At 33.0% G+C, this 288,358-nt stretch overlaps 1 protein-coding gene across 1 annotated transcript; it reads left to right on the top strand.

Annotated features, from left to right (window-relative positions):
• Positions 1-49,168: 49,168 nt before the first annotated feature.
• On the top strand, positions 49,169-184,426 carry LOC124539831 (dopamine receptor 1-like). The gene is made up of 8 exons (XM_047117188.1): positions 49,169-49,470; positions 162,258-162,408; positions 176,247-176,331; positions 179,045-179,225; positions 179,561-179,689; positions 181,180-181,425; positions 182,921-183,168; positions 184,032-184,426. The coding sequence occupies exons 2-8, from the start codon at positions 162,379-162,381 to the stop codon at positions 184,337-184,339; spliced, it is 1,227 nt and encodes a 408-aa protein (XP_046973144.1). The 5' UTR covers positions 49,169-49,470; positions 162,258-162,378; the 3' UTR covers positions 184,340-184,426.
• The last annotated feature ends 103,932 nt before the right edge of the window (positions 184,427-288,358 follow it).

Raw genomic sequence — 288,358 nt, 5'->3', positions numbered from 1 at the left:
TCGCCAGTTTTGTTACGTTTCCGTTCGGATTATAACGAAATAGTGCTCACGTTCTCGTTTCCTAAAATATCACCTGCGCCAATAGTATTATCTAGACTAATCTTTGAGATTGATCACTGTGATTGAAGGACTTTGGTAGGACTTTGAGCAAATTCTTCAGGGTATCGCATCACATTCTTCTTCCAAATAGCATTATTTTATATATATATATATATATACTTATGTGATAGGGGGGCAAACGAGCAGAAGTCTCACCTGATAGAAAGTGACCACCGCCCATGGACATCTGCAACACCGGGGGCTTGCAGGTGTGTTACCGGCTGTGTTATATACATATAATAATGAAGAATGTGATGCGGTACCCAGAAGACCTTGCTCAAAATTTTACCGCTAAGTAGGTTTCTAACACAGTAATCACTCTCAAACATTAGACTACATATTGTATTTAGCTGACCACAAATTTTATCTTATAAAATGACAACTCAAAAGAGTTCCTTGTATAATATTTTGGTAATATTCTCATAATATTGCCATTTTAGTTCAGGTCTGTCCACTCATGTGGAATAATAAAAACCTTTTAAAATGCGTAAAACGGATTTAAGTAATCCGACTCATAGATAGTAAATCACGTTCGAAAAGTAAATATCCATCGTATCAGTTTTGTTGTTGTTTATAGTCTGAGCCTAGATAATCTGCTATTGGTTCAAGAACTTCAAAATTCAGTTAAAATGCTCTGAATAAATCTTTGTACCTACGTAGAAATGAATTTTTTTAGGAAATAAATATTGGACAACATCACATATATTACTCTTATCAAAATCAAAATAAACTTTATTCAAGTGGGCTTTTGCAATCACTTTTGAATCGTCAATTAAAAATTAAGTGAAACTACCACCGGTTCGGATAGTAGATTATACCGAGAAGAACCGACAAGAAACTCGGTAGTTACTCTTTTTCAACATTTAAAAAATACAAAGTCATTTTTGTTAATAAAATTATTTAAATTAATATATCCTGCGTGGAAGTCAACAGGTATTAATTCCACGCTTTTTCATCATCTACAAAATCTTGTATCGAGTAATACGCCTTTTCAACCGACTTCCAAAAGGAGGAGGTTATCAATTCGTCTGTATTTTTTTTTTTTTTTTTTTTTTTTTTTATGTTTGTTACCTCATAACTTTTCACAGGGTGGACCGATTTTGATAATTTTTTTTTTGTTTTAAAGGTAGTGCTTCCCGTGGGGTCCCATTTTTTTTATTTTTTTTTCCGATGATGGTATCCATGTGAAAACGACATAAGTCTTAAATTTGCATTATGTATATGCGCGACAAATAGGTGAATAACTGAAAATCACGTTAACCAATTTTGATAATTCTTTTTTTATTATAAAATATATACTTCAAGGGTAATTTGGTGAAAGTTTGGTAAGGTTCTGAGCACAGGATACATGACAAAGTAACGGAACGGAAGGGAACGGAACAATTCTGAGGAGCACGTTAGCGATACTCAGTCGAATCTTTTATTTATAGGTTATGTTTATGTAATTATCATAGTCGAATATTATAATCAACTAGCTACCCACCCCGGCTTCGCACGGGTGCAATACTGATACTAAATATACTACAGAATTTGTTTATATACGACATCACATCGCAAACTTCTAAAATTATCAGTGTTTCTTTACTATATTGTTCATGTATTATATACACAAACCTTCCCCTTGAATCACACTATCTTTTAAAAAAAACCGCATCAAAATCCGTTGCGTAGATTTAAAGATATAGGGACAGAGAAAGCGACTTTGTTTTATACTATGTAGTGATGGAACTCCTATACGGCTCGCAGTTAGGGTGCGATATGGGGCAGAATTTCTTACTATCTTTAATCAAATTTTGTGTATGTGATGTGATGTCATATGATGTACGAAATATAGTTGGTCTTTTTCAAAGTTTTTTTGCTGAGTTCGATTACAGCTCTTTCGAGGGATCCTTGTAGTTTACGCCGCGTGACGTATTAAATCCGCATTTTCGAATGTATATTTTTGCTTTATTCGCAAGTTTCCTTTGAAATTGTCCTCGAAGTAGTTTCTGACTCATATAAACGGAACGCTTAATCTATCCATATTAAAAAAAATTAGTTAGTCAACATCAGCTTCACTTAAAATCAAAAAATAAATAAAATTTTAACAAAAAGAAAAACCGACTTCAAACAAAACACTTTTTTAAAACAAATGAATATGCACGAAAAAGTAATAAAAATAATTGCGTATTCAACATATTTTTTAGAGTCTTCCTAAGTTAAATGAAATGAAAAATATTAGACTACTTAAAAGTCGATTAACGATTATATCATGTAGTTATAATTATTGGTATATTTGGAGCCTATTGGTAAATCGGTACCTGGCGTACCCATAAAACCGGTGTAAACACTATTCGACCACGGAGGTCGTCAATGTATATAAATGATGTATTTCTTTTCGTCGTAGATTGAAATGATGAGTTTTGTTTAGGCTTTATATATTTTTGCAAGTGAAATAAAAAAACTTTCAAAATCTGCATTCTTATTCATATAGTTTTTATTGTACTCTTAAAAATATCCAGAGAGTTTTAACGAAAATAAACTGGAAAAAACGGGTGGAAAAATTTCTCATTTTTCCTGGAAACGTTTTGCGTCCTACATTTTTATAATGGCGCACACAAATACATTCAAACGTTTACTATTATTTAGGACTAGCTGTGCCCGTGACTTCGGGCACGATTGAATTAAAAAAAAAGTTATTGTTGTAGCTTATGTCAATCTTTATTACAACCAAATACATCGGTCCACCAGCTCCAGGGATTAGTCGGAATAAACAGACAGACAGTCAAAAATTGAAAAAATATTAGTTTGATGAATTAAACATAAGTATGTATAATGTACTAAAATAACATTTAGTAAAAGTTTCGGTTATTTTAATATGACAAACAGTCAAACAAATGTTATTATTTATTTTGATTTATCTTATAGAATTTATGGCCTTAAATATTTGAAGAAAAAAATTCTATAATAAAGAAATAACTACGCTTACTTTGTTATTGTATTTCTACTAATACTAAACAAAAGTACAAGACAAATTATACCATATGACCTGCCTTCAAAGATTTTGCAACCAATTAAATAGCAAGACGATACTCTTGTCACAACAGTCAGGATAAGAAAGCCTTCGTCATTTTTAAATTCCTGCCTTTATCACGTCTTGAACTCTTAGTATCTTTTGAATCTAAACATCAAATTATTGCGACGCAATATGTCATTCTCGATCGGTAAAGCAGATCGCTCATACTGAGAACACAAAAACAGATCTTAAGGTGAAGAACCTTTTCTTACCCCGACTGTAGTAAAGTAACAGCCTGTAAATTTCCCACAGCTGGACTAAGGCCCTCCTCCCACTAAGGAAAGGGTTTTGGAACAATATCTACCAAACTTTTCCAATGCGGGTTGGTGGAATGCACATGTGGCAGAATTTCAATGAAATTAGACATATTCAGGTTTCCTCGCGAAGTTTTCCTTCGCCGCCGAGCACGAGATGAATTATAAACACAAATTAAGTACATGAATATAGTGCTGCTTGCCTGGGTTTGAACCCAAAATAATCGTTTAAGATGCACGCGTTCTAACCACTGGGCTATCTCAGCCCCTCCCACTGTACTAATGTGCCGTCTGACAGCCTCGTACCGTAATACTAGAAACACAAAAACAATATAGAAAGCTTACGTAACAAAACATGACTGTAACGATTGAAAACCGATTTCACCAATACAATATTTGCAACGTAATTTACCGAAGTCCGACTCAATTTGGAAGAAGAAAGTCTATTTAGAGACCAACATTTTATTTTGGCTTTTTGTAATTTGTCTTTACAAACCGAACAATGGTTTTAACGTAACAGAATTCTTAACAAGATATTTATTGAAAATAAGTATTGTATAACTCGATACTGTAGGTACTAACATATAGAAGATGTATATATGTACATATATGACGTATTGAAGACATATAGCTTTATTTAACTGACTTTTTAAATTGGATAGAGGGAAGCTTATATGGTTGCAGACCCCAAGAGATTGATATCATTTGGGAACGGCCATAATAATATGACGGAACGTAAAAAAATATGAATTTTAATATAACTTATAATTAAAACAATAATAAATAAATATGAGTGAGTTAGTGGTAATAATAATATCAATCTATACATATATTAAAATTGGAGTGTCTGTTTGTAATATTGAAATTAAGCTTTTTACTAAATACATATAATATATTCAAAACATATTTATAAATATTTTTCTGTCTGTTTGTTCCAGCTAATATCTGGAACGGATGGACTGATTTTGACAGAACTTTCACTAGCAGAAAGCTGACATAATGAGGCTAACTTAGGCTACAAGAATAACGTTTTTGTTTAATTCAAACGCGCTCGAATTCGCGGGTCACAGCTAGTATTATATTATAAAATATGACGTTAAATAAAAACTAATTATGGGGAACAAGTAAATCACGATAATTGTATTGGAATCCGATTTTAATATGCTTTTTAGAAAAAATACAAATCAAAATAAACTTTATTCAAGTAGGCTTTTACAAGCATTTTTGAATCGTCAATTTACAATTAAGTGAAGTTACCACCGGTTCGGAAAGTAGATTCTACCGAGAAGAACCGGCAAGAAACACAGTAGTTACTTTTTTAAACCTCTATTATCCATATAAGTATCGACTTCCTACAGCAAAATATTTTCGAAATATCGTTTCAAGTCACATCGTCATTATAAATGTGATTTAGAAATTTCGCTTGGAACGGTAACGATATTTCGCCTTCGCACACTTTATCACATTTCACACTTCAATTCTACATTCAAGATTATGTATTACTATAGTAGCGGCACGCTATGATGGCTGTTTTGACGTTTGCCCGCTCATGAAGTTTCGTAATTAATAAAGGACGATTATGAAATAAATGTGAAAATAGATAATATTTTAGAAAATGAATTTATAATTAATGTGAGTGACGATAGTAGTGAGAGTGAAAGCAGCAGTATGGACGACTCCGATTAAATATAGCCACTAGTGTTTTTGGTTTCTTTTTTGTATCAATTTATTTCTTGTATGTAATGTGTTTATAAAGTTATTCATTCTAATTCCAATTTTTGATTTAAATTGATTTCGTTCGAATATATTACTTAAACTTATTTTATATATTTTTTATTAAACCTTTTTAATCACATACTACTTGCAACAAAAACTTGAATTAAATTACTTGCAATAAATGAAAGATTTGAATATGTTATATCGATAATAAATTTACATTTCACATCACTTTATTAATGTGTCAAAACGGCCATCGTATCTTGCCGCTGGTATAGTCATTCGCGCCGATATTGCAAGCAACATTAAAGTTGTATCAAGTCTAGGGATGTACTTGTATCAAGATCTAAAGCAAAATACACTTTGCTTAAGAATTTTCTGCACTTTTGCACTGTTAATTAAGACTGACACTGACACTGGAAATTAAGTAGGTTTTATCGATGTTTTCTTTTGATGCCAAAACATGTAAGCACAGTAGCAGTAATTAGAAACTATTGTCAACAATCTTATAAAATATATACATTTTTAATTTTAATATTTATATTAAAAATTTACCAAATCGGTTCAGAGGCCTTTCAGAAATCGGGAAATATGCATAAAAAACGGTCCGATGACTGTAGTCCTTATTCGAGTCGCTTATAAATAAAAATTTTAACAAAAAGAAAAACCGACTTCAAACAAAACACTATTTTAAAACAAATGAATTTGCACTAAAAAGTAATAAAAATAATTTTTAGAGACCTCCTAAATAAAATGAAATGACAAATATTAGACTATTTAAAAGGCGATTTACAGTTATATAACATGGTTATAGTTATTGTTATATTTGCCGGTGGAGCCATACGGGAAGCATTACCTTTCTAACAAAAAAAAATCAAAATCAGTCCACCCAGTGAAAAGTTATGAGGTAACAAACATAAAAAAATGCAGACGAATCGATAACCTCCTCCTTATTGAAAGCGGTTGAAAAAGAGTTATATTCTTTGAAGTACACAATATATTCTTACTAATTATTTTTAAAAATAAAATATATCCAGCCGGGATTATTTCTGTGTACTGAAGCAGGTGTTCAATGGCATTGCACGTCTTTTGAAATTGGTCAGGAGGGAAATTGAACTGACATTATAAAAGATAAAACATCCTTGTATATAACTGTGATCATAAATGCGCAGGTGGACTTATGAATATGAAACAAAATCGAAATCGGAAGTTTTTATCATATTTTTCAGCAAACACATTAATCCCTGACGGTACGTGATCACTTTTATAAATAGAACGTAACATAACTCAACAAAATAAAGAAACAGCAAATAAACAAACACAGTTACAATATTTATTATCAATCAAATAAATGAAAGACTTTATACATAAAATGTTGTAGTTTTACTATAACATTTTTTCAGATAATAATATTTATCTCTTTAGCGTCTCGTTGAAAGGAACGCTGATGTTCGAATTTTAAAACTAACAAATCACTTTTTTTTAATATATCAACTAGCTAATTTGAGTATTTAATCTGACAACACAAACGCATTCATCCTCTTTTGTATGTTAATATGTAATAAAACGCACTATAAAATTATATGAGCTGTATAACGCGGTATACTGGGACTACTCGATTTTGCTCAAATGTTTTTGGGATGCCCGGATAAGGTCTTTAAGCCATTTAATTTGCATAAAGAAATAAAAAAAAAACCTTGAAATTCCTTTTTTAAAATGAACTGGGTTAACATAAGAATATTTTTCTAAGTTACATTAAACTATGCAAAATAATGTTTAAAAGAACGGGAACTAAAATATTCAACGATCTTATTTTTTGTTTTTTTTTTTAAAAAAACTTCATGCAGTTTTCCTTTGTCGCTTGCTTTTTTCACACATCGACCCTTTCTGCTTACGTTCAAGAACAGCTGTCGGCAAATATAAGGCGAGTGTTTTCGCATGGGTGAATATCGTTCTCGAACTCAAACAGTAGATTTTAATATTGAAAATTCAGGAACTGTGCTATTTAATACTAGCCATTAATCCCGACTTTGTACATTGATTTTTTCATACAACAACAACAACAGCCTGCAAATTCCCACTGCTGGGCTAAAGGCCTCCTCTCCCTTTATGAGGAGAAGGTTTTTAACAAATTCCATCACGCTGTTCCAATGCGGGTTGGTGGAATACACATGTGGCAGAATTTATATGAAATTTGCCACATGCAGGTTTCCTCACGATGTTTTCCTTCACCGCTGAGCACGAGATGAATTATAAAGACAAATTATGCACATGAATCAGAGGTGCTTGCCTGGGTTTGAACCCGCAATCATCAAGCGGTTAAGATGCACGCGTCACCACTGGGCCATCTCGACTCATTTTTTCATTGCTAATTTTAATTAATAAAAACAGATTGATGATTAGATATTTGTGTATAAGTGATATCAACGTGCTTGATTCTTGGACGAAATGCTGCAGTATTGTTTCGGCCAGTACTGATCATATGTCAAAGTTTTGATTGTAGTTACTCAGCATTAACATACAAAACCACTTTAGATACAATTATATCTTGTTCGTTCGTCTTCTAGAACTTATGTTCCGAATCCATAGCAGCTTTATATCCAGTATAATATATACCTATACTAATATTATAAATATGAAAGTATCTCAGTCTGTCTGTTGTTCTTACACTACCAAACCACTAGAATGAATTTGATGAAATTTGCTAGAAAACAAACTTAAACTCTAAGGCTACTCTTTTTGCCTAACATATGACAATCAATCGCCTAAAGCGCAAGTGAAGCCGCGGGCGACAACTAGTATGGGGATAAAGGTAGTCTAATAATAATAATTATTGTTGCCTTAATCATTTTTAGGATTTTGTAATTGAAAAAAAAAGAAAACAAACTTGAACTCCGAGGAAGGATAAAGGCTTTTTGCCTTACACTTGACAATCAACCGCCTAAAACGCGATACGATAAAGGTAGTCTAATAATAATAATTATTTTTATTAGTGCTTTTTGTCTGTTTTTGTGCTAATCATTGTTAGGACTTTGTAATTGAAAAAAAAATCTACTGATTATTATAGTAAAACAGATAAAAGTATTGTAAGTCAATTGCACTTGAATAATAGGCCGGTGAAAACGTAACTGCTTGAAGGATTACACGAGGCAAACTTCAGGTCACGAATAAATCAAGTGCGGCTAAGAGTGTTACGTCGCTCCGATTTTGGAGTTAGACGGATTTACCTCCGTTTTCTCTAACGCTTTAAAGGAAGATTTACAAATTATACTTGATAGTTTGGGTAATCTTAATCTTTACAGTGATTGGTCATCCATGACGTGGTATGCGACCAATCAACGCACAGTATTTCGTCATAATATTGAATGTGATTTTGATCAGTTTTTTTAAAAATAGAAGGTTATTAATACGCTAAATTATTATCTTTAAATTGTGTCCCAGTGGTTAGAACGCGTGCATATCAACAGATGATTGCGAGTTCAAACGCTCGCACCATTGAATTTTAGTGTGTTTAAGTTGTGTCTTTATTATTTATCTTAAACATGTTGAAGGTCAACATCTTAAGGAAATTGCAATGAAATTTTTGCCATATTCCCTGCATATTAGCAACGTTGTTAGAATAGGTTATTAACCTTCTCCTCGAATGGAGAGGAGGTGGGGCCCAGCAGTGCAACATCTACAGGACTTTACTTTAATCATAGTTTAAATCGCGTCGTATTTTACGTTTTTTATATATTTAAGCTCATTGTTTTCGGTTTCCATATTTACATAATTATAATTCTTTCATTTTTTTATTTTATTTCAACTGTCCCAGCGTATTTGCTTGAAAAATAAATCTCACGTCTAAAAAAAGGTATAAGCAATATATATTGAAAGCTTTAACTATAAGCCTATGTGGACACAGCGTCGTTACGCCGGCTCCATACGTTTACATATTTGTAAAACTAAAAAAATACGATACGAAATAAATGCTACATGCCTATACACAATTTTAGCTTCGATTCGTCATTGGTCAATATTAAACATTTTACGTTTTGAAACGTACCTATTTTGTTTCTGATTGGTCATTTTAAACACCTGATATTTTAAAAAGAACAATTATAACAAAACACTTCTACAATATAATCTATGAAATGTATTTAAGCGATAGCTTCCAACACATTTGCATATTTCATGTTAAATTCGGAATTATTAAGTTCGTTGATAGCGTTTAAGTACGGAATATTCAAATATTATTATACTTTATCGAACTTTCTGTACAACTTGAAATATTCTGTATATTTTGATTTCAACTTCAGGCATATAATTAATAATAATACGTAGTGAAGTTATTTGATTTTTTTTTTGTTTTTATGGAATAGGTTGGCGGACGAGCATATGGGCCACCTGATGGTAAGTGGTCACCATCACCCATAGACAATAACACTGTAAGAAATATTAACTATTCCTTACATCGTCAATGTGCCACCAACCTTGGGAACTAAGATGTTATGTCCTTTGTGCCTGTAGTTACACTGGCTCACTCACCCTTCAAACCGGAACACAACAATACTGAGTACTGTTATTTGGCGGTAGAATAACTGGTGAGTGGGTGGTACCTACCCAGACGGGCTTGCACAAAGCCCTACCACCAAGTAAAAGTAGTAGTAGTTTTTAATTCCCTTATGAAACTTTGGGAACTAAGATGCGTTGTACATAACTTCTATAACGACACGCACCATTTAAACGTGTTATGACATCGTAACGTGACACGTTGCACGTTATGACATCGCGATGTCGAGATTAAAATCGTCACGTCAATATCGAGGTAGAAATGCATATTAATGACATCAATAATCTTAAAATTTAGTTGCGGTACAACATTACTGGTTATAAATATACGCAGGCTTGTTACGATAACGTAAATCCAAAAGGTAATCTATAATTCTATACTAATAGTATAAATTATTTTTTCACTATCAATGAACTGAATGTAATGAAATTTATTATGAAGCAAACTCAAACTCCAAGTAAGGACATGGGCTACTTTTTTGCCTAACACGTGACAAAGAACCTCTAAAGCTCGAACGAAGTCGCGGGCAACAACTAGTAAAACATACACCAAAGGAAAACCGGCAATCAATAGCACTAAGCGTCTGAGGATATTTGATTATTGATAAAACAAAATTAAATTCAAATGACAGTGAATTCTGTGATACGTTATTTTAAGATTTTTTTTAAGCGTAAGCCTACCAGATCAAATTTATATAATAAATAATTAATATTTTTTTAAAAGTTGAAAAAGAGTAACTACTGAGTTTCTTGCCGGTTCTTCTCGGTAGAATCTCCTTTCCTAACCGGTGGTAGCCGGTAGTACTAGTAAAAACCTACTTGAATAAAGTTTATTTTGATTTTGATTTTCATAACATGTGCTTCCTCAACAACAATTCAACAAGTAATAGTCCCACTCTTTTTTCCTCTGAATAACCCATTGAATAATATGTCTCATTTATTTATGGTTTTTACCAACTAGTCGAAGTTATGAATCAGCAAGTTAAAGTTAACGAATTATTATATCCTCCAGCTGAACAATGAAAACCTCTTCAATCTCTTCACGTCAGAATCCCAGAAACAAATTACAACAGACAGACAGACAACAGAACTTAGTATAGACGAACAAGGATATTTATTTGTATTCAGTACGTTTAAGTAGCTGGAAAGATTCTAATAAGAAATTACATATATGTAAGTCAATTATATCGCGGAAAAATATAAAAGAAACATTTTGTCATTTGTTTTCAAGCCATAAAAAAGTCCTTTTTAATTTATAGCTAGCGAAGAGAGCAGTTAATGTTAACCGTTTTATAAAATATGAGTCCAGGATATGTGTATATGTAGGCCAGGCGCAGTTCGTTTGAAGTATTTACGACCAAGTTGAGTGGACTAGACTTTGCAATTTCCCACGTGTATTTATCTGTAATTGAAATCCTAAATTGATTCACGAAGCAATTTGTCACTAGTATGTCTGTGAATACACATATCAATATGAATACGTGTATATATTCTTAGGGACCAGTAGTGGAATTTAAATAAAAAAAAACAAATCACAATCATTTATTTAAAAGAATTTTAACAAAAATAAAACAAAATGTAAAGAATTCTAACACGCTAACAATTGAACTAAGATTTTTAAAACACTAACAAATATTAACAAAATTAGGCGTATTTGACTTTCCAAACAGGCAGAATTTCCCCTTACACTTGTTGTCACCAGGCAAGAAAATCGGCCATATGAAGTGCGCAGCGACTTTTATAGACGTTTTCTTTGCCACCACTCGCCATCCCTACCACGATGACGTAGCCTTATTATTCTTCCAACACGGCCTCTCCTGACGGGAGGACGTCCTCGGACTCCTGTGCCTCTCGTTGCATTGTGTCAATCGAACAGGCGGGCACGTGTTCTGTAGGTGGCTCGTGAGGCACATCATTGCTCCTGGCAGCTTGCTCGGGCGTGGACTCCACAGGGTCATCGTCTGCACCTGAGAACATCATCAAAGTATATGTATCAGATCGGGGCATCGGTAATTAGCCTACATGATGTAATACTTCGACTTTTGATTAGATAAGGATCACACAAATGGCATAGTCATACCATCTGCACTCCACACAAATGGCATAAAGAGTATGCTATCTGCACTCAAGAACACGAAACGGTAGAGCCGCCTGTATTCGAAAACACAAAACGGCAGAGCCGTCTGCACTCAATCACAAACGGCAGAGCCGTCTGCACTCAATCACAAACGGCAGAGCCGTCTGCACTCAATCACAAACGGCAGAGCCGTCTGCACTCAATCACAAACGGCAGAGCCGTCTGCACTCAATCACAAACGGCAGAGCCGTCTGCACTCAATCACAAACGGCAGAGCCGTCTGCACTCAAAAACACAAACGGCAGAGCCGTCTGCACTCAAGACCCATATGGCATAGACAACGTTTGTATATCGTTAGCCAGACAGGTACATCACGGACTCACCCTCGAAGAAGGCAGCACATGTATCAGGAGTCCACTCTCCTCGCCACGGCACCATGAGTTCTGCCGCAGCCTGGGTCACCTTGCCGTATGAGCCTGCCAACAATTGCAGCTCGTAGCGACCATGAGGAAGCGCCTTGACCACACGATATGGCCCACGCATGCCCGAGTCAAGCTTTCCAGTTGCTTGTGCCTGTTTAATAACAAAAACGAATGAATTAATTTCAAATACTCGGGGTGGTCTACGGTTAGCATTTGCAGTTAAATCTTGCTGAAGTCGATTGGCTTCCAAGCGTTCAGACGTCCTTTGTCTACGCATCTCTCTCAGTGCTTGACGATTCTGATGAAAGTTCTCCAAGGCAACATCTCGAACTAGATGACGTATGAGAGGCGTGGCTGCTTCTATACCCACTAGCAAGTTTAATGGTGACAATTGGGTGGTTTTCTGCTTAGTTATATTTAAAACCAACTGCAGTCGCCACATAACATCTGACCACTCATTCTGCCCGTGATTGCATTCTATGCGAATCATGTTAAGCAAAGTCCTGCAATAACGTTCCACCTGCCCATTGGAATTATGCATCTCTGGAGTAATTAGATGCATGTCAACGCCTAATTCTGTTATGAACTTTGTGAACTCTTTGCTTAAAAACATGCGACCACGATCTGCTACAATTAATTTGGGAGTACCGAACAAAGAAATAACATTTTTGAAAAGCTTTTTCAATTCTACAGCATCTTGGCCAAACATGGGGTACAAAAGACAATATTTAGAGAAGGCGTCAATTACAATTAACACATATCTATATCCGTTAGACTGGGGTAAGGGTCCTAAGGCGTCTGCATGAATGACTTCAAAGGGCATACCTGGCTTTTCCCATGAATTTATAAGCTGATGCGGATTTCTAGGGATCTTTTTATGAGTTATGCAAATAAGACAATGACTAACGTATTTTTGAACAAATGCTTTAAGTGAAGGAAACCAAAAGTGTTTTCTAATTAGTTCTAATGTTTTATCAGCTCCCAGGTGATCGTGCTCGTCATGAAATATTCTAAGCAGACTGAGTCTATGACCTTTAGGTACAAAGCATAAAAGCCTGGGATCTTCTCCAACTGGGGTATACTTGTAATAGAGAATATCGTTCTTTTTAACATAGTGGCTAGAATCTAGGCCCCCCTCTGTTAATTTTTGGAGCAATTGTTGGGTCTCTTCGTCAGCAGCCTGTGCTACTTGAGCCCAGTTCTGTTGTTTGCGTGTTTCGCAAACATTAATCGGATTGCGACTCAAATAGTCAGCGTGCGACATAGAGGTACCCTTACGGTATTCTAGGGTAAAATTAAAGTCTTGCAAGTATATCCACCATCTGGCTACACGAGGCATTAAGTCTTTCTTGAGCTGTGTGGCTTTTAACGCGTTACAATCCGTAATAACAGTGAAATGAGTGCCTATCAGATAGTGTCTATAATGTTGCAAGGCTTTAACCACGGCCAAGGTCTCAAGCTCATAGGAATGGTACCTTGACTCGGCACCCTGTGTCCGCTTACTAAAATAACCTACTACCCGTTTGTATCCTTTTTCGTGAACCTGAATAATCACGGCACCATAACCAATAGAACTGGCATCCGTGTGGACTTCGGTAGGCAAAGCTGGGTCATAAATGGCTAAGACGGGTTCGCTCGTAAGTTGTGAGATTATGTCTTGTCGTGCTTGTTCTTGTTCACTTCCCCAAGCAAAAGGAACGCCCTTTTTGGTAAGTTTAGTAATGGGAGCCGTTTTAATAGCAAAACCGTGTATATAACGGCGGAAGTAGCTCGCAAGACCTAAAAACTGTCGCACTTGCTTGACAGTTTTTGGAATGGGGGCTTCGACTAAAGCTTGGATCTTCTGTTTGCTCGGCTGCACCTGACCCTGACTGATAGTCCGTCCCAAATATTCAATTTTAGTTGATAAAAAAGAACATTTCTTTAGGTTAATAGAAAAACCCGAATCGGTCAAGGTTTGGAGCACCTTGCGTAGAGTCAGTAAACCTTCATCAATCGTATGGCTCAAAATAAGTACATCGTCGATATACACCAGAACCTCACCAGATTCAAGGAAAGCATGAAGAGTTTTCGACATTATGCGCTGGTAAACAACAGGTGCGTTTGCTAAACCATAGGGCATTTTCAAATACTCATAATGGCCCTCTGGTGTAACAAATCCTGTAAGTGGTATCGAGGCATTGTCCATGGGGATCTGATGAAATCCCGTGGCCATATCGAGACTTGTGAAATACTTATGTTTGCCTAACCGATCAATATGATCGTCGATCAACGGTAGAGGAAAGCGATCCTTGACTGTAAGTTCATTAAGTTTACGATAATCTACGCACATGCGATCGGATCCGTCTTTCTTTTTTACTAATAGAATAGGACTCGCATATTCAGAATCAGACTCGCGAATGATATTTTTTTCAAGAAGATCTTTAATTATCGTGCGAACTTTTAAAATTTCGGGATAAGAAAGCCTATAAGGCCTATAATTAACTGGCGTAGAACTATTTAATTTAATCGACATGCTACCGGTGTTAACTGTCGATGTCGCTGTTCCAGAAATGAAAAACATCGAAAATTGTTCTATCAAGTCTAACAGTTTACCTAAACTCTGATCTGATAACGACGTCTTAATGGGAACCTGCGTAGGAGACGTGGTGCACATAATGTCATGTATGGTACGAGGCTCACAAGTAAGATATTGCTGGTCGCGGGTACGTACATAAGTAACACCTTCGCGGTTTAAGACGTCGGTACCCACAATAATAGGAGTGTTCATAAATTCAGGAGACACAACGTGCAAATCTACCTCTAAAGTAATCTCCTTAAACTCTATTGGCAAAGTAACAAAATAAGTAGACTCAATTTCTTTACCACCTATACCCCTTAAAATTCTAAAAGCTGGTTTTCGTGCACATTTAAAATGTTTTAGTAGCGACGAAGAAATCAAGGATATACTTGAACCACTGTCTATGAGAATATCAACAGGAATACTCTGTATGACCGCTACTACTATATCTTTGTTTTTATCATGCTTGTTTTCCTGACAAAAATTTATACTAACCGTATTACGAGTATCTGACTTAATTTTAGCAAAACAAGTTTCAATTTTATGACCGAGTTTCTTACAGAATGCACAGGGTTCAGATTTATTTAAATTTTGAATAGAGCTATCCTTACTGCTAACATCATTGGTGTTAGTTTTAGGTTTTTTAGGGCAGTGATACCGAGTGTGACCACGTTGGTTACATAAAAAACATTTACCTTCCTCAAATCTACGCTTCATATTGTTAAACTTTTGATTCGATTTGGACAAACGTTCAATACGCACGTTATCACCAGATTTCTTATAAAAAGTTGACGTATTCGATTTGACATAAATAGAAAAAAATTCTACAAGTTCGTTTGGCATCAATTTCGCGTTCGTAGCTGAAGCACGGATTTGTGGATCCATAATACCCCGTATTACTATAGCCGAGATAAGCTCTTCACTTAACCCCTTAACTATGCGTAACCTCAATAAGGACCGGCGAGCATAATCAGCATATGTTGGGTACTTATCAGAGTTAGTACTCATGACCTCGTATAAAATATTTGCAATATCCGGTTTTCTAGGGCACAATGGTTTGAATTCTTTCTTAAAATTACTCCAACTACGATCACATGTGACCCACTCATTAAGCCAAGTCCTAGCATCCCCTTTTAGACAGTTACCAATGCGAGAAAGACACTCGTTATCGTTCCAATAGTTTATAGCCTTGGCACGGTCAACTTCCTCACACCAGGTGTCTATATCGTGGATGCTAGGATCGAAATTGGATATGTAATAAGATTGGTTTGGTCTCACCGTTGTGTTGATTGAGCGTATCGCATCAATGATACGATCCGTCCCGCTGGCATCACAGTCCGCAACAGCACTCACGGGACGCCGCGGTGAAGTCGGCATAACAGACCCTCGACCTTCCGCCACCGACCTCCGCCCCTCTGTTGTGGTAGCAGTCTCAGGTCGCCTCGACGGCGTCAGTGCAGGCGCACCGGAGCCCAGTTCATGAGACTGCGGCGGCAAGGAGTGATGTTGTCCTTCTAATGCTGTTAAACGATTTAAAATTTTATTCATCACGTTATTAGAGGTCTCAAGTTGTTTTGATATGAGTCTAGAACGAGATTTTCGGTGCCTTGAACCAGAATCACTGTCACTAGTATGTGTAGCTCTGCGCCTAGGATGCGAGTCACGGTTTTTTGTGCGACTTCTACTTCTACGATTACGGTTAGGCATTTTCTTTAAAGGTAATGAAGTTAATTATGAAAAACAAATAAGCACACAAAACATAAAAATAAGAGAAAGTAGAAAAATCACAATATGCGGGTAGTTCAGTAAACATAAACAGCAAAATGGCTCACAATTTTCGCAAATGTATTTGCAATCGTAGTTCGCAATTATAATCAGAATCACTATGTATGTAGGTAGTAAGCTAATAAAAATTGGAACGTACTCACCGGAGTTTTAACGTCGTATATCTTACCACGCAATCTCTCAAACTGTACATTGCCAACGTAATACATGGGTACGTAAGTTAAATCGACTTTTAAACGTAACTTAGAAAGTCAAACATGGCTTATTTCAGGAATGCAAAGCGAATTAGGCCACGTGAATTTATCATCCCACATCTGATCTTAGGGACCAGTAGTGGAATTTAAATAAAAAAAAACAAATCACAATCATTTATTTAAAAGAATTTTAACAAAAATAAAACAAAATGTAAAGAATTCTAACACGCTAACAATTGAACTAAGATTTTTAAAACACTAACAAATATTAACAAAATTAGGCGTATTTGACTTTCCAAACAGGCAGAATTTCCCCTTACACTTGTTGTCACCAGGCAAGAAAATCGGCCATATGAAGTGCGCAGCGACTTTTATAGACGTTTTCTTTGCCACCACTCGCCATCCCTACCACGATGACGTAGCCTTATTATTCTTCCAACAATATGTTTAATAATTAACTTTAAGATATCTTTACCTATCGAGATTATTCTTGTATGCAGAAAAAAAGAAGATGAAGAAAAGAAATAATGGTTTTGTATAAGTTTCTTTCTGACTTAAAAACTGGCTTCAAAGTTTCGGGTCGTTGCAAAAGTTTTAAGCACTTTTCTATAACAAGACTTCACTAAAATTAATTTGGGAACATAAAAGAGTTCACATTATTGATTATTAATTAGAATAACTTTAGTTTGTTTTTCCGTTATGTCTAAGGAAACTTCAAGAAAAGTGCCCAATAATTCCTTAAAAGGCGATTAAATAATGCATAGTCTCACGCGTTTGCGCACTATCGCTCGCGTAGCATTTAAACCTGCAAAACATACTTTGCTCTACAACGCCCGAACTGCGTTAGCCTTTAATGGAGACTTTAAAAATGTATTTACACAAAGCAAAATAAAATTCGACAGCGTAGGTATGAAGTGCAGGATTAATTCTAATCTCGTTGAGTGCTTTGTACAGCGTTTACTTGCTTACACATCGTTACTACGTTTTATTTTACTTTTAGACTAAAAAAATACGCATTGTGGTAGATACTTTGTGTTTAATGGAAACAAACTTGTATAACGTACCTTAAAATATTTCTTTATTTTATTAATACTTAGGTGTAATAGTTAGTTATTGTCTAAAATATACATTTTATAAAATTGGAATGTCTGTTTGTAATATTATAATAACAGTTTTTTACTAAATGAATATGTACTGGAAGATACTTTGTGTTTTAATGGAAACAAACTTGTATAATAGACGTTAAAATATTTCTTCATTTTAATTATACTTAGGTGTGATATTTAGTTCTTGTTTGTCTATACATGTAATTAATTTGGAATGGCTGTTTGTAATATTAAAATAACCGCTTTTTACTAGATGCATATTATACGTGTATACGGTATATTTACCAATATAACATATTTTTTTAAATTTTCTGTTCCGGCTAATCTCTAGAATGGCTGGACCGATTTTGACGAGACTTTCATTGTGTTCCAGTTCGAAGATTACGTGTAACTACTAGCATAAATGTCTTAACATCTTGTTTTAATAGCGATGTGAGGAAAGGTTAATATTTCTTATAGCACCAATGTCCACTTACCATCAGGTGATCTATTTATGGTCCACTCGCTTAACGATACCTTAAATCCTAAACACGCAGCGAACAGACCAGATCACAGTTTATTAAATTAAAAAAAAAAAAAACATTAAAAAGATTAATTACCTTCTTTATGTACGGTTGTTTTTTATTTAATTAGATTTACAATAGGATATTATAAATTATTCTTATTTTACTATAAATTCTTGCATACAAAATTGCATACAATACCAAGTAATATTTCGTGTAACTGTGCACTTATTCGGATAGCTTAAATTGAAGAACAGTTTGTTTGCGATGCCAGAGGGATGTTGATTCAAGAAGTGCGTTCTATATTCCGTATTTGCTTATTAAACAAAAGTCATGTCATATTCTGGAATTCGTATCATCTTTCTTTAAAAAAAGTTATTCAATTTTATGAAATAATAAAATATTTTGTAATGTGTCCAACTTTTTTTTGAAAAAACTCACATATTCGATAAATTAAAAAAAATACTTAAAAATATGTTTCTTTTTTTTTAATTTATAAGCGGAGTGGTCCAATAAAACACATCCATTAAACGAATCATAATCTTCCATCCCCAATGTTATACTTATTAGTGCTCGTCAAAAAGCGTGTCTTAATGTTCAAAAATTAGAAAACAAAAAACTTTAGAAAATCGACTTAATATTACCGACAAATGTTAGCAAGATAAAACACCTAAGCCTTCCTAAATGAAAATTTATAATATACAATTCCCTAGTCCAAATGTATAGGTGTGACAGGACAATCTTATACAAGTAAGTTTGTTCTAGTAAGTCATAATATAAGAAAAAGAAATTATTTTCTTAAGGTTGCCGTCATTAAAATCAATGTATAATCCTCTTTGGATTATATATATCTTAGTGTGTATACGAGAACGTGACTTCTCGTGTCGTAGCCATTAAATATCGATTAAGGACATCTACAACGAATTAAAAAAAGAATGGATTCTTGATATTTCCAGCATTTGTGTTAGCGTTACACAAAGGCTATTACAACTAAATAAATCTTTATTTACTTATCGGAACCTCCAACAGCGTATGTGATAAATACACTTGAAAGTGTATGTATAAATCATGAATTTCAGATGAAGTGTATCGTATGATATATAATTATGTAAAAAATAAAACTAACGTACATAAAATTAACTTCAATTGCTATGTATTTTATATAATACAAGTATATTACAAAAATAACAAATATGAAATCTACGATACGACACACGTGCTGTTTTCAACTGTTTTAAAATATTTTAAATCAATAGCACATATAGCGTCTATGGATATTTATTTACTAATTCTGATTTAATATATATCTATTATTCTAGTTATGTCGATATGGTCTTAAGTTCTAGGTATGTATTAATTGTCCTGAGATTAGTATTTGTTCTATTTTGTTGTAATATATGTCGGCGCGGAGGCACGAATTTAAGAAAAACACGTGTCCAGAAATGATTATTTTAATAATTTAAAACTGTTTCATTGTTAAATGAATAATTTTTTAGTGAATTTTGAAATGTTAAATTACTCTGAAATATTTTAATGTTTGTAAACAACTGTTATCTTGAGTGAATAAGTCTACCCATCTATTTTTGTTATAAAAGATCAAGCGCCCGCCGGTATCGACAGACTTGGTCGAGCCGTCGGAGCGATCGGACCGTCTCATATTGGAATAAATCAGAGAGGATTATTTCCTTAGTTTTATTTCATACCACCGAAAATGGTTAAAGATCGAAACTCTGACACTCGTGACATCAGCTATGCTGACGTCATGTTTTTTAAAAAACGCGCTCGGACATGCCTGCTCCGTTATCAGAAGCGGGATCGGAACAAGCTCCGATATCTGCCACGTCCTCATCAGCTTCGGTTCCATGTCATATAAGGATCGCTACAAGACAGAACCATATTGCGAAGTGATAAGAAGGTCTCTAAGCACTGCAGTGCTTAGAGACCTTCTTATCACTTCACATCACACCAGGCACACTTACTGCCTGGTGTAATGGGGCCCATATATGTGGGAGGACCGCAAACCACGAAACCAATAAATCATTCATCAGCTCCAAAGCCAACTAGTGCGGGAGTACCCACTTCGTCAACACTTGAGGCGGCTACTTCTTACAATTAAGAACAATACGCTTCAAGGGTATCTTCATTTGCCATGCTGTACATATGTTAACATCTTAATTGAAAAATCAACAAGTGACCATGTGGATCACGGAGAACATGGATATCATGGGGAAATGAGACACTAAGATAAACAACAAGTCAGGAAACAGCTGAGCAAATGGCCAAGTGGGAAGAATTATTACTACCCTCAAAAACGAGTTAATAAAAATGAAGAACTATGAGACCGAACAGTGCATCTAGTATATGGAGTTGCACCACTCACTTATTACACAAAGAAAACATTGCATACCACCTGAACTTCTTAAACCTGATCGACATCAATAACCAAACAGAGGACATAACGAATTAATCTTGTGCGGAATAGAACAGTCGTCGCTTCTACTCTCAAAAATAAAATTAATTATTTTCAGCATAAACATTAAACAGTCCACGTAACCACCATTACTTGATATGATTAATTAATTGCGTTTTTCGAGATTTACAGGTTTCATAAGAATAACATCGCGTCGCATCGCGAAGGTGGTCGGCAGAGGGCGCTCGTGATCAGCTACGTCATGCACCGCAGCCGGGCGACCAAGAAATGCGACTGGTGCAGAGCACGCACCATCCCGCAGAATGACACTAATAACACAACTAAAGCAACGAATGACTCTTGTTCGAAATATAACAGTCATCGTTTCTATTTTCAAAAAACTAAAATGAATTATTTTCAACGTAAAGATTAAGATTCCACGTAACCACTATTACTTGATATGACTAATTAAGTGTGCCTTTCGAGATTTACAGGTTTCATAAAAATTACGACAGCGGAGAAGGTGGTCGGCAGAGGGCGCTCGTGATCAGCTTCGGCGAGCACCACAGCCAGAAACACGACTGGTGCAGAGCACGCACCGTCCCGCAGAATGGCCGTGATAGCGGGAGTTGCCATCCATATCACGAGCTGGTCAGTCAGTCCGAGTGGTCAACATCGACGAGAACTAATCATCACATTAAAACTGTGAGGCAAAATTTACTTATCTTACCTCTTAAAATCTAAAAAGAAAGCTTAAAATCTAAAAAGAAAAAGAAATAAAAAAAAGAGCAATAACAAAAAAAAAAATTTAATTACCGTTGAGATTCCTCATGCAACCATAACTAGCCATATATATACCGTAATCTGGAGAGTGATACCTCTGAGCTAACCACGTGTTACCCTCGAGCTACCCACGGATCCTTGATGTATCCACAGAGAACCATGCGATACCGTAGGGAGACCTTGTGGACCGTGGTAGACACGTATACACCACAGATCTACGAGAACCTGTAGTAGCCATTTATATACCGTAATCTGGAGAGTGATACCCCTGAGCTAACCACGTGTTACCCTCGAGCTACCCGCGGATCCTTGATGTATCCACAGAGAACCATGAGATACCGTAGGGAGACCTTGTGGACCGTGGTATAGACACCACAGATCTACGAGATCTTTACAGTTATTATCACAGCTATGAGCATAGTATGCGTAAAATCTGCCCCTATTTATTACAATAAAGGTGCATGAGAGATTTCTTTGTGTACTGTTTTACAAAACAATTATCAAAAGTCAACATGATGTGTTGCTTACAGATACCTGCTTCAAAAATATTTTTGATTCGCAGATTTCCAATCGCACAACTAAGGCAGGCACCTGCCTTAGTTGTGCGTTATCAGAAGCGGGATCGGAACAAGCTCCGATATCTGCCACGTCCTCATCAGCTTCGGTTCCATGTCATATAAGGATCGCTACAAGACAGAGCCATATTGCGAAGTGATAAGAAGGTCTCTAAGCACTGCACTGCCTGGTGTAATGGAATAATCGTGACGTCGACTCGTGACGACGTGACGTGAAGCTATACTGACGTCATGTTTTTTAAAAAACGCGCTCGGACAGGCCTGCTCCGTTATATACATTTCTAGAATTAATAAAAAAAATCATTGTCCAATAGTTATTAAATGTTTTTTTCCTTACACCTTAGTGACTGTAGCATTGGTCTACATACGTCAGCAGATGTCATTTCTCTAATGAGGAATATGTCAGATCCCCAAAGGCTTAGGATTGAGTTCGCTTTTAAATAACACGAGGTACACTTTTGATTTGCGTTTTGTTTTCGTACGTCGTTCGGAACAAATCGATGTTCAGTTAAAATTAAAATTTCAGACGTTTAGTTGTAGAAAACGATCCTGCTGTTTTTACATTTGCTAAGTCTATTACTTATTATATTATTTAAATCATCATCATCATCATCTCAACCGTAGGATGTCAACTGCTGGACATAGGTCTCCCCCAAAAGATTGCTACAACTGCCGATCTTTTGCAACCCCTAACCAGTGGTTTCCCGCGACCTTCACTAGATCGTCAGACCACCTTATGAGGCGCCTACCCACGCTGCGACTTCTGGTTCATAATGCCTACCAGTAATTCCGTTATAATTTATAGTTCGTGAAATTATAAGTTATTTTACGACACTTTTCAAAATTCGTTAGTATTTTTAGTTTAATATTTTAATGTTTTTGTATATTATTGAATTAAATATAATCATTACATAGTATAAAACAAAGTCACTTACCGCTGTCTGTCTGTATGATTAGATCTTTCAAATTACCCAACTAAATTCGATATGGTTGTTTTAATAGATTGATTTGAGAGATTTTTCTATCAAAAAAATAGACAATATAGTAAAAAAACAAAAAAAAATCTTAACAATATTTATGCATGCGAAGCCGGGACGGGTTGCTAGTGCAATGATATTATAAATTTGTATTCGCATGTACATGCAAGTTCATTGTAGTTTATTTACATGTGTAGATATAGAGCAAACGTTTTACAGGTAAACAAATGTGTCATTTGCAATTCTAATTCCAACATCACAAGGCCTTCTTCAATTTGATCATAGATTTCAATTTTTTCCTCTCACCCTTGTCAATATGAGGCTCAGAACATAATATTTCTTCATTCATAAAATGCAATATTTTTAGATTATCTCTTGGTTTTGGTAAAGGTAAAATAAATATCTTATACTTTAGGTTATTGCAATAAGATAAGGTGAACTCTCCTAAAATTGACTATTTTATTGCTATGTTATATAACATCGTTATGTAATTTATTTTTTAAGTTTCACTAAAATTGTTATAATAGTCTCAGTTCGGGTTGATTTATAGGGAAAACGGCTAATAATAACAACAAGATAGATTTTTTTTAATATAATGGTTTATTCAGTTTAAATGTATGCTTTATTTTTAGGCTCTGTAAAAATCCGTTGAGAAAGGTACTTATAGCATATCCTAAAATTAGCAATAGTGTTCATAAAAGTGTCTAGGTAACATTGGACTGATGTATTGGAGAAGTAAGAAACGGTTGATGATTTTGTGGTAGCCATTTATGGGCGGTGGTGAACTCATTGTTCTTAGATATTATAAAAAAAATCATTCAGCGGCGAAGTTTCGTACCACTAGACAGATAGACAAAGAGCCACTGACGTAACAATAAATTTATTGTTTTTGGATTTTTTCCTATACTTGTGCTACTATATATTGCTTCTTGCCATATTTAATAATTCTAGACCAACCGGAAGTCCCCTATGAGTTATGATTCACTTTGCGAATTATGGAAAATACGATATACTCAGCCATATATTTCAATGGCGTATGTTAGAAACTCTTACAAACTAAACTAACACATTCTAATAATATAACTCTGATAAAGGATCTTGTCAGACTCACAGATAGCCAAACAAACGGGCAGACGAACTAAGAAGTAAAGGGTTTCTTATTTTAATTTAGAGGAACGGAACCCTTATTTTCTTGTCCTAGTATAAAATATCAGCCCTGATAGCAACGCATCCATATATTAAACTTGACCTCAAAAGACCCTTGAATCGGCTGAATCGATTGTGTTAACGGTTTAATTGCACACACATAAAATTCGTATATTATTAAATTTCACATATTTTAATTTTATATAAAAACTTTTTCAGTTGTAATGTTATTATGCTTTCGTTGCTATTATTTTCTCTAAAAAAAAATAGTTCGTACATTGTCACTGGTGATTTTTCATTTCAAAAGTTAAACGATTCGAAGTTTAAATAACCGAAACTGGTTCGCGCGACCATTTGTAAAAGGAAATGGGATCGTAACAGGATTGTATGTCGTCATCGCGTTTACGTATTACGCTCATAAAATAGAACGATATTTAGCTCTTATTACAAACGAATAAAGATCAAATTATAAATGTTTAAATTTTCGACGAAACGTTTAGTTTGAGTAATTGTTTTTTTAAGTTGTCATATAAATATTTAATATTTTTTTAGTGTATATGAATGGTGGTTTTCATCTTCATAATATGTTTGTTTTAAATTAATAATAATAAAATATCTTTCGATATGTAACTTTTTAAAATAAACTTACGTATATATACAAATGCCTTATGTCCTCTATTGAAGATTTCCACCACGATAGTTGAATGCGAGTTCGTGAATTAAAAATATATTATATGTACTAATGATATTTTGCTTCAGAGCCGAGCTTGGACTGAATTTGACAAATTGCTGTATAGAAAGTATCGTTTGAAAAATATTAGAAAATATTTTTCGAATAAATATTTTACATTTATTTCTAACCTACATTCGCTGTTAAAATTAACTCGCCTACAACATTGGTTTTAACTCTAAAGCCCGATGATAGAATATGTCAAACTGCCTAACAAGTAACTAACTTGGCCAAAATGAATTGGGTGCTCTTTTACACTTATAAAATGTCGTAAATAAATAACCCTGCATGGCGTTATCAATTCTATTTTTATAATAGTAAAGTTGAGGATTGTGTAAACAATGTTGGTATATTCGTATCTCGATTATGGGTCAGTGTTAAGCTTTTTTGGCTTGGTTCAGAATTGTGACGAATTGTGAAAGGTGTCACTTAGTCCGTGGTGCTAACTTTGTTATTCAAAACTATGGCAGTTGCATGTAAACTTTTTAAAAAAAAAATTAGAATACCTTTTAGGTATAAAAATATCTAAAAAAATATATATATGTAAGGTAAGCCAATAAATACCTTAATATTTTTATATGTAATGCTTTTATTACGATTCACTTTCAATTATATTTGTTTACTAATTTGAAACAATTTTTTAAAACTATTAGGCTCTATAATTTTACCTGCTTCTTAAATTACTCCCCTCACTATGAACAGGATATAAAAAAAATAACAAACATATAATTTGAAAAATTATGAGAACTGGGTTGTTTGGATTTGAATAGGTATTAACTAGAATGATTAATATTTCTTACATTTCTGATTTATATTGGCAGTGTCGATCACTATCTGTAAGCCATTTAAAAGGCCAGGTGCAATAAATAAAAAAAAAAAAATTATGTTACTATGCATTTATTACTGCAAACACCTTATAATAATTATAACACTTTATTTAAAAAACGACAGCTATGCTGACGTCATGTTTTTTAAAAACGGGCTCGGACATGCTTGCTCCGTTATATACCACCCAGAGTAACCCTTATATATGTCATCGCATCGCATTAAAACTGTGAGGCAAAATTTTCTTAGCTCACCTCTTAAAATCTAAAAAGAAAAAGAGAAAAAAAAGGATTGCAAAAAACTTTTTTTTAATATTAAATATCCTTGAGATTCCTCATGCAACCAAAACTAGACTCGTACACGCCGGCTTGAGAGTGATACCTCTGAGCTAACCACGTGTTACCCTCGTGCTAGCCACGGATCCTTGATGTATCCACAGTGAACCAAGAGATACCGTAGGGAGGCATTGTGGGGCCTTGGTAGCCATGTACATATACACCACAGATCTACGAGAACCTTTAACAGTTATTATGACAAAGTTGTGCATGAGCATAGTATGCGTAAAATCTGCCCATATTTATTACAATAAAGGTGCATGAGAGATGTCTTTGTTTGCTGTTTTACAAAACTATTTCAAAGGTCAACATGATGTGCTAACAGATACCTGCTTCAAAAATAATTTTTGATTCTCAGATTTCCAATCGCACAACTTACTCAGGTGCAGAGCAATGCTGACGTCATGTTTTAAAAAAAAAAGGACTCGGAGATGCTTCTCCGATATATATGATGGCTTATAAAACATATTTACAATATAATTCAATTTCAAATGAGAATGGTCGATTGTTAGACCTTGTTATTACTGGCTGTGTCTGTGCAGTTAATAAATGTAGTGTTCCTCTGGTGAGGGAAGATGCTCACCACCCTGCTTTACAAATACAACTCTTGATGTCTACATCAGACGTGTTACATCTAATTCACGTAGAATACGTTTGTTCCGTCAAGCTGACTATGATGCGATTAATGAGGCTCTGGCGAGTGTAGATTGGTATGATGTACTAAACGACTGTGATACTACGCGTGCAGTCGACAACTTCTATCAAATTATAAATTCTATAATTTCTGATCTGGTTCCTACTAAGACTAAAAAGTTTTTAAATAATTATCCGTGTTGGTATTCTCATGCTTTAATAAAAATTATTGCAGAAAAAATAAAGTTTCACACTAAATGGAAGATTTATAATAGAATATCTGACTACCACACATTTGTTCTTTTACGTGACCGACAAAAATTAGTACAAGGTCAGTGCTATGATCAATACATTTACGACGCGGAAGCCAAAATACGCAAAAATAGTAAATACTTTTGGTCATTTATGAAAAGTAAAAAATCGTCCGGCGGCATACCTGACAGCGTATTTTTATTTGATCGCACTGCTAGTGGTGGAGAGGAGATGTGTTCAATTTTTAATGAATATTTTAAATCAGTTTACGCTACGGACACCTCAAGCCAAACACTGAAAAACCTAAATAACAGCAACTGTGGTTTGGATATCAGCCTTATAAATTTATCAATATCAACTGTTAAAAAATACATGAAATCGTTAGATGTTAATAAGGGATACGGTCCTGATGATATACCACCAATATTTTAAAAAAAATGTTTTAACACTTTAAGTTATCCTATCTCTCTTCTTTTTAATAAATCGCTGAGTTCAGGCATCATGCCTGTTGTTTGGAAGCGCTCGTTCGTGGTGTCTATTTTCAAGTCAGGTGACAAGCATAATGTTCAAAACTACAGGCCAATATCCAAGTTATGTACAATTGCTAAAATATTCGAAAAAATTATTTATGACTCAATTTTTCCATTTATAAGGGCTATTCTGATCAACGAACAACACGGTTTTATCAGTAAGATCAAAAGAAAGATCCGTTGAAACTAATGTGTGTGAACTGGTTCATCATGTAATAAAGGCCATGGACTCTGGTGATCAGGTTGACGTCGTGTATACCGACTTCTCTAAAGCATTTGACAAAATATCTCATAATATTCTACTAAATAAATTTGAGCAAGTTGGTATACACGGTGATCTACTTCGGTGGTTATCATCTTATCTTCGCAATAGAAGCCAGGCGGTTATTGTAAAGGCGGCTTTTGTTCGTCATTCGTACCTGTTACATCTGGTGTAACTCAGGGATCTCACCTAGGTTCCTTGCTATTTAATATTTTTATTAATGATATTTGTAAGATTTTTGAGCACTCTTCGGTTTTATTGTTTGCAGATGACATGAAAATCTTTAGAAAGGTTTCTGGACTTTCGGATTGTTTCTTGTTACAGGAAGACCACAACAGTTTATGCAAGTATTGTAGTGACAATCTTCTCTCTCTTAATGTTAAAAAATGTAGCATAATTTCTTTCACACGTAAGAAAGCACCGATCACACATGAGTATCGTTTAAGAGACGAAATTGTTAACCGCGTTACTGAGGTGAGAGACCTGGGTATTTACTTAGATAGCAAATTAACATTCAAATTCCACATAGACTATATCGTTGCTAAGGCCTATCGAATGCTTGGCTTCGTACTGAGAGTTGGCAAGGAATTCAAAAATTATTATACCGTCACTCTTTTGTACAACAGCTTAGTGCGTTCTCTTTTGGAATTCGGTTCGTCAATCTGGAACCCTCAATACAAAACCTATATAGAATCCCTTGAAAAGATACAAATAACATTTATGAATCATGTCCAACATAAGTTTTATAACTCTCATAGTCAGCCCAAATTCAGTTCATTAGAAGTTCGACGTATGCTCAGAGATCAAATATTTCTTTTTAAACTGCTAAATAATCGTATTGACAGCCCTTATTTATTAGGTTGTTTAAATTTAAGAGTCCCTAAATTCTATAAGCGAAAATATGCTCTTTTTGATTTGCCCTGTACTAAAACTAAGTTTGCCCAAAATGACTTTATCTATCGCTCGTGTAACATGTATAATAAAAAATTTAGTACTATAGATATATTTTTATGTTCCCTTTTAAGTTATAAAAAGAACGTCAATGAATTGCTTAATCAATGAATTTTAATTTTGTGTTATGTTATTAATTTTTAATGTTTATTTTTTTTATGTTTTATTTTTAATTCTTCATATAATGATCCTAGTCTTTATTACTTACTGCTTCTAATTTGTAATAGATATCAGTGGAAACTTGATTGGTTTATGTATTAATTTTTATGTTTTCATATTACTGTTCTATTGTACTGTTTGTTTCCCGAAAATAAATAAATAAATAAAATATTTAAATTTCCTTTTAAATAAATATATTACAGGAATAACATTAGTATAAAAAACTTAAACTGCTTAGTGCTCGGCGTTGAAGGAAAATATCGTGAGGAAACCTGCAAGTGTCTAATTTCATCGAAATTCTGCCATATGTGCATTCCACCAACCCGCATTGGAACAGCGTAGTAGAATATGTTCCAAACCCTCTTTTTAATGGAAGAAGAATCCTTAGCCCAGCGGTGGGTAATTTACTGGCTGTTATATTACTTTTATTTTACATCAAAAGTTGAAAACCGATGTCAGTCAACAGCATTTTTGCTATACCCCGGTAATATAGGTCTCATTTGTGCTTATGAAGCTTATATTAGTATATCTACTGCTTTATTGAAGTTTAATAGTTATCTGACATACAGACCGCCTCACAATGTTCGTCAAAAGGTGAATCATTAAATGATGTAATAAATTATACATCAAAATTCAGCTGTTAGCCCGTATTTGAAACCACAATTGGTAACAAACCGAGCGTTTTATCCATTCCGCTAAACGACACTCATCTATTTGAGAAACGTTTATCCATAGTACAGTCAGAGTAAGAAAACCTTCGACAGTTTTTAAATTCATTATTGTATATTGTGTCTTAAACTCTTAGCACCTTTTGAATCTAAACATCGAATCATTGCGACGCAATATGTTATTCTCGATTGGTAAAACATTATCGTCCATACTGAGCACACGAAAATAGATCTTAAGGTGACAAATCTTTTCTTACTCCGACTGTACATGGATATATTTAATGCTTCTTAATTCAAAACAATTAAATAACAACAACTAACAGTCTAGCGTGTTAAAAATGTTATAACTACCAAAGATTACATAAAATTATTTAATAATTTTCTTTAACGCACAATTTGGAAATGTGCTGTCGTTGTATGACTCAAGATCTTAGATAACGCTAAATGTCTTCTGACTTCCGTAACATTTGCTAAGCAAAGCCTTATCTCCTGGTCTTCTTTTAGCTGTATCTTTTTACAGCATTTGTCAGGATCTCCTAATAAATGCTCTCTCTGGATTAGTTACTTGTTTCCTCATACACTACGTGACTATCGCCCTTCCTTAGAGAATTGCTTATTGTATGGATTTTAGTTGTGTCGATTATTCTCTTGGTAAATTTACAAACATTTACTGACGTTTAAACATTCAAGTGCAGTCGAATACGTATTGTACGACCTATATTAAATACTATTAGACGCCCGCAATTTTGCTCGCGTTTTAGAATTTTGATTCTCATGTGTTAGGCAAAAAAGCTTGTCCTTTCTTGGAGGTTAAATTTGCTTCATACCAAATTTCATCAAATTCTGTTCAGCGATTTGGTCGTGAAAGACCGACGAACAGATAGACAGAGTTACTTTACATTTATAATATTAGAATTTAGATATGTATATATCTCATTATGAAGTTGTTACATAAAAAGTCAGGATAAATTCTCATTAAAATATGCTCAGGCTGAAATATTATCGAATATTCATAAATTAGAATTGAACGCCTACTTATAAATAGCATTAATAATTATCAACTTAGATCCCTAAAGCTCAGACCTAATTTCTTTTTCTTGTGGTTAAAAAAAGAATATATTTATATAAATTATGTAATAAAGTAATAGAGTTATGCTTAGAACTTCAATCATTATGCCAATCTATTATTAAATTTTGTACATTGAGTTAACAATATTTACACGATTTTTTTAATCAATAGTTTTTACTTTTATCTTAAGAGCTATTAGTAAATACTATAAAAAATAAGCTATCATTATAATTTATAATTAAATCACAGTAATAAAAAAAATCTTTGATTACAATTCATGATATTCCTTTATGTATACGTGTATAATTATGTACTGTTTCATTTGACCATCAATAAGAAAGTGTAATACTTCTATATTAAATAAAGCAATTTGAGTTTGAGTTTGAGTATATTATAAAATACTTAACTAACATTTTCATACAACTTTATGAATCAAGAAAACGAAATTCATATAACAGTTATTACTTTTAAGAACTAAGAAGTTATTATGATATCAAGCACGTCTTTAAATTTTAAAACTTCATTGACTGTTTTCAATTGAAAGTTACCTTTTGTAGTTATTATTTAGAAAAGTTTTCGGTTTTGAAACATTCCAACGTATAGGCAGGTCATTCATCATTTATTTGTCGAAGTTAGTTTTGTCTGCAAAGTTTAGAAATGAAGCCCATTTGTGCAATATGAAATGTATTATTAATTTGTAAAGAACGTGATCAATGATAATTGATAATTACTATATTTTGTATAACTTTTTGTTCATGATTTGATTTTGATGACATTAATGTCAATATACTCTAAAGTTTTTAATGTTATTACTATTGTACATTGTTAAGTATTTATTCAAATTGTACGTTTAGACATTTTGTCTTTTTTGTTGGATATAAATATTTCATTTACTTAAAAATAAAAATTACTTTATTTGCCTCAACTCTTTCATGTCCTTTCATGGATTATGTATTTCTGGTCACCAAAGTTATGAGTAATAATTAATAAAACAATTATTAGTCCATTATGATTATGGTCTTTATATTTTTAAACGTCTTATAATTATTTGACAGATACTGGATTTAGAGATTCGGTTCATTTTTTTTCTTGGAGACAGAAATAAAATCGTTGTATCTGATCCTATTTATATGCAAGATCTTAACAAATGAAATTTGTATTCAAGCTTGGTGCGAAATGGGTGTAATTTCAGTTAGAACGCTCCAATCTCTGCACACAATACCTTCGTTAACAGCATCCCTGTTTGCACAAGCGAACAAGAGCTTGGAATGAGCAAACAAATTCAAGTACTGGTTTTGGACCGCGACGCCTAACTTTAATTTCTTGTTTTATTAGTAGTATCGATTTTCAAGATCACACGTCGGAAATCTACGAGTCTACGATTATTACAGAATTTGACCGTCTTTTTATTCGAACAAAACGCATATAATTTAATTAGTTAAAGTGAATATGTAATTAAATTGCTGCCAAAAAGTCTAGAATCTTAGTCCATTAGTATCTTAAAACTCGATTTAATTTATTTTATTTATTATTTGATTTATGAAAATACAACTAATTAATTTCAATTCTTGGGCAAGTTATGGCGTGAAAGAAATAATGCTTATTGCTATGATGTAAATGTTTACAGTACGATCGTAATAAATATTATCAGGTATTGGAATAGTCGTGTACACCGAGCCGCCTTCTGGGCCGTCTCGGACGATTGCCTCGCGAAGCAGCCTCACTCTATAGATTTATTGGATCAACTGGATGAAGAATATCTATATATGACAATATACATGAAGTTGGAAACATTTTTGTAATGTTATTTCTTTATGGTGATGAAATTACTATTACTATAGTTATATGAAGTTATGTTATTTTAATGTGCCTATATTATAATATTCAAACCCAGGCAAGGCACCACTCAATATTCATGTGCTTAATTTACGTTTATTATTCATCTCGTGCTCGGAAATGAGGAAAACATCGTTAGGAAACCTGCATGTCTCTAATTACAACGAAAATCTGTCACATGTGTATTCCACCAACCCGCATTGGAACAGTGGAATATGTTACAAACCTTCTCCTCGAAGGGAGAGGAGGCCTTAGCACAGCAAAAGGGATATTTACAGGCCGTTTAAGTTTTAAGTTTTCACTATGGGACTACTTCATTGACTCGTTTGTCTGGAATAGTGTTGTTGTATAAGTCTTCGCGGTTTTGTAGATGGTCAGGTAGTCTGGCTTTAGTCAGTTTTTCCATAATGTAGCCTTCCTTATTATGGTTCGTTATTTCGAGATTGTAATAGGGAAGTTCCTTAATGCTTGCCCTTTTATTGTACTAAGTTAAGATACCAATCTTTATCCATAGGCAATACAAAACCGTCTTGAGAGCGCGGAAAATCCTCTAAAGCGCCTTTGAGCATTGACTAAATCAGAAACAGTAAGCTAGGGTCAGGCATGTTTTGACCGGCCAATGATTCATCTCGCGAGGCTTCTTGCCCTTCAGCCTTATTGTGCGAAATAATGTACGGCTTAAAATAGTAGTTAATAATCATCGATTAATTTAACAAGAAGAAACAGCACATTTTTTCAAAAATAAAACTTTACCAAATTTTATCACAAGTTTTTTTTATTATACCTAACTACTGCTCACACCTTTCTTAGATATTTGCAAATGAAATGTTTACAGTCAAAGAATGTCTTTATTTTTTTAGCTTAGACGATAAGTGATCAATTGATTTTATAAAGAAATAGCCTCCCTTTTCACTTGGTAGAAGGGCTCTCAGCCGTTCTGCACTACCCATTCATTATATTTTCAACCGCCAAACAGAAATACTTTGTCTGGTTGTGTTCTGTTAGTATAATTACAAGAAAAAATAAGGAATGTTTCAAATCTATTATGATGGCAACTTGCCCGACCGCCTACATATTTAATAACAAAAAACGTCGTAGGTGTGATATTTTTTAAAAACATTTTTAAGATGTTGTGTCATAGTAGCGTCCTAAGAAGTTTTCATTCTTCGTATGATTTATAGTTCGAAACGAGCAAGTTTTCAACTCAAAAGATCCCGATAAAGCACCTTGGGAGTTATGATCCTTTAAAAATCTGTAGTTGAATAGTTCCTATTAAACTGTAAGAGTAAACATTTTCTTGGTAATTAGAGACGTGGCACTTAAATATACAACGCTTTATCGTCCCACAGTTGGGCAAAGGCGTTCTCCCCCTTTTCTCCACGCTGCTCCAATACAGGTGCATTCAATTGTGAATAAACGTGTCAGATTTCCATCCACCACGTGTAAGTTTTATAACGTAATTTTCTTGCCCCACCGAGCACGAGAGAATGCGGTTTTCTCGCGGAGGTCGCCTCTACATTTCTGATATAGGTTTAATACAATTACCTACATCTTAATCAGTTTGTATATCATTAATTACTTAATGAGGGGATCACAATTTTGTTTCCCTTTGAAAATATTTTCTCGAGTCAGTTCGATAACGTGTTAGCTACTTATTAATAAAACCTAAATTCAGCAAAGGCATTTTGTAAGAAACATCTGGTCACTTGATGTTGGATACACGATCATGTTGATATACTATTTTGATTTGAATCCTCTAATCTTTAAATGTTATAATTAGTATTTATAATCAATGTCACATATAACCTTCTGATATTCCAGTAAGGTGTTCTGAAGCGAGTTTCTCATTTGTTCATTCAGCTTGATTAGTAGAAATATATATTTGTCCACTTTAGCCTTTCATATACAGGTGTTTGCCAACAAATTAATCAGTTGGAGGATGCTTTTCACCTAAAATAAGAAAATTCTAAGGGTCAATGTATAACGCAATTATACTGTATAAAGTCTCGACGGCTGTGTTTGACTTTGGAGAACTTTTGTTTAAAAGAAATGTTTTCAGTTCTTTTTATGGCCAAGCTGGCGCCAAATATGAAAAGTGTCATGTTCTACGTAAACTCAAGAAATTAATTGAGTAATGGTGACTGTACATGTAAAAAAAATTAAGAAGTAAGAGTTTATTTTATAACTAGCTGTGCCCGCGATCTTGTAATTGTTTATTAAAAGCGTTTTAATTTAACAAAAAATAATGTTATTGTAGCCTAAGTTACTCCTTATTATATCAGTTATCAGTGAAATTCCCGTTAAAATTGGTCCAGCAGTTCCAGAAACTAGGTGAAAAAGACAGACATTTTTTTTTGTAAAAAATGTTATTTTGCTATATATACTGTTGTATTTGATATGTGTACAAATGTTATTTGTTTATACATACACTTGCATTGAGTAAGAAAGGGTTACTTAATATTACAAACAGAAACTCCAATTATTATGTAATAGTTTAATTACAATTTTATGTTCCATTTGTCTAGTGGCTGAGATTATAGATGTTTAGGCATTTGTTTAATCACCTCATGTTTTTTATCTTCGGTTTTGTGTTTTATTATGTAACAACACATTTGGCTACAAGTGATCTGTGCGAGCCCCGCCTACAATATTGTTAGCTGATAAAATACAATTGAAAAACAAATATTATCAAAGAAAATATTTAATAGTTTCAATAAAGAACAGATCAGGATAGAAATCCACTAGTTTCAAGTGTGCTTAAAAGGCAAACCACAATCGAGTTTTACGTCGAGTTTTAAGCGTGGTATTTAGGAAAAGTTCGCGAGCGAGTTTTACTTCGAGTTGACTTCTCTCAGAATAACTCCACGGGCAAAGTTACACGCTTTACGTGACGCTTGTATCATATCTTTCAATTTTCTTAAGACTCTAGAAAGTGTAAAGCTCTTCGTGAGACTCTTGGATTCGAGTCTGTTTTGCACTTTTAAATAATTGAATTGGTATTTAATAATAATTACAAGGTTACTTCACAATTGATTAATTATATCTGCATCAATTATTTTTTAGTCTTAGTTTTGCCGTAGCTTCTTGTAAGATCGCAAAGCCGTCTTAGGTTTATTATTGTTTATCTGTAAGTGATAACAAATATGTTTTTAATTCCTTTTCAAATTCTAATTAAAAAATGAAACGCTTTTAAAATTAGAACTTCTATCAAAGAGACAAGCACAATGTTTTAATTTATTATATTAAATGTGTGGGTAAGTGTGAGTGTGTGTGTAAATGGACTTGTATTATTTTATATCATTATTGGAGAACATACATATGTGTTTGTAACAATATTTAAATTGTATTTCCTTTATTGTATTCGAATATGATAATGTTCATAACTAGTAAGTAGTATATATTGTTAATTAAGTTCTCTTTAATAAATGTTATATACCGTGTTTGTAATCATATCACAAACTGAGACTGGCTTAGAGCGAGCACTATTTATAATAGCGAAGCGAACGTAAACAGGAGGTTTGCCGATGAGATGGACGTATAGGTATGCTACAGGTTTCTATACCTAGGGTTGGATTTTGTGTGATAATTTATCGATAAATTTGACATTTTAAAAAGTTTATTTAATCCTATTTTTGTTTATTTTTTTATATTCTTTTATTTTAGAATCTTAGAAATAATTGTTCTAAAATTTTGAATTTTGATCCCGAATGTATGTAAGTATTTAAAAATCTTAATAATAATAACAAAAATTAATAAACAGTACATAAAAAAACTTCTAAAATTTATAAATTATATATGCAATGTGATTAGTAACTTTTCTTGGTAAATAAATAACCAAACCTTATCTCTTTTCAACAGTCTTACATCATGTTCAACTCCTGAAAAAAATTAAGAAGGTTTTTTAGAATAAATAAAAAATGATAATGAATGAATAGTGAGATTCTGCTTCTACTACGTGACTATACGTGATTTCAAATTAAACTGATCGATGTCTATGATTGATATCGATAAAAATGTCCATGTAAAGCACATCACTACACTATTACTAGACTGGCTTAGGTAACAATTTTGCTTTAGCCTCCTTCTCTCTATATTGCTCTCCAAGGATACTTTACTTATTTCTTTTTACTAAATAATTTACAGGCCCTTTTTTGTACGACTAGCCTTTAAGCTTGAAAGGCCAATTTAAAATTCAAGTAAAGTAGTTCAAAATATTGTCTGTTGATATCAGATCATTAAACTTTAATTTCTAATTAAAATCGAAACTAAAGATACTATAAATTAATTTATTCAACGCATTGAAAAAAAAACTTTTTTGAATAATTAATTTAGTAATTTAACATAAACTTGTCCATTTTAATTTAGACAAGTATCAATTTAGACTTCTTGAAATATTCTTTAACAGAATACTTACAAACATATAATATAATAGCTTTGACTAATATATTCTTATATAGGTGGCAAATGGACCACTTAATGGTAAGCAGTAAAAACGTTGGATAGACTTTGGTAGCTGTTACTAGTGTGAAAAAGAAAAGGTATTTTATTGAAGGTTTTTTTTTTACTATTACACACACATTAAAGTATATCAACTGCAAGTTATATGTGAAATAGAATACGCATATGTCGTTTTTTTTTACTTTATTTTCTGCGGCGGCTTAAGCCCTTTCACATTGATTCTATGACATGAAACGGGGCCAATGTGTCAACGTATTTAGCTTGTAGATTATATTAATTTCAATACTAAACTATATAAGAGCTTTTAACCGACTTCTAAAGAAAGTAGGTTATTAGTTCGACACGACTGTAACATTGTTATAATTTAAATTATATCTGAGTATAATTATACATTTAGCTTTCAAGGACGTGTGCTTAATTTCGTAAGGTATGTACGTGTATGTTTGTATGTTTTATCACTTGTATTGTGATGATAATTTTTAATTTAAGTTATGTACACTTCATTCAACTTAGGGAACACTGTAAATTTCTTTAAAATCGGTATAGTAGATTAATATATATTTTTTTTATCTTAAGATCAGTAGCTGATTCTAATATTGAATTTGATTTTATTTTTATTTATAATTTATTTACTTTTTTTATTAATCTCTGTTAATTGTAATCAATGAGAAATATATATTATTATAATCAAAGAGCTTAGTCCATTTTTTTATCAAATAATACGTTTAATTAATCAGCTGTCCGACTATAATGATATTTGAGACTGTAAGGATACAAACTATTCCCTACAAATCTTATTTTAGTAAACCAATAGGTATTTCTACCTACAGCCAGGTTTAACGGGGGCCTGAAAAGTTGACAGGATACGAAAGATTTAGTGTATTCTTGAACCACGTCCTATTGGTAACTAGATAAAATATTGGAGTTAGTGTTCATTCGTGTTTATAAATAAGTAATCTGGGTTGTGTGATCCATTATTGCATTAGATTAATTATTAATGTTTTGTCATTAATATTAATTTGAAGAATTGTATTAAACTAACATGACTTTGTATTTTTTAAATTTTATAAAAAGAGGAACTCCTGAGTTTCTTGCCGGTTCTTTTCGGTACAATCTACTTTCCGAACCGGTGGTAGCTTCACTTAATTGACATTCAATAAATGACGATTAAAAACTGCTTGTAACACCCTACTTGAATAAAGTTTATTTTGATTTGATTTGATTAGTGGGTTCGACAACACAATGGTCATAACATAACCCCTTAATCGAACCTTTTCATTCAGAATACTTGTTTTGAGTTGTATTTTTTAATTTATTTAATAAGTAATAAGCTTATGTAATAAGGCGTAACGTATGTTAATTTTATTTTTTATTAGAGTCATTAGGATGCAGTGTTGTGTTTTTAGATGATTTTATATTATCTGTTTATGTATTTCATCTAATTGTATATTTATATTAGAATGACAAATGTAAAAATCTCTATGAAACCCAATAAAGAAAGATATAGATAAATGAAAATTACCTTACATTAGACAAGATAGCTTAAATGTACTGAAAGAAACGTTAACACACTGTGCAAGGCTATCTGGGGTAAGTACGTATAATACACCCATTATATCTCCAACTGCCAAACTAAGTATTTTCATATTACGGTTTGAAACGTTAGTAAGCCAGTGTACCGACACAAGGGATATAACATCTCAGCTAGCAACCAACCACCAAAGCGCCATCGGCTTTGGCGCATAGTAGTTGGTTTCTTACGGCCAACGTCTATGGGTGGTGACCATTTAACATCAATTAGCCTATTTACCTGTCCGCTTATATAGACATACGATTGATTTATCACTTTAATTATTAAGACAAGAACTATTTATATTTTTTTTCGGTTTTATACTATTGTGTATGTTTTTAATCTTTTTAATCTACTGTTACCGTTGAGTTAATAGACATAACCCTGCCACTGGAAATCCATCCAACTAATCACTGAATGGAAATTAATCGTCGTGCCAATATCAACTCCACACATTTCCAATTAAGACATCGTCTATTCCATAAGCTTAGTCTCCCATTAATCTAGACTTCGATCGCTGGCATTTATGTATTGCATTTTCTTTAACAAGATTTGCTTTAATGGAATTATAGTATATACGTATATTGACCTAAACAAACTCAAAACTACAAAAATACTAAAAGAAATTGCCGAAAGTTTAAATATACATATATTGAACACACGTACGTCATCTATGTTTTTCTTTACATACATAAAATAATGTTAGAGTTTGCTAGAGATAGCTGATGTAATAAGGGGCAACTTAGGCTATTTTTCTTTGAATGATACATAAAAAAAATACTAAAGTCACGCTGTATTATCAAATTTTATCCAGTACCAGCTCGAAGTCGGGGTCACGAATGTCATACTATTTCGTAGTACAAGGAACAAGTTATTAATATATAATTATATGAAATATAATATATAATTAATCTAAGACTTAATTGGTTCAAATGTAATTAATAGCAAATAATATAATTTATTTAAGTGTGTTTGACTTTGTGTAGGCATGTGTGGAATGGCAACATAGAGAACATAAGTGTTCTTGGAAAATCAATAATTTCCACGAACATATTCGAAGTTGCTTTTGCAATCCAAAAAATATTAAAAATAACTATCATAACTAAAAGTAAATATTATGAAACTGGAGAATGGGATGGGATAATGTTAATGTACCAAGTTTCCAGTAACTGTTGCACCATTAAAATATAGTATTTCCAGTATTGTTTGAATTATATAAATGACTAGCGACTTCCCTCGGCATCGCACAGGTACTATTGTGATACTAAATATACTATAAATCGCCTACCTTTTATGATATCACATTACAAACTAAAATTTTAAGTGTTTCTCTACTATATTGTGTATGTATTAATACATATAAACTCTTCCTCTTTTATTAATCTATTTATTCAAAAAACCGCATCATAATTAGTTGTTTATTTTTAGAGATCTAAGCGTACAGTCGTAGTAAGAAAAGGTTCGTCACCTTAAGATCTATTTTCGTGTGCTCAGTATGAGCGATAATCTGCTTTACCGATCGAGATTGACATATTGCGTCACAATTATTTGATGTTTAGATTCAAAAGGTGCTAAGTGTTTAAGACTTGATAAAGGAATTATTTTGAAAACTGACGAAGGTTTTCTTACTCAGGGACAGACAGCGAGAAGCGACTTTGTTTTATACTATGTAATGATAAAACAATATTTAATAAAGGACTTATGTTCGCACAAAAACATAAATAATAATTTATAGTTATTTTTTTATTTCATACGCCATCGCTTTTTTGAAAGCTTTTGTAAATTGTACAAGTTTTTTCGTTTTAATCAAATCAAAACAAATCTAACAGTTAACACAAAATAAAAATAAATAGAAAATAAAAGATCAAAGAAATAAAAAAATCAAATAATTTCAGACAACTTTTATTTTTAAATAACGAAGTAGAAAATTAATGAATCAATATTATTCATGAGTAACCAATACATAAATAAATAAATTAAATATATTAGAACTGTGTACAAAATTTATTAAAAGAATCGTTGAATTTTTTTTGGAAAAACACTAATTGAATTACTTAGATCAAAGATAAATAACATCAAATTATTTCTAAGTTATTCCGAAAATTGTTTGAATAATAGTCATTGATATTGAACCAATTTATATTTGTAAGTCACTTTGTCTGTTACCTCCTGCCACTGCTTAAACTACAAAGCTAACACTTGTATTGAAATTGAGTCCCGGGGATAGTTTTTTATCGCGGAATTCATCTATTGTGAGAAAGTCGGGGTTGAGTTAGTATAGGGAATCAACCATTTCTTAAGAAAGGAATATAAAAGTCATTATTATTTAAATTTTAGCTTACTTAAATATTTGTGCCTTTTTGACAAGAGCCGAGATGGTTCAGTGGTTAGAACGCGTAGATCTTAACCGATGATTTCGGATTCAAACCCAGGGAAGCACCACTGAATTTTAATGTGCTTAATATATGTTCATCTCGACGGTGAAGGAAAACATCGTGAAGAAACATACATGTGCAATTTCAACGAAATTCTGCCACATGTAAATCCACCAATCCCCATTGGCGCAGCATTGTGGAATATGCTTCTAATATTTTCCTTAATAGGAGAGGAGGCCTTAGCCCAGCAGTAGAAAATTTACAGGCTGTTACTATTTCACAAGATTAATGTTAAAATAAAGGTTAAAAATAATCGAATCGAATGGATTGAGTCGTGGTATCAGCTAGTTGATAATGAAAAATACTATTACGAACTTCTACGTAAATATCCATCACTGATGTCAAATTACTTCTGATTCGGAACTTAATTAGCTACGCTCGGCATTGCTGGCTATCGACAGTAATTCATAAATGCCATCATATTACTGAGTCATCTAGACACGCGGTAGTGTGTCAGCCAAGTTCAGGTAACAGAACTGGCGAGCAGCGCCGTGTGTAATTTTACACGAACCATTTGGAGCCACTTTTTGCCCCTCATAACTCAAAAATTATTTGATATAATCATATCAAATCTAGCACTACACAGTATATGAGAACTAGCCAAGTCAGAACTTAGACTACAACATATTATTCTGAGATATGGAAATAAATTATGTTTTACGTACTTATAAATACATTCAGGACTGGCTATAGTACTTGGCACCCATTTAGATGTCACTTCTTTTGTTGTTGAAGTCAACAACCAAGGCTTATTATATCTTAATATTGTACTTGGCTCTCATTTATGTTTTTGAAGGGATATGTATATTTCAGAGAAAGTGGCTGTAGGGGAATATTGGTCGCATAACGCAAATCATAGATTGTATATGTTTTGAGTAGTCGATTCTTTTATAGTTGATGGTCGGTCACCACCACCCACAGACGATAGCGCTTTAAGAAACATTAACCATTTCTTTCATCACCAATGCGCCACGAACCTTGGGAACTAAGATGTTATGTCCCTTGTGCCTGTAGTTATATTGGCTCACTCACCCTTCAAACCGGAACACAACAATACCAAGTACTGTTGTTTGGCGGTAGAATGTCTGATGAGAGGTTGGTACCGATATGATTACATTTTTAAGCTATGTTACAGCAAATTAGTCAATCTAAGCAGCGCCTTTGCATTCGACTATCATTGAATTTTCATCCATTACTGATTCAGAAACTATTAAGAACTTTTCAATGCTTGTTAAAACAGTTTGGCCAAACAGAATATTCAAATTGTTCGAAGTTGATCTAAGTTACATCAGAAAGGGATTATAATATTTCTTTATTTAATTACAACTTGGTTGGTTTATCTAACTATTGAAATAATAAATCATAATTCAGACCAACATTCAATTATACTATTTCAATATTTAATGTTTTGATAATGTTAAGTTCAATACCTGATATTTTGAAATTATTGTTAATATTATGAAAACGAAAGTTTGATGTGATTGTTGTTTATTTGGTATTTGTTTAACAAACACAAACAGATTAAAAAATCAAAGTGATTGACTAGATATATTTATTGTTTCGTGAGTGAAATGAATGATGAACCGAGATGGTCGCGTGGTTAGAACGCGTGCATCTTAACCGATGATTGCGGGTTCAAACCTAAGCAAGCATCACTGAGTATTCATGTGCTTAATTTATGTTTATAATTCATCTCGTGCATGGTGGAGAAGGAATACATCGTGAGGAATGCATGTGTCTAATTTCATAGAAAATTTGCTACATTTATATTCCACCAACCCGCATTGGAACAGCGTGGTGGAAAATGTTACAAACCTTCTCCTCAAAAGGACAGGAGGCCTTAGCCCAACATTGGGCAATTTGCAGGCTGCTGTTGTTGTTGTTTGTTGTTATTTATCTTAATTAACTAAACAGTTATTACATATAAATAAAAAACCGAGCTGCTTGGAAGATTCCAAATCTTCTCCTCAATTAGAATAGACGGTTAGATTTTTTAGCAAATGATGTGTATATCTATAATTTTCACTCAATTTCTATTTCAGATTCGAACCCAGGTAAGCATAGTGGTGCAATCATCGGTTAAGATGCACGCGATCTAACCACTGGGCCGTCACCTAGAAGCATGGCAATAGAAAATACATAATTTCGTAAATAGTACCAGACTAGTTCATACACATATTATTTTTAAATGATACAATAAAATAACATAAATTTATACACATTATGTTGCATATCCTAAAAATATTAAATTCAAGAGTAATATTTTCTTTTACGGCATTTTTTATGTCTCGACATAAAATCTGCGACATTGTTTTATATGCGTCACGTTAGCCGCAGAGAAGCCTCCAGGTTATACGTACAGGTAAGGCTAGGTAGGGCTCTCTTCCCCCTTTACTTCCTTAGAGACATTTTAGTGTCGACATTTTTATATAGCACAACACTACGCAACAAATTCCATTACTTGAATTAAACTATAATTCGACTTGGGATGATTTGTTATACAATGCTGTGTCTTCTTCTTTCGCGTCAATTCATTAATGAGGGAAAGAGAGATCAGATTTTTTTAAATGTATCTTTAAATTTGTAAAAGTACAAATTCCCCGTAGCGATAACTATAGTCCATATCTTATGACCAATTTTTCACTAGAAGATTATCCGACCCTTTTTATGTTCGTTTACTTAGGTTTGGAATACATTAGAATATATTCGTACCTATAATATAAAAATAAATATTTTGTTTGTTTATATTGAAACAGCTTTTAGATTATATTTGCATATCGATATGGGGATAAACCGTCCGGTGGATATAAAGATATTTAAAGATATATTTGTGGTATTCAGAACATTTTTTATCTTCTTATTATCGTATTAAAAATGAAAATCATAATGTAACAAGTAATTCTCTCATACAAATTTATGGGTGTCAAAGATGGTATTTCAAACATTCTTTATTTACAACTAAATTAATTCCGTTTCTTCTCCACTCATCAGATATTCTATCGTCAAACAGTATTCCTAGTATTTTTCCCGGTTGAAGAGTGAGTGAGCCAGTGTGATTACAGGGTGTAACATTGGTGATGTTATTAATCGTTCTCGAAAGCATTAGGTAGTCATTTAATTAAAAAAAAAACAATTTCAAACCACTGCGAAGATTATGCTTTGATATATTTTCAAAGATAATGTATTACTGTTATCATGACAACAACAACAACAATAGCCTATAAATTTCCCACTGCTGGGCTAAGGCCTCCTCTCCCTTTGAGGTGAGGGTTTGGAACATATTCTACCACGCTGTTCCAATTCGCATATGTAGCAGAACTTCTATGAAATTAGACACATGAAGGTTTCCTTACGATGTTATCCTTTACCGCCGAGCACGAGATGAAATATAAACACAAATTAAGCACATATATATAGTGGTGCTCGCCGGGGTTTGAACCTGCAATTATTATTGGATGCTCGCGATCTAACCACTGGGCCATCTCGACTCATATAGTTGGTATTGTGTAGTTATACAATACTAATATAATGTAGCTTATAAAAAGTAGTATCGTTAAAGATCTTAATTACGTATAAGTTGTAAAGTCTTAAAAAATATAAAACAAGGAAACATACTACGAGTCTCATTAATTTCAGACGGATAAGTTATGCTTCGGGTACACGCAACGACTTGCACCATAACGGCGAATACTGAATGCAATATTAGCTACTTTATACAAATAAGTGTCGGCTATTAAATTCTTGACTTTAACTGTATAATCAGGACAGACAAAGAATTATTTTCCTTTGTTTATATTAATTTATTATATTCAATTGTAATAAATATCGAAATTATTTGTTTATAAAATGTAAGAGGGCAAAGTTAATGTTATGTTAATATGAGTCTTAGAAAGATTTTAATTTTTTTTATGCTATTGCTCTGTGGACGAGCAAATGTGCCACCCGATAAGTGGTCATCACCGCCCATAGAAAACGGCGCTGTAAGAAACATTATCCATTGCTTTCATCGCCAAAGCGCTACCAACCTTGGGAACAAAGATGTTACGGACCTTGTGCCTGTAGTTACACTGGCTCACTCACCCTTCAAACCGGAACACAATAATACAAAGTACTTTTGTTTGGCAGTAGAATATCTGATGAGTGGGTGGTACCTCCTCGACGTGCTATCACAAAGCTCTACCACAAAGTAAAAATAATTAATTAGTTGATTTATACTTTATATATCCTCAAGCATATTTATCTTATATGAAAATTATAAATTACTTCTGGAATACGAGTACACACATATATTTATAGCGGAAGATTGGAACCAAAAGTTCAGTTGGAGTAAATCTGATTTTAAAAGCTGGCGCTTACATGCCCTTACCTCATAAAACCTGTAAAATCTCTTGGTTCCGAAACTTCATTATGTACTATCCTGTCGAATTTCCCATCCCATCTGATTATCAAGATAAGGGATTATAGAGTGCAATGCGTTTGTGTACTTTTGCAATATAATGTGAAATGGCTATTGCAGCCGTATCGTAGCTTTCGATCCGAAAATTGTATATGTATGTTAACAAAACGTGTATAACAAACCAAGTCTTAGACTTGATTTATTACCATTTTGCTTTTGATATATCAAATCTATACATATAATAAAATCGGAGTGTCTGTTTGTAATATTAAAATACCCCTTTTTTACCCAATGCATATGTATTTATACCAATACATATACATACCAAAATAATAATACATACCAAAATAACATTTTTACATGTTTTGTCTGTCTGCTGTCTGTCTGTTTGTTCCGGCTAATCTCTGGAACAGCTGAACCGATTTTGACGGGCCTTTATTGGCAGATAACTGATATAATAGGGATACTTGTGCTACAATAATACTACTTTTTTTTAATATTACTACTTCTTTTTTGGAAAATTCCAACGCGTAAAAGGTCGCGGGCACGGGCAGTTCTTAATATATTTTTTAATCATCTTAGAAGACCAGTTCTAATAAGTCAAAATTTAGAGTTTACTCTTGGCTTCGACTATTTACTAACTTATCTGTGCGGTAATGAAAGTTTCTCGTGAATAATTAATAGTACCATAAGCCGACAACGCTTACAAAGTACAACAAAGTACTGCCCTCTACTTAATATGTTCGCCGAAACTACGCGAACAATGCACTATAGTAACAACACTACTTAAAATAAATTGTTACATATTTACCAGCTTTGTAGCTTAATTTAATATATAGGTGGGCTAATGCATGCTATTAAATTTAAATTTGACGACCTCCGTGGTCGAGTAATGTGAACACCGGTTTTCATGGGTACGCCACTCCGAGGTCCCGGGTTTTATTCCCGGCCGAGTTGACGTAGAAAAACGTTTACTTATTCTCTATGTGGTCTTGGGTTAACATAGAAAAATGTATAAATTAAAAAAAAATATATAAATTGAATTCCGCCAGCACAAGATTAGTACCAGTGGAGTATTCATGATCTTAAATAAAACTAATAATTCACACAGCAATCTCTAGAAACCGATTTAAGTGGGCATCTTACCCCTACTTAAACCACTCCGACGGTCATCTTCACCATGAATCCGGAGGATCGTCTGATATTGGTCATTTGGACTGCAGGTAACCCTCTCCCAATACCAAAACATTTTAAACTAACAAACGCTTAAAACCACAGTTCGAAACATTGAATAATGTCATACAATAATGAGATATTTTGATTCCTCGCTAATAACGTATCGTATCACTTTCAAATATTATGATTGCAAACTGAATGTCACTTAATACTTTATAATAATTTAATTCTATTTTCAGGTGTATGAATCAAAAATGATAAATGAAGCACGCGTTAATATCAAGGCGAGTATTCAAATATACTGTCTATTAAACGACGTGAGCGAACTAGTCAACACTAGTATGTAAATGCAAATTCAAATAGCAGAGAATCTTGCAAATGACATTATTAATTAATATTATGCAAATGCAACATTCGCAGCTCAAACCGCACACTAATTTGCGGCTTCCTTTACGTGACAATACGTTGTATTTTACATTTAAATAAAACTCATAACTTACTCGCTAATCTAGAAATTATTGGGCGATTATTCGACAATCAACCGTTTATATTTCCAAACAGGTGGCTGTTTGGAATACTGGGCACAATTCCACTAACATATGTTATCATATTTAAATTCAGCTATTTCTCACAAAAATAAAATTGTTAACTTTTCAGAATGAGAAAACGTAAGGCATCGTCAACTTTTTCATTCGATTTCGACAAAGTTATAGTTTCTTAGTAAAATTGCTCCGAGATTATTGAGTAAAGATTTGTTTGTAAAATGCTTCTGAATACAACGCTGACTAAAATCACAACAATTACAAAAAAGATATGTAAGAAGTACCAGCCTGTGATAATAATATCCCACATTCTTCTCTCTGTTTTGGGAATAAAATTAGGTGCCACACTGCGGTCGTTGTTGCACCACCTATTCCAGCACACTGCTAGTTATTGATCATTGATACGATATGGTGGATTTCGTCCAAAGCAATATATAAGTTTCCCTATATACGCAACACAAGTTTCTCAACATTTGTAAATCGATTGAAATGAAACAAAAAAGTTGTAACTCGAAATGATTAAATTGGCGACAGTAAAAAAACTTATTCTTTGTAGATTTTAAGTGATTCGTTGTTCCCTTGAATTAATTTTCTCTGTTACCATTTCTACCTACATATAACATCAAGTGCTTCTATTAAGTATAATTGTTCTCTAGTTAATTATGCTTCTTCGATCTTACATATAAAAAATACATTCAGAGAGTGATAATAATAATGGCTGTCATAGTACATAATGCCTAACCACATTGTGCCAATCGAATATATTTTATAATCAATCAAATCAAATCAAAATAAACTGTATTTAAGTAGGCTTTTACAAGCACTTTTGAATCGTCATTTTACAATTAAGTGAAGCTACCACCGGTTCGGAAAGTAGATTCTACCGAGAAGAACCGGCAAGAAAATCAGTAGTTACTCTTTTTTAACATTTAAAAAATACAAAGTCATGTTAGTTAAATACAATAATTTAAATTAATATATCCTTGGAAGTAAACAGGTATAAAAAATTAACAGTACAAATTCCTACCTAACGTCGAAAAATAATATTTTTTTAAAGAAACAAGTATTAAGATATTCTAAAATAAAAGTACAGAATCCTATAGGTTTACGAGACCTTATCAGCTGTCATATAAACATTCTCATTCTATTTCAATTGTTTTGTCTATATTTATAAAAACCAACTGAACGAGTCCATTATCTTTCTGCTTTCGCCATCGAATCAATCGACAAACGGTGCATTTTGAGAGAGCCTTCATCAAATCAATGAGTTGATTGTACAAGCCTGCACATAAATATCACATATCAGTCTATATGACTGACTTGTATACCCATCATAGAAACTACCTTTGTAGTAACACCTTACCAATCAGGCTTACACCGATAACGTAGCGGTTACTGCTCGTAGCACGTAAACAAGCTACGAGCTACGAGTACAAGTATTTGCCCTAGAGACCGTATGGTCTACTCAACCGAGGTTCGATGTTATAGAAGAAATTTTAAGAACGAATTTCATTTTGAGTGTTGCCTTTATTTTCAGGGTGAAGTCTGTTACTTACCACCTGAGAAATAAGGCCTTAAAGTATTTAGTTGTTGCCATTTTTCGATGATTGATACAGTCTAAATAGGCTAAATATGTAAAAAAGAGTTTTTGAAGAATTGAAACTTAATAACTTACTTTACTATTACTTCAGGAAGCTATATTAAATATGTAATTTTGTAAAATGAATATAGTTTTATTTTATTAAATACCATAATATTTATTACACAACATTACAAGTTAATACGCATATGTATTGATTGCATTTATAATTCTACTTACTTCATGATAATCAAACTCATTTTATTTTAAAAATAACGTTCGTAAAATCAGAGTAAACCATCTTTCGTATTGATATAATGGAAGCCAAATTAAAAGCAAACATTTACGTCGACTGTAAACTCGGAGACAAGAAAAAATAAATCAGTTATCTGTATAATTCGCATTTCACTGACTTCGTTATAAAACTTTGTTAACAAAGAGTAATTAACATTCTGTTTAAACAATTGTCAATTTGGGCTTACAGTGCGCGACAACCCTCACAGCGCCGTAGCGTTGGCTACGAACGGCAGTAGACACTTGGGCGCCGAATGAATCGGCCACTAGTTGAGCGACGGACTGAAGTTCAAGTTCGGAATATTTGAACTAAAAAAAACTATACAACCTATTTGGTGCGTTACATTATCTGTGTCTTTTATTTTTTGGCGCGAAACTGATCATTTTACTCGAAACAATTGTAATTTATTTAACACAAATTAATAATTTGATAGTTGAGTGAATTTGTAAACACTTTGTGTTTGTGCGTTTTTGTGATTTGTTATTTTATTTAAAGTCAATACAAGTTTTGTAACTTTATAAACATAGTATCAGTTTATCAACGAAGTTTTAAAACGGTAAGTTACACAAAGTCTTAAGAACTTATGGAGTGAAAACTTGTTTTTACAAAACTTTTAATATTTTATATGACCAACTGTTTTTCTTATACAATAACTTACAACTATTAAATGTACTATATTATTTTCGGTTCTATGTATTACTTGTTTATACGATTAGGGGAGAATATTGGTAAAAGAATAGATTTAGATTCCGTATCATTATTTATTATTTAAAAAAATAAAGTTTACCGATCGGTGCAATGTTAACTGCAGGATTAATTTTTTTCTTTTACTCGCTGAAAATGTGACGCAGACTCACACAATCAATAAAATAGTAAATAAAATTGAAAAAAATTAATGATGATTTAAATTTTTTATAAATAAATATATACGAATAATCTTTTTATTTACTTATAAAATATTAATAAGTTGTTTTATTATTTAAAAATGAATATGTTGTAGAAATATTTTCCAAATCAAATGAATCGTACAAAACATTGATTTTATTTTTAAATAATTCACCGAAATCGTCATTCTAGTGTCTGAATAAAGTTATTGGAATTTTTGACTAGTTTGCTGAAAGTGAAAAATATGAAAGTTATTTCTTCGTATGAACACTTATTGATTTATATTGAAGGAATGAAGTAAATACCAAATTTGTAAATTATTTTGCTGTCACCATAATGAGTAATAATTTAGAAAAAAAATTACATGGATTCATAACACAATGTAAAGTTTATCATATTAGACATTAATCTTATAGTCGATACTGACCTACTTTTAATAAGACCTTTTAATATAACTTGATTTTGGAAACTATATTGATTTCTTGATAACTTCAGATACATATTTAAAGCGAAGGCTTTAAAAAAATTTCTATAGTTTAATCTTAACTTATATAAACCATGACGCAAATTAAATAAAATATTGAATTGAATGAATTGAAAATTACTTTTATTTTGTTCTTGATACCCTAATAAAATATTGGACCAAATTACCGCACTTAGATTACCAAGAATTAGCCTTTATGAAATAATTTTTAGAAGAATAGTTATGATTTATATTATGCGTATTAATTAACATTAATTAAATGAGATATTTAACCATGCTCACATTCGTATGTTTGTTCATTCGGCTTTGAACATGTAAAAGTATTTTCGTCTCTAATAGGATAACGCGATATTAACAGTTCACTGAATTTTTGAGCAACGTGAAATTCAATGGGTCTATCAAATATGTGTGTTATATCTGGATATAATAAATAAAATAATATAATAATAACATATCAGTGCAATACATTGAACGTCAAATAAATCATGTTTATTGTAGTCTTACACAGAAATAGACAGTGATCATGAAATATCGAGAAAATCCATCTATAACGAGATTCTTGCGAAATTGGGGCAAACGAAATTCCATTCACATTTACTTGGTGGTAGGGCTTTGTGCAAGCCCGTCTGGGTAGGTACCACACAGTCATCAGATATTCTTCCGCCAAATAACAGTACTCAGTATTGTTGTGTTTCGGTTTGAAAGGTGAGTGAGCCAGTGTAATTACAGGCACAAGGGACATAACATCTTAGTTCCCAAGGTTGGTGGCACATTGACGATGTAAAGAATAGTTAATATTTCTTACAGCGTCATTGTCTATGGGTGATGGTGACCCATATGCTCGTCCCGCCAACGTATACCAGAAAAAAAAACATGGCGTGAAAAAGGTTAAGATATTAAGATATCTTGCATCGTTGAAATGTTTAATAATAGTTATATAACTACATAATATAAAACAAAGTCGTATACCACTGTCTGTCTCTATCTATGCTTAGATCTTTAGAATTACGCAATCGATTTTGAAGCGTTTTTAGTAAATAGAGTAATTCGAGATTAAGGTTTTTGTATATAATACGTGGACGATATAGTAATTACGGGCTATCATATATAAATAAATTCTGTAGTATATTTAGTATCAGCTTTGCACCTATGCGAAGCCGGGGCAATTGGCTAGTGTTTAATAAAAAGATGACAAGAACTTAAACGGTAAAAAAAATATATCGTATTTTCATTGATAAAGAAACTGTCAGTACATAATTTTTCATCGACGCCGACGGCGGCGTCCTGGGATAAAACATCCTTGATGTCATTTTTTATTAATATTATGACATTCTGGCTTTGAAATAAAATAATCGTTATTCATAAATGATGTATGATCATTATTACATAACAATTCCATTAACTTACACCCTTTTACAACTGAATTTTAGACGTTCTTTTCCATCATATTCGTATGCGGATTTGGATAAATATTTTGTTTAAAATAATAGTTGTGTTATTACGTACGAATGAAATAATGATACTTGAGTTATGTTTTTTTACTTTTTCATGAAATTATAATAGATTTAAACTGATAGATTATTTAAAACATTAATTGCATGTTACGAAGCGTACTCTTCTAACTTTGCATATTACAAGTGTAGTACTGAGTTACTTTTTAATAATACATTTATTTAATATAATAGTAATAATAATTTTAGATTTATAACTTTATACTTGGAATAACTCATTACTCGTTATTTCATACAAATAAACAAAAAACTTTAGCCAGGTTTTGCATCAACAAATTAATACTAATTTTTGCGGTAACATGTAACCTCTAGCTCTCTCTCTTTCTAACTGTTCGTGTTAGACATCCATATCTTGTCGGATAAAACTTTACTTATTCATTGTAACACAATAATCCCATTTAAAAGACTTAGGTGACTTTAAAAAATATATTTGAGGAAAAAAGGGAACGTAATTAATATGAGATCCTATTTATCATACGGTTGATAGATTGATGAGCTACACTACGTGGTGATAATGATGGTCTAGTTAAGCGCAATGATGATGATATGATGATACATGCCAAGTTTAATTTATGCTTTCATATTGATGTACTCTGTATGAATAAGCTTCTGATTTTCTTTTTAGTTAAAGACAAAAATCTGAGAAATTAGTTTTTGCTTTAGTTTTTACTCGAATAGTAAGATCAATCAAATTTTAAATGGAACCAGTGAATCAATTTTTAGTTTTATTAAGACTTTTATGAAGTAGCCATTAAGCGCCAGCCATTATTTAGAATTTAATCTCATTTCCATAATAGTCATTAAAATTAGGCACATAAAAGAAACTTAATAAAATATTGTGAAAGATCATAAATGGTAGTCTTATTAGCGCAACAAAAGGGTTATTGTACTCGCAACCCACCCCGGTTTCGCACGGGTTAATAAAGAAAATAAATGAAATTAATACTCTATATATAGCCTAGGAATAGCTAATTTTTTATAGAGTTAGACCATTAGATTTAATTAAATAATTCACAGTTACAAAGTGCAGGTAGGAAGATTTCTAAGAAACATAAATGTAATTAAATTAATTCATTCAAACTCACACATACAAAATAACCACACGTACACGAATGCACATATATAAAAACATATATGACAAATTTAAAAATGACAACATTAAAATTAATTCAATGACCACTAATCATCAGCTGTCAAATTTGCTAGTCCTCCTTTCTATAAAAATAATTATGGTCTTGAAAATTTGATCGAGTCGCTTCAATGAAATAAACATTACTAAAATCCACCAGTGTCTACAATTACTCGAGTCGCAATGATTAATGATCAAGATGTACAACAAAAGTATCTTTCATGTCCTTTGTACAGTCGGGTCCCAATTTTAGGAGAGATGCATTATTAATGTTCGGTTTTTATCGCTTTCAGCGCGTTGTATAAATCCTTTAATCATATTATTTCGTAAAACATTATTTGGTGCTTTTTACCTTGATAAATTTAAGATAGGTATACATTTTGCTGATTTCTATAAATATAGATAATGTTAGGAAAAAGTTGAAATTAAAATTTATAAATTCAATATAAAAGCAGTACTCGTTACTGTTGATCAAAGTAAAAATATACCATCCGGCTTGAAATAGAAAATAATGAAATCTAAATAACAAAAAATAGTTGTGTTTACGTATCGTTACTACAATTCCATTAACATTTTTGTTAGTTAATAAATTATTTTTTTCATATAAATATGTTTTGTTTGTTAGTCAACGAATACTTTTTTCAAAAGAGGAATTTCAAGAAAAATCAAAATATACAATTTATAACTTTTGACGCAAGTTTCCTTTTATTTATAAATTAACTGTCCCTGTGACTTCGTAACTAAACCTAAATTACTCCTTATTTTTTCCTTCCTTGTCATCTATCTGTCGGTAAAAGTCCTACCAAAATCGGTCCAGTCGTCCCAGAGATTAATCGAAACAAGCAGACAGACAGACAATAACTGTTATAATTGGTATTTTGGTATTTTTATCGTGTATACATACATATGCATTTAGTAAAAACGGTTAATTTAACATTACAAACAGACACTCCTATTTTATTATATACGAGCAACCTGGTGCAATGCTGATACTAAATATACTATAAACTTATTTATTTACGACATGACATTACAAACTTCTAAAATTATCAGAGTTTCTTTACTATATTTTGTCCATGTATTATATACAAAAACCTTCCTCTCGAATCACTATCTACTAAAAAAAATCGCATCAAAATCCGTTGCGTAATTTTAAAGATCAAAGCATACACAGGAACAAACAGCGGTGAGCGACTTATTTTTTACTATCTAATTATACGTTATAAAAATAAGATCATGTGCATCATTGTTCGTATAGAATATTTAGTTTTGTTAGTTTTATATGAATCTTTATCACATGCGCTTTAGTAGCTGAGTTATGATGATATTTCTATATCTCTTGCATACAATGGAGTGCCGAGAGAGCACGCCTACGTTATGCTCGAGTGACTTCTGGTTATTTTGTGAGGAATCCCTAACAAATGTGGCTCGTTCTCTCGCGTACTCCTTTCGTGAAATAACGTGACTTGATTTTTAATTACATTTAAAGTTTATGTACTACAAATTATATATTTCTAGTGAGTCGAAACTTCGAGAAAATTCTGAAGATTTTTTTTATGTATATCAATTCCTATGACAGGTTCTGTTCTGATTTAATTTCATTGTAAACTAATAAAGACTTTTTTAATGAAATTTTTAATGTCAAAATACATTAGTTTTCTATAACCGGCCAGTAACATTGTATTACTTTTTTATTAAATTGTAAATAATTTAAAAAATTATAATCAATAATCCGCTTTATTTTTCTGCACATTCACGGCTGGAGCTCTTCAACTACTTAAATCAACAACAACAACAGACTGTAAATTTCCCATTGCTGGGCTAAGGACCTCATCCTTAGGGGAGAATATTTGGATCATATTAATCCAATAACTTAGTATTGGAACCAACCAGAATTTATTTGAAAAACGACGGAATTTGCAGCCTTATATAACCAATAGACCAACGTGGCTGTAAAAAATACTCATTAAAACGGATCGCAAAACAATGAGATGCTATTGTAGCAATTAAAGCGCTTGAAAGCCTCTTTAGCTTCTTTAGGTTAGGTTTTTTTAGGTTTCTTTAGGTTTTTTTTAAAACACTTAGTTTTGGTTTACGTTATTTATTTATTGAGTATGTGGAACTTTGTTTCTTAATTTTCACAAGCATTTCCTTGCTTTTTTATTTAAATTTATTTATAATATGTAATCTTGGATCTCCTTTTAGTAAATTGTATTGTTTTCATTCGCATATGTTTGCATTATGCCGGTTCATTACTCTGAGTCCTCATGGCGGTTGTCTGTTAGAGACAATAAGGCTCTAGTACACTTATGAACATACATATCTATTCACTGCTCTCATTAGTTTTTTTTTAAAGGGAATATTAATTACGGGGCGACGAAATTTACGCTTGTAATAGTTTAAGGTGAGTGAGATTGTAAAACGACGCTGCTTATTTTTTAGAATATATGGTGAGGATGTAGTACTTACCCAGAGTGAATTGTACAAAGCCCTACCATCATGAAAGTATGCCTTATAGTTTTGATTTTGTAGTATTTTTTTTGTATAAATATAACTTAAATTAACATTAATTAATCATCTGACAGATTAATATCGCACACACACATAAATAGTCAAAAACATACACTCAGCACACATACTTGTATAAAATATCTAAAATACCATTTTTACTTTTACATTTGATTTTATATGCGTTAATAATTTATTTAAATTTGGAATCATAGTTTACGCGCTACTGTCGCTCCAGTTACAGGCGTTAATATTAAAATACAGAGTATTACTAATGCCAGTTATTATCGATATAACCGTTTATATAACGTATATAAATTGAAAATAAAATAAATAATCTATATTCATTCATACAGTCCCGGAAATTAATACGTATTTTATATCAATACGTAGTCTGGTAAGTGAGATACGTGGAAAAATCGTAGACGTATAAAGCCGTCCACGCAAACGGAATAAGTTTACCAGTAGTCAAATAAAATTCGAATTTAAAAATGGAACGTTCGAATATACTCGAATCGAAAAAGGAAATTCGATATTGTTGACAGAAACTATTTCTTTCTTCAAAATGAATATATGTACATAATTCGAAATCAGATCTCTTTGATGGCTTCCAAAGAGGTTTTAAGCAACCAACCTAAGCTCTGTATAAACCTTTTACAGAGTACTACTTAAACATGTTTAATTAGTAAGTTTTCTAGTTAAAGTAGAGGTTTATTATGAGAAGTTTGTCTTATTATAACAACGGAATAAATTGTTGAAGCTCAGTAGTTAAATATTGAAACGATAATTTATCTTGTATGAAATACTATTAAGAGCGGAGATAGTTTTTGTAATATCTAATTGGACTACTAATGAAATATACATAAAACTTATACCAGATGATGCAGTGCGTTTCAAAGAAGGTTTTATTGTATAAGAACCTTCGCCGTACAGTTTCACCCGTTTTGTATTTCGGCTCTAGGTGTCTAATCTGATTTCATGTTTTTTGTAATGAAAGTTAAAAAAATGTAAACAAACAATACAGACTACTTAAAATTTCAAGCCTCTGCGTAAATATTATATTAATCTATACTAATATTATAAAGAGGGACAATACGTTTTTTTATATGCTTATATGAAAAAGATGTATCTAAACATTATTTACTGTATATCACTAATGCACTACCAACATTGGGCACTAAGATTTTACTTTATGTCCGTAGTTACACTGACTTACTTCGAAGTATTAAACTTCAGGGCTGTAACGGCCATTAAGGCTAAAAAACCTACTCACACATGATACGAAAAAAAATTCGGAAGTTCATTACGTATTTAAGACTGTGCGGAGCGGACCTCATGCCAAATTAAGTTTAACATCTATTATCATTTTAACGAATTTTTCTTGTTGTTATAAATGAGTCAAAAAATATTTTTTTTTTTTAGTTTACTACATACCAGATTTTTTAGTAAAACCTCTTTCGATTGCTAATAATTTTATAACATAGTTGAATATTACGAGTAAGAAAATTGAAAGGATACACATTGCCTTTACACCTTTGTTTCGTTATCCAATGTTTTGACAGCTGATTTATTCTTGTACGTTCTGTCGAATATTTGAGATGCTCATGTGTTATTCACGACGACACTTAAGACCGTCTTTGTCTGAATTACATCGCGATTTATTTTATTTTGATACGTAATCATTCTGAAGATAACACTTACATATATTTCTGACTTAAGTATGTATAGTAAAATATTATATAACCTATTTCTTTACGTATGTAATGTGTGTATATGTTTAAGTACCCGTAGATGACATTTTTTTTTTCTTTGTATCTTCGATGGTATATTTAATTATATATTTTAAAATCTTATACATATGTTCGACGGTATATTTAATTAAACATTTTATTATAATTTTATATTAATTAAATATTAGAGTAAAATATTAAATTCATAACCAATAAAGAATGTAAGTGTTAAAACTTACAAATAATTTTTGAAGTAGTAGATAATTTATATTAATTTTCATTTAAATTATACATAAATATGGCCTTGTATTAAAAATATAAAGCTTGATAATAAGATACAATTTATTCTTACAGAAATCACAGTCGCACAATATTAAGTTGTTTATTTTTACAAGCTTTGCTTTTGAAGTTAATTTAAGAGCAAATACTTTACTTACGGTACAAAACAATATTTACTATATACGCTGGCTTAGTGCCAGAACAGAATATCACAAAAACTGTTTAAAAATGTATATTATCGCTGGTGAAAGGCGACGTGGTTTGTTAGTTCTATAATATATAATATTAAAGTTTCCGAAAGTACAATAGGGGTGACTCTATTCTATATCAACACGGTCGTGTCGTAAAAGCCGACAAGAGAAATTTTCGTTAAGCGCATCCAATCAGCTACGTAAGCGCCTCAAACTTTCGCAGAATAGTTTGCCTCGTGCAGGCGGCCTGCCGTAAAAGTCTGCCAAATTCTATGCGGTTTTCATACTACTTCGCGCCGAATAAAGATGAATGTACATTAATGTCGAATTTATTTGAAACTAGCTGTGCCCGTGACCTTGTACGCATTTGAATTTAACAAAAAAATATTTTAACGTAAGTTACTCCTTATTATATTAGTTATATGCCAGTGAAAGTCCCGTCAAAATCGATCCAGCCGTTCCAGAGATTAGCCGGAACAAACAGATAGACACACAAAAAATATAAAAAATGTTATTATGATATTTGTACTGTGTATACATACATATGCATTGAGTAAAAAGGGCTATTTTAATATTACAAACATACACTCTAATTTTATTACATGTATAGATTACTTTTAATATTGTAACGATGTAATATTATCCATATCTACTTGTTCTGTATATATTCTTTTCGTTATGTTATTTAAGTTCGTTTCGGTATGTTATTTAAAGGTTAAAATAATTTAGTTAGCATCCCATAAATATAAGGAATGTGGTTATATCTATAACTTAGAAATTTTTAATATCTGCGAGGATATTAAGCAAAGTAACTTGCACTTATGTAAGAAAGACTAACATAGCACTATGTCCGGATCACTCTGGGATAACGCTACAGTTATTGGACCTCTTTATTTTACAAAAGGGAGAAGTCTGGTCTATTTATGTGTTAGAGAATTTGGAATGATTTTTAAAAAGTAGGAATACTTATAGTTACGTCACAATATATTTACACCATTGCTATGAACAGTCAGGGTAAGAAGAGGTTCGTCACGTTAAGATCTATTTTCTATAATCTGTAATCTTCGATAATCTGCTTTACCGATCGAGAATGACATATTGCGTCGCAATTTCATTATAAGTCATATTAAGCCAAGTACTATGTAAGTTTAATTTAATATGCAGTTGTCAGTTTAGTGTTTTAGTTTCAAAAGGTACTAAGAGCTTACGACTTGATACAGGAATTTATTTGAAAACTTTTACTTGGTGGTAGAGCTTTGTGCAAGCCCGCCTGGGTAGGTACCACCCACTCATCAGATATTCTACTAAACTAAACAACAGTACGCAGTATAATTGTTGTGTTCCGGTTTGAAGGTCGAGTGAGCCAGTGTGAGTTGCAGGCACAAGGGACATAGCATCTTAGTTCCCAAGGTTGGTGGCGCATTGACGATATAAAGAATAGTTATATTACTTACAGCGTTATTGTCTATGGGTGATGGTGACCACTTACCATCAGGTGGCATATATGCTCGTCCACCAACCTATTTCATAAATAAAAAAACTAACAAAGGTTTTCTTACTCTGACTATACATTCACAATCACATTAATCACTTTGATAGAAACAGTAATAATTACTGTTTGAATACGAAAAGTAAGTCTAAGCTTATGACGCTAAGTTTCCGACTCCGGAAAGTAAATAAATCCTTCAGAATTTATTCGTTTTGTTCGGGATAAATCCTCTTTAGTGTAGCGTGTAAAATAGTTATAGCTCTTATATATTTACAAAGAAATAGTTACTGTATTATAACACAACTTATTTTTTGAGGCTGTGATGGTCCAGGGGTTAGAACGCGTGCATCTTAAGCGATGATCGCGGGTTCAAACCCAAGCAGGCACCACTTAATATTCATGTGCTTCATTTGTGTTTATTATTCATCTCGTGCTCAGTGATGAAGGAAGACATCGTGAGGAAACCTGCATGTGTCTTTTCAAACAAATTCTGCCACATGTGTATTCCCCCAAAGACAACCCAGCTGTGGGAAATTTACAGCCTGATGTTGTTATAACATATTTTATAGTGTACATATGTAAAATAAAAGTACAGAAAGAGACAACGAATACTCATCCGCTATTGGCTATTAATTAGGGAATTGGAGACAGCGGGTTGATAAAATGTAAATAATTTGCTAAAAGAACACTAATAATGCAGTACTTCATTAGTAGAAGTACAGCTTTATGGACCAATAGTGGGTTATACCAACCCGAAAGGGACAGGATGAAACTTCACCAATATAATCTTAATCGCGTATTGTCTTTATTGGTCACAGAAGGGCTGATTCGTTTTTTGCACAGAAGACCGTAATTGCGAATCAACGAGGTAATGCTGCTAGCATTCTTGCCACTATTTCATGCATCATATGAATAAAGTAACTATTTTAATTCACGTATGTCTTTGATGATGATGATGATGATGATGAGAGTTGAGATGGTCCAGTGGCTAGAACGCCTGCATCTTAATCGATGATTGCGGATTCAAACCCAGGCAAGCACCACTATATATATGTGCTTAATTTCTGTTTATAATTCATCTTGTGCTCGGCGGTGAAGGAAAACATCGTGAGGAAACCCGTATGTGTCTAATTTCATGTGCATTCATATTAGTGGATAATGTTCCAAACTCTCCCCTTAATGGAAGAGGAGGCCTTATCCCAGCAGTGGGAAATTTACAGGATGTTGACCTTACTTTTTTATATCTTTAATGTTAATTATTTTTATGTGAATAAATTTCTTTTTAAGCTAAGGACTAAATATCTTCTACTAAAAGATATAAAGGTAAAAGAAAATTATTTAAAGCAGTAATTTAACAAATCTCTTGACACTAGAATAGTAATAGCGCTTAAATTTTAATTATTACTCTAGGTTGAATTGTATTGTATTGTGTCTTTTGTTTAAAAATTAAATTAGTTCCTTAATGCCTTATAATACTAAGTACAAATAAGAGGTCTTTTAGAAAGTATTCTTTTATTCTGCCTACACAAAGTATATTAGACCGTACAAATCTAGTTGCCGTCAGATAGTAATCTATCCATCGATCAAATTATCCAGAAGTTTATGCATAATCTATAAATATAATAAAATTGGAATGTCTGTTTGTAATATTAAAATAGCCTTTTTTTTTGTCCGTACATATGTATATGTACATATACCAAAATAACATTTTTTACAATTTTTGTCGGTCTGTCTGTTTGTCTGTCTGTCTGTTTGTTCCAGCTAATCACTGGAACGGCTGGACTGATTTTGACGGTAGTTTCACTGGCAGATATCTGATGTAATAGAAAGTAACTTAGACTAATTTTTTTTCTTATATTCAAAGTACAAAGTCGCGAGCACAGCGAATTATTGATATTATTTTTGTGATTATATATTCATTCGTAACATATTTTTTTTGAAATTTTTTACTAAACGACTTGGTTTAAGCTTGCTAATAGCATGATGGTTTTATGTATAGTACCATGAAAATGCATTAGGACACGTGAGTAATGTAAGGCATAATTATTTACAAGAAAGGCAGCAACGCATACTTCACGTATTATATACGATAATTTAATAATATTTTTGCTTAAATAGTTAATATTGTTTCTACTTTGCTGTTGTCTAACTATATTAAAATTTCAAGACTTAATAATCTCTAGAGCTGGCGAACAAACTTTATGAAAGTTTGACTATACAATTTTTCTTTTGGATATTAATGGAATACGTATTTATTATTCTAGTGAGAAATTCAAAGAAAGCCCTCATTATTGTAATATTCTATACATTACTATATCTGTTTCTTTTGTATTTGACTTTCGGTATTTTATTGCATTTTTTTTCATTTGAACACGAATTTTTCGTAATTTATAATTTTGTTAACCTCTTAATTGCTTAAAGCTCTAACATTAACAGCCGGTAAAATTCCCAGTGTTGGGCAAAGGCCTCATCTCTTTTTGAGAAGAACGCTTGGAGCATATTCCACCACGCTGCTCTGCGGGTTGGTGGATAAACATATGGCGTATGGAATGAAAAATAAATATGATGCCGCTGCGAACGTGTTAAGAACAAAATTTGACTTATTTTGATACACAAAATGTTTGAGTTAATCGTATTCCAATCAAACTAAAACTCAGTAAACTCAGTTAACTACAGCGCAGGTAGACGAAAAGCTTCCGATCATACCATATAAAATTAAATTGAATTATAATTATTCAAAATCAAAATGAAAATATACTTTATTCAAGTGGGCTTTTACAAGCACTTTTGAATCGTCATTTAACAATTAAGTGAAGCTACCACCGGTTCGGAAAGAAGTTCTACCGAGAAGAACCGGCAAGAAACTCAGTAGTTACTCTTTTTTTAATTTTATGTTATTGAAATCGATGTTCAAGTTATCGGAAATAAAAACGAAAAAGTGGATAGATTAAAGTGTATACATATGTTAAACTGTCATTCTCGATTTCGTAATCATAACTTTTATTTCTGTCTGTTCAAGAGACGTATGCATATGCCGCGGTCACGAGCGATCAGACTCAGGTAAAAAAGGTATGATTGCGGTTAAAACCCGAGCAACATATACACATATATGTATGTTAGGGTTACCTCCAGTTCAAATATATCATACAATGAAACGATCATAATGATTTATGATACTGAGGTAGGCTGGGATTCAGATAAGAGTATATTTAAATATAAACATGAATAAAAAATGTATGTTAGTATATAAATTGAGTCACAATCAAATAAGGATAGGAAAAAAGATGAACGTTTGATGGCTTTCAAGTGGTTTTAAATCAAATATATTTCATTAAAGTATATTTAAAAATTCGTTTTTGAGTTGTAATTACTTAAGCAATGGCACCGTTTCGGAAAGCAGCATTCAGCGAGAAGTAACGGCAAGAAATTCGCATGCTAGCTTTTGTCAAATAATCCGATTTACAATTCTGAGTATTCTTTTTCAACTGAGTTTAATTTGTAGTTTATACTGGGACGAAAGAAAATGGACAACATCATTGTAGGGCATATTAATACCTACCTAAAATTTTGTATGTGAATTGAAACGTAAAATAATTTTACTACCCAGATTAAAGGTAGCTCTGAGTAATTATAATTACGGGAAATTAATAACTATACATATATATAAATATGCGCAGCATAAAACTAATTAAGTTTTAGAGCTTATTCTACAATGGCGCTCCAAAACAGCTTGGCAACAAATAGTAGATTCACATTCGACAAATGCATGCTTTTTTAACGATCTTCTTCAACACTGCCAAACACGAGATTAATTTAAAAAATTTGCAGGCAACTATTTTACTTTACTATTCTATTAACAAAGTCAAAAGTCAAAGACAAGTCTTTACTTAAGATTGAGGAGAGTTTCTTAATTATAGTCCAAAATCTACAACCAGTACACAACCTAACACCTCGAGAAGAGCCGTTGAAAGAAACTTAGTGGGATTTTTTAGACTCCAGTTATATTACATTGTTTTCGTATAACAAGAAAAAGTATGTAATCGTTTTATAAACAGCTTGGGAATCATCTAATTTTCATAAAATTTTAGTGGAATAAACATGATGATAAAAATGAACAGGTGTCGCATTTCTATTACATGTAACTGGTCGTTCCGTTCCATTCCACGGTACGTTACCAATGCATAAATTGGCAATCAGTGTCAATTTGATTTTAAGGCGAATCGTTCGGTGATCGTAATGACTAAACATTGCTCTGAATCACGGGAATGATTGCTTTATTGGTTTCTCGGCCTTTTTAAGTATCGAGCATTCATCGTGTTTTAAAGTAACTTAAGAATATTATAATTATTAAGATTATTATTAGTATTAGATAAAAAATATTAAGCAACTTTTCTACTTTGAAACAAGAATAATTTATAATCATCAAAAATATTAATAAGAGTAACAGTTTGTAAAAATTCCCACTTATGGATAAGGCCTCTCTCTTTTAGGAGAAAGTTAGGAGCATATTCTATCATACTTCTCCAAGGCTTGGTGGATTCACATGTGATAGAATTTCGTCAAAATTAGACACTGCATGCATACATATAGTTTTCCTTTCAATACTACACCGTTAAAAAAAATTTCGATGAAATTAGAAGTTTTCCTTTACCGCCGAGCACGAGATGAATTATAAACACAAATTAAGCAAACATATATAGTGGTGCCTGGGCTTGAGCCCGAAATCATCTGTTAAGATCCATGTGTTCTAACCACTGGGCCACCTCAGCTCTACACCGCTGAGCTCGAGATAAATTATAAAGACAAATTAAGCACATGAAAAATTCAGTGGTGCTTACCTGGGTTTGAACCCGCAATCATCGGTTAATATGCACGCGCTCACCACTGGGTCATCTCGGTTCTTCAATAAAGATTGTAGTCGGGGAATATTTGTAATAATGCTAATTAGTGCTAGTTTATAGCATGCTCTATATGAACGCATATTTGCCAGTGAAGCTTCGTTTACTATAATAGACGATCAAAGGAACTGATTAAACTGTAGTTTGATCACTATTATATGAGACATTAACTCTTGTTTATTTGAACTAAGCTTATCTTAAAGCATATATGTATTCGACAATAGAATGATTTTAAATATCATGCTCTTATCTTGTTATAAAAAGAAAAGAGAGCCCTTAAAAGTAGCATGCTCTATTACAAAGGTATTTGTATTATATACACTTTAATTTAGGTAGATACTATTACGTAGTATATCTGTATATTAAAATTGTGTATGTAGTGTAATAGATTCATATTTGGGATAAATTTCGTCTAAATTTTTACAAATCTTCATAATTTAAAGGCTTAGTATCATGCAACACGTAATTTTATTATAATCGCCTAAATATTCTCTATTAATTTGTTCCAGCTGTTTTTGAACTTAAGCATATATTAAATTCATGAATATTGCTTCTAAGTACGTCAAAAGGGAAGTTGATGGAGAGGGTAGAAGTAATCGCTCTCAGACCGATTTTATAGCTAGCGATTTGTTTATTCTGAAGGGGTAAACTTTGACTATTGAGCGTCCATATTAATTATTTACTAGCTATGCCCGCGACCTCAACCTCAACCTCTTACTCATTTCTTATTAGATCAGTTTTCTGCCCGTGAAAGTCTCATCAAAATTTGATACAGGAGTTCCAGGGAGAATCAGAATCCAAACTCAAACTCCTTTATTCGACGTAGAAGCATTACACTTACTTATTGATAGTCAAATTTAAAACTACCAACGGTTCGGAAAAAGAAACCTCCTGGCCTGATAAGAAACAGCGAAAGAAACTGAGCGTGTAAATTTTGTCAAATGAATTAAACACATATTGAGTACGAATATAAATAGCCAGAAGGCGTTTCATACCCATATAAACAGACAGGCAGACAAAAATTGTAAAAAAAATGTTATCTTAGTATAAACACCTAATATATTCACATGCATTTAGTCAAAAGTGGTTATTTTAATATTACAATCTGACACTAATTTTATTATGTGTATAGACTTTGTCATCGAAGTTATATCCACATTGATGTCCGAAAATCCACAACAGCGCGATTTCTTAGACATTTTCTGACTCGCACAACCACTTTGTGGAATCAGCTTTCGCCGGCGGTTTTTCCGAACCGATACGACATGGGAGCCTTCGAGAAAAGAGCGCCTACTCCTTTCTTAAAGGCCGGCAACGCACCTGAAATCCCGCTGGTGTTGCAGATGTCCATGGGCGGTGGTAGTCACTTTCCATCAGGCGAGCCTCCTGCTCCTATGCCACCTACGTCATAAAAAAAATATAGTGCTGATTAGCGAATAACAATAAATAACTCGGTCTTTAAATTGTACCAGTTATAAAGCAATATCATAACGTGGTTCATTAAAGAGAATCTGCTATGTATACATTGTTAATTTAAAGCTAAAGTTATTTGTTTTTACAACAAAAACAGTTAAGTAAGTCAGAGGAACTTTAAGTAGACGTACTTATCGTTAAGAAAACTATTACTTAAAGATAAACTTTGGGCATACCTAATACTCGCTTTTCGCTTCGCTTTAGACAGCGTTGAACCTACATACTAACAAGGTATTGAAAATTAGAAATTATATCTAACTAGCGACTCACCTCGGCTTATATATGTCTCAGAATATGTCTAAAAACAACATTCGCTGCTTTTTTATCATAAGACAAACTGTTATATCTCTTTGCATTTTAATGTCGTAGAAGATATTCATTTTAATTATATGCAACAGTTAAAGTGTAAGTATAAAGTATAATCGCCATATTTATGTTTATAAAATGCATAATATATTTAAGTAAGAATCAATGCTGTATTATTTAAAATCGCTTCGTAAATAATAATAAATAAATAAATATGAGACAACATCACACACATTACTCTGATCCCAGACCCAAGACAACATAGAAAACTAATGATAATCTAGACCGACTCAGCCGGGAATCGAACCCGGGACCTCGACTTCATGAAAACCGGTGTACACATCACTCGACCACGGAGGTCGTCAATAAACGTAAATAAACCATTATTTCTCGTAAAAAGTAAAGGATAAAAAATGGTTTTGTGGGTCATCCCTAAGAGATAGACATATACTATCCTGGACTTTCTTGTAGTCCTTTTTAAGGTGTACAGTAGTGTATAACATTACTTTGATCTATCTCGTAGGATTTCGCCGGCGTTTGCAATAAGCGCAAAAAAATGTTTATTTACGAGATCACAATGGAAACCTCGAAAATTATCAGTGTTTCTCTACTATATGGTACATGTATTATAAATAAGTATAGATGTACTTCCTTCCCCCTAAAACCCCGTTATAAGCTCCGGTGTGTAGTTTTAAGATCTAAGCCTACATGGGAACAGACAGACAACGGGAAGTGACTTTATTTCTTGAACTATGTATGTTTGTGACTTTGTACTATGTAGTGACAATAATTATAACGTATATTCATGTAATAAGATAAATGACAAATGGCAAAAGATATTTACATTGTCCAATATAAGTAGCCTTATCGCTTCGATTTGCTCAGACTTTCTATAAAATATCAAATTTAAATTAAGTACCTACATATATAAGCAAACTCGAAAAAACATTTTAAGCAAAATTTTTTAAAAATGTATTGGTAGTGTAGTATTTATTAACGTCACGAAATATTAAAGGATTGTAATATTTATTGTATATAAAAATATGCAAAAGTCGACATTCTTATTAAAATAACTTAGTTTTCTTAATCTTTGTTAGATCTTTCGTACACTGTTCCAAGTTGTTATTATCTAGACGAAATCCAATGAGCCATTAATATAGGTTAGTTTGGGGTTAGTCACAACACACGTTTATTATACTAATCCGGTTTTATCCGGAAGCAGCTCGGCCGAGTCGCTTACGAAGGCCTCGTAACAAAACGATACCGCTGACCGGTTAGAAAAGAAATTTATACAGAAATGTTATACCCCTGGCAGCTGATTAACATGTTATCGTAACGTAATACATCACGGCGTGACGTCAGCAATGAATGTGCTCAGTATAGCACAACGCATAGCCATCCATAACTTTCAATCGTAGTCTAGATTAAAGAATATAAAAGGAAATACATTAGACGAAAATTCAAAGCCCGTTTGGGTAGGTATCACCCACTCATCAGAAATTCTACCGACAAATTACAGACATTGATATTGTTGTATTCCTGTTTGAAGGGTGAGTGAGCCAGTGTAACTACGGGTTCAAGGGACATAACATCTTAGTCCCAAGAGTATTGGCAATGAAAGGAAATAGTTAATATTTTTCGTAGTGCTGTAGGCGTAGGTGGTTAGGGTGGTTAGGGTTACCATGAGGTGACCCATATGCTCGTCCGTCAATCAATAGCATAAAAAAATACTCAAAACACTTACACATAAAGAAACTTTGAATAATGGTGCCGGAATATAATTCGAGCATAACAAATGGATCACCTCTACAAATACTGAGATTGTAATTTCATAATTTCAAAAAAGATCTTTATTTTCAAATGATAAGAATCAATTTCCATTGCGTGATCTTTCATAAAATCTTGGATCGCTAGCTTCACTTATATTTATGGACACACATTACCATTAACCATTTGGAGATAAGTGGTCTATTTGGTCACTCAATACGAAGAATTTGTAAATATGGTAAAAATGTTTGTGCCATTTTCGAAACTTTATTCTGTGACTGACCCCATTTTTATTTGCCTTTGAATCGTTTGTACAGTACACATAATATAAGTTACGTTCTTTTACAATATGCTCAAGGGTTTTTATGACATTTTGTTGCCAATAAAACACGTATAGATCAATAAGAGATTACTCGTTTTGCTGTACGAACAAATGGGCTACTTGATGCTAAGAGGTTCAAACCGCCTATAGAAAATGGTGCTTTAAGAAATATAAAGCATTTCTTATACCAATGCTCTACCAACGAAACTTTGAACCACCTTGAGAAGGAAAGTGTTATGTGCCTTATGCCTGTTGAACTACAGACAATCAGGCTGATTGCCTTATGTCTGTAGTTCAATCCTGAAAACAATAATACAAACTATTGCTGTTGGATGGTGAGAATATGTAATGAGTGGGTGGTGCCTAGTAAGATGGGCTTGTACAAAGCCCTATTATCAAGTAAATATTTTACTAAGCTCCTTCCATTTGACCGAATACAAAAGCGTACAGTTCTGTGAACAATGCCAAATTTACTTGCACGTTGTAGTCTCTAGAGCATCGAAAAGGCGTTAGTTATCTTTGAGTTCTATCGATTCTACAAGGGGTAGTTTGAGAGATTTATGCCTGTTTTCTCATCGCACCTTACGTTGTGGATATAGATTTCATCATCTGATAAAAAGTGTCCAAAGAATAAGTCTTAAAAAATAATTATAGTACACTCTTGTTGACCATACTTTCACATCCTGACATCTTTTACCCCTTGTTCAAAATCTCGTACAATCCGGTCCAAACAATATAAGTCATTAATATGAATTATTGCACTAGTTAGTAGTTGTTGACATCACATAGAGCCACTTGTTCCTCATAATAGCATACAACGTACATGAAGCCATCTTTGTAAACCATCAAAATCGACATTGATATTTTTTTCCTGCAAGTCCAAAACAATGAAACGCACTTCCTGATCTATGTCAAAACAATTTTACCAGAAAGGCATTCTAGCAAAGATAAATACGAAGGCATACAAGATTTACTACATTATAATTATATAACTATGAAAGAGCCCGTTCGATTCATCAGAAGCGTATCGGCGATATATGTACATATTTGCCTCAAAGTAATGACTAAATTAATGAAATAAAGAATTAACTCGCAAAGTAACAATTCCGATTTTTTTTGTACTATGAAATGCATTAAAATGCAATGGTTTAAAATGCAATATATTTTTATAGTTCATATCTGCATAAAATATTATATACTAAAAAGTTTTCCAAAACGCATTGAATCGTCTGATAACCGTAATGTTTAGTAGTATTTTCAATTAGCATTACTTAAATCACATCTACTAATATATTGGTATAGATAAATACGTCATGAGTAATTCCGTATGAACACAATGCTGAACAAACCATACAACTTTAGTTACGAGTATACTCATTGTTCCTTTAATTACATTGGCTCAGTGGCTAACTAACTATTCATGCCGCAACACGGCATCATAAAATATTTGTATGAATGACTTACACAGACAATAAGCCTTAACATTCGAACTAAAATTTGTTTAATAATTGTAGAATTACTAATACTTATTGATAATGTAAATAATATACAGATCTACTCTGTTACCTACGCACTCTTTATCTTAAGACATTTAATCTATATTTCTATATTAATATTATAAATGTGAATGTGATGTCAATCTGTGTCTATCTTATTTTTTTTTTTAGAATAGGTTGGCGGACGAGCATATGGGCCACTTGATGGTAAGCGGTCACCATCACCCATAGATAATGACTAACTATTCCTTACATCGTCAATGTGCCACCAACTTTGGGAACTAAGATGTTACGTCCATTGTGTCTGTAGCTACACTGGCTCACTCACCCTTCAAGCCGGAACACAACAATATTGAGCACTGTTTTTTTTCTGTTTTATTTCGCTGTAGAATAACTGATGAGTAGGTGGTACCTACCCAAACGGGCTTGCACAAAGCCCTACCACCAAGTAAAATTATTAGTGGTCAATTCTTTAATTAAATTTGGGCATTGCCAATATCCTACAAAAAAGAGAGAGAGTACAATACTTTAAATTCAGTGCTTAAGAACAATTATGTTGTCAATGCAACGAATTATTCACAATTAATAAAAACCGGTAGTACATTTAGTGTTTTATACGTGCCTTGGGATAAATAAAGTGCCTCGTCTTATTATGTACAGGATTAAATTTAATGGTAAATATGAAAATTTTGCAAAGCGGTTAGTGCTTGCTTGCACGCTTCTTTGAAATATGCTTTTGAAGGCACTGTTATAACCTAAATTAAAAAATTATGTATAAGGGAATTGAGTATAATGGCTGATGTTGTCATTTTTAAACATTAGTTATAGTAGATATTTTAATCATGTCGTTGGTCTTTTGTTTAATTTATTAAGCTGCAAATTCAAGGTCTAGAATCCAAATGTCGAATACAGTGTACAAAAAATTTATTAAATTTTAATTCGAAAAAGAAATCCTGACAAAAGCATATTAATCCGCTGTACCATTTTGCACGTGAACACTCTTCCTGTGAGATTACCATGATCGGTTATATAGGAAATAAATAATGAATCTTTGTGTCTGCTGACGCTTCTACAATATAGTATCCCTTGAGCAGTTTACTCCATGAAATTAGTCGCTCTGATCGAAATTCAAAAACACTAATTACTAATATTAATCGTTGTTTATTCTATTAATTGTTTTTAGTAAATCATGTACAATATAAATTCTATTAAAGAATCAGAGAATCTCATACTTTTTGTGAAAATCTTTTTATCATCTATGTATTTTTGTGATAAATAATTAAATATAACATAATTCAACAGTAAATTCTTTAAATGACCTTACGCAAGTAAATTATATTTAGGCCAGTGTAGCAATTCTGTAAGAAGAATCTCAGAACTCACCGCAGAATACGACTCTTAAATATCAAAATGAATATACAAAATTGACTTTAGTAGATATGAAGATACAAGTATCAAAATTCCATATCACTGTAAGTCAGTCGTCAAAATTGTTAGCAATGTTATATACTTCATACAGGCTCAATGTCTATGAACCGTGTATAGTGTGGGATGGCCCTTTCGCCTTACTTAGATTAATTAATATATATGTATGTAATGCGGTATTCAAATTATATTTGTTATTATAATACTGGCTTCGTTAGCGTTATATCCGTCTCTCCTTATTACGTCTCGACTGCAACCAAGCAAATAGCTCGTGTCACAAAAGAGTTCTTAACGCTTTGATATACTGCATTCAAAGCTCCTTGCTCAAGTAAGATCATTATGCAGTGCGAAATGTATTTTATTATACAAATTAATATAGAAAAAACTACCTTATATAATTTAGAATAGTCTACAGTAATGTTTAAAATTATTATTTATTTTATTTTTCTGTGTGCGTAAGTGTAGGAGTGTGTTAATATTATCTCTTCTAAATTTAAATGCCAAACAATATCCCAAGTGTTTTTAACGAACATGTATATTCAGAGTTTGAGATGGCTCAGGTTTGAAGATGTCGCAATGGTGATAATCGCGAATATTAACTTATGATTCTATATGACTTTCGAGTGATTAATTTGAATCGTCTTTGTCTACATGTGCGAGGTGAGGAAGAGGGGGGGGGACGTGGTATATTCATATTCTTGAATTGTATTTTCATTTATTATATATTACTTCTGAAAATTATTTCAAGGAGAAGAGAGCTTATCCAGCAGTGCTGCATTTACGGGTAGTTATATTTTTATTAAGTCGTCTTCTTTTTAAAATAAACGGTGATATAAAATAGGATATCAATCCGTTACGATCTAAGATATAAAAATAACATAAAATTGCATAAAACGATGAATTTGTTATATAAATGCATTCGTTTTTATTAAGTTTATTACCATACATAAGCAAAATTGAAATATTATTCATTGAATACTAGTAATCCGCTCCGGCTTCGCACGGGTGCAATACTGATACTAAATATACTACAGAATTTGTATATTGTATTCTTCTTTACGATATTCCCCACGTATTATATACAAAAAACTTCCTCTCGAATCACTCTAGAGTAACTATAAGTCCATAGTAATCTTGTATTGATATGTTATCAATATATTTTTAATGAAATTTAAAATATTTAATACATACTACATAAGTAAATAAAGAATGGGAAATATAAAATGATTTCACTATTAAAATGAAGTCGTTGTTTTGACAAGTTATGTAAATGAGTTGAAAATATATTACTCGATAAAGCCTCGACGAAAACGAAAACTTTTGAATCGTTAATTATTAAAGAGCAGAATCGAAGCGATAAACGAAAGATCGTAGATACACAGACAGAAGTTACGAACTCATTTCGGTGTTTTGTTAAAATTAAAAAGTCAAATATCATGAGTTGAATCTGCGCACTTTAATATTTTTTAAAAGGCCGCGATGGAAATGAAATTTTGAAGTATGTTTTTTTTTTTTTGAGAGAGAGAGATTTATACGTAAGTATTTGCATAGTGAAATATTTGAAAATGCAGATGTGAAGTAAATCTAACTTTATTTCACATAAACTTTACTAACATTATAAATGAGAATATGAGTTTGTTAACAAACAAATATGTTTGTTCGTTACAATTTTTCATTTCAAATACTGAAATTTTGCATACGTATTTACTCGGTAGTAGGGCTTTGTTTTTTTTTCATTTCATAAATACTTGAAATTATTGACCTCTGACCAATTCGGTGACGGTAGTTATTGACAGTGACAAATAGCAATATGTGTTGGATATACAGGGTTACGTCTGTCCAATAGTCACCCCTTACACCTCCTAACGGAAATACATTGAATTACCAATAACATAAGACAAGTACATGTATATATTAGCACATACTAATGTTGACGCGCGTCTGAACTCTAGCGGGCTATCAACAACCGGTAGAGTCATCTACGACGGTTACCCTGTAGAAGCTACCAAGATGGCCAACATCTACAATAAAAAATAAACATACAAGTGCAATCAAATTTACACTTATATGCTATTATTGGAAGGGAGATCCAACCACAAAATACATATTGACGACCTCCATGCTCGAGTGGTGTGTACACCGGTTTTCATGGGTACGCCACTCTGAGGTCCCGGGTTCGATTCCCGGCCGAGTCGATGTAGATTACCATTAGCTTTCTATGTTGTCTTGGGTCTGGGTGTTTGTGGTACCGTCGTTACTTCTGATTTCCATAACACAAGTGCTTCAGCTACTTACATTGGGATCAGAGTAATGTATGTGATGTTGTCTCATATTTATTTATTATTATTATTAAACATATTATAAATTCTGTATAAATTATAATCTTAATTATGAGAAAATAAATAAATTGCTTGATTGATTGTTGACTGGAAACAGTTCGTGATTACGACCTTTGCTTTAAGTACTTTCCGAAGAACGGCAGTGTAAACATTACTAACTTCTAAACTTCGGCCCCCTACAGAAAACTTTTTAACAGATAAACTCAAAAACTTTTTATCGGTACACCTCAGGATTCAAACAAATTACTCCGGGATCTTTAGTAATTAACTATTAAAAAAAAATACTTATAAATAAAATTTAAACAATTTTATTCTACACGTGCGTAATTATTTTTTATGTTTTGTTAATTGTTATTTATCAATTTAAAAATTAGTATATAATTGGCGAATGCTTTTTGAATGTGCGATGATATTTTTTTTATGGGTTGGCGGATGAACATATGAGCCACCTGATGGTAAGTGGTCACCATCACCCATAGACAATGACGCTGTAAGAAATATTAACTATTCCTTACATCGTCAATGTGCCACCAACCTTGGGAACTAAGATGTTATGTCCCTTGTGCCTGTAGTTACACTGATATAGCTTGCGATGGGAGTGTTTTTTTTTTAATTTTATAATCAATGAGATGCACTCGAATTGTAAACAAAAAATATACGACACAAAAGACAGATAACATATCGTATCAGTTTTGCAAATATCATAAGGGAAATATGAAGTGAGATCTTACAAAATAACACTAGTGTTACAAATACCTACTATCCGATAGAGTATCTATGTCATAATTTAATGTGCTATAAGTTTAAAATACTTTTTTATCTATGGTCTTAATTTTTTTCTTTTCTGTATAACTATTAATATGCCAGCGAAGATTGCTTTTGGTGTTCATTTTCATAATGGAACCTCAATCTCTTCTCGTTAATCATCATCAAAACTTAGCAATTATCGACACGACTTCCGACATATCTTATATATTTTAAAGATTATATAACGAGTATTTGTTATTTGCATTATTTTATATGCTAAATGTATGAAATTCAGATTTGACAAGATGGTAGTCTAAATTTAAAGCAGGCGAATTTCGGAACGCAGTTACGTAGACATGTACGTATATAGTATCATATTATAATATACTTAAATCCTTTCGATAACGATCGATACGCGCTGAATATTCTGATATAGATATTATGTATATTAGAAATACTTACAGTCACGTGTTTCATATGAAATGCCTCTAATTTTTTTTCACCCTCTAATTTCTAATAACGGGTATCAATCAAAATATATTTTATCGATTATGCTTATTATTAAGTTTGAATCTTAATTTTACTTTCGAATATTGAGATGAGCTATACGACTTGAGAGACTTCAAGATACCTTACTCAATTTTTAAAGGCAATATACACACGTATGTATGTATTTTGTCTTGTATAATAAAAAAGTTCAAAAAAGATATTCATAAAATATTTTATATTCAAACATTTGTATAAAAATCAAGGAAAACAAACTCAAAACCCTCTTATCCTCAATATAATACTTAAAATTTGTATACAATAAGCTTTACTTATTATCATTCTTGAAAGTGTACTGTAAATTTATTTATACGTAAATATAAACTGGTCTGTAGAATTTTAGTATCAAATCGAATGCCTTAAACTCTGTGATGTCGAGAACTTGGTGTTTATCTTTTCTTGTTAAGTTTGTACAATGTTTGTCGTTACTGTTTCCATCGAAATCATTTTGCTATAGAATTTATTTGAAATAGGTTATATATATTCTGTAATTATGACTTATAATGTGATCAAAAACAAAATATAATTTATTCAAGTAGACTTTTACGAGCACTTTTGAGTCGTCATTTAACAACTATATTAAGTAGAGCCATCGGTTCGGAAAGAATTCAACCGAGAAAAACTGAATAGTTACTCTATTTCAACACTTAAAAATACAGTCACGTTAGTTAAATACTAACGTTACGTGGCGGCAACGTTATGTAGTTAAATATCAATAATTATATATGTATGTAATATATCATGACTGGAAGTCAAGAAGTATTAATTTCACGCTTTTTTATCGTCAGTATAATCTTGTATTAAATAACATGGCTTCTTTACCAATGTACCAATGGCAAAGTTAAAAATGTTTTCATCGACCAATATAGCTATTTGGGAAATAAGGGGATTGCATCTGCAGTCTCATAATCCAGTGGTACGACAGAAGCGACACATTTGAAACGACTTCAGGTGCAATACCAACGGCTTCAGGGCCGTGCAAGATACACTTCCTATCAGAGTCCGGTCTGTTACTACAAATTTCTCAAATTTGGTTATGATTTTAAGCAGTATTTATATTATATATTCATCTCACGCTACATCGACATGGTAGATTCGTACAAGTGTGGACTGCATGAAATAAATTTACTGGAATCTCGAAGCCTTGAAATGAAAGCTTTTGTCCAGCAGCGTGATATGTACAGCTGTTGGGACCACCCAAGAAACGATTCTGTATTTAAAATTAACTTCCAATATAGAGAGAAATAAAAGAATATTTTATTTAATCAGATAAAAATTTGAGAGAAAAATTTCGAGTCCCTTATTCCCGATATACAAAATTTGAAATTCAGAGTCATTGACCCACACTGTTTACAATTTAAAAAAAAACATTTTATTGCAATAAAACAGCTGACCTGTTACAGATGTCCGTGTAAACAGCAAGTTTACAAATGCAACGGTTTATTGACAAAGTTTCAAGGGAAGTGACCCATATGTATGTACGGGCGGCTGTAAGTCTTAACCTGTACTATACCTACAGTACTATACTGCGCTATTTACGTGATAATTTTATATTTAATATATCTTAATCACAAGAGGTCATAAGTCAAATGAATAACATTTGACAGCGATTACCGTCATACCTTTTTATTGAGAGCTTGATTAATCTATGATATTCATTATGGAATTGCGAAAAAATGGCGTGTTGATTGTCGATGAAACTATCATTTGGAACTTTTGAAGTAAAATTAAAGTAGACAAAGCTAAGTGTAATATTATATATAACGGAGCAGCATGTCCGAACACGTTTTTTAAAAAAACATGACGTCAGCATTTAAACTTTATCCATCCTCGGAGGTTTGAAATTATACTCAGGGAATATTCTTCTCTTATTTATTCCAATATGAGGCAGTCCGATCGCTACGACGGCTCCACCAAGCCTGTCGATACCGGCGGGCGCTTGGTCTTTTATAACAAAAATAGGTAGACTTATTCACTCAACATAACAGCTGTTTACAAACACTAAAATATTTCAGACTAATTTGACATTTCACAATTCACTAAAAATTATTAATTTAACAATGAAACAGTTTTAAATTATTAAAATAATCATTTCTGGATACGTGTTTTTCTTAAATTCGTGGTTTCGCGTCGACATATAAATTATTAAAAAAAAAAAACTTAGTTGTGCATAATAAAGCTGAGCTATAACAAATTGCATGAAATATTACGTATTTATTTCACACGAACTAAGGTTTGTTTATTTTTATACCGAAGGCTATAGATGATTTCACTTTTGAAGCTCCTCCATATTAAACTAGAGACGTAAAACTTAAAAAAAGGTAAATTATGTATTTATATTCTTTTGCTGTCTGTACTTCTATTAATCCTCATACGCATACTAAAACATCTTGTAAGTACGAGAATAACTCAATATATAACGCTGATAATTCAACAAGAAGCGCCTTCGTGACTCTCTTTTGTTGTTGTAGATAGCTCTGTGTTGAAAAGAAAACGATGGAATAAATATGAATGTTAAAATAACACGCTATCGCAATGAACTGTTATTATTTTAAACGCAATTTTTGTATTTCATTCTATAACGAATTCTTGTGATATTACACCTACCTGCCAAATTTCAATCTATTAAAAATAATATAGTATAAATTTCACTTGTTTAAAGCTGGATCTGGTCGATAGCCAGCAATGTTAAATGTTAGTATTGAATTGGAATAACATTAACTAATATATACATAGTATACAATATTTCGTCAGTATAACCACTCAATAAATTATTATAAATTCAAATTATCTAGATCACGACGCACACCCTATGTATAATATAGCTAATAGAAAATAACTTCTATGAGTAAGACTTAAATTCGCAACCATTATATATACATTAATAACAATTGTGTATTTTTTAAGCATATTAACGTACGTAAGCAAAGTTAGAAAGAAACTCTTCATGACGAGACTACGGAACAAAACAAATGACGACGATTTAATATTCACGTATAATGCTGTGTGGTAAGCTCACCTGAGCCGTGCTCCGCTATTTGACGCTATATGTTCTGTGGATGTAAAGGCTATTTGTCCTATAAATGACTGCGGTTGAGTTGTGGTGGCACATGCTCCCAACGTGTGGATAACCGCTTATGTTTCAGACATTTCAGACACGAGAGTTTCTTTGCATCGGACAAAGTATGAGTGCATAGAATGAGTTAAGATGGATCAGTGGTTTACACCTGAATAATATACGGTTAGTTCAAAACTGGAACCATCGTTAAGAATCCTGCAAACGTCTGATTAAAAGTCTGTCAAATGTTTATTCATCAACTCACAATAGAGCACCATGATAGAAGCTCCATACATTCTCTTGATAAAAAAGTTCGCCCTACAGTGGGACATTAATTCATTGAATAAGTGTATTCAACGAATTAATCATTTATGTGGTAGTGACCACATAAATAATTAATATACGTTAATTATGTTCGGTTTTTTGAATTAACTTCATTTTAATTTTCACAAACCGTTGAACCGAATTTGATGAAATTTGGTACGGAGCAAACTTGAACTCCAGGAAAGGATATGGCCTACTTTTTTGCCTAACACATGACAACCAACACCCGTAAACGCGAGCAAAGCCGTGGGCGACTACTAGTAGTTTTATATAATAATTAAAATATTTTCATTATATATGTATATTTGACGACCTCCATGGGCGAGTGGTGTGTACACCGGTTTTCATGGGTACGCCACTCTGAGGTCCCGGGTTCGATTCCCGGCCGAGTCGATGTAGATTATTTATTTATTAGTTTTCTATGTTGTCTTGGGTCTGGGTGTTTGTGGTACCGTCGTTACTTCTGATTTCCATAACACTATCAGCTACTTACATTGGGATCAGAGTGATGTATGTAATGTTGTCTCATCAATCATCAATAATCATCAACAGCCTGTAAATTCCCACTGCTGGGCTAAAAGCCTCCTCTCCCTTGGAAGAGAAGATTTGGAACACATTCCACCACGCTGTTCCAATGCTGGTTGGTGGCATACATGTGTGGCAGAATTTCTATGAAATTTGTCACATGCAGGTTTCCTCACGATGTTTTCCTTCACCGCTGAGCACAAGATGAATTATAAAGACAAATCATATTATTATTATTATATATTATTATATTATAGGTATATAAGACAAAAAAAACTCGAAACAAAAATGTAACTCTATAAGCACGAGTACAAAGTAATAAAAACTCCGTAATTGTTATTCTGCAGTCTGTCCTTTTTAATTTCAAGAGCCGTGTCAGTACTTAATATGGTTAATTTAATTTTTTACTTTGTTTGAAGTGAAGTTAACGAACCTTAAGTCCTACAGAGTAGACTTAATGAACACACTCTGCCAGTACAATAAAATGTTTTATGTATTTTATACTAAAAGCCGCAGGATTTAAGCGTTGAATTTCCTTTAAACGTTTCCTATGATTTTTTTAATGAGAATCAATAATAATAATTGTTCTTGGGCCTTTGAACATAAAAAAATAGAAGATAAAGTCTAAGTTCTGATGCCATGTACTTACTGTGTTTAAAAGACTGTTTTTCTAATCTGTGGTCATTTTTAAAGACTAACTTGACACAATGAATTTCCTTGATTAATCACTTAATTTAATATAAGTTCACTGGTTATAGAAGTAAGTAGTAGTAGCAAGAAAATGTCGATTTTCTTTGTTGAAAACGACAAAATTTACGGAATATCTGTTCATAACGTAATCAACAATTGTACGAATTCACTTCAAATAATGATGATGGCCTCCTGACCTCGACCACTCAAATCTCAGGAGAGATTAGGCAAATACGTAGGACATATTGTAAGACAGGTTTGTGTGTCACAGATGTATCAGGATTCAGGTGCATTTCCTATTTCCTCACTTTTAGATGGAAATCTGATATGACAAAGAATTAAGGCGTTTAACCAGCGGGTGTACGGACTTGGTTAAAGGAAACTCACAATACATACTATCGCCATGCAATAATACTGTCAATAGTACCTTTATGTTACGATGAGAAGGATGAGTGATCCAGTATAACAACAGGCATGGACATATCTAACATCATAATCGCTATATTTGGTGGTGCATTTGCGCCCTTAGGAATTTCTATAGGAATTTGTGTGTCTTCAAATGGCCTTTATATCTGTGCAGCCTTATATGTAACTACCTAATCTATGAGGGCTGATCATTTTCAACACATTTAGGCTCAACCCTGAAATATAGCCCTAATTTTGTTTCATAATATTTGAATTTAATATGTTTTTTAACTTTATTAGAATAGATAGTTAGACTGTCGAGTCGACCACCTGATTATAAGTCCTCACTTCCCATATACACTGACATTGTAAAATAATTGTCATCATTTTCATTGATAATGCGCCACCAACCTTGGTATTAAGTTGTCATAACCCTCATAACCATACTTACAGTAACTTGCTAATACAAATAATGTATAATCACAAAGTTAGTACACATTGTATAGTACGACACAACTTAGACGTAGCATCGGAAAATTCGCGCAATTCGACGCAATTCGTCGCTATAGATTATCGCGTCATAATGTATGTAATTTTATAATGTATGGTCATGTAATATTACAAGTTATTACATTTGTGTAAAGATCATATTCGCATAAGAAATAAATATTGATGATTTGGGATAGCGTACTTAATTCGGGTGTGATCGGTTATACGAATTTTGCCGATGCGATATCTAATTTGTGTCGTACTATACTTAATCGTGAAACCATCTTCATTTTACAACCATCTCATGTTTTAATAATGAAATTGTGTATGGGGTCTTCCTGTTTGGTTTAGATTACACATGACCTACCTACCTGCGAGAATATGCCCGGGTAGGGAGTTCCATTCCTTAAAGGTAATATCAGATACCTTGTTTTTTTTACTTAGCATGGTCAATTTGTTAGGACTTAAAAAGTCAAGGCGTATAGGCATAGAAGTAATAACACAAATGAGAATTTTTGAGGCGTGTGTACACATAAGTGATTCAGTTACTTTAATATTTATTTATTTTTTGGTATTAGTAACAGGCACAACTTAATAATACTTTTTTTAGTGCTACCTTTTTACTAAAGTATCTGTTTCAAGATATTTTTATTTGCGTTTAAATATTAAAGATATATCTAAGGAGACTTCTATTTATTTTGGTAAAATTGGATATGAATTAATATATTATTTACGGTATTTTTATTACACTTATATTTATTGCGTAATAAACCATTTCGGGATGAAACCATTTTGCTTAAGGGATTTGTGACACTTTTCTCTGTAAATACAGGAAACTTAAGTTGTAAGGTTTCCGAGGCATATTTATCGATAATGCCCAATCGAGCAAGGTCAACGATCCTCTTCCTAAGTCTACATTGAACTTGAGCATATAAAGACGTATGTCTTATACGTGTTTTGATGCTTAGTCCATTTATAAGTTAAGTTAATACTCCAAAGTATCTTTATAAATTGGTGTTTATACTACTATCATCATTATCATTACGTAGTATAAAACAAAGACGCTTACCGGTGGCTGTCCCTATCTATGTATGCTTAGATCTTTAATATTACACAACGGATTTTGATGTGATTTTTTTGAATAGATAGATTGATTCAAGAGGTCTGTGTGTGTAATACATATATTACACATATAGACATACACATGTAAAGGGGTTTCTAAAGAGATGTCATAAAGAACAATAGTACAAGTGTAGTACATTTAATATCAGCATTGACACACTTGCAAAGTCGGGTGGGGGGGGGGGGGTAAATGGTATGGTAGACAATAATTATACCATTGTAAAACGCACCAGCTTACGTTCTTTTCAAATAGAAACACATCTATCTATAGTAAACAGCACTCTATGGCAGAACATAATAATTATGAGGCCAACCTACTCTAATTGGTTGGCATGAAGCTCTTCCACCAAGTATATAGTTATAGTATTTTGTTATTAGATTGGATTTACATATGTATATGCAGATGTCCGCGACTTGCTTATTGTACGTTCTTTTCAAACAGAAACACATCCATTCGTAATAAACAGTACTCCATGGCGGAACAAAATAATTATGAGGCCAACCTACTCTAATTGGTTGGCATGAAGGTCTTCTACCGAGTATATAGTTATTATAGTATTTTGTGTTTGGTGTGGATATACATATATGCAGACGTCCGTAGCTTATTATTGTGACTAATAAGGATGATATGAATAATACATAAAAAGAGAAGAAAAGTTTTCATCCGAATTTGAACCCGCAATTATGGGTTGAGATACAAGTATTCTACTCACCGGACCGTATTATTAAGATGGTATAACGTAACTTTTATTACGAGTGAAAGTCTAACCGTTTTGTTGAGTTCGTCTTTCATTATACTCGTTGAGAATGAAGAGTTGCCGGCTGTGTCTGCAATATACGGGGATAAAAAACATCCTATACAAGCACGTTGTCCCAGTTTATAAGCTTTTATGGAAATAAAGATCTACAAACTTACAAGCTACTAACCAACTGTTCTATATATGGAACAGTTACGATTCAATTAAATCAAGCGATTATTTTTGCACTTAAAATTCCAATATATTTTTTTATTTCTTTTTTTCTTTATTGTATATTTATAAAGATAATCCATATTATTTTAGTTCATTTTGGTAAGAAACGTGTAGAAAAGTATTAAACAAAACAAAGCTTGTTTTGTATATAACATATTGAATATATATAATACGTAATTATATACAAAAATTCACAACGCTGCTACCGATATATTACTTATAAACTTTGAACAATGTTTTTTTTTAATGAATATTATTTTCTGTATTTTATTGACTTCCATTTTATAATATATTAAAACATAATATTGCTTCAATATTAACAACAGAGTATTCCATTTCATACCCGGCTTGTGTAATAAATATTACCGTAAAAGTCGCAAATGTGCACGTTTAGTGGTCGTATTTTGATGAGTTCTAGAGTTTACATTACAATGTTGGTTTTCTAAAGTTGATGAAACTTTGAAATAACATTCAGGTGATATTATTAAAATAGTGTATATGTCACCGTAAAATTGCAAAACACCGTTAGATTGTAATCTCATCTCTCGAGATTGTAAACTGTCGAAAGATTGTGAACCGTGATATAATGCTTACAATTTGACGCATTATTATTCGGTATCTATCGAAGTAAATCTCAGTTCAATTATAAAAACTCACGTAACCTAACCTAAATATTATGAACCATCAATATGTTTTTATATTGAATAAACGTCTACAATCTCTCGACAGTTTAGAATTGAGAGAGATAGATAGAGATCCATCTATATATACACAAAAAAGTTCAGTACCTTTTTCTTCCCTGTTTTCTAAACTGGTTGCAAGCTATTAAAAAGCTATGTATCCATAAAAAAAGAATCTTAAATAAATAAAATTCGAAGCACATTTTTCTCAATTTTCAATAATGTTTATAGTTTTCGGCCACATCCGTATTATTATTTGTGAATGTATAAATGTTATTAAGTCAGCGTTAGAAATATTTTACATAATTTGTTACGCCGTTCATCTATTTTCGGACCCCGAATGAAACCCCAAGCTTTGTTTCAATGGCAACTAAATAATGATCTCAATAGAAACGTTGACAGCTACGTCGTGTTCCGTATAAATTAAACAGGTTAATTAATCGAATACAAAATGATTTAAATTAAAATAACGATGTCGTTTCTATCATTTGTTAGAATAAATATTTACAAATAATAAGGATTTAAATAGCTTTCCTACTTGAAATTACACATCTTTCCTTCTAGAAAACGATACATTTCTGAATTCAATAAATTATTTTCTCAGAATAATTCAATTATCAATTTACTTGGTAGAACTTCGTGCAAAACCTATCTTGGTAGGTACCACCCACAGACCAGATATAAGATAAGCAAACAGTATTGTGTTCCCGTTTGAAGGGGCAGTGAGCAAAAACAACACCGTACGAGCACTACAAATACAACAAGGGACACAACATCTTAGTTCCCATGATTGGTGATGCATTGACAATGTAAGGACATTGCCAATCCATTACCAATGTAAGGAATGATTAATGTTTCTTACGGTGCTATTTTCAATAGGTGGTGGTGACCACTTAACATCAGATGGTTCAATTGCTCGTCCTCATACATATCATTCGGACATAATGGACAAAAAATACACCCGCTGAGTTTTTTTTCTCCAGTTCTTCTAAGGGTATTTTTTTTCCGATTCAGTGGTAGGGTTGAATTTTGCTTTTTTCAAAGAGTAATATAAGCGAACAAAGTAATTTGAGTTTTAATTTTTTTAGTATATTAAATATCAGTTGTTACAAATAAATTATGTTACGGTTTCTTCAATCGGTTATTCTGTTTCAAATTCTTATGAAAATTATGCGAGCAATCTTTTGTTATCTATTCTGGACGATGCAGATGCAAGCCATCTTGACTTGACTGAGGACCAACTCAATGAACTTGAGCGAATATCGCCATCTGGTTCGTATTTTGTTCTCGCAAATATGACCATGCTCCGGAATTTCGTTCAAAACCCAAGTAGCTCCTTACACAATGTAAACTTGCATATTCTTTAAATCTACTATTATTACATATACATTTTAAATTTCTTGCCTCGTTTCTTGTTCAGATTATATTGCATAAGGTTGGAACCACCTTTTTAAATCATTTTATAATTGTCTTTTCCGTTTAGGCAATAACGTTCGAAGTCGATCAAAAGCAATTATAAAAATGTTACTATTTTAATAATGTTTCTGTAGATCGATTAATTTGCGAAGGCTCGTATTTCCGTGAAATAAATATTTAATAAACTAAACGCATCAAATATAATGTAGTTTTTTATGTTTTAGTTAGATTATATTGTGACGTGAAGGGCGAGTCGATTTTTTCGCCGATTAAGTTTAGACATTACGTAGTATAAAATAAAGTCACTTACCGTTATCCGTCCATATGTATACTTAGATCTTTTAAATTACGCAACGGATTTTGATAAAAATTTTTTAAAAGACAGATTCAAAGGGAATGTTTCTGTATATAATACATGGCCAATAAAGCAAAGAAATACTGATAATTTAAGTTGTTTCTAATGTGATGTCGTAAATAAACAAATTCTGTTGTATATTTTGTATCAGTACTGCAGCCGAGCGAAGCCATGGTATAGTATAGTATAAAATAACGATTTAATCCCACTTGAATAAATTATATTTTGAGAAAATTATGTTAAGTATTATGTCCAGGTTAAATTTAAAAACAATTTGTGTTTAAGCCGCTGTTTCGAGCTTAATGCGATGAGATCCGACAAGTACCCTCAAATTACATAGCGGTATTTAAAAGGTCCGCATTTGTGAAAGTATTTAGTTTGTTAAAATTTTAGCGGAGTTTTGAACGGTATTTATACAATAGAATACATTCGGTATAAAACGTCTAGCTAAGTTTTAAAATTATGCAATGCAATTTAAATGCAAAGTTAGGCTTTTAGAAGGAAAATGTTAGCGTTAGTAACACTGATTTAAAGTAGGATAGATACTACAAGCTTTTCTACCAAGCGTGCCCAAAGTATGTGCTATGCACAAACTTGGCAAACTTCTTTATTTTCAACCGACTTCCAAAAGGAGGAGGTTATCAATTCGTCTGTATTTTTTTTTTTTTTTTTTTTTTATGTTTGTTACCTCATAACTTTTCACTGGGTGGACCGATTTTGATAATTTTTTTTTTGTTTGAAAGGTAGTGCTTCCCGTGGGGTCCCATTTTTTTATTTTTTTTTCCGATGATGGTATCCATGTGAAAACGACATAAGTCTTAAATTTGCATTATGTATATGCGCGACAAATAGGTGAATAACTGAAAATCACGTTAACCAATTTTGATAATTCTTTTTTTATTATAAAATATATACTACAAGGGTAATTTGATGAAAGTTTGGTAAGGTTCTGAGCACAGGATCCATGACAAAGTAACGGAACGGAACAATTCTGAGGAGCACGTTAGCGATACTCGGTCGAATCTTTTATTTATAGGTTATTTGGATATTTGAGTCACCTTCCGTAATGTGGTTATGTTTATGTAATTATCATAGTCGAATATTATAATCAACTAGCTACCCACCCCGGCTTCGCACGGGTGCAATTCTGATACTAAATATACTACAGAATTTGTTTATATACGACATCACATCGCAAACTTCTAAAATTATCAGTGTTTCTTTACTATATTGTTCATGTATTATATACACAAACCTTTCCCTTGAATCACACTATCTTTTAAAAAAAACCGCATCAAAATCCGTTGCGTAGATTTAAAGATATAGGGACAGAGAAAGCGACTTTGTTTTATACTATGTAGTGATGGAACTCCTATACGGCTCGCAGTTAGGGTGCGATATGGGGCAGAATTTCTTACTATCTTTAATAAAATTTTGTGTGTGTGATGTTATGTCATATGATGTACGAAGTATAGTTGGTCTTTTTCAAAGTGTTTTTGCTGAGTTCGATTACAGCTCTTTCGAGGGATCCTTGTAGTTTACGCCGCGTGACGTATTAAATCCGCATTTTCGAAAGTCTATTTTTGCTTTATTCGCAAGTTTCCTTTGAAATTGTCCTCGAAGTAGTTTCTGACTCATATAAACGGAACGCTTAATCTATCCATATTAAAAAAAATTAGTTAGTCAACATCAGCTTCACTTAAAATCAAAAAATAAATAAAATTTTAACAAAAAGAAAAACCGACTTCAAACAAAACGCTATTTTAAAACAAATGAATATGCACAAAAAAGAAATAAAAATAATTGCGTATTCAACATATTTTTTAGAGTCTTCCTAAGTTAAATGAAATGAAAAATATTAGACTACTTAAAAGTCGATTAACGATTATATCATGTAGTTATAATTATTGTTATATTTGGAGTCGGTGTCAGCCAATAAAACCCTACAGTATATCTATCAAAAAACAATACGAGAATACTTTAACAAATATGTTTTTTACAAATTACCTTTTACACAATAATATACTGGATCAATCAAGGGTCTCGTATCGCTTCTTTCTTTTGATTGTTGGGACAAGGGCACCGTGGCTTGTTTTTTGATAGATATACTGTAGGGTTTTATTGGCTGACACCGGCTCCAAATATACCAATAACTATAACTACATGATATAATCGTTAATCGACTTTTAAGTAGTATAATATTTTTCATTTCATTTAACTTAGGAAGACTCTAAAAAATATGTTGAATACGCAATTATTTTTATTACTTTTTCGTGCATATTCATTTGTTTTAAAATAGTGTTTTGTTTGAAGTCGGCTTTTCTTTTTGTTAAAATTTTATTTATGTAATCTTGCAATTATGGCCTTATAATAGATATACCTTTTCTAGGCTAATGCATCGAATCAATTGACGTATTATTTGTTAGAGATTTTTTTTTATGGAATAAATTGGTGGACGACCATATAGGCCACCTGATGGTAAGTGGTCACCATTGGGTTGGTTGGATAGTACCTACCCGGGCGGGCTTGCACAAAGCCCTACCACCAAGTATTTTAGTATTTCAAGCGTGTTTGCATTTAACAACAAAGGTATTTTTCAGTTCGCAGATTTTACTATAATTTAACTATTATTAATTCTGTATTAGGCAGATTTTGCTATATTAAGTCAAAATAAAATTTAAAAATACCGACATCGAATTACAAGAACATATTTCTTGATCCGTTTTTATAATAATTTAAAAGGAAAATGATATGCAGAACACTTAACCGCGTTACACATCAGGCTGTCAAGGAAATAAGAAAACACATTTATTCTCATATTTTATGAAAAGTCATACTTGTACATTTTTATGAAATATTTTGAAGAAGTTTAATTCTTATGCACTTATGTTATGAAGAGGTCATTTTTAGGGACTAATATTCGGAATAACTTATACAATTAAAAAAAAACACTCGTAGAACACATGAACCTTATTCATATGTACTACAGAGTTCAATAATATTATATGTCTTATATTTTTTTTTTAATTATAAAACTGCTAATGAATGCCCCGGTTGTAGCAGATGTCCATGGGCGGTGGTAGTCACTTCCCATTAGGTGAGCCTCCTGCTTATTTGCCACCTATAGGCTTGTAAAAGCCTACTTGAATAAAGTTTATTTTGATTTGATTTGATTAGTATAAAAAAAAGTTTGCATAAAAAAATTCTCTCTACCGTCCAAAAACTGCAAGTCTTGGGGTTTGAACCTAGGACTAGGGAATTTGCAGCTACTAGATTAACGAGGTAGTACTAACAATATAAATATTATAGTTAATAGACTACATTTTTCATTCCAAGCAAAATGTTTTTTTTTTGAGGGATAAATGTCTTTAAGCCTTAAGAAATGCCTTAAGAATATACATGATATTAGGGTACATTCACCGTAATATGAATATTTTTACTATGATTAACCATCCGAAATGTATGAACGAAGTCTCAACGTGGTTTATAGAGTATTTGGGGATTGAATAAATCAATAAAACACTAAGAAAATAACAAAATAAATACCACCAGCGTCAATATCAATTAGCTGTGTGTTTTCTAACCACGTACTCGTCTGCGAAGGTGATACGTTCTATTTGGTACTATAAATTGATTCTGAATTCCACTGAGGTTTCGAAACCTTGTTATTACTAAAAATACTACGGTATCGTTTGCAGAGAGGCAACTATGGATTATTATTAGCTTAATATTTTGCTTGTCTTACATTAGTTAGAAAATAGACTATTCTACCTTAAAAAACTTCATTATTTGCTAGAGATATAACATCGATAATACATAGTATGTAAATCTTTATGCTGTCTGAAGTAAGATGTGAAGTGAAGTAACAGCCTGTTGATTTCCTGCACTGCTGGGCTAAAGCCTCCTCTCCCATTAAGGAGGGGTTTGGAACATATTCCACCACGCTGTTGCAATGCGGCTTGGTGGAATGCACATGTAGCATAATTTCGATGGAATTAAACACATGCAAGTTTCCTCACGATGTTTTCCTCGACCGCCGTAGTGGTACTTGCCTGGGTTTGAACCCGCAATCATCGGTGAGAGATGCACGAGTTCTTACCACTGGGCCATCTGAGCTTTTTCATGCTGTCTAGGAATATATCATTTAATATATTTAAGACTTTAATACTAATAAAAACAGAGTTTTCTTTTATCTGAGGACCTCTCAACGAGTATAGGCCTCCACCATCTCAATCCACTTTTTCCTGCCTTGAGCTATTCATCCAGTCTTTGTTTGCGAATTTTATAAGTTCGTCTTTACATCTTTCCAGGAAGGTGACCTCTTTACCTATATATAGACACATAAAATATGAATCCAATTGATAGAATGAAACATTTGTATGTAGCGTATAATAATGACTTATTGTATACCTATTTATCCCCAAATCGGAGGTTTAACAAAAATGCAAAATTCAAATGTTTGGTTCAGACTTATGTCTGAATTTTGAATTTGAATTTTGCATAAAAAGTAGATTTAATAATTTTACAAAACCATTAGTTTTATCATTAAAAATTAAACATTAATTTATTTATTCTTTATTGCACCCAAACTTCAAACTAAAAATAACGTTTTTGTAACACAAGAGTTGCATGAGGGGCAACAGGCGGCCTTATCGCTAAGCAACGCTCTTCCAGGCAACCTCCAACCAGACAATACTCCTTTCGTACATTAAATGTACGAAAGGAGTATTTGTTGTAGTTGACTTTTTTAAACAATCAAACGGGCTAATGTGACCTGTTAGATAGTATGACGCAATATAATAAATGTTACCCATTCCATCTGGGGAACTAAGATAATCAGTATGTCCTTTATACCTATAGTTTCACTGGCTCACTCACCCTTCAAAACAGTTCAAACCAATATCTAATGAGTGGGTAGTATCTACAAAGGCGGACTTACACAAAACCGTACCGAGTAAATATAGATGTAATGGATTCCAATTATCAATTCAATCGATTCGAAAAATAAATTAGACCGAACAATTATATGTAAAAATAAAATTCTTAAACCGAGAACTTACTCGAGTGTGAATTAATTCCACGAATTCTCTATGAAATGGAAAACCAATATCGCGTATTTGGCCTTACTCTCGTGAAATTTATGTTTTAATTGCAAACGCTGAGATCATCAACTTTCATCTCGCGAAACGATTAACCGACTTTTATGAAACGCTTTGAAATTTACTTCGAGTTTGAATATGGAATGTCATGGATTTTAACAACTTTCATTGGTTAAGTTATTATAACGTGTCATGTTCGTGACGAAAGATATATGAAACAAGATGATGAGTTGGTAGTGCTATACTCACATTTAATTAATATATGTGACGGCGCATGGTGCGCCATCTTGTTTTTCATACTGGTTGGAAAAGAGTTTCAACGAGAGTTGAACGGCGTTCTTGCTCTAAACAAAAAAGTTTTCATATAAAGCTTGGTTCGCATTTTAGGGTTCCTTCCTTTCTTTATTTATGTTTACTTAATACTAAAGTTCAACGAATTCTTAACATTGGTTGCTGCAAAAGGCTAGTAGATTTTTTTTTATCTAAATAATAATTTCCGTCTTATTTCTTATCATTGAGATAAATGATCTTACAGATAAGCGATCGCCTTTGCCTAAGCCATTAGTAAGATACATAAACCATTCCTTACAACTTTTCCTGTTAAATTACACTGACCAGGCTCTACGGCGCCACGACATTGAAACTTCTTGTATTTATATTACTGGAGTGATATGATTTTTAAACAAGAAAATATGTTGTAATCATACTCATAGTATTAGTAGGCAACACCCACCGATCAGATATTTTACCACTAGCAATACACAGTATCAATGTGTTCCGGTTTAAAGGGCGAGTGAGTCAATGAACTAAACGGGACACCGGACATGTCATCTTCCCAAGGTTAATGGCTCATTGGCAATTTAAGGAATGGGTAATACTTCCTACAGCGCCATTGTGAAAGGTTTGAGACCACTTACCAACAGGTGGCCCATTTGCTCGCCCACCCAATCTATACCATAAAATAAATGACGTCACAAAACATATGTGACCAAAATGATTGTTTCCTCTTTTTCAAAATCTGATTGACTCAATTCCACACGATTTCATAACAAATCTTCGTAATTCTCGGATCATCTCGTATTACTGTCAATCAGGATAACGAAACATATCCAATGTTTATTGTATTGACGGTTGAAAAAGCGAACGTTATTTTACAGTCAACGTTACTCACACAATATTTACACAGACGGACAGAATTAGTCGAATGTAAAATGCGGTGCAATGATCACTGAACATCTGATTCGGCAATTAGTAGCACATCCGGCACGCGTCAATAAATAAGTTCGTCTTTCCCAAAAAAACAGATCAAGTGCTATAGCACAACAACAACAGCAGCCTGTAAATTCCCACTGCTGGGCTAAAGGCCTCCTCTCCCTTTGAGGAGAAGGTTTGGAACATATTTCACCACGCTGTTCCAATGCGGATTGGATGAATACACATGTGGCAGAATTTCTATGAAATTTGTCACATGCAGGTTTCCTCACGATGTTTTCCTTCACCGCTGAGCACGAGATGAATTATAAAGACAAATTAAGCACATGAATCAGCGGTGCTTGGCTGGGATTGAACCCGCAATCATCGGTTAAGATGCACGCGTTCTAACCACTGGGCCATCTCGACTCAAGTGCTATAGGCCAAACATTTATTTAATTAATGCAATTATTTCCTTAATAACACATACTTGTATGTTTTCGATTTTATCAATTCAAATTATCATATAGCAATTAAATATTAACAAACAGACTCATTAACATTAATTTAGCACTTTAGAATATCATAATTAGACACTGTAACATAATAAATTATAGCATTCACATCGGGCTTCAATTTTATTATTGAATTCGTTATAATAATTAATCAAACCTCCAGTAACTATAACACAGGCTTGGATTACATTTTCACGATCTATGTTAACAATCAAATCGCTTACTTTTTAATAGATAAGCTGACCAGACAGACGTTGTTCTGCCTTAATTATGAATTTTGAATTAGAATTGATATAATTCATTAAAAAAGAAAAAATATTTTAATATTGTATTATGTATGACAGACGTGATATACGACTTTGGGTTTCTACGCACTCATGAGGTTTTCTGCCACAAAATAGCTATGTAAAACGTAGTATTGTTGCCTTTCGGATTGAATGGTGCATGATCCAGTGTAACTGTTCGGTTTTATGACATGGGTACAAGCGATATAAGTAAACAGCCTGTAAATTTCTCACTGCTGGGCTAATGGCCTCCTCTCCCATTAAGGAGAGGGCTTGGAACATATTCCACCACGCTGTTCCAATGCGGGTTGGTGGAATGCACATGTGGCAGAATTTCAATGAAATTTGTCACATGTAAATTTCCTCAGTATGTTTTCCTTCACCGCCGAGCATGAGATGAATTATAAACACAAATTAAGCACATATATATAGTGGTGCTTGCCTGGGTTTGAACCCGAAATCATCGGTCAAGATGCACGTGTTCTAACCACTGGGTCATCTCGGCTTTACAGGCGATTTAGAACTGGTTATGTGAAAAACACAATAACAACTTATCCAAGGGAAATAGGCATACATTTTATATAAGTAGGCCAAAGTCACAATGATAAAAATATCAATTTGCTTGTATAACAATCACAATATACAACTTGGTATAGTAATAATATGACTAAGGTTCTGAAGGTCCTTGGTTTCCTATCAGGGAATTAATATACAATTCAGAGAATCGACAAAGTTACAACGGACAATCTTTTATGTTATCTATATTAAAAGTTATTTTAATTCTTTATCTATAAGGTAACATTAATATAGTTTATTAAAATAAGAATTAATAACATTACATGCTTAAATGTATTCAAATATGAACTAAAACTAGGTAGAATGGTGGCAAGAATGCTAGCAGCATTTCCCCGTTGAATCGCAATTCCGATCATCTGGGCAAAAAAAGAACCAGCTCTCCTGTCACCAGTGGAGGCAATGAGGCGAGGTGTTGTACTTTTGATAAAGTTTTTTTCACCACTACTCCAAGGGCCAAGCGTTTCGACAGCAAATGGAACAAAAAAGTAATTTGATATTAAAAGTAAAACAATAATGTTCATAATAGTAAAACAAGTATTGTGGAAAACGATTTTATCCTTCCAAATCAAATATAATAATCATAAAAATATACGATTTAACATAAAACTCTGGAACTACACGTTCCTTGTGTCTGGATAAATCACGTACTTACCGCGACGTGCGAGGTGAATACGTGCCTTTCGATATTGAACTTACTATTTCCAAATACTTTAAGGAAAAAGAGATTTTGTTTCAAACGGAAAATATTTTATCCGTCACAGGAATTAGATATTTCTGTGTAATTTTCCATTTGTCAGTGTTTTCGTGATCGATATCCAATCATGGCATCGGTCGTAACACGTGACTAAAACAGAAAACAGTTTTTATTTATTTATATATACATATATTCAATCGTAATATTCGAGTTTTTTTATGTTATAAATGGAAAGCTATTACCACCGCCCAGTTTTGCAGTCTTGCAGGTGCAAGGTTCTCTGTGCAAGCCCGTCTGGGTAGGTACCACCCACTCATCAGTTATTCTGATCAAACAACAGTACTCAGTATTGTTGTGTTCCGGTTTGAAGGGTGAGTGAGCCAGTATAACTACAGGCACAAGGGACATAATATCTTAATTCCCAAGGTTAGTGGTGCATTGACGATTTAAGAAATAGTTGATATTTCTTACAGCGCCATTGTCTATGGGTAATGGTGAACACTTACCATCAGGTGGTCCATATGCTCGTCCGCCAACGTATAACATAAAAAAGGTGCGATGCCAACGTTTAAGGAAGGAGTAAGTTATTTTCTTGAAGGTTCCCAAACTGTATCAGTTCGGAAAAACCGCCGGTGAAGGCTGGTTCCATAGAGTGATTGTGCAAATCAGAAAGGCAGAAATATTTTAAACATTGCGCTGTTGTGGAATTTCGGATATCAAAATTGCGGGTGAAACAAAAGCTATATTTCGTAGTAAGTTACTTTTTATTGGTAAATTGTTATTTATTATAGACGTGGCACAATATTCTATGCAAAACATTCTACCTTTTTGGAAGAAAAAAGGAAAGAGAAAAAATTATGTTAAATTATAAGAGATTATCTCAACTTTTGTTTCTAATGTGAGTTTAAGGACGGCAACATTTTTAAGCACTAGAAGTTTTGTCTTAAGCCTCTGCTAATCTAATCTTAATTCAATGTAACAGCCTGTAAATACCAATTACTAGGGACCAAGTAATTGTTAATCTACTCCTTTATCCTCCTTCTGAAGAGAAGTTATGGAAATTATTAAGCCACTCTAATTTCAGTTACACAGAAAATACACAGGAAATCTTACCATCATACGCAGGTTTCGTTACAACGTTATCCTTGTAATAAAGAGCACGAGATTATTATAATTATGACATAGCATTCCACCCTACCTACTCACAAATGCAAATTGTTAATAAAGGAAATCATATGATATAATAATAATTTATATAGCTGGAGTTTTATATTTTATATCATTACTTCGGGAGATTACGTCATTTCGAATTACAATTTGTCTGTTGATAACAAACATATTTACCTCTTTATATATAAAAGCAAAATACCACTCACTGATTGCTCACGAAATCAGAAACTATATCATCAAGAAACTATAAATTTGGCAGGTAGGTTTCCTTATAGGGTGTGCACATCCGCTAAGATCAGATTTTACGAAACTATACCCCCAAGGGGGTAAAACGAAATTTAGAAGTTTGTATCAAAGTCTTACCTTTTCAAAGCATCCATGTGAAGCCGGGGCGGGTTGCTAGTATTCGTGTTTGGACCCGCAATCTTTTATTAATTGTCCTAAGCAATAGGATAAGATAAACGAGAAAATTGTGCAGGTTTTAATAACGGTTTGTGAAAAAGTGTTCCAATTAAATGTCAATACATCCATTTGTTTTCCACGTCGAAATCATATATAAAAGTGTGAATTGGAAAAGCAATTTGTTCAAGCCAAATGGTTAAAAGGATTACAAAAGTTGTTTCGTTCTTTGTTGTATAAACTAGATATTAGTCTTATTAACCGATCTGAAAATAAGAAAGATAATTAATTTGTTTTGTTTGTTTTTTTTATACTTCAAAGTGACAATTCTACTAACAAATAGTCAAATTATTTTAATTTTAATAACGCAACGATACAGTTGCTTTTAGATTGAAGTTTGATAGGATTTTTTTTTTTGGGATCCTTTCGTAACCATCATAAATAAATGGTATTAGTTGAGCAGCTGAGCTTAGGTTTATTTTTGTAAGGAATATGCAGTTAAAATAGAAACGGAAACGTATCACAAACGTTATTTGTTAGTATAATCCCATAACCCTTACATGGAACGATTGACGATGATTTTTGGGATAAATCTGCCGTTTTGGTTCCATTTCAATTTGAATAATTTTTATTTAGATAGTTACTGTTTGGGTAAAATTTATATTATTTAAAGTAATTTTAATTCAACTCTTTCAATTTGTTATTCAGGTAAGACTTTATGAACATATTTCATATTTATTTCTTAGTCTACAACAACTTAGACGTTTTTTAATTGGAGAGTTTCTTGAAGGCGAACGTCTGTTTTTTATGGCTCATGTTTTTCAAAGAATTAATTCTTTAGATTAATGTCGATGTTCTTAATATAAATTAATTTAAAAGGTTCAAATATTTGTTCATTATTAATTTCTTATTTTGAAGTTACAACAATACTTAGTGGTAAGTTTTGTACCCGCCTCGGTAAGTACAACTTACATATACATATTCTACGGCCAAATAGCATTGTCAGTGTAATAAGGTAAAAAGGCACGAATGAGTGATATTCCTGCTTAGCCAAAAGTCAAGCTGGGTACGGGCCTCCAGGTTGCCCTCTTTGCCCGGGTCACTTCTCCCCGGTAGCCTCAGCTACCGCGTCCTTTCCTTTGAACCCATAGCGTCAGGGCCAATTCGGCCCAGTGCTGTATTGCTTATGCTGATGTGTATATGTCCGAGGGTAGTCTGTCAAAGAAAGCACAAGAGATTTAACATATTAGTGCACGAGGTCGGCGGCGCATTGGCAATGCTAGGAATGGTTAATATTTGTTACAGCGCCAATGTCATGGACCACTTTCATCATGACCCATTTGTCTGTCCGCCTATTTTAAATATATAACTAAAAAAGGTTAATCTTTACACAGGCAATAGAGTACACCGACAAATACTGTAGTAATTCTATTACGCAGGGCAATGCACAAAACTAATGTAAAATAAAAAGGGATGCTTCATATTTATATTGTGCGATAATTTTACTGAGGTGTGTTTAAGCCGATAAATTTGCCTTTTGGGCGAATTTCGAAATTGTTTATTATACATATTTTGACTTATCATGTTAGTAGGTCGTGACCTCATTTTCATAATTTCGGCCGAATTTTCTAGTTAAGTGACGGTGATCCGAGGCTATAATTAAATGAGTGACATTGCATAATTTTAAATACCATTTTACTCAGATTTAGTTTGACTGACAGATCAATGATTGAGCTCTTGGTATATATTGCTGCTGCAGACGTTTTAGCTTTAACGTGATTGGCTAAAATGTGTTTTGATATATCCGCCTTAAATTTTTTATAAGTGAAATATTCAAAGCGACGATTCTTGAATTATTGATTTGATTATTAAGAATCATACTTTAAAGCACGTTAATTTAAGCCAGTTTACACAGCATTTAATGTAATAATATTTTTTGCCTTTTAAGACAACTCATGTAATTAAAATACTTTTTTGCGTTCTTGGCCTTTCCTCGTGTACCCTGACTTAATTAGAATAAAGTAATGTACATCATGATCTGTTTTATTTACTGTAAAGATATGTTCATCCTTATTTTTTTATTCATACATTACTTTACTTTCAAAGATTTATTGGTAGAGCATGAGAATTATGTCTGGATTATGTACAATCTTTTTGTAGTGTAGAATAAAGCTTTTAGGGATGTACATATGTAGGGTTCAATCCGCATTCCGTTTATCGATTCTATTTAAATTGAATAATGTACGAAGTTTCCGATAACTCTCATTTTGGCCATGCTTACGTTATATACACTTTTTTCTTTTTAGTTTGACTATACACACTTTCGGTATAAATAACATGACGTTGAATGAGGCTTTAATTCTTAAATATTTCTTTCGAATTATTGTATATATTTATACATGATCAAATCTATCATATATTTCATATTTATGGAATATCAAACGGGTTCATACATTTAAACAAATCCTTAAAATATATAGTTATGAATTAATCTTTGTGTGGGTATTTGTAATATGTCTTGCTATATATAATCTATTTTAACTCTGTATGTATTATTTAATTTCATAAAAAAAATGTATACAATTGTATGATGACTTTCCTGTTTCCAAGGCATTTTTATCAAAAATATAAAAATGTCTACTAAATTCGAATTGTACGAATCCCAACCTCCCGAGAGATACTTGAAAGCCATATCGTGAATTGTTTCCTTACCATATTGTATTATGTACCCGAAGCACTTAAAAATATTCGCTTCTTTATTTAACTTATTCTTGCTATGGTAACACTTCAAGACTGGCATTCAAATAGAAGCTTGCAAATATATGTGCATATTACATCTCTGACCAAATGCTCTTCCACTTCCGCATCAATTTCTTTACGTGTTTTTCTTCTATTAGAATAACACTCTTGCTAGAATCCACATTTTACAACCGGTTATAAATATTGAATACAATTTTATATGGTGGTAATAATGCCTTCCTAACTGATTCCTGCTACAGTTGCCCTTGTCAAGAAAGACTAGCTAACCACTTAGGACATATTATAGTCTACATGCCACCCTCACTCTAATAAAATAATCCAATCATTATCATCATCATCATCATCAGCCCTATTTTGTCCACTGCTGGACATAGGCCTCTCCAAGTTTACGCCACTATGGTCTTTCTCCGGCTGCCCGCACCCAGCTCCTGCCTGCCGCCTTGCGTGCATGAGGACGTCCTACACTACGTTTGCCGAGACGCGGTCTCCAATGTAGAACACGTTTTCCTCAACGGTTATCGGTTCTACGACAAATATGGCCAGCCCACTGCCACTTCAGCTTACTAAATAAATACTACTACTACCGGTACGTTTACTAATTAAATAATCCAATGGGACTGTTAAACTATCAGAGAGACTTTTCCTGTTATCCAAGGCATAGGCTTGTACACACTACCGATTTCCAGATTTTGGTTTGCTATTTAGAACTTTTCGAATGAAATAAACCAATATTTTTTATATGACAACCTGCAGTTCGAGCCTTTGACTTTAATTTAATTTGAAGAGGAAATGCTGCTGGCATTCCTCCCACTACTTAAGTTTTGACGAACGTATGATTTCTAAAATAAGCTCTGAAAAATTACGTGTGAATAATTTTTGAAATGAATATTATTCTTTAACAAATTGAACATAAAATTATTATGAATTTCTAGTATTACATTTTAGCTTTATGAATTATATTTTAATTGAACATTCATTAGAAGGCGTTATCGCTGATTGTATATAAAGTATCTATTGTACAGTATCAATAGCCCGAAAGCAAAACCTTAGGTTAAATTAATTTCCAATCAAATTCATTCCCAGTATCAATTACAATTTAATTGATAAATTAATTAAACTTTAGGAGACATTAAGAAAATAAATGATTTAAATGATATTGTTATATATTCGTTTGAAAGATATAATTGATTATTTCATTTTAATCATAATGAAAGTCAAATATTATTATTGTTATTTGGAGTTCGGGAGAAACAAAGAATTATATAAAACACGTGAATTTTAACCCAAGAAAGAACAAGAGTTTTTGTTACTCAACTTATGAGGAAATCTGCTAGTGTTGTATGATAGTCCGCAATGTATCCTGCTAAATTTCTTTTTTCAGTACTTCTTAGGTCAAGGATTTTTTTCGAACCATTGCTAGTTTTTAATTTAACAACCATAAAGTGAGTTCAATACTTCTATATTGAATAAAGTAATTTGATTTGATTTTATATATTTGTGAACCTTTTGTCCATGTTAATTGCCCTGATGAATTTCGACTTATACTAACGATAGCTCGAGAAGTAATTAGTTTCAACTTACAAATTTAACGACAGATGGTACTTTAATTTGTAAGTAACTTTATCACAGCGAAGGTTGAAATCTTTAATTTTGGTGTGTTATAATACTGTTTATTGGATATCACAGTACTACCTACAGTATCTACTATCTACAGAGCATACTCGAAAAGCATCATTTCGTTTGTCTTAGCGGCGAAGACATCGGTGTTGTCCCCGAGGCACGCTGATAGATGTTTTATACCAATACCAATCTGTCATTATTTCTTTTACATTTTAATATAAATATATTAAAATACAAAATAATATATTTATATTAAAATTCTAAAGAAATAATGACAGATTGAATGATTTCAATTTTTTATGTCATTCTAAAATGTTTAGTTTGAAAAAAGTTAATTTATGGTCGTGTACTGTCTGATAGCATTTTTGAGTTATTTTACTGTAAAAGAAAAAAGATAATCCGTTCAGCTGTTCCATTGTAGATTGAGGGATATAAATGTCTCGGAGTTTCCTCATAAATAAAGATAAAGATACTTTTGAATGACAATTTCATCAGCGGTGCATTGGCAGTATAAGGATTGGTTTATAATATTTATTTATTTATTTATTTAATATTTGGGAAACAAACAGATATAAAATTAATTAATTATATAAATAAATTCAAATGACGAGGATAAAGAAGATGACTCGCAAATCTTATGACCATTTTGTGGTATCGAAATAAATCAGAAATAAAAATGTAAAACAGGAACCTTTAAAACTAAGATCGTATGTGCCTGTACTGTCTCAATCACCGACCTAAATATTGGAGTTTGGTAGTTAAATATCTGATGGGTGGTACCTACCCAGGTTAGCTTACACATAGACACCACTAAGTAGAAATATACGTCCCTCTTCCTCCTGCCCTTTTCCCAATTTTATTTGGGGTCAGCGCAGCATGTCTTCTCCTTCCATACTTCTCTGCCAGACGTCATCTCACAAGTAACATTATTTCTAACCATATCGTCTTTAGTAAAAATATACGTATAGCAACAAATATATAGTATCTATATAGTATTGGAGCCATGTATACGAGCAGCAACGGAGTGGGGCCATGACAAGTTAAGAGAGCGGTTTAGTATCATGACATGAATTGTTCTACACCCAAAACGCCTCAAAAAATGTTTCACGAATGTTTCTACCCCCAAAGTGCCCAAAAAGATGTTTCATACCAAAAATCTAGCGGTAAATCCCCGAGTATAATTTTGTCCAACACTAAAAAGAATATTCAATAAAGAACAGTTTTCTCATAACTAAGTCAAGCTTTTGTTGCCCTGAATATTTCCAATATAACATAATAAAATATCAAAATGAAAGAAAAAGTCAGTCAGCTGTCACCCGTGATACATGTATAGGGTTTTGTATTAGTTTTGCGGCCTTTTGTGTTGTATTGATTAAATATTTATTTGTATTGTAAAATGTATTATGTACAGTCAGAGCAAGAAAACATTCGTCACTTTTCAAATTCATTCCTTTATCAAGTCTCAAACTCTTAGTACCTTTTGGATCTAAACATCCAATAATTACGACGTAATATGTCATTCTCGATCGGTAAAGCAGATTATAGCTCATACTGAGCACACGAAAATAGATCTTAAGGTGACGAACCTTTTCTTAACTCGACTTTACATAAAAGCTTATTTATTTAAAATGTTGCTGATTGAAAATATGTGCAAGGCGGCGGAGAATCATATTGTGAGAAAAGCCTTGAGCGTGGATGTGGACGGATATAGAGGTAGAGGACGACCAAGGAAAAGATGGATGGATTGTGTGAAAGAGGATATGGTTAGAAAGAATGTTACCTGTGAGATGACGTCTGACAGAGAAGTATGGAAGGAGAAGTCATGTGCCAACCCCAAATAATATTGGGATAAGGGTAGGAGGATGATGTTGCCGATTGAAAATACATTTATATAATATATAGAAACAACATATAATGTGACATATAGTTTATTTTGTAAGTGAAACTATTAAGGAAATAGAAATTCTATCCTGGATTTATCGATAAGCCAAATACGTTTAAGGAAAACCAAACCTTCAACATTTACTTTGTTGGTAAAAGTAAGTGGTATAATATTACATATTATATAATATAATAATATTATTAATCTACTAACGTTTAATGTTATTCAATTATAAATTCAGCGTCATTCATAAATAATAAAAGCAGAATAATTTACACGTAAACATAGAAATGGCCCAGTGGTTAGAACGCGTGCATCTTAACCAATGATAGCGGATTCAAACCCAGGCAGACACCACTGCATATTCATGTGCGTAATTTGTGTTAGCTTAATTCATCTCGTGCTCGGCGGTGATGGAAAACATCATGAGGTAACCTGCATTTGTCTAATTTCAAAGAAATTCTGCCCCATGTGTATTCCATCAACCCGCATTAGAAAAGCGTGGTGGAATATATTCCGAATCTTCTCCTCAAAGGGAGAGGAGGCCTTAACCCAGCAGTGGGAAATTTACAGGTTGTTGTTGTTGTTATTGTAACACAGAAAGTGTGACGTCGTGGCTCAGACGTTAGACTTGAATTTTGAGTAAAGATTATGAGTTAAAAGCCAAAAACGCCAATTAGTTTTCATATGTTAAAGTATCTAAGTATTTATAATTTATTGGTGTCATCATTCATCACTGATCGGTAGTGAAGTGATGGGATGAAATTCTCACTCGTTTATTCCCCTGACCAACAGTTCTGCAAAGTGTTTGACTTTGTTCCAAATCTCAAAAGCATTTGTCCGGAAGTTGTTTATAAAAGGCCTGTTACGATTCGTTATCATAAAAATAACTTATTGTGTATCAGTTATATATTAAAAAGAATGATTTTACAAATTATCCTTTTACAAATTTAATAGGATTATTATACATCGATATATTCTAAACGAAGAATATTGTCGCCCGTTATCTCGATGTTATTAATTCAGTCAGTACGTACGTCTAGCCTTGACTCTATCCCATGACCAAGAGACCAAGAGCCTCATTCAATAAAATAATATAGATTGACAGAATATTTACCATTGACATCTCTCAACTGACAACCTATAAAACTTAATCACGTTGTGTGTTATTGTCACTCTGATAAATGAGGTCGTATACTTATAAATTCATTATCTGTAACATATATATTCACACACTGTAAAGGTGCATTTGTATCTTTATATTATAATTGAAATTAGAAACCATGTTTTATTCAAAACGAAATAATGATCTTAAGAACTTCCTAATTTGTGGTAATATTACGTTACACAGTAAGAAAAACAAATTGGGGCGAATTGACGTTTTCCTTCTTTCCGTGAAATATTACATTCTGGATTCAATTTAATCTACTTTATATTCTTTTTTTTATCGATTTCTTTTGTTAAGAAAGAATAATGATAATTTAATGACAGCTATAATTACTTATGACTGTTATAAAGTGGCATAGATCATTATCTAGGCGAAGATTTTATGTTTGTTTCTCTTTTACGTAAATAAGTGAATTGATTTCAATGAAACTTTTTAATAATATGACATCAGAATAGAAAATGATGAAGCCTCTATAGTGCGGATGGCCCAGCGATACTGAAATTACAGGATTTTTATCCCTTAGGCAAATGTCTGATAAGCTGAAAAGGAGAATTCCTACATAGTCATATAAGAATATTAGTAATTTCTTAATTAATTCTAGTATTCTTAAAAAAAGGAGTTTTATATAGATATTATGTGAATGATCCCTGACAACCAGTGATAAATAATTATAGCTTGACTTAGGTAGTTTAACTTGTAAATGTGATTTGAATATCGAATGTTAATTAAAGAAGTCCCTATAAAATAAATTGTAAACCGGATTAGCAATTACCGTATTGCCGTTTTCTGTTATCGGAAATTTGAAAATCGAATCAATTTTTTACGAGATCAAATTTAATCAATCCCTATGAATGATCTCTAGTATTTCGAAGCAAAATCAACTTTGGGGATCAACTAATTAAATCGAACAAAAGAACGGGAATCGACGACTTGCGGATTCAAGTCTTAGAGAAATGTAAACAACATCTGCTAAAAATCTGATTCGAGGATTAAAGATTTGATCACGTGACCAATCACAATTCTTAAAAAATATATATTTTAATATATACAGTGAAGTTAGACGCTATCAAAATATAAAGCAATAATGCAGTGCCCATGTCGCCAAGATATATAGTATGGCGCGTAATGTAAATTGTTTCTGTCCTTTCACAAAGAAATAAATAGGTCCGCATTAATCGTGCTTCCTTGAAAGTGAATCAGAGTTATGTTAACATAATGCAACATCACGAGAATTTATTTTTTAGTATTTCAACCGTATTAGATAAAATATGTTTCAAAATGTGAATAGCGCAAAAATAATTCCGAAGTTTCATCCGCACAATCTTGATGTCTGAAAATCTACAACAGCGTGATTTTTAAGACATTTTCTGCATCATAAATGTTTCACGGCTAAGCTTACCTTTTAAGAAGAATATTTTGTGCTTATTCCACACTGTTTCAAACAAAGTCGCATCGCTAAACACAAAATGAATTTCATATAAATAACACATGAAAATTCAGTAGTCCAAATTTGAACCTGCAATCATCGATAAAAATTCACTTGTCCAAACCAATGAGCAATCTCTATACTTTTTAAATTTAGTATGAGTGAAAACTGCATGCCTCGTTTATATGACACTTGCTCTGTTAAGATAGTTTAAATTGTTATTTTCTACCTAACAATGCTAGCCAAGCAAAGCACAACTGTCAGTAAGTGTACATGTTTGTCTATAAACAACAATCTATTGAGGATTTATAGTCCATAGATAATTTACACTGTAAGAGGCAAATGCCTAGCATTCAATCAATTTGCTGCCAATATCGAAACTACACAGCTATAACCCATTGTATATTGTAATCCAGTGTAATTGCACTGACTTACTCGGTCTTGACGCGAGACCGCAGAAACACAAAGCGTTGTTGTCTGCTTGAGTTAACGACAATGGAATATATAGAATCGTTACAGTACACTTTATATACATATATGTATTAAGGCCTGTGACTTTTGTTATGTAAACCGTCTATTAGGCGTTGGGGGTATGAGCAACTCGTATGCCGTGACGGCGAACGGCTTGACACTCTCGTATGCCGTTATGATCCTTCTACGTCACCGCTTTCCACTTTATTTTATGACATAGGCGCTATAAAAAGAAACTTGCTGCTTCTCGGTAGAATCTATATACCGAACCGGTGGTAACTTCATTTAATACAGTTTGTAAAATGATGGTTGAAAAGTAAAAGTTCTTGAATAAAGTGTATTTTGATTCCAATTGAAGTGTATTTTTATTTCCATTTTCATAACTGTTTTTAGCCCAAAGGCGATCCTTTGAGTTGCGATTCAACAGGGAATATTGCTAGCATTCTTGCCACCATTCTATAAGGTCAAGATTTATACAGTAACTATTTTAAATCATACTATTTTAAATCACACTTTAAGATTAAGTCCTTAATAATTTTATGTTAATAAATGTATATAAAAAAAAAAAAACTTTTATACTGATATTATAAATGTGGAAGTAACACTCTGTCTGACGTTGTCTGTCACGTCTATCTCTTTCACTACCAAACTACTGAAACGAATTTAATGAAATTTGATATGAAATGAACATATAAAAGGACATATGCTTCATTCTTTTTCCTGACATATGACAACCTACTCTAAAACTCTTGTGAAGCCGTGGGCGACAACTAGTATAATAAAAGTATATGTCATATTATAAAAATGGGAATCCGTTTATTTTAGATACAATTAATTTTTTGGTTTCCTAAAATTACATTATATGTCTTACAACACGAAACGACCATTTTTAACTTAATACAGTATACCGTTTAATAATGTCGGTTTCCTTTTTCCTCTCTAATTGGGTTTCGTAGTTTTATTGGTATGATTCAGTCTGTGAGAATAATTGAATTGACCAAAATGTATTTCGATAGGCTAAATTTTGCTACGATTATTTCATTATGTAAACCTAATTTAATTTTATAATTGAATATTGACTAAAATTACGTAATTAGTTGTTGACTTTTATATTTTATAAATAGTACAAAACAGTCCCTTTCTGTTTCTGTCTGTGTCTCTTTATATCTACAGCTCAACAGATTTGGATGCTGTTTTACTAGACGAGGATAAAAAAGAAATATTTCTATATGATTCCTTAATATTTTGTACAAAGTGTTTGAAAAGTAACTGTGTTTTATTTAATTGTCTTCGGACGGTTACATGCTGTCTAATCTAAGGTTCACATAGGCATAACTTACATGAAAATTGTAGATGAAAATAAAATAATGATTAATCTTTTTTATTTATGATATTCGTATTAACTTGATAAATTTAAGCTTTTTTTATTTTCTTGATTTATAAATTTCGCCTGTTTGAAGCTAAGTCAATAGTATAACATTTAACACTTTTCTGGTTGTCAAAATTGTATACAATTAGTTACTCAGTCGCACTTATAACTACAACATTAATTGTTTATAAAAAAAACTAGTTAGTTTAGTTAGTTAGTTTCTATTTAAGTGCGCAATCCCAAATTTACAATTTCGAAGATAAATCATTTGAAATCGCTACATCATTGAAGTGATATGTGATCTGAAATGAAACAATTAACTAACATGTTTTGGCAGACGTGATTCGAAACCACAACATAATTTACAATGTACACGTATTCCCATGTAAATAGAAGCCGGGGAAATCGAACCTAGAGCCGTGTTAAACATCGGAACGTGCCCGAAAACCGCCGGCGGCAGCTTAATTAAAACCAGATGAAACTGGTTTCAACCGACTTTATTGCCATTTCCTCACCAGAATCTTAATAAATTTGAGACAAACAAAAGACGAACAGTCACTCTTCTATTCGTTGAAGGGTTGATTATTAATTTTTAAATAAATAATACTATATACTTAATACGTAAAGTAATGAACCAGATATTATATGAGGTACAAATTACCTTTGACTAAATCAGACCGTACATATATCGAAGTATATTTTTAATTTTCGAGTTGCGTTAGAAATTGTACGGACCTAAAAATTGCATAAAGTTAAAAAGAGAAAATCATGGAATGCAAAAGAGTTAGATAAATTGCAGAAACTTCTGGTATTTTTTTAAATTTCAACCTGAAGATATGCAAAACAGAGTCACTGAATGGCTGTTATTTAATCTATATAATAAAAAATTATGAGTATACTATCTTATAAATAAATATATGATCCCAATTTAAGCAGCTAAAGTACCTGTGTTATGGAAAATCAGAAGTAACGACAATACCACGGTATATTATGAATAGTACCATTAGAATTTTTGGCACGCAGGTGGTTAATTGAAATTAATTTGCAAGATTTACATATAGTATTCGATAAAACAAATAAATGCAGAAACAAATAAACGAAATAAATTACATCCAAATTATGTACCAGTTACGGAACACCCAGTAAAATTAAATACGCGTGTGTATCGTGACGTGAAAGAAGCGACAACTTAAATTGTTAAAAATTCGGGTATAGTATGACACAACTTATATGTAGCATCGGCAAATTCATAAAATCGATCACGTCCGAACTAAGTACGCTTCCCCAAATCATCAATATTTATTTATTATATGAATATGATCTTTACGCAAACGTAATAACTTATAATGTCATATAACCTGATATTAATATTATTATAATATACGTCAATTTGACACGTCGATTTCTATTCACTAGCTTTCTCGGGTTGAACTGACGCGAGAATCTATAGCGACGAATAGCGTCGAATGGTGCTATAGGGAGTCATTTCTATTGGTTGTGTAAATCGGAAGTAATCGGTTTTATTGAATTTGCCGATGCTACATCTAAGTTGTATCGTAATATAGAGTTGGAGGTTAGAGTGAGAGAGTAAGAGCCTGCGTACCGCTGCCGTATGCGTGAGAGAAAAGGAGGCCAGACACACTGGCGTAACGCGTTACGTAACGAAGCGGTTTATTCTCCCATAAGAAGTTATCACTTCAAAATTAATGGTTATTGAAATCATTGAAATAGTAATTTATATAATAGATAACTGATATAATGAGGAGTAACTACAATAATATATTTTTTTGTTAAATTCAAACGCGTACAAGATCGCGGGCACAGCTAGTAATAATAATAAATTATATTATATTGACACACAAGGGAAAAAGCAATATTTGTACATACATTGTTAGCTTTGGTCTGTTTTATATTTAATTTGCATTTGCTTACATGATGCTTAAGTACGTACGTTCCAGTACACGGGAATACCTATTAAAAAACTAACGGTACTCTCTACACCTCTTCGACGGGCGCCAAGGGATCGCTTTCGTATGCTACCTTGACGTAAAGTGTAGTGTGCTATGTTAATGCAATAATGTAATACTTAAAGACAGCGCAATTTCACTATATCAGAAATAATTCTTTTTTTAAATTATTCTTTACATAAACAAATTCAATTTATTATCTTTACATAAACAAATTCAATTTATGTAAATCTACAGGTACATTAAATCGAATATATTTTGTATATTTTCCTTAACATTAACACAATTTAATCGATAATATTCTGCAAATAATAATACGTTACTTAATTATAATTATAATTACGTTCAGTACTTATTTTCTCGTAAATAATTTAGTTACATAGTCAATAATATATCTTGGCGTCCAGATCCATTGTAGGCCCAATTAGGTCGTAGGTCAATATAGTTTGATCTAGGCTGAAATGATTTAATAATCGTAAGTTACAAAATAAACATTCAGTAATATTTGTGTAATTTTAAATGGCACCAAAGTAGACCTATAAAATATTATTCAATGTTTAATATATTGCTAGAAATAATTTATGAATTTATTTTTATTTAAGTTTCGATTACATCATTTTCATTTTGTATTTATATACAAGTGTTAAGTCACTTCTAATCAATGTATTTTATAACCAAAAGGGTTTAAATATCTGATATTGTTCATATAATTAAATACCTTTTAATTTCAACCATTAATTTGCTCAGTTATCACGACTTTATTAACTCCCTCTGAATATCTGTGAAGGTGGACTTTTTAATTGAATGAACTAACTTTCTGATGAGATGGTGACTTTGAATTTCGAATATATTATAGCTCGGGATTTTAACGAACACGATAAGGAAAAAGAACGAGTAATAATAATACAATTAAAACACTGAAACCTAGTTAACTTAAGCATAACCAAAAATAACTTATCATTTCAAATGACATTTAAAACCCATTTCATATTTTATTTAAAAGTTATTTAGAAGCTATAAGTAGGTCACCTAGATCGGTTACATAAATATCTGCTCGATATAAGATGTCTATTTTCAGTTATTTAACCTAATTATTAACTATGATTATCTTCGATGACCAATTAAATATTATATAGAATATGGATCATGTTTCAACGAACAGACATTCATAATAAGGCATTAAATATAAACTCATCTCGTATCTCACTTACAAAATCTTGAAAACGTTGATAGCTATTACGATAGTCAGTGTCGCTTATCACGTTTTTATTTCAAGATTGTTTTCTGAGGTGTGGTTTAAGTTTGTTCGTTCAGAAAAGCTTTACAGTTCAAACTTGCTTTAAAGATAAGCCATATAAACGCGCAAAATTCATCTTTCCAAACTAACTTAACTCTTAAGAAAAGATAAAAATATCTTTGAAATTCAATTATATTTATCTCGACGTGTTCGATAAATCGTTAAATATAAAAAATGGTAAATATGTTAATGAAAAAGTGTAGGTACTGACTCAGTTTAATATAAGCCTAAGACTTGAACCTGCAATTGATGATTAAGATACACTCGTTTTAACCACTGCGCCACCACGTCAGCTTTTCAATAGGAAAACCATCTCCCCAAAAGGATGAGGATGCCTCAGCTTAGAAATTCATAAAGTTAAAAATCAAATAATATAGAGTTTTCGGTATATGTAAAATGAAATGAATAAATTTTGTTAACAGATTTTTATACAATATTGAAGGTGCGAAATGGCTTCGAAATGTTATTTACATTTAAATGTGAATTACTTAAAAATATACCGTAAAAGCCGAATCTTCTGATGAAAATTTATATAAAAACGCTAACGTTAGTGTTCAATTATTATATTTCATTTTAGATTTAGTAAAACGAAGTATTATAATCCACGCAAGACATATTATAGTGCACAAGTATGTGCGTAGACACCTGTGCAAATCCAGTTCCGGTACTCTCATAAATCATCTCCTGCCCTTATCCCAATTTTATTCGGGGTCGGCGCAGCATATTTTTCCCACCATACTTCTCTGTTGGACATCATCTCACAAGTAACATTATTTCTCACCATATCTTCTTTCACATAATCCATTCCTTGTTTCTTTGGTTATCCTCTACCTCTATTCATCCACATCCATGCTCAAAACCTTACACTCTCACAAACCAATAAGATAGCAATCTGACACGCCCTAAAAGAGTTCAGATGCTAGACTAGTCTTTATGACCTACTCCTACTGAGATATTTTCGACGCAACATGGGATATCGTTTTTATCGGCTCGACCTTGGGTTCGGAACCAGGCTTTCAGGATCTACGGTCTTTCTATCTAAACGCTAAACGAACTTAGCAGCAAATTATTTATTATACGTATGGCATACATGTCATAAGGACTGGTTATACCCCCAGAGGGTGTCAATTGAGGTTTCATAGAAAAATAACTGACATAACAAAACACGCGAAATGAAGCTTGAACTCGCTCGGGTCGTGTGGATTTGCCTTTGATTTGGATTATGAGGGCTCACTTGTATTTGCGCACATATTCCAGCTATGTGTTATCCGATAAGAACTAGCATGACTGGATTTGTTCAGGAGGTCATCACCATTATCCAAAGATTCTGATTCCTTTTATCTTTAGATAAAGTTTTATTCGTAATATTAATCGATGAATTCAGGAATATAATATACATTTATAAAGATGAGAAATACGCTGTGAAGAAAGTGTTAAGCGAAACTGTACGTGAAACTCAGTAAATACTTTATACTTCTAAAATATTGTAAGGTCGAACTTGGATGACAGATTGTGATCAATTTTTTATTCTATAATTCAACACAGATAGCGTTTTTATTTACATTAACTATTGTTACTTTTAATAAAATACGACTGTTATTTTACTCAAATTCGTTTTTAAACAGTTTCACTAATTTAGACGTAGATTATATTATATATATTTTGAATTAATTATTATTTAATTATTAACAAAATAAAAGAATCTGATTTCGCTTGGTTCGATATCACGTAATTTTAATACATGTACATTGTACAGTACGTACATATATTAAAATTATTGAGATAATATTGAAGATAATATTGAATATTGAAATTTTTTTTTTTTTTTTAAAAAACTTTTATTGCAATATAACAGTTTTGCGAAAACAAATTGAAAACGACATTTGCTGTCATGTATATAGATATGATAACAGATGTCACTATTTGCTTACTAGTACTATGAAACAAATGATTCGAACTTTTCTTGTATCTGCCATCGTTTAGGAAACTGTCGCTTAGTAGTTTCAACTCGTAATCTTAACTCGGCTACGCCAGCATATTAGAGTATATTAAAAAAAAAAAAGAGCTTCAAAAATTATATAACATACCTTATATTTATTCTGAATCTATAAACTATAGTGTAATAAAATATCATTGAAATAAAAAATATGAGGGTTTCATGAATTGGGGATTAGGAGTTTCCCAGAAATTCAGAAATATAAACAAACAAAAGTCACCTCTTTAAATATTATTATAAGAGAAAAACATTTAATGTACTTATTTATGTATGTTTAATGATTATGTAATCCATTTCAATTTTATATTAAGATTGATTATATTATGAAAATAACCTCTAATATAATAAATTGCCTTTATATGGAAGAGAGCAAGTCGGTTTTTCGAATCCAACTTGAAAGCTGAGTAGTACACCTAATTGGGACACAACTACTATCATTCCTTAGTAAATCTCGTTTTTTGTTGGTTAAGTATGATATTATTATTCTTCTTTTTTCTTGGGTAGGCGAAGAATAAATGCTTCCGCGAAACAGAAATACTAAGCACTGTTGTGATCAGCTACACTGGGTAGCTACAGGCACAAGAGACATACCGCCTTAGTTCGCAAAGCTGGTACATTGGTGATGTATGAAATGATTTATAATTCATCATAAATCATAATATAACCATTGTTAACAAACGCCGTTCGTCTGACCTTCTCAGGTCAAAGGTGCTTCTGAAAACAGTAAAGGCTTATCCGAACTGGTTGCTGAATTTTGACAATGAATAAGAAAAGATATTACTTCTATGCTGAAGAAAAGTATTCGAATTTGCTGACAGTATCTAGTGGCGCTGATGAATACAAATCAGATGGCCAGAATGCCAATTAAAAATACATACTCCGCTAAAAAAACATGTAGTTTCGTTAAATTAAACACAGTTCGAATCAAAGCCACCTTTGTCCGTTCGACCTGTCAAATAATTGTGTTTGCGCCCACTGGGGGTTTGTTTTCTCTTTGGATTGTTTGTTTGGGTGTGTCACGTGACCTTCGTAGCGTACCGTTACGTCAACAATACAATATATTCATACGTGACTATGAAACAAATAAATCAGATCGTTTGACTCGTGAATTGAACTTTTCAAACAATTTATATTAATTATGCGAATTGTTTAAATATTAATTGACCCTTTTTTCATAAAGGCAAATATTTAACGTCGAAAAGTTAGTGAAGTAATGTGATTATAGATGCGATTTCAAATATTATCCTCATCGATGTAGGCATTTTATAAAATGAAATAAGAATTTATTTTGACACAATTTTTTTATATTGTTTTATTAGCTGTGCCCTCTTCTTCTCGCGCATTTGAATTTAACAAAAACCTTATTTTTGTAGCCCAAGCCACTCCTTAGTACATCTGCTTTCTGCCAGTGAAAGTCCCGTCAAAATCGGTCCAGCCGTTCCAGCTATCGGCTGAAACTAACAGATAGACAGACAGATAAAAAATTGTAAAAAAATGTTATTTTAGTATATGTACCGCGTGTACATAAATACGCATTTAGTACAGAGCGGTTTTTTAATGTTACAAATAGACACTCAAATTTTACTATATGTACCTATTGATTATGGAAATAAACATTAGCTAATATCAAGAGAGAGCGTTGACCAGTATGTGCCTAGATGGCTTACTGGTTAGAAGGAGTGCATCTTAACCGATGATTACGCGTTCAATCCCGGCAAGCACCACTGAATTTCCATGTGCTTAATTTGTATTTATAATTCATATCGTGAAAAAACCACCATTTAACTAATTTCATCCAAACTCTGATACATGTGTATCCACAAACTCGCATTGGAACAGCATGGTGCATAATATTCCAAACTTTCTCCTCAAATGGAGAGGTGGCCTTAGCATTGGGAAATTTGCAATGTAAATAGTTTTTTTTAAAAGGCCGATACTTAAAGCACGTGTAACGGTGCGTTAAGAAAATTTCACCCAAACGTTTAAAATAACATTATCACTGTATCTCTTATAATTCAAACTAATATTTTCCCGACACACACGTAACACTTTAAGTGTAAATCGGATTCTCGTTTTATAAATAAAAACATTTAGTTGAACGCATTCAACGTGTTTTTGTTTGTTTTTGACGATTAGGGTTGTTTATATAACCCTGTTAGCTCCCAAATGTTTGACCACCGCGCTTTCACACTCCTTTTGTAGGACACCTCAAACATAACTTGTTTATGTAACCTGTTGGGCTTTGGGTACTTTTAAGAAGATTAGGAGATTATTCCTATTGGATTGGCAATTACACCTGGCTGAATGTAATTCGATACATGCATTTGTTTTCTTTAACTGGTGATCGATTTTTAAAATCACTATCTTCGGTGAATATTAATTAATTCTAATACTGACTCAATGAAGGTTTGATCACTACATATTATAAAACAAGGTCGCGTCTGTCTGTTTATATGTGTGTTTGCAATAAACTCCGAAACTACTCAACGAATTTAACTAATAGACACAGCCATTAATTTTCATTTTCAGGTTTAGAATCATCAATCATTCAAGTTTAGGTAAATAACTAATTAAGGTACAATTGGTCAACATGTTGGAAAAATCAAGTCACGGTAGCATGCGTAAGCGATCCCGTGGCGTCCTCCGAAAGACGGCGAGGGTAGCGCTGGTTTTTAGTAGGTAAACTCGGCGTACTTGGGCGCACTCGGCGTCCATGACTCCGGGAGTCCCACACACACACTAGTTCCCATCACGTGGGGGAAGCGCGTAATGCATTTTTCAAGCGACAAAAAAGATGTCGGAAAAACAACAAAAAAATTAATAAATAAAAGGTAAACATATTAAAACAAAAACTTACGTATGTCATTTTGTATGTTTGCGCTCCTAAACTATTAATTCAAATTGAGTTTCAACTTTATATATTTTTGCTATCGCTCTCGATTTAACTATGGTGATTTTCATTATATTTTAAAAGGCTTAATCAATTTTAAAAACTCATCATGTATATAAATAAGTAATCTTTCTTTAAATATTGATGTACACATGAATTATCGTAATTATTACCTGGGACCTGCCCAAGCAAACTCAATTATACTCATTTTCAATTTCACTTTACACACCATTCTATTCAGCCATATCATTTTAGGGGTTGGGATGGCCCAGTGGTTAGAATGCGTGCATCTTAACCGATGAATGCGGGTTCAAACCCAGGCTAGCACCACTATATATATGTGCTTAATTTGTTTTTATAATTCATCTCGTGCTCGGCGGTGAAGGAAAACATCGTGAGGAAACCTTGTGTCTAATTTCAAAGAAATTCAGCGACATGTGCATTCCAGCAACCCGCATTGGAACAGCGTGGCGGAATATGTTCCAAACCCTCTACTTAATGGACGCCTTATCTCAGCAGTGGAAAATTTACCGGCTGTTACTTTAATTTTACTACTTTAAGTTTGCTTGTGTTTTCATATCTGAAGTACTCAACTGATCAAGAAATTTTGCATTCACTTTATAAGGTTATTTACATACATAGAAGTAGTAGAATTTAGTTTAATACTTATAAACGTTTCCATTCGATATTAGTGAACGTAGGTACGCAATAAATAGAAAGCACATAAAATTAATGACAAGCAATAAATTTTATTACTCAATTATATTACCTTCGGGTAGTCATGAACATTATAGCTAGTATATAGACCGTTAATATTGACCATCAATATAGATTGCGCATTTTCATTGGTCGGTAGGAAATGGATTCAGAATGCAAACGCAGACTATACCCTCAGATTATAAAACAAATCGGATAGTACAAGATATACAGACAAACGCATGCATTTTAGTTCACCACTGTGCGTTAAGGAATGATAGATTATTTATTTATACGTTTAGTATTTTCTATTGCCAATTAAGAGCTAAAATAATATGACACAATTACAATTTTGACAAAAATAGTAGCATAATAACAGCCTTTAAATTTTCCATTGCTGAGCTAAGGGCCTTATGTGGCTTTTTTTAAATTAGATTCATGCAGGTTTCACGATAATTTTCTTCACCGCCGAGCACAAGATTAATTATAAACACAAATTAAGCACATGAAAATTCAGTGCTGCTTCTGGGTTTGAACCCATAATTATCGATTAAGATGAATGCGTCCTAACCACTGGGCTATCTCGGCTAGTTGATTTTTGATAAATATACAATTTATATAAGAATTTACTTTCAGGTCTTTATTATATAAAAATGAATTGTAAAAATCATGAACGCATGGAATGCTGGCAAGAATTCTAGCTGCATTTTCTGTTTGAATCCCAATTCCAATATACAAAAAATGAACCAGCATACCTATCAACTCCAGGCTTTCATTCGATCTATGTTTCATATATTTATTATTTTTTGTTGTATACGTGTATTCCATATTTTTTAATATAATTGACTAGCGGCCATTCTCGGCTTCACTCGGGTGGATGTAAGTTAGTTTTTTTTTTTATATTCTTACCTTTTATTTTATTATATTTTAATGAGATTAGACATTGTTTCTGATGAAAACATCGTGGCGGTTTCATTTTTTTCGGCACGTTTAATAATTGAAATTCTATTTCAACTTATTTACACAAAAATCTCAATAAACTATATATCTAAACTTTCCTCAGGAATTTTTCTGTCTATTAGTGAAAACCGCATGAAAATTCGTTCAGTAGTTTTGGAGTAAATCGAGAAAATACATACAGTCAGACTTGGCTTTGTTTTATAATATGTAATGATAATTTAGAAGAATAATAATAATAGTTAACAATTACTATTTAGACATTACACACATAGACAGTCCAAAGTTTCGTTATCCATAATTATCGAAAGCAAAAACATTGTAATCCTTTCATTGCTCCATGTGCCGACACATATTTTGAATTTCAAATGAATAGATTACATAATATACACATACGCCGTTACTGTTCTATAAGCTGACAACTGTGACGTATTAACCACAAGACGCTTCGAATCGTACTACAGGTGCAAAAGCAACTTTTTAATATTTGCTCATGAATTAGAGTTTAGTTCTGTAGCCCGTTTTGATTTATTACACAAGCTTCACCGGCCTTTTTTATAATCTGGAACTAAATCTATTGTTATCGAACTATGGGATGATCACGATAATCATAATAGTTATTTTTGTCAGATCTTTACAAATTTTTGTAAGCGATTGTGTGTGACATTGAAAAAAGCGTTTTTTTAGTATGTTCGAATTTTTTAGGGTTCTATAGTCTACTAGGAACCCTTATAGTTTGGTCATGTCTATCCGTCTGTCTGTCCTGGCTCATTCTCCGCTGTTTCTGCACCGATTACTACGAAAATTGGTGGATCTCTGTACATCGATAACCCAAAAATTGGTTTTTAAAATTATCGAAATATAATTATCGCCCCTCCCATACAGCGAAAAGTTAATTCTAAAAAAAATATCGACTTACCCCATCGTGTGGGTATCATTAAAAAGGTATCTTTAAATACAACAAAAATTGTCTTGAAACCATGTGCATCAAACCCCCAGTCTCGAGATATACTAATACAAAGTTAAAAATAGAGTATTCCCACCCCCCCTTAACTTTTGAAATACTATTATAATAATTCTGAAAAAAATTTGTGCTATACCTCCAAGTAAGTAATCAACGAAAACTATAATGGACTCTGTATCATACATAGTTATTTTTATACTACTCGACCAACTTAAGAAGTGCAGTTGCCCTAACTAAATGGTAATGTATGGAAATATTTACCTACAAACTATGAAAATAAGTAGGAATGTTACATACCTAAATACAAAAGTGGGCCAGGGTAGAAATAGAGATTGCTAAATTTCCATATTATGGCTACGGAACCCTTTCATGTGCGTGTCCGACACACTCTTGGCCGGTTTTTTTGTGCCTAGATTGATTTGTTCCTGAAGAGTTTCAGTTTCTCCCTTTGACTATAATTTATAAAAAAAAAGTTAAATTCGTCGAAAATCATAATTAGGTTTTATCCTAACCTGTATTTGTTTCATCATTAAACAGAAAATGAATGAATATAATATGGAGTATTTGTATATTATTTTTGTCAATAAAAGGAACAAGGCAAGGGTCGTAATCTAAGCACTTTGAAAGTAGTAAAGGTTTTTATCGCTACGACCACGCACTACTTTATAGGTCGTCAAGCTACCATAATGGTCGCTATTGTTTAACGAGAAAGAGGCATTTGTTTCTTTAACGTACCTTAGAAATAGCAGATTTTGAACGAGGTCGCTTTACTTCATAGATTTTTACTTCAATCGTTATTGTGTGTTATTATTTTTTGTTGTGTGGACGAATTTGTTTATATGTGTTAGTGTACTTCTACGTAGGTACATATTACGTCAGTGTGTGTATTTATTTTTGTGTTTGCGTAACTATATTAGCAGTCTAAAATCTAAAAGTTTGTAGTGCCGAAACGTTTAATCTCACATATCGATTGTATTCTATTATTGTACTAGCTACTCATCCCAGCTGTACATGGGTAATAGGGGTCTTTATACAAGTGTTACATAGAAGAACAAACAAAAATTCTTTATTTTTTACAGATAGAAAATTTAAAATTCACATATCATCAGAGATATGTTTCTGGTTTGTTCCTAATGTGTTTTTCTACGTCAGAATGATAAATAAAATAAAATAAATCACTATTGTGTTCATAATAAACTGCTGAAGTGATATTGGTAAAGTTTGTGTTTAGATGACCTGTAAGCACCCGAATTATATTACATACAATATTTAACATACAATACAACCTAAATTCAACCTAGATTAAAATAACCTAGATTGTATATAACATTCTAATTTTGCAGTTAAATATTTGTGTACATTAAAGGTTTTCAGATAAATATGAAAATTATCCTACTAAGTTAGGGTTCAAGGTAATAACGCTGTTAGTTCTAGTAATAAGATTTTAATTAAATTGCCGCTATCCGGAAAGTATCCCAGTTTAAAGCTATTAAAACGACGATCTTTTATCAAATTATCACAAAGGAATTAAGTGTTATCTTTGCTTTTTAAATTGTACATATATTTTTCAAACATTTCGACCTCTCAAATAAAGACAAGTTCAATCAAACTATAAAGAAAGAAATTATAAAAATGAATAGTTTCATCTTGTATTACAGAAAAAATAATTTTTGAAGTAATCAGTTTTTGTAATTGATTTTTGATTGGAACAAATATCTGTAATACAAGCTCGTCGTAGTTTTGAATATTATTGTTCATCGATTATGTATTAAATATTACATTTATTAACACGGCTAGATAAGTTAAAATTATGTTATTTTTTGTGCAAATAAAATTATTATTATTATTGAATAGTTCACGAATCGCTCATTGGTCGCATATCACGTCATTAGCTTCCATTGACCAATGATAATTGAAATTATATCCAACTTCGCTTCTTAAGCTTTGATCACTGTTTCAGAAACTTATATCCTTTAGTTTCTGAAACGCTGGTTACATCGATTCGTCTATTTATTATTTTTAATTGTTTATACCAAATAATAAAGTGTTCATCTAAAATATTGAAAATATATCTATTGGACAACATCACATACATTATTCTGATCCCAATGTAAGTAGCTAAAACACTTATGTTATGGAAAATCAAAAGTAACGACGGTACCATAAACAACCAGACCTAAGACAATGTAGAAAACTAATGAACTTTTTCTACATCGTCTCAGCTGGAAATCGAACCCGGGACCGCGGAGTGGCGTATCCTTGCAAACCGATGTACACACTACACGACGGACACGGACATAATACATAATATAAGAAAAAAACTTTTTCGATTTTTTTCTTTGAGTTGAAAATAGATCATATAAGAACAATACTGTCCCAAACAGATAAAAAAAAAACAATCGGTTCCTACATGACAGCGCTCTGAGGTGAAAAACGAAAACAATATAATCGATTTATTAACTTCTTTCTTTTTTCTCAAATCAATTTTAGAACATATGAGATTAATTACCACTAACAACTTTTTGTACAAAAATGTGCAGAAGTTTTTTAACTGAATTGAAATTGCAAAGTCTGTTATCGGATGCACTGTGAGCCCTGACAGTATTGTTTGTAAATACAGGGCTTAGCGTACTGTAGTCGTAGGCTATTGCAGTGAATGCTGTAGCATACTGTGTTTGTAGTTTGTCAACAAACAATATGCTTTTTCCTGGCCATTTAATTTAAATAATAATAATAATAATAATAAAAACTATATAATTCTATGTTTGAATATTATATTTAAGCGCGATAAATAAGTAAAGTAACAGCCTGTAAATTACCCACTGCTGGGTTAAGGCCTACTCATCCATTAAGGAGAGGGTTTGGAACATATTCCACCAAGCTGTTCTAATGCGGGTTGGTGGAATGCACATGTGGCAGAATTTCAATGAAATTAGACACATGCAGGTTTCCTAACGATGTGTTCCTTCACCTCCGAGCACGAGATTAATTATAAACACAAATTAAGCACATATAGGTAGGTATACAGAGGTGCTTGCCTGGGTTTGAACCCGAAATCATCGATTAAGATGCACGCGTTCTAAACACTGGGCCATCTAATAATAACAATATAGTGTTATTTAATTATCTAAAACAATAATTCCTAAATAGATTTATTTGTTTTTTTTTTTATTTACATTTATTGCACAACAATAATTTGGATAAGCCGTCATAGTAATTCTTATAAGCAACTAGTTGTTTTTTTTTTGTCTTAAGGTTTTGAGGATAAAAAGTAGGCTACGTTCTACCAAGTCGGTTCAGTGGTTTAGCCATGAAAGAGCAGCAGAAACGTAAGGTGACTTTTGCATTTATAATATTAGTTACCCTGGTCTCCATTGGATTAGGCATTTTTATGTTTTGTGAACTTATTAGACCAATGTTTTAGCTTGTTATTTTGAGTGCTGTATTTTTTTTGTCCAGTACGACTAAAGTTTTGACCGCAATGTTAATAAAGTTGGTTATGTTTGTATTTCTTTTGTTTTTTATTATATTTTGTTTGCTTAAAATAATTTCTAAGAATTATTTATTATTATTTAAAAAATATATCTGTGTCTTAAATTTGTACTCTTATTGAATATAAAGTTAGGTCCTGCCACCATAGCCTGAAAATTTACCAGCAAACTAATCAATAGCAATAAAAAGAGGATCGAAATTGCAATTCAACGGGGAAATGCTGCTAGCATTCTTGTCACCATTCCACGCGGTCAAGATTTATACAGTAACTAGTTTTAGTTCATATAATGTTGTTAATAAATATGTTCATACCAATAAACAGCAATACTAAGTATTGTTGTGTTCTACGTTGAAGTTACAAAACGCCAGAACAATTATTGGCACAAGGAATATACTGTCTGTCTAGTTTCCAAGGTTAGTGCCAATATTTATGGATGTTGGTAACCAATAATTCATCATTATCAGGATCATTCTGTATTATCCACTACTAGACGTAGGTCTGCCTCAAGGCGCTCCACTGAGTCTAAACTTTTCATCCCAGTTTTACTGGCCCTCTTCCGTACATTACCGGCCACCTTCCGTACATACTGGCTACCTTCTACACATTATCGGCCTCCTTCCGTATATTACCGGCTACCTTGTACACATTACAATATCATCATCATCCATCATCATTACCATCATAGAAGATTAAAAAACATTTTATTTAAATACTATGCTTCAATAACGGTCGTTTACAAGCGCTACGTTTTACAACAGAGTTCCATCATTGCGTTTGAAATTAATTTCATAATACATATCAAAATTCACATACCTACATAAGCTCAAATAGACACCTGTTGGATTTAAGTTAACATAACACCAGTGAGTTTAGTTCGTATTCATTAGCAGCAATATTGTTCTGAAACGCTTGAATTGCTTAACATTTTAATATAATATTTAGTTATTCTACAGTATGGCACATGAATTATTAACATTCATATACAAAAATATATAGGAGGAACAAATTGTTCTTTATCAACGTAACTTTTGTTTATATCGATGTTTTTGATAACGCTGCCTTCTTTCATTCTAGTTCAGTTTCGTCAGTGTACAAGAAAGAATATTTACCATACACTATAAATTTAGTTATTAATAGTATAATCGTCCATATCATACAAAACCCTTGTGTTGATATGGTGGTTCTAATCTATTATTAGGTGGTGGATTTCGATGAAATTATATACATGCAGGTTTCCTCACGTTATTTTCCTTTACCGCCGAGCACAACATGAATTATAAACACAAATTAAACACACATATATAGTTGTGCTTGCCTGGGTTTGAACCCGTAATCATCGGTTAAGATGCACGCGTTCTAACTATTGGGCCATCTCAGTCATCTTATCTCATCATCGCTATATGTAAACTATTTTAGTTAATGCCTTGAAATTTGTTTATTAGGATCGTTTTATCGAGTAGCCGCCGTAGAAATTCTATCTCTAAAGGGGTGACATAGGGTTTGAAATTACAGGTAATATAATCAATTTCTTTGCGATCAAAGCCACGGGCAAGAGTTAGTAAAATAATAAATAATCGGGCTATAATTAATCTTTTTCTATCGATATAATTATCGTATATAAGCTTAAATAAAAACAAATTATTTGCATGACTAATGATATGTTGATCCCGTTACACGAAAACCTTGAATAATTTCATTTCAGTAACCCAACCATTCCTGTAAAGCGGGATTTACGTAAACACTCAAACACTCGGCTATACTGTAAAGCCTATTTCGTTAATTAAAACGTTGGATATCAATTGGCGTATAAATTGAACATTGCTACACTGAGCTTAATCCAACCTTGTCGTATAAAGATATTTCAGGCGTTTAATTTGTTTGTTACATATATGTATATTTTATAATAATTATGTCATTTTTATTGTCGTTTACTAAACGGGATTTATATTAGAAATTTATTAACATAGATTTTACTTGGTGGTAGACTAACTCTAAGTAAGAGCTGATCACGTCAAAATCAAAATTAAAATATACTTCAACGAAAAAGGGCTTTTACTAGAGCTTTTGAATCGTAGAATCTACCGAGTCTTCTCGGTAGATTCCTACTAGCAAGAAACTCAGTAATTACTCTTTTCTCACTAGTTAATGAATCTCAAAACAGCAATAATTTGTAATGTTGTAGTTACTTTAGAAATGCATTAGTAAGGGATCAGGATGTATAATCTTATTTCCTACGTGACGCAGCAACTTAACCATGCATTAATGCTATTTAATGCTTCATATTTACTATTTTGAATGAATATTGAATCTATTCAGTCATTTATCTTATCATATGAGACGACCTCCGTGGTCGAGTGGTGTGTACAGCGGTTTTCATGGGTACGCCACTCCGAGAACCTGGGTTCGATTCCCGGCTGAGTCGATGTAGATTATCATTACTTTTCTATGTCGTCTTGGGTCCGGATGTTTGTGGTAACGTCGTTACTTCTGATTTTCCATATGAAGAAAAGATGTTATCTCATCTTTATTTAATATTAAAATATACATATCACGATAACTGACTATTTCAATGCGTTCTTTGTTAGATTATCATAAGGTCTTTATAACTGGGTTCGGATATAATATGGCCATGTTTTCAAAACACAAGAACGTTCTGGATTTCCTCACTCATATAATCCGATGGGAGGGCAAATCCGATACGACCGGTAAGAATATAGGCGAGGGATCAACGCCTTTACGTGCTTCACGAGGCATAGACGTGTAAACATTGACCAATTTCGTGACTCGAGTCTGCCACTGGGAATTTTTCGGCGAAAAAATTCCATTATATTAAGGTTGAATTCAAGGGTTTGATCTCCGGACTACCTTACAAGATAGCCACTAGATCAGTCGAAATTCTACTTGAAATTCATTTATTCAATACTAGTAGTCACACGCGGCTTCGCTCGCGTTTTAGCTCAACGATTCTCATGTGTCAGGCAAAAAAGGAGCCTATGTCCTTTCTTGTAGTTCGAGTTTACTTCACACCAAATTTCATCTTATTCGATTCAGCGGTTTGGTCGTAAACAGACAAAACAGACAGAGTCTCTGTCACATTTTTAACCCTTCGGGTGCCTGGTGGGTAAAACTTACATGGCGTGCCTGGTGGGTCTGTGGGACCCGGTAACAAAATGCTTGTTTTTTACTTATTTCATTAGTCAGAACGCCAAATAATGTGTTTATATTTATTTTAGATCTGTTTAGTTATATGAATTAAAAATAAAAAGAAACTAAAGTTCTTCTACAAAATCTCATTAAAAAAAATTAAAAAGACTCTAATTTTACGTAATAAAAATAGACACTTATGTTTAAATCAACAATATTAAACTTTTTAATTGTGATCAACAATCAGACTTCACATTAATTTAAGGCACTATTTAATCAACTTACAAACTATTATATTTTGATCTAAAAGTAACAAAGGTATTGCTTATAACTAATCAGTATTTATGTGACAATTTTCGCAAACGAAAATTGCGTGTTTCAAGCAAATATGACTTGTGCAAGAGACACTGATGTATTTAGACTTGAGTTCTTTTTGGCTAGGACATACATAACAACACATTTTTCTACCAGCATCATGTCTTTTGGGTGGTGGCTCCGAGGGTTCCCGTAAATGAGAGCTGATTCTCTTACGTAAAGTATTTGTAAGATTTTGTTTCTTTCAACTATTACGTCGTTTAGTCAGATGTGGAGCAGTCAATACCATGCCCATTTTTTTATAAAGTTCCTTCTAGTTGTAATTGTATCAGAATTGTTTAACATATTACTAACTTTTGCGTTTATGCCAGTAGTGTTGAGAATCCAGAAATAATAATCAAGACCTTTATATATTGATCTGTAACCAAAATTACATAATAGCTGGGACATATAAATCACTTTCATTAGGTTGTGTATATGATATCACTGTTATTTGGTTCGTTATAGACTTTTATTTCTTCCTTGTCATCATCAGAATCATGTGTCTGACTCACATTCACTTTCATCAAGAATTACATCCTCATCTTCATTTTCTTCAAAATTTCTCTCTAAGGCTTGGCGAATTTCATCATTTATTAATCGCCCAGCCATTATAACTGTATTCATATTTTTTCCATAAATAATTTACCACCCAATATAAATTAAAGAGACAAAACAAAAATAATAGCTTGAAGATTAAAAGTTACGCCGCGTGCCTGGTCGGGTCCCTGAGACCCGAGCGCACACAAAATACGTGTTGTTCGGATGGGTGTACATTGTGGACAGCGGGAGAATAGTCAAAATAGCCGTTAGTTTGTATCGCGAAGCTACTCAGGAGTGCAGCGGGTTTGCTCCAAAAATTTAAAAGTTATCGTTGATTTTTTGAAGTGATGGGTCTGTCAGACCCACCAGGCACCCGAAGGGTTAATGTAATATTTATTATAATTTTAATGTAAGATAGAAGCATTACATTCATTTATAATAATAAGTCGAATTAAACACAACCACCGGTTCGGAAAAGAGAAGAAGAGGCGAAAGAAACTTTCTTTCTTTTTCTTTTTGTATCTCGAAAAAATTAAAATCATTATTCATCTATTACGTAGTATTCATAGATCATAGACATCTAAGAATATATAAATCAAGAGCTCTTTCAAAAACTAATTCCTCTAAATCAATTAAACCGTGGAAACAATTGAATTAATTTGCAATCGCTGCTGAAGAGATCTTAACCCCACTGATTCAAACTTAAGCTCTCTTGTTCAAACTTCAGCAATAGTATTGAGGTACAGACCACAAATATTTGCTAAGTAAGAAGTGTCATTGTTCGTTTTCAAGATCTTATCTACTCCTCAATAAAACTAATATAATTTTGTCTGTAATACATGTATATAAGTTCGAATCCAAATAAAACACAAATAACACTTTTAACAAATTACAAGTCGCGCCAATATCGACCTAAAAAAACAATATGGCGGTTTAATTCAGTTTCGCGCGTTTTTGTTTTTTTTTCTAGTATTACGGATAAAGGAATCTCCTAAATATACATAACAGATATGTTTGTATCAATCAAATTCAGACTCATTAAAGCATTCGACTTTATTAATAAATAAAAGTGTACAGTCGTACTTATTCAAATAAGAGATGTCTTTTATATGAATTATTTTACTAACAATGCTCTATGGTTTTATTTATTTCCTCCAGATCTATTCATTGGTTTTCTTTGATTACAAATGCTTTCAATAACCATAGACTATACTTCTGCCGGGTGTCCCGTGAGGGTCACAATTTTTCGCAACCGAATTCTGTGTTAACAATTTTTTTTTTCTAGTACATTAATTCTTATCTTAATAACATAAGAATTAACAACATTAAATGCTTAAATATATATATACAAATATGAACTAAAACTAGTTACTGTATAAATCTTGACCGCGTGGAATGGTGACAAGAATGCTAGCAGCATTTCCCCGTTGAATTGCAATTCCGATCCTCTGGGCAAAAAACGAACCGGCCCTCCTGTCAACAGTGGAGGCAATGAGGCGAGGTGTTATACTTTTGATGAAGCTTTTTGCACCACTACTCCAAGGGCCAAGCGTTTCGACAGCAAATGGAACAAAAAAGTAATTATTTAATAGCAATGTGTATTATCTGTAATGTTCACAAGTAAGGTCGATTTACCAATTGGATTAAATAGATATTATATTTAAATATCAGCTCGCTGTGCACACACACCGTCTTCACCGCGCGTCCATTTTTATGCATTATATTTCCCGCGCTTTTGCGATGTGTGTCACTCGAGATGCCAGATGCATAACTACACAGATTATATATTTATAAAAAAAAAATCTAATATTTGTTAATATGTTCATAATCTGTGTTCACTACATTATTCTTCGTATTTTATAAATAATGCGATTTAGTGTATAACAATTAAAACGGTTTATTGAAAAAAGCGCAAGTGACTAGTGACATAATAAATTGACAATTGCTAGAAAAAGTTAATTGATGACAAAAAGAACGATTAAAGGATTAGGCGTTGTTTATATTCTTCCAACACTATTAATAATAAATTAAGTAGATGTCGATTTTTAATTAAATTTAATTATTTTTTAATAAAATGTATTTAAAATATCTTCGGCTTAAAATGGGAATAGGATGACTTGATCATTCTTAAACCTAATCGTACATGGAAAATATTAAAATAAATAAAATTTCAACTTTTTTTGTTTCGTGCAAAATAGAAGCAAATACAATATAAACAATATTAGAAATTTGAATATAAGGTAAGTTATAATTATTTATATATTCTGTCCAATTTTCAACCATTTAACGTTTTTTTTGACAAAGACGTCACAAAAACTCTTTAAACCCTCTACCAAGGAATAGTTAATATTTCTTACAGCGTCATTGTCTATGGGCGATGGTGACCACTTACCATCAGGTGGACCATATGTTTGCCCGCCAACCTATAACATTAAAAAAAAAAACCATCTACCCTTCACCCCTGGGAGTTGAATATTTTCATTTGTTATTAATTACACGTCCAAACGACACATAAAAAAAATCATAATGACAGTGTAATAAAACTGCTCACATGACATTAATTTATATTAATTTAACAATCGATTCATACATATACATATATTAATTATCCGCTTATTGTATGTTGATTATATACTTATACCGCTCATCTCCGAACCTCGTTTTCTTCTCTCACTCTCCGTTCAAAATCAACCGCCTTTTGTTTTTCTCGTGCCAGGAAGTATCAGCTCGCCATACCACTCCACGCGAGGAAGTGACGGGAGTGGCACAATACGGTGTCGATAACCGAATCAATAATCATACTAATAAATGTTATTTCAATTTAAAAATCAAAACAGTACTAAATATTATTATTTCAATTAAAATAATATAAGTATATTTAAAAAATCATGACAATACTGATTACTTGACATTCACGGGCTTTATTGACTGGTCTTATACCGAAAATCAGGATACTGGCAACATTTAAATTTTTTATTCACGTATATATTATTTTGAATATGTTGAAGCCTCGAGTACCTGGAATTTCATTACGAAATCCACTCGGATTCCGCGTAGACACTTTGTAAGCCACGCTCTGAAATCTGTTTAGTTATTTTGCAACGTAAACGAATTAACAGTCTGAAGATAGCTTTTACTCTTTTTTAATGTTTTTCAGTGTTCCGTATGTGAAGGGATAAATAGAATTTAGTATGACTTTTAATGGAATTTCTAAATGACTGCTAACTATGTTGGTTTAAACTGTTATGAGGGTCGTGTCATTGCTCCAATAAAATTAAAACTTAGAGGAAAAATTATTTTTCTTCATATTTTTCTTAGCGTGTCATTCCTAAAACTCTAACTCATCAAAAAGCAAATCAGTATCCCAAATCTCATCTGAATTAATGAATAATTAAGTTAAATATTAAACATTATTTTCTAACTACGTATTACAAATCGCCTCAAGCGAGTAAATTAAAACGTGTTAAAAACCATTAAAATTAAAAATGTATGTACGAGTATGTTTTGTTATAAAAAAATATAACTTCGTTGAAAGCAGTATTTTTAATTCGATTTACGCAACTAATGTTATGTATTATGATTAATGGGACTTTTTGATTGTAAATTGACTTTTATACAATTACTACATTTATAGCGTGATGCTTTTGCATGCAAATTTTATATAATAACATATTATCTTTTACAAGCTCTTTTGAAATTTGTTTTTTCATTTCTAATCTTTTCGGCAAGTTTGAATTCTGTTACTGAGAAGGACTATTGTTACGAGAGTAACCTTAGCCTTCAATACGGTGTTTTGACATTTTATTCAATATCATAATTTATAACACTTGCATATCATACATAAAAATCAATGTAGTATACAAATATTTCTTATATATTAAGTCAATATTTATATATATTCAACTTCAACGCAAGCAAAACCGCGGGCAACCATTAGTAACTTATATTTCTTAAATTACCAAGATGTATGTGATCACTTACTATCTGGTGATTCATTTGCTAGCCCACCTACCTATATAACATAAAAAATGCTATAATTGATATTTTTCTAGACTAAAATTGCTTTCCTGTTATTAATTTGTATGTAGACAGCGAACCGTGTACTTTAATGTATGAAAACAGCTCGGTATTTTAGCTCTGTTTTACACTAACTAACGTTAGCTCTTAATTTGGTAGAAACGGCTTGACAGCGCTTTGCGGTAATAACGTTAAAATACACTCTAAAATGTTCGTTTGTTTTCTGTGATATGTAATATTGTTTAAAGTAATATACAACAACAGTCTGTAAATTTCCCACTGCTGGGCTAAGGCCTCTTCTCCCTTTGAGGAGAAGACTTGGAACATATTCAACCACGCTATTCCAAAGCGGGATGATGGAATACATATGTGGCAGAATTTCTATGAAATTAGACACATGCAGGTTTCCTCTCAATGAATGAATTATAAACACAATTTAAGCACATGAATATTCAGTGTTGCTTACATGGGTTTGAATTCGTAATCATCGGTTATGATGCACGAGTTCTAACTGGACCATCTCGGCCCGTATAAAGTAATATATCATTCATTAATTTACATTTGTGTTTTAACTTCTTCGAGTGACTTTTGTATTTAATTAAGTTCTTCAACGTTCTAGTGGCTCACCGCAGATCCTAGGTTCAAGTTCCGTGCTTATTAAATATTTAAGATTATATAACCAAAGTATTTTTTTATTTCTACAAGTATTTAAAACGGGATATTTACTATGTAGAGAACTTACAACATAACATTTTTATTTGATGCAGCTCGATATTTTGAATATAGAATCCCGTGATAAAGTTATGTAAACCCTCGAACAATAATCTAAAAAAATCGAGAATCGATACGGTGAGTTTCTTCTGTAAAACAAGGGATCGAGTATCGAGTGCCAGTAAACAAATATAAAAAGGGACAATAGTATGGGTGAAAGTGATAATGGTAGTGGTGATCGGTGTTTAAGTACGAGAAAGAAGGTAGCCCGATATGGACACTTCTAATGCCGTCAACATCTACCCGCAAACTTCAGTCTCGTGAACATGACATTCGAAGATAATATCGAAATATCGAGCTCCACCAATAAAAATAAAAAATGGTAAATATCTCGTTTTAAATACTTGTTTTTATTAAATAATATCTGTTGCCTCTGTCTATGTCCTTCCTTAGAGTTCAAATGTACTATCAAATTTCATCATATTCGGTTCAGCGGTTTGGTAGAGAAAGAACGACTACAGACACACAGACAGAGACAGAGACTGTAAAGCAATATCCAGTAGCAGCCCAGAAACCTAATAGCAGGCTGGAAGATAACTGTGTTTACACTCAATGCATAAAGAGACAAGTAAAGTTGTTGACTTTGCACCTGATCCCTTTCTGTTCGTATTTTCGGATATAAATATATTCATTTGCTGATTGTTTAAAGCATTCCACTCCTATTGATTGTATATAAAACAGTGAGACATTTTCAGGCTGTTACGCTATTTACTACGTCCCACTTCTTTTATTCACATACAGCACTGACCTCACGTAAATATAATAATGGCAAGCAAATTATGATGGTCGTTTCTTTTATAACGCGCGGGCTTCAGTCACAATTATAGACAACTAGTTGACGCCCGCGGCTTCTCACACGTTTTTGGGTTTGGTTGTCACGGGTTAGGCAAAAATAGAACGTCTTTCCTTGGAGTTCAAATTCGCTTCAAACCAAATTTCATCAATCAATCAATTAAGCGAGTCGAGATAACCCAGTGGTTAGAACGCGTGCATCTTAACCGATGAAACCTGCATGTGACAAATTTCAAAGAAATTCTGCCACATGTATATTCCACCAACCCGCATTGGAACAGCGTGGTGGAACATGTTCCAAACCTTCTCCTCAAAGGGAAAGGAGGCCTTTGGCCCAGCAGTGGGAATTTACAGGCTGATGTTGTTGTTGTTGTTATTAAGCGATTTGATAGCGAAAGAGATTATGACAGTCTACCCGTGACCATATACGAACGCTGTAAAGTGCTCGAAACGTCGGAATGATAAAAATAATTAATATACGCGATTTAAATCCGTTAAAACTAGTTTTATTTCAAGAGATTATGACATTAAGTTTATGAGTGTAGATTGTATTTTTGCGAAATGTCTCAGCCTAACGTAACTTAAAATTACATGTTATACAAATTATCCACGTGTCGTGTATTGTGAATGAATGAGCAGTAAGTACATTGAAACTCGTCCTACTGGAAGTTTTCCAGCGATTGCGCTTTCTCGCCCCGCCCCGCCTCTCCCCGCCCCGCCTCGCTACACAGCTTTGAGCTTATTTTCCGCTTTAAGAGTTCGTTTTCTTTCACTTGTTTACATTCCATCGGTTATAGTGTACAACGTTTTCATATTGTTTTTTTTTTCTTATTTATAGCAATCGTTAATTTTGTCACAATACATCTTAAATAAATGGTTTCCATTCCGGTACTATTTATAAGAAAAATATTAATGTTTAATTAATAATAATCAGAAGTGCTCATTGATCTATTGGCTGTCTCAAAAAGTTGCAGATTTTGAGATTTTGGTGGTGGAATTTTGGTGCCAGGTGAAGTTGAAATTGTCACTTTCATATCTCGGGGACCCTGCAATGCCATTGGTCTTATACCTTCACCTTCTTTGGTGGTAAGCCTTCCTATCGAATTTGAGACCAAGAGAATAGAGTGTGCACAAATACGAGTTGATTTATTAACTGTATTTATCTTGTATACTTGCCTAGTCTCCATTGAACGGCGCCGTGAATAATCGGAGATTAATACATCATCATTATTGACAATTGCTTTATGATATTCCATGGCATAATATTAATACTAAACTATGTTACGAGTAATATTAATATATTTTAAATTATTTTCTTAATTACAAATTTATCGTCAGCAGTGAGGTTTATAGTAAGGAGAACTACATGTATCAGTTAATATTATAATAATAACGACGATAAATACTTGCGAACAAATTAAAAAAAAAAATCTTTAATAGTTAGGCATATTTTGCGACATAAGCATTTAAGAAGATTACTATAACTTAAGGTAATATTTGCACGTATATTTAAAAGCGTTAAAGCAGCTGAAACCACAAAATGAACCAAAATATTATATTAATAACAACTATTTATTAATTGAAGACAATATTATCCTCAACAATCTTAACTATGACAGACGATGTCACACACACACACACACACAATATGAGCTTGGTATGTTTAACGAACCTCGTTGTTGATAATTATATATATAAGATTCATGTTAATTATTTATCGTTATCAACATGTCTTATGTAAATATTAGTTCTAATTTATAAATGTTATTCTTAAATATGATATAGACTTCTTGATGTCTTACAGCTGACAAACCCTCGAAACCTGAGTGAAGCTGCATAGAATAACTACATATAATAATTATATTAAAAATAAGTAAGATATCGAGAATATTTTCCTTTTTGTCATTTATAAATCGTAATTTGAAGTAAAGGCGATATAATAGATGATATATTAGAACATGCTTACTGGTACCAGTGTGAGAATTTGAACAGAGAACCACTCTGATGAAATGTAAAAAACAATCAAACAGCAATTAAAATTAAAAAAAAATATTGTCCTAACTAATATTAATAAAGCAGTATTTAGTGCTCAATTGATTTAGTTCGTCAGTCTAGTTCCTCGTTGTTTTCGTGCTTAGCTATCCCACAATCCCTGTGTTTTGGGCTCGATCCTCAGATCAAGTCCATATTGAGCTATTGAATTTATCTCTCAAAAAATTCTCAGTAACAGAGTCTAGAAGTAAAATGTGTTTTCGTGCTACGAAAAGCACTCAAAGCCTTTAGTTCCGGTCGTGTTGGATTTGCCATCCCATCGAATTTTGACAGTGATGAACAATCTGTATTTGCATACGCACTTGTGCACTTTCTTCGTTCTTGCGTGGTGGGCTAGTCTTCCATTATATGGCCACCCTGTGCCAAGTAAATATTGTTAAATTTATATTTATAAAGTGATAAAGGATCATGGATTAAAATAGTTATATGCGCGCATTTAATACTGAAGGTATAAGTGTCGAATAGAGAAAGCTATTTATCTTTATTTCGAAGACATACGCTGCTACCCAGTAAAATGTTTATCAATAAATTTAACAAATTAAATAGTAACGATAGGAGACACTTTTATTTTTTATTATAAACCGAATTATTTAATCGGTACTTGTAATCTTTTAAATAATGTTAATAAAGGAACTTGTAATGACTTATAAGATCAGACGGCTGAGATTGGTTATCTGAGATGTTTAGAAGGGATAATAAACTCACCCTTTTTGGATGCGCAATCCTTTTTTAAATTACATATTTTATATAAATGCGAAATTTAGTTTGTTTAATTCGTTGTGGGCTTTCATTATTCGATTGCACACCTTGGGAATGAGATGATCGTTTCCAGGCTGAATCAAATAACAAAAATACGTTTATTATAATTGTGTATGAAACATTTCGACTTTGACATTTCAGGTTTGGACACAATACTGACTATCGTTGTGTTCCAGCTAGAAAAGCAAGTGAGCCAGTGTAACTTACGGCACAGGGACATAATATCTTGGTTTCCAAGGTTGGTGGCGTATTGGCAATTCAGTAATTAATAATATATCTCACAGCGAAAATCTCTATGGGTGGAGCTTACCACTTTTCATCAGTTAATAATAAAAATATAGTATATTTGATGTAAATATACCTAATTGCCAATTATGTAATAAATTCTAAAATTGTATAGTATATAAAAATTGTACTTAACAATATTTCGGTAGATTCGATACAATCTAAAAATGTTTTGAATTGTATTCATTGGTAGAATACAAAAGGCTTTTTTCTGCCTGACCTATTACGTAAATAATATAATAGCGGATTGGACACGTTGTAATGATCCAATTAAATTTGATCCAACATTGGTTACCAAGATTCTTCAAATTATATCTACTCTGTGATCTGAACTTGAGTGTTTAAATTAGTTAGTATGTAATATTCAATTCTAACGCGATGAAAAAACACTATATATATATATATTATTTTTTCTTTCAACAAAATTAAAATATACTTCATTCAACTACAATTACGTAAGCCTTTTTAATGATATTCAGAATGTAGTTGTTACCAAGATGAACCGATAGGAAACTCAGTAGATACTGATTTGATTACGATTATGTTAAAAATAATTATTTTTAATATATAACATTATGCCTAAAAGTCAACAAGTATTAGTTCCAATCTTTTTCATCTATATATCTTGTGCTTAATTTTTTTTAATAGTATAGATTGGCGGACGAGCATATGGGCCACATGATGGTTAGTGGTCACCATCACCCATAGACAATGACGCTGTAAGCACTATTAACTATTCCTTACATCGTCAATGTGCCACCAACCTTGGGAACTAAGATGTTATGTCCTTTGTGCCTGCAGTTACACTGGCTCACTCACCCTTCAATCCGGAACAGAACAATACTGACTACTGTTATTTGGCGGTAGAGTAACTGATGAGTGGGTGGTACATATCCAGACAGGCTTGCACAGATCCACCACCAAGAAAATTAATTAATAATATTCTTTATTTATTAGTGTTTGTTTATAAATAATCCTAACACTTTTTGTTGTGGCTTTTATTTGTGCCACATAGGCACAAATTATTTCGCCAATGTCACGTGCGAATCCTAATACTTATAATGTTACTTGCTAATAAAATTATGGATGTACATTGAAATACGTTAATACAAATTAAAGATACGTTAAAATAAGAGTACGAAAAATACGTGTGTGGAATAACAAATACAATAGAAAAAACAGCTAATAATTTATTTATGTCTGCACTTCAAATGGGAATTTTCAATAAATTAACAAATTTTAAAAGGCAAAAACGTTTGTTAAATCGATTTTTAAAGCATCAGTTTAAATGAAGTAAAGAAGCACATTCGAAATTTAAAATTAGAATCGATTCACGTAAACATGCTGTAAAGAATTGTCTTGCTGAAAGGAAAATAATAAATATACGTATTTATATAAGTATGAGTTTCGAGTAATATACAAATATTGATATCAAAGTACAAGCATTTTTTCACGCTTCAGAAAAAATCAGTCGTAAGATTGTTAAGAAGTCTAGAAAGATTAATTTTCTTACGACAGCTGTAGACGTGTTTGAATTATTACGAGAATATATTAAGAACTTTTTGCCTACTTACTTTTACAGATATTTTTATGACCTTCACAATTACATTCAAATTTAATTAATTACAAAGAATGATATAGGAAAAAATGTCATAAAATACCAATATGTGCCATATTAATTTCACGGTGAATGGTTGAGCGCTGTGGAATGTGCTAAAAGGCTATCTAGCGGAGTTACAAATTCATATAAAAACTTTTTACTTTTCCTTTTAAAAAGGTATAATATGTACCTAAACCATGTTGTAGTATATTGATTTGAATCAGATATATAAAAATATTATATAACCGAGATGGTTCAGTGGTTAGAACCCGTGCATCTTAACCGACGATTGCGGGTTCAAACACAGGCAAGTACCGCTGAATATTTATGTGCTTAATTTGTGTTTATAATTCATCGTGAAGAAATCTGCATGGGTCTAATTTCATAAAAATTCTATCACATGTGTATTCTATCAACCTACATTGGAACAGCGTGGTGGGATACGTTCCAAACCTTCTCCTCAAGGGGAGAGGAGGCATTAGCCCAGCAGTGGGAAATTTACAGGCTGTTGTTGTTGATATACCTAAACCGTGTTGAAGTATATTAATTTCAAACAGATATATGATTCTTTTTTATATAAAATGTAGATAGCACTGATTTTATAATAAAATTGGTGAATGTAAAGTTTTGCACGATAAAATTTGAACGAAGTCAATTTTAAATTTATCTTACTTCGACTAACGCGTTCAAGAAGAACAACCATTTGATCGAAGCTATTTGTTTTAACCGATAGCCAACATTTAACTTCGTTTTCAGGCGAAGATTTCTCTAAGGCAATTTCGTGAGAAAAGAACATTCTTTTAAATTAAAGTAAATATTCCAAATAATAACCGAATGAAATTGACAGAAAAGAAATTATCAATACAAAAGGCAGATGGACTTCCTGAATATTTTCCTTATCAAGCGTAGTAAGTTATAAAAAAATGTTATCATCTTGTAAATGTCACACTGTTAGCTAAAGTCTTTTCTCTATGTTTAAATTACTTAATTTAATGAATAATTTTTATAGAAGTTTCTTTCATAATACTTATGATTCTAAAGAAACATGATAAGATGAAAGAAAGAAGAATTAAGAAAGAAGATGATAAAGCTGATGTCACATTTTTATAAAAATTAAAGGTTACAAAAGCAGCATTATTGAATGAAAGGCGATTCCAGTCTTTTGTAAGTACCGCTGGTTTTCAGTGGGTAGTCTGGACGGTCCCCCCCCCCACAGCCTGCATATGGAGGCTATGTTTAAATGCGTTTTCCCGCAAATGCGCCATAAAACATCAAGCGGAGGTATCATTGTGAATATTAAATAACAATTTTGAAACTAAGCTAAAAAAGTTGGTATAAAAAGTAAGGTTATATACGCCACAGTATTCATAGAGGCTTTATACTTAGCATAACAAGGGTGTATAGGCCGGCCGTGGACAGAGATCATGATATTTGCCATCTCTCCATCAAGAAGAGATCATCAGTCCACCACAGCACAAATGTATAATCGACCTTGGGAGCTAAGATGCGCGTGTAGTTACAAAGGCTCATTCACCATTCAAACTAGAACACAACAATACTGAGTACTGTTGTTTAGAGGTAGAATTCTTGATAAATAGGTGGTACCTACCCAGCTCTACCATCAATTTAAATATATAAAATTAATTTTATAAAAATAAATTATATTGAAAGCAAAATGTTTCTATATATTTTTAATCCAATGTGAGCTGGCGGCATTTAGTCAATTTATTTGAACAAGTTTAAGTATTAGCCGTATATTGCCACTTGCAATTGCCGAGTGGAAAACTGGCCAAGTGATATAAAGTTTAAACGAGTTTATACTCAAACAAAACTAATTTGTTACGCTTCTTAATTCGCGCGTGTTTGAACTAGTAATACTGAAGCTTTTCACCAAATTTGTTTTATTATATAATAGCGATCCGCCGCGTCTTCGCACGTATGCAATAATGCTAATAAATGTACTACAGTTTTTTTTTACGACATTACATTAGACACTTCGTATTGTTCGTGTATTATATACATAATCCTTCCTCTCGAAAGACTATCTTTTAAACAAAACGCATCAAAATCCTTTGCGTTATTTTACAGTTCTAAGCGTACATAAGGACAGACAGCGGTTACTTTCTTTTATACTATGTAATGATAATGATGACAAAAAAAAATTATATAAAAACCCGGTCACTCGGATAAGATAGTAAATAAATATGAGACAACATACTTCCATACATCACTCTGATCCCAATGTAAGTAGCTAAACAATTGTGTTATGAAAATTAGAAGTAACGTCGGTACCACAAACACGCAGACCCAAGACAACATAGAAAACTAATGATAATCTATATCGACTCGGCCGGAAATCGAACCCGGGACTTCGGAGTGGCATACACATGAAAACCGGTGTACACATAACTCGACCACGGAGGTCGTCGAAACTAAACTAATATATCTTTATTGTGCATAAATTCAGCAATAGTGTGTTCTAAATATTAGTTTCCTGCACGAAATTAATATTTAGAACACATTTACTGGACGCAACCGTAAATGTCAAACGTGCCCGTTGAATTTCATGTCATTGAATTTTATGGATGTAATCTAGACACGCGGTAGCGTGTTAAGCCAAGTTCAAGCAATAGAACTAGCGAGCAGTGTGTAATATTACACGAAACCATCATAACCTAAAAACTATTTCACATAAACATAAACTTCAAATTTGGGTCATATATTGAAACTTACGAGATAATGCGTGTTTCAAAATTCATGAACGCATCTCAAACGCTTATTTAGATATTAACGTCGAAAAATCGTCATTTTTATCACTGATGATAAATAGATCAAAACTATAACCCAGTTCCAGGTGACATAGAAAGTTCAAATTTGGCATGCAGATAATTAATCAGGTAAAACAAACAACAAACTTTATATTGGTAAAATTTTATCATTTTCTTAAATGTTTTCGCTTAATTGAATTTATTAGAAACGATTATATATTCATAAATATAAATATAACCTTTTTACATTTATTTATGAAAATTTCAAATTAAAAGTATCTATTATATTCATATACGAGTAGTGCAAACTTACGTTCAGTAAAAATATTGTCAAGTAAAGAGTTTATCTTAATATACTGAATTAATTTAAGTTTACCGAATATATATGTACAAAAAAACATCCACGTTATGTCCAAGATGTGGAAATAATACGGCCCGAAGGAGCTAGCTTACTCTAGCACCTTAACGAGGATGGATTACTTCGGTAAAGTTAAGGGTATCAGGTATTATCAGACAAATATACGGTCTCGAGGGAGTGCTTTGTCTTTTACTTAAAAATAAATAAAATACACTATAATTTATCTAAAAATCGTTTTCTATACATATAATGAAATTGGAGTGTCTGTTTGTAATATTAAAATAGCCCTTTTTAACTCAATGCATATGTATTTATACACGGTACATATACCGAAATAACATTTTTTACAAAAAAATTCTGTCTGTCTGTTTGTTCCGGCTAATCTTTGGAATGGATGGACCGATTTTGACGGGACTTTCACTGGCAGATAACTGATATAATAAGGAGGATAAAATATCTTTTTTGTTAATTTTTTTAAGGCGCATAAAGTCGGGTACAGCTAGTTATAGAATGAAATAATATAGCTTTATACATTTATTTGATTTACGCAATCTAAGTAATTACAGTCTTTTGCAAGGTGAAGGACAATTTCGTGGAATTTAATCGCGTCTTAGTAGATGTCACGAGAGGTTGTATTTGAGCAGCAGTGAAACATTTGTAGGCGTTTTACGTTACTTTAGTGAATACCTTAAAATAGACTTTGTAATTGTTATTGTGAGTTAATTATACAAACAACAACAACTTGTAAATTTCCTACTGCTGGGCTGAGGTCTCCTCTACCCTTTAGGAGAAGGTTTGGAACATATTCTACCACGTTCCCAATGCGGATTGGTGGAATACACATGTGGCAGAATTTCTATTAAATTAGACACATACAGATTTTCTCAATACGTTTCTCTCACCGCCGAGCTCGAGAGGAATTATATACACAAATTAAGCTTATGAAAATTCAATGGCGCTTGCCTGTTTTTGAATCCGTAATTATCGGTTAAGATGCACGCGTTCTAACCATTGGGTCATCTCGGCTCACAATTATACAAACACATCTAATCAACTATCATTGCACACTAAGATTGTTAAAGAAAATGCTGTAAGGAATTTTAACATCGAAATAATAAAAAGAGACCTTCTATTGTTTGAAATTATTTTTAATTTAATCCTACTCCACTTAATACTTAACGGCGTATCCACTTTCAGCTTTTATACAAAGACGCAAAATAAATTAATATTTAAAGTATATAAAAAATGTACAACATTTTAAATTCACAATTAACTAATATAACACGATGTCGTAAATAAACAAATTCTGTGGTTTTTTTAGTATCAGTATTAGACCCGTGCGTAGCCGGGGCAGGTCGCTAGTTTTCCATATATATATATATATATATGTATATAATGTGTATAGCTTGTCTGTTCTAGAACTAAATAACATTAAAATAGTTCCAACGACCAATCGAATTAGTAACTTTTTGCGTGAAACGGAACCATACTCTAATATAAGATTTATAATAAAAAATAATCTACGTCGAATCGTATTAAATATATGAGAAACACCTGTCCTTGTCAATTTCAATGTTATGGAAGGTCTTTTTAATATATCTAATGTATTTGCCTTCTTTTTTTCATACACTAACTTTTATCCCTAGCTCAGGTAGAATATTTTTCATATCACGTAAATTCAATACAAAAATAGAACTATTTTTATTCATCGCTACGTTAGGAATTTAAATTAAGAATTGTAAAAATTCGTCTTCTCTTATTGATTTAACACAAACATTTACTTTTTTTTTTATAAATTGTAAACGGCAAGCTTTTCACATTCCTTCAAATTTTCGTACTTTAAGTCTTACAAGATTGATTTAAATAATAAATAAGTAAAAATCTTTTCAATTTTTTATTATATATAAAGTCTTCTACATTTGGTAACAAATTTAGAATGTCGATTTTTTTTTATGTTAATCATCTAAAGAGCGCCCCTTGGGAGTAAAACCGACTTGTATGCCTTCAAAGCAAGCATGACGGTTTTAATGAATTTCGCCTTTATTGGAAAAATCTAAAAAACGTTGTATTAAATACGTGTCAAACTAAAAAATATCCATATAAGTTAAATATGTCTATCATTCAAGCATGAGTAAAAAAGTAATTACTGTTTATTGTTGAATCCAATATGTTCTTGTGAGCAACACGTGGATACCTTTACGTCGATTTATAACCTTGATTTCTTATTATTTATTTATTTATTTATTTAAACTTTATTGCACAACTATTTAACAAAAAATAAATTGAGCAAAAGGCGGGCTTAAAGCTATATAGCCTTATCTACCAGCCAACCTTAGCACATGCAAGAAAGAGCGTACAGTAGATGCATAAAGCCATCCTTATATTGAATTACATTACATACATATATATATATATATATATATATATATATATATATATATATATATATATATAAACACACATACACTTACATAAATATATATATTATAAATATATACATATAACATACAGTTAATAATATACTAATGATAAAGTAACAAAAGGTTAACAATAATACTAAAAGTACAGTGTAATAATAATAGCTTAAATAAAATAAAAGGGAACGAAACCAAGAAAGGCGATAAAAGCTAAGACTTATATTTCTTTAAGAGAAATTGTTTTACCCTACTTTTAAACAGATCTTTAGAGGACGTTTCTCTGATGACGACTGGTAATTCATTCCAAAGTCGTATAGCGTTAACAGTGAAAGAATTAGATACAAAACCAGATGTGTGAGGAGGAATAGAAAGAAGAAGGTTATGAGAAGAACGAAGATGCCTAACATGAGTATCGGAAAGAAAATTAAATTTGGACTTAAGATAAGAAGGAGCAAGTGGATTATAAACAAGAGAGTGTAGAATACATAGTATTCTTAAATGCCTACGATCTTTAATAGGTAGCCAATTAAGCATTAACCGATATGAAGAAATGTGCTCAAATTTACGGAGGCCATATATAAATCGTATGCAGGTGTTATGCAATCTTTCGAGTTTACTTAAAAGTGTTACATTAAGATCGGGGTAACATGCATCACCATAATCTATAATTGGTAACAACAGACAATTTGCCAATTGGATTTTTGATTTAATAGGCAAAAAGTTTTTAAAGCGCATGATGGAGTGTAGCGTGGCATAAAACTTGCGCGAAACCTCATTAACTTGGTCAGACCATTTCAACGAGTTATCGATTAAAACACCCAAATCTTTAACCTTAGATGAAATAGGTATAACAGTGTTATTAAATAGTAAATCAGGTAAGGGTGGTAGGCTTTGAATTAAAGCTAACTGCCTAGGGCTCCCAATAATAATAGCTTGGCATTTTGATGGGTTAACACTAATTCCATAATTTTTTGACCAAGAGGCAATACGAGAGAGATCGTTATTAAGGGCGGAAATAGTGTCAACCAGGTGGTCTACGCTGCACTGTTTATAAAGCTGCAAGTCGTCGGCATAAAGATGGTACTGGCATGAAAGAATTGAGGAAATAGGGTTAATAAATAATGAAAATAGTAGTGGAGAAAGAATACCGCCTTGAGGAACACCAGCAGCACACAACAACACAAGTTGCTTGCTTGCGTCCCCGAAGATAAGAAGAAAACCACTGGAGAGCGATGTCTGAGATGTTTATGCGAGATATAAGAGAGAGTAATAAGTCATGATCGACAGCATTAAACGCGTTACTAAAATCGATGAGTATGAGAATCGTCACAGTCTTGTTTTCCATACCCTCTCTAATATCCTTGGTAACTTTAATTAGTGCAGTAGTAGTGCTATGGCAATGGCGAAAACCAGACTGAAGTGGATTTAATAGGTCGCAGGACAACAGATATTCAGATAATTGAAAGTGGACAATGGATTCCAAAATTTTCGAGAGAAAAGGAAGGATGGAAATAGGACGATAATGGGAAGGCGTAGAGGGATTTGGAATCTTAGCTAGTGGTAGAACTAGGGCTTTTCGCCACCGTTCGGGAAAAGTACCAGTGCGTAAGGAAAAATTAATGATGTGGGTTATTAAAGGTAATAATGTTTCTAAAATGTGTAAAATCATCGTGCGACCTATCTCATCACATCCAATTGCTTTAGATTTAATTGCCATAATACGTTTCCGAACGTCAGCATCACTCACCAGGGTGAAAGAAAATGAAGTGTCCTTACATATTGGCAGGCAATGAATCTTTGAAAGAGTATCGAGTTTAATATTGTCATCGTAAACAGGAGGAGACTGGAAGTGGCGATTAAGACTATTAATGTCAATAGAAATATTGTTGGAAGAGTTGGAATTTTTGCCGATGCCAATAGACTTCAGAAATTTTAATGTGTCTGAAGGAGACGAGTTACAAATTTTATCAGAGATGTATCGGCGTTTATAAGTTCTGCACATCTGGTTACACCTATTTCTAGCAGCCTTATAGACAGACCAGTTAAGTTCTGTACGGTCAGACTTAAATTTACGAAATGCACGATCCCTTTTTGCCATGGCATTCCGGATATCACTGTTTATCCAAGGCGCAGACCCTCGGTTTTTTATTTTTACTAAACGCAAGGGAGCGTGCATGTCGTATAGATTAATTAAATTAGAGCAAAGAAAGTCCAGCTTATCGTCGATCGTATCCAATTCATATATCAGATCCCAATTAATTTTAGTAGCATCTGTCTCTAATTTATTAAGACTAAGGTTGGAAAATTTTCTTAAGGATGCAGTTTGAACTATAGGCTTAGGACTTTTAATGCTATAGGATACGTAAACTAAGTCATGTTGAGAAAAAGCAGGAGCAGAAAGTTGGCCATATTTAACAACACGTTTAACGTCAGAACAGAGTATAAGATCTATGAGAGAATCTGAAGTTAAGGTGTGATGTGTTGAAGATAGCTGTAGAATTTCAATGTTCACTGAATTAACTATGGAGCGCAATTTAGTCGCTCTAGTGTCATTCTTCATCAAACACGTGTTGAAGTCACCCATAATTAAAAGTTCATTGAAGTTGGCTAAAAGATTCTCGAAAATGTCTTCTAGTGTTGAGAAATAGTCAATAGTGGGAGGGCAATATACTACACCCAGGACTATTTTCCTTCCACAAGCAATTTCCAAAAAAAGAAATTCAGGGGAAGGGTTAGAAGAAGAAGAAGACTGGCAGATGATTTTATAGCTAAATTGGCTTTTTAAATAAATGGCGACACCACCACCTCTCCTCCCAACACGATCGTTTCTTACTAATACAAAACCAGGAATGGGAAAACACGCTGAAGAAAGTGAAGGTTTTAACCATGTTTCAGAAATTAAGAGAGCATGAATACAGTTAAGATTAAAAGAACTTAATAGGTCCGTATAATGACTAGGCACACTTTGAGCATTAATATGGCAAACATTAAATTTTTTATCTAAACCACAAAATTCGGCGGTTAGAGTATCCCCTAAAGTTATCAAATTGTAATTGTTATTACTATGAGAGCTATTAAACGATTCATCCCCAGATTCAGCTGAGTAATAAGAGTCGTCGCTTGACATCATATTATGTTGTGTATTTGTATTTACTTTAAAAATATATGTATAAATAATAAATAATGAAAAAAAAGAAAAGTATATATATATATATATATATATATATATATATATATATATATATATATATATATATTAAACAGAAAAAAATAAATAATTAAATAAATATATGTAATATAAATAGCAAAAAAAAATTATAATAAAAAAAAAAAAAAACTAAAACAATGCGCAGGAATAAAATCTCTTTTTTGCACTGACTGCTGGACTTGGCACTTCAACAAAAGCATTACAGCAAAAGCACATGAACTTATACAAACTATAACTAATGAATTCTACAACTATTGTCTAAAGACAAAAAAAAAAGAAAGCAAACAACACAAACGTAGTAAAATTTAAAAAAAAATAATAATAATAAATAATAAAGCCATGCAACTAAGCTATTCACAATTTACAAGTAAAAAAAAAACATTACAAAAAACATGGAATAAAAAAAAAAAAAAAAGGACAATACGTGAGTGGCTGTACTACAAAAATCAGAAAAATTCTAAAGATATACGTATGTATCTATTATTATGTAAGAAAAAAAAAAAAAGGAATTTATATCTAGATATATACGTAAATATCTAATAGATAATTGTCAAAATATCTTTGAGTTGTCAGTGTTGTTACTCAAATGTAGATATATAACAAGGATGGCTCAAAAGACCAGAATCCATGTTAAGGTTGTCATATTGACGTACGCTTGTCAAACTAATTTTAAATCAAATTGAAATATTTATCTCCTAAGGTAGTTTGTAAAAAAAACATATATAGTAAAATAGCATATATAAAAGTGATTCGTTAAGCATTACAAACACGCAAAATCATATAAAGTACGTAATTGGTTATAAAAAACAAAAAAAATATATATATAATAGAATCATCTACAACTAACATTAATAAGCACAATAACAAACAATTCACAAAGCACACAGTTCATTACAAAACGAAAAGAACATAAAAATATTGAAACAAGAAGATAAAGACAAAAAAAAAAAGGCTAACCTTACAGCTTTTTTGCTACATTTCTACGAGTGACAATACTCGAAGTAGGACTGACCTTCTTGGAGCGTTCAGGTGGCCTATCTGATGGAGCTTTGTTGCTAGAACCACTGTCTGATGCCGTCATTTTATTAGCAGTTCCCTTCTCAGGAACCGATGAGTTACCACATTTAGGGAACTTTTTGATTAAATCGTCCAAGGTTTCTCTGTTAAAGAGTCGTTTTCTATCATTATTGGGAAGTTTAACATAAACAATGCCGTTATGAGTCCAACTGTTAGAGATACCGAAGTGTTTTCTGGCTGCACTGAAAATAGCTTGACGTGACTTTGTCAAAAACTCACTAATTGACACACTAGACGATTTAAGTTTTTTCTTACTGCTCCATATTAACGACTTAGTATGAATATCACCAAATCTAACTAGAACAGGCCGCATTTTGTTTCCGGATTTCACTCCTAAGCGATGACAGTATTGGATTGATGAAGACTGAATTTCAGGGAGACCAATTGTATTATGAACAATATCTATTATGGAGGAAACAAGATTTTCACTATCAGATTCTTGAATTCCGTTAAACAATAAGGCATTCCTTCGAGTGTGGTTGTCAATATCATCAATCTGAGTAGCGAGATTCAGTGTGAGGGATTTTAATAAGTCAAGAATATTAAACACTGAAAGTTTGAAATCCCTGAACTCACTTTCTAACTTCTCTAAATTTGGTTTCACTGGCTCACTACTAGAGGAACTGGAACTCTTCAGTTGGTTCTCAAATTCAGTCATCCGTTGTCCAAGAGAATCAGCAATGCTTCTATGAACTTCCAGGATATCTTCAAGTTTCGCCATTATGTTAGTAATAATCGAGTAGTTGAAAATTAAAATAGTGTGGAGAACATCAAGTGTACAGTGCCAGCAGTAGTGCAGATGGTTTCAAACTATAGTATAAATACCATAGTTTTTGTTAAATTTTCACTATTATATTTTGCTATTTGTGAGGAATTGCACAATTAAGTATTACTATGTAAGTTATTACTACTTTTATTATTTTAAAAATTAAAAAAGAACAGAACAATTTGAAAACAGTGTTTACTTTTTGACATCTACCCGAAAAAAAGAATTACCCGAAATTACGAAAATTTCTCGATGAATTTTTGAGTACTAAAGGCGTGAAACGTAACACTGGCACATTTATAATACAATATTCTCTGAACTACTACTACACAAAAAATAATGTATGTGAAATACCTATTCAACCCACGGGAACCGTATTTCCCACGATGAAAAGAAACCCAGGTGCTGTTCTACACTAATGCCTTATCCATCTCAATGGCAAATTTCATTCGCATCCATTCAGCAGATCTGAGGTGATTGAGTAACCAACATCCATCCATGCTTAATTTCGCATTAATACTACTAGTAGCCCGCCCCGGCTTCGCACGGTTGCAATGCTGATACTAAATGTACTCCAGAATTTGTTTATTTACAACATCAAAAACTTCTTAAATTTTTAAGCGTTTCTTTACTATATTGTCCATTATATAAAAAGACCTTCCTCTTGAATCACTCCATCTATATAAACATAAACATAAACAAAATCGTATCAAAATTCGTTGCGTATTTTGATATATCTAAGCATATATAGAGAAAGATTAGTGTTTTATACTATGTAATGATAATGATGATAAAGATTAAAAAAAATGTGCCCATCACGTGACTGTGAACGTCACGTTAAGTGTGAAATACGGCAATTGCTGGTTATTAAAATATTTTTTTATTAAAGAGAGGAAAGAATTATTATGGTAAAATAAATTAAAGCATAGTTTCATTAATAACTTAAATGCTTTTTTCTTTTTAGCATTGCCTTGGGTTATAAATTGCTTGTTAAATCTTTAATAAGGGAAGCGTAGTTTATTATTAAATAATGATCAAATTCCGTAAGCATTATTGCCACCATTCCTAGCTGTTATTATTGAAAGATGTGAAGATAATTTACTTGAACATATTTAAAGTAACAGCCTGTAAATTTCCCACTGCTGGGATGAGGCCTCCTCTACCATTAAGGAGAGGGTTTGGAACATATTCCAACACGCTGTTCCAATGCGGGTTGGTGGAATGCACATGTGACAGATTTTCGATAAAATTAGACACATGCAGATTTCATCACGATGTTTTCCTTCACCGCCGAGCACGAGATGAATTATAAACACAAATTAAGCACATATATAGTGGTGCTTGCCTGGTTTGGAACCCGCAAACATCGGTTAAGATGCACGCGTTCTAACCACTGGGCCACCTCAGCTCTATCCTATCTATGAACCATATTTATCTAGTCAATTTAATGTTGTTAAATTTCATTTATACCATTAATTTATCACAATTTAATACTAATTTAATATCTCTTAGTTGGCAGGTCGTAATTAATGATTTATCTCAATTACAACAACGGTTTTAAGAGCTCGTCAGAAAGTTTGTACGGAATAAATGCAGAAGTTATAGAGGTCAATTAGTAGTTGTCATTCGTGATAAATATTGAATTGTGTCAGTGACTTCACTTCAACAAAGAACCGGCTAAATTGACGCTATTAGTACGAAATGAGAAAAGTTTCTCTTAATAGCTCACAGGTTCTTTTACTAGTTATTTCCTTGAAGGTTTGTTTCAATTTTAAATCCGAGGCGTACGAATGTTGCCGTCACGGGAACTTGCCCGGTGTGACACATCGAAAATGGCATTAATTGAGAGAATTCTAAATTAAAAAAAAACAATAAATACAAAATTAAACAAAAAGTTTTGTTAGTATTTTTTTTGTGTATTCAGTACTCTTTAGTTCCCCTTCACCTTACCACAGAACTGCAGATCTGCATCCCTTGAAACAATTTGCTTCCTCATTTCTGATACACGCTGCTAAAATCTGGAATATACTCTCGACCTTTACATTCCGTACCTATAATATTATAGGTACCTTCAAATCTATTCACTCCAGATTTGACGGTTTCTGTTTTATAGACATAGTGTTTTTACACTCTTCTGACAGCAAAGAAGTAGTAAGTGGGGGGCATAACGATATAAGACAGCAACATACTGCCTTATGTTAGTCTTACCCAAAAGGGCGACAATAGGTGTTTCATACCAAAAATTTGTACAAATGTCGCAATAAAACAAGTTTCATAAACTTAATGATCGATTATACGACTGTAATATAACAAATGCGAATGACTTTAACAAAGCCTTCTCTAAAATAAAACATAGATGGAATATTCAATCTTATCACGTTTGTAATAAGTCGTTTATTGCATTGAAAATATTTCGCTGTATTCAGTGAAATTGTTGTAATTAAATCGGCACAGTTAATAGCGATTTAAAAGGATTGTTTAATGTAAATGTGTCTGTATTCGGTTTCTATGTAACAATACCGAATGGCGAAATTTACTGTTATTTTTATGTATAAACGATTCGTTATCTGCGTAATATAATTTTAACGTGAAATTAAAATGTGAATGTAATTTTTTGTAACACACTTTATCAAATGTAAGGAAAATTTCATCAATGATCCGTGAATTCGAACGTGATATCAGACTAACGAACAAATATACTGTATTTCACATTTATTACAATAATATTAAGATAGATAATAATTATTTACATTGATACATTTATGTTTATATATTTTTATCATTTACCACAGTATACATAGCATATTTAAGGTTGGGTCTCGCTAGTTAGACCCAACATTATACATAATCATGACAGAGGGACCCAGTCGTCCATAAAGAGTTATTTAATTAAATAAACTCTTAATTAATGTATAGCTCTAACTAGGCATAACGCGTTCTATCTAAAACTAGTTTTAACTGTAACATATACATTTCTTTCAATGGTATTAATAAATAATTAAAGTAATTGATTATGCTTGTTTATTAATTGCTATTTATTAGAAGTTGCCATTTCAACCTATACTCATGTTATATATGCAAATGTAACTCTTTCTGTCTTTTTGCCTGTTACGCTTTCAGAGCTAAACAACTAAACATAATTAAATTAAATTTGATATGAAGCAAACTTGAACCCCAAGAAAGGATCCACTATCCACTAAGGATCAGTACTTTAGTGTATAAAACGACGAAAAAAATTATCAATAATAATAATTATACATCACGATTAGTATGAAAGTAAATGATTTTGTCATAAGTCATGATAATCGCCCTCAAAAATAAAGATTTTTATTTTTGCTCAATTTTTATCTTGTGTTTTTGTTATCTATTATATAATTTTACAACAACAGCCTGTAAATTCCCACTGCTGGGCTAAATGGGTCCTCTCCCTTTGAGGAGAAGGTTTTGGAACATATTCCACCACGCTGTTCCAATGCAGGTTGGTGGAATACACATGTGGCAGAATTTCCATGAAATTTGTCACATGCAGGTTTCCTCACGATGTTTTTGTTCACCGCTGAGCACGAGATGAATTATAAAGACAAATTAAGCCATGAAACTGTGGTGCTTGCCTGGGTTTGAACCCGCAATCATCGGTTAAGATGCACGCGTTCTAAAAACTGGGCCACCTCGACTCTAATTTCACTTCATCTATTTAATTTTAGTTTAATATATGCTTAATTTATATTTTCAATTATATTCTAATGCACGATGAGACTCCTACTAGAATACTGTGAAAACATGTGAACACAACTAAATTCATGTGCTTAATTTGTGTTTATATTTCATCTTAGTGTAAGAGACATTCATTTGGTGGCGAAGAATATTCCATGAATATTCACAAACCCACATTAATGGAGACCACAAACTTTCTAATTGAAAGGGTGAAAATTCCTTTGGCCAGCCCTAAGACATTAACAGGCTGTTACTGAATTACCGAGAATGATAATAATGTTATGAACACTTAATTAGCTGTCAAATTTGCTGTATAAATAAACTTTTTTTGTATTTAAGTAGAAGTAGTAGGAGTAAGTAAGTAGCACGCATACTAAACATTGATTTGAAATCAAACCGATTTCAATTGATGATATTTAAAAACAACAAATAATGTACGATACGATAAATACATTTCTCTTTTTGCTATTATTGCCATTCGTTTTTATTTTTTATTACCATATAAAACTTTATACATAAAATATGACATTCATGTATGTATGTAATTGAGAGTCATCTATTGCGAATTAAATACAATTGCGCCGAGATAGCTAAATAGATAGAAAATATTATGAAACGCAAAAACGCCGGTTCAATTCCAGACGAGCACCGATCTATTTATAATTAAAATTATTTTCATGTATATCCATTAGATGAACCTTATAAAATTTAAATCTTCTCTTCAATTAAAGCCTTAACACGACTGTGGAACATTTAAATGCCGTTATTATGACAAAGTTAATCTTTAAATATACGCAGTGAAAACTTGAACCAAATGATTATTTAGTCCTTCAAAATCCATGTCATGACATTTTAATTAAATATTTTACTGGCAATACTAAATTCGAGATTCAAAATTGATCGTTCGGTGATAAGGCGTGTAGATTGGCTCATCATAATAGGATTTAGTTTGTTCTTGACCTAAATCTGATCGATGGAAAGTGACAAGGCCGATCTTGAAGCACGCTTGCTTCTCTTCACTCGGCTGTATCGATGAATTTTTAGTTTTATTTAGTTCGTATCGGTATTTTATATTTATCGTGTTCAAAGTAAGAAAAATAATGCTTACTTTTTTAAATTTCATCTTACTTTAAAATGTATTTTCTAATGCTTTGATAGGGTTTGTGAAAATAAAGTTAAGGCTGAGCTACTGAGAATTTACCAAGAGAGAAAGCAATGCATTTTTAATGGCATTTACGTGGGTTTGATACCAGGACGGGATCAATAACCTTATATAAAGTGTAAATCGAAAAAGTGATTTAACAAATATATAGTTACATGCTGCTAATACAAACGTTGAGTTTGAGTGATGATTATGAATTTTTCTAACTAACACCAGTTATGTATTCAAAATATAATTTTGACAGATCGATTGATATAATTATGTATAGCCTGTAAATTTCCCGCAACCGCTAAGGCCCCTCCTCCCTTAGAGGAGAGTGTCAGGAGCATATTCCACCACGCTGTTCCAATGTGGGTTGGTAAATTTATATGTGGAATTCGTTGAAATTAGACACATGTAGGTTTTTCTTCACTGCCAAACAATTATAAGCACAAATTAAGCACATAACAATTCAGTGATGCTTACCTGGATATGAATACGTAGTAATCGGTTAAGACGTACACATTCTAACCACTGGGCCGTCTCGGTTCACTCACAGCGATTGATGTCTCATCCCTTCAACCGTTATGTCTGGAGGAGAATAGAGTGTTTTTATTTCGTTAATAAACATCGAAAAGTAAAAAAAAAACAACGTAAGAATATATACATTTATAATTTTTCTATTAAGCCCCTTGGCGGGTATAGTCTTCCTCGAATAGTTTTCCGATTTATCTTACCTGTGTTTTCTTTAAGCAGTCTTTCCCAGCTTTTTTTGAATATCATCGAGGTACCCAATCTTTGTACAATTTTAACTTCCATCTGTCAAATATGTCATGTGAATAGTCCATTTCCACTTCAGTCGTTTCATACACTGGAGTCATCTAGATACATATAGTCAGTGATAGATACCATTCTCTGAACAAACATTCTACTACTTAATAAATATACTAAACGCTACTTGGTCGCCAACATCCAATACTCCACCAATTTTGTGAACTAAGTTATTATGTCCTTTGTCCCTCTACACGCATGTATTTATTCACTCATCCCACAAACTGGAACACAAAAATACAAAATATTGTTTTTGATATTATATATGATGAGTAGGGGGGGGGGGTATACAAAGCCCAACCACCAAGTAGAAGTTAAAACAAATCCTAGACCTCTTCTGTTTGTTCCGCATAATGTAATTGACCGACCCGTGATATTTAAAATAGACATTTTCTTTATCAAAAGGAAGGAAGGAAAATTTCATTTAAAAATAAATAACAATGTTTCTAAATTTAAATTTACGTCTAAAAGATATCTATAGATATAATAAAATTGGACTGTCTGTAATATTAACAGAAATGCTTTTAACTAAATGCATCTGTACGTACATACCACTGTTTTTTCAATTTTTGTTTGTCTTGCTGTCTGTTTGTTTCGGTTAATCTCTGGAACGGTTGGACCGATTTTGACGAGATTTTCACTGGTAATTTAGGCTACAATAATAACTTTTTGCTTTTGAAGTCGCGGGCACGGCTAATATAGAATACAATGATAAATATCATGAAGATCGCATGGTATATAAAGTACTCCTTGACAATGTCACTTTTAAAAATATAAACCCCTCGTTATGTCATACCGTCATGGCGACTTCAACCATGAAACATAAGATCTCTTGTGCCTGTCATTTAACTGTCCTTTCACCATTGAAACTAGATACAAGCAGCACGGAGTATTTTTGTTTGATGGCGGAATAATTTTAACTGCCTTATTGATCTAATGGCTTTATATAATTACAGACTATTGGTCCCAGGTCATTTGATACAAAAGATTTTGAGTATTTGTATTGAAAAATCAGCCAAAAGTCTGAAAGTTGTATGTATGTACATTCCCGTGCTCTGGACAGCACGTTAAGTCATTGGTCCCTGGCTTGAACTCTTTCTGAAATCCATCAGATTATGAGAGTTCATCTGTATTTTTGCAGAAAACTCTGCACAATAATATTATGTTCTGTGTTCGATGTCGAACATATATACAATTTTGAAGAGTATCCTGATCCTGTGACTTCCAGAGTAAGCTAGAATGAACTATGTCATCAGTTACGTGATGGTTGGGCTTTGGGCAACTAGATAATCTACAATGGGCACAAGTAATAAAATATAATTTTTCAAGGTTAGTGATACATGTATGAAGTAATTAATGATTAAACTTTCTTATGGTGCCATTATCTATGGAGAATCGTATCCACTTACTATTGTCATACACAAATGGTTAAATACCTTTATGTTATAAACGGTGACATCAATTGGAACATATTATAGTTATGGCTTCTTAATATCCCTGGGTTAAGATCTCTGCTAATTTTTTAAAGAAAATTTGGCATTTACGCTGTTACGCCGCTGTTTACAAATGTAAGGGAATTTCATATGGCACATCTTCTCGCGATATTTTAACATAAAATAAGCAAACGAAAATTCAGTTGTGCTTGCTCAGCTTAATCCCGGATCGGTTCAGATATCCATGTTCTAATCACCGGAACGTTTTAGCGCTTTACACTTTATATTATAACATTATAATTAATTATGAGAGCGACGCTAATCCGGATTTAACAATAGGCCATTATCTAAATTAATCCGATACAAACGCCATGCAAATTAAAAAGCGTTTTAACTAATACCGAGAAGCATATCGATCGGTCGTTTATGCCGTTTTGTATTTTTTTTATGCAATATTTTTACAATATGTATTATTTACAGTTGCACTTTATTGATGAAAAATTGGTGTAAATAAAAACGGTCATATATGTATAATTGTTTATTTTTTATATTGAATAACGATAATAACTTTAGTTTGCTTTGGCCAATCTTTCATAGGTATCCTATATTGTATGTGTTAAATATCCCAAGATTAGTGAAAGACGATGGTTTTATAGTGTATTTTTTAATGAGCACTGACACAACCCATTAGGGTCAATGTTCATTATTTAATTATGATTTACTGTCAAACTAAAGCGCAATTCGTTAAAAAGAATATGTTTTGGTAGTACCATATACATGAGCCATTTTAGGTCAAACTTTGTCAACCATTTACTTGGTGGTAGAGATTAGTGCAAGCCCATCTGTGTAGGCACCGCCCTTTCATCAGTTATTCTACCGCCAAACAACAGTGCTTAGTATTGTTGTGTTCCGGTTTGAAGGGTGTGGGAGCCAGTGTAACTACAGGCACAAGGGACATAAATAACAACTTAGTTCCCAAGGTTGGTGGCGCATTGACGTTGTAAGGATTAGTAGTTAATATTTCTTACAGCGTCATTGTCTATGGGTGATGGTGACCACTTACCATCAGGTGGCCCATATACTTGTCCGCCAACTTATAGCATAAAAAAAAATTAATACAGGCTTATTCATCAAAAATATTGTTTTATTTTTTAATGAAGGGATTAGTACAAATCCACGGTTTTACTCAAAATCCTATTATTACGTGCTTGTTGTTAGACTACATAAATAGTCGATAGAAATATAACCTCATCTGAGATGTTCCAAATATAGAATGTATGTTTATATTGATATACGAAACCATTGATTGTTTATGATTTAATTTGCTGATTCGTTCTGCGTAAACCTGAGAAGATTCCTTCCTTGTCTTAGAATGTTGCCATACGATATATTTTTTTTTATGTAGAACCTTATTATACCCCTGTGAAGTCAGGACAGATAATAAATAAATAAAACCAAAATAATTTACGATACTGGTATAGACTTCTATAAGTTTTATAGATTGTTGGTTTTACAAGATCTTGAAACATGAGTTGACATTACTCTGTAGTTAGAATGTGAGAATCTTACCCGCTGATAGTGGATTCAAACCGTTCAAGCACTTTTGCATTTTTATGTACCTAATTTGTATTTATACTTCAACTCACTAGTGAAACAATAAAACAAGGGGAACCTGATGTATCTTATTTCACTTAAATTCATGTGTATTCACCAACCCACAATGTAGCAGCGTGATGTCATGTCAATACATGTCAATATCTCATCCTCAAAGGGTATAGCCTTTTGTGGGATATCAATCAAACGTTGTTGCAAAAGATGTTACGTATTATTCTAATAAAATAAATAACTGACCAGTACTGAGTATTAAGACGAAATTTAGCCGATTTTTCTGCACCAGAAATACAATTCAAGTACTATCACCCCAACTTTTCCATTCGCATAACGCTTAATATTGTATTGAACGTATAATTCCTTCACAAATATTTATCGCAAGCACGTTCACGAATTTTTGGGTCTTTCAAAACGTACGTGTTTCCACAGCGTATATTACGCAGTATACGAATAAAAAATAAATAATAGCATCAATGAGATTATCATCAAATATTGTATGTATTTATTTGTATGACATTTCAGCTTCCAATGTACATATGAAACGTCTAAAGGATATGCTGTCACTTTAATGACCTATTAGCAAACAACCTTGCACGAGAATTTGCACTAGTTTTGTGTATTTCTGTTTGCTGTCTGCATCATATGACTGTATACTTCTGTGTTCCAGTTTGAAGGAAGATTAAACCAATATTTCTATAGTAAACATTGATAGTACGGCGGATTTTTTCTTGCAAGCTGTTCTCAGATAGGTTTGAGCCTTTATCATCAAACTCAAACTGCTTTATTCAATATAGAAGTATAACACTTTCTTGCTGATGGACAATTGAAACAGTACCACCGGTTCGGAAAAGAAAATACCCTGACCTGAGAAAAACCGGCGAAAGACACTCACTGGGACTTTTTTCGTCAAACGGTCAAGATCAAGATCAAGTCAAGTCTTCTATATGAATGAAAAATAAAAATAAGTTTTATATGCAAATGAAATACAAAAACACTTTTACTGAATTAAAAATACCTCTATTAACTAAATATATTTTCTTTGAAGCAAATACTTATTCTAACCTATATATTTAAGCTGTGACATTAGAGATGCGCTGGTTAGAATATTGTTCCCGTATTCTCGCGGCAAATTGCTTGGGCACTTGAATTCGTGTGAAAAAACCTATGCAAATTCAATTGTGATACACAATACAGAACCATCGTTTTGCGGTTTACCCGAACGCTCTCACTTAAGCTGTTATAAAATATGATACCTGAAAAAACTATTTCTAATTATTTTCACTCTCTAAATATCCAGATAATATATATAGATAGGTTTGCAACAATTTTCAATAAAACTACCTCTACATTCATTTAATATTATTCGATACAAGACTTTATAGATGATAAAAAAGCGTGGAGTTAATACCTGTTGACTTCCAAGCAGGATACATTCATTTAAATAATTGTATTTAACTAACTTGACTTTGTATTTTTTAAATGTTGAAAAAGTGTAACTACTTATTTTCTTGCCGGTTCTTCTCGGTAGAATCTACTTTCCGAACCGGTGGTAGCTTCATTTAATTGTAAAATGACGATTCAAAAGTGCTTGTAAAGGCCTACTTGAGTAAAGTTTATTTTGATTTTGAATATTAATATTGCAATTATCTTTATTTATTTTGTATCTTAACTTAATCCATCACAAAGGGTGCCAATAAAATCAGTATTGCGTTTTGGAATTTAATTTTGACTAATAAATAATTGCATAGTTTGTATATTTTTAAGTTGCGTTAAGTTCTTAACAAACTCTTTCCTTCTTACAAATATACCTCTAAACACAGCTTTATTAATTACAGAATATTATTGACATATTTCGAATTGATTGAATTCTATTCACATTTTCTTCCCTTAAGTATTATTTTCTGAACCTTACCTTTAGGTTTAGTTCTATAACGCTGTTCAAGGATTAAAGCTTAGTTAACATGAACTAATTCGGCTTAATCGTTACGCTCATTGGTCACTATTGACTCATCGACTGCCACAATCAATAACTATTACTGAATGGTAACCAAATAGGTAATATGTTTTAAATCATCGTTTCAGAATACAATTAACATAATAACTATTTAACGACTATTTGACAACCTCTACGGTCGATCAGTGTCTACACCGGTTTTAATGGGTACGCCACTCGGAGGTCACGGGTTCGATTCCCGGCCGATCGATGCAGAAAAGTTTCATTAGTTTTCTATGTTGTCTTGGGTCTGGGTGTTTGTGGTACCGTCGTTACTTCTGATTTTCCATATCACAAGTGCTTTATCTTACATTGGAATCACGGTAATGTATGTGATGTTGTCCAATTTATATATTTATATGCTAACAATGATTGTAGTGGAAGAAGCAACATAACTGTTTCACATAAGTGAGTTGGGTTTTTGACTAGCTCTGGGATATAAACAATACAAATATTGAATCTGACTTTTAATTATAGTTAATAAGCAAAAGTGCTTATTGGTGGTATAGCTATATCTAATTATTAGTTACTAATGTGTAGATATATACATTTACATATGTAAATGTACTTGTTGGTACGATGGTGACCACTTACCATCAGGTGGCCCATGTGCTCGTCAGCCAACCTATACTATAAAAAAATGTATTAATTTTTTAATTCAATTCGTTCAACGATATATTTTCATATAGTAATCCATAAGTTATTAAAGCAGTTATTTAAGAATAATATTTCATGAAACTAATTATTTAGTTTTAGTAATAGTTGAAGTGTGTTAAAATTAAGGCGTACCTAAACAAACACTAAATAATCAACAGAATTTGGTTCAACAATATTGTTAACATAATCAAAATACATCTGTTTCCGAGTACGTGCCTTTTGTATATAGTTTTGACGTCGATGGTTATGACTCGTGGCAGACTCGAATTGAGATTATGAATGTACACTCAGAGTAAGAAAACCTTCGTCACTTTTCAAATTCATTCCTTTATCAAGTCTTAAACTCATAGTACCTTTTGAATCTACATCTAATAACTGCGACGCAATATGTCATTCTCGATCGGTAAAGGATAGCTCATGATAACGAACCTTTTCTCACCCCGACTGTACAGTCAGTAAGGTTCGTCTCCTTAAGATCTATTTTCATGTGCTCAGTATGAGCGATAATCTGATTTACCGATTGATTTGACATATTGCGTCGCAATATAATATTCCAAGAGCCAGTGATCGGCAGACCTACGTTATAGTAGCAAGCACCATACTACTGTGAGGTATACTGCTTCATCTGCTGTTGGTGAAAAGTTGGTTCACTGGCTCTTAAAAACTAAAGAAAGTCTGCTTACTCTGATTATACATGCTGCTTAAACAATATCGCAACGATAGTGCGACTATCGTGATTTTCATTCCATATGAAATGTAAGTTGTTTTATTCATTGCTTCTTGAGCCGAGATGGCCCAGTGGTTAGAATGCGTACGTCTTAACCGATGAATGCGGGTTCAAATACAGGCAAGCACCTCTGAATTTTAATGTGCTTAATTAGTGTTTATAATTCATCCCGAGCTCAGCGGCGAAGGAAAACTTTGTGAGGAAATCTGCACGTGTCTAATTTCATTTCAATGAAATTCTGCCACATGTGAATTCACCAACCTATGCTCCAACCTATGCCACCATGCCATGGCTTCACCACCGTTTGATTGGTCACGTGCTATTTACTTTATGTCCTTCTCTGTACATCTGACAAAGTAAAAGCGAAAAAAAAACATTTCACGATCGTCAATTAGTTAAGTATTGAAAGCGTAACAAGTAAACTCACTTTCACATTTAATATATTATGTTACTCTTAGATGGGTAGAAAAGTTATCGCCCGGTAGATACGAAACATCACAATCCATCACTATTTGTTGTTATCTATATTAATACTATAAATGTGAAAGTAACTCTGTCTGTATGTCTGTTGCTCTTTCACGACGAAACCGCTAAACCGAAATTGATGAAATTTGTTATGAAGGAAACTTGAACTCCAAGAGAGAAGATAGGATACTTTTTTAAATAACATATGACAACTAACCACTAAAACTTGAGAGAAGCTGAGGGTGACAACCACTTAAAAAATAAATAAGACTTTTATTTTACACGATTAAAATATAATAACAGTATCATTATATCACTTACACATGTGGTCTCGAGAACACTTAACCAGCGTCTTATATAACATACGAAGCCGTGAGCGACTACTAGTTACAATAACAAAAAGGTTACATTAGTAAAACAAACGAAATAAAAAAAGTAAAAAGCGATGATGGAGAGGCGTGCCGGCATAAAACGTCATGACGTATTAACGTCACAGCATACAAGTCGACTTTCCCTCATGACGCGCTAATGGAAATATTACATAATAACAAAAATTCAGAAAATGTTATAGATAACAAAAATAAGCAATTCACACACATATATATACGAACATCGAATAATTTATTCTTTTCATTCGCCTGAAAGGGGTAACAATCAGACAAATTGCTTTAGAATGGACCATCCTAGAGCACAGCCTCAAGACATCTATACATAAACGCGACGTCAGAGTCGCCGAGGCTGTACTCTCTCTGATCAAGTGCGGAACAGGGCCCGCTGGACTGCAGAAAGAGGATTAAAAGAATTACTTAAATATTATGTACTATGAAAAAGTCACTGTCGGTTGTGTCTTCCAAGAAAACGACCATCTTAAAGTATTAGTAAAGTATAAATTATAAAACGCCAAATTTTAAAAAGTAGAAGGTAAAAAGGCACAAGCAACTGTAAGCCCGGGGGTGTTGTAAATTAAATAAAAACGTGGTACTATTGTTTTATAATAAAACTGACCACTTCGTTTTTTTAACACCGTGACATATTTAAAAAAAAAATTATTCTACATTCAATTAATAAATACACTTAATAAGACATCCTATTCAACTCTGCCAAAAGTACAATGAATGCAGAGCATACCTAATAACAACTTATTTTTCTTTTTCCAACATCATAAAATTCACACATGAAAGAAAGAGACAGAACATTGCTTAACTTATTATCTTCTAAATTACATTTCTAAGTGAAGCGGTCTATGTTTTACAAAGTTATTGTATTACTTTAATATATTTGGGATACATAATAGGTGATAGGCGATTTCTTCGAAACGTGCGCGGAATTTTATATGAAAAAATATAAATCGGCACACGTCAAAACTACGATCGAGTCTCATTGTGTTTGAAATATAATCAAGTTTGTTTTTATAAAAAATCTCATCGACGATCACGAAACTTTTATCAATAGAATGAATATATACACGACTTATTGAGATTGATTTATATTTTAAATAAATGGAATGGAAATTAAATGATATGAGAATTGAAAACAAAAAAAAAGTTCGTATTATTACTGCACTATTTAAAAATCGAGGTCGAAACAAAACAAGACCAGAATTTTTTAACTAAATTTCATTTGATCACGTCAACGCGCCCTTAATAGGTAACTTTACGCAATTGACCCAGCTAGGGTCAAGAACTAAATACAATTATCGATAACATTATTTATCCCTTAGTGTGTCTGTTCGTAGAGGTTAAAAGGGTTATTTATTTGTATCGTATTATGCGTATTCCTAACTTTCATAAAGTTTACGTGAAATTATATCGTCTGTAATTCTAGAATACTTCATTTGTGAAGTAGGAGAGTACAAATTTTAGTTTTAGTTTTCATTATAAATTGTTTCTAAAACATAATATCGGCGTACAAATTCAATACGCGCTTAGTACGGTGTACAGGCTCTTTATCTTTCCTATATTACTTTACAAGCGACCAAACGGCTAAGCACGTGTGAATTATTGGTACTAAATATACTACAAAGTTTGTTTAATTACGATATCATATTAGAAATTTCAAAATTATCAGTGTTTCCTTACTATTTTGTTCATGTATTATATACAAAAACTTTCCTTTCAAATCACTATAACTATTGACTCGAACCGCATCAAAATCCTATGCGTAATTTTAAAGATCTAAGCAAACATAGGGCCAGACAGTTACTAACATTGTGTAATCGGGTACTAGACGTAACAAGTTTATTCTCGTTCCTAGTACTAATGGAATGTACTTCACAATTTTTGGGAAAATCATTTACGTTTTTACGTACATACATAACATTATCAAAAACAAATTGAGAAGCGACAGTCATTATTTTAATTTCTTTCAATTTACATCTTAACAAAACATTTTAGGCCCAGGTTATAAATTGCAGGAATAGCCCTCTTCTGATCGTTCTTCTTTCTTAAGAACAATTCCCTTTCAGTAATAATAGCAACAAGTTTCAGTTCTCAGCTTGAGAGATAATTTGTCTCTTTCCGCGCCCACAAATAGCTGTACCCTTGTCACCACAACCTAAATACATAGCAGCTATGTCAATAATTGAGCCAAGATGGACAATCGTTAGAACGCGTTCATTTTAACCGATGCTTGCAAGTTCAAACCCAGGCAAGGACAACTGAACTTTAATATACTTAATTTGTTTTTATAATTCATCTCGACTACGTTGCGTATATGTTATTTCAACAAAATTATTATTGTTAAACACAGTTTTAATCGTGCAAGGATCTGAGTAAAGTGATAAATGTCTCTTTTTTTTAATTTAAATAATATACTGTATCATGGATATTTATAACACATATTCTATTGTTTATCTAGATTTTTGTATAATTCCTTTATATATCACCAAATTAAATTATTTCGGAAGCACAAGGGATATAAAAGTAGCTTTATTTTATGTAGTCTTCAGGAATTAAAATTGTTTTCGACCCACTAATATCCTGATATTTAACAATTAACATTATATATTAAAACAAAGACATAACAGGAATGTAGTATTGGCCAGATACGTTGGTCACAAGAGTTACAAATCACCACTATTTAAATATTTTCCAAAAATAAACACAAAAGATCTGAGTGAATAGACTGAACAAAGGCTGTGGCAATAACTTGGAAGCAGACCAAAATATATGACCATCGAGGGAGCATAGATTTTACGAGCGTACTCGTTCAACACCTTCAGTAACTTATGTTGTAAGAAAATACTGTATAATAATATTGGTAGAAGAAAATACTTCATTGAATTGGGTCTGTTTAAAAGACATTTGGATTAAGGGTAGAAATGACAACAGTTACTGTACAGTAGGTTAATACGTTGGTATTAACCTACTGTACAGTTTCGGTCTGACACAAAATATTTTAGTATTTTTGGCTAAACCGAAAAGGAGCAAGCGATCAAACAAAGCTTTTCTCTTTATATTATTAGCACAATTGCCATTGGTTTCATTGACATACGAAAATATCGTGAAGATTTTTGTTAGGCTAGATTAGGCAGAAGAAAATGGCATACATACACGTTATAAAAGGTGGTATATTTATTTCAGGAAATTCTGTGTTAACTTTATGGAAAACTAGCGACCCGCCCCGGCTTCGTACGGGTACTTGATATATTCAGGTATCCTTATGTTATCAACAAATTGCATAAAATCATTATAAATCGTTGTAGTCTATGTATTCCGAGTCGAGATGGCCCATTGGTTAGAACGCGTGCATCTTAACCGATGATTGCGGGTTCAAACCCAGGCAAGCACCGCTGATACATGTACTTAATTTGTCTTTATAATTAATCTCGTGCTCAGCGCTGAAGGAAAACATAGTGAGGAAACCTGCATGTGAACAGCATGGTGGAATATGTTCCGAACCTTCTCCTCAAAGGGAGAGGAGGCCTTTAGCCCAGCAGTGGGAATTCCGACGTATAACACCATCTAGTTCCGTTCATTTGTTTTTTCATGAACGAGTAACAAACATACGTACAACCATCCACACAAACTTTCGCATTTATAATATTAGTAGGTTACAATTATTATGGACATACCATTTTGATTTGATAAAAGATGCTAACCATTACGTGGAATTTTAATTTGGCCTCTTTGTTAAATACAAGGAATAGTGGGTTAAACTAATATTGAATGGGAAATACTTTGTAGATCTAAAAGCATAAGCTGCTTATAGAGAGAACCAAATGTCCCGTGAGTGTCCCTTCGGTGTCCCGAGTTTATTGAAAGGACTTCCCAACTATACGGGAACGGGTCTGCCATCTATCTCAAAGGTTGACCAACAATACATCAAGTTTTTGTACGTTTAGTTTGACTAAACGTTTGATGAGAAACGAGTATGATGACAATAAATCAAAGATTAACAAATTTATAGATGTATGATTTTATTATGATATTTTATCGTTATAACCAAGTTGAAAGTTTCCATCGAATCGGAATAGTATCTACGAGAGATAAATGGACTATATTAAGATGAATAACAAGGGATAGTTCGAAATCGAAAAGGAAATCCGGGCTGTTACTCTCGAAGACACTTTCTTCTTGAGAGCGATCTTGGTCTTCACGCTTGAAGAACGCGAGAAATGGGAAACGTGATATTATTAATAGCATATTACTAGAGGAAATACATAATACTTTAAAATCATAATACTGACAATAAACGTTTCAATGCATGCTTTATCCTAAATACCCTACAGTATGTATATTTATAAATATGAGACAACATCACATACATTACTCTGATCAAAATGTAAGTAGCTAAAGCACTTGTGTTATGGAAAATCAGATGTAACGACGGTACCACAAACACCCAGGCCCAAGACAACATAGAAAACTAATGATAATCTACATCAACTCGGCCGGGAATCGAACCCGGGACCTCAGAGTGGTGTACCCATGAAAACCGGTGTACACACCTCTCGACCGGGTCGTCTTCGAGTGGTATATTGGATATATACGAATTGGATTTTTAGTTACAATAATTAACACGATCAGTCATACAAACTTTTCAACTTAATATATATAATATATAACACCTCGCCTCATTGCCTCCACTGGTGACAGGAGGGCTGGTTCGTTTTTTGCCCAGAGGATCGGAATTGCGATTCAACGGGGAAATGCTGCTAGCATTCTTGCCACCATTCCACGCGGTCAAGATTTATACAGTAACTAGTTTTAGTTCATATTTGTATATATATATTTAAGGATTTAATGTTGTTAATTCTTATGTTAATAAAGATTGTTTTTGTTAGATTCACCCTTTACTGTACTTTGGTACGCATCTCCTCGATCATCGCATACTTCTGTGAACATTATACTTGTTCGAAAATAAGTCTCATTAATAGATAAAATCCAATCATTAATATTGATCTTGTTTGTTTCAGATATGTAATGAAATACGATGGAGCTCTTTCATATAGCCTGGGTTCGAAACCTGTTGGAGTGTTTCCTTTGGAAGATGGACACGAAGATCTGAATACAGCATGGTGATGATAAACGTTTAAAATGGATCTCAACTTCGTGTCGCCCACAAGTGTGAGTCACGATTTATAATTCTTATTAGCGTAGTATTTTAATTTGCAATTTTTATTGAAATCTATTTTGTTTTTATAAAACTGTGATATATACAATTGATGATATTCTCCTGGCCAATTCAAGCAGTTGGCTGGTCTTTTGACAGTAGTTACTGTCAAAAGACCAGCCAAACTTATAGGGTTTCAGGGTGTTAATTGTCATGTCTTAGGCAAAAAAGTAGCCTATCCTTTCTTGAAGTTCATCTTTGCTTTATACCAAATTTCATGAAAGTGGTCATTGTAAGCGGTTTGGTTGTGAAAGAGCGACAGGCAGACAGACAGTTAATTTCTCCTTTATAATATAAATATAGATAAAGTGTAAAAATATGTAGGGAAGTGATAGTGTCGTTTTATAATCGAATGAGACGTCAAAAGTCATACGACCAAAAATATTTTAGCCACAAACTATCAGGTTTTACTGCTTTAGAAGATGTACCAAGTATTCATATAAAAAATTCTTAAAAGAAAAACCAAATTACTTCTTATCGGTAATTGAACTCAAAATCTCGTCATCATTGGCCTTTGCTAGTCACTAAACCAATGATAATTACTGAAAGCGCATTTTCTAAAAGCATCTTAATTGACATGTACTGTTTTGACAATTCTAAATATCTTCGAAAAATTCAAATCTTGTTCAGATTGATTTTTCAAACAAAAGACTGGACTTTTTCGTACAATTTATCAATAAAGTTCTTTATAAAGTAATGCTAATCGCTTTACTGGAAAAACGCTTGAAGCGTTTTTTAAATATTAATTTAACTTAAAGCTTCCAAGAATTCAAGGACAAATTAAGATAAATCATCTTAAGACGGTTTTACGTTCCATGCTTATAGCTACATTGATATATATATTTTTTTGTTTAATTATTTAATTAATTTTAACATAGGAGATAACATAGCAGAAGTCATCTAGTAGTCTAGTAGTTTTAATAACATTTATACACTATATCCAATAAACACGAAATTATTATATTAAAAAAGGGACTTGAATTAAATATATTTACATATTTAAATAGAATACAACCTAACCAATTATTATATGTATGAATCTTATTAAAACTAATAGATTACTTCTTCTGTGTGATCTCCTATGTTAAAATTAATTAAATAATTTACAAAAAAAATATTAGGTAGCATTTATTTGCGAATAAAATAATTGTGTTTTTAATCGTCAGATACGCGCTATTAGCAATATAGTATATAATAGTGTCACTCCCAACTATTTTGGAATTTATTTAAAGTAAGAATATCTTCTATCTATAATCATAAGATCATTATATTTTTATTAAATTAAATGTGTGTTGCAAACGAAAGAAGTGACTAGTTAAAATGAATCTTTTTTTTTCTATTATTATTATAACACCCTGACAGATGCTATATTTTTTTCTGATCTCGCTAAAAAATCGCGTTATACGTTTCTTCAACATAGGGTGAGAGAGATAAGGGTTATGTGAGACTCGTCAATGTCCAAGCAACCCATTGCCCTCTAATAGATCAGAATACCTACAAAAAACCAGCGGTGTCCTTTCCATGTTTTGAATTCTCTGAATTAAAGAAATAAACAAATCGCTTGAGCCTTCTATCGTTAAGAAACAGATTTATCCAGCATTGAATGAATACCTTTTTATAATAACGTAGTAATTTTGAAAAGCCGAAATAACCCAGTAGTTAGAACGCACGCATCTTAACCGATGCCTACGAGTTAAAACCCAGGGAAGCACCACTGAATACTCATGTGCTTAATTTGTGTTTATAATTCATCTCGAGCTCTGCGGTGAAGGAAACCTGCATGTGTCTAACTTCAACGAAATTCTGCCACATGTGCATCAACGAACCCGCATTGGAACAGCGTGGTGGAATATGTTCCAAACCTTCACCTCAAAGGGAGAGGAGGCCTTAGCCCAGCGGTGGGAAATTTACAGGCTGTTGTTGTTTTGTATAATAACAGTATATGTTAAAAATAAATTTCTATTACAAGTACATATTCCTAGTTGGATATTAATAAGTCAAACGACTTACACCGTTTTTGTTACAAGAAACCGCCCTTCGAAATAGAACAAGAGTAATTTGAATGGACTGAAATTTATTGCAAGAATTTACATTCGAAAAAGACTCGAAATAATGCGGATCGTTATTTATTCATTCGACGTCGATATCGACGTTTTCAATTGAACTTAATCCGATATAAATATTTAAATATTCACTTTTTATGCGCAACATACAAAATGCATTTATAATTTTTATCCTCTATTTAATTAAATAAGATTTAAGAACTTCGAAATTTTAATATTAAAAGCATTATTATTAAATAATTCTATTTACAATATATTTATTCGACTGGCATCATTAACATTTTTTTAAGATATTATAAACAAAATCACTATTCAAAAATATTATTTTCCCGTATCGTTGCAAGGTAAACTTCAACGATTAATAACGATAGTGGGAAGCAAGACGATATATATATAAAAAATTACCTAAGCGTTCAGAGACACGGAAAATATTATCAACCTCCAAATAGCAAATGCTTACCTGAAATTTTCTTAAACGAAAAGCATTAATCCTTGATATCTAAGGGACCTGTGTCCACTGAAAAGGCGGAGAGGATACCGCTGGTTTTAGTATTCCCGGTACACTAGACCTATTGTCGTGTCTAGGGCTCAAGCGAGTTCCGGATATCCCTCCCCTCCCCCCTTTCCCACTTCACGTAGGCGAAACGCTTAATGCATTTATTCAGCGAGAAAAAAAGGCCCCAAATCCTGCAGTTATAACAAAGTAAAGTAAAGTAAAGTAACAGCCTGTACATTTCCCACTGCTGAGATAAGGCCTCCTCTTCCATTAAGGAGAGGGTTTGGAACATATTCCACCACACTGTTCCAATGCGGGTTGGCGGAATGCACATGTGGCAGAATTTCGATGAAATTAGACACATGCAGGTTTCCTCACGATGTTTTCCTTCACCGCCGAGCACGAGATGAATTTTATAATTCATTGTGTTTATACACAAATTAAGCACATGAATCAGCGGTGCTTGCCTGGGTTTGAACCCACAACCATCGGTTAAGATGCACGCGTTCTAACCACTGGGCCATCTCGACTCAGGTATAACAACAGGGTATAAAATTAAAAAAAAAGACAATATTTTACATTAAGAATGTAGTTCCAATGTTACTTACGTTTTATTAATTTCTTCACATCCAACCAAAATATGAATATAATTATGTCCCGAGAAAATTAAATAACATTTCAAAATCTTGGTGTCTTTCGCGTTTTACATTACGAATGATGTCTCAGCTACAATTACATCGCTCCAGTTACGAGGGTTTAAACGGAAAGAGTACACAACCCTCAATAGAACAAGTAGCTGTGAGATGGAAATTCTCGTGAATGTGTGAAATACACATTTAGAAAATTAAAGAACACGTTTTGTGCACGAACAAATAGAGACAAATATACATTTTAATTTATACGGATAACATTTGAGTTTTGCATTCCATGTTTCGAAATTCAAAATTATTTTATATTTCAAACGACTTATTTAATTAATTATACGGTTGTGATGTGTTGTGACGTATTGTATGTTGTGAGGGTAATTATGTTATTTTTATATACAAATCTTATTTGAAATGATCTTAATTGGCTAATAATATTTATTACATTTAAAATTTATTACAATTAAATGTTTTGGTTAAATTATTTCAAATAAAACGTTCTATTCCTTAGCGAAGTGGCTTATGCATCCAAGATTTTCACGTCTCATGGATTTTTTTATCTTTAAGATATGGAAAGAACCATACCGTGGTATAACTGTAACGTCGTTTTCTACCTGAATTATGAGCAAAAAACGCGCAAAAATGTAAAGATATGTAACTTATATAAATAAGACTATAACATTATTTCCAAAACTAATCAAGATGTCAAAAAAATTATACCTCGCAAATATAGGTCGTAAATGGATCAGATGTCAGTTAACGGCATTTTTGTTATAACATGGCATCATCGAGTCTTGAAATCGTTAATGGTGCATATTTATATTTTATTTATTTGTTTATTAATAGATACACAGACACAATACAATTAGAACATACATTAAAATTACGGACTTACACAATTTTGAGCTAGATTACATTCCTATGCATTTTATGAGCAAAACTAGGGTTGCTCAATACAATAATATTAATATAATCAAGAGATTTTATAAATATAAATAAATATGAGACAACATCACATACATTACTCTGATCCCAATGTACTTACATTGGGATCAGAGTTATGTAATATGCTGAAGCACTTGCGTTATGGAAATCAGAAGTAACGACGGTACCACAAACACCCAGACGCAAGACAACATAGAAAACTAATGACAATCTACATACATTGACTCGGCCGGGAATCGAACCCGGGACCTCGGAGTGGCGTACCCATGAAAACCAGTGTACACACCACTTGACCACGGGGGTCGTCGTATAGTAATCGATAATTAATAAATTAGATTAAATATAAAAATCAAAATTAAAATAATATAATCGTGAATATTCACTGTTAAATAATAGCAATCCATGTATATTATTTCACTTAAAATTAAATTAAATTCAGATATGTCTATCAATAGGTCATTAAATATTTACAGTAAATCCTCGAAATTATGATATTTATTTATTTAACAGTTTATTAAAATTTGCCAGATACAGTACAGATACAAATATATAAGTCACAGGAAAGCAAAATTTAAAAGGTATGCTTATCCCTATAAGAGATTTCTTCCAGCATACCCAGAAGAGTGAAAATAGACAGAACAGTGAAAGGTAGACAGGCAAGAGTTTACAATTACAAAATAAAACTAAAACAAATACTAAACTAAAAATGAGAAATATATATATATATATATATATATATATATATATATATATATATATATATATATATATATATATATATATATATATATATATAATACATTAAAGTTTACATATATAAATAAGAAGTGCGAATCGTGCACGGCAGAGCGTTCCACAAACGCGCTGCATGCACTGTGAAAGCGGAGGTGTAAAAATTAGAATTATGAGAAGGGATTTGTAGTAGGAGCTGGACATTAGGACGGCAAGGAGAACCAGGAGGAAGCAAGAACTTGAAACGTTCTCGAAGGTAATTGGGATATAAGGGATTAAAAAGTATATTATAAAGGACACATAGAACGTGAGTATCCCTGCGAAGACGTATAGGAAGCCACTTGAGTTCAGCTCGAAATCTAGAGACATGATCAAATTTGCGTAGACCAAAAATGAAGCGGATGCATAAATTTTGTAGCCTCTCAAGTTTATCAAGCAGTTCTTCAGTAGCGTGAAGAAAACAGGAATCAGCATAATCTATCAGAGGAAGCAAAAGAGATTGAACATATGATATATAATATTATGCCTTACAATGTTATATATATTATATTTACTTTATTCCTGTAACACCAAATTGTTATAAATTGAATAATTAACGGAAACAAATTAGTAACACCTATCAAGATGGCGTTGCACAAAGCACTCCTGACAGCCACGTAGTAATCCTATATAATCAAGTTTCCTCTTATTATGTACGGAACACTTTAACATTAGGATACCGTCAAACGAAACTGTAGACAGTATGAGCCTTAACAAAGTTTGTAATTGACAAACTTAGTTAATTCGTTGGTAGGAGATGTAAATATATCTATTTCGTAAAGGTTTTGTTGCCATTGAAACATTGAATGTTACGTCTTATAATCTTGACCATTGTCTCGTGATTCTAGTGACTAGCTTGTGAGCACGTGACCTCGGATTCAAATTGATAGCCAGAAATTTATTAGTATCTGAGGGAAAATATTCTTTTGCCCATCATCAATAAATAATAATCGGTCTTAATGTATGTTTACCAGTGGCGTAGCTAGGTGAGGAAGGGCCCCGGTGCATAGAAAAGGAAACGGGCCCTTTCCCATCCCTCTTTAAGTAATAATTACTCTTTAAAATTATAGATACCAAATAAGAAATCTTGTGCGCAGGGTCGTGTTTTTCTAGCTTTAGAAGCTTAAGGTTTAGTTTAGAGGCCCCCCTGAAGTCCGGGGTCCTAGTGCACTATACCTCCTGGCGCTACGGTACGTACACCACTGATGCTTACTTAAAGGCTGTATTGCCATCGCAAATAGAACTTTGAATATGGCGGGTCTGTAACTGCTAACTGAGCTGGTGAAGGCAAAGATCCATTCAACTTCCCCGCCATCAGATATAAAGGAATCATATATAGCAAACGATTCACTCTTCGGCGGTCTATATAATGGAATAAAGTTATAAAAATATAAATTCTTTTTGGCGCTGTCATCGGGTATCCCATTTGCTCATCCGCTGTCTATATAATGGAATAAAATTACAAAAATGTATTCTTTAATCCAGCGTCACCTATCGTTCCATAGAATTACGAAATGGATAGAGAAGAATATAAAATACACTAGTGTGTGTAGACGCACACTAATAACCTCTAATAGGTCACGGATTTCGGTCACGATGACTTTATTTATATACCTTAAGCGCTATAACTACTAATGCTATTAGTATGAAATATTAGACCTTCAGACGTGTTTTATGTTCGAGCCCATTGAATATTTCAAGTGAGCATACAATTCGTGTTTAGTTTGAATAAAATATCGAGCTATTAAATATATGTTTGTAAACAAATTCTATAGCATTAGACGTACCAAAATCTCTCTTAAAGCTCTCAGAAGTTGGACTTTAATTGGCTGTTATCGTTATTATATAGGGTGATTCTATATATAATAATAATAATAATAATAAAAAGCCTTTATTAATCCAAGACATAGGTTACAGTAAAAAAAGTAAATTAAGTTAATAAATACTACGAGCTAAATATGTCATGGCCCCTTTCGGGTATAGGCCTCCTCCAGTTGCCTCCATTTTATCCTGTCGGTAGCTGTTTTCATCCAGTCTCTTCCTGCTACTTCTGGTATGTCGTCTACCCAGCGAGCTGTTGGTCTGCCCTTTTTCCTTTTTGCTCCAGGACCTCCGGGGCCCTTCCAATTGGTTGCTCGCTTGACCCATCTGTCAGCAGAGGAGCGGGCAATGTGTCCTGCCCATTTCCATTTTAAGCGTAGTGCGTGTTTCAGTGCGTCAATCACTTGGGTCTTTTGTCTAATTTTTTCGCTTTCCTGTTTATCTAAAATTTTTATACCGAGGATGCTCCTCTCCATAGCCCGCTGACACGCACGTATTTTCAACATATTTTTTTTGTTAAAGATCCAGGTTTGGGCACCGTATGTTAAGCAGGGCAGGAGGCATGAATCCATCACTTTCTTCTTTAGTTTTATCGGGAGTTTTGATTTTAATATTTCCTTGTTACTCCAATATTTTTTCCACGTCATGTTAATACGCCTTTCTATTTCATCTAGGTGTCTTGTGTTTTGGAAAGAAATTTGTTTTCCGAGATATATATAGCTCTCTACGTAATCCATTGTTGTTCGGTTTATTACTATGGGATCTTTAGTGCCGTTAGTAGCTATCTTTGTCTTTGCGGTGTTTAGTTGTAGTCCAATATTTTCGCTGGCAGCGCTTAGTTCTATCAGCATTTCCTGAAGTTGTTTTGATGACTTGGCAAAAAGTACTATATCGTCGGCGAATCTCAGGTTACTGAGGTTATTCCCGTCTATATTTATCCCTTTTTGATCCCAGTTTAGGTCTTTCATTATATTTTGTAGGACGGCTATGAAGATTTTTGGTGATAGCGGGTCTCCCTGTTTCACGCCTCTACGAATATTAAATTCTGGGCCTAATCTGTCCAATTTAACTTGACTTGTGCTTTTTCTATATATATCTTTGATAATATTGATGTATGTAGGTTCAAGGTTCTGATTCTCCAATGCGTCCCAGATACTCTTATGTGAGATAGAGTCGAACGCTTTCGCGTAGTCAACGTACGCTATATAGAGCTTTTTCTGGTATTCTACATATTTTTCAATTATTTGATCTAACGTATGTATATGGTCGATTGTTGAGTACCCTTGACGAAATCTATGAATGAAATGACGGATTCTATATATACTACTAAATAATACTAAAACGCCTGTATATGATTTCAAAGTTATTGCTATTTAATTTTTAGTTTTACTTAAAAATAACAGTCAATATTAATTACTTGGTTACATCTAAGCTTCATTTTTACATTTAAATAAAAAAAAAAATATACTAATATTATAACAACAACAACAACAGCCTGTAAATTCCCACTGCTGGGCTAAAGGCCTTCTCTCCGTTTGAGGAGAAGTTTTGTAACATGTTCCACCACGCTGTTCCAATGCGGGTTGGTGGAATGCACATGTGGCAGAATTTCAATGAAATTTGTCACATGCAGGTTTCCTCACGATGTTTTCCTTCACCGCTGAGCACGAGATGAATTATAAAGATAAATTAAGCACATGAATCAGCGGTGCCTGCCTGGATTTGAACTCGCAATCATCGGTTAAGATGCACGCGTTCTAACCATCTCGACTCGTCCAAAACTAATTACTATAAAATATTATAAATGTGAAAGTAACTCTGTCTGTCTGTCTGTCGCTTTTTCACGACCAAACCATTGAAACGTTTTTATGACACTTGCTGTGAAGCAAACGTAAAGTCCAAGAAACGACATAAGTTACTTTTTGCCTAACACATAACAACAAACTCCTTAAAATGCGACCGAAGATGCTACGACTACTTGTATGTATATATACAGACAACCATAAAAATGAAGGCTGTCATTTCAAACGTATCGTGTACTGATACAAGCACATACGTCATTTTGGTTACCGTTATGCTAATCCAACGGTGCTTAATTAAGGCGTGAAAGCCTGACAAATAAACAAACTTAAGACTACCCTCACGTAACTCAGTTACACGAATTCTTAATTTGTTTGAACTTTTGAGTTATTTTTTTTAATTTGCAAAGACAAAGTTTAAATTTAGTTTAAAAATAAATAATAAATACACGTTGCGATGAGCATTGTAAAGTAAACTGGAAAAAATTAAAAGAGTAATACTTTAAGAATACTGTAAAAGTGCTTTGCATTTCGTTAGAAGCTTTGAAGGTGTTTTACAAATCAACTGTCTCTCACTGTTTGCTTATGAATAAACAAAAACCACAGTCACATGCAATTTGCTGAGTTATTACTAGGAGTGAGAATCCAGTTTTAGATTTATATTTTATTCGTGCATATTACTTTTATGTTATCTATGTGTGTGTGTGCCTATACGACTACGTAAGTGTATTGTGTGTAATTTAAATTTTACTATCATAACATTGTATTTAACTTATAAGAAAACAATATAAGAATTCAATGTTTGCAGATAACAAATACATATGTAAATAAATACTAGTGTGTCAATCATAGATCATTAAGTTTTATTTGTGGTAACGTATGTAGATATACATACAAACATACATATCTGACATTCTTTATGAGAAACGGAAACGGCGAAACTACTTACGCCGTTTGAAGTGATAGTGAATCTTTGCAGTCAAACTTTCTGACAAAAGAACTTAATGTTACTGTCTTTTATTATACTTTGATATGAGTTTCAACTCTTTATTATAATACAAGGCAAATAGGTCGTAACTTCCCAACGGTACACCCTCCCAACTGTTGTTAATTTTCAGGGTTCAAAACTGATTACATTTAATTTTATTGTACTAAAAATGTACATCTGATAGTAACATTTTATTTAACATAAAAAAAAATTAACTTATCATTTTCCATTATTAATAGTTCTACTGCGTATAAATATATGTAAAAAAAAATTGATCTAAAGAACCTATTACTACACAAAGACATGATATTTTAGGTTATAAAATCTATATAAAAATATTATAAACGTAAAGTAACTCTATGTGTCCGTCGCTCTTTCACTACTAAACCATTGAACCGAATTTGATGAAATATGCTATGATGAACTTGAACTCCAAGGTAGGACATAGGCTACTTTTTTGCCTAACTAAAGCCGCGGGGAACAACTATTTAGGAATATGTTAGTTATATACACATTTATTATAATCAGATAAATCTTGATACATTGCATGAGTAAATTTTTAAATTTATACTTGTGTTAGTTCTATCCGTCTTTATAGATCTATAATCCGTTCGTCGTAGCCTTCCGATATGTAAGTACTGCCAATGACAGCTTCTGAATTACGCCTTGTATACAAAGTTATCCGTAAGCAAAACGATTAGTTTATGAATATAGTTGCCAAACATAAACGAACATATGAATTTTGTGTATACAACAAAAACATAATTTTATAAATTGAAACTACAGTAACGGAATTATGTATGAGTTTGCGAGAACAATATTCGATATTCAACCTATAAAATGTAACTGGAGCTTAATGCCATAAAATTTAAAAATATATTGTTCGAATTTCAAAAATTGAATATGGAACTTTACACGTGATAAATTTATATTGACAACGACGTTGAATAACATGACATTGTATGGAAGAGTCAAGTCAGCTTTGAATAATGGAATGGGGTTGCAAAACACGAAGCTCACCATAGAAAACGATCGTAAAATATGTCCAAATATCATGCGACATTGACTATAATAGCATTAAATGCATATAAATATAAAAATAGCGTAACAGCGTAAGTCGGTTTCGACGTTTTACGACTGAGATTAGTCTGATTCTTTAATCACAGGTATTCAATTAAGGATATTTTGTTACTTTGCTTGGTTTTTGATTAATGACCGCGGTGAATACACAAAAAGGCGCAAGCACACCTCCAGGAAGGAACGGAAGGGATGCTATTCAACTGTCAGGCACGACACGACGAATTAATGGTGCCAATTAGGAAAGATTTATACCAGCATTGTTTGTCTCGTTAGTTTAGTAACCAGACTATTACATTATATATCAAGGAAAACTAAGGTCCTGAGTTCAAACTGAATGAGGTCAGTAAAAGAGTTACTTGATTTTTTTGCTAAGGTATTCTAAGTATTAGTTCGAAGCCCAGGAGTTGACTGTATTTATAATCCCGTATTGAGGAATGCTCGTTTAGATTGTGACATTGTGGTAATACAATGCGATGTAACCATCACTATCTACAGAAATTGATACATTAAGAATTAATAACCAATCTTAACATTACCAATGCGCCAGAATCCTTAAGAACTGCGATGTGCCTCTTGTAACTATGATACACATGCTCATTCGCCTTTAAATGAGAGCACAAAATGTAAGGATGTTAGGATATGGAATGAGCAGTTGCTAGCTACATAGACGGACTTACATAAAGGTCTGGACGGTAAAGGCGGACGGCTAAAGAAGATTAGTCCTTATTGACTATTACCCCGATAATATCTGCCATCAGGACAGAGTCGTATCCGGTCAATCTAGAGACACGGATGAATATATGATTCAATTAGGTAATATTTAAATAGTTTTTCGAGTATCGTTGTCATGTGCTATAAGTTCGTACGTCATAAAATCCAATAGCCGATGCTATTCACGTCAATGAAAGCTACTGAATATGTATGATGGCCTGATTTATACATCAACAAGTTTAAGAACTAATTTAGTCCTTCTGCTATTGTAATAAAGTTCGAAATTAGTTTCTGGATGAAAAATTGTTACTAAAGAGGCGTTTATTAGTGGTTTACTCGGTAGCTTTTAATTTATTCTTGTAATAGACTCTGTTGTTTGATAGTATTAAACTTGAGCTCATCTGCATGATAGAGAGAGATATTTAGAATTTTTATATGCTGCCTTGCGGAAAATACATAAGACTAGTTAAGCACTGGCTAATCGATCAGCTGATAGAAAGTACTCTCCATGAGTAATAGACGTCGTATAAAAATGCCAAAGCTTTACTCATGACTTTGAACAAATTATGTCGTTCACATTCTTGTGACAGGATTATACACGGGTTCTAAATTCAAAATATTTTTTTTTTGAAATTTTGATTTGTATTTACATATTGTAGTGAACAAATCATACAGTAAGATATATAATAACATATAGCAACTATCGTGGTCAAACCACTGAACCACATTTGATGAAAATTGGTATAAAAGCTTGAACTTTAAGAAGAAGGCTATCTTGTTATGCTTTATTTTTGACGACCAACCCTCACACGAGTGAAGCCGGAGTCGTCAACTAGTAATATGTTTTCGAGATAATTAGTATCCATCGTTGGTCTAACTTATAAGGCTTACATGTAGATCTCAAGGTCATGGAAAATGACCACGCATTAAAATGTGTGTGGATTTTTTCATCAATAAATTCTCATTAGTTTGGGAGCAAGATAGCATTGTTAACATCCCCATGTCTGGAAGTATATACAGCCGCTAGTCCTATGCCTACACCTGCAGTCTCCCTAATCCGGATGGATTGCAGTCCCGTTGAATTGTAAGAGTGCACCTGTGTTCTCAACTTTAGTACTTTTATATCTACTAGGTAATTGGGTATTTATTGCTTAGAATAGCCACCGTATAATAAGGAGTAATATTTCAGTATCATATGATAGTTTTTTTTTTTTTATGGCAAATAAATAATATATGCGGATACTATTATGTGTATGTATGTATTTTCTTTTATTGATTCGTATATAAGTATGTTTATTATTACGTATCGTCTATTACTAACAACCTTCACGGTTTTCGGTTTGACCAAAGGATAGCAGAGAATACCATCACAGCCACCTTTTTTCTTATATACTTTGTGGTGGTCATTAAAGTATTTAAATAAAAAATAAATAAATAGAATGAAATTTGTAGACTCATAATAGTTTTCACAAGATCCAGTTTTGGATCGCATCATCCACTTGAATGCCTAATCCGTTTCGTTCTTGAGAACACTCTTGATTCAATTTCCGTAAAAATCATTCTAAGTGAATACATATGACGAACATACCTGCCGTATTTGAAATTTGACGATAATTTCAGGGACTAACCGAGTGAGCCGTAATTTGCGTATCATATTTAAATCTCGTATCGCTTTTGACAAAGATAATTACGTCATGAACTGATTCATATTACAGTCATCTATCAAAACTGTTATCATCCATAACATCTTATATAATAAACAATAATTTATTGTCATATTTATTCATTCATTTTTGATTTTTCGGTCATAATTACCAACTGATTAACGTAATGCTTTCATAAACGCAGAGTTTGTGAATAAATCTTAATATTATATTTGTTTCAGCTAATTTTTACATTTCGTCTGAATTATTTTTGTCATTTTCAGTACTGAGCGTTCATTGATATCTTAATACACTAAAAACTACAACGTATGAGTGGATTTTATATGAAGTTGTCAGTCGAGATGGCACCATGAAGAGAACGCGCTAATTTTAAGCGATAATTTTATGGATACCCATGTTATTACGTGTTTTATTTTGTCATTATTTTGTTGGCAATGAAGTAAAATCATAAGATATAAAGCTACTCATAACATCTTTTTTCACCGTCTTTTTTTACTTTTGATCTAAAATATAGATACAGCGCTTTATCTTAAGATATCATCCCAATTGAAAAATATAATTTATCTGATGGCAATAAAAATAAAATTAATTTTTACTTTTTTTTAGGCAGTTTATTTAACATATTTTTTTTTTACTTTGAGCTTATTGGTTTTGAGTTCGAGAATTTTAACATAATACCATTGCAACACCTGATGCGTCAGTGGATCAGACCCAATGAGTCAAGGCCTAATGTCCGTGATGATATCTAAATCCAGCGGTGTTTTCTAATTATGTCTGATTTTAATTATTAATATAAACTTTTTGTTATAGGCGGCGCTGCTAAACGACACGACTGTGGAATATGAAGATGCTGAAGATCCCGATGCAGTTACACTGCTATCTATATTACTCGTTGGTGAGTTTTTAAAGATTTTTAAGCATATACCAATGCACACAAGATTATTGCTAATAATAATAAGACGTTCATCAACATCCTGTCAATTTCCCACTGCTAGGACCTCTTCTCTCTTTGAGGAGAAGGTTTTGGAACATATTCCGCGACGCTGCTCCACACGTGGCAAAATTTCGTTGAAATTAGACACATGCAGGTTTCCTCACGATGTCTTTCCTTTACCACTATGCACGGGATGAATTATAAACACAAATCAAGCACATGAATATTCAGAAGTGCTTGCCTGGATTTGAACCCGCAATCATAAGTTGCACGCGTTCTAATCACTGGGCCATCTCGGCTCTTAATAAGACGTTAATTATTCCAAAAATTTTGAAAATAAATTAACTAAAAATAGAATCCTTATAATCCATGTTAATTAAAATTCCTCTCAATGGGCGAAGGGCTGTATTTTGAATAAAGAATGTTAGACAATGTCTCTGCGTCAAACGATTTTGTTCAGTTGTTGTTTTTTTTTATAGAAATAATATTTTGTCCACAACTTTCCACCTAGAACTTTTTTCTTTATAAAAGTTACTTTCGAGCTATAGTTAGTAAACAATTTCAGTGGTCGCATAATAGAGGTTGAAAATGCAGAGCCTTTTGCGATTTAATTTACGTACCGCGTTTGCTGGTTTATAGAAATATTTGTAACTAGATGTTGCCCGCATCATTGCTCTCATTTTACGGGTTTAGTTATGATATGTTGGGTAAAAAGTAGCCTTTGTCCCTTCTTGGAGTTCAAATTTACTTCATATCAAATTTAATCAAATTCGGTTCAGCGGTTTTGTAGTGAAAGGGCGTCAGACAGACAGGCAGACAGAGTTACTCACAGATTTATAATATTAGTATATGTAGATTAAATTTCTTCGCTTAATACTTGCTAAACAATAGCATATTCACATCGGTTGATATTAGCCTCCAAATACAAAGACAATAGTTCTATCTGTACATGTTCTATTACTAATAAAATAAAAAAAACTTTGAGAAGAAAAGATGTTACTGAGGTTATTAATGATAGGCTGAGGTAGACAGAAGTACAAATGGACCCTGATGGTAAGTGTTCACTACAACAAATACAATACTAAGCATTACTGTTTGGCAATAGCATATGTGATAAGTCGATGGTACCTACTCAGAAGGGCTAAAGCCTGACCAGCAAATTTAAGCATTCTCTAACAATCTAGCCATAAAGGAAATAATTATCGATATGTAGGTGTACAGGTTTAATGCAATGTGACACCGAGTTTGTTAGGTTAGGTTATTTAAATTTAAGCATTCTCTAACAATCTAGCCATAAAGGAAATAATTATCGATATATAGGTGTACAGGTTTAATAGAACTTGACACCGAGTTTGTTAGTCGTTTAATATACTGATCCGATAGACGTGTACCGTTCTTAGTTATGAATATTTAATTTACAAATATTTGACTTACAGTCTCTAAAAGGAAACCCGTGTGAACTGCTAATGCGTCATAGACGTTAAGTTTTTTGAAAATGACCAATTTTCTTAACATATTTTTCTTACCGTAAGAACTTTCTAAAAAGTATTAAAAAACTTAAAAAGAAAGTATGAAATCTGTTTCGATTTTCTCAAGTTGGAACACATTATATAACTTAGCCTTTTAAAAAGATCAATATCATGGCAAAATAAGTTATTACATGCCTTGTGTTGTGTTTAGTTAATAGTGTGAGGTACAAGGCATGAACCTCGCACTATTAAACTTAGGTACTAGTGATGAAAGAACGTGGATTTAATGTTTATTTAATTCTAGGCAGGATAAAACTTTAATTGTACTTCCCTGATATGCTCTGTAATTAAAATGATGAAAAACAGTAACAAGTGAGTTTCTTGCTGGCTCTTCACATAAGAATGTACATTTTACTCCTACTAACTTGGCATAATTCAAAAGTACTATTAATTACTCAATTAAATAATAATTAAACTTGTTTTTTTTTTTGTAACTATACATGGATATACTAATTATCAAAAATAATACAAAAATTATCAAAAATACTAGTAACTAGTACTAATTATCAAAAATAATATAAAGTATCAAAAATATAACCTTATTAATTGCCATACAACAAAATACACAACGAATATTTAAATTTTACATAGCCATCTCATTATTCAGAGCTGGGGGCAATTCAACTAACTTATAACGAATAAAACGTTCACGATTCTTTCGATACAACTTCCTATCCTCACAAAAATTTACCTCAACTTAATCGTAATTAAGGATCTGTTCTACTTTTTTATATCGGTAACTACGATACGAATAATATCTCGATACAACTTTTTAAATGAAATTGATTTGTGACTTACGAATAATAGGTACTAAGGATGAATAGTGACGATTATATTTCAATTCGATTGCAATAAATTGTCTATTCGATAGTAGAACACCGGCCTACATTAACAAATAAAATCTAATTCTTTTCTTTTTTTGTCGTCTCAAAGTCTTACTTTAGTCATCTCACACACACAAACACACATTGGAATCGTTACTCGTCTAAAGCACGTCAATAATAATTTATCGAGAAGATACGTGTCTTCATGAGTGAACGAATCTGAGCACTGACTTCAGTTGGTCACACACTCACACACAATATCCCATTCAAATTAAAACATATAAGGTAATTGTATTTGTCATCTTAAGTTTTTGTTCCTAGGCATATTTCTCTCACTCCTTATATTCGTGAGTGCGGCTGGTAACATACTGGTCTGCATAGCGATATACACGGATAGAGGCTTGAGACGCATTGGCAACCTGTTTCTGGCATCGTTGGCAATCGCTGATATGCTGGTAGCAGCCGCTGTTATGACATTCGCGGGAGTCAACGATTTATTAGGGTGAGTTCAGAATATCCTATTATATTATAAACCATACATGGTACTCAAACTTGTATGCAAAATTAAAATAAAATAATGAACAAACTTATTGAGGACAAGAAAATAATCTCATTGGAAAAACGCATATACGAGTATAGCCAACTTATGCGATGACTTCTATTTTTATGGTACCAGATTTATCTATACTTATACCGATTAAAAAACATTGTAGTTTATATTACGTAAACATCACGATTTTATAACATCTAAGAGCACTTTAAATAAACAAGTACTGAAGAAGCTTAAGTAAAAATAAACATAAGTATAATAGTATTCAAGATATTCTGTCTTCTCAGGTACTGGGTATTTGGTGAACAGTTCTGCGATACTTGGGTCGCTTGCGACGTTATGTGCTCAACTGCATCAATACTGAACCTCTGTGCTATATCCCTCGATCGTTATATACATATAAAGGATCCATTGAGGTAAGTAAGTAATAAATATTGTAGTATTGATTAAAGTTTTTATATCTTTTGATTTTATTTATGCAGTTTTATGTAATGTTGATTGCTTTTAAGTGCTAGGCAGGAAAAGTAGCAATGTCCATCCTTAAATTTTAAGCTTGGTTCATACAAAAAAGAATTACACATAACAACATATTAACTCCCGTCCATTTGAGGATAAGGTTTGGAGCATAATCGACCACGCTGCTCCAATTCGGGTTGGTCGACACATAAGGCAGAATTTCGCTGAAATTAGGCGCATGCAGGTTTCAACACGACTTTTTCCTTCACCACCGACCACATGAATTAAACACACAAATTGCTTGCCCTTCAAAATTAAATGGGGCACGCGTCCAAACTACTGGGCCATTCCAGCTATCAATTAATTAAATTTGATTTAAATCGATTTGAAAAAAATATTTAATGTTTTTCAAACAAACAACGTTCAAACTTTCAATTCGATTAGTTATTATATTAATAAATATGTATTTATTTAATAGTTAGCAACTTTATGATAAACGCGTTCGTCAACTACATCGTGATATCAATATCGATATTTAAATTAAATTAAACCACAAAATACATATCTCATATTTTTTAAGTTGAAAATATCTACTGTTAATATTATAGAATGCTATTGACATAATAGCGTGGGGCCGTTTCATTTTCAATTATTGATTATTCTGGACGAAACGTGAACCGGCTATCAATGGCTACAAAATCCAGAATATTTTATGTTTAAAATAGGTTTTAATTATTACGTAATGTAACATTATTTTTTTGATGCTCCCTCGTAATAAAAACAGACACTAAAATAACAAATAAAAATTAAAGATAATATATTCAAACAAAACAGTAATATTCTTGTTACCTTATTTGTTTGATTTAAATTATCATAATTTTATAAGGTACATAGATGATCATGTAATTTTTATTTTAGAAGCCGGCCATTTATGTGAGATTAAAGGGGTTTTTCTGCGAAATGTTTTAAAGTGTTTCACACCTGGGCCTAAATTATTTCTCACAGCGTCTTTAGTGTCGTTATGTAACATCTTGTTGAGCTGAGAGGCTTTTCTTGTAAATTATTGTTATTTTTGTTATAGAATATAAAAGGACTTATAACGCAAAGGAATAGTTTTAAAGTAGCATTTGTTTATATGATAATAAAGAACAAATACGATTACTCCAATGTGGTGTTATAGGCTTTGTTAAAATTAGTGATGTCTTTTTAAAATGGAAGTTTGTTCTTCATTTGACATGTAAACTTACACGTACAAGATGGATATTTAATTATTATAGTAAAAATATCAAGCCCATCATTTTGTTACATGATCTAATGTTTGTTATATGATAACTAGAATCCCTAGAAATATATATTAAAAAAAATTATTCATAGTAGAGTCAGATTTTTTTAATATCATATAATTAGTAAATTTTACGTAATATATTATAAATACTCCGATCTTTCACAGATACGGCAGATGGGTGACTCGACGAGTTGCAATCATAACAATCGCCCTGATTTGGCTCTTGGCTGTATTAGTCAGCTTCCTCCCAATATCTCTAGGGCTCCACCGACCACCAGATGAAGTCACCACCACACAACGACCGCCAAGATATCCAACATGTGCGCTGGTACTAACACCTACGTACGCTGTCGTATCCAGTTGTATATCCTTCATACTGCCGTGTATTGTTATGATAAGCATTTATTGCAGGTGAGTTTGTGACAGTTATTTGAAAAAAACTATTATATAAGTTAGAAAGTAAGTAACACCCTGTTAATATCTGATTGCTGGGTTTACACCTTCGGTCCCAGAGAAGATTTAGACGCTGTTTCAATGCGTGTTGGCGAACGGTACACTTGTTACAGAATTTTATTGAATTTAATTACACGTAGGTTTCTTCACGATGTTTTTCTTCAATATCGTGCTCGAGATTAATTATAGATACAAATTACGAAAATGAACTCAATCGTTCTTTTATGGGTTTGGCTCTACCACTTATCATAACAGAAATACCACAAAATTCAATTTGTTTCGGAGCTTTTTTTTTCTATAGGTACTAGCGACCACCGGGTCAAAATCTATTAAAAAGCCGCATCAAAATCCCTTGCGTATAACTTAGACTTCAATCCGTGATTATTGTAACGAGACAAGACTATTTTATTAATTATATAAACACTAGTGCCATATTTTTTTCTTACTAATAATTAAGTTGTTCATTCACCCCTGCGCCGTTTTATAAAACAAAAGCTATTAAAATGGTTAAGAAAAATACCTCTATACTTCGTAAACTTAACAATTAACTAGCTCTCAGCCATTCTTTATAGTTCGTTTAAAATTTTAAAGTAAAATTCAAGCACTTACCCCAAGGAATTCAAGTGATTGATGTATTCATAATTGATCATTCAGCTAAACCGAGTATCGACAAATTCCTTTCTCATTAGTTAATCTTAGCGGCGACGTGTTACGAGATGATGGTTTATAGAGATTCTAAACGTTTAATAATCCGAACATTATAATTATGTGAGAACTTAAGATTACTTTGTTTATATTTGTAATTATAAACTTATGTATCTTGTAGCCTTATCTATAATAATGTAGATATAACTATAATGTTAGCAAAGTGTACGAATATTTAGCTTTTATCTAATTTCGTTCAGTGACATACACGTGATTAGGTACCAGACAGAGTTACATAAGCATTTATAATTTTAGTGTAAATTTAAAAAAAATGGTTGTTAAAAGACCCCCACAAAATTTACTTAAGCATAAAATAAAAATATCAATTTCCATAAAACATGGATTCTGTGAACTTATATATCGTATATCTTCAATAGGAAAGATAACCGTATATCAGCACGTTTAGTACTGTGTAATATAGATGCAGGGAACGTAACATCTCATTTCCTAAGGTTAATAGCGCTTGGTTAATATTTCACATGTGGCTAATGTCTATTGGTAATAATGACGATACTGTTGAGTGGCCCATTTGATCTTTAACCTCCTAATGCCATGGAAAAATAATCAGCCATCCCTTAATTTTAGGTAATAATTCCAAACAATTAGTCATGACTATCCTTTGACCTCTATCACCAAAAGGGTCAACAACAACCGATGCCTCAATCAAATGATTTTAAAGCTACCTGGGATAATGGGGTTTTATTTGTAAACTCTAATGTATTTTATACAAGTTAGACATTTTCCACAGACTATATTGCTACGCTCAGAAACATGTGAAATCGATCAGAGCCGTCACGAGAACTGTCCAGCTTCCCGACAACCGGACCAAGTCTGTGAGAACGAGGGTTCACACTCACGTGCATTCATCACCCTACCACGTGTCTGACCACAAAGCCGCCATCACTGTTGGTATAATAATGGGAGTTTTCCTGCTCTGCTGGGTGCCGTTCTTCTGTGTGAATATTGTGGCTGCGTTTTGCAAAACATGCATACCAGGTGAGCGTTTTATAAAGTACACCACCAACATTTAAATTAAATAAAAACTCTTTTAATATTTTTTGTTTAAAAAAAAGTCTCATATTTTATAAATCAATTTTTCCTGTTTGAAGTAAATATCCTTAACTTTATTTACTGTTAAATATTTAATTAGCATTACTATGATAAATTAAATGAGATCATTAGAATTGAGCTGAGCTTATTAATCATTTAAATATCATTATGTAGATAAATTTCTCGAGTAAATATTTACGCAATTAATGACAAGTCTTGTTATGTAATTATGAATATTCCAAAGGAATGTCAAAGTTAATTCCATCGAAGGCAGTTCTGGTATTTCTCGTACATATTTCTTTTATCGTAATATTAAAACATTCTTCTGATATCACATTACTCCATATTCACGTGACGTTCACCTGAATGAAGGAAAGGTCAACTCGAAAATATAATAAAACCGAAGAAAACATTTGTGACGTAATGGAAGATCTAAATCAAAAGCCTGACCTACGTGATAAGAAAATTACTGATGTAAGTCACACTATAATAGGGTCTGAGATACTATTATAATTACTGGGTCAGTATTTGGGTCAAGTGCGTAATGAAAGGGCTTTGAAGATAATTAGACAGACAAGCTGTATTCATTATTAATAAAATTGTAAAAGCACATTTAATGGGCTATAAACGTCCTCCATCGGTTTATTTAAACCATTAAAAGGGTGATAAAATTAACTTGAACGCTAAAACTGCTCTGATACTTTTATGCATTAAATACGAATTCGTCTAACAGAGGATTATGTGTTTTTTATTTCAAATTATCATTTATTTGGTATATAAAATCAACAAGAGCATTTCCCTTGTTACAGATCTCGCTTTCAAAATTCTCACATGGCTCGGCTATTCCAATTCCGCGTTCAATCCCATCATATACTCCATATTCAACACGGAATTCAGGGAGGCGTTTAAGAAAATTCTCACGTCTAAGTATCCTCCTTGCTGCGGCTACCAGACAGTACGAGCGAACACACCAACGAGAAACGATAACTTCGTCACCGATTACGGTACGAAAACATTAGTCGTAAGGAGAAGTGGATCCCTAGGTTTGTCTGGAGTTGATCCAACGCCTAGGTCCTCAGCTGAATCAGTCAAGCCTCTTAGGGATTATCACATCTGACAAGAAGACGGGAGCAGCAATAATGGTCTGCTCGATAAAAGTGATGTCGTGTAAAAGACTTTTCATTTCACTAATAGGTACTCATATTTACTGTCATACATATGTATATAGTTTAGAAGCAACAGTGAATACTTCAGATACATAAGGACGTAAAGGTCAATAAATGTATTAAAAAAGGTGACCTTTTACTCATTGAATTTGATGAAGAATGTGCTAAATATTACGTGATCATTGTTGTTCTTGATGTTGTAAATTTCTGATCAGACTACACGATCTATCTACATTTGAAAATTCATTAGTAACATAGCAATACGATGCCTAGCAATTCATACATTATACATATCAAATAGGCTTAGAAATAGACGAACAGATGAAAAATTTAAATCATGAAAATTTTATTCTTGTTAAGATAAATCTTTAAAAAATGTATAATTTGTAGTTTATTGAAATAACTAAGTATTAGTAAAAGTCGTTATAAAAAAACAGTATTATTGTTACACTATTACTAAATGTAGATATTAGATCTATCTTTGTATCTCTCATTGTTTATAATATTTAATTCTGTGATACTTTTGTAAATAAATTATAATTTTATTTATTATGTAAATAAAATTAAATAATATCATAAATTTAATAAAACTATCAATATATTTCATGTTGGAAATAAAATGATATTTAATCTCGTTGATAAAATACGAAATTTTATTGTAGACATTTAATATTTGTTGATAACTTCCTAGTTCCTACTTATTTTGAATTGAAATACTTTTTTTATATCCAACAATTTACTAAATTAATGTTCTAAAATTGTGTAAAAACTTTGAAAATACTAATCTTTGAAAATATAAAGAATACTAGTCATCTTTTATAATCTTTGCAACAAATAATTACCTATCTTCTACAGAGTGATCCAGTATGAGTGAGTTATGGTGAAAACGCTATTCTAAGGAAGAAAACAACCCTAATTTAAAGACCTAAATAAATGATGACACTTTAAATATGTCGTATAATTCTTGATTGATCAGGTTTTCAACTGATACTCATATCTTAATTCAATGATAACGAATGACTAATTTAAGAAATTAATAGACGAGATTTTTTTTATAATGTATGCGACGTTCCAGACTATTTTTGTTTTCAAAGAAATTTATTTTCGTATTTTTTTTTTAATTTTGATAAGAGATCTTGTGAATCTAACTTTCTTGAAATATAAAACTTTGACTTGTATGACGAATCTGAAATGGATCACTCTTTATAATTCGATATAGAAGTGAACAAAAAAATGACTTTTGTATATAGATATTGTCTAGTATAAGGTGACGTAGATTTCCAAATACCAAGCTTTCCTGAATACCTTTAGTAAATGTTAAAATTACATAAATGGGGAAAAGCGCTAATGAATTAATTATAAATTGTATAAATTATTATAATTCTATGTATCAGCTATACAGAAAACTGAAATTTAAATATTCTTTGTAAATACATCTCAATGGGTACTTTTATAATTATATACGCGTAATTAAATTATAGTACGAGAAAAGATTATAAAGTAATATCCATTATAAAATAAGGTCGGTACTACATGGTACGAATATTATTAGGAATCTTTAATATTTGATATCAAAAACAATCTCAATTGTAAATACAATTCAAAATCATGTTTAAGTAATAAAAAGTTTAAAATAAATTATTATTAGTTCTATAGCCATGTAAACAAAAGATCATATTCTTTTTTTTAATTTCGTGGCAAAAGAAAAATAAAAAGCAGTCTAGTCTGTACATGTTCCACTGCTAGGTAAAACTCTACAAGCGTATTAATTTCTCTAACGCTGTTTTCACACACTTGTTGTAGTCTCTGGTCTGTATCTTTCAGTGATATCAGGGAACCATAGACTTAAGAAAGTATAGAATAACTTAAATAGAAAAATGTACCTAAAATCATATGATGTTTAATCAATTTGATGCATTCCACGCATATGGTATTCGAAACAACCAACAATAGTTAAAACAGAAGCAGGAATAATGGGCATAAACTAGGATTTGTAGATACACAAAGAAACTATTTTAATTTACATTTTCAATATAATACTTTTTTATTCAAATAATGATTACTTGGGAGTTTAAGATACTGTCGCAATAAATTATTTAAAATGTAACAAAATCGTGTAATATGTTTTAAGAATATTATATAAATATGATTCTGAATAAATGTGTTTATGTTTTTTAAGATAAATTATAAATGGCGGTATTTCAGCTGGCTTAACATATTCACGTTTTATATTTACTGGGACTTCTACTTTTAAATAAACCTACTAATAATGTACTAAACGAGTAAATAAATCAAAACATAGAATTATATTGATCGAATATTGTTTTTAAAGGACTGTTTGAGTAATTATGTTACTAAAATGTGTTTATATTATTTTCGTTATTTGTGCAAATATAACAAATATATACAGATACGTTTATACTCTAAGCATTTTCGTGCTCAAATAATAATACAAATACACAAACATGCTACGCCAAATGAAATACTGCCATCAACACCAGCAAAGGATGGATTGGGTTCCATCTTTGCTAATCTTATAACGAGTATGTATGTATGTATTCCGTTTTCTTTTAATTTGAGCTTTGCTTAAATAAATAGTGAAATTCTACTCATTTAGTTTTCTTTTTCTTCCTTAAATTATCAATTAACGTTAAAGGACCTATGGGCTATGGGGTTAAGACATGCACGAACATTAATGACGTCACAGCATAAAAGTTTGTTTCATCGGAACGCGTTCGTAGAATCTTCATAGCAAAAAGGAACTTATTTTTCATGAAAAAAACACATGATCTTCAATCCAGTTCCACATAATCTATCCCCTGAAATTCTAAAATAGTAGAAAATTAATCGTTTCCGATAAAATGAACTGTGAAAGCGGCAGATATGACGTTCGTCAGTATTTACTTAGACGTGATTGATCACTGCTGTCACCTTATCTGATCCTAATGGCTTTTTGTAAAATACCTTTTGTCCGCATGAACTAGACCATTACGGTCACTTAGTAAATCACTGCATATAAAGTCATTTTTCAAAGTAATCAAAACAAAAGTGTAATTAAAAAAAATTATAACTTTCTCAAAATTACTCTTACGTTTCCCATATGGAAGATATGTATAGAAAAAATATTCCCCTTTCTAAATATTCTTAAGCCTATATTTTTTGTTATAACTACGAAAAAAGTTATCGTATGAATAACTGATGTGACTCAATCCTAAATTCTTATGCTATCATCGTTTGCCACCGACCAATGACCATTCAGATTAAAATCGAATTAGTGAATATTACTTCGATCAGCGTTTTAAAAATAAATTTCCAACAATCATTTTATCCAAGGTACACCAGGCATGCAGTCACCGCATAGAACAACGAGAATGAGAACAATTGCTGGTTTGTAAGAGTGTGTTCGTCTTTTCTAAATTATATTGATGACATAAAGCCTACTTGACTGATTGACTAGACTAGATAAAAGGGGCGCCATTTATCTAGGTTAAATTTTAATACAACTTCAATAATAATAAAAAAAACTTAAGCCTAATAAAATTAGGCAAATAATGTAATTTTTTGTACTCTCTATATTTTTATAATACTACTTTCAGTAATTAAAATTGCCTTGTTATTATGTCTCATATTTCATCTCAATTAGCGTTCTATCATTTTTATATCTTTTTACTATTAAATTTTATAAGGCTTCAGTATTTTTTACGATATATAGAAGAAACGGCACATTGGAATACTTACGCATTCATAATATTTGTAATATGTATTCATAATTATTAAATATATGTTAAGTAGGAAATAATAGTTTTGATAACTTGGATTCATTTTAAATTTAAATAGGCCAGTTATTTTAAAATCACACATTAATTTTATCAAAAATTTTTCTTAAATAAAACTTTCTAAAACTTCAAATTAATTTCAAATGTCGGCATTCAGCAAGTTAGCACAAATTTCGACTTCAATACAAGCTTGACTGTACAAACTACTAACGTCAACATTAATCACTAAAATATCGACTGTCAGATTGTATTGCTACTCCTGTGCCTGTAATGGCAGACTGTCAAACTCCCCCTTCGAACCGGAACACAGCAATCGTTATACAATCGCGTTCGAATGACTGCGGTTTTCTTTAATACCAGTTACATTCTTAATCTTCAAACGTTTAAAACCTTTTTGGTAACATTTTTTCATATCACGTCAAAATAAAAAGCTTTCTAGCACATTTTTTTTTTATTTAATGGAGAAAAACGTGCTACAGTAATGTATACTCATAAAACACAGCTAAAATAGTCATTCAATTAAAATTCTGTCTGCCTTAATATTTGTGTAAGGAAAGGTTTTTTTTAATCGTTCAATACCCTAAATGTTACCGCTTCGAGGCACAATAGTTACTACTTCTACTACTATATATTTTCTACTTAAAAATGAAATTTATAGTATTAATGAATTTGTTTTATTTTATATTAAGTCGTCCTTTTTTAATTTATTTTATACTAATATTCTTCCGCGTTTTGCAGAGGTGATATATAAGGTATTTTAGATATAAAATGCCTTCGGATTCAAGCCGGCTTTATACCAAAAATTCATCAAATTCGCAGTGAAATCGTATTCTTATCTCATAGACATATGAATCGACAAACAGGTAACATTAATTCGCATTTATATTATCAGTATAGATTAAACTTACAGCATGTTGTTGTTTTCTTTATTCTTTTGTTTGCGTATATAATGTATTGATCGTAAAAATTGTTTTATTTATTACAAGCAGTTAATATTTTTATTTTTACCTTTCCGACTATAAACTCCATTTTACTGTATCTTAAATCCGATATAGAAGTTATACCATGTATACGGTTCCTTACAGGAAACGTCCGTGGGGAAAAGCGCTCGGAAAATTCGATGTTTCACTGCAGACACGCTTCAGTTATTTTTATTTTGCAGCGCAGAACCAACGAACTCGATACAGTATACATTGTTTAGGTTCCGTTTATGATAAATTAAAAATATATATGTTAAATACAATGAATTATTACATAGGTATACGACCTTATTAGAATGACAATAACACACAACGTGATTAACGTTTCAAAGGTTGTCAGTTGAGAGACTTCAATTATAAATAATTTAAAATAGTTTAAAAAACTAAAAAAAACACACTTTTAGCACGCACTAAAAAATACAAAATATTTTTTTCGTATTGTTGACAGCAAACCCATCATTTGATATCCAAATTATGGGGGTGGATTTCAAACAGCCAGTCCACCATCTTGAGGAGGACGCCATATTGCATTTGTGACGTTTCTTAGCTTGTCACGTATTGTCATCAGAACTCAGAGGGTGTGCAAAATTTCATCCTAATCAAAGACCGGGAAGTAGGTCAAATTAATTCCAAAAATTTACATACATAGTTAGTAGTTACAAGTGAAAGTAATAAAAATGTTTTAAAAAAGATAAGACAGACACGTATTTTGTTTGAAGCCTAAAGGTGGTAGTATAAAGATTTAATGGTGTATCTGTCAGTGTATTATTTTGTTGAGTGAGGCATTTGTTGTCTTGGTCTTGGGACAGCGCCAGCGCCAGTCGTGCAATACAGTACAGTACATAGTACAGTAATAGCCTGTAAATTTCCCACTACTGTACTAAGGGCTCCTCTCCCTTTGAGGAGGACGCGCGTACCGACTGAATTAATAAAACCAACATGTCGGACGATAATAGTGATCTTTTATATATATTTTATATATATATATATATTTTATATATATATATATATATATATATATATATATTTATTTTTTTTATGGTATATGTTGGCGGACGAGCATATGGGCCACCTGTTGGTAAGTGGTCACCATCGCCCAGTTTTTGTAACTTTTATTTGGTTTAAATTATTGAATATTGTTGAAAATTGAAGTTTTAAGGCACGATATGTCTTAATTTAAACGATTGGAAGTAAATCCATGTCGGATTACAAAAATAAATTTGGATATTTGTCGCCTCGTGGTAAGTCGAAAAACTTTCTTCGAAAATTGAATTTATTTCAATTGTTCGGTTTTGTAACAACGATTGTGGTTCTTTACAGGGAATCTTTAGAATATTTCCCATGATGCATTTTGTTATTTTTGGAAAATAACCGGAATTGACCGGGTAAGTTGTTTGGATTATTAAAGTGAAAATATAGATTTTCGAAATTCGTGTTAGGTTCTAATTAGAATTGTTTCTCTTTTGCAGTTATTTTCAATGGTTATTTTCAACAGTTTATTTTCAATTGGTATTTTTCTACCATTATTTTCTACAGTTATTTTCTACAACTGTATTATCGTGGATTATTCCTCGGAATTATTTTCTTTGGCTGTATCTTCGAGTGGATTATTTTCAACGCTTTTCGAAGAACTTATGAACTTTATTTCTTTGGATATTTTGAAGATTAAATTTTAGAAACCGTACACCGTGTAAAGGAAGTGAAAACTTTATAACATTTATTTAACTTCTGGATTTCGGTATGTAATTTTTACATATTTATTTTTACTGCAATTTTGGAACTTCGTGGGATTTAGTATACATTTTATAATCTTATGAAAATTTGGCACTCAAACATTTTTTTAGGATATTTATACATTATTGTAACGTTATTTAAACTTAATTTTTGACTTGTGTGTAACTTTTAATTACATAATTTAGTCTAACTTTAAAACATTTACAATAAGTAAATATTTAATTAAGATTAGTGAATTTAAATGGATGTAAACATCCAGGCGCCCGATTTTGTTACTGTTGTTACTTTAAGACTTTTTAATTGTTAAAATTATTTTGATATATTATTTTGAATAAATTAATTTGGAACATAGATTTGCCTTTTCTGTAAATCTACTTGTAATGTTGAAGGGTTATTTAACTGACTTCCGGTGCACTTTCTTTCGAGGATTTGTTTAATTTAAAAACCTTGTCCAGCTCTACTGCATTTTTAGTTTGCCTCGAAGAAAATTAACATTTTTTAAATTTAAATTTATTTTTAGCCAATTATATATTACAATTGGCCCCCCTTCAAATTTTATATTACAACATGTGGCAAAATTTCTTTGAAATTAGACACATGCTGGTTTTATCACGATGTTTTCCTTCACCGCCGAGCACATGATGAATTATAAACACAAATTTAGCACATGCAATATTCAGCAGTGTCTGCCTGGGTTTGAACCCGCAATCATCGGTTAAGATGCACGCGTTCTAACCACTGGGCCATCTCGGCTCTCATATAACTAAATATGATCTATATCAAGAGCGCTAGCGAAACTACACTACTGCATTTCACTCGTTGAGCGATCTCTATGCGTTTTGTATCTACAACCGGTAATATTATGTAATTATATTTTCGTATTGCACATATTTCAAAAATAATATTGAAGAGTGTAGTATATTTTTTTTAAATATATTACGATAAGTAATACAAAGCGTTGGCTATTTTTTTCTTACTTGTCGTATTTAGTGTCGCGGATAGAAAACGTGATAAATGCCAAAATATTTTGTTATGAAACGATAGGGTTTTATGAAAATCCCTCTACGTAGCCCTGGATTATTTGTCTAATCTATTTTCTAATTAAAGTTTTTTTTTTGTATATATAACATTACAAGGCATTTCATGTTTTTTTTAACGAGAAAATCGTATTCATTTATGTTTTTACTTCAAACAACATTGGAAATATAATGAAGTAACACACAAACTTTATGCTTAATTTTGTTTTGTATCTACCCACACAAAAATCAAACAAAAGATGAGCAACGTTGCTTTATATTGCTTCCTAAGCAATACAATAATATGAAAGCGATATTACAGAAGCCTTTGGAAATATTATTAATAATTTAAAATATATCTTTTGTGTATATCAATACACAATACAATATATCTACAATTATTTCATACTTTATACAAAAAAGTAATCTCAAATGTTTTATCTATAAATATTTGAAACGTGTAAATGTTTCGGCATTTATTTTGTTAGAGCCTATTGTTACGATATTATTTTCATCCGAAATCTTTAATTTATATATAATATTAAATAAATTATTTATTACTCTATTTTCTCACACATAAAATAAATAATAATTTTAATTTTATACCATTGATCAAACCAGAGAGAATTAGTTCGCATTTAGCAATTTTAGAAGTAAAATTAGTTGTCAGTTATTATATATTTATAAATTATAGCCGATGCATTATTATCTAATGTATTACCTGTATTATTGTAAAATAAGAAATAAACAAACAAACTTGATAATATTGTATACCATTGTTAATATATGCCGATATGACCAGGTGACTAGAACACATGGATACTTATCAAAAGATCAAACGTTCGAACGCTGAGCTGTTTTCCTAAATTTGTGTATTTAATTTTTATTTATTTATAAGGCGAATTTGTTGTAATGTGATATATATATTTTTTAATATAATTTGTAGGCGGACGTGTTGTTCTATGGCCAACATTCCATAGTAGTAACTATAGTCGCTACTAACTATACTAATTAGAACTATTAAGCAGTCCTTACATCGCCAAAGCACCACCAACCTTGAGAGCCAATATGCTAAGTCCCTTGTGCCTCTACAAATCCGCTTTGGAGCATCGTGGTGGAATAAGCTATAAAACTTCTCAAGGTCAGAGGCCATTGACCAGCAGGAGGACATATACCAACTATATAACGTATAATATTTATGTTGTATATTATAATATATATAAAAGCGAAATAGTATTCCAAATACAAGTGAATTCTACCCACCGGCATTGGAACAGCGTGGTGGAATATGTTCCAAACTCTCTCCTTAATGGAAGGGGAGAAAAGAGATGGAGAGAAAGAGTCTTATCCCAGCAGTGGGAAATTTACAGGCTGTTATATTACTTTACTTTATGTATGTATACAATATACCCTGACTGAAAGTTAACAAGTGTCAGCTACACGCTTTTTTATCGTCTATATAATCTTTTGTTGAATAACATTTTATTTCATCAAGATATGTCTTTCCACATGATTCGAAATATCGATAAAATTAAAATTTCAACTAAAACTGTGATGTGGTTTAAGCATTTAATCGGAAACTAAATAGAATAACTATGAAAGAATATAAATTTAAAATACAATGTACGTATATGAGCTTTTATTGAATTAACGTTTAAGTAAGTGCATATGTTAATGTGTATATAATATTTAATAAATAATACTGCATTATTTATTTCAATAATTCATACGTAATTTATGCCCTTGAAAATAATATTAAATGGATATTTTAAACGTATCTCAATTGCTTTCCAAGTATTTGCATATTACATAAATAGATTGTAATTTCAAACAAACAAATAATGTAACAAATGTATACCTATTTTGGTTTTCATATAATTATATATTTGTCATAAATTCAGGCCCAGGAAGGCACTACTGAGTTTTTTGTGTTTAATTTGTATTTATGTACAATTTATTTTGTGCTCTTCGATAATATATACCATAATGAGATAGCTTGTATATGGGGATAAAAGTCTATGTAAATATATCCATGAATGCGAAAAGTACTACTTTTATATATTTTTGATATAATTTTGAATGTCACATCAATATGTGTGACTGACCTCCAGATAAACTAATTGTTGATCTGATTAATATATTTCTTGCTATGAATATATGCCTGTTTAAAAAAGTTACTAATGATAATTTATTCCTTACTCAGAAGTTTGAGCTTAAATAGCTCAAGGAATAGATTGAGAGCCAGTGATCGGCAGACTTCCGTTATAGTAGCAAGCTCAAGTCTCCAAGTTCAAATTTCAAGTCCCTAACTTTAATACTTTACGCTCAGCGTTGACGAATAAGTCTGTCAGGACTTGTATATACATATATATAGAAGGTATAGAAGGAACCGCAGTAAGTGTCTGCCATTGAAGTTTTCGATATCATTTTTTTATATACTTTTAGATACCAAAGGGCAGACTTGCTGCGATCACGTTTTGAAAGTCGATTTTTATGCTTTTCGACTTCATGGCATGCTCAAAGGAACCCTCGATGGGAATAGTGAACCGCTATTTCACCAACAGCAGATGAAGCAGTATAGGTACCTGATAGTAATATGGAGCTTGCTACTATAACGTAAGTCTGCCGATCACTGGCTCTTAGGCTTGAATAAAGATTGAATTCGCGATGTTAGTATCGCTAACCTGTCATTTTACCATTGACTTACATATGTCTTGTAATAACTACATCTATATATAATAAAATTTCAGTGTCTATATGTAATATTAAAATAACCGACTTTTACTGAATGTATCTGTAGGTATATGTATATGGTACATACTAATACCAAAATAACATGTTTTACAATTTTTGTTTGCCTGTCTATCAGCCTGTTTGTTTCGACTACTATCTGAAACAGCTGGACCTATTTTGACGTGCTGTTCACTCGCACAGAGCTGATATAATAAGAAGTAATTTGGGCTACAACAATTATTTTTTTTGTTAAATTCAAAAACGCACGAGTTCGCGGACACAGCCTGTTACTAAATATATCTCATAGTCGCGGTATAATCTTAATTTTGTGGTTTTAGCAATACCTTGACCTTTAAACCCGAAGAATTTTTCTACCGTAAATACCGACCTCAGTTCCCACAAACCACGAGATCCACCAATATATTACATTCGTGTTAAAACTCCCTATGAACTACATATGTGTTTATTCATACAAATAATACTTAAAAGATATTTACAAACAAATTCATTAGATTATCGTGATTTTTATAAAATAATATACAAATGACAATATATAAATAAATATCTATATTTTTTGGTCTGACACATGACAATCAACCCTTTTTTGTTTTTTTTTACGCTCGAAAAACGCTTTACCCGCTTTCCCCACGTGATGGAAAGTGGGGGGGTGTGTGGGACTCCCCGGTTTCCTGAACGCCTAGTGCGCTCAGGTCCACCGGGTTTACCCACTAAAAAACCAGCGGTACCCTCTCCGTCTTTCGGCGGGCGCCACGGGATCGCTTACGCATGCTACCGTGGCGCCCTGACGATGACAATCAACCCTAAGAGAGGGAAGCCGCGGGCAACTACTATTAATGTATAAATAATGTCGCTGTAACAACTCAGGCTTTTATTGGTCTTGTCGTAAAACATGTTAATTTTTATTAAAGTCCGAATCTCCCGATATTAATACAAATAACACTTCTTCTTTATCCAAGCAGACTAAAAACGTTTTCTAGGCAATCTTGTACTGGAAATTTGTAGATGTTAAAAAAAAATTGAAGATAAAAAAATTAAATCTAATTGCTGAATACTATTTAGAGCCCAGATGACCCAGTGGTTAGAACGCGTGCGCAAGCACCAATGAATATTCATGTGCATTTGTGTTTATAATTCATCTCGTGCTCAGCGGTAAAAGAAAACATCGCAAGGAAACCTGCATGTGTCTAATTTCATAGAAATTCTGCCACATGTGTATTCCACCAACCCGCAATGGAACAGCGTGGTGGACTATGTTCCGAACCTTTTTCTCAAAACGAGGAGGCCTTAGGCCAGCATTGGGAAATTTACAGGCTGCTGTTGTTGTTGAATATTATTTGAGTACTGTCGATCTGATAAGCCCTAGTACCTGGCTTGAATCAACAGGGTAGTATAAATCAAATCTTAGATTAATTAAATATTCCATGCGAATCGCTAATAGTCCTGCCCTACCCTGCATTATTCTTAAGGTATGTGGCCGATATATCGAAATTAATCTAAAATTAGATATCATCGATTTAATGATGACCAGTAACCGTTTAAACCGTCAAAACATTCAAAACATGATAATATTAGAGTCATGACATATTTGCCCTATCTCTCTTTAACTTTACAGTAATCCATGTATAAAAAAGAGTGGAAGAGAATGTTGAATCGATTTCGATATCGCATCTCTTTCTCCAATCAATCCAAATCCGATACACAACCGATGTTACAAAAATCGGATATTAAATAAAATGAATAAATAAACTAAAACTTTTGGACAACATCACATACATTATTCTGATCCCAATGTAAGTAGCTAAAGCAATTGTGTTATGGAAATCAGAAGTAACGACGGCACCACAACACCCAGACCCAAGACAACATAGAAAACTAATGATAATCTACATCGACTAGGCCGGACACGTGAAAACCGGTATACACACCACTCGACCACGGAGGTCGTCAAATAGATCGGATATCACCGACGCCTTATAATAATTCTTAATCGCAAGCTGTTCAGTGCACTTAGTCTGTGGCTATCGCGATAAATTCACCTTTAATGGCATTATTATTTTAAATATTACATTTTTAATACAAAGTAATAAATAATTACTCTACTAATTGTAAAATTGCGTGTTTTTTAAATATTAATAAATACAATTTAATCTTAAAAAACAGTAAAATATTGTTATGGATTTTTTTAATTTAATTTTTAGAACGGAAACATTTTGTTTGTGTTTTCAGTGGGTGGAGTTTTGACATAAGTACAATTAAAAAAAAGCTTTTACTTAATAGGGAACTCCTGGTACGTAAGTTTCTAGGAATTATTCTAATATGAATTTAAACATTAATATAAAAAATATACTTACTGTACTTTCCAGTATCTTATTTCATTCGGAACACTTATACGAATCACGGAACACAATTAGTAAAAACCGTATCAAAATGCTATCAGCACTTTTTCATTTTACACGGTCAACGACAAAGAGAAAAACGTAGTGATGTACTAATATAATACGTAGGTAGTGATGTATGTATATTAGCTTTGAACTCCGTTAACGCAACACAAACAGCTCACAATATAATTAAATAAAAGTAGTAGCTGGGTTTAACAGTGAGCTTGGTTTTAAAGCGGACTTCAATAGAGTTTTAAAAGTTTCGAAATCGAATTTATCGCTCTAAAGGGACCGTTCGTCGGTTTTATATCGAAAAATACGACTCGCGGAACTCTATAAATAGGATTAGAAATTTGAGATATAACATTTTGTATTAAACCTATTGATAACATTGCTTATTTATTTAATAATTTATCTTGGTGGTACCACTCATACATTACACATACTCTACCGCCAAATAGTATTATTCAGTATTGTTGTGTTTCGGTTTGAAGGGTGAGTAGTATGACTACAGGCATTAGAGACATATCAACTTAATGCCCAAGGTTGCCTGTTCACGTAACATGAAGTAGCCCATTTGGTCTTAAATTTACATATATCATGAAAAAAACGGTCAGGTTTATTGCGTAGATATCAGGATATAATAGAATGATTCCCTGAATACACTAAATAATTATTATACGCACATATACACAGATAAAGAGATAAAAAATCAATTCAAATGCACATAGAGAATAATAGGTTCTAGCCACTGTCGATATTCTTTCTTTTATTGGACCCTGTACAATAGGCAATTTGACTGGTTTTTAAAATCCATTTAATATTATTCAGTAGAAGTTAAGGAACCCAGTAAAAGTTGATTTATTTGTTTCTAGTACATAACGGAGTAGGCATGTCCGAGCCCGTTTTTAAAAAACACGACGTCAGCTATGCTGGCGTCACGAGTGTCAGGGTTTCGATCTTTAACCATCTTGGTGGTATGAAATAAAACTCAAAAAATATTTCCTCTCTGATTTATTCCCATATGAGACGGTCCGTTAGCTCCGACGGCTCGATCAAGCCTGTCGATACCGGCGAGTGCTTGATATTTTATAACAAAAATAGGTGGGTAGACTTATTCACTCAAAATAACAGCTGTTTACAAACACTAAAATATTTTAGACTTATTTAACATTTCAAAATTTACTAAAAATTATTTATTTAACAATCAAACAGTTTTAAATTATTATTATTATTAAAATAATCATTTCTGGACACGTGTTTTTCTTAAATTCGTGGTTTCGCGCCGACATATAGTACGACACAACTTAGATGTCGCATCGGCTAAATTCGTAAAACCGATTACATCCGAATTAACTACGCTATCCCAAATTATCAATATTCATTTCTCATGCGAATATGATCTTTGCACAAACGTAATAACTTGTAATATAACATGACCTAATATATTCGTCAATTTGACGCGTCGATTTACATGCACTTGCTTTCTCTGACGCGTGAATCTATAGCGACGAATAGCGTCGAACGTCGCAATAGGGAACTGTTTCTATTGGTTGTGTAAATCGACAGTAATCGGTTTTATTTTCATTCCATTGCATTTTCCGATGCTACATCTCATTTGTGTCGTACTATACATATTTGCCGAAAAATATCATATTAAAAATTCCATATTTAAATAGCGCGCAAAAACGCCACTTGAACAATATGGCGCTGCAATGGGGTCGGTGACGTCGCTTTCTTGTATTTTAATCTATTGTACATATGGTAGAAAAGCAAGGTTAACAAGAAAGGGACTTCATCATAAGCCCGGCCAATCAGGAGCGTTTTGTGTCACGTGACAAACGTTTGAAAAAATGCATTTTTATTGATGGATTTTTGAATAAATTAAGTACTATTTTCAACTTTCGTTAGTAAATAACCATTTTTAAACTCATAATATACATATAATGCTTACAATAATTCACAATTTATTTTTCGCATTGTCAAATAGCCTATTATAATGTTGCAAATACTTGTGATAGGTTTACGTGTACTAACGTGTCATCGCATATGACGCCTGTAAACATTGTACGCATGACGTTAGTAGCTTAAAAATTCGACTCAATAATTCATTTGCAGTCGAACCACTAATAGAATATTAATTACAATTTAAATATAATTTATGAAATTCATTTTAACATTCAATTTAAAAAAAAATATTTGCGTATTTATACAAATCAAATATTAAGTTAATTTTATATACATCGATTTAGCGCAAACCTTTTATTTGAAAACAATTTCCAAAGAGCACGTTTTAAACAAACTCTCGTATATTTTTTAAACTGAACGGCAAATGGGAACAAGTCGAAACAATTTGTTATTTTCAAATGCTTTTGCGTTTCCGCGACCTCAACTATGGTTAATATTCTGTAGCACTACATTTAGATTAAATGAAAATTGTACTTTCGAAAACGTTTATTCTAAACGATATTTTATAAAGAAACTATGCTTGTGATGTAGTTTATTATGGTTTTATATAATTATGATGAAGTAACGAGCTGGTCATTTTACTATACCAAGCAACAACAACAACAGCCTGTCCATTTCCCACTGATGGGCTAATCTCTATTTGAGGAGCAGGTTTGGAGCATATTCCACCACGCTGTTCCAATGCGGGTTAGTGGAATACACGTGGCAGAATTTATTATGAAATTAGACACATGCAGGTTTCCTCACGATGTTTTCCTTCATCGCTTAGCTTGATATGAATTATAAATATAAATTAAGAACAAGAATATTCAGTAGTGCTTGCATAGGTTTGAACCCGCAATCATCGATTAAGATGCGCACGTTCTAACCACTGAACCGTCTCAACTCTTAATCAAAAGAATGTTTGCAATAAAAAAGGATTTGTAATGATCAATCATCTGTTTTTGATATCTCTTTATCTAGAACCAATCCAGTTTAAGGAGTTCGTGCTCATCATGATCGTTTGGTCATCAGAACTGTGGATTTTACTTGGTGGTAGGACTTTGCTAGTGAGAATAACTACATGCACATTATCTTAGGTATCTTATTTCCCAAGGTTGACCAAATTGGTTTATTGGCAATGTAAGGAAGGGGTTGTTTTATAGCGCAAATATCTATGGGCGGTGGTAACCACTTATCAGGTGGCCCATTTGCTCGACAGATTTGACCTAAATAGACTGTAAAAATTGGTATCACATTTACATATATATAACAAGAAATCAATTATCAAATCAATTTATAAGACAAAACAGACTTCCCATAGAAAGATATCAAGATCTATTTCGTTCTTCATCAAAAAATTACCGTCAGTTCGGTTAAGTTCAGAAATTCCAATAATATTCCAATTTTACCAGACACTCAGGAATCCGGGGCATTGCCTGAGGCCCTGCAAATATTTGTAAATTGGTTGAAGATTTTATTTAGATAAAAGTTATTGACATTCAAAATATAAGATCCTTAACTGTTTGGTTGACTTGACTTTATGTGACTTTAAAGTAAGCGAATAAATAATTTAAAACTTATTTAAAATCATACTTTAACCTTAAAAACAACACTTGTGTCATGGAAAATCAGAAGTAACGACGGTAGCACAAACACCCAGACCCAAGAGAACATAGAAAACTAATGTTCTTTTTCTACATCGACTCACCCAGGAATCGAACCCGGAACCTCGAAGTGGCGTGCCCATGAGAACCGTACACACCCCTCGACCACGGAGGTCGTCAAAACCTTACGAAGATGAAATTTACAATACGCATTTATTCGGGTATGTTTACGATATAAAATTACCTTATTCGTTTTTCTGTGCTTTTATAGCCAGCTAGGACAATCGATTTAAAATATTTTGACTTTGCCATTACTTATGTATTGTCATGATATTATGTAGAGAGAAATAAGAAAAACTATAACATTCTTGAGTAGCAAAGTATTATTGTCATTCAAGTAACAGACTATTTTTGTCGTATGAGTTATTTTTTTATGTATTCATCCAGATTAACTGTCAAAGCTGAGAAATATTGTGGCCAATAAATGGCAACCAACACGCACACTAGTAAAGTAGCATGTGTGTAGTGCCAAGCGTATATGTCACGCTCGCCGAGGTAATAAAGTTAGCGTTTGATTTAGTTATTTTGCAGGTCACTCTATCTAGATATATTAATAAACTAAGGTATTTCAGATAAAAAAAAGTGACGAACTGACAGAAAAGAATATACTATGCACTATAGACAATTATGATTGTATTTTCTAGTTTCTCTATTACATTCTCTTTTTAATAATACCAATTTTATTTAGTTAATTTTTACCCCAGTAATAATTTATCTACAAAGTTTTCCATGCACAAATTTTTATCAGTTACAATTTTATTGTAAGTATAAAAACAATATAAAAATAAGTCTATAAAAGCAATGAATAATATGATATTATTTTATGCTCTTAAAAAAACTTAAAACTTCGGCCGTAAAGAATACCAAGTACACTCTCTATATTTACTCTCATATCCGATAAGACCGCAAATTCGAAACTATTGGAAATAGACAAGTGTTTTCAGAGCTACGGGAATATTTACACCAGCACCCTCCTGAATCCTTCTCTGAGAATATTTCGACAGACCACCAAATATATATTTTTACTAGCCGTAAACCGTGACTTTGCTCGCGTAGAAAATATGAATATATTTACAAATTAACTTAAGATATGTCTTTGATGTAAAACCTCTTTGCTTACAAAACTTCTTTACAATTGAATAGTAGCCTCTGTCTTTACTCAGGCTCTGGAATATTTCTGTAATAAAATTCATTTAAATCGGTCCAGTAGTTTCGGCGAGAAAGCGAGACAGACAGAGAGATAGACAGAGACAGAGATACTTTCGCTTTTATGATATTAGTATAGATTTGAATCCAGTACTGCACGGTATGACTTTCAAAATATCAATTAGATAAATAAATCAATAAATAAGATTATTAATTAGGAATGTAAACTCACACGCGTTGTGTAGTTAACAATAATGCGTTGAAAATTACATTTAATTACGTAATGGGTAGCACGTGTAGTCATTTAAGCGCCATCATGTCATAAACTTGCTTCAATTTACCGCTACTTACTCTACGAGGCACGCGAACTGAAGATAAGTTTTATAAGCACGTAATGTTTTTAAACGTTCTTTACAATGTTTTAATGAAATAAAAGTTAACGTGTAGGTTTTCTTGTTGTTGTTTGTTTGATAATAAATTACTTGAATTAATGGCTTTTAATTTGATTATCGCTTTATATAAACTAGCGACCCGAGGTAGCGCTGATACTAAATACACTACAGAATTTGTTTATTGACGACATCGCATTAGAAATTCCTAAAATAGTCAGAAAGACCACAGTGGCGTGCGAGAAAGACTACAGTGGCATGCACTTGGAGAGGCCTATGTCCAGCAGTGACAAAAAGGGCTGATGATGTGATGATGATGTGAAAACAGTCAGATTTTCTTAAGAATATTATCAATTTATTATATAATAAAAACTTCCTCTCGATTCTCTATTTATTAAAAAAACCGCATCAAAATCCGTTGAATAATTTTAAAGATCCAAGTATACATAGGGACAGACAGCGATGAGCCATTTTTTATTCGATTGTGATGACTTTTTGAAAGCTGTCCAACGCACGCTTCAGTAGGTGTCTATATAGGCCATGAAAAAAAATCGCATTGATTTTACTTTATACGTTTGTCCTTAAATATAAACGTTATATGTAAGTCGGAATTTCAAAATAAATAATTTAATTAATATACTAATATTAAGTTGGCCTGTAATTGCTTATACTATCTGAATCTCCTTTTTTTTTTGTAGAGCAGAATGATTTCCGATTCAGACTATTGTCGTGGAGAGTTTGTACTGGTCAGTATCATGTTGAACAGTCGTATGAGAGGTGTAACAAGACACGTCGAACCTGTTTTTATGACTTCATTTGTGATCCTGTTAGGCCCAGGGCTTTTGTCTGATTTCAGGGCTTTAATTCCTTTGGCTACTTCCTCTTCGGTGAAGGAAACCATCGCTTTTTCTGTGTTACGACTCGGTAGCTCGTATGTTGACTGATTTGGTAGGCTGTATAGGTCTTTGTAAAATTCTGTTGCTATTTTTAGTATTTCCGATCTATTTTGTGTAATTTTCCACCAACCCGAATTGGAACAGTGTGGTGGAATATGTTCCAAATCTTCTCCTCAAAGGGAGAGGAGGCCTTTAGCCCAGCAGTGGGAATTTACAGGCTGTTGTTGTTGTGTAATTTTAGTACTGTTTTTTAACTCTCCAATCCATGATTTATGTGGTTTTAATTCTTTGTATGCTTTCTTGGCGCTGCCTGTGGCTTGAAGATGTTTTTTGATCGTTTGTATGCGATGTACCTTATAGTCGTGGTTGATTCGTTTACTTATGAGTTTGTAAAGAGCTTTTAGCTCAATTTTCATAGCCCTTGAACCTGGAAGAAATTTTGGAACTTCAAAGAAATCCTAAAAAGCGACATGTCCATAAATTTGAAAAGCAGAGTCATGAACACCTGCCTACTCCCATCACTAACCTACGCTTGTCAAACGTGGAAATTCACAAATAAACTAAAAAATAAGATGATAACCAGCCAAAGAAGTATGGAGAGAAGCATCCTAAAAATCAAAAAGATACAAAAAAATCCGCCATACCGCCATAAGAGAGAAAACTAAAGTTATCGACGCACTTAGTTACTCACAGAAGCTAAAATGGCGATGGGCTGGACACATAGCCAGACTCAAAGATAAGCGCTGGACCAAAACGACAACGTCTTGGCTAGGACCATCGGGCCACAGGAAAAGAGGTAGGTCAAATACGCGATGGATAGACGATGTCATAAAAATAGCAGGCACATACTGGATGCGAGAAGCTGAAGACAGAGAAAAATGGTCATCTTTGGAGGAGGCCTTTACCCTCCGTTGAGAGGGCTTCTTGTACCCATAAAAAATAAAACGATTTAAAGAATATAGCACATAATTAATTAATGCATGCAAACTGTTTCGTGTATATGTATATACATATATATATTTTCTTTTCTATTATTTTCTTTTTCTTTTAAATTGTAAATCTTTATTTAACCTAGATCTGTATTTATAACAAGAAATAAAAGGCTTTTTATTTTATTTATTTATTACTAATATTAAAATAATAATATAAAATGATTATTTCGATTGGTTATATAAATCGGCAGTAATCGGTTTTTATTGAATTTGCCAATGCTATATCTAAGTTGTGACGTACTGTTCTTAGGTATAAACCATTAATAATGCTAATGGTTGCCTTGCGTGATTATTCAATCAAACATAGTATTTTCTTTGATTGACATTTACAATAGACTTAACTGAATCATTGTTGTCGAGGAAGTCAGTACTAGTTGATTCAGATTAAATAATTTATCAATTATTCTTTCAGTTCCTGGTTGGATGTGTGCGTTGTAGATATTGAAGTTTTTGTATATTGTATACCTTGCAGAAAATCAAACTATTATATTAATCAAATTCAAAGTTACATCCTTTCTTGAAGGCCGGTAACTCATCTGCAAGCCCGTTGATGTTGCTTTTCATCAGATAAGCCTGGTGCCCGTTTTCCACCTGTACCATAAACAAAAAGAAAATCATCCAAAACACCAGGATTTGAGAAAATTCTAAAATCATTTTTCGTCCTACGCAAGGATTCTGTGGAACAAGCTTTCGCCGGGATATTTGGGAACCTTCAAAATAAGAGTTTAACTGTTTCTCTAAGGCCGAAAATTCACCTGCAAGAACCCGGTATATCAAATGTCCCTGGGCGGTCTTAGCTCGTTTGGTACCTTATAAAAATACAGTAAAGTTTTTATACAATATACATAATATAGTGTGGTAGGAAAATTGAAGCTTGTTTGGTGAACGCTGTCCAAATTTTGATAAACTAATTTCAGTATGTAAACTATAAATAGACTTTCAATTTTGGTGGTTCGTTTTTGGTTTCGCCCAAAAGCCTTTAATCTACTCTTGTAGTTGAGATATTGTAGAATTATTATTATTAGAATTATGATATTATTTTTTTTTTGCATTAATAATTAATTAACATAAGAATTAACAACATTAAATGCTTAAATATATAATAGGTTGGGGAAAAAGTCTTTTCGCATATAGTATGTATGAACTTGTAATAAAATCTCTTTGGCTATACCATTTGTATCTGGCTGGTTTTGGTATCATTAAAAAGTTTTAATTCTAAAGAAGGCACTTCCAAATTCAAATTAGGAATTTGTGTGATTTTCATTTGTTTTTGTTGATGTTAAAATGAGTGAATCTAAAGAAGAATTTCCATACATTTTAAAATTTTACTATAAAAAAGGTTAAAATGCAACTCAAGCCGCGAAAAAAATTGGTGATGTTTATGGACCTAATGCAGTATCTGTGAGAGTAGCGCAAGTTTCGTTTAAGCGTTTTCAAGCCGGTAATTTTGATAGCAAAGATGCATCTCGCTCTGGTCGCCCTGTTACGGACAAAATTGATGCCATTTTTGAAAAAGTGGAGCAAGATCGGCATATTAGTAGTTACGATGAAGCTGAAGAACTGGCAATTGACCACAAAACGGTTTTGACTCATTTGAATAAAGCTGGGTACACAAAAAAGCTTGATATATGGGTGCCTCATGAACACACTGAAAGAAACCTAATGAACCGTGTACTCATTTGTGATTCTTTATTACGACGTAATGAAACCGAACCATTTTTGAAGAAGCTGATAACTGGTGATGAAAAGTGGATCACATACGACAAGAACGTGCGAAAAAGATCGTGGTCAAAGGCCGGTCAAGCTTCACAGACTGTGGCAAAACCCGGATTAATTCGCAACAAGGTAATGCTGTGTGTATGGTGGGATTGGAAGGGCATCATTCATTATGAGCTGTTACCGCCCGGCAGGACCATCGATTCAGAACTGTATTGCGAACAATTGATGAGATTGAAGCAAGAAATTGAGAGAAAGCGGCCAGAATTGATCAATAGAAGGGGTGTGGTTTTTCACCATGACAACGCTAGACCTCACACATCTTTAGCCACTCAACAAAAATTACGAGAGTTTGGCTGGGAGGTATTAATGCATCCGCCGTATAGTCCTGACCTTGCACCTTCAGATTTTCATCTGTTTCGGTCTCTGCAGAATTCCTTAGGCAGTGTCAGGTTAACATCACGAGAGGACTGCCAAAACCACTTGTCGCAGTTTTTCGATCAGAAGCCCCAAAATTTTTACAGCAATGGGATCATGTCACTACCAACAAGATGGCAAAAAGTTATGGAACAAAATGGCACCTACATACTTTAGTCAAATGTAAATAAACTATAAAAAAAACTTTTTGAATTTTCATATAAAATACGAAGAAACTTTTCCCCAACCTATTATATACAAATATGAACTAAAACTAGTTACTGTATAAATCTTAACCGCGTGGAATGGTGGCAAGAAATTATTATAAATATAATTTTTATGTAAAACCTCAATTGATCCGCTTTTAAGGTAAAAACGACTCATAGGCCGTGACGAAAAACAGCTTGATACACAAAGGTTATTTTTTTATTCTTTAACCATAAACTTCAATATCTTATGCCCGGTAGTTTCGAGACAATTATATTTTCCACTACTAGGATAGTATACAATACATATTTATGATGTTTAATGTTTCCAAATAATTACCAAACTTATCTTTGAATACTGAATTCATAAAATTATAATCGCAAATTATTAATGGATTAACTACCGTGATTTCCGAGAAAGCCCTCGGGATTAAATATATTATCAAATTTTAATTATAATTTCGACATCCGATAAACAGCGTACGTCTGTTTGCCTGATTATCATAAAGATCTCCATAGATAAATTTAATTTCATTAAAGAAATTTCAAATAAATAATTTTAATCAAAAATAAAATCATATGAAATTATTAACCAGTCTATAAACAGAGTGTGTGTGTATTTTATCAGTGTAGTTACGAAAACATTATAAAAATCTACCCAAATTGTAATATAAAAAATAACAATTGATATAATTACTAAATGTTGTTTTATAACTACATAATAATTTTAAGATGGAGAGACTTTTAATTTTTTTTTATTTAATGTTTTTAGTGGGATCTTTACTTGGTGGTAGGGCTTTGTGCAAGCCCGTCTGGGTAGGTACCACCCACTCATCAGTTATTCTACCGCCAAACAACAGTACTCGGTATTGTTGTGTTCCGGTTTGAAGGGTGAGTGAGCCAGTGTAACTACAGGCACAAGGGACATAATATCTTAGTTCCCAAGGTTGGTGGCGAATTGACGATTTAAGGAATACTTAATATTTCTTACAGCGTCATTGTCTATGGGTAATGGTGACCACTTACCATCAGGTGGCCCATATGCTTGTCCGTCAACCTATACCATAAAAAAACAAAAAAAAGAAATCTCAGTTATTTTTTGTAAGTGTATTTCTTTCTGTTTTTTAGGTGACCTCATAATTTCTTGGACCTCGGCTACTGCTTTGCTTAGAACCCATTCTCTATCTATATCTCTTTTGTTTCTTCTCTGAGGCTTCGTTACTTCTAAGGTGAGAAGTCTGGGCGATATATACTTCGGAGTCAATAATATTCAGCCATTGCTGTCTCCTGAGCCAGAGCGCGCATTCAATATTTATCGAGCTTTGAACAATGGAGCTTTAAAATTTAAAGAATTATGAACTTTATGTATTAATTTGCATAAATTATAGTCTACGTATAACATTCATACTATTATTTTCTATTCTATGTTTGTGAATATAGCTTTGTTCGTTGTTTAAACACGTTTCTTAAACAACGAACAAAGTTAACAATGCAGTCAAAATCCATACACAATGTTCTTGCCAAACCGCAAATATAAAATTATTTTCGCAAATATTAAATTATTTTTTAATGTTTTTATAATTTTTCCTTTATATGTGGCTAATGACCTATCTTTGAGTACCTTAAATTTTTGCTTATCGGTCAGTGAGTCAGTGAGTGACAAAATTGTGTAAGTTTGATCGACCGTAAATCCTAAACTATTAATTCAATTGGCATTTAATTTCGAACTTAAACTTATTCTAATCCCTACTATCACCGAAAAGCTAAAATCCTAGCTTCGCCCACATCGAAGATATAGGAACGCGAAACAGCCGCGAATCATTTCGAGAAAAGATGGTACGGCCGTGCCCTTTCCGCTCGAGACTTGGCTGGGGCACAGCCGTGCCTCCAGATCAAGTTTCTTCTTTTAATTTATTGTAATATACAAAGACCTAAAGTCTTAAGATTTAACAATTTACTATAATTAAAAAAAAATACAAGAATATTTTCAAAACGCAAGGGCAATTCGTTTTCGTTATATATTTATACTATTATAAAAATAATTTTATAATCAATGAAAATTAAATTAAATAATGTTACCAATATATCTAAAAATACTGAAAACTCATAATCAAGTGCGAACTCAAGATGAAGGGTGAAAAGTCGAAGCAACCCCGAAAATTAAGTGAAAAAACAATATCTCGCAAATGGAAATAAAATTTCCATTTCCAAAGTATAATTTATAAAAGGCCGAGATGCTCAAATCGACAATCATCTACATTACTTCCACTTCAGGAGTAAGGGGGGACATTTTGCATTTATGAGGGTAATTTTTAGCTTCTATTGGGTTAGGCCGAGTTAATAAAAGACGCTATTTCAGTAATTTTATTGGACGATTGGTATTAAATTTATTAAATACAATAAGCTCATTATCGTGACTCAGGTTAATTTAAATTGTAACTTTGAGAATCAAAATCTTATACATTAATAGCATAAGCCGATTTTTGTGCCAGTGATTATGGAACGATTGGTGCACATAAAAATTCGGTTATGGTCTCATTTTGAAGGGTAGCTGTAGATGTGTATAATATTAAAGATTACTCTTAATTTTAATTTATTTAATTGTTAACTTTTAGTAAAGAATTAATTTTTAAAATGGTAAAAAGTTACTAGCCGGTGGTTATAGATGATAAATGTACTTGAAATTAAAAAAATTATTTAAAACTGAGCCGAGGTGGCCCAGTGGTTAGAACACGTGCATCTTAACCGATGATTGCGGGTTCAAACCCAGGCAAGCACCACTATATATATGTGCTTAATTTGTGTTAATAATTCATCTCGTGATTGGCGATGAAGGAAAATATCGTGAGGAAACCTGCATGTGTCTAATTTCATTGAAATTCTGCCACATTTGAATTCCACCAACCCGCATTGGAACAGCGTGGTGGAACATGTTCCAAACTCTCTCCTTAATGGGAGAGGACGCCATTAGCCCAGCAGTGGAAAATTTACAGGCTGTTACTTTACTTTACTTTATTTAAAAAGGGTCTCATCACTTTAAAATTAATTTAAATTAAAACGAAACCTGACAAAGGATTTGAAATACGTATTTTTTTTTTTAATAAACGGGATGTTTCTGGCGGACCAACTAGTGGCTAAGTAAATAGCACGTCGACCTTTACTAAAGAATGTTACCTTTTTTATTGACAACTCTTCTGCATGTAATGAGGTACTAATCAAAGTATCACATGAACTACAGCCGCACAAACTAAAAACCCACTAAGGCACTTAAGACCTTTTTATAATATCTAAATCACAATAACGTAATTAATAATAATTAATTGGACGTATCGTTTCAAATCGCCCATTTTCCTTATAAAATTCAATTTTTGTAAAGATTTTCCGTAACGAAATTTTCCCTAAGGATTTCACTTTAAGACGAATAAAAGTTTTTGTAACTGAAACGATACTTTAAGACTTTTCTAAATTAATGGAATGTTTTTTTCGCAATAAAGTAGAAAGATTTTAGAAAAATATTGTATTCATATTATCATCGATGAAAATGTAGCCGTCACAGCAGATGTGCTTTTAAATTATTGATAAAAAAAATCTATACATATAATAAAATTGGAGTGTCTGTTTGTATAGTAAAGTAGCTCTTTTTTACTCAATGCATATGAATGTATACACGGTACATATAACAAAATAACATTTTTACAATTTTTGTCTGTCTGTCTATTTGTTTCGGATTATCTCTGGAACGGCTGGACCGATTTTGACGGGACTTTCACTGGCAGATAACTGATATAGTAAGGGGTAACTTAGGCTACAATAATATATTTTTTTGTTATATTCTAACACGTACAAGGTCACGGGCACAGCTTGTCAATAAATAAATATAGAGTAGGTACTCGCCAGCCGCCATTGTTCCTATAAACACGTGCTCGCAATTTACAGCGAATTCCGCGTGTGCGGTGCGCTGTCACTGAGGACGCATCATGTATACCCCTAAAGCACCAGCAGATGTTTCACGAGAATATTGCACTAAAATTTAAAATGTTTTCTATGTTGTGTGTATTAAACAGTAAATTTTTGCAATGTTTTTTATTTGTTTACTAGCAACCCGCACGACTATGCACGGGTTCAATGATGATACTGAAGACTAGAAAATTTGTTTATTTTCGACGTCACATTAGGAACGTCTAAAATGATCAGTATTTCTTTATACAAAAACCTTCCTCTGGAATTACTCTATCTATAAAAAAAAATGCATTAAAATCCGTTGCGTACTTTCAAAGATCTAAGCATACATAGGGACAGACAGTAGTAAGCGACTGTGTTATAGTATGTAATGATAAAAAAAATCATTACGCTCTACGAGACATGGGACTGCTAACACTGTCGATTAACCAAAATTTCAAAATACCAATCAGAATGTCAAGAAACCCAATAACTTGTTAATAGTTCCACAAAATTTCGAATCTAGAACTTTTTGATTTGCATCCTTATAAATTACTACACCAACATTCAAAAGTAAAAAATACTTTTATCTAGTATACTTTAAAACACAGATTAAATAACTATTAATTTAAGATTCGAATGCCTTTGATGGTTTCTCCGTTTCCAATTAACCTGAACAAAGGCACTTGAGGATTTAAGATCATCCTCAGCCTTATCTGGGTTGTAAAAGCCCTATATAAAGACTGATTGAGGTCTCTAAAGTACAGACATAAGGTTTCCCGTCCTCTACCGATGAGTTCCTTGTCGTTTCATATAGCGAGCTTTTGTATTGTGGTTCTTTATTAGTAAGAAAGCATTTTAATACTTTTATGGCGAATTTTATTAATCTCTACAAATTTTAAGAATTTATGACGTCAATACATTTTTTTTATTTACATTAACATTACAAATGTGAAAGTAACTCTGTCTGACTGTCTAGCTGTCGCTCTTTCACGATCAAACCGCTGAACCGAATTTGATGAAATTTAGTATGAAGCAAATTAGAACTCCAAGAAAGGGCAGAGGCTATACTGTCTAACATATGACAACCAAACCTCTAAAACGAGCGAACCGCGAGCGACTACTAGTATAGTAATAAATTTATCACATTTTTTTTTAAATCGAGACAACATCACTTACATTACTCTGATCCCATGGTAGTAGCTAAAGCACTAGTGTTATGGAAAATCAGAAGTAACGACGGTACCACAAACACCCAGACCAAAGACAACATAGAAAATTAATGATAATCTACATCGACTCAGCCGGGAATCGAACCCAGGACCTCGGAGTGGCGTACCCATGAAAACCGGTGTACACACCAATCCACTACGGAGGTCGTCATTACAAGCTATATCTCAAATTCAAACTCAAACATCTTTACACACTTGCTTATTGATTGTCTAATTAAACATTACCACCTTCTAAATAGAAGAACTGGCGAAAGAAACTCAGTGGGTCTTCTTTCCTCATCTATTTAAATGGTGATATACAGTGACACATTAAAAACCCATTAATAATGGGTAAATTATTTGAAAGATAATCATGATCCAATGGAAGACACGCTATATAATTTTTAGCCGCTGAATCCCTACGATTTACGGTGAATCTCGACCACGAATAGTTCTCCTCGGGGACGAGGGTACACATATGTGCCAAGGAGCTTTCTGAACATTCTAAGGTTTTTATGATCTACAACGATAAAAACTCCTTAAGGTATATGATCAATTTACCGCTATATCTATAATAGATATATATAAGTCAAAGCATTAAAAAATGTAATTAGGATTTATTTATTTTTCATCGTACATGCTGGCGAGTCAATAAGACGTTTTATTTTATTTTATTATTTTATGAACGTGAACAACTAGATGTCTGATAACGAGTATATGCCTAACTCATCGTTATATTAGGTTGGGGAAAAAGTCTTTTCGCATATAGTATGTATGAACTTGTAATAAAATCTCTTTGGCTATACCATTTGTATCTGGCTGGTTTTGGTATCATTAAAAAGTTTTAATTTTAAAGAAGGCACTTCCAAATTCAAATTAGGAATTTGTGTGATTTTCACTTGTTTTTGTTGTTGTTAAAATGAGTGAATCTAAAGAAGAAATTCGATACATTTTAAAATTTTACTATAAAAAAGGTAAAAATGCAACTCAAGCCGCGAAAAAAATTTGTGATGTTTATGGACCTAATGCAGTATCTGTGAGAGTAGCGCAAGTTTGGTTTAAGCGTTTTCAAGCCGGAAATTTTGATATCAAAGATGCATCTCGCTCTGGTCGCCCTGTTACGGACAAAATTGAAGCCATTTTTTGAAAAAGTGGAGCAAGATCGGCATATTAGTAGTTACGATGTAGCTGAAGAACTGGCAATTGACCACAAAACGATTTTGACTCATTTTAATAAAGCTGGGTACACAAAAAAGCTCGATATATGGGTGCCTCATGAACTCACTGAAAGAAACCTACGACGTAATGAAACCGAACCATTTTTGAAGAAGCTGATAACTGGTGATGAAAAGTGATCATATACGACAAGAACGTGCGAAAAAGATCGTGGTCAAAGGCCGATCAAGCTTCACAGACTGTGGCAAAAGACGGATTAACTCGCAACAAGGTAATGCTGTGTGTATGGTGGGATTGCAAGGGCATCATTCATTATGAGCTGTTACCGCCCGGCAGGACCATCGATTCAGAACAGTATTGCGAACAATTGATGAGATTGAAGCAAGAAATTGAGAGAAAGCGGCCAGAATTGATCAACTGAAGGGGTGTGGTTTTTCACCATGACAACGCTAGACCTCACACATCCTTAGCCACTCAACAAAAATTACGAGAGTTTGGCTGGGAGGTATTAATGCATCCGCCGTATAGTCCTGACCTTGCACCTTCAGATTTTCATCTGTTTCGGTCTCTGCAGAATTCCTTAGGCAGTGTCAGGTTAACATCACGAGAGGACTGCCAAAACCACTTGTCGCAGTTTTTCGATCAGAAGCCCCAAAATTTTTACAGCAATGGGATCATGTCACTACCAACAAGATGGCAAAAAGTTATGGAACAAAATGGCACCTACATACTTTAGTCAAATGTAAATAAACTATAAAAAAAACTTTTTGAATTTTCATATAAAATACGAAGAAACTTTTTCCCCAACCTATTATATATATACCTATATCTAAACGTTAAAGGAGCTGGATGCGAGTAATCGAAGATCAATCACAGTGGCGTGCTACTAGAGGCCTATTTCCAGGACGAAAAACGGCTGTTGATAATGATGAAACGTTAAAATGGATTTTCATGAAAAACTATAGTCCACGCAGATGAAACCGCGAGATACAACTATTGTTAAATATAATATTTATCGTTCATATCAATTACATATCTCATCTTTAATGAGTTTCAAAACTATTGATGATGAATTAATTATTTAAAAATAATTACTGATTAATTTTCGGAAAACAATTTTCCGAGAATGAAGCAACGGTAACTATTCATATCACTGATAATGCACAAACCATTACCGAGTTGAAATGAAACGACAGAGGCATTGGCGAATGGTAATTCCAATACCTTGATAAATGAACGAATTCTCCTGTGATCTCATGTACAATGTTGAAAGCAACAATAAGGAAGATTAATTATAGAAAACTAATGGGTCGCCCACGTCTTCTCGTTTATTCAAAAGATTTTTAAGGTATTTCAAGTCCTATGATTGTTTTGGTTTAATTTAATTATAAACTGATGAAACCTTTTTTAAATGAAATTTAAAAACACATTAGTTTTCTATAACCGAAGTTACTGACAATTTCTTTTCGCTCTCTAAAGTTAATTCTTTATTGAATTGTAACACTTTCATAAATCACAATTAAAAATCCAACCATTACCAATCTTCTACGTACAGCCATCGTCCCAATATCACTTGGACAAAAGTAGACTTACGATATTAATATATATTACATATTTTATGAGTAATTGTACTGTTAAAAATCTTTTTTTTATGGTATATGTTGGCGGTCGAGCATTTGGGCCACCTGATGGTAAGTGGTCACCATCACCCATAGACAATGACGCTGTAAGAAATATTAACTATTCCTTACATCGTCAATGTACCACCAACCTTGGGAACTAAGATGTTATGTCCCATGTGCCTTTAGTTACACTGGCTCACTCACTCTTCAAACCGGAACACAACAATGCTGAGTACTGTTATTTGGCGGTAGAACAACTGATGAGTGGGTGGTACCTACTCAGATGGGCTTGCACAAAGTCCTACCACCAAGTAAATACAATTAATCATAAAAACTGATGTTTTTATTTTGTGAGCATTTACACGTAAAATTACAATTCACCTTACAAATTTACCTCTCGATCTTAACATTGTTACACTGACACGAGATGGAGCCAAATGTCTACGCATAAGACGTCCCATAATAGAAACTGTTCCTGTTCTCAGATCAGTCCATTAAGTATCTTGCTATAATCACGACTAATTCAAGAGCACTCAATAGGAATATGATCGTCGACTACAGCACGAGCTTTACAATTTAGTCAGCTTACATTACAGTATTCCCTTGAAGATTCCTTCTAGCATTCTATGTTTTTAGAAGTCCGTGAATTTCACACTTGCACGTTGCACGACGATAGTTTTAAATTTAAAAGCGAGTGAAACTAAATCGCTGGTACTTACATGATAATATCGTGGACAGTCGGGGTAAGAAAAGGTTCGTCACCTAAAGATATTTTTTCGTGTGCTCAGTTTGAGCGATCTGCTGTACCGATCGAAAATATATGACACTGACAGACATATTTTAACAATTTAGTAGAAGATACCACCCCTAATTTTAACTTGTAGTGACTAATTACACCAACAGGTATTAATTCCAAGCTTTTTTATCATCTACGACTGTTGAATTCCAGACAGGATACATTACATACATATATAACTGTATTTAACTAATACGACTGTATTTTTAAATGTTGGAAAAGAGTAACTACTGAGTTTCTTGCCGGTTCCTCTCGGTAGAATCTACTTTCCGAACCGGTGGTAGCTTCACTTAATTGTAAAATGACGATTCAAAAGTGCCTGTAAAAGCCCATTTGAGTAAAGTTTATTTTGATTTTGACTAATTACTCCATTAAAAAGATTTGATGTTTATATAAAACAAGACGTAGTCCAAAGATGTTACACTATATTGAACCAAGTTATCATACTATGTAAGTTTTATTTCATATGCAGTTGTCAATTTAGTGCTTTAGTTTTATAAGGTGCTAAGAGTTGAAGATTAGATAAAGGAATGGATTTGAAAACTGACGAAGGTTTTCTTACTCTGACTGTACATATGTGTGGCACTTTTGCTACCATTCCACGCGGTTAAAGTTTATACAGTAACTATTTTAATTTATATACGTACATATAAAGACTTAATGTTAAAAATTCTTATGTAAATATATAATGTTCTAGAACCTTCCTCAATACGTGACGCATCTTCTGATGTCTGTTTTGTGTATCCTTCTAATATTATAAATAAGAAAGTTTGTAAGGATAGATATGTGTATATTTGATACTCTTTCACGAATAAGATACTGAACGGATTTGGAAGAAATTTTACAATAATATATGTTAGAATCAGAATAACAAAAACTTTTAATTGAATAAAATCATTATTAATAATTGTAACTTAGTCATAATAAATGATACATATCGAGTACCCGTGTGAAGCCGAGATGGGTCAATAGTCATTTATACATATAAATTACGAATATTTATTTTCAATATAATAAGGTGTTACTATTTTAATCTGACCACAAAGAAACTTTACCATTCAGTATACAATATTTAGCACTTCACGTTGAGACGAGAAGATATTAATCTTATTGTGGAAATCTTGTGTTCCAGTCACTATGAATTGTGGGGATAGCTATGAGCTAGGGCAACACGAAACCCATGAGATTTATATACCCCGTCTGTATATTTCCAATGCTATTATTTGGTATACAACTTGAACCTTAATAGCATAATAATAAGGTTCAATTTTTGTAAGAATTTTGCGTACAAAAATCATTCAAAGTAAAATGTATTACAAAGTAATAATATACGGTCTCTTTAACACGTTTACCGTTACTTGCAAAGCATAGTATTTCAACTCATTATTCAAACGAAACTTTACCTTATTATATTCAAACAAGATTCAAAGTTGAATGGTTTGTGAAACTTTTGGTGCTACATTATAGTTCGCTATATTTTTAAGTAATCTAGGAATTTGATCCTTATTTTGAAAGTGATAAGAGTTACGAAATGTATAATTTTCATGCTAGATAAATTATGCAGCCACGTACAATAATTACGTTCATATAAAGCATTTCAACGTAAACCGCAGACATTTTGATTTATAGCAATAATAGTAGAACATTTTCGCATTTTAGACTACACTGGCATCTGCCAATAACTATGAATTTCAAAGTTAATGAACAGTATAATTATGATACTTCCAATTACAGTACTTTAATCATTTCATATTTTCCACGGGAATAAAGTTTCATTGGTTAATTTGTAAACAATAAATATGTAAGGATTAAGTTGGATTGTAGCATTCACGTTCATATCATTTGAGATCACCCCGACAAATTTGGTCGAGGCAGAATTCTAAAATTTTGTAGCTATACACGGCAAACGAACTAGGCAATATCGGCAGCCATCTATGCTAGCCACTAGATCTCATCGACTTACTTTGTGATAAATTACGTGTGAAACTCGAAAATGCTTAAATAAATGTTCAAAGGAAGAAAATTCGAACCTTAACAAAGCTGACAACAGCACAACTAATCCGCAAATATGCTGGTTGCTTGCAGCGTTCATTGAACAGCAGGAAATTCCTTCTAAGTTTTACTTATAATTCGTGTAAGACATTTCTATGAACAAGAGGAATTAACCAAAGATTGTGGGTTCAAATCCGGGCAAGCAGCAATTAATTTGATGTGCTTAATTTGTGTTTATAATGTATTTCGAGCTGGACGTTGAAGGAAAATATGAGAAAACCTGCAGGTGTCTTATTACAAAGAAATTCTGTCACATGTGCATCTACCAACCCTCATTGGAGCAGCGTTGTGGAATATGCTCCTAACCTCCTTCTCAAATGGAGAGGAGGCCTTACCCGTGCTGCGACAAATTTATAGGCTTACTCTTGTTGTCACTGGAAACTGTAATACATGCTTACCTGCAGTCGAATAATTAATTTTAGTTCCATATTCTTATTTATTTACGATTAATTCAATTGAGTAGAATTTGTGTTTTTTTTTTAATCATAGTTCGTGTCGAGATTATGAAAAGCTTCGAACGCTACTGCTAACATCCAAATCTATTCAGACAACCTTCAAAACAATACACCATTTTTTGGCCAGTAGCATAATCAATCATCAATCGATCAATCAAAATAAATAAAAAATCGTCATTTTACAATTAAGTTAAGCTACACCGGTTCGGAAAGTAGATTCTACACAGAAGAACCAAGAAAGAAGAAAGAAGAAGGCAAGAAACTCAGTAGTTACTCTTTTTAACACAATAAAGTGTTACACCAAACCACCCATATAATAAAAAAATCGATTCAGTTAATTTAGGCTGATAGATTTTCAGAAAGGTTAAAGTTCAGCTACTTATGTAATCGCTCATCTATGTAATAATAGTAAATCTCCAAAACAGTGTTATACGCATAGTTTGTGAGTAGAATGTTCATTTAGACGCGCTTGCACTGATGCCTCAAATTTAGGAAGTTAATTACAGTCTGCAAGTAAGTAAGTAATCTCAGTAAGTATTTTGAATATAAATCTAGATTTTGACCGAACTTTACTTTGTATACCGCCCGAATTCTATAAAGTGTTCTTAACGGGAATTTCTAAGCATGTTTGTAAATAGCATTTTTATTTATTTGTCCGTTGGTGTAATGGCTAACTTGAATGAATGAATTTTTGTGGTCCGAAGTCTGATCTACAAGTAAATGTAATAAAAAAGAAACTAGAAAACTTTTTCTTGTGACGAAAAACCGATGGGTTTCGGTGGTATTTTTGTGGGTATTCCTTTTCCATTGATGCCAATGGGTCCTACAAACCACATCCCACTTCAATAAATCAGATAGCCATATCATTTGACAATTTAGGAGTGTGAGCGGTACTGTGACTCTGGGTTTGAGAAATAACCTATGTTAAACGTTATGGGCTAGTCTCCATTGAGAATGATAAGTGTAGGAGCGTTTTTCCAAAAAAATAGACCAAACAGGCCGAGCAAATGTGTTTTTAGATCGTTTCTAATTCCAAAATATTATTATAATATTCTAGCCCTTATATTACTAATAATGCATTCTTTATTCATTCGTAGGAAGTTCCGAAATTTTTGGACTATCTGATATAGTGCACCCATAAAATTAGCGCAATATTAAATAAACTCTCTTTATAATGAGAAAACTATTTCCTGCTATCGTTCACTTAATTACCCAAAACATCACGAAGTATATATACATTACCATGATTAAAATACTTTAGGAAATTTATGAAAGGATTTTTGTCTGAACACGACGTCACTCTTTGAATTAAGTTTAATTTTGAGTATGAATAGGAACCCTTTTCGCTTTCGGGCGTCTTTCAGTATATTTTGTAAACCAAATGTTATCGAGTTGATATTGATATAACTTAATATATAAATCTGGTCGTTAAAATGGTTCCATGTATGAAAGTATAAAAGCGCATAAAAATACTTTGTAAATAAAGGCAATGAAATTTTAAATAATACAGAGGATTTTAAGTTTTCCTTGTACCTCTACAAGTAACAACTTTCAAAATTCCCACAGCGAGATAAATTTCTCCTCTCCTTGAGAAGATAATCTGGAGCGTTTTTAGCACACTACCCCATTGCTACTTAATGAATACACATTACGAAAGTAATTTTTTAATCAACCACATTATTACAAATAATACACGTAAAAACTCATTAAACAAATCTTCCACATTCTTTACTTGGTGATAGGGCTTTGTGCAAGCCCGTCTGGGTAGTACCACCCACTCATCAGTTATTCAACCGCCAAATAACAGTACTCTGTATTGTTTGTTCCGGTTTGAAGGGTGAGTGAGCCAGTGTAACTACAGACACAAGAGAAATAACATATTAGTTCCCAAGGTAAGTGGCACATTGACGATATAAGGAATAGTTAATATTTCTTACAACGTCATTGTCTATAGGTGATGGTGAACACTTACCATCAGGTGGCCCATATGCTAGTCCGCCAACATATGCCATAAAGAAACTAATATTTACGAGTTTACGAGTTCTTATTGGTTTAGTTCTGTTCTTTAACCCTCTCTAAATTTAAATATAACGCTGAATCTTGTAAAAAGGTGCAAATAGGTCACCGCATAATCCATAAACACATTTTGTCTGAAACTCTCAAGTCGGTCTCGGAAGTTGAACAAATTCCATTAATATTGATCTTGCGCTTTCGCCTGAAATGACATGAACTTAAAAATTTGATAACTTTGAAAATGCATTTTCTTATTTAATAATGAAAGAGAGTTTAACGAATGGAAACGACTAAGTAACTTTTTAATTGCGAACTTTGAACTGAGAGACTTCACTGTCTTTGTATTTCACAGGTTTTTAAGTTGTATTTTTAGGATACTTAATTTATAAGTCAATAATTAATACATACAATTAGTAGATAATATTTCTAATACTAATTTAGTACCAACCAACCCGCATTGTAACAGCGTGGTGGAATATGTTCCAAACCTTCTCCTCAAAGGGAGAGAAGGCCTTTAGCCCAGTAGTATAATTTATAGGCTGGTGTTGTAATTTAGTAATCATTTTAAAAGTCTTCTTACGTTAGCTTAGTATTTAAAATACTATTTGTGTAAATCCTGCTTTCTGAATTTGCATGTTTCAAATTTTATTTATTTATTTACATTAATTGTATTTGACTTTAAATATAAACATTTGATATGATTGAGTCATAATATTTACTATACGAACATCACATGCTCATATATATTGTGTTTTGTAATTTACTCTATCATAAGGTTAATTAGAAGATCGTTGTCTAAGCTTTTATCTTCTTTGTCTATATACTATATTCTATTGATATACAACACATATTAATTTTATAATAATGCATTGTATTGCACCTCATTTATAGCTGGTTATTTACTGTATATAATCGTTGATCCAATAACTGATGATACTAAAATCATCAAATTTTATAGAACTTGACCGTCCAGAAATTCTCTTTAGAAGTAGTTTGGGAATTGGCTTTATTCATTACCCTGTATCCAAGAAAGCCGAAACCTTTGATACTGCCCTTCTAGGCATATTAGATTGTCGATACATAGAATCATAAGGGCAAAAGATACTACATCTATTCGCAGATTTTATTGAACACTCAATATATCTTTTTCCGCGAAAGTCAGTTCCATCAATTCATTAGAAAGCCACTGCACAGCGGTGATAACTTACTATAAATAAAATATAAATATATTGCCTTGTTTAAAGTGAAACAGATATCATATTAATTAAGAAATATAATAAAAAATTTGACATTTTTAACATCAAGTAACTTTCTAACTCAGTGAAAGGAAAAACCGAGATCCTATTATCGAAGCGGCAACTTTTCAATCTAACTTCGACACCCAACTTGTTTTCTTTTTGTGTATTTGCTACAAATTGTTTGACAAAGCGTAATTGTGACAGAAGTTAGGCCTCATTTTATTTTTATTGAAATAATTATTATATAACGAATTCGAAAATATAAAAAGTTACAAGATAGATTATACTACAAAAGTGAACCAAAAGTCTGTCAGTGTCCCACTGCTGGGCATTGGTAACCCTCTGGTATTGAGAAGTAAGTTTGGATCTTGTACCACCACGCTGCTGTCATAAAAGTTTAATATGGTGGTCTTCAAAATATAGGTTTTGACCATGCTTATGTAATCTACATCTATTATAAATGTGAAAGTATCTCTATCTGTGTTTCGCTCTTTCACGACCAAACCACGGAACCGTATTTAATAAAATTAGGTATGAAGCAAAACAAGGACATAGGCTACTTTTTTGGCTAACGCATGACAACCAATACCCTATAACAAGCGAAGCCGTGGGCGTCTAGTATTTAATATATTGTTAAAAATAATAATAATGAATGTTATTTCAATGCAAATTCGTAAAATAAGGACATCGTCGTATAAAAGATAATAATAAAAAAAATGAATTAACATGACATAAACGTATCGCATCACAATAAATACATAAGATAATGTAAACAAGCGCCTGAAGCTGGCAGATAGACGAACAAAGACGTATTGAGGCATTGCTTTGTGTTCATATTTCAGGGGAAACTCGTCTCTATCTTAATACAAATTGAGTTGAAAATCGACCAGACGTCACTGACGTACATTATTGAATCGCACGATAGAAAATATGCCTTATGTTAAAGATGATAGAGTTCATTATAAATGATAAGAATCCGAATAGATATATGACATTTTTAGATAAAAGAAAATAGCGATAATATTGTTGGTGTAAAACCTTAATAAATGTGCCTATGAATATATTTATTATATCATTAAAATTATCTAAACGAATATATATAAAAAACCAAAGCTATTTTAGGAATTCCTTTCATCTATACATATAATAAAATTGGAGTGTCTGTTTGTAATATTAAAATAACCGTTTTTTACTAAATGCATATGTATGTATACACGGTACATTACCAAAATAGCATTTTTTTCAATTTTTGTCTGTTTTTCGACTAGTATCTGGAAAGGCTGGACCGATTTTGACGAGACTTTCTGATGCTGATGTAATAAGGATTAACTTAGGCTATAATTTTATTATTTATCACCAAGTCGCTGGTAGGTACTGCTAGTTAAACAGTGTAAGCTGGCTATATTCAGGCGAATTCTAGTTTGCTGATGATTTTTAAATAGCTCTGCATAATCTAACTAACATTGTAAATGTGACTTTATTTTTACAAGTTACCACTCAACTTATCATCATGTCATTTTGCCACTTATAATGCCTTCCTGAAGAAAGTGTTTCTGCCACACACATTTGTTTTTGTATTGATACAAAATATATATTCTATCACCCATAATTGTAAATGCTGTTGGATTCAAATCTATTATGCAACATTGTAAACTGTTGCAATATTGTGCACTGTAATATTAGCTTACAAAATAGTTATTTCTCTTTCGATAGAAAGTTTTCAGTTCAATAACAAAGCTAAACTGATCTTTACGAAAGAATAAAATCTATCGAAATTAACTTTGTTATGATTTGTAAGTCTGGATAAAAAGGCTTCACACAGATATAGCAATTTGATTATTGTAGTTGTAAATGAAACGTTTTAATATAGTCATAGATAGTAAGTAACAAGCACACATATAACTCCTTCAAAATAACTATCAAGGGAACTCTAGAGATCTTAAATTTTACTTGTAATTTATCGACATTTCTCGCGAAAATTGAACCCAATTCAATAACATCCGACTACGATATGTACGTATATTATATTTATAAACACGATTTTTAAAAAAATATGTTAACAATTATTTTAAATCGTATTAAGCCTTAAATACTTTCTATTAATTTTTTTTTTGTTTTTAGAATAAATCTAAACGATTGTATTGTTAATGTTCTTCTAAGGTAAAGTTATATTACGAAATCTGTAGACCTATCTCCTTTTATATTTGTAATCTAAAATCTACCCCAGGGCTGGACCGATTTTGATGAGTTTTATTATATAATCTTTGTCTTTAAGGTGTCGTTGCATGTGAGCTCAAGTACAATAGTAGTACGACATCGAAAGAACAGCAAGTTTACGTATAAAAAAAGATCGACAAAAATTAAAAACTTAAAATACACTTATAACTATAGACGTTTTTATTTCAGTACTATCTGAATACTATTATTTAAATTATTTTGGATTTGAATGCAATATTTTATTTCAATTAAAAGTCAGCCTAAGTTGTTCGGAAATAAGATTCAAAACTCAATGTGGCGTTTTGTAACAATTATATAGTTACTTTATATATTGTTCCACTCAATAATAGCTTTTAATGTGCAGGTAATAGGTGTCATTATCGCTTTTAAATGTTCAAATGATAGACGTTTTAAAACCAGTGTTACAGCACCCTTGATTCAATTCTGCCGGGTCGCTGGGCTATTAGGATAAAGTGTTTCGGATTATTGGGGCGATCGGTTCTGATTTTTGAAATGAAGGTTATAACATTAAAATATAAATAGCGTGTACTAGACAAAAGATTTAAAATTGCTCAATGGTATTATAAAAAAATACTCGTAGCGTTATATTTCGTAGGAGATTTACAAAAGCTACGTAGCTGCTACGCCGTAACGTTTTCTTTCAAGAACATAAACTTTAAAGTAGACACGAAAAATACTAAAAGTTTGTTTAACTAAATACCGTAGCATTTATGGGATAACGAAAAAAAGTAAAGCCTTCCAATGCCCCGCTGTTGAACTAAGACGTCCTCTTCATTTAAGGAGATGCTTATCCCAGTGTTTTTCATAGTTTTCAAATCGTATCACTACGTATTATAAAATAAAGTCACCCGACCGCGTCTGTCTGTATGTATCTTCGCAATAAACTCCAAAACTACTGAATGAAGTTTTCAATAATAGGCAGAGGGATTAATAAGGAAGGTTTAGCTGTATGATATATGCCCCTTTTTATGGAATAGATTGGCGGACGAGCATATGGACCACTTGATGGTAGACAATGACGCTGTAAAAAATATTAACTATTCCTTACATCGTCAATGCGCCACCAACCTTGGGAACTAAGATGCAGTCCCTTGTGCCTGTAGTTACAGTGGCTTTTTCACCCTTCAAACCGGAACACAACAATAGTGCGTACTGTTGTTTAGCAGTAGAATATCTGATGTGTGTTTGGTACCTACCCAGGCGGGCTTGTACAAAGCCCTACCACCAAGTTAAGTTTGAAGCCGGGACAGGCCGCTAGTTATATATACGAAAACAATTGTTTCGAAAGCAAACTGATTGCATATAAAGTGTCATTTGGGTGTCGGATATTGGAGTAACAGACCACGAAATCGTGTCATTGTTTTCGATCAATAACGCATTAACTCGTAATGCAAACGATAACAGGATTTTGAAGAGTACGCGATATAATTCCAGCCAAATGCAACATCTGATTCTAATTACGAATAATGATGTGATATTCGAATACGTGCAATTCATAAACAAAAATCAATACTATAATTATAAATTAGAAAGTAACTGTGTCTATGGATCTTTAATTTGGTATGGAGCATTCTCCTCTAAGGAAGGACATAGGCTGATGAATGACAACTTGTGTGAAATATATTTTGAAACGACTTCTGAAAAAAGGATGTTATTAGTTCGACATGTATGGATGTACATACATCATCATCAGCCCGTTTTTGTCCACTGCTGGAAATAGGTCTCTCCAAGTGCACGCCACTGTGGTCTTTCTCCGGCTACTCGCATCCAGCTCCTGCCTGCCGCCTTGCGTATATCCTCACTCCACGTCCTCAGGCACGGTGGAGCGACGGTGGAGTGTGTATGTATGTAACAATGTGAAAATTTAATTATATTCAAGATTGATAATTGATTTTGACTTCCAAGCACGTGTCCTTAATTTCTTAAGTGTATGTTTGTCCATGAATTTCTCGAAAATTAAAAATTGTATTGAGATGATCATTTTTAATCTAATTTAGTTATTTTTCAACTTAGGAAACTGTGTAAGTTTCATTAAAATCGGTCTAGCAGTTTTATAAAAATATTTTTTTATCTTTAGTTCACTAACTGTTTCTAATTTTGAAATCGTTTAATTTTTTGTAACTTATTAACTATACGTATAATAAAATTGGAGTGTTTGTTTGTAACATTAAAATAGCCATTTTTTATTCAATGGATATGTCGTATACACGGTACATGTAGCATAATAACATTTTTTACAATTTTTGTCTCTCTGTCTCATTGTGATTATGTTGTTCCGGCTGATCTCTGGAACGGCTGGACTGATTGTAACGGGACTTTCATTGGCAGATAACTAATACAATAAGGAGGAACTTAGATTACATTTTTTTTTTTGTTAAATTCAAACGCGTACAAGGTCGCGGTCACAGCTAGTTGCAAAATAAAGATAAGGTCGAGAGACACAGTGATTATGACAATAACCGAAGGTTGCAATTTTAATTTCAGTCGAGCAAATAGTTGATTTGGTTTCTGAGTCACCGTCACGGTAGCATGCGTAAGCGATCCCGTGGCGCCCGCCGAAAGACGGAGAAGGTACCGCTGATTTTTTAGTGGGTAAACCCGGTGGACCTCGGCGCACTCGGCGTCCAGAAAACCGGGGAGTCCCACACACCCCCCTCCTTCTATCACGTGGGGAAAGCGCGTAAAGCGTTTTTCCAGCGAAAAAAAAATGGTTTATGAGTCACATCTTACGGCGTGGGAAAAAAACGTTAATAAATCCGCATTTGTTGGTTAAAAGACACAAACCCATTGAAATATTGCAAAATACCTTTAAACAGAATAATTCTCAATGTCAAAAAGTTAGTCATTTATCAGTTCAAGCCGTATTAATTTCATATAAGAAAGCCATTTACATGAATTAACTGAATATAATGGCCGGAATAATGTCGTCATCAGACTTCGGAACAAAATAACATTTCGTCAAAAACACTTGAATTGTAACATGGCAAGGGCCTCGGCTTAATTAATTTACTAATCTGAAAGCCGAAAATAAATGCTTCAGGGAATTTCGGGAGACCTCCGACGCAGAAAATTTAATTTATTCTCGTTATTTTTGCTTGATTGTGCTATTTACTTGAGTCACAAATTAAATATGTTTGGTTTAAAATTTTAAGTTAAACCGTACGTAGAATCGTGAAACTCTTTTTATTGTAATCGGTTAAACATTGGTGTTTAACAGTTGGTTCCATTGATAGATATTAATGCTAAAGACTGCGTATTTCATCTGACATAGTCTCGGGTTCAAACGTGTATTTTTGTTTTTATTGTATACGAAAACAAGTAAAGCTATTGTTCCTGCGTTGTATAATCTTTTTTTTATGGAATAGGTTGGCGGACGAGCATATGGGCCACCTGATGTAAGTGGTCATCATCACCCATAGACAATGATGGTGTAAGAAATATTAACTGTTCCTTACATCGTCATTGCGCCACCAACCTTGGGAACTAAGATGCTATGTCCCTTGCGCCTGTAGTTACACTGGCTCACTCACCCTTCAAACCGGAGTACAACAATACTGCGTACTGTTGTTTAGCGTTAGAATATCTGGTACCTACCCAGACGGGCTTGCACAAAGCCCTACCACCTTATTACAAATCACTACATCAATATCGTTGGGTGAGTTCAATGACTTCACTACTTGGACCATATCATTCCTTGATAATGGTCATCGTCTTACACTTTGAGCATTCCTCGATTAATAAAACTAATGACGTCACAATACATATAAATCAGCAATTGCTATCGGCTAGTCTCGATCGTGCCAACATCGATCAAGAGGCCATCATAAGATCTAAGTATTAATTTGTATCTTAGAACTGCTTCAAATCAGAGATATTTTAGTGGATACAAACCTTTACGAAGACGAGTTTTATTAAAGTCCATCAAGGTATAGCGTTCACTTTGTAGGACTTAGTGCAAGCCCGCCTGGGCTTTGTTGTGATCTAGTTTAAAGGTTGAGTGAGCCAGTGTAACTAAAGGCACATGGGGCATAATAATTTAGTTCCCCAGGTGTTGTAGGGGATGTTTATATTTCTTAAGTAGCAATTTTTATGAGAGTAGTGCAAGTAGCTTTGTCTGTCTGTAGCTCTTTCACGATCGAACCCCTGAACTAAATTTTATGAAATTTTGTATAAAGCAAATTTGAAATACAAGAAAGGACATAGGCTATACTTCTTTGCCTAACACATGACAACCAAACCCCTAAAATGCGAACGAAGTTGTGGGCGACAGCTTGTTTCTAATAACTAGCTGATGTTCTTCTAGTCGTTCTGTATATTAAAAAAAATCTATTAATGTTCCAGAGGACGATTTAGCTAAGTTACTTCAGTTGCTAGAACATCTGAATATTAACCCGAATATTGCGGTCTTAAAGTCAGGCAAGAACAACTGAGAGTTCTTGTGTTTAATTTGTGAGCAAATCCACATGTTGAATTTTAACATGTGGGTTAACAAAAATCTTCTCAAAATTATACAGAAGTATCTTATTTTATATAAGATAACATTTTATTGAAGAATAATTGTAATATATTATAAAAATAAAAAATATAAAGTAAAGTAACAGTCTGTAAATTACCCACTGTTGGGCTAAGGACTCCTCTTCCATTAAGAAGAGGGTTTGGAACATATTTCTCCACGCTGTTCCAATGTAGGTTGCTGGAATGCACATGTGGCAGAATTTCAATGAAATTAGAAATTAGACACATGCAAGTTTCCTCACGATGTTTTCCTTAACCGCCGAGCACGAGATTAATTATAAAGGTGCTTCCCTGGGTTTGAGCCCGAAATAATCGGTTTAGATGCACGCGTTCTAACCACTGGGCCATCTCAGGTCACTGGTATTATACATTTTGTAATACCAGTGCATAATAGTATAATAAACTACACAATTTGTTTATTTACGTCATCACATTAGAAACTTCTTAAATTATCAGTGCTTCTACTACATTGTCCATGTATTACAAACAAAAACTTTCCTCTTGATGATCTCCTACATCTCTCCACTATTTATAAAAAAAACCGTATCAAAATCTGTTGCGTAATTTTAAAGATTTAAGCATACGTGGGGACAGACAGTGGTAAGTGACTTTGTTTGATATTACGTAATGATGACGCCAAATTTCGAATAAATAAACTGCAAAACAGTTCCCATTTATAAGTTGAGAAAGTTGATTGATTTATATGTTTTGTGATCGAAACTAACGTATTATTCATTTATGTAAAAATATAAATGCTCTCAGTGAATTAATCTCGATGATGTTAAAAATGATTTATTCGTTTAACAGGTCTGAGAATGACACTACCGGCGCATAAAATATTCAATTAACAGATTTTAAAAGCGACCGAAATGCTATTACTTTAACTCACGTTTTATAAAATTTAAATACAGTTATTATACAAACCCTTGAATATTGAAATTTTAAATTTATTTCAATGGTTTTTATTCCATAAGCTTTGGTTTTTTTTACCATATTAGTGATTATATTATTATGTTTTTGAATTTGAACCTAAGTTTATAAAAGTGTTTTTTTTAAATAAATTATTAATTAAATTTATCGGTATTTTAAATACAGCGAAATACATATATAATGTACGACATGATGGTCCTGCAATAATTAATTTGGTCTTTCATCAATGTTGCGAATAAAATGAAAGGGAAAAATATATACATACATACATACACAGGGTTATTGATAATTCGACGTATATCCGGAGGTGATAGGATCCAAAAATGAACCATTTTTGAGTTATCACGTTTTTTTAGCTTTTTTAAAAAATTGTCAAAAATGCAACTTACAAAATGTATTCAGAAATAAATATTAATAAAAATCAATTTTTTTCCTCTGATTTATAAAAACGAATAAACACTGGATATTGGACAATATTTAAACAATAATTATAGGACCAAATTTTAAAAATGCGAGGCGGAAAACGATTTTCTTTCAATTTTATTTTTATTTATTTCCTCAAAAACGCCTTAAAACCTAAAAAAAATCAATATGAAACTTGTTCTGTAGATTATTTTAAAACATAATTGTTTTCTTAGCTTTCCAAAAATATATGAAAACTGGGAATTTATTTCAAAGTAGCCGAAATCCAGCCGAAGACTAGTTCATTTTCATTTAATACAAAAACTAAGCTATCCTTTAAGAAAACAACTCTAGGGCTACGTGGCGTTGTTATTTAATAGAATAAATATTAGCTATATATGTATTTCGAAACTTACAATAAGATTGGGGTGCTCTTAAATATCATATAGAATATTCTATCATTCTCAAGAAAAAAGAATCATTCCTATAAAATAGTAAAGGAAAGTTAAAAAACTATAAAAAAACGATTGATTCATAATATATTCTGTTTACGGTAAAGTTTGACTTCAGGGAAAGCCTCGGGACATAAACTTCCTCCTTCGCTTCAGCTCGTTGTTGCACTTGGATCATTTTGTTGGTCAGTAAAGTTTTTAAGTACAGTCAGAGTAAGAAAACCTTCGTCAGTTTTCAAATTCATTCCTTTATCAAGTCTTAAACTCTTAGCACCTTTTGAATCTAAACATCAAATAATTGCGACCCAATATGTCATTCTCGGTCGGTAAAGCAGATTATCGCTCATACTGAGTACACGAAAACATCTATTTTAAGGTGACGAACCTTTTCTTACCCCGACTGTACATTGAATAAATATTTTTTTTTAAATATATGACTGACAATTTCAACTGTTACCAGTGATCTTCTATTCTATACATGCATATAATAAAAGTGGCGTGTCTGTTTGTAATACTAAAATAGATCTATTGTACTCAATGCATATCTATGTTTACTCGGTACATATTTTTTCTTAAGTTTTGTCTGTCTGTCTGTTTGTTCCGTCTAATCTCTGCAACGGCTGAACCGATTTTGACGGGACTTTCACTGGCAGATAACTGATATAATAAGGAATAACTTAGGCTAGAATAATACATTTTTTGTTAAATTTAAACGCATACAAGGTCGCGGGCACAGCTAGTCTTATATACAATAGTTCAATAATGCAGTAGTACGTCAATAAGACTAATAAATCGAATTGAAATCGAAGATCTGTCTTAACATGAGCAGATTTCGATGCCTCACCTCTGCCAAGGCTAACTATTTCCTGGTACTAAGCGCAAACTTTTACTTGGTGGTAGGGCTTTTGTACATACCCATTTGGGTAGGTGCCGTATATTCTACCAGCTACATAACATCTTATCTTAGCTACCAAGGTTAGTCTTCCATGAGTGGTGTAAAGAAAGTTGATGGTGACCACTAACTATTACATGTCATAAATGTTTATTACAATAGCGCTCAGTAGACCTAGTATTATTTAAATATTATAACTCAGTCATTCGAAACTTTTAAGTGTTCTAATTAGCTCTTCTAACTTTATAGATATATCAAATTTAATTTGTCCTACGATTGAAATTATATAATTATTCATATTTGGAACGCATGTTATTCGGAGGAATGAGAAAGGTCATGAGCATGGATGTGGATGGATAAAGAGGTACATGACGACCAAAGAAAAGCAGGATAGATTGTTTAAAGAATATATGGTTAGAAAGAATGTTACTTTTGAGATAACGTCCGACAGAGAAGTTTGGAAGGAAAAGAAATGCTGCGCCGACACCAAATGAAAGTGGAATAAGGGCACGATGATGATAGATTTGGAGCGAGACTTTTCTGAAATTCAATAAATAAAAATCTTATTAAATAAATTTATTTAATCAATAATAAACTTATTATTGATGTAGACGAACAAACAAAACGTTATTTGAATTTTCAAATCTGACAAATATCTTTATCGTTAGATAATTAAAAATACCCTCTGACCCTCATTTGTGAGGTCACTTAATTATCTGAAAGAGTCCGGTCACAACCCATTGTAATTATTCGTTTTCCTTTTGAACGAGATTGCGTTACAAATTGTTTTACATGATCGATTACCTCATTTACTTTAAACTAGCGACCCGCCCCGGCTTCGCACGGATACCATGCTGATACTAAATATACTACAGAATTTCCTACAACGTTCACAGCTTATTTGTCATTAGACAATACAAACCGCTAAGTCCCTGCATTTTAAATGTGTGATATCTTCAAACTTACTCACTTAAATTACATGTGGTAAACGGCCTTATAGATCTATATTAAATGCACAATGTATGGATTAATGCTGTATCACTCAAAACCGCTTCTAAAATAAGCAATTATTTCTAGTCAAAAATAAATAATAGTGGGTTCTACCTTAGAGATTGACAAATTATAAAATAATTTTTGAAGACCTTTTCAAAGGTGTATAATACTGTAGTACAATATTTGATCTATCTCGTAGGGTTCAACCAGCGTTCGCAATATAAGCGTTACTGTGACAATCTTAAAAGGGAAGAGAAGAAACATACAATTATCAGAGTTTCTCTGCTACATTGTGCATGTATTATAAATATACTGATTACTCTATTACTAAAAAAACCTTGTAAGTAACCTAGTAGTATATGTCTTTCCTCGGAGTTCAAGTTGCTTATAAGCAAAATTTGTCAATTTCGGTTTGACAGTAAAAGAGCTACAGACAATCAAAGTTAGGTACTTTCATATTTATAATAATAGTATAGATTAACACCTATTCCTATAATTGACTTACAGAAAAAAAAATCAGTTTATTTATTTTTATTTGACGTGATTGCATACAGTAAAATTTTCGGTTCAATAATATTTTAACTTCCGCGCAAAATTGATGTCGATTATATTTGTTTCAGATTAGCATTTGTAGCTGCGAATTTTGACTGTATATTAAATAGGTCGAAAAATCATTCGTGTTTAAAAAACATATCGCATATTTCGTCGAGAGAGAATTGGGTGCTAGTTATTTATTGACGCTTCATAACTTTTGACTATTTTAATAATTTTTAGGATATTTAATTCTCTGTTGTTGAACAGCATTACTTTTTATTGTACTTTACTTATTGACTACTATTATAAGGCTACATAAAATAGTTATTAGAAGCACAAATTACGTAATTATTAGTTTCATGATTGGTGGTATAATTGCTTTGGTGGTATATTATTTAAATTACCTGGAAAATGTTTACCTAATGAACTGCGGTGAAAATCAGGAACATGAGGAGTGGGTGATTTGGTTTTTTTTACAAAATTGTACTAAGCTTTTCTTTCCAAAATTTGGATTTCATTTAGTACATTAAATATAAATTGAGAAATTAAAATATTTCTGTGCAATTTTTACTTACGATTTCTAATACATGTACTACTGAATCTGGCTGCAGTCATAACTAATAATGTTATTTATTTATAAGTATGTAGTAACGTTGCATATTGAGTACGTTCATTATTAAATAAATAAAGGTTGGCACAGTCTTTAGAGCCGAGATGTCCTAGTGGTTAGAACGAACATCATAATCGAAGATTGCTGGTTCAAACCCAGGCGATCACCACTGTTTTCAAGTGCTTAATTTGTGTTTACAATTCACCCCATGTTCGGCGGTAAAGCAAAACATCGTGAGGAAACCTTCATGTGTCTAATTTTGCCACACGTGAAACCACCATCCCGCATTATAGCAGCGCCTTGGAATATCTACCAAACCATCTCCTCAAAGGGAGAGGAGGCGTAGGCACTTAATTGTGAAATTTACAGGTCATGTACATGTCATACGTGACCCAGTCTATCAGGCAATCTCAAGTATTATTTACTTAGTAGTGACATAGAATTAAACAATAAGAATGAAATAAACAAAAGTATATTCGTTCTTTCTTTAATGTTAAATAAAAACTAACATCGATCTACCAGGCAAACATAAATCTATTGATGTTAAAATTAGCCCATTGAGGGTGACGCGTGTGAATATAGGCGTGCGACGGCCGAGTGAGCAATCGGGTCGCTGGAGACTTCAAGTCCAATACTTTTAACATATTAACCACAACGTTTACATTATTATATCTATAACCCTTTTCATATTATACCTAATTGTCGAAACAAAACTTACGAACTACGAAATAATTCTAGTGTTCTAAATGAGAAATTGTACATGGATGTTACTTGTCTGTTCGCATCGTAATGAAATTTCGCACAGAGATAGGTTACCTAGAATAATACATAGGTTCGTAATAATATATATTATTCTAGGTAAAGTATATCTGTGCGAAATGTCATTATATTATGAACATGTTTCTAATGAATAATAATTTAAGAAGAGAATTATTAAAGAAGCCTTCAAGTTTAAATTAACTTCTTATTATCTATTTTTATCTATAAAATAAGAAATATTATCTCAAACATATGTATATGTGGGAGATAATATTTTGAAACAAGTTTCGGTTTTATAATACGGTTGTGTTATTGACTCAAATGACGAGTCTTTATAGAAACTCAACAGATGTCAACAGATCAGAATGGGTTCAGTGTTGTACAAGGCACTGTCTGTGCTCTGAACTTTTCATTTAATGATAACCCAGGCGAGCGTATTGTTATAATCATTCTGTAATTTAACTTAATTATTTTATATGCAATTCATTGTTTTTTATGGAATTGGTTAGCGGACAAGCGTATGGGCCACCTGATGGTAAGCGGTCACCATCACCCATAGACAATGACGCTGTAAGAAATGATAACTATTACTTATACCGTCAATGCGCCACTAACCTTGGGAACTAAGATGCTATGTCCCTTGTGACTGTAGTTACACTGGCTCACTCACCCTTCAAACCGGAACACCCGTACTGTTGTTTGGCGGTAGAATATCTGATGAGTGGGTGGTACCTACATAGGCGGGCTTGAACAAAGCCCCACCACCACCAAGTAAATTTATAAGTAATCAGTGTTTAGAAATAAGTATAATCATATTAGACTACTTCGTTTAACTATAAATTGTTTTACTATTTATTTTGTCTGCCGTTTTCTCACATAATAATCTAAAAGGCTCACACTTATACATATAAGCACACATGGAAGCGCATGTCTTTCAAATAAATAACATGAGTTTTGTAATAATATTTCGTAATAGATATGAAATAACTAGCTGTTCTCGAGAGCTTATAAGCATTTGAATTTGCAAAATAAAAAAACATTATTTTAGCCTAAATTAGTCCCTATTATGTCGATTATCTGCTAGTGAAAGTCCCGTCAAAATCGGTCCAGCCGTTCCAGAGATTAGCCGGAACAAACAGACAGACAGACAAAAATTTAAAAAATGTTATTTTGGAATAGGTACCGTGTATACACACATATGCATTCAGTAACAAAGGGCTATTTTAAAATTACAAACAGACATTCCTATTTTATTATATGTATAGATAATGACAATAAAATTCCATCACGATGAAAAGTAAGTTCTATTAAAGAGACCTAGATAGCAGAAGCTAGACACAATTGCATGGTAAATCTAGATTGTATAGTGAGTGTGTTGACTACTCGTAGTCCGCACAATCGATAGTGGATTAGAGCTCGGTCCGTCGAGAGGCTAACCTCACGGCCTAGAACAGGTATTGACGTATCTGTATCGTAATTGTCATTTTAACTCAAAGCTCAGTGCTCAAAGGCAACAGAAAGTGATTTTTAACAATGTTAGAGTAATATTGCTGGCATATACCTAGTTTATTTTAAGATACTGTTTTTGGTCCAGTGGCTGGGGTTCAAGACGGTAGATTTGAAGGACACTCAAAACCCGGACTAAAATAGCTCACTCCAAACATTTTCATGTTTAAATAATGCCCAAAATAGAAGTGTTTTTGTTTTATCAACGCAAAGTCCTTATCAAAACAAATAATATTCATTTTTAATGTTTTATGTAAATAAATATTGTTTTTACAATTTGAATTTAGAATTGATAGTTTTAAAAATATTACGAGCTATTTAAATCGAGGCGAAACATTGACACAATTTGGCGATACGTAGCTTATGAACAATGTGGTTCTGTATTTGGATGTTATTGACATAAGTAATATGTATTGAAAACAGTAAAAAGTGTGACCGAGACGGGATATGCAGCGTGTGTGATCCAAGCAAAATTGATAATTATGAACATAATTTATTCAAAAAAATGTGATTAATAAATACGAAGTTTATTAAATGAGAACGCAGTTCACTAGCTAGGTAGTTAGGTGCCAACCATTCATCAGATATTCTACCACTAAACTCGATACACAGTATTGTTATGTTCCGGTTTGAAAGATGAGTGAGCTAGTATACCTACAGGCACAGAGTGGTTAATATTTCTTACAGAGCCATTGTTTGTTAATTTATGGAATATATTTTCTTAAACCGTATTAGGCAACAATGTATATGTATATGTAACAGTGGGTTTGTTTTGTTTGTCTCATATATGTATTATATTAACAATTTAATATGAGATGAAATAGCCCGGATGCGATCGTTTCATTCCCAAGGTGTGCTATCGATCATAAACTCATTAATTGTATAGTAGTAGAAGAGTAATAAGAGTATGCTATATGATAAAGGAATTAATTTGAAAACTGAAGGTTTTCTTACTGTGACTGTACATACCAAATACATACATAGCTTAAATTAGAATTAGGGATTGTACAAGAGCACTGTGCCGTTTGCAGTTACGACATACAAGTCGGTATTATTATCCAAGGTGGACCAAATTATATCTCACATACAAAAATAGCCTCATGGTATTATTATTAATATTATTAATTCCAAAAAAAGCTATTTAATGCAAGTTGTTTCATTACGTGGTTCTTCTTAGTGACAAATCAACTGACATACATAAATTACGTAAAGTTTATCTTCTTATATTTTAGTAATATCTAGAGATAATAGGTCTATGTATTATTAAAGTTTTATGCCATTGAAAACATAGCCAATTGTTTTTTTTATATTTATAAGCTTTCTGCTTGAAATGAAATTCTTCTCAATAAAATTATTTACAAAACAAAACTCGAAACAATTAATTCCGCTCGATGGAACATCGTATTTGTATCACCTACAATTCATAACTGACTATTACTAACTGTTTTATTGAATCATCAACGCTGAATGGTCAGAACGGATCATAACCTATTAGCCATGTTACCCTGACCCAGTAATGGGTCAATGACGTCACAACTCTGCTTCAGTCTTACCTGTGCCGTGATCATTTGAGTAACTTATTGTTTATAAAAGTACTTTTAGAGATATCTTAGTGAGTAGAACTTCTAGATATCAATCACAGATCACCAGATTCAAACTTGGAATACAACCAATTTTCTTCGTACCTTACCTACCGTACCTAGAGTGTATGTGTTCCGTATGTAATTAAGTATATTAAATTATAAAATATTTAGAACCCTGTCCTATTTGTATGTAATTAAGTATATTTTTAAACATCCCGACGTTTCGAGCACTTTGCAGTGTTCGTGGTCACGTGGTCAACGTCGGGATGTTTAAAAATAATTAATATACGCGATTCATCCGTTATAATTAGTTTTATTTAAATGTGTAATAATCGCGAAAATTTAAGACAACATTAAAGCATACGTTCTTTGAACGCCAACATCAAAGATTGATCTAAGTAGGAAAAACTTCGTCAGAAAAACGATCTCATGCACTTGTTCGCTGCAACGGTAATTTTATCCACGGTTGATAAAAACCCATATCAACTATGTATAGGAGGACAGTTTCAAGGTCAGTTTACATCGCCTTTACTCCGTTCATGTGTAAAGATAATAATTCATTCACGAGACGGTGGACTTTCACTTCACCAATATTATCTAAATGAACATAAAGAAAGACTACAGTGGCGTGCACTTGAAGCACTTGGCCAGCAGGGGCCAGTGGGCAAACCTGGGCTGCTGATGAACATAAAGATAATGTACAAATATGACTACAGACTGATAAACAGTTATGCTGACCGGAAAAGTATTTAAATAAATATTTGAATAAATTTCTCACTTTCAATCAGACTACCCTTTGTGGTGCTAGACTACTGTTCTTGATTTCATCTAGTTTGATCAAACTTACCGTCCGCCTGTTGACCAATGTTGCCCAATTCCATATAATAATAGCACCAATATTGGCCAAAGATTAGCACAAATATTTGGCAAAGATCATTAGCTGACTTTACAAAAATTATATCGTATTTATTGGAAATTAGACTCCGCTTTAGTTGATCTGACCGTATCAAATATTGACCAATCCATTATATAAACGACTTGCTTTTACTGATTGGGCCTTTGTTTAAACTGAAATTACTTCATTAATTAAAATCAAACAAGCAAGGATTTCAATAGCATTCATTTTGTTTGTACATTGCACTTTATGTAATTATATAATATTTAATTTTATTTTTACGTAAACGAATGTTTCCGTTTGCTGTAATTAATAAAGTAACTATTTTGTGTAGCGTTTCTATGGAAAGAGAAGTAAATAATAAATCAACTAATTTGACCTCGCATTTACAACATCATTTTTGTTGACATTTAATAATATAATTTAGGGTTGTCTGGAAGAGATGGCTAATAAGCCATAAGACCGCCCGTTAAACAACACTTTTAATCTACTTTTTTTTTTTATATATTCTATTTTTGCATTTTATTAATTTTGTGTTACTTTCTTTTTTTTGGTTTTTTGTTTGTGGTGTGCAATAAAGTATAATTCATTCATAATCTGTGATGTTTATAATGAATTCCTGAAAAAATGGTGTATGGATTTTTGTCGACATTTTTATCACAAATTTGGAAGTAAACTTAAAGTTAGTTATAAGATTAAGTAAAATAGTATTAGAATAAAAATGTAAAATAAGTATATTCGTATTAATCGAACGCAACATTAAACATTAATGTATAGTTTATAGAACTCCTATTTCCATTGGAATGTATTATTGTGGTATAATGGCTACTTTTCTAAATAAATAACTGATTACTTCAGATTAAAAAAAATGAGTGCAGACGATGGAACAAAACAGTAAGAGATTGCGGCTAACGGCTGAGTGAAAACATTAATATAATTATTAATGGATTAATTTGTTTATGCATGTGTGTGTGCCATCTAGTATTTGTATGTGTTTCAGTAATATAAATTAATCTTTTATCAATGTTGTATTTTTTTTACTATTTACTCGTTATGGGTATTGTTTCCACCAGTTGCTTGGAATTCTATTTTTTTTTATTCACTTGGTATATTTAGCCAATTCCATATTCAATATTATGAGTCTATATATTGTTCTATTATAGTAAGCGGTTCAAAAAGATCAGAAGAATTAGACTTAAATTTAATATTTTGTTAAATTTATTGATGATGATTCATTTTATTATTGCTGAAAACAATCAGTGCGAGTCTGTTATATTTTTTAATTTTAATTTTAATTTGTAAATAGATCAAAGTTAATGTTTCGTTTCGTTTTTTGGAGTTGTATTTTTAACCTTATATTCTATACAAGTTATAAAAATGTAAAAACAAAGAAATCAGTTATCCATTGTTTTTTCTTAGAGAAAAACATCATACTCTACTGTTACATTGAGTTTTAAATTGTTATGGAGGACTATATAAAAATATAATGTACTTGTACCAACAATGCGACAGAAGCAATTTTGATTTTATTCAATCTATCTACAAAGGATGCATACATAATCTTAGTTGACGCCCTGGCGCACTTTCATCCAACGAGATTTCACTGGTAAAGTCACCAGTGCGTTTTTATCTCAATAAAACTGAATAACAAAACATTTCCTTTAGGATTTTGGGGCATCCCATCTACATATGTTCCAACCGAAAAAGGTACTTGTGCAACAGAGATGAGTCGAGATGGCCCAGTGGTTAGAACGCGTGCATCTTAACCGATGACTGCGGGCTCAAACCCAGGCAAGCACCGCTGATTCATGTGCTTAATTTGTCTTTATAATTCATCTCGTGCTCGGCGGTGAAGGAAAACATCGTGAGGAAACCTGCATGTGACAAATTTCATAGAAATTCTGCCACATGTGTATTCCACCAACCCGCATTGGAACAGCGTGGTGGAATATGTTCCAAACCTTCTCCTCAAAGGGAGAGGAGGCCTTTAGCCCAGCAGTGGGAATTTACAGGCTGTTGTTGTTGTTGCAACAGAGAAGCTAGTAGTGCTTACGATGGGGAGAATAAAGAGAAGTTGCGCATATTGCAGCGTTTTTCAGTGGAACTAGTCAGCGGTGGAACTCTTCTCACTCTCCCGCTCCGCAGTCTTCTTCCACACATGACACTTTTAAAGAGATCATTCAGATTAACGCCATGCTCCACCGACTGTTGACGCAAAGGACTACTTTCGGTATGTCAAATGACAATAAAGTGTCAATTATTGTAATCAGTATATATTATGAAATTAAATGGTTATTTATAAACGAAAGTTGAAAATAATAATTAATTTATTAAAAAATCCATAAATAAAAATGCATTTCTCAAACGTTTGTGACGTGACACAAAACGCTCCTAATTGATTGGGTTTTTGTTGACGTCACTTGCTTGTTAACCTCGTTTGCCTGCTATATGTACCACAGATCAAAATACAGGCAAGTGACGATAACGACCCTACTAGCGTTTTCGCGCCCTATTTAAATATGAAATTTTTAAATTCATAAACTTCGGCAAATATGTACTAGAAATTAAAAACAAAAACAACTTTTACTGGATTTCTAACCTCTAATAGATAATATAAAAAGGATTTTAAAAACCAGCCAAATAGCCTATTACGCGCTTAGAGAAGATATGATAGTTCCCATTGTCTGAATCACTAATACAAAGTTGCCCTATCAATTTTCTTACTCAAAATTAAAATACATACAAAATGTTTAATAACGGTACGATTTTACTGTGATAAATGTCTGTTAAATTTAGTTTCAAACGAAGCTTTGTCTTTATTCAGCTATTTTACGTCGGATGAACGAAATTGAATTATTTTATTCAGCGAGTTTTGTATACTATAAGTAAGTTTCTTGTTAATATACATAGTTCGTTACGACTCAAGAAAAGTTAAGTTTTGTACAAATCTTATTTTTGGCCCAGTGGAGCTGAAATAGCCCAGTGGTTAGAACGCGTGCATCTTAACCGATAATTGCGGGTTCAAACCCAGGCAAGCACCACTATATATGTGCGCTTAATTTATGTTTATAATTCATCTCGTGGTCGGCGGTGAAGGAAAACATCGTGAGGAAACCTGCATGTGTCTAATTTCATCGTAATTCTGCCACATGTGCATTCCACCAACCCGCATCGTAACAGCGTGGTGGAATATGTTCCAAACCCTCTCCTTAATGGAAGAGGAGGCCTTATCTCAGCAGTGGGAAATGTACAGGCTGTTACTTTACTTTTACTTTATTTTTTAACCGTTATTGTTAAAAGGTGCTTGTAATTATAATCTTTTAGAATATTTATATATATATCATCAACAGCTTAACGATAACTCTATTCAAAATGCAAGAAGGGTGACTAATATATAAATAACTAGCTAAACCTGCGGCCCTACTCGCTTGCAATTGTATTTTGATGAAAATGCTTCCCCAGAGATGACAATCATGAAATGCCAAAACTTGTTATGAAACTTTGACTTCAATAATTATAGCATTAATAGGTTATACGGATCAAAATGGTGTATCACCGCAAGTCGCTTATCAACATTTCAAATAACTGTTTTGCAAACAAAATATTGTATTGTATGCATTTCATGTTATAAACATTAACCCGTTATAATTTTACTATTACTAATATATAATACTATCAGCAATTACCCGAACGACGACACAACTACCCTCCGTAGCAACATATAAAAAGAGCGTTTGTAACTACAGGCACAAGGGACATAACATCTTAGTTCCCAAGGTTGGTGGCACATTGACGATGTAAGGAATAGTAAATATTTCTTACAGCTTCATTGTCTATGGGTGATGATGACCACTTACCATCAGGTGGCCCATATGCTCGTCCGCCAACCTATACTATAAAAAAAAGATAGACCGCTAGGCACCCCACCGACCTCGTTCTACCCCACCGACTTCGTTCTGAACCAAGGTGCGATCTCATAGGAGACACCCTCAGGACGAACATTAAATTCGAGCCCCGCGCTCAACCACAGGGCTGAGGACATTAATTCTCGCCCGAAAGTCCGGTGACGCTGTAAAGGCCAGTAGGGCCAACAGCAATGCTTCACACATATAAAAAAAGCTAGGCACTCAGAGATCTCCGTGCGTTCGTCGTGTACACATCGTATTTCTTGAATACGTTGTTGTTTGACGATTCTGTTCCTCAAAATTTTGTTTTCGCCTGTTCGTATTTACTTCTGATTTCTAAAAGTACTGTAATATTTTAATGCTATTCTGTTCTTCGAATTTGAAAAGATCCATTACAAAGAAATCTAAATCAAAATATATTTTAATCGAGTAAGCTTTTAAACAATCGTCAATATACATACAGAGCTATCAAACCTAAGGACGAAAACTTAGGACAGGCCAATAGGTTAAACTCGATGGTTCGAGCTGGTATGAATATTTCTGCTGGATGAGTCCATGAGGAGACACTTATGCAAAAAAAATTATAAAACAAAGTCGCTAACCACTCTCCCTATGTATGCTCAATTGATCTTTAAAATTACGCAACGGATTTTGATGCGGTTTTTTAATAGATACAGTGATTCGAGAGGAAAGTTTTTGTATATAATATATAGACAATATAGTAAAGAAACTTATAATTTTATAAGTTTCTAATATGATGTCGTTAAGAAGCACACTCTATAATATACCAGGTCGCTACTATTACGTATAACAAATCAGTGTTCGACAAATGATTATTTAAGCAATTATGATAATCGTAAAAGATATAGCAAAACTAAATTCAATATAAAAATGTTCAAAATGTTAAAAGGCAAAGTGGAGTCGAATATAATAATCCTTGTCAATCTCCATGGGAAATGGGATTGATCAGATTTTATATAATACCGCTTGAGATAGTTCAGGGAAAAGGGTGACATTCGTGATGCGTTTAACGTAAGCGATCTTTTTGTTCTCTATTGATATGGGTTTATAAATAAACAAAGCATATTCAACGTAATACAATAGTCTTTGAAGATAGCCTTAAGTACCATGACACACATTTAAACATTAAATATCCATTGTCATATTTAATGGTTCTTTAATGGTATTATTTTCAGAGAACACAAAATTATAAAAATTAACTAAGTACTCAAAAGTATCTCTATATAAGTATTTATATAATATGGTTCTCAGATCTTTTCGGAACCGGCATATGGTGCTGGAATCCTTTATTTTTAAATTCTATATAATTCTATGATTATGGACCAAAATTACCGAACGACCATGCAAAAGGTGTTCCCTTTCCTTATACTAATATAACAAATATTAATATAAAAAACAAGGTTATCGTTTTAACTATCTCACACATGAAGGATAAAATAAAATATTAAGTAGGTATAGTGAAATATTAAATTTCAAAGGAGTTTTTAATTTTCTGAATATAAAGATTTTTATTCAAAACGATCATATAAAACGGAAACGCTTCTCAAATCTGCCTGTTATAGAATACGGGAAATGGTTCGATGAATGTGGACTTAAAACGAATTGAAGTTATAAAAATACGAAGAATACGCTTGCTGCTTTGATAATGGCTATTTCAACAATGATCTGTCGAGCTTTTCACAAAAATTTAAATGATATCGTAAAAGATAGTAATAATGTCGTGAAAATGCTACTTATTTATACAAACTGAATTACTGCAAGTAGTAAAGTATTAAAATGATCAATCAAATGTTTTTAAGTCAAAGGTAGGTGGCCTGGCAAATGTTCTACCTGTTGATAAGTTATAATTTCTGATTTCACCAATGTGCCACCAACCTTGACAACGAGGTTTTTTGTCATTATGCAACATTGCTGTTCTGTGGTAAAATATATGCTACTAAATAAATGGTAAATAATAATAATAATAACTTTTTATTTCAAGTGACTATGACTCATTTTTATTGTTAGTGATACATATTACATATCTCCTATGTTAGTATAATAAATTAGTTAACAAAAAAGTATTACTAAATTGGAATTATGGTAGTAATTGCTGAACTAATCCGCTCGAAATAGCACAGCAATGACTAACATACTTACAGTCTAACCTGCTAGCAATTACCTTCATGATGCTGTTGGGACTATCCTGCAATCTGGACACCAAAGATCCGCAACTTTTGCGTATAATGGCATAAAAGCAATCGACCCTCGCTGCCGCGACCATCCCTGATGCACTACAATGGCGGGGCAATCGCATCAGCACTCTAAAGGCATTGTTATATTGGACCCGGAGTGCGTTATACGACTTTTGAGAGTATAACCCAGACGCCTTCAGAATGTCACACCACCAAGTCTCCAGCGTATGCTGGGCGGTGTCCTGGTCGCACACAGTGGTGAGACTTCAACGTCATTTCGCGTCCGACCTTACACAGTTATTCTCCATAGCCGTGACCGGTCATTGCGTGAGTCGGAAGGAGGTTCATCGCTTTCGGCTCACCTAGGTTGCGAAGGCCGGCATGGATGGCTGCGACGAAGCGTTTGTAGATTATATTTCCTCGCCAAAGCAGTCAGGTTCGCTAGACCTCTCCAGTATCGGCCGCATCAACGTATGAAATCATCATCATCAGTGAACAGTCAATCCATGTATTGTTTTTTACAGAAAAAAAATATTAACAATGCCCCAAATTAATTGAGGGATTACTAATAATGTATTAATCCTTTGTCTATCTTCTAAAAGAACCAGCCTGTAAATGTTCCACTGTTATAGGCTCTTTTCCCTTTTCAGGAAAAGTACGAAGCTTATTCCACGAATCCGCTCCAATACGATTAGAAGATGCACATGTGGCGGAAATTCAATGAAATAAAAGACTTGCAGATTTCCTCGAATCCATTTTCTCCAATTCATTATTAAAGCTTAGGCAGAAATGTGTTAGTTGCCTTGGAAATTTATTAAAAGTAACAACTGAGCTATACACTGGTCTATCTGATTATATAATTCAAATGGATACTTTAGAAAATAATATCACCCATTTCAAACAACCTGCAATCATAACTCGTTCGCCGTGAACTGGCTTTAGCAATAAAATATTGACAGTTAAAATAACACAAATTTGAATTTATAAACCGTGTAAGTTTTGAAGTATATTTAACGTTAAAATTACGACACAGACAAATTTTCACATCAATCATATTTCTCATGACATAATATGATTAATAAACTATATAAAATAAAATCGTATTACTTATATTATCTGAGATGGTCCAGTGATTACAAAGCGTGTAACTTAATCGATGATTTCGGGTTCAAACCCAGGCAAGCACCACAATATATATATGTGCTTAATTTGTTTTATAAAATTCTTCTCGTGCTCGGCGGTGAAGGAAAACATCGTAAGGAAATCTGCATCAGTCTAATTTCATAGAAATTCTGCCACATGTGCATTCCACCAATCCACATTGGAAGAGCGTAGTGGAATATTTTCCAAACCCTCTCCTTGATGGAAGAGGAGGCCTTAGCCCATCAGTGGGTAATTCACAGGCTGTTACTTTACTCTTTTAATATTATTTTTTACTTACTAGTCGCGCTTCTATCTAATATCTTTATTTATCATTAGCGGCCGTGCGAAACTGAAATCGTGGATCACTTATATAAACCAAATCAAATCAAAATATTATTTATTCAAGTAGACTTACCAAAAGCACTTTTAAATTGTCATGCAGCGTTCCATTAAAAGTAGAGCTACCTATAATGTATTGCTATCTAATATAACAGCATAGTAATTAAAACAATTGATTGTACAATTTATTTTATGCAGATGCAAATTTACCTGTTTATTATTAGCCAAATGAATTATTTATAGAACCAGTTTGAATAAAGATGACAATATTAATTATAAATCGTTTTGCCAAAAGCTGTGTTTCCTGACACGAATATTTGTTTTTTATCAAATATCAAAAGTCACAAAATAATTATAATTGAGTTCGTAATTGATGACATCCTGAGTTAATTGACCCGCGATACTGTATCTCATTAAAACGATTTTAAAAATTCCGTGCAATTATATTCACAAATGTATTTCTGCACCTTTGTTAACAGCGAACACAGATTAAGTTTATTTTAACAAGGGTGTAATTAGCGTTACAAGTAAAATGAAACCATGACTACGTTTCGTCCGATCGATATTATTAGAATATCAAATATGAACTGTCAAAGTGCTCTCAGTTCAGAAATACCGACGATCTGAGTTAGTTTTAATTAAATAGCACATTTGGCAAGTCATCTAGTATCAAATGTTGGAATTTACGAGTATGATTTGCCTTCAAAGCAAGTGATTACTATTTGGAATTGCAATCAAAATTATAGTCAAACCCGAACCATTTTGATAATAAGTAATCATTTGTAGAGTTTGTCGAAATAAATCTAAATCGAATGTCTTAATCACCCTTAAAACGGGATGCAACTATACAAAGTATTGTATCCTGGTGGTAAACTACATGATGAGAATAGGTGTTTTTTTTTTATGGAATAGGTTGTCGAACATGGGCAATGAGCAATGAGCATATGAGCCACCTGATGATAAGTGGTCACCATCACCCATAGACAATGACGCTGTAAGAAATATTAACTATTCCTTACATAATCAATGCGCCACCAACCTTAGGAACTAAGATGCTATATCCCTTGTGCCTGTAGGCACACTGGCTCACTCACCCTTCAAACCGGAACACAACAATATTGTGTACTGTTGTTTTAACCATTGACTTAAGTTTATAGTACCAGACAATATGTTTAATATTAAAATTGTGTCATAGTGACGGAAAAGGGAAGGGGAAAGGTTAGATCAGTGGTTAGAAAGTATTATATATAACGACACAACTTAGATATAGAATCGGCAAATTCAATAAAACCGATTACTGCCGATTTATACAACCAATAGAAATAGATCCCTATCGCGCCATTCGACGCTACTCGTTACTATAGATTCTCGCGTCAGTTCAAGCTATAAGTAGGCTATTTGACTGTTTTTTTAAATGTATTTTATATAATTTAGTAGAGGTTAAGGAACCCAATAAAAGTTGATTTTTTTATTTCTAGTACATGTTTGTCGAGAAATATCATATTTAAAATTCCATATTTAAATAGCGCGCGAAAATGCTACTTCATAATGATAATATGGTGCTGCAATGGAGTCGTTGATGTCACTTGCCTGTATTTTAATATGTGAGACATATAGAAGGTGAGAAAGGTTAACAAGTAAGTGACTTCATCATAAGCCCTGCCAATCAGGAGCGTTTTGTGACACATAACAAACGTTTATAAAATGCTTTTTTATTTATGGATTTTTGAATAAATGAAGTAACTTCAACTTTCAACTTTTATTAATAAATAACCATTTTAGGCTCATAACGTATACTGATTACAATAATTGACTCTTATTTTTCGCATTGTCAAATAGTTCATTGACGAATATGACATTACAAGTTATTACGTTTGTGTAAATATCATATACTTATAATATAAGAAATAAATATTGATTATTTAGGATGACGTACTTAATTCGGGTGTGATCGTTTTTACGAATTTTGCCGATGCTACATCTAAGTTGTGTCGTACTATAGTAAATTTATTTTATTCAGTATGTTCATGATCGTAATGGTATTGGTTGTGCTGTTACCCTCAGTGACCAAGGGCTCCTTGCCAAAATAAGTCTGAACAAACGTTTGAAAAAATACATTTTTATATATGGATTTTTGAATAAATAAAGTATTATTTTTAACTTTCGTTAGTAAATGACCATTTTTAAACTTATAATATACACTGATTGCCTATTCCTCAGACTACTACAACTTTTCAGTCTGTTTAAAATCCACCATCAATATCAACCTCTTGGGTAAATCTAGTAAAGAGTAAACAAAATTGCATTTCAAGATAAATGTCATAAACGTTTACGACATTTCATTTCACGTCATGAAATCATTTATTTACGAGGAAGTTCAAAATTCAATTCAAATTAGTTACTAATCACAAATAATTTAATCATATAACCAATGAGCCAAGTAAATAATAATACCTTTTTATAAAAAACAAAAAAAAAAATGTCCGAATTCATCGAGAATACAAATAAATTGCTACTCTCTACTGTTAATTGTGGTCAATTGACCGTAACTTAAGAACCGAGATGGCCCAGTGGGTAGAACGTGTGCATCATAACAGATGATTGCAGGTTCAAACCCCGGAAAGCAGCACTTAATATTCATTCGCTTAATTCGTGTTTATAATTAATCTTGTGCTCGGCGGCGAAGGAAAACAACGTGAGGAAACCTGCATCTGCCACATCTGCATTGGAACAGGTGAAATACGTTCCAAACCTTTTCCTCAGAAAGGAGAGGAGGCCTTATTCCAGCAGTGGGAAATTAACAGGCTGTTGTTGTTGTTGACCGTAACTAAGTGTGAAAATTACCAGCACGGTCCGGTGCTAATATTTCTGCCCGTCTAATAATGTGAGTCTAAAATTTTCTTGACCCTTTAAAAATGTTTACAAATAAAAATAAAATGCAGTCAACGTATGTTTATTGAATGTATAATTAATGAAAACCAATAATCTTTTAATATAAAAAAATAAAGTAAGTACATTTTGATTTTATTCTATTTTCAAATTTTAAATACTGATATTATAAAATTTCTTAAAAGAGTTTTCATTTCATTTTAAATATTGTTTCGAATTTTCATTATTAATGTTATCTGCATTTAGCAGTTAAATTGATAAAACAGTGCAACTTAGTTTTAAGTCCATCAAGAAGATATCACAACCCGAAGGAAATTGGATTTAAAATGAATAAAGTTTCATAATCATACTATTTCCAACACTTGAGTGCTCCTCGATTTCAATTTAACAGGAAACTTACTTGAATAATATTATATTTGTGTCTGTCTCTTAATAATTAATAATATACTTTGATTTGATTTTATATAGAAATGGTCTAGCTGATATTAACACGCAAGTGTCTTTCCTATTGTCAAACACATATAACTCATTACTCATTATAACAAGCATATCCAACCATACGCCTTATTGTTAGGGGTTCGAGCAAGCCCATTTGTGTAACAGTACTTAATATTTTTGTATTTCAAGAAGGTTTGAGGTAAGTGTTTGAGTCTGATGTAATTCATGATTAATTATTGTATGGCACCAATGTCTGCGATCAAATGTGGCGATCACTTATTAATTCATCGTGTTCCATCTGCTTACACATGTCACGAAAAAACACTCATAAGTCACTTATATGTGTCGTCTCGCTCTTCACTTCTAGTTAGAAGCACACAGCAATAATATTTAGCGGTAGAATAACTGATATAATATGGTATATACTAAAAGGGATCTTAGGTCAATTAAACTCCGTAATTACTTTCCTTAATCGTAATATATATTAAAACACTTTATAGTTGTTTCCTCGTTGAGCGCTCAGGCCAGAATGCTTGCCGTTATCAAGCTGTTTTCAACTGTGATCGAGTCGTCGCTGTGATTGGCGAACGCTTCTCATTGTCTATCACAAATTTAGTCAAATTAACATCCAATAATATATTAATTGATCGGATAAAAGTCAACTGAAGTTACTAATAATACACTTTAAAAAACTTAAATAATGACGATAACGACGACTGACGATTTTAACAAGTATACCTATCAAAGAGTATAAGAGTCGAGATGGCCCAGTGGTTAGAACGCGTGCATCTTAACCGATGATTGCGGGTTCAAACCCAGGCAAGCACCGCTGTTTCATGTGCTTAATTTGTCTTTATAATTCTCCCGTGCTCAGCGGTGAAGGAAAACATCGTGAGGATATCTGCATGTGTCAAATTTCATAGAAATTCTACCACATGTGTATTCCACCAACCCGCATTGGAACAGCATGGTGGAATATGTTCTAAACCTTCTTCTCAAAGGGAGAGGAGGCCTTTAGCCCAGCAGTGGGAATTTACAGGCTGTTGTTGTTATACCTATCAAAATCTTACAATACCTATTCAGACGGGCTTATATACTATAGTATGGTATATTACCAGCGTTACTTAGGTCGTATTAGAGCCCAATCCAATGTAAGATCCATTAGATTAATGGTAATTGAAACATAATTCGATGCTAAAATCGAATTTAAAACATCGAATGTTTCAAAGTAAAATATAATTTTAATATGTGTTTCATTCGAAATAAAATATAACGTAAGATTAACGAGTTAATATTTCGATAAAATATTAAAATTATATTGTAATAATCAATTCCAGTGATTAAGGGTAGTTGAATGTAAATTTTTCTGTTGGTTGTTTTTGCATACTTTATTCGAATAGAATTTAATTTAATTTTCAATGATAAAAAAAGCGGGATTCAAGCCAATAATCTTTTAAACCTAGATTACTTACCTTATTTTTCAACAATAATTGTTACTAATCTTCGTCGTTAGAGCTACGCTGTATAAAGGGGACGCTTCTAAAGGTTTGTAAAATATTATTATATGTGTTCTACTTATTTACTACAATAATAATTATTCATCAACGTGTTTATAGGTTTTTTATTCAATAAAATCACATTTTATTTACCTTGACAGTTTTTAAATTGAGACTAGAGTCTCTCCTCAAAAACTCCTTTGAAAATTTTTGATTTTTGAAATGCTTAATCTTTATAACGAAAAAAAACAAAGACTTAAAAATATAGGTATTAAAATCTTAAAATTAAGTAACAAAAGAAACAAAAAAAAACTAGTTTGTGTTCGCTAAGAAAATCATTTGATGTCTCACACCAAAAAGCATAAAAGGATAGATAAATATTATCGTAATACACGATACCTACACATGTGATTGTAAAAAAAAATAACACACACATTCTTGTCGTTTCTTCTCTTTAGAACATACATGCCGAACTTTTCAAATTTTTCTTGTAAAATACTAATTCAAATGTCCATTGCGAGCTCGATTTAAATAAAGTATGTAGATACCTATTTTTCAATGAATTTATAATAATACTTGCTGCGACCTTGTACGCGTTTGAATTTAACAAAAAAAAATAATTATTGTAGCCTAAGTTACTCCCTGTTATATCAGTTATGCCAGTGAAACTCCCGTCCAAATCGGTGCAGCCGTTTCAGAGATTAGCCGTAACAAACAGTAAGACAGACAGACAGACAAAAATTGTAAAAAAAATTATGTTGGTATAAGTACCGAGTAAACATAAACATTGTTTGAGTAAAAAAGGGCTATTTTTATATTAGAAACAGACACTCCAATTTTATTATATGTATAGATTAACAAGAATACTTATCAATTCTAACGATCACCTGACTTATTTTTTTACTCAAAAGTTTTTCAGCGAAAAGTGATTTAAATAACTTAAGTCGGATATTAGCCGCTTCAATATGCTTAAAGGGAAGTCAAGAGTGATGAAGAGATGAGTTCAATTTCCGTATCTTTGCCGTGTCGATGAATTTGTAAGTGCTTTAAAACTTGTGGAATATTTTATTTCATTTTTTATTTTTGTTTTTTGCTTTGAGTGCCTTCTTAATCTTATCATAATCACTGCACTAGTTCTGTATGATTAATTTATTAGGAAATAAGTATATATATATATATTATAATATCCGGTTAGGCATATGACTCCACTCCACCTGATGGAAGTGGAAATGGAATCCAAAAGCGAAGAAGACTAGTACGCACAGCAAGAATGAGCTGCACTAGTGACCTTCGCCATGCCGGCCCGGAAGACCCTTCACGCCTCGTTTGAAGGCACCCAGGTTATAAGAGGAGGGAACACGTGTGCTGGTAAAGAGTTCCATATTTTACCTCATAATAAATTATTCTGTTCCTTTTTTTATTATTAACCATGCAACCTATGCAATCTATATTAATGTTTTAAATGTGAAAGTAACTCTGTCTATCTGTCTTTCTGTCGCTCTTTCACGACCAAAACGTTGAATCGAATTTAATGAAATTTGGTATAAAGAAAACTTGAACTCCATGAAAGGACATAGGCTACTTATTTACCTGACATGACAACCAACAGCCTAAAACGCGGGCGACTACTAGCAATATAAATATTATTAAGGATGTGCAAATAAACGACATTAGTATATGGTATAGTATATATAATTTGAATACCGTATTGCATACATTTATTTTTACTTAGACAATTGCCCATACAAAACTGAAGCCTGCCTTTAAATACTTATCAATTAACTTAAGTTCTTACTGACGTTCAGATAAAAATGCTTTGAATTGTCTATTATATTTATTGATATGACTACAATATTTTATCTTGTTAGGTGGGTGTAATATATATGTCACCGTAAGATTACAAAAATCGTTAGATTACAATCTGACGAGACAGATTATAATCTAACGATATGTCGAAATATTGTCAATATGATTGCAATTTAACGTATTATATTTCGCTATATTGTGTTACTTTTCTGGTGGTGTGGGTGTAAAGAAACAATATTAGGTTATAAAATGTTTAATGCCCAGTAACATAGTATTATATGTGTATCTAAAACACACAGCATTGGTTGAAGAAGCATCCATAAATCTTACCATAAACAACTATAAAATAGAAGTTCCTCTTACCTCTCTTTCCTTCTTTGTTACCTTTCTCTTTCACACACAGCAGAGCGCGCCATCTTATTTCGGATATCCGCGCCACTGACCTTTTTCAAGCCATAGCGTTTGTAAATCTTGCCGTTAGAACATTTAAAAAATTTTCTTTCAACTTTGAGAAGTTCAAAATTACTTTAGACAGTGAATTTTGTGGTGAATTTTGTGTTAAGAACGTGCTTTCGCATCGTTAAGGAAGTAATTTACGAATGAGTGTCGTAAACGGTAAGGATATGGATATGTCGGAGGCCGCTGCTTCGGATGGAGAGCGGTCGACATGTATCAGAGGTGTCTAGTAGTCAAAAAGATTCTTATTCATCTTCGGAAGATGAGGAAGGCTCGGCTTCACTTCCACCTAATAAGCGACGTAAGTATAAGCAGCGCGGGTCAGACCCGCGAGTTGATTCATTAGTCAATCAGGTAGACTACATAGTAGGCTACTTAACTCAATTACCTAATTATATTATGGCACTGACGCAAGGTTCTCAAGTTAATAATATGAATCACAGCGGTGTAGATAGGGCTGAGGTGCCTGGGACTGGATTCTTAGTAAATCCTTGTCAGGGTAATAATAAGTTGCAGATGGGAGTTATTAACACAGAGTTTGATGATAAGAGGGTTATACCTGTAGCCTTAGGATCGTTTGGATGAGGTTACCCGCTTACAACATTTTAACACTCAGGGTTGGAAGGGAATTCGCTACAAATCTACTTTACAATCCTTTGCTGCTTCCCCAGGTTTTGTTGCATTAAGAGTCAATGAGGAACTTACTCATTTCAACAGAACTAAGGATTTTCTAGCATCAGCTGAAAATATGTTAGCTGGCTTAACTAATCCAGAGCTGGAACAAAGAGAAATTTTAAGAGGCAACTTAGAAGAAATTATTAATTGGGCTGCTGCAAATCCAAAGGATTTAAATGCATCCTCACTCTTTGATAAGGTATCAACACTTTTTGGGCCAAGTTCATCCTTACATAAAGGCTCTGAGAAGATTATGCAGATTATTTGTGGTAGGCGAGGTGAGTACATTGAAATTAGAAGAGAGAGAATTTTAAAAGAGATTAATAATACTAACCTGCGAGCAACTCTAAGAAATATTCCACTAAGCTCAGAACATTTATTTAGCAGAGAAGGTTTACAACCTTTAATTCAGTCCTTGGGTGGTTCACAAACTTGGTTAAACATGCCAAGCTATTTAAAAGAAAAAGGAACAATAAATGACCGGCCATCAACAAGTCAAAGATATGATAATAGATTACAAGTTCAAAACTCAAATAGAAACTTTAAAACTAGTAGAAAGATAAAGATTAATAATAATAATTTTCGCTCATTTAAGAAACATTCTAACTTTCGAAACAACAACAAAGAAAGTTCTAACAATTTTAACAAAAAACAGAAATGACATAAGGATACAGAGGGTGTTTCAAGGGGGATGTTTAAAACAAGCAGTTCAAAAGTGGAAAGAATTGAATGCAAACAAGTTTATTATAAATATAATTACCAGAGGCCGCATACCCTTCAAATTGAAACCCCCACCACTTCAGTACCCAACAACAAGATTATTAAAGAATTTTGCAACAAGAATATCCACAAAGATGACTACAATAGTTCAGGATTTAAAAGACCAGGGAATTTTGGAGACACCGGAAAATTTGAATACAGGTTTCCTATCCAAAATGTTTTTACTAAAGAAATCAGATGGTGGACTCCGTCCAATATTCGATTTAAGAGGGCTCAACCGATACATTGCAACAAAGCATTTCCACTTGATATCTCAAGTGGATGTTATAGATCTGCTACAGAAAAACGATTGGATGGTCAAGATAGATTTACAACAAGCATATTTCCACCTACCAATTGCAGAATCACACCGAAGATTTCTTCGAGTTTTTTACAACAACGAAGTCCTACAATTAACAACTCTACCCTTTGGCCTTTCTTCTGCCCCCCGTACATTTGCAGCCTTAACAAACTGGATCGCAGAGATCTTGCGTACAAGGGGTGTCAGGTTAATGGTCTATCTGGACGATTTTCTTTTGGTCAACCAGAACAAAACCTTATTGATGAAACAAGTTACAGAGACCATAGACCTTCTGGAAAGTCTAGGGTGGCACATAAATTTTCAAAAATCCTTGATTGCACCAGTCCAACAGCTGGAATACCTGGGAATTTTATGGAATACTCACAATTTTACAATGGCCCTGCCTCAGGTAAAGGTAACAAGGATACAATCTGTAATCCAAAAAATTCTAGAAATCAGCTGCTGCACTCTGAGACAGACACAGAGTCTGTTAGGCCTCCTAAACTTTGCAAATATGACAATTCCGCGTGGGCGCCTACACTGTCGGCGACTACAGAGGTTTCTAAAGACTTTTCCTCAACACAAGCCACGCCTAAAAATAGAGGTTCCGCCTCTGGTAAAGCAGGAGTTAACCTGGTGGCTAACAGCCATAAAGAACAACTGCGTAGATCTGGACCAGAGGGAGATCACGCACTTCTTGACTACAGATGCAGCGGATGCAGGCTGGGGTGCTCAGTTAAACGAGATTTGTGTGTCAGGAAAATGGTTGCGACACCAGAGATCATGGCACTCAAACGTCAAAGAAATGTTTGCAGTTTACTGTGCAATAAATTCACAACAAGTGAGTCTAAGAAGGGCGCACATTTTAGTTCAGTCGGACAACAGGACCCTGGTGGCGCATATAAGGAACGAAGGAGGCACACGCTCTCTAGCCCTATTAGAGTTAACTCTAAAACTAATGGAGTTGGCCGAAAGGCTGCACATAAAAATTTCGGCGGCGTACCTCCCGGGGAGGTACAACGGCATTGCCGACCGCCTTTCAAGGAATCGACCAGTGCCGGAATGGCACTTGTTGCCCCCGGCCTCGAAGGCCGTATTCAGAATGTGGGGCATCCCCGAAATCGACTTATTCGCGTCCAAAGACAGCGCAGTCGTAAGACGGTACGTGTCCTGGGACTGCAGAGATGGTTGCGCCTTATTCTGCGACGCATTCAGTCGACAGTGGAACTACGAGCTGGCATGGGTGTTCCCACCACCAAGTCTAATGCCTCGGGTGTGGCGTCACCTAAACACGGCGAAGGGGACATTCATAATAATAGCGCCACAGTGGACACAGTGTTTTTGGCTGACAGACTTAAGAGCACGATCTCTTGTAGAACCGTTGATGATACCAGACCTACATCATCATTTAATAGATCTGACAACGGGGAAGAACCCACCACAACTAGAGAAGTTAGAACTTCTAGCTTGGAAGGTTGGGGGTGGGCAGATAAAATAGCACACTGGACGTCAGAAGAAAAGGAATTAATAAATAAAAGTTGGCGTGAGACAACTAAAACTACTTACAAGGCCCCGATACAGAGATGGATTGTATGGTGTAAATATCACAGGGTAGATCCTAAGATGCCTCGGGCTGTTGATGTGGCCAGATTTTTAGCCAAAATTTATTTAAGAGATGGTCTAGCTTACCGAACTATACTTCTACATAAGTCGGCAGTCGCTACTTACTGTGGCCTAAATAATTTATCAAAAGATTTTTTTGTAAGTCAAATATTAAAAACTATTTCCTTGGAGAGACCTCAGGAAAGAAAAACTCTGATATGGGACACATCATTATTATTTGATTGGCTTAGGAACACACCAAATCGTAATACAAGTTTTGACATAGTTCGAAGAACAGCAATAATTCTTCTTTTAGCTTCAGGGAGAAGAATTCATGATCTCACACTTTTAGATGTATCTGAAGATAGTTTAGAAATTGACCATGAGAAGGCAATAATTAAGTTATGGCCCAGGTTTGGCTCAAAGACAGATAATAGTAAGAATAGACAACCCGGTTGGTTATTAAAACAGCACACTGAAGAATGCTTTTGCCCAGTAAGACATATCAAGAGATTAATTGAAGTTACCAACTCTAGACGCTTAGAAGGAGGTTTAGATAACTTATTTATATCAATTACGGGTGTGATTAAGCCAGCCACCAGAACTATGATAGCAGGCTGGATAAGATCAATATTTAAGGAAAAAGGCATAGATGCAACACCAGGTAGTGTTAGATCAGCCGTAGCATCTAGAAGCTGGTTAGAAAATAGACCCATAGATGAGATTTTGAGCAGAGGCAATTGGAAAAGTGCTCAGACATTTAAGAAGTATTACTGTCGAGTTGTGGAGAGAAGTGCAAATAATGATAACGGAGATTTACTAATGAAAAATTTTTCAAATATTTGATTATAGACTGTTATTAATTTGATTCAAGGTCTAAGACTAACTTGAAAGAGAATAGTATAATATATAAACTTAGTATATCTTTGGTGTTAAATATTGATCTCAATTGATCTCACTTCACCCAGGAGTAAAATTAATAATTTGTTAATTCTTGAGATAATTTTATATTTGTTAATTCTTAAGATAATTTTGTTTGTTATTTTGTCAATTTTTGAGATAATTTTAGTTTTGTTTTAATTATATATAGAGAGATATAAATGTTATATGTTAAGTATTTTTCCTGTAACATAGCATATTTAATTTAGAGTTCAGGAAAAAAGTTGAATATAGAGAATATATTAAAAACATCTAGTTTGATTTAATGAATTTATATTCACATAGCGTTTGTATTCTTACACCAGCAGATATCAAACAGGTCTTCAACCAATGCTGTGTGTTTTAGATACACATATAATAAATCTGTTTTGCATTACAACAAAACGGTTATTATGTGTGTGAGAAAACACACAGCATTGTAGCAAGGTGCTTGCTGGTGGTTGATGAAGACTATGACTTGAAAAAGGTCAGTGGCGCGGATATCCGAAATAAGATGGCGCGCTCTGCTGTGTGTGAAAGAGAAAGGTAACAAAGAAGGAAAGAGAGGTAAGAGGAACTTCTATTTTATAGTTGTTTATGGTAAGATTTATGGATGCTTCTTCAACCAATGCTGTGTGTTTTCTCACACACATAATAACCGTTTTGTTGTAATGCAAAACAGATTTATTATAAACAACCAATTACTTAATTTACTAGTTACTTATGTTACTTCTTATAATGGCTATTATATAAAATTATGCCAGCTAGACTCAGCGTGGGTCACTTGGGATAAAAGGCAAGCTTGAAAATTCAATGTTTACTAATCAAAAATTTAAGGTTGAAAATTAGGCGCCACTGACGAATAAATTAGTTGATGTGGTTTGACAGAATACACCGTTCGCCAGACCGGTGTAAACGAAATTTATAATATAATTGAAAGGGGGTACATCACCAAAGTTTCCAGCTACACGTGGATACCGACAACGGCTTAGGGAACAGGCCTGCCGTCCTTGGAGTTGCACCAGCCGCTATCTGGGCACACTCAACCAGGAACCTGGAGCTGTTCACTCTTAATATTTCCATTCAAGAAGTCCACGTGGTGGGTAAATCCGATTAAAAAAAAAAACCTCCTTCTGGAGGTTCAAAGTCCTGCTTACACAAATTGACGATCTCAACTCCGGAGAACCATTTCAAAGGGTCACTGGAAACCACAATTTACACATCACTACAACTTATCGAATTGCAAACCAATGCATTTAATCAAAAACAAGAATTAAAGACTTACAATTTTTTACGAGTCGGTAAACATGATATAAAGTTCTGTCAAACTTCAAAACTTCATTGTTAATATAAATTCTGAAAAGATAACTGCTATTAAAGCACTGAATACTAAACAACCACAAATTAAGAAACTCAATTATTAAGACAACTCACCGATATATTCAGTATATCGAATTAGAAGTTTGGATTCGGTGTGAAGCCGATAGTTCCAAAATTCAAAAAGAACGAAATCGAAAGTTCACGAACCTTTGAAAGGTTAGCGAGTGTGACCAGTATCACTACCAAAATACCCTTAATGAAAAAGGAATTATATCCATAATTAAATCAGGGAAATAATTATGGAATAATTATTAAAATTAAGAAAAGTCAAATATGAGGCAAAGTAAATTTATCATAACTAGACTCCGACACCTACATCGAAGAACTTACCTTTAAACTGGAAGACAGCTATTAAATTAATCTGAAACGATGTGAAATGACCTCTAATAAAATTCAACAAACGAATTGGATGATTAAAATCTTATTTTAATAATTGTTTTAATGTACCTTTAAAATAAATGTAATTTATTTTATTAATTAAAATTTTAGAAAATGCCAAGTCGAAGCGTTATACTAGCAACACCGACATAAATTAAGTGGGAAATGGGTCAATGGCACGGAATTTAGCGAATTGACACTTTTTGACGTTTTATATAATTATAAAAAAAGTTAAAATTATGTAAATAATTTTTAATGTAACAATTGTGTATATTTGTATTCTTACGGTGACATATATACGCATTTGTTACTGTAAGTTAGTGTGTGTGGGGATTTGTATTGATATAGACACACATATAATCCTGACGTAAAACTTACAACGCCACTTCGCTTTACTGCGTTGTTGGTCATACATACAATTACATTAGATACATATAACTTTGAGGATACTTTTGACTGCTACCAGGTATATGTTAACCATTAAGAGATAAGTAAGATAGTATCAAGATTGTATAAGCAATCTATAATTGTCCGTCACCCAATACTAGTCGACCCTTTCAAAAAGACTTTTTATAGACAGTGACAACAATAAATTTTTCGAACCCTATCATCAAATGATACCTTTTCCGTACAAACTTTTCGCCTCCATTTCAAGTCCATTGGGACTTAATTTTGCCGAAACTCTTTTCCTAATCCTCATTCTGATATTGCTTCGATATATAGAGCCGGTTTGCCAATATTTTGCTAAATGTTTAGTGATCTCGTGCTAGAAATAACAAGCAACTTTCTGTCGATAAAATGTTTTAATGTATGATCATTTTATAATAGTTTTTTTACATTAACAGCTAGTAAATTTTCCTCAGGCCTCTTCTTCTTTTGAGGAGATAATAAATGAAGCAAATGAATATTCAGTGCTTGCTTGGGCTTAAATGAACCCGCACACATGGGTTAAGATGCACGCGTTCTAAGAAATGTGCCATCTCGACTCAATTTAAAAAATAAATATATATATGTAAAATAATCATCATTGTGCGTCGGTGGTGGCATGTTATTATTTTAAACGTTTACTTCACTATTTAAAAGAAATTAATATAAATATTAATGTGTATATAAATGAAACAGGAAAAAACAATGTGTTATTATGAATTTCATTTATATACTTCGCAGAATATTTAATTTGTATTCAGCCACATGCTCTGTATAATTTTCCAATTAAAATAAATTTAATCGAAACTAATTAAAAGTCATAACAACTTTCAATATTAATTTTGATGTAATAATAACTTACAATATTATATTAGTACTATATTAAAAAACAGCAGTTTAAATCAAAAGTCTATCAAAATAAACTTTATTCAAGTAGGCTTTTACAAGCACTTTTGAATCGTCAGTTTACAATGAAGTGAAGCTACCACCGGTTCGGAAAATAGATTCTACCGAGAAGAACCGGCAAATAAACTCAGTACTCATTTTCAACATTTTAAAAATACAGTCATGTTAGTTAATACAATTATTTAAATTAATATATCCTGCGTGGATGTCAACAGGTATTAACTCCACGCTTTTTTATCATCTATAAAATATTGTATCGAATAATATATCTTTTTTACAAACGCTTTGTATTTACGAAACGGCAAAGTTAAAAATGTCTGCGGAATTTTATTATAGAAACGGATACCTTCCCCAAGAAGGACTTATTGACTTTGCGGTGTCGGAAACTTGGCGTTATAAGCTTATCCTTACTCATAGTGCACATACAATGATTATCACTTATTTTATCAAAGTGATCAATTTTACGCAACAGTGAGTATTCCTACTTTGGTAAAAACATCCCGAAGAGAGTCTCTAGCTCCAAGATTATAAATAGACCGGATTGCTCTGTTATGTATAATAAAGACAGATTTAATATCTGCAGCATTACCCCAAAGTAATATGCCATATGACATAATACTGTGAAAATAACCAAAATATACTAGACGAGCGGTAACAACCTCAGTTAGTTGTCTAACTTTTGTAACCGCGTATGCTGCGTAGCTGAGTCTTTCTGTTAGGGATGATAAATGAGGACTCCAGTGAAATTTGGAATCCAATTCCATTCCCAAGAAGACCGTAGTATCAGCTACATCAAGACGGTCACAGTTTAAAGATATTTTATAATTTTGCTTTCTGACATTAGGTAGGATAAAACTACACATTTTGTTTTTTGAGCATTCAAAACTAAATTATTCATTGTATCTGTGATAATGCACCGGTCACATCGTCATAGTCAGTCATAGTTTTTCCTGTCGACTTTAAAAATCAGTGAAGTATCGTCAGCAAACAACACTATATCACAAATACCTTTAACATAGAAAGGAAGATCTTTTATATATACTAGAAATAGGAAGGGACCCAAAATTGAACCTTGTGGAACACTCATTTTTAACGTAGATCCAGAGGCTTTACTCCATTACTGAAAACTTGCTGGATTCTTTGAATCAAGTATGAAGCAATGCTATCAATAACTTTAACACCGTAGTATTTGAGCTTATAAAGAAGCATTTCGTGTCCTACACAATCAAATGCTTTAGATAAATCACAGAATACTCCAATAGTGTTCTGTAATTTCTCTCAAGCATCGTAAATATTTTTGAGTAGTGCTATTCCCGCATCAGTTGTCGAGCGACCTCTTCTAAAACCAAATTGCTCATCATGAAAAATAGCATTTGTACCGAAATGGATGAGAAATTGTTTTAAAATATTTTTTTCGAATATTTTAATTAAGGATGGAAGCATTGAAATAGGACTGTAATTACCGGGATCGCTCCTGTTTCCAGTCTTAAAAAATTGTAAAACTTTACTACATTTTAAAAACTTAGGAAATGAACCCGTGTCCAAACTGTTGTTAAAAATTACTGCTATATACGGAGCAATGTCGTATATGATGTTATTAATAAATTTTACCGAAATGCCCCATATACCGTTAGTTTTTTTAATATTGAGATTTTTCAAAACTTTTTTGAAAAGTATTGCAGAAACCGTTTCAAATGAAAAATCAATAACGCATTTCGAAACATTATTATTTAATAACCTAGCTGCATTTGATGTAGATGATTTTAAATGAAATGTTATTTTATGGGGTACGTTACCAAAAAATGTTTCAAATAAATTTGCAACCTCTAAATCAGAACTCGTGTATCCACTACCTGTGTTCAATTTGATTGCTATCATTTCCTTTTTGGGTTTTCCACAAACACTGCTAATAATATCCCACGTGGCTTTATTTCTATTATCAGAATTAAAGATTTTTTCTTTTTGTATAAGGATAGCACAAATACATACTATTTTTAAAATTTTGGAATATTTATTGCCGTATTCTAGAAAGGCTACGCTTCGTTTCCAATAAAATATATACTATCTATCGTATCTTCCAACTATATATTAGAAAGATCGTATAAATGATCTGAAATTGTCCGTTTCAAATGAAACGTTTCTTATAGTTGCTTTGGAAATATTATTCATACAAATTTAATTAAAACCAACATTATGATTATGTAGACATATAAAAATAAAATATAGTAAAGGGAAAATGCAAAACAGAATCAGTAAGCTTTAATTATGTATATTATATGCTTGATAGTTTTTTAAAGCTCTCGTAGAAAAATTTAATTACATTTAAGATTTATGAAGAAAATTTAATTATGATTATGGTCATTTTTTTTTTCTAAAAAAAAAGTTGTTAGACGAACAGGCCACGTGATAGTAAGTATTCATCACCCACATATATTGGGAACTAAGATAAGACTATAGGTATGCCAGCTCGCTCATCCTTTAACCTATAATTGTATTGCTTTTTGGCGGTACAATATCTCATAGTCGGTACGAAACGAAACGGGCTTCCATAAAACCCAACTACCGCACACCAATATTGGCGCCAATCCAATTGGTAAATCCGCCAATCAGTGGCGGATTTACCAATAGGCTAAGTAGGCTGGAGCCTAGGTAGAGGGGCGGCAAATTTAGCTCAAATTTGTTATTATCTTACAGAAATTAAAAAAAAAAAACTAATAATTATATGTATACACATTACGTCCGTAATCCGTATACTCGTCACTACATAGCGGGATGAAAAAATAATATAGTACCTAACGGACAGAAATATCACCTAGTTTATAAACGAATCATTCTATTAACGGGAAAAAAAACACAAATCATAAATGTGGCAAAAGAAAGTGGGGGCGGCATTGAATAGCCTACTAGCCTACTAGCAGCAGATTTGTAAATCCGCCACTGACACCAATATTGGCGTAGATAAGTCCTTAAAAATTCTAGGCAAAGAGTCATTCCGTATCACAAACGAATCGTAAAATGTATTCGCTAAGCAACTAACTACCTTACTTTCAGATCGATGAGCAGAAATGAATTGATCTCATACTAAGCATCGTTTCACACTAGACTGGCTACATTTATTTCAAACTTTCTTAACAATTCTGTTAACACTTGTGGGTTTTATAAAAAAAAAAATCATCCTCTCCCACTAGGGTGAGGGTTTGGAACATATTCAACCACGCTGTTCCAATGGCACTGGGTTGTTGAAAGGCACATGTGGCAGAACTTCGATGAAATTAGACACATGCAGGTTTCCTCACGATCTTTTCTTTCACCGCCGAACACGAGATGAATTATAAACATAAACATATATATAAACACAAATTAAAGACATATACATATATAGAGGTGCTTGCCTGGGTTTGAACCCGTAATCATCGGTTAATATGCACGCGTTCTAACCACTGGACAGTCTCAGCTCATAAGGTAACGTTGTGCCATATAAAAAAAATGATTATTGAAAATGTTGCGAGAATTTCACATTCAATATAACTTTGATTTATTTCACGATACGAATTCATTTCAATTAATGTACAATACTCAAATCAAGGCATTTAAATCCTAATATGATTTAATTCAAAACTCGTGTTACAAAAATAATATCTGCAAAAAATCATATAAGTAATAATATCGATTATTTTTTTGCAATGAAAACCTTTTGACTTTTTTTTAAATGAATTTGTTGCGAAACATTTAGGCTAAATACTTTGATTATTCTCAATCAGACTAAAAATCATTCGTACTCTAAGAGTAAACACGAAATAAAATAAAAGCAATTATGCTAAGCGTTGAACTGATTAATCTCTAGTTTTCTTCTGTAGATAAGAATAACCGTCGTATTCTTTTTTTAACTTCGACCAATCGCGTTTCATTTAAAGATTGAAGAATTCTGTTTAAATTGTATTGTTTTAGTCGGAAATTGAAAGTTCGAAGTAATGAATGGTTTGTTAATTATATATTTATGAATATTAAATATACTTACATAATAAAATATATATGTGGAGAACATAATTATTTGATAGTTGTACAAAGTATTTGTAATCAATGTAATTAAGGTCTGAGATCGTCTTAAACGGTTTACATGAACTTTCAAAAAAAACTTTAATCAAATGGTATTATTGAAACATAAAGAATAATCTACATATATATATATACATATATAAAACAATATATCCTGACTGACTAATTCATCATCACTGAGTGGAAACTATTAAAGTTTCGGCGACAAAGTTTGCCGAGTAGGATAGGATAAGAAAGTAATTTTGGAACCCCTCTGGGGGTGAAATAGGTGTTGAAAGTACGTAAGGAAGTCATTTTTTAAGTTAAATACATGAAATTAGTACACACCAATGTGTTATACAAAGAGGTCTGAAATTAACGCCATACTTTAAGTTAATGTGTAAAGTTTTACTTGGTGCAAGCCCGTCTGGATAGGTACCACCCACTCATCAGTTATTCTACCGCCAAATAACAGTAGGTACTCAGTAATTTTGTATTCCGGTTAGAAGGGTGAGTGAGCCAGTGTACCTACAGACACAAGGGACATAACATCTTAGTTCCCAAGGTTGGCGGCACATTGACGATGTAAGGAATAGTTAATATTTCTTACAGCGTCATTGTCTATGGGTGATGGTGACTACATACCATCAGGTGGCCCATATGCTCGTCCGCCAACCTATACCATAAATAAAGCCGCGAGTAACTGCTATCTCAATATATTATTTGCGTGATAAAGGCATCTAAAATAAACAAAGAGGTTTCGAATTCTGGATAACGCCTGTTCGAACACAGCCTTTCTCTTTCTTGTGTTTTGCGGTGAAACAAACATTAAGACACGTCATCATCATCATCTTTCTCTCGTGTAACTCATTGAAGATTTGCTATATATGTAGTACATTTTGTATTTAATAATGTATAAAATATAGGTCAAAGATAAATAGGCCAACGATGAAGCTTACAATTTTGAATTGGAGGTGAGTAAAGGAAGATATATATTAATACTCATCGTATTAGAAATTCTCTAAAATAGGCATTACTAGTAATTTTTTTAATGAATATATTCGTATACTGAAGATTCTTTTGGTTCTTCAATATATAACTAATAACACTCGTTAAAATATTAGTGTTCATTTATTTGTAGCTAGTAGTCACCCGCGGCCGCCCCCGTGTTTTAGGGTATTGGTTGTCATATGTTAGGCAAAAAAGTAACCATGTCCTCTTGGAGTTCAAGTTTGCTTCACACCAGATTTCATCAAATTCGGTTCAACGGTTTAGTCGTGAAAGAGCGACAGACAGATAAACAGAGTTACTTCTACATCTATAGATTACAATATTTATCAGAAGATTGTAACTTTTATTATTATTTCCATAACATGTTTCGTACTATCATTAAACATGGGATTATAGACAATACTATCGATGAGATCTTATCTCCGTGAAAATATTACATCAAAAAGCAATTTTACCACTGGTAACTGGTACCTGACAACTAACCTAGCTTTTTATAATAATCCTGGCACCTACTTCAGAACCTGGCTAAAAATTCCAAATGTATATTCGAAGAATTTTCAGTTAACGTGCGAGAAACATTCTTATAGCGTCGTAGAAGTTTCCCATACAAACCTTCTCATGTATTATAAAATATTGAACATTTTTTGCATAACAGGAATTCCATTATTATATTATCTGAAGGTTACTGGTTTATTGACGATGTAAGGTATAAATTCTATTTAAGTGCATATCTCTATAGTCAGTGACAGTACATGTCAATCTTAATCGTCATCCTCCTGCCTTTATCGTAATTTTACTTGGGATAGGCGCAGTACGTCTTCTTCTTGCATACTTCTCTGTCGGACGTCATTTAACAAGTAACATTGTTTCTAACCATATCGCCTTTCACACAATTCATCCATCGTTTCTTTTATTGACCTTTTTTTTTTTTGTTGACGCACGGTAAATCTTCATAGATACCCGAACTCCTGGGGGGGAGGCCGGGTTATGTGAGATTGTACTCACTAAAACCCCCTGCGATGGCCGCCACAGCACGGAAAACGGAGAGGCTACGAGATCCTTTGCAGCACGTCCGCGGCCTCTCCCGTGCGTTGCTCCGCTCGTGGCTGGCGGAGCCCTTCTCAGGAGGGCGAAGATGGTCTCGCCCTCCCCGCACCCCTCGCTGGTGCGTACACCGGCAGTCCGGGGCCATACCGGACTGCGGTCCTCCTCTCGGCCGTATGAAAACGGATGCGTGAGACCCCCATCTCACGCACCCACGGCCGGAGGGATTGCCCTATTTATTCCGCCCCGGGCACTGGGGCTTGGAGGCCGTGAAGGCGACCCGCAGGTCGCCTCCGCCGGGCAGGATCGGCCCTCTCCCGAGCCCGCCCCGCAGTCTCCTTCTGGACCATGACGGTCTCACAGAAGTTGACTACGGCCTCCCACGCCGATTCCCTGCGTAGCATCGCCGACACGTCTGCTCGCAGGGAGAGATTTCGCCCGATTTTCTGGACCAAGACTTGCCTTTCCGCGGTCCACGCGGGACACGTCTCTAGCGTGTGTTGGGCATCGTCTTGGTCCGCCCCGCAGTGGTGGCAAACCACCGTCGCCTCGCGTCCGATCCTACCGAGGTACTCTCCAACGCAACCGTGACCGGTCAGCACCTGTGTAAGTCGGAAGGTGACTCGTCGCTTCTCGGATCGCACTCACGACGCGTTTGTGCGCGTACCGATTTCCGCGGAGACGGGCGTACCACGTCGTGTGTGCCCTTCTCTGCTCCTGCCGCCTGAGCGCTTCGAGGACGCTGGCAGGGTAGGACGCACTTCCGCCGCTTTGACGGAGGGCGCGAGTCTGGTCGTAGACCCTCGCGTCCCTCTCCGCCAGGATGTCCAACGGTGGAAAGCACGCCAGAAGGGTCGCCGCCTCGAAGGATATCGTGCGATATCCCCGCACCATGCGGATGGCCACTCTCCGCTGCAGACTCAGGATCTTAGTCTTGCAGCGGCGGGTGCCCGTCAATCGGTGTGACCAAACAGGTGCCCCATAGAGGGCCATCGATCGCACGACACCAGCATAGAGGCGGCGAATCTCCTCCCTCGGTCCCCCGAGATTAGGCAGCAGTCTGTGCCACGCACCCACTGCCTTCTCGATCCGGGGGACCTTCTTTTATTGACCTACCTTTATATCCATCCATATCGATGCTCAGGACTTCTTACAACATGGTCATCATTCCTCCTCATAATATGTCCATACCATGAGAGCCGGTTATTGGTGCCACTTTCAAACTTCCTCTTATGTATGTATTCTTTATTCTATCAATGTTAATCTTAATACCTATAAAAATGGAATATATGGTATGTAATCTTCCCAATGGCAGACAATTGTGTAATTAATAAGAAGTATATAATTTTAGAACACTTTGAATACTTTATACAGAATGTTATGTTAATGACATGTCTATCATTTTCATTTTTTTACTCTGTGCCATTCGATTTATAATAGTAACTCATTAATATTCTGATTTCAAATATAGCGCATGTATAATTTACTAAATTGCAATTGAAACTGAATAGTTCGGGTTTTTGCACACAAGGGAATCCCCTAATGAATGAGCGACCGCGTAACTGCTCCGAAACTTTTAATATGATGCATTTATACGGTCTGAAGTCAGAACATCATTTCTACTGTGATATTTACAAAATTACAAAGAATTTAACATTATAATAGAATACATTTATCTCGAGATTTAGAACGTGTTAGCTCTGGTATTTATCCGAGATAAAAAATGATGTTGGCATTTCTGATTAATATAGTAACATAAAATGTTACCTTCTTTGTATTCATTAACAATTTCCGCATTTCCTTTGCATGAAGCGAGGCTTTGTGAAACTCACCGGCAACCAGATATCCAGTAAAAATTACCAACACCCTCACAGTCCCTTCGAAGGGCGCCACGGGATCCTTTGTGCATACAACCGTAACTCCCGACGGTTGAGCTACTCATGCGGGCTGTTGAATTCGACCCCAATTTTTGCTTACGAAAACATAAAATACATTGATTTAAATATATGAACTCACGTAGGCGCCTGAGTATTAATTTAATAATTGGCGTGCATTGGAAGAGTGTAACACACTAATGCTCACCGGATGTCTTAGTGTGTATATACTAAATTAATAAAATCTTGATGAATTGATAGGAGGGATTTGTATAGAAGTGTCTTAGAAATGCCAGTACAACGAGAGTAATAAGGATCATAATAACTTAAGATCCAAGGTTAGTGGAGCTATCAGGTCACCCATTGTCCATACGTCAACCTATTTTATAAAAAAGACGACTAATAAAGAAATAAGGTGATATGTGACTATATTTTAATATAACATCGATAATAATTGAACATGGCAAGGCGCTCGTCATTGAAATGATTTATAGTTACTACTCAGCTTGACGATAAATTCTCATTATTAGATGGCTTTTAAACTTTGACATGACGTGTGTTGTAATTGGAAGTATGATCGTTGTGTTTGTGTGTGTGCCTGTCTTACGCATGTAAGAGTAAGTCACACACTACGTGTGTTACATTGATAACAATTTAATGACATTTATAACAATTTAATATTTATTAAAAGCATTAGTGTTCTGAGCTCCTCAATATAACTTATGCCAAATTTGATATTTCTCTAACAGGTGTACAAAGTTTTTACATCAGGTATTAAATATAGTCTGTCCTATCCACTTTGCTTTACACTTTACGACTAAACACGAAAGCACATTACCTTCTAACAAAGAAGAACACTATAGTGTTACAAAGATTTCCAGGAGAACTTGTATATGAATATACACAGGTAGAGACATATATACATATATGTCCCGGACTGTTAGTAATAATATATTTTACAAATCTCCATTACCACTGTTATCAAGTAAATATACAGTTAATCCTTAATTATAATTATTATAGCAATGCATACAATTCAGAATTCTGTATTGTATTCTTAATTCAAAATTAAATATCTTTTAGAAAAATCTCATAATACGATGAAGCAATTGTATAATCTTTATAAACCGGTTTCCACAACCGTCGACATCACTACTCGTGAATTGTGAATGCAAAGTTATTCAAGAAAATGATAATAGAAAGTCTATTATAATATTCCTTTATTAATCTGTATTATAAATTACTGGCGACCCGCCCTGACTTCGCACGGGTGCAATGCTTTTTAGTTCCCTTCTGATTAACCTGTGATTGATGTTAAAATTGAGTCTTTTGATGACGATAAAGTTGGTGAAGTAATGGGCTTTATTGGTCAAGATAAAGTCAATTTCATTTTTTGTTTGGCGGCTTGGTGAGATCCAGGTCCGTATGCTTTTTCTGTTTTTCTTATACATAGTATTTAGGATTTTTAAGTTATTTTCTAGTGCAAAGTTTATAATTTTTTCCCCATTCCTACTTCTGAGTTTGTTACTTTACGTAAAATGTCGTATTGTGTTTTCTCCTGGGCGTGTTGCTCCAATTTTACCATTGTAGTCTCCCATTACTATTAGATTTTTATGGCTGTGTTTTTGAATTGCTTCGTTTAGATCATGGTAGAAGATATTGATGGTTTCTAAATTTAATTGCTCTGTTGGTGAGTGAACTTGTACAATAGACCATGGGTTCTTATATCCTGGTAGTTTTACATTCATAAACGCAATGCGCGAGATACCAATGAATTCTTCTATATAGTTCTTTATATAATCCTTGATAATATATCCTACCCCATATTGTACTTGCGTCTCACCTAGGTGGTAGAGTTTCAGATTACTTAATCTGGATGGGAAGTGATATTTTCACCTATTCTTCTGACTTCACACATACCAATTATGTCCTATTTGATTTGTGTTAGCGCGAATGTTAATTCTGAAAGGTTTTCTTCTTTTCACAGGGTAAGTACATAGAGTGATGCGATATATATTACAGATTGTTTGTGATTGTTGTCTTTTAATGTCGGAGGGTTGTGGTCTCTTTCCTCCACGAGGACCAGTCGGCATGGTGGAGCTCGATGTTTTTTTGTTTCCTTAATAGCAGTTTCATTGGTTGGTTTTGGTTTCTGTTTGCCGGTAAGCGACTTTGTTTAATACTATTTGAAAATAGGAATAGTTGTGTCTGCATAAATTAGACCCATTCCTATTAAACTACATAATACAACTGCATTATTTTGTGGGAGGGGTCCCTCCCAAAAAAAAACTAAACTAACGATGTTATTTAATTACAGTAACATAATACCTTATATCATTCACGCGTTTTATTTGTAACACTTTATGCAAGCTCGTCCAAGTAGGTAACAACTGTCCACCTACTCACCGTATATTCTACCGATGAATAGAAATAATTAATAATGTTTTGTTCTAGTTTGAAGGTGTAACACAGGGGACATCACATCTTATGTCCCCGGGGTAGTGCCGCATTGGCCATGAAAGATATAATTGATACTCCTTGCAGTACCAAAAACTTTGAGCGCTTGTGACTCACCATCAGATTCATGTACACACCCGACTATCGGTACTATGCCATGCCTATGTTAATACCCGTTGACTTCGAAGCAGGATATATTAATTTAAATAATTGTATTTAACTAACATGACTTTGTATTTTTTAAATGTTAAAAAAGAGTAACTACTGAATTTCTTGCCTGTTCTTTTCGGTAGAATCTACTTTCCGAACCGGTGCGGTGGTAGCTTCACTTAATTGTAAAATGACGTTTCAAAAGTGCTTGTAAAAGCCTACTTGAATAAAGTTTATTTTGATTTGATTTGCTTGTACATTTTAATATTAGATTTATATTATATACAAACGTGTTAAATTTTAGTTACGCATTTTTTAAGAAAAATTGTTTCGACCCAGACTATACCAGAGGTGAACCAGTACGTTTATAGCAGAATATAAAAGCTCACACCCTGAATGTGTATTTAGTTCAGCTGATGTTTTTTTTTCTTATGATAAGAAATATATGAAATAAAACTATCAAGAAATACTGACATTTGAAACAATATAACAACATACCCTCAGACTGTAGTATTATAGGCTCTGATTGTAATTTATTGAAGTAAGCAAGTCAGGATTAATTGAATTGATTAATTGAAAGCCATTAACCAGGGACTTGAATTGAATAATTTAAATTAATAGACGAATTATTGAATAACTGTTAAATTTTCATCACTGGTAATTCCTTTGATTATTTTCTCTAATCGATTTAATTGAAGGTAAATTGTAAATATACCACTTTGACCCTGAATTATGAAAAGGGACGGTCAATTGACTAAATAATTTATTAACCAATGATTGATATTGATATTGCCACAAATAATTCTAATTATTTATTTTCATAGATATTAAATATTTAAAGAATTTCTATCGGAAGTTTGGTACTAGTATAAATTTGAATAATTAATTTAAATGTGTTTAACAAAATAAAGGCTTAATTATACGAGGCTGGATTATGATTAAATCCTAAAACTATACAAGGCACAAATTCGGTCTCACATGGAGTTATGATCTCCCCTCTAGGTAGGTGCTATCCAGTACAAGTTTCAGACTTGACCGTATTCAACGCAGCGACTCTAGGCATTTCCGAACTTCTTGATCTTTTGACTTTGCGTTGAAATGTCCGATTAGTCCGCATCTTCCAGCACATTTTTCTAGAAGAATGTTCCGAAGAATTGCTTCGCTGCTTAATTTCACTGTCGGATACCTTGTCAAAATTCTAAGTTTCACTAAATATATGTCTGAAAATTATCAACACTTTCACAATTACTTTGAGGAACCAACTGTCGCCGCTGCTTTTTCCAAACCGATACGGCTTCAAATGTTATAAGAACAGAGTGTTCACATTTTTGAAAAACGAAAACGCTCAATAACTCCTGTATAAGTATCATGTTTGCTCCCAATATCTGTTGCTTGTTCTGCGTTGTTGAACAGGCACTCTACATAATGTGATTGTCGATGTGTGCGTATTGAGTAATGCCAGCTATTTAATTCTTCACATAAAAGCACGAAGTACAGGGTTATTGGTAAGTCGACGTATATCTGTTAAGAGGTGATATTGGTGACTATTTGCAATAATTTTAACCCCCATGTGCATAATCCAAAAGTAAACCATTTTTGAGTTTTCACGTTTTTTAGCTTTTTTCAAAATTTGTCAAAAATGCTTCAAAAATTTATTTAAAAAAAAAGTATCAATTAAAATCTATTTTTTTCTTTTGTTTTATAAAAACGATTAAGCACTGGATATTTGTCAATATTTAAACTATAATTATCGGTCCAAATTTAAAAATGCGAGACGGAAAACGAATTTATTATCTCATAAATGCCTTAAAAACTAAAAAAAATCCTTATGAAACTTGGCCTGCGGATTATAATATACTATGAAAATGTTTTAAAAGAATATATAAATTTAAAGTAAAATTTAGTAACAGAAACAGTTCAATAGCTAAGTTATAAAAAAGATATTTTGTAATATAGCCTAAATAAATATTAATAAGCGAATCCGAGAAACTCTCAATAACAGAGCGCAGCACACACAACACACACAATGAATAATGCAGGATTCTATCCTTACTATCATCCTCACGAAGAAATCTCTAAAACGAAAATTATTTTTAATAAATTTGTGCTTAATGCGGATTCAGAAGTCGCTTCTTGTTTGGAAAAGAACTCTGAACCATTAGAAGCCAAATTCGATCAAGATGGGATTACTAATTATAATAATGACATGTTCATTAGAGTGAGAAAGTGTACAAATGTAGTGTACAGAATTTGTTTATTTACTATATTATAAAATTCTAATATGATAATTATTTCTTTACTGTACTCAACAAAAACTTTCCTCTCGAACAACTCTATCTGTTAAAAAAGCCTTAAAATTCCTTGCGTTTTTTTATTGATTTCACAAGAAACATAAACATACAAATTAAATTCAGAAAAAGCAGAAAAGCAGAAAATAATTGCTTTCGTTTACGCGTGATTTCTTACCGAAACCTATAAACCTACCACTTAACATCTCACTCCAAACTTAATACCTAGTACACTAATAAGATAATTTATAAGCTCATGAGTGTAACGATAAAAGACGGCGTGAACATCATTTCGAGCATAAGCTTGTTACCTCTTACGAAAGGGTAATTATTTTGTAGAACAATGCATACTATTAGTACAGAATTATGATGTACAGCTCCAAAGAAATGCTCATTTGTCATCCTTAACGTCTTAGTTACCAAGGTTAGTGGCGCATTGACGATGTAAGGAATAGTTAATATTTCTTACAACATCATTGTCTATGGGTGATGGTGACCACTTACCATCAGGTGGTCAATATGCTCATCCGACAACCTACTTCATAAAAAAATGGGAAACTCTAAGAAAAGTAATACAAACAAAACAAATGTGCTCCATAGTAAAGTTTTCCTTGAGTTCTTGTCACTTCCACAACCCTCAATAAATTTTAAATAAAACGTCCTTTGAGAAAAACGGTTCTAACGAGTGTGTTGACAAACATTTTATCTTCTTTTATTTTATACTCTCTTGATTGAAACAAAAACATTTTTTTTTATTTTAAACTAGTTAACCTAAAAGACGTTGTGATATCAAACTTTTCTTTTCCCAAATATTTCCCAATATTACGGGCGACATTTCCAATTCTTCTTTTCCTCAAAACCTAATACGGAACGGTCAGGCGTTCTCATGTGATGTTTACAAATGATAATTTCATTGTTATTCATACAAATGAGAAGAAATAAAATTACTTTTGAAACTGAACACAAATAAACTAAACTAATACAAGTTCTTTCACATAAATTAACTCATCTGTATTTTGTGTATGAAAATAGACTCGTACAAAGACCACCTGACAGTTACATACCCCTGATAGTTACAGCATGAAATATTGACGTCAATGCTCTAACAACCTTGGAAACTAAGACGTTCGGTCCCTAGTGCCCGTTATGACACCAACACACTCACCCTTCAAACCGAAACACAATAATACTAAGTATTGTTGCTTCGCGAAACAGTATTACCAGAAACAATCCCAAGGTTGATTTCTTTACCCAACTTTCTTTTAAAGTAATCCTAAATGAAATTTTCTGTGTTTTTATTTCACTACGAAATTTAAAACGAAAACATATTTTCACGTGCCACATTGAGTTTCGCTGAGTAGGTCTTTAAAAATGCAATACGTGTTCCTTTGACAACTTTTTCGAGCTTCAGGAACGAAATAATTTTTCAGATCTAATGTTCGGAACATTAGATTTGAAATTAAATTACAACTGCCGTTTTGAAAGCCGTATTTAAAAAACGAATATATTTTTTTTCAAAATAGCTATCTTCCAAATACTTTTGCCATAAGTGGTTTATTTATCGATACTCGATTGACATGTGATTTAACACTATTTGAAAATAAAAATTATTTATTAATTCATAACTAACTGAAAAAGCGAAATTATTATATGTTTATATTATTTAATCAACCAAACCACTCATCAGTTATTCTACCGCCAAATAACTGTACTGAGTATTGTTGTGTTCCGGTTTGAAGGGTGAGTGAGCCAGTCTAACTACAGGCACAAGGGACATAGCATCTTAGTTCCCAGGGTTGGTGGTACATTGACGATGTAAGGAATAGTTAGTATTCCTTACAGCGTAATTGTCTATGGGTGATGGTGACCCCTTACCATCAGGTGACCCATATACTCGTCCGCCAATCCATTACATAAAAAAAGTTAAATATAAAAACTTGATTATATTTAAAAATATATTGTTAAATAAATATTTCAATTTAAAGTCTATTCATTTAAAATTGTTTTTGCATTCCATTAAAACAGAATCAGTTAGCTGTATCGTTCACTCGTGAAGTCTCGAGTGGATTCCAACCGCAGATAGCATTAAACAAATAAATAGATAAAAAAAACACGCGGGCATCCTCGTGAAAGAGAGTTAAGCGCGAATCTAACATTTCATTAACCAATATATCGAAGTTACACGATTTAGATATTCTTTGAATATTTACTTTCATACTTTAAACATTGATCTAACTAATGACTGAGATTTTTTTATATTATTTCTTAACGAAGATATTATGACTTATAACAACACGTATTATCTCGTATAAGAGATGCGCGTTTCCTCCGTCAGCAAATTAAACTTAAACTGCGAAGTTCACTTCATTATATGGTACTATTATAATTATATTTAAATTTTCTACGAAACTCGCTTGCTACTTTCGTATAAGTTTAATATATATTTATTTAATAGTTTTTTCGATAGATAAGGCATGGAAACTTGACCTTAAAATTTATTAAAAACATTTAAAACACATGAAATAAGACGTTTCACTCAATACAAGTCTATACATAAAATAAAAAAGCATCCAACTTTTAAGTTAATATTTATTGATTTCTAGCCAGAATATATAAAAATGTACTGTACTGACATAGTATAGGTATAAATAAAATGATGAGAAAGAACTGCTGAGTTTCTTGCTGGTTTTCAGTTTCGGAATCTGCGTTACAAAGCGGTGTGGGTTTTACATTAATTTATCTGTAATAAGACGATTTAAACAGCTAGCATGAACCTACTTGACTACAAAGACAGACCACTCAAGTTAAGTCAAGTCAATACGGTAATAGTGTTCACTTGACGATAAATACAAATTCATTTAAATTTTTGATAAACATTAATTGTTGCCTTCTTTGACTAAATAATGTCGCTCTCTCCTACTCTAACGAATCCTTTGTTAATTGAATGGTAACTTGAAACGATCTGAAAATGATAAGATCAGTCCAACTTACTGCCAATTCGAATCCCAGAGCTCTGAATTTGCTAGAATAACCCAAAAGCATAATCATATGGAATGACTAGATTAACTAATGAACATCATTTTTCCTTATTTAAAATTGGTCTTTAGATTAATTCTAAAGAAGTAAACTTAACTGTGAACAGTTTTCAGCATACGGTACCCAAAATAAATTTCCTTGAGCAAATATTTGGTCGATTTGCATTCCATTACGCGCCACCACGCTCGTCTAAATAATTCTCGAACATTGAGACGTAAATAATAACGGCGCTGTTTGTATTTCATTTTGACTTTATTTCATTCGAATATGAAAAACTTCCACCCATACTAAGAACTAGCGCGCACTGGTAACTTTTGTCACGGTGACTGTTTCGTCATTCTTGTCGAGTCCATGAATATGTATGGAGGGGCGCGCACGTTACGACGTGACATTTGGGTGACAATTGTGTCTGCATCGGTACATATCCACGGACTTGACAAGAGTGACGAAACAGTCACCGTGACAAAAATCACCAGTGCGCGCTAGTACTTACACTCGCTGGATATCTTGGTCGTAATTGCTGAATTTTTGCTTACTAAAATTCGTTTCATGTTTTATGAAACGATTTTAATATTTGTTAAACATTTTCTTACATCGGTCAGCTACGTTTTCTATTATTATAAATAGACACAGATATTAAAATGTTTTCATAAAACTTTCTTTTAACTTTTCGGTATGTCAAATGTTACGAAGCAGTAATACTTTTTTTTATTTCTCTGTAATCTTATTTATGTTAAAAAATGTTTTTAAAACTAAATGTAAGCCGGAGCGTTATTGTAATATAGGAACAGATATACAGATACATGCGAGCTGATGATAAATGGTAACCACATACACTGTTACTAAAGATTAACTACTTTACATCTCCAAACTACCACCAACCTTGAAAACTAAGGTGTTAAGTTTTTTTCCTTATTACACTGGCTCACTTATCCTTCAAAATGCAACACAACAATGCTAAAATATTGGGTGTGGTCAATTCCTATCGTGTTATTCAATTCATAAATTGTTTGAAACGTTTCAAAGTAAGTTCGATAAACTATCATACTTAATACGCCCCGTCCCGGCTTCGCACGTTTTTTAATTATATTTTAACCTTTTATTTATATATTTTTTTGCCTTTCCCGACATGTTTAACAATTGTCGTTCTATTTCAACTTATTTACATAAAAACCATAATAAATTATATACCTATTTTATTTATTAGTGCAGCACCTCAACCCGAACCATATAGTAACCCACCCACCTTATATTCTATGACCTACCCTACACCGTTTGTTGCCTTGAAGAGATCGCTATGTAGCGATAAGGTCGCCAAAATTGTACGCCTGTTCTGTCAAGGCCAAATCTATGTTATATTTATTTTTATTTCTCAGTTAGGTGTACAATAAAAGAATAAATAAAAAAAATACCTACCCCATGAATCCCTCTCCTTATTAGTAAAAACAGCATGAAAATCCGTTTTCGAGTTTATCTCAAAAATACAGACAGACGCGGCCGGGGAACTGTGTTTTATAATATGTAGTGATTAACATATTTCGTCTCTTTTCAGACCTTTGTAAGAAAACCCTCTTACTTAGAAATGCCTACGTCGTATCTCTATCATAGAGCTGTATCGTTAAGCCGCTTGCTAATTGAAATATTCACAAGGTTCGTATATCGATGTCCCCTTTGATGAAACCAATCAATTGCCTCGTGCAAGTCTGAATCGAAAAGTATCCGTTTGTGCATTATAATTGATTTTTTTAAATAGTTGAGGCTTTAATTTTTTATGGTAGTAAAAGCTAGACGAACAAATGAGTCTCCAATAGTCATCACCTGAATACATTGACGCCAAATAAAATTTCAATATATATCAGTATATATGTAGTGGTTGGCTCACTAAAACCAGAATGCAACATTAGCATTAGCATTGAGCACGAAATGAATTATAAACACAAATATACATGTATATATATATGTACGTCAGTTACAATTCATTCACTATATATCAGTCAGCAATTCAAAGTATTGTTGTGTTTCCGTTTGAATGGTGCATGATTCAGTATAAAATAACATCTGAGTGTAAAGATTATATTTAATAACTCGTCTATGGGTGGTGTGACCACTTACTATTAGGTAACCTATCCGCTATCTATAAAACAAACAACAACAACAACAACAACAACAGCCTGTAAATTCCCACTGCTGGGCTAAAGGCCTCCTCTAACTTTGAGGAGAAGGTTTGGAACATATACCACCACGCTGTTCCAATGCGGGTTCGGGCTGTTCCAAGACTGGTTTTTTTTTAACAAACAAACAAATTTGTTAAAAAAATCCAGTCTTTAACTGACTCCATACTACCTTTAATTATAAATTATTTCAATACCGATCAATATCCCTGTGACAACCACAACTACTAAAAGGATTATACTTGTAAATGACCTAGCATATAGTTAAAATTCTGCGAAATATTATACGTTCTCTTCAGTTTTTTGCATTTTTCTTGTATAATGATTCAAAATGCCTATAAGAGGTTATTGAAATTGAATAAATTGAATAATCTTTACTAATATAATGCGAAAGTAACTGTCTGTTACCTCTACGCTTAAATCACGGACCACTTTGGATTGAAATTTGTAGAAATATGTACGACTAGCTGTGCCTGCGACTTCGTGCTTCTTTTAATTTTACGTAAGTTATTATTGTAGCCTAAGTTACTCCTTATTAAATCAGCTATCTGCTTGAGGAAGTTCCGTCAAAATCGGTCTAGCCGTTCCTGAGATTAGCCGGAACAAACAGATAGACAGACAACAATTGTAAAAATTGTTTGTAAAATGTATGTATGTATGTTGTATTTAGAATAGGTACCGTGCATTATGCATATGCATTTACTAAATTATGTTTATTTTAATATTAAAAACACACTATGTAAATTTGTTATATGCATAGTTAGTTTATATATTAGTATGTATATATTTGGTATATATACTTGATAGTTAATACTATTGTATAAAGTTGAGTTAAAATAAAGTATTATTCTAAATTTGAATTTTTCAATTCGATCGTATTTTTTAAATGAATATTTTTATTATAATTATACAAATGTAAACAGACTTTATTTTAACGTATTAAAGTTACTCATAGATGTTTATCTTTCGATAATCTCAATTTGGTAAGTTCATTGTTACACGTAACTGTGCCCGGCAGATTAATCTGCGTATTAACAAGTTTCACAGCCTATTTAGATCTTAATAGCTTGTTCTGTACAGTGACAAAGTTCCAAATATCTTATGACGCAAGTTTGATATTATTAATTAAACAATATTTCGAAAATTCGACATACAGATTTTTGACTGATATGGTGTGAATTTGATTTGTAGGTCCCAGGTTCTATTTCACTCAAGTAACACTGGGCATTGACGGTGTGTGACATTCATGTCGCTGAAGGATATTGACATCAATCTACTTTAGAGTAGCTCGATGGGACAAAATCTAAACTTAAATTGAGGCCACGACGATCACCCCCAAACTAAAATAGCCAACTTCTTAAGATATCATAAAAAGAACTGCATACCTTAGTGTATACAAAAGTGTACTAAGACTACTATTTTTTTTAGCTATAAAAATTGTATTCTCCTGACCTGAGGTTTTAATGCATGATCTCGCGATTTCTAGCCTTATCTGGTAATCTCTGGATCAAGAGGTATGTACATTTATGAACCCTAAAACTTCGGTTATCTTTTCTGACTTTTTCGTCGGTTCTAAGTTCAAATCCAACGTCGGGGTGATTTTGTATGAAAATCATATATATTAACCACCGTCAGGGTTATTTTGTATGAAAATCATATGTATTAACAGCGTAAGCCGATTTTTGTCCCAGTGATTATGGAACGATAACTGCGCAAAAAGAATAGTTTATATATTTTAACACATATATACCGTTATAGTCTAATTTTGAAGAGCTGTAGCCGTAAATATGCAGAAAAAAAGAGGATTTTTGATTGAGATTTACTAATTTGTGAATGTTTAATAAAGAATTAATTTTAGCCAGCGATAAGAGTGGTTAAAGATCGCCGCTATGGCTATATATATGAAACACTTACTAAAAGCTTCTCCGAAACACTCTACACCTACTGGTATAAGTTTTAATATTATTTCAGCTTTAATATTGATATCCATTAAATAAAACTTGCACCAAATAAGTAGTAAATTATATAAATACTTTTTACAGACGAAAATTTTAAATACCATACCATATGAAAATTATATTGACGACCTCCGTGGTCGAGTAGTGTTTACACCAGTTTTCATGGGTACGCTACCCCGATGTTCCGGGTTTGATTCCCGGCCGAGTAGATGTAGAAAATTCTGTCTTGGTTCTGGGTGGTTGTGCTACCGTCCGTACCGTTGCTTCTGATTTTGCATCCCTTGTGAATGCGATGTTGTGCCATACTTCTATTTATTTATATATTCACATGTATTTATAGTAAAAACTATATTCATTATATATTAATAAGAGAATAAATTATAGTTAATGAGATGTAAAATATTAATTGGATAAATAGTTCAGTGTATATTCGAAACTTTGAAACGAATACAAGGAGCTCAGAACTAACATGAAATACGAAGCACAAAGCTCTTTATATGCTTAAGAGTTATCTCGTTTCATAGTATCTTTTGTTTCACGGATAAGATACCTAGACGAAATCCTTATCAAAATAATATAAAGTCAGAAGAATACTGACATTCATTAAATTTGTTGTTATTCAGAATTACCAAAAAATATCTTATATACTAACTAGCGACCCTCCCCGCCTTCGCACGGGTGCAATATTTATACTCAATATACCACAGAGTTTGTTTATTTACGACTTTACATTACAAACTTCTAAAAGTTTTCAGTGTTTCTTTACTATATTGTCCATGTATATATACAAAAGCGTTGCTGTCGAATTACTCTATCTAATAAAAATCCGCATCAAAAACCGTTGCGTAGTTTTAAAGATTTAAGCATACATAGGGAAAGCGACTTCGTTTTACACCATGTAATAATTTATCAAAAGTAATAAAAATATTTATGAGTTAAGTTTGTAAGTATTTTTTTTTTTTTTGTTTTGATTGATTACGGTGTAAATACATCCGTGTTTTTTGCGAATGTCAACGTAAAAATATGTCAGTACACCTGCTGTCTTTCCATGCTTAACATAAGTTTAATGTTTTTGAGCCTTCGAATATCATGAATATAATTACATCCATCCATATACAAGTAAGTAGACTTATTAATCTGAATATATATATTTTTAAACATAACATATAATAAACATTCTGTTTTTTTTTATTTAGCTTCTGCTGTTTCCTTTAGGTGACGATAACGTAACTCGTTAACTTCGCACAAATTAACAAAGACAAAATACAACAGATTTATTTCAAATTTAATTAAATCTTGTAAAATGAATGACCATTCAAACCTTGTGCCTTTTTAAATAAAGTACATTTTGACATATAAAAACAAATTAAGCTGGAAAAGTGAATGATATCTCAAAGCTGACGGAAATCAGTGCCAATCCTGTGAAATTTTAAACAGTTATTATTTATCATAACATAATTTACTTCTTGTGACTTGTAGATTACTTAAGCACTAAGCTTGTCTAGATTTAATAATTCCAGACGTTTCTATTAAATAATATTTAATTGAAATGTCTGGAACACAAATACAAACAAAAACAAACAGCGGATTTCAAGTAGGAAAATTATTATTTCATACTTTTTAAGTAGGAACTTAGACCTATAAAGGATTATCATTTGATCATACACAACAAACAATGAAATATGCAGGAACAGTTAAATGAATAATATATCTATTTCAATACTAGATTACAATTGATTACACATATTATATAACATATGACATACATACCCATCAATGTACAATCAGCAATAATATAATGCAACTGTCATACAATTACTTAAGCTACAGATGTAAGATAATAATTAATAGCATTGATGTGACTTCTGCTTAATCTATACGGTACATTAATTACACTGATTAACTTTAAAATGGATTAGACTTAGAGCATTGATAGTCTCGCCACAAAATGGATTTCCTGCTGTTTTTACAACCATTAATTTAATTTACAATTCACGCGTACATTTAAAAGTTAAACAAAGTAATGTATAAAAATACTGAAAGATTACTTACTGGACTTAAACTACAATGAAATAGAAAGTCTATTACTTAACTTTTTTAACTTACACACACATCCATAATCAATTCATACTCTTACTAGCTATTGCCTGCGGCTTTGCCCGCGTGGATGTTATATATATTTACAGATTTTTTTTATGGTATAGGTTGACAGACGAGCATATGGGCCACCTGATGGTAGGTGGTCACCATCGCCCATAGACAATGACGCTGTAAGAAATATTAACTATTCCTTAAATCGTCAATGTGCCACCAACCTTGGGAACTAAGATGTTATGTCCCTTGTGCCTGTAGTTACACTGGCTCACTCACCCTTCAGACCGGAACACAACAATAGTGAGTACTGTTATTTGGCGGTAGAATAACTAATGAGTGGGTGGTACCTACCCAGATGGGCTTGCACAAAGCCCTACCACCAAGATAAGATTAACTTAAAATATTACATTAGTTTAAAACCTCTTTGGTATGTATTTCATCCTCTAAAGAGAAGAATATCTGAAAATGGTTAAATACGTTTTTATTCATTTATTTCACTAAACAAAACAATCCTGCTCACCAAATTTCAAAGCCCTTACATTAATAGTTTACGCTCAGCGATACATTCATTATTTTTTATACATAAATTATTATTTATTTCTGCTGTTTTAAAAACTTAGAACATATACTACATAGTACATGTACTATCGTTTTCGTACTTGCTAATCGCGTGCCTTCACGGAGTGACTTTACGGCGAGTTCGCTGCCGGAGACCACCTTCCATAAACTAGGGTCACCTGACACAAGGTACACAAAGTACTATTCCAGACGTAACTTATTAGGTTATGGTTCCTAAGCAATTAAAGATTAGGCTATTGTATGTAACATAATATAAATACAACTATGAAGTCTACTTGGTGGTAGCCCGTCTGGGTAGATACCACCCACTCCAGTACAACAGTAACAGTACTCAGTATTGTTGTGTACCGGTTTGAAGGGTGAGCCAGTGTAACTACAGGCACAAGGGACATAACATCTTAGTTCCCAAGGTTGGTGGCACATTGACGATGTAAAGAATAGTTAATATTTCTTACAGCGTCATTGTCTATGGGTGATGGTGACCACTTACCATCAGGTGGCAAATATGCTCGTCCGCCAACTTATACCATAAAAAAAATACAAAAAGATCAGCCAATGTTCATGCTTCTCCTGTATCTCTTCACTATCCACGACGCCATTTTATATTAAGTTAGTGCGTACACATTAACTAGACTATAATGCTTCAAGATTTAAATGGAAAACTAAACTACCTCCAAGTACATCATTGAATTTCTATAGAACTACGTAATACAATTTTCGTGTAATATTGGTTAGTTCGTATAAATTTTGATTAATACATGACAAATGAATTAACGAGAACAAATTCATTAATGTTTAGTTAAATTAATTTCAATTTAATTGTATTTGATTTGTCAAAATGAGATTAGTAATGTTATAATTATTATTGTTTTAGAACTTTTAAATAATAGGCTATTTGACTGGTTTTTAAAATCCGTTTTATAATATTTAGTAGAAATTAAGGAAAGTTTGTAAACAGCTGTTATGTTGAGTGAATAAGTCTACCCACCTATTTTTGTTATAAAAGATCAAGCGCCCGTCGGTATCGATAGCCTAGACATGGACGGCATCGACTGTTTCCTGGAAGAGTACGCAGCTAATCCAGGAAACATCGCGTACTTAATCGTTAAGTACTGGGACCTGTTCGCACAGGTCAGCGCACTCCGACACCCTTCCAATGGCCAACGCTAGGATTAAACCGCGTTCGCTAGCGTTAGTCACGTTTAACGCAAACGGGCTTATCCAACAGATCGATCTAGTTCGAGAATTCCTACGAAACCATCCCGTCGACGTCATGCTAGTGCAGGAGACGTTTCTAAAACCAAACTCGCGTAGCCCTAACGTGGCCAACTACCGCATCATAAGAAATGACCGTGACTCCGCCCGAGGCGGAGGCACGCTCATCTATTACAAAAAGTCACTGCACTGCGTGCCGCTCGACAGCACGCCGCTCACCAACGTCGAAGCGTCAATCTGTCAAATAAGTATGACAGGCCATCAGCCCATCATACTAGCATCAGTTTACCTAAGTCCATCCAAGGACCTATTAGAGAGTGACATTAGGTCACTCCTTGCAACAGGTAGCGCGGTCATTCTGGCCGGCGACCTTAATAGTAAGAGCCCTGAATGGCACTCACGCCACACAAACCAGAGGGGTAGGAAGCTAGAACAACTAGCTCACCCCAAATCATGTAACTTCACTGTCATTGCACCAATGACACCAACCAGATTCCCTCGATCGGATAACCGAAAAGACAGGCCAGACGTACTCGACGTAGCGATCTTGAAAGGCGTAACCTTACAGTTGCGCTCAATCGAGGCACTACCAGAGTTAGATTCCGATCACCGTCCGGTACTTGTCGAACTAGGGCCCGACGACCCACTTCATTATCCCTACAAAAAGATTGTCGACTGGAATAAATTTAAACAACAGATCCAGTCCGTAGACTCACAACTTTTAAAAGACATCCCAGACAGTATTGACTCCGTCGACGTTGCGAAAGCAGCTGCGACGAACCTCACGACTCACGTACGCGACATGATAGATGAGTGCTCCAGGGAGGTTCAAGTACGCCCTAACGAGCGTTATGAGCTCCCTGTAGACCTCAAACACCTTATCACGCGGAAAAACGCAGCCACGCGAGCGCACGACGCTTTTCCATCGCAGGAAAACCGGAGAAAACTCTGGGCCCTTCAGAGGGACGTCAAAGCGCGTTTCGAGGAATTCCGTAACTACACGGACGGCGAGTACCTTGGAGAAATCACGCCATCACACACTGCGTTTTGGACGATGCCGAGATCTCTCAAAGGCTCAATGGCCACTACGACCATGCCTCCGTTAATACGACCAAATCTTCCACCCGCAACAGACGACTTGGATAAGGCCGAGTGCTTGGCCGACGCCTTAGAAAGCCAATGCTCCCCGAGCATTCACCCGGTAGACCCCGACCACCTCTTAAAGGTGGACGAGGCCGTAAATCGCATAAGCTCCGTGCCACCGATGGACGAGCCACTGACTCCGACGTCAGTCGACGAAATCGAAACGATCGTCAAAGCCCTTCAGGTTAAAAAGTCTCCCGGTGCGGACCGGATAACCAATAAAGCGATTAAAAGCTTCCCGCACCAAATCATTTCTCTCTTGGTGCTAATATTTAATGCCCTTCTGGCAGGATGCTCCTTTCCAGACCAATGGAAAGAAGCCATAGTAATAGGGATCCCAAAACCAGGGAAACCTAGGAATCAGCCCACGAGCTACCGACCCATCAGCCTATTGAGCACTCTCGGAAAAATATACGAGAGAATTCTACTAGCGCGAATCAAGGCCATCGTTCAGGCCAAACAGATCACGATACACGAGCAATTCGGCTTCAGAGCCGGACACTCGTGCGTCAACCAGGTCCACCGCTTAACGGAAGACATATTAAAAGGCTTCGCCTACAGTAAAGCTACCTCCACAGGAGCTCTATTCTTCGACGTAGCGAAAGCATTCGACAAAGTCTGGCACAATGGTTTATTATATAAACTACACTTACTAGGGCTGCCAGACAGACTCGTGCTCACCATACGAGACTACTTGACGAATCGCACCTTCCGCTACCGAGTTGAAGGAACCCTGTCCTCACCACGCCCTATCAGGGCAGGAGTCCCTCAGGGCTCCGCGCTATCTCCCATTCTTTACTGTTTATTCACCAACGACATTCCGAAGGCCACTCCAATGGTCAACCTAGCCCTCTTCGCGGACGACACCGCACTCTATACGACCTCAACCTCGACTAAGGTCATCACAAAGAGACTCCAATCCGCAGCCAACGCACTAGGCAACTGGTTTAGGAAATGGAGAATCGAAGTTAATCCGGAAAAAAGTGTAGCAGTACACTTTAGTAGAAACCCCAGTTACATAAAATGGAATCAGGGCCAACCGGGAGACATTAAAATATTCAATAAACCGATACCGTGGAAACCGGAAGCGAAATACCTGGGGGTCACCCTAGACAGTAGACTAACTTTCAAATCTCACGTAACTAGAGTCCGAAACAAAGCAGCGTTCGTACTAGGAAGACTGTATATGATGTTATGCGGGCGGAGTAAAATGTCCCTTAGAAATAAGACGACACTATACAAAGCCTGCATTCGTCCTATCATGACCTACGCGAGCCCTGTCTTTGCTCACATCAAGGCGACGCAAATCAAAAGATTGCAGACCATTCAAAATAGATTTCTCCGCATTGCCACGGACTCGCCGTGGTACATCCGTAACGTAGATCTCCATAAGGACTTCGACATCGATTCGATCGCGAAGCATCTCAAAATACTATCGACGGCGTATTTTGAGAGAGCTAAAGAACATAGCAATCCGCTGATTGCTCAATCGTGCCGATACACCTCTCGCAGAGGTAATATTCCGAATAGACTCAGGCGACCTATGCACGTCCTGAACGACACAGACGATAGCCTCACTATCGCAAACAAACCATTTGTAGGGAATAACACACTACACACCACACACCCACAGCGTTTCCGCCGGCGGAAACGAGGACCCAGTTATGCGACGTCTCGGAGGCGGCCGAGACGTCAGTAAATTCACTCAGTGCTAGAATCACTCCCCACCGATTTCGTTCTGAGCCGAGGTGCGATCTCATAGGAGACACCCTCAGGACGAACTTTAGTTTTAATTTAGTTTTAATTTAGAGCCCCGCGCTCAACCTCAGGGCAGGGGACATTAGTTCTCGCCCGAAAGTCAGGTGACGCTGTGAAGGCCAGTAGGGCCAACAGCAATACACAACACACAAAAAAAAAGGTATCGATAGACTTGGTCGAGCCGTCGGAGCGATCGGACCGTCTCATATTGGAATAAATCAGAGAGGATTATTTCTTGAGTTTTATGTATTTCATACCAGCGAACGTGACGTCGGCTATGCTGACATCATATTTTTTAAAAACGGGCTCGGACATGCTGCTCCTTTATATCATATTCAAAAATTCCATATTTATTTATTTTAATAGCACGCAAAAACGCTACTTTGACAATATGGCGCTGCAATGGGGTCGGTGACGTCACTTTCTTGTATTTTAATCTGTGGTACATACAGTAGAAAAGCAAAGTTAACAAGAAAGTGACTTCATCATAAGCCCGGCCAATCAGGAGCTTTTTGTGTCACGTGACAAACTTTAGAAAATTTGCCTTTTTATTGATGTATTTTTGAAAGAATTAAGTATTATTTTTAACTTTCGTTAGTAAATAACCATTTTTAAAATCATAATATACACTGATTACAATAATTCACAATTTATTTTTCGTGTTGTCAAATAGCCTATTAATATGAAATTTTAAACAGTGTTGAACTGTTAATTAATTTTAAATATTAATCGATAGTATTATTTATTGGTAAGTAAATCCACACAAACATTATATAAAACATAATGATTCTGTTTAGTGGGACATTAACCAGATGTAGTTAGCTCAAAATTTAAAGCAGTCTCTCGCCTTGGTTAATGTCGGACGAGGCTCCACCTGTGACGACATCTTTTTTTTTCTCGCTGGAAAAACTCATTATTTGCGGTGGCCTTCGAAATTCAAGAAAACAATTATAATCTTAATGAAATCCGTGTTAATATATTTTTTAATTGATATTTATATTAAAAGCGTAATAAAAAAAACATTTATACAACAAACGTTTTAAATGTTAATTTTAGTTATTTAAATCCTTGAAGATCACTATCACTGCCCTGGGTTTTACTCGTATTCAATTTAAACTCGAATTATATGCCTGATATAATAATTTCATAACTATAATATAAAAATAAATTAACAGTTACTCAAGGATGTAAAGTGTAATCACTTTATTATATCTATTTATAACTGTCTTTCTCGATCCATATATTTTAATAATATGTTAATAAGCACTGCCATAATGTTCTGCTGCTTAAACTAAAAATATCCACAAATGGAAATATATTATGAAAGCATAATATATATGTAAACATTGGTCAGATATCATAATACATACTAAATAAATACGGTACTCTGATATGTAACAAATTCCATCGAACAGTTTCACAATGTTTATACAAACGCATAAACATTGGCGATATTCACTAGCAACGATTTCATTTGTAGACGAAAACTATACTTAAGTATATAGCTGTAAGGTTTGAAGTACAATGACGTAGCATTCGGTCAAAGTTTCATTAAAATGTTCATTTCCTTTAGCGTCACATAAACGGTAATTTGTCCAGCTGCAAAACAAACGACGATCGTGATTGAAATGCCATACGGCTGTTAATTCTGTCGCCGAACGTTCGGAAGGAAAATTCGTTGAATACATTGAGCATGTAATTAGTAGTTTAGATACTTACTATTATTTTGCATTCTACTAACTAGCTGATGAACCCAAAGCAATACTATAAATGTGAAAGGGTCTTGTACTAATTTTTCTTTCATGTATCGACAACTGCATTCATTTTGTCAGGGATGGATATGGACTCTTAACAACGACCGCCCCCGACACACACACAGCATGGGTGAAGCCGCCGATACCAGTTACCTATATATGTATAAGTACGAATATACTTTGGGAAAAGTCTTTGGAAAAAAGTTAGTGTGTATTTCGTAATATAAAAGATTATATTGAATATGAGTTTTATGCAAAGCATTGCATGCATTCTGCCTCAATAATATTGGAATTTCGATCATGACATCAGACTCGGGTAATTGAGGGAATCTATATTTTTTGAAAATAGGAGCATTAAAATTAATTTGGGCTACTGATTAAATAGGAGTAGATACGAATAAAATGTTTCTGTATAGTCTACCGAGGATTGAAACACACACACACACACACACATACACATATGTAAATATATTCACGCGAGTAAAACCACGCGTAAGATCTATGTCGTTATATTATAAATGTATTCTCTTTTTCGGAATTTTCAATTTTAAATCTTTGTCGTCGAA

The sequence above is a fragment of the Vanessa cardui genome, chromosome 23 (genome assembly GCF_905220365.1).
Source record: "Vanessa cardui chromosome 23, ilVanCard2.1, whole genome shotgun sequence".
Lineage (NCBI taxonomy): Eukaryota > Metazoa > Arthropoda > Insecta > Lepidoptera > Nymphalidae > Vanessa > Vanessa cardui.
This window is presented reverse-complemented; position numbering and strand designations above follow the sequence as displayed.

What these genes read in the sequence shown, in the direction of transcription:
- LOC124539831 (XM_047117188.1), top strand. Translation starts at nt 162,379, where the DNA reads ATGGATCTCAACTTCGTGTCGCCCACAAGT. An exon ending in CATATAAAGGATCCATTGAG is followed by an intron (nt 179,690 to 181,179) that starts GTAAGTAAGTAA and finishes GATCTTTCACAG; the next exon opens with ATACGGCAGATGGGTGACTC. An exon ending in ATGATAAGCATTTATTGCAG is followed by an intron (nt 181,426 to 182,920) that starts GTGAGTTTGTGA and finishes CATTTTCCACAG; the next exon opens with ACTATATTGCTACGCTCAGA.